General features: G+C 42.4%; 7 protein-coding genes and 1 pseudogene across 11 annotated transcripts; 3 read left to right on the top strand and 5 right to left on the bottom strand.

The window, feature by feature from the left end:
* The first annotated feature begins 20,297 nt into the window (after nt 1-20,297).
* On the top strand, nt 20,298-22,318 carry lyrm2 (LYR motif containing 2). The gene is made up of 3 exons (XM_083790685.1): nt 20,298-20,376; nt 21,078-21,218; nt 21,956-22,318. Exons 1-3 carry the CDS (start codon nt 20,332-20,334, stop codon nt 22,034-22,036), a joined length of 267 nt encoding a protein of 88 aa, XP_083646811.1. The 5' UTR covers nt 20,298-20,331; the 3' UTR covers nt 22,037-22,318.
* Nucleotides 22,319-25,853: 3,535 nt separating this feature from the next.
* On the bottom strand, nt 25,854-87,464 carry ankrd6b (ankyrin repeat domain 6b). Of its 4 annotated transcripts, none has more exons than XM_083790680.1 (16): nt 87,234-87,464; nt 68,767-69,190; nt 48,431-48,529; nt 46,302-46,400; nt 43,174-43,272; nt 42,356-42,454; nt 35,891-35,989; nt 35,238-35,336; nt 34,721-34,798; nt 33,402-33,506; nt 33,011-33,124; nt 31,413-31,586; nt 30,699-30,851; nt 28,679-28,792; nt 27,863-28,160; nt 25,854-27,518 (listed from the first exon to the last, which is right to left on the bottom strand). In XM_083790680.1, the coding sequence occupies exons 2-16, from the start codon at nt 68,890-68,892 to the stop codon at nt 26,938-26,940; spliced, it is 2,337 nt and encodes a 778-aa protein (XP_083646806.1). In that variant the 5' UTR covers nt 68,893-69,190; nt 87,234-87,464; the 3' UTR covers nt 25,854-26,937. The 4 variants fall into 4 exon arrangements, with proteins under 4 accessions (XP_083646806.1, XP_083646807.1, XP_083646808.1 ...); XM_083790681.1 differs by having other exon boundaries at nt 27,863-28,157; XM_083790682.1 differs by having other exon boundaries at nt 48,479-48,529.
* Nucleotides 87,465-94,828: 7,364 nt separating this feature from the next.
* On the bottom strand, nt 94,829-98,775 carry LOC310877032 (tripartite motif-containing protein 16-like). The gene has a single exon (XM_083790684.1). The coding sequence runs from the start codon at nt 98,761-98,763 to the stop codon at nt 97,357-97,359; it is 1,407 nt and encodes a 468-aa protein (XP_083646810.1). The 5' UTR covers nt 98,764-98,775; the 3' UTR covers nt 94,829-97,356.
* A 7,341-nt stretch (nt 98,776-106,116) lies between these two features.
* On the bottom strand, nt 106,117-113,168 carry LOC310876505 (uncharacterized protein). The gene is made up of 3 exons (XM_083790053.1): nt 111,985-113,168; nt 109,256-109,708; nt 106,117-108,257 (listed from the first exon to the last, which is right to left on the bottom strand). Exons 1-3 carry the CDS (start codon nt 113,152-113,154, stop codon nt 106,482-106,484), a joined length of 3,399 nt encoding a protein of 1,132 aa, XP_083646179.1. The 5' UTR covers nt 113,155-113,168; the 3' UTR covers nt 106,117-106,481.
* Nucleotides 113,169-114,793: 1,625 nt separating this feature from the next.
* On the bottom strand, nt 114,794-115,375 carry LOC310876504 (small ribosomal subunit protein uS11m-like; the record flags this gene model as incomplete). Its single annotated transcript, XM_083790052.1, has 1 exon — nt 114,794-115,375. The coding sequence occupies one exon, from the start codon at nt 115,373-115,375 to the stop codon at nt 114,794-114,796; it is 582 nt and encodes a 193-aa protein (XP_083646178.1).
* Nucleotides 115,376-117,289: 1,914 nt separating this feature from the next.
* LOC310877031 (tripartite motif-containing protein 16-like) lies at nt 117,290-118,997 on the bottom strand (annotated as a pseudogene). The gene has a single exon. The product of its transcript is annotated as a tripartite motif-containing protein 16-like (transcript).
* A 1,607-nt stretch (nt 118,998-120,604) lies between these two features.
* ube2j1 (ubiquitin-conjugating enzyme E2, J1) lies at nt 120,605-155,425 on the top strand. The gene is made up of 9 exons (XM_083790408.1): nt 120,605-120,938; nt 136,380-136,453; nt 136,832-136,963; nt 137,395-137,479; nt 140,561-140,666; nt 143,957-144,086; nt 145,166-145,300; nt 151,536-151,733; nt 153,167-155,425. The coding sequence occupies exons 1-9, from the start codon at nt 120,908-120,910 to the stop codon at nt 153,281-153,283; spliced, it is 1,008 nt and encodes a 335-aa protein (XP_083646534.1). The 5' UTR covers nt 120,605-120,907; the 3' UTR covers nt 153,284-155,425.
* Nucleotides 155,426-156,410: 985 nt separating this feature from the next.
* On the top strand, nt 156,411-195,080 carry LOC310877262 (gamma-aminobutyric acid receptor subunit rho-2-like; the record flags this gene model as incomplete). The annotated part of the gene is made up of 9 exons (XM_083791070.1): nt 156,411-156,535; nt 157,279-157,385; nt 178,874-178,941; nt 187,371-187,594; nt 189,176-189,258; nt 189,569-189,709; nt 191,331-191,483; nt 191,718-191,935; nt 194,494-195,080. 9 exons carry the CDS (start codon nt 156,411-156,413, stop codon nt 194,827-194,829), a joined length of 1,455 nt encoding a protein of 484 aa, XP_083647196.1. The 3' UTR covers nt 194,830-195,080.
* Between the last annotated feature and the right edge of the window lie 15,136 nt (nt 195,081-210,216).

Here is a 210,216-nt window from a genome sequence, read left to right as displayed (position 1 = left end):
CCACTTTGGCCTTTTCCCAGACAGAAGGGATGGTTTTCTGTGCTATGCATGTGTTCAGCATCCCCACAAGCCAGGTCTTTGCGTTGGGTCCCAGGTGCTGTAACATTTCTGCCAGTAGGTCATCAATCCCTGCTGCTTTTCCGGGTTTCAACTTTCCCATTGCAGTTTCAAGTTCTTCTAGGTCGAAGGGTTTGGTTTGAGGGCTGGCTGATTGTGGTTGGTCTGATACCACTGTGCGATGGTATTCTCCTGTGGGTCGGTGGCGGTCTTGGTCACAACTGGTGGCCAACAGTTGTAACCAACACCGCCACCGACCCACATAGAATACCATCGCACAGTGGTATCAGACCAACCACAATCAGCCAGCCCTCAAACCAAACCCTTCGACTTAGAAGAACGTGAAACTGCAATGGGAAAGTTGAAACCCGGAAAAGCAGCAGGGATTGATGGCATACTGGCAGAAATGATACAGCACCTGGGACCTATCGCAAGGACCTGGCTTGTGGGGATGCTGAACACATGCATAGCACAGAAAACCATCCCTTCTGTTTGGAAAAAGGCTGGAGTAGTTGCAATCCCTAAACCTGGCAAAGACCCATTATCCCCGAAGAGCTACCGACCCATTTCCCTCCTCTGCATCACCTACAAGCTCTATGAGAGGCACTACAATTTCTGAACAGACTATATTTACATCAATATGTCTGGGTCCCCACCTACTCACTCAGGGTTGACGTGTCACACCTGCAGTGATGGGAGGGGCACCAAAATGTGGTATTTTGATTGTTTAATGGGGGCACTCCCTTAGTATAAAAGTGTATGTTTTGTGTACACATGACCTGATGAAGATCAAATGGATCGAAACGCTGTCAGTATTTCAACAAAGAACGTCTTTCTTATACCTGTGGTGTGCGGGCTCCATCCAATACCTACACCAGTTGTGATGCAACAGAGTTTGCTGTGACCGTTGTGAATTATGGGTGGTGTGGTTTTTGCCAAGACGGTGGATTGTGGCCCATGCCTTCCTGCTGTTATTTGACATGTTGGTGTTCTCTATATCTTTTCGTCCTGGGCATGACGTTAAACTGTTCCGTTCGAGAGGACCAGCGACCCTCGAATGTAAACGGCCACGAAAGGAAATTATGTGTGTGTGAGGTGTTCTCTATAGGTTGGGTTTCAGGTGGTTGTATTGTAGTAGCTTGACATTTCTTGGAGGGCACTTTCAAGGACAGACTCAATCTTCTGGAAGTCTGCTTGTTGGGTCGTAATGCAGAGGTTGTCGGCGTAGATGAAACGCTGGCATTAGGCATTGGGTAGTGGCTGGTCGTTTGTGTAGATATTGAAAAGGAGGGGGGCGAGCACGCTACCTTGTTGGAGGCCGTTCTTTTGGGCTTTCCATTTACTCCTCTGGTCATTTAACTGGACATAGAAGCGCCTGTTGTTGAGGAGGCTTTTCCTGACCATTGTGCGGTGTTGGACAGTGTCGTAGGCAGCAGAGAGATCTCTGAATGCTGCTCCAGTTATTTGTTTCCCCTCAAACCCATCCTCAATGTGTTGGGTGAGGTTGAGCTCTGTCCAGCACAGGAGCGGCTGGGACGGAAACCAGCTTGGTCTTTAGTCAGCTTGGTATCTATGAGTGGCAACAAGGCGTTGGAGTAGCAGCTTCTCATATAGCCTTGTAGGTGATGCAGAGGGAAATGGGTCGGTAGCTCTTTGTGGATAATGGGTCTTTGCCAGGTTTAGGGATTGCAACCACTTTGGCCTTTTCCCAGACAGAAGGGATGGTTTTCTGTGCTATGCATGTGTTCAGCATCCCCACAAGCCAGGTCTTTGCGTTGGGTCCCAGGTGCTGTAACATTTCTGCCAGTAGGTCATCAATCCCTGCTGCTTTTCCGGGTTTCAACTTTCCCATTGCAGTTTCAAGTTCTTCTAGGTCGAAGGGTTTGGTTTGAGGGCTGGCTGATTGTGGTTGGTCTGATACCACTGTGCGATGGTATTCTCCTGTGGGTCGGTGGCGGTCTTGGTCACAACTGGTGGCCAACAGTTGTAACCAACACCGCCACCGACCCACATAGAATACCATCGCACAGTGGTATCAGACCAACCACAATCAGCCAGCCCTCAAACCAAACCCTTCGACTTAGAAGAACGTGAAACTGCAATGGGAAAGTTGAAACCCGGAAAAGCAGCAGGGATTGATGGCATACTGGCAGAAATGATACAGCACCTGGGACCTATCGCAAGGACCTGGCTTGTGGGGATGCTGAACACATGCATAGCACAGAAAACCATCCCTTCTGTTTGGAAAAAGGCTGGAGTAGTTGCAATCCCTAAACCTGGCAAAGACCCATTATCCCCGAAGAGCTACCGACCCATTTCCCTCCTCTGCATCACCTACAAGCTCTATGAGAGGCACTACAATTTCTGAACAGACTATATTTACATCAATATGTCTGGGTCCCCACCTACTCACTCAGGGTTGACGTGTCACACCTGCAGTGATGGGAGGGGCACCAAAATGTGGTATTTTGATTGTTTAATGGGGGCACTCCCTTAGTATAAAAGTGTATGTTTTGTGTACACATGACCTGATGAAGATCAAATGGATCGAAACGCTGTCAGTATTTCAACAAAGAACGTCTTTCTTATACCTGTGGTGTGCGGGCTCCATCCAATACCTACACCAGTTGTGATGCAACAGAGTTTGCTGTGACCGTTGTGAATTATGGGTGGTGTGGTTTTTGCCAAGACGGTGGATTGTGGCCCATGCCTTCCTGCTGTTATTTGACATGTTGGTGTTCTCTATATCTTTTCGTCCTGGGCATGACGTTAAACTGTTCCGTTCGAGAGGGCCAGCGACCCTCGAATGTAAACGGCCACGAAAGGAAATTATGTGTGTGTGAGGTGTTCTCTATAGGTTGGGTTTCAGGTGGTTGTATTGTAGTAGCTTGACATTTCTTGGAGGGCACTTTCAAGGACAGACTCAATCTTCTGGAAGTCTGCTTGTTGGGTCGTAATGCAGAGGTTGTCGGCGTAGATGAAACGCTGGCATTAGGCATTGGGTAGTGGCTGGTCGTTTGTGTAGATATTGAAAAGGAGGGGGGCGAGCACGCTACCTTGTTGGAGGCCGTTCTTTTGGGCTTTCCATTTACTCCTCTGGTCATTTAACTGGACATAGAAGCGCCTGTTGTTGAGGAGGCTTTTCCTGACCATTGTGCGGTGTTGGACAGTGTCGTAGGCAGCAGAGAGATCTCTGAATGCTGCTCCAGTTATTTGTTTCCCCTCAAACCCATCCTCAATGTGTTGGGTGAGGTTGAGCTCTGTCCAGCACAGGAGCGGCTGGGACGGAAACCAGCTTGGTCTTTAGTCAGCTTGGTATCTATGAGTGGCAACAAGGCGTTGGAGTAGCAGCTTCTCATATAGCCTTGTAGGTGATGCAGAGGGAAATGGGTCGGTAGCTCTTTGTGGATAATGGGTCTTTGCCAGGTTTAGGGATTGCAACCACTTTGGCCTTTTCCCAGACAGAAGGGATGGTTTTCTGTGCTATGCATGTGTTCAGCATCCCCACAAGCCAGGTCTTTGCGTTGGGTCCCAGGTGCTGTAACATTTCTGCCAGTAGGTCATCAATCCCTGCTGCTTTTCCGGGTTTCAACTTTCCCATTGCAGTTTCAAGTTCTTCTAGGTTGAAGGGTTTGGTTTGAGGGCTGGCTGATTGTGGTTGGTCTGATACCACTGTGCGATGGTATTCTCCTGTGGGTCGGTGGCGGTCTTGGTCACAACTGGTGGCCAACAGTTGTAACCAACACCGCCACCGACCCACATAGAATACCATCGCACAGTGGTATCAGACCAACCACAATCAGCCAGCCCTCAAACCAAACCCTTCGACTTAGAAGAACGTGAAACTGCAATGGGAAAGTTGAAACCCGGAAAAGCAGCAGGGATTGATGGCATACTGGCAGAAATGATACAGCACCTGGGACCTATCGCAAGGACCTGGCTTGTGGGGATGCTGAACACATGCATAGCACAGAAAACCATCCCTTCTGTTTGGAAAAAGGCTGGAGTAGTTGCAATCCCTAAACCTGGCAAAGACCCATTATCCCCGAAGAGCTACCGACCCATTTCCCTCCTCTGCATCACCTACAAGCTCTATGAGAGGCACTACAATTTCTGAACAGACTATATTTACATCAATATGTCTGGGTCCCCACCTACTCACTCAGGGTTGACGTGTCACACCTGCAGTGATGGGAGGGGCACCAAAATGTGGTATTTTGATTGTTTAATGGGGGCACTCCCTTAGTATAAAAGTGTATGTTTTGTGTACACATGACCTGATGAAGATCAAATGGATCGAAACCCTGTCAGTATTTCAACAAAGAACGTCTTTCTTATACCTGTGGTGTGCGGGCTCCATCCAATACCTACACCAGTTGTGATGCAACAGAGTTTGCTGTGACCGTTGTGAATTATGGGTGGTGTGGTTTTTGCCAAGACGGTGGATTGTGGCCCATGCCTTCCTGCTGTTATTTGACATGTTGGTGTTCTCTATATCTTTTCGTCCTGGGCATGACGTTAAACTGTTCCGTTCGAGAGGACCGGCGACCCTCGAATGTAAACGGCCACGAAAGGAAACTGTGTGTGTGAGGTGTTCTCTATCATTTCATTCCAGACTTCACTGTCTATCTCCTGTGTTTTCCATTCATCTTGAGCGTTACACAGTCGTCTGATGTGCGGGGGGAGGTGCCGGCTAGCGCATAAAGGCACGGACGGGACAGGTGTTGTCTTGACCCATCCCGTGATGATGCGACAGGTGTCATTTAGGGCTGTGTCGACCAATTTGGTGTGACGTGATCGGCTCCAGCTTGAGCAGGCATACTCTGCTGTAGAGAAAGACAGGGCCATGGCAGTTGCACGGATTGTTTGTGGGTCTGCGCCCCACTTGGGAGTTCACTAGTTTTCACAGGATGTTATTGTGGGTGTTGACCGTGGCTTTTGTGTTCTCCAGGTGTTTTTTTGAAGAAGAGTGTCCTGTCCAGTGTAACTCCAAGATACATGGGGTGGGTATGGTTGGAGAGTTTGTGACCATCCCAAGTGACGCTCAGTTCTTTTCTCGCGTCTCGGTTCCTCAGGTGGAAGCTGCATAGTTGGGTTTGTGTGTCTTTCTTTTTCTGTCTTTCTTTCTTAGGACGGAGATCAAGGTAGACGCCATAGGAAGGCTCAACACTAGCCAATGCCCCTAGAGATCCATCCCAAAGCTTCCCTCAGGGAGCACAGCAAGCCAGCTAGCCAGCAAGCCTGCCCAGTCAGCCAACGCAGCCAGTCAGCTCCGCCAGTCAGCCAGTGTAGAAAGTCAGGCTGCCAAGCCAGAGCATATCAGCCCTTGCAGTCAGCCATTGCAGCCATACCAGCCTTGCTCAGTCAGCTCAGCCAGGCCTCTCTTGAGGCCTGGCTCTCTGTCTGCCTGGCCCGGTCTGCCCTGCCCTGCCTTGCAGCAACAGAACCAGCCTTTCTGGAAAGCCAGCCAGCTCAGAATGCGAGCTGAGCAAGCCAGTGCAGCAGCAAGCCCAGACTAGGTTACCGCAGCCTTACTGTGCAGCCACAGCCACTCAGTCTAGACCAGCAGGAGCTGGCCAGGCTCCAACCCTTGCAGCGCAGCCTTAGGCCGGACAGTCCCCCTGCCTGCACTTTGTTGCCTTCCTGGCCTGTCTGCCTGCCTAGGCGCCTCGGTCTTCCTGTCTGTCTGCCTTGGCCTGCCAGTCTGAAACTGGTTTAGACTAACTGCGTGCTTGCCAGCTGCGCTGGCTTGCTGAGCTCGTATTCTGAGCTGGCTGGCTTGCCAGCAAGGCTGGTTCTGTTGCTGCAAGGCAGGGCGGGGCAGACCGGGCCAGGCAGACAGAGAGCCAGGCCTCGAGAGAGGCCTGGCTGAGCTGACTGAGCAAGGCTGGTATGGCTACAATGGTTGACTGCAAGGGCTGATGTGCGCTGGCTTGGCAGCCTGACTTTCTACACTGGCTGACTGGCGGAGCTGGCTGGCTGCGTTGGCTGACTGGGCGGGCTTGCTGGCTAGCTGGCTTGCTGGACTCCCTGAGGGAAGCTTTGGGATGGATCTCTAGGGGCATCGGCTTGTGTTGAGCCTTCCAACGGCGTCTACCTTGATCTTCGTCCTAAGAAAGAAAGACAGAAAAAGAAACACACACACAAACTCAACTATGCAGCTTCCACATGAGGAAGGCAGGCACGCAGGCAGGCACAAGCTGCCTGCGTGCTTGCTTCGCCCTCCAGTTGCTGCTCCAGTTATTTGTTTTCCCTCAAACCCATCCTCAATGTGTTGGGTGAGGTTGAGCTCTGTCCAGCACAGGACGGGACGGAAACCAGCTTGGTCTTTAGTCAGCTTGGTGTCTATGAGTGGTATGAGGCGTTGGAGTAGCAGCCTCTCTTGTAGGTGATGCAGAGGAGGGAAATGGGTCGGTAGCTCTTTGAGGATGATGGGTCTTTGCCAGGTTTGGGGATTGCAACCACTTTGGCTTTTCTCCAGACAGAAGGGATGGTTTTCTGTGCCATGCATGTGTTCAGCATCCCCACGAGCCAGGTCTTTGCGTTAGGTTCCAGGTGCTGTATAATTTCTGCCAGTATGTCATCAATCCCTGCTGCTTTTCCGGGTTTCAACTTTCCCATTGCAGTTTTGAGTTCTTCTAGGTCGAAGGGTTTGGTTTGAGGGCTGGCTGATTGTGGTTGGTCTGATACCACTGTGCGATGGTATTCTCCTGTGGGTCGTGGCGGTGTTGGTTACGACTGTTGGCCACCAGTTGTGATGCAACAGAGTTCGCTGTGACCGTTGTGAATTATGGGTGGCTCCCTGAGGTCCTTGATCGCCATTGGGTCCAACAGTGGTCATTGAAGCGTGCACACACATGCACACATGCACCTACACACACAGGGGCACATGCGTATGCACACCTGGACCTTTAAATGAACAACAACACAAAAACTAAGGCACTGGTGTCGGACTTCTGGTTTACCGGAACGGGGTTCAACTCCCTGCAGTGCCCTGCTCAATGTGTTGTATTTCATTCATTGGTCCATGGTCTCAGGTCATTGAGCGGCGCGCTATAGTGTGCGATTCTTCATCATTGTTGAGGATTTTTTAAAGGTGAAAATCAAGGAAAAGCAAAAGGCTCTAGTCCATGGTCACGGACCGCATACTGGTCAAGGTCATTTATACTGGTGAAGATCATTTACTAGTCTTCTAAAGGTCATTTATACTGGTGAAGATCATTTACTAGTCTTCTAAAGGTCATTTATACTGGTCAAGGTCAATTACTAGTCTCATGAAGGTAATTTATACTGGTCACAGTCATATACTGGTCACGGTCATTTCTACTGGTGAAGGTCATTTATACTGGTCAAGGTCATTTGTACTTGTCAAGGTCATTTATACTGGTCAAGGTCATTTACTAGTCTTATTGAAGGTAATTTATACTGCTCAAGGTCATTGATATTGGTCAAGGTCATTAAGTGGCACGCTATAGTGCGCGATTCTTCATCATTGTTGAGGATTTGAAAAAAGGTTAAATTGCAGAAAAGCGAAAGGCTAAAGTCCATGGTCACGGAGGGCATACTATAGTATGTTGTTTTTCTTTTTTTTGGTGGTGTGCGGGCTCCATCCAATAACTACACCAGTTGTGATGCAATAGAGTTTGCTGTGACCGTTGTGAATTATGGGTGGTGTGGTCTTTGCCAAGACGGTGGATTGTGGCCCATGCCTTCCTGCTGTTATTTGTCATGTTGGTGTTCTCTATATCTTTTCGTCCTGGGCATGACGTTAAACTGTTCCGTTCGAGAGGACCGGCGACCCTCGAATGTAAACAGGTGTTGGGACAGGGTCAGGTGTTGTCTTGATGCATCCTATGATGATGCCACAGGTGTCATTTAGGGCTGTGTCGACCAATTTGGTGTGACGGGATAGGCTTGTAGGTGATGCAGAGGAGGGAAATGGGTCGGTAGCTCTTTGGGGATAATGGGTCTTTGCCAGGTTTAGGGATTGCAACCACTTTGGCCTTTTTCCAGACAGAAGGGATGGTTTTCTGTGCTATGCATGTGTTCAGCATCCCCACAAGCCAGGTCTTTCCGTTAGGTCCCAGGTGCTGTATCATTTCTGCTAGTAGGTCATCAATCCCTGCTGCTTTTCCGGGTTTCAACTTTCCCATTGCAGTTTCACGTTCTTCTAGGTCGAAGGGTTTGGTTTGAAGGCTGGCTGATTGTGGTTGGTCTGATACCACTGTGCGATGGTATTCTCCTGTGGGTTGGTGGCGGTCTTGGTCACAACTGGTGGCCAACAGTTGTAACCAACACCGCCACCGACCCACATAGAATACCATCGCACAGTGGTATCAGACCAACCATAATCAGCCATCACTCAAACCAAACCCTTCGACCTAGAAGAACTTGAAACTGCAATGGGAAAGTTGAAACCCGGAAAAGCAGCAGGGATTGATGACCTACTGGCAGAAATGATACAGCACCTGGGACCTAACTCAAGGCCCTGGCTTGTGGGGATGCTGAACACATGCACAGCACAGAAAACCACCCCTTCTGTCTGGAAAAAGGCCAAAGTGGTTGCAATCCCTAAACCTGGCAAAGACCCATTATCCCCGAAGAGCTACCGACCCATTTCCCTCCTCTGCATCACGTCTTTCTTATACCTGTGGTGTGCGGGCTCCATCCAATACCTACACTAGTTGTGATGCAACAGAATTTGCTGTGACCGTTGTGAATTATGGGTGGTGTGGTCTTTGCCAAGACGGTGGATTGTGGCCCATGCCTTCCTGCTGTTATTTGTCATTTGTCATTATGGTGTTCTCTATATCTTTTCGTCCTGGGCATGACGTTAAACTGTTCCGTTTGAGAGGACCGGCGACCCTCGAATGTAAACAGCCACGAAAGGAAACTGTGTGTGTGAGGTGTTCTCTATCATTTCATTCCAGACTTCACTGTCTATCTCCTGTGTTTTCCATTCATCTTGAGCGTTACACAGTCGTCTGATGTGCGGGGGGAGGTGCCGGCTAGCGCATAAAGGCACGGACGGGACAGGTGTTTTCTTGACCCATCCCGTGATGATGCGACAGGTGTCATTTAGGGCTGTGTCGACCAATTTGGTGTGACGTGATCGGCTCCAGCTTGAGCAGGAATACTCTGCTGTAGAGAAAGACAGGGCCATGGCAGTTGCACGGATTGTTTGTGGGTCTGCGCCCCACTTGGGAGTTCACTAGTTTTCACAGGATGTTATTGTGGGTGTTGACCGTGGCTTTTGTGTTCTCCAGGTGTTTTTTTGAAGAAGAGTGTCCTGTCCAGTGTAACTCCAAGATACATGGGGTGGGTATGGTTGGAGAGTTTGTGACCATCCCAAGTGACGCTCAGTTCTTTTCTCGCGTCTCGGTTCCTCAGGTGGAAGCTGCATAGTTGGGTTTGTGTGTCTTTCTTTTTCTGTCTTTCTTTCTTAGGACGGAGATCAAGGTAGACGCCATAGGAAGGCTCAACACTAGCCAATGCCCCTAGAGATCCATCCCAAAGCTTCCCTCAGGGAGCACAGCAAGCCAGCTAGCCAGCAAGCCTGCCCAGTCAGCCAACGCAGCCAGTCAGCTCCGCCAGTCAGCCAGTGTAGAAAGTCAGGCTGCCAAGCCAGAGCATATCAGCCCTTGCAGTCAGCCATTGCAGCCATACCAGCCTTGCTCAGTCAGCTCAGCCAGGCCTCTCTTGAGGCCTGGCTCTCTGTCTGCCTGGCCCGGTCTGCCCTGCCCTGCCTTGCAGCAACAGAACCAGCCTTTCTGGAAAGCCAGCCAGCTCAGAATGCGAGCTGAGCAAGCCAGTGCAGCAGCAAGCCCAGACTAGGTTACCGCAGCCTTACTGTGCAGCCACAGCCACTCAGTCTAGACCAGCAGGAGCTGGCCAGGCTCCAACCCTTGCAGCGCAGCCTTAGGCCGGACAGTCCCCCTGCCTGCACTTTGTTGCCTTCCTGGCCTGTCTGCCTGCCTAGGCGCCTCGGTCTTCCTGTCTGTCTGCCTTGGCCTGCCAGTCTGAAACTGGTTTAGACTAACTGCGTGCTTGCCAGCTGCGCTGGCTTGCTGAGCTCGTATTCTGAGCTGGCTGGCTTGCCAGCAAGGCTGGTTCTGTTGCTGCAAGGCAGGGCGGGGCAGACCGGGCCAGGCAGACAGAGAGCCAGGCCTCGAGAGAGGCCTGGCTGAGCTGACTGAGCAAGGCTGGTATGGCTACAATGGTTGACTGCAAGGGCTGATGTGCGCTGGCTTGGCAGCCTGACTTTCTACACTGGCTGACTGGCGGAGCTGGCTGGCTGCGTTGGCTGACTGGGCGGGCTTGCTGGCTAGCTGGCTTGCTGGACTCCCTGAGGGAAGCTTTGGGATGGATCTCTAGGGGCATCGGCTTGTGTTGAGCCTTCCAACGGCGTCTACCTTGATCTTCGTCCTAAGAAAGAAAGACAGAAAAAGAAACACACACACAAACTCAACTATGCAGCTTCCACATGAGGAAGGCAGGCACGCAGGCAGGCACAAGCTGCCTGCGTGCTTGCTTCGCCCTCCAGTTGCTGCTCCAGTTATTTGTTTTCCCTCAAACCCATCCTCAATGTGTTGGGTGAGGTTGAGCTCTGTCCAGCACAGGACGGGACGGAAACCAGCTTGGTCTTTAGTCAGCTTGGTGTCTATGAGTGGTATGAGGCGTTGGAGTAGCAGCCTCTCTTGTAGGTGATGCAGAGGAGGGAAATGGGTCGGTAGCTCTTTGAGGATGATGGGTCTTTGCCAGGTTTGGGGATTGCAACCACTTTGGCTTTTCTCCAGACAGAAGGGATGGTTTTCTGTGCCATGCATGTGTTCAGCATCCCCACGAGCCAGGTCTTTGCGTTAGGTTCCAGGTGCTGTATAATTTCTGCCAGTATGTCATCAATCCCTGCTGCTTTTCCGGGTTTCAACTTTCCCATTGCAGTTTTGAGTTCTTCTAGGTCGAAGGGTTTGGTTTGAGGGCTGGCTGATTGTGGTTGGTCTGATACCACTGTGCGATGGTATTCTCCTGTGGGTCGTGGCGGTGTTGGTTACGACTGTTGGCCACCAGTTGTGATGCAACAGAGTTCGCTGTGACCGTTGTGAATTATGGGTGGCTCCCTGAGGTCCTTGATCGCCATTGGGTCCAACAGTGGTCATTGAAGCGTGCACACACATGCACACATGCACCTACACACACAGGGGCACATGCGTATGCACACCTGGACCTTTAAATGAACAACAACACAAAAACTAAGGCACTGGTGTCGGACTTCTGGTTTACCGGAACGGGGTTCAACTCCCTGCAGTGCCCTGCTCAATGTGTTGTATTTCATTCATTGGTCCATGGTCTCAGGTCATTGAGCGGCGCGCTATAGTGTGCGATTCTTCATCATTGTTGAGGATTTTTTAAAGGTGAAAATCAAGGAAAAGCAAAAGGCTCTAGTCCATGGTCACGGACCGCATACTGGTCAAGGTCATTTATACTGGTGAAGATCATTTACTAGTCTTCTAAAGGTCATTTATACTGGTGAAGATCATTTACTAGTCTTCTAAAGGTCATTTATACTGGTCAAGGTCAATTACTAGTCTCATGAAGGTAATTTATACTGGTCACAGTCATATACTGGTCACGGTCATTTCTACTGGTGAAGGTCATTTATACTGGTCAAGGTCATTTGTACTTGTCAAGGTCATTTATACTGGTCAAGGTCATTTACTAGTCTTATTGAAGGTAATTTATACTGCTCAAGGTCATTGATATTGGTCAAGGTCATTAAGTGGCACGCTATAGTGCGCGATTCTTCATCATTGTTGAGGATTTGAAAAAAGGTTAAATTGCAGAAAAGCGAAAGGCTAAAGTCCATGGTCACGGAGGGCATACTATAGTATGTTGTTTTTCTTTTTTTTGGTGGTGTGCGGGCTCCATCCAATAACTACACCAGTTGTGATGCAATAGAGTTTGCTGTGACCGTTGTGAATTATGGGTGGTGTGGTCTTTGCCAAGACGGTGGATTGTGGCCCATGCCTTCCTGCTGTTATTTGTCATGTTGGTGTTCTCTATATCTTTTCGTCCTGGGCATGACGTTAAACTGTTCCGTTCGAGAGGACCGGCGACCCTCGAATGTAAACAGGTGTTGGGACAGGGTCAGGTGTTGTCTTGATGCATCCTATGATGATGCCACAGGTGTCATTTAGGGCTGTGTCGACCAATTTGGTGTGACGGGATAGGCTTGTAGGTGATGCAGAGGAGGGAAATGGGTCGGTAGCTCTTTGGGGATAATGGGTCTTTGCCAGGTTTAGGGATTGCAACCACTTTGGCCTTTTTCCAGACAGAAGGGATGGTTTTCTGTGCTATGCATGTGTTCAGCATCCCCACAAGCCAGGTCTTTCCGTTAGGTCCCAGGTGCTGTATCATTTCTGCTAGTAGGTCATCAATCCCTGCTGCTTTTCCGGGTTTCAACTTTCCCATTGCAGTTTCACGTTCTTCTAGGTCGAAGGGTTTGGTTTGAAGGCTGGCTGATTGTGGTTGGTCTGATACCACTGTGCGATGGTATTCTCCTGTGGGTTGGTGGCGGTCTTGGTCACAACTGGTGGCCAACAGTTGTAACCAACACCGCCACCGACCCACATAGAATACCATCGCACAGTGGTATCAGACCAACCATAATCAGCCATCACTCAAACCAAACCCTTCGACCTAGAAGAACTTGAAACTGCAATGGGAAAGTTGAAACCCGGAAAAGCAGCAGGGATTGATGACCTACTGGCAGAAATGATACAGCACCTGGGACCTAACTCAAGGCCCTGGCTTGTGGGGATGCTGAACACATGCACAGCACAGAAAACCACCCCTTCTGTCTGGAAAAAGGCCAAAGTGGTTGCAATCCCTAAACCTGGCAAAGACCCATTATCCCCGAAGAGCTACCGACCCATTTCCCTCCTCTGCATCACGTCTTTCTTATACCTGTGGTGTGCGGGCTCCATCCAATACCTACACTAGTTGTGATGCAACAGAATTTGCTGTGACCGTTGTGAATTATGGGTGGTGTGGTCTTTGCCAAGACGGTGGATTGTGGCCCATGCCTTCCTGCTGTTATTTGTCATTTGTCATTATGGTGTTCTCTATATCTTTTCGTCCTGGGCATGACGTTAAACTGTTCCGTTTGAGAGGACCGGCGACCCTCGAATGTAAACAGCCACGAAAGGAAACTGTGTGTGTGAGGTGTTCTCTATCATTTCATTCCAGACTTCACTGTCTATCTCCTGTGTTTTCCATTCATCTTGAGCGTTACACAGTCGTCTGATGTGCGGGGGGAGGTGCCGGCTAGCGCATAAAGGCACGGACGGGACAGGTGTTTTCTTGACCCATCCCGTGATGATGCGACAGGTGTCATTTAGGGCTGTGTCGACCAATTTGGTGTGACGTGATCGGCTCCAGCTTGAGCAGGAATACTCTGCTGTAGAGAAAGACAGGGCCATGGCAGTTGCACGGATTGTTTGTGGGTCTGCGCCCCACTTGGGAGTTCACTATTTTTCACAGGATGTTATTGTGGGTGTTGACCGTGGCTTTTGTGTTCTCCAGGTGTTTTTTTGAAGAAGAGTGTCCTGTCCAGTGTAACTCCAAGATACATGGGGTGGGTATGGTTGGAGAGTTTGTGACCATCCCAAGTGACGCTCAGTTCTTTTCTCGCGTCTCGGTTCCTCAGGTGGAAGCTGCATAGTTGGGTTTGTGTGTCTTTCTTTTTCTGTCTTTCTTTCTTAGGACGGAGATCAAGGTAGACGCCATAGGAAGGCTCAACACTAGCCGATGCCCCTAGAGATCCATCCCAAAGCTTCCCTCAGGGAGCACAGCAAGCCAGCTAGCCAGCAAGCCTGCCCAGTCAGCCAACGCAGCCAGTCAGCTCCGCCAGTCAGCCAGTGTAGAAAGTCAGGCTGCCAAGCCAGAGCATATCAGCCCTTGCAGTCAGCCATTGCAGCCATACCAGCCTTGCTCAGTCAGCTCAGCCAGGCCTCTCTTGAGGCCTGGCTCTCTGTCTGCCTGGCCCGGTCTGCCCTGCCCTGCCTTGCAGCAACAGAACCAGCCTTTCTGGAAAGCCAGCCAGCTCAGAATGCGAGCTGAGCAAGCCAGTGCAGCAGCAAGCCCAGACTAGGTTACCGCAGCCTTACTGTGCAGCCACAGCCACTCAGTCTAGACCAGCAGGAGCTGGCCAGGCTCCAACCCTTGCAGCGCAGCCTTAGGCCGGACAGTCCCCCTGCCTGCACTTTGTTGCCTTCCTGGCCTGTCTGCCTGCCTAGGCGCCTCGGTCTTCCTGTCTGTCTGCCTTGGCCTGCCAGTCTGAAACTGGTTTAGACTAACTGCGTGCTTGCCAGCTGCGCTGGCTTGCTGAGCTCGTATTCTGAGCTGGCTGGCTTGCCAGCAAGGCTGGTTCTGTTGCTGCAAGGCAGGGCGGGGCAGACCGGGCCAGGCAGACAGAGAGCCAGGCCTCGAGAGAGGCCTGGCTGAGCTGACTGAGCAAGGCTGGTATGGCTACAATGGTTGACTGCAAGGGCTGATGTGCGCTGGCTTGGCAGCCTGACTTTCTACACTGGCTGACTGGCGGAGCTGGCTGGCTGCGTTGGCTGACTGGGCGGGCTTGCTGGCTAGCTGGCTTGCTGGACTCCCTGAGGGAAGCTTTGGGATGGATCTCTAGGGGCATCGGCTTGTGTTGAGCCTTCCAACGGCGTCTACCTTGATCTTCGTCCTAAGAAAGAAAGACAGAAAAAGAAACACACACACAAACTCAACTATGCAGCTTCCACATGAGGAAGGCAGGCAGGCACGCAGGCAGGCACAAGCTGCCTGCGTGCTTGCTTCGCCCTCCAGTTGCTGCTCCAGTTATTTGTTTTCCCTCAAACCCATCCTCAATGTGTTGGGTGAGGTTGAGCTCTGTCCAGCACAGGACGGGACGGAAACCAGCTTGGTCTTTAGTCAGCTTGGTGTCTATGAGTGGTATGAGGCGTTGGAGTAGCAGCCTCTCTTGTAGGTGATGCAGAGGAGGGAAATGGGTCGGTAGCTCTTTGAGGATGATGGGTCTTTGCCAGGTTTGGGGATTGCAACCACTTTGGCTTTTCTCCAGACAGAAGGGATGGTTTTCTGTGCCATGCATGTGTTCAGCATCCCCACGAGCCAGGTCTTTGCGTTAGGTTCCAGGTGCTGTATAATTTCTGCCAGTATGTCATCAATCCCTGCTGCTTTTCCGGGTTTCAACTTTCCCATTGCAGTTTTGAGTTCTTCTAGGTCGAAGGGTTTGGTTTGAGGGCTGGCTGATTGTGGTTGGTCTGATACCACTGTGCGATGGTATTCTCCTGTGGGTCGTGGCGGTGTTGGTTACGACTGTTGGCCACCAGTTGTGATGCAACAGAGTTCGCTGTGACCGTTGTGAATTATGGGTGGCTCCCTGAGGTCCTTGATCGCCATTGGGTCCAACAGTGGTCATTGAAGCGTGCACACACATGCACACATGCACCTACACACACAGGGGCACATGCGTATGCACACCTGGACCTTTAAATGAACAACAACACAAAAACTAAGGCACTGGTGTCGGACTTCTGGTTTACCGGAACGGGGTTCAACTCCCTGCAGTGCCCTGCTCAATGTGTTGTATTTCATTCATTGGTCCATGGTCTCAGGTCATTGAGCGGCGCGCTATAGTGTGCGATTCTTCATCATTGTTGAGGATTTTTTAAAGGTGAAAATCAAGGAAAAGCAAAAGGCTATAGTCCATGGTCACGGACCGCATACTGGTCAAGGTCATTTATACTGGTGAAGATCATTTACTAGTCTTCTAAAGGTCATTTATACTGGTGAAGATCATTTACTAGTCTTCTAAAGGTCATTTATACTGGTCAAGGTCATTTACTAGTCTCATGAAGGTAATTTATACTGGTCAGTCATATACTGGTCACGGTCATTTATACTGGTCAAGGTCATTTGTACTTGTCAAGGTCATTTATACTGGTCAAGGTCATTTACTAGTCTTATTGAAGGTCATTTATACTGCTCAAGGTTATTGATCAATATCAATGACCTTGATGACCCCAAGGTCATTAAGTGGCATGCTATAGTGCACGATTCTTCATCATTGTTCACGATTTGAAAAAAGGTTAAATCGCGGAAAAGCGAAAGGCTATAGTCCATAGTCTCGGAGGGCATACAAAAATGTGTGGTGCTATACAGGCCGTTCTGGAAAATTTGGGACAGAGGTTCATCGTTGGCATCCAGGGAGTGTGTGTGCAAAATTTGGCATCGACCGGGTTAATGGTGCTGGAGATTAGCTGTTAACAAACTGACGGACACACACACACACACACACACACTCACTCAGAGTGCAAAACATACTCTATCCCCATGGCTTTGGCCTGGTGCCATACCGTTATTAATTATTGCCTACAATGTCAATTGTGAAATTACTTTACCGTTGCAATGCAAAATTTACATTTCAACGAATGGACCTCGTAAAACAAAACAAAAACCAAGGCACTGGTTGTGGTACTTCTGGTTTACCGGAATGGGGTTCAACTCCCTGCAGTGCTCTGCTCAATTTGTTGTATTTACATGGTTCATTTTTATTTTCTGCTCATTGTGTTGCCTTTTCATAGATGATAACCCCCAGGTTCTTTAATGTGTTTGCACTCCCTACAGTTAGGTTACCAAGTCTATTTATTTATTATTTCTGTTCACTAGAACTAGAACCAATTACCAAAGTAGGCTTTCTAATGACACAACTCGCCTTTGTTTTTATGTGTAGCAAAAACGTTCTTTTTATTTACGCCAAAGAGTAGAGGCTGGTCTGCATTCATGCGAGCGGGGAAGTTTAGAGTAACATAGCTCTAAATGAAACGCATTAGAGCTATGGACCAGAGCTAGTAGTCATAGCACTTCATGGTATATGCATAGTTTATATAGTTTCATTATAGATATATTAAACAGAGAGGACTGGAGTCAATTGGGTTATATTATGTTTAACACTAATTTGAAGCTGTCAAAATCTGACAGACTTCTGGCGGCCATGGCCACGCCCACCTTTTGGTAACGCCCACTTTCGGCCAAGCCCACAAAAAGGACCCCCCATGTCATTTGCCAGGCAGGCTCCACTCTCAGACAGATATTTGGCTCCGTCTTATGAGCTAATTTAGAACTTCCTGTCTGAGAGCTAGCTAATTTAAGACATCCGGTTGCCTTCAGAATAAAATAAGGTTATTTAATTCGTTAATTAAATAATTGTCAATGCCCCAAGGCACAGCACTTTTTTGAGCGTTGACCTCAGTAGAAGGTCTGCTGCCGTGAATTATACACCTCTCCCACTTAGCGGAGAGTGGGGTGTGGTACAGGACATCTCCCCGAACGCGTGGGTATACTGCATCTACAAGTAGTACAAGATAAATTGAAACCATTGACACCTACTTCGATGGTTCAGTTGTCATCTATGCCGGGGAATTTAGCAGCTCTCATTCAAGCGTTTTTTCAAAATCCAGGTCACACATTTGATTGCAAAACAATCTGTGGTGTCACTCAACAACTAGTGAATAGCATCTTACTTGGCCTTAGGAATGCACAATGACCCATTAGATTTTATACACAAACTAGTAGTTTGGTTGAGTATGTGTGGTGTCCACACAGTTGTTCAAGCAAAACATACAGACATCTGTACATTCTGTGCCTGGACAGTTGAAAGCAATTAACAGAACAATAACGGAGGACAATTTGGAAGAAGATGATGATGATGTGGTTTTATGCAATGAAAGTCTAAATGACAATATGTGTGAAGCTATACCATTACCAATTCTAACATTTCTACAACAGACATCTGCTATCAAAAAATGTCACACACGGCTTGAAGAAGCAGCAGCGCAGGACTCAACATTTAGACGGAAACTTGAGAAATTCAATCTAGCCAACACATCAGTGTCATTAGTGTCTCAGAAATGTTCTAGGACAGAAGTATGCACCATATTAAATAGATTTGTAGAATACACACTTCGGTCTCCTTTCCTTGGAGATGACCTGCTTTGCCTGAAAAGTCTTAGTCTGTATAGTTGTACTCAATGTGGTGACAAGGCCTTACCATCTACAAAGAACATGTCACAATTCATAGTGCAGCCACTTGACGTGTCACAAAAAGGCATCTTAGACACTATTGCACAAATATTACCTGCTCAATCTGAACAATGTGAAACATGTCAGCAGGAAAAGAGCTTATCAACATATGAAGTAATTAACAGCCCACAGACCTTACTTCTCCTGTTAAGAGCTGGCACAAGAATTCCAAAAACGTTCAATTTATCCTGTCTGTACCACCAAAATGAGTATGCTTTGACCAGTATGTGTGTATTTTTCGACAGGCCACCATATGCGTCATTGTACATCCTTAAAGATCATAAATGGCATATCTGGACAAATGAATCGAATGACACAGCAGGCTATACCTTTGAGCTGATGCAAAGCACATCCGCTCGACAGCACACAAAGACAGTAGTCACAGGTAGTTTCTATCGTGTCATACGAGAAAATAAACAGTCGAGAAATAATCAAGTTTCGTCAGGACAAACAAATGCATAAATGCACAGACAGATGCAATCAACGCACACAAGTGACACCCATTCCAAAGCTAGAGGTAACTCCTTGACCTGACTTAGCTTGCGTAGAGAAAGTGATTTCATGTCAATGCCCCAAGGCACAGCACTTTTTTGAGCGTTGACCCCAGTAGAAGGTCTGCTGCTGTGAATTTTACACCTCTCTCGCTTAGCGGAGAGTGGGGTGTGGTAGAGGACATCTCCCCGAACACGTGGGTATGTCCAGATAGTTGCCTCGCGGAGGCCTCTTTGTCCAGTGTCCATTCTGGGTCCGGAAACGGTACTTTTTGTCAGCATTGACCCCAGTAGAAGGTCTGCTGCTGTGAATTTTACACCTCTCCCGCTTAGCGGAGAGTGTGGTGTGGTAGAGGACATCTCCCAGAACGCGTGGGTATGTCCAGATAGTTGCCTCGCGGAGGCCTCTTTGTCCAGTGTCCATTCTGGGTCCGGAAACGGTACTTTTTTCAGCGTTGACCACAGTAGAAGGTCTGCTGCTGTGAATTTTACACCTCTCCCGCTTAGCGGAGAGTGGGGTGTGGTACAGGACATCTCCCCGAACGCGTGGGTATGTCCAGATAGTTGCCTCGCGGAGCCGTCTTTTGTCCAGTGTCCATTCTGGGTCCGGAAACGGTACTTTTTGTCAGCCTTGACCCCAGTAGAAGGTCTGCTGCTGTGAGTTTTACACCTCTCCCGCTTAGCGGAGAGTGTGGTGTGGTAGAGGACATCTCCCCGAACGTGTGGGTATGTCCAGATAGTTGCCTCGCGGAGGCCTCTTTGTCCAGTGTCCATTCTGGGTCCGGAAACGGTACTTTTTGTCAGCATTGACCCCAGTAGAAGGTCTGCTGCTGTGAATTTTACACCTCTCCCGCTTAGCGGAGAGTGTGGTGTGGTAGAGGACATCTCCCCGAACGTGTGGGTATGTCCAGATAGTTGCCTCGCGGAGGCCTCTTTGTCCAGTGTCCATTCTGGGTCCGGAAACGGTACTTTTTTCAGCGTTGACCACAGTAGAAGGTCTGCTGCTGTGAATTTTACACCTCTCCCGCTTAGCGGAGAGTGGGGTGTGGTACAGGACATCTCCCCGAACGCGTGGGTATGTCCAGATAGTTGCCTCGCGGAGCCGTCTTTTGTCCAGTGTCCATTCTGGGTCCGGAAACGGTACTTTTTGTCAGCCTTGACCCCAGTAGAAGGTCTGCTACTGTGAATTTTACACCTCTCCCGCTTAGCGGAGAGTGGGGTGTGGTATAGGACATCTCCCCGAACGCGTGGGTATGTCCAGATAGTTGCCTTGCGGAGCCGTCTTTTGTCCAGTGTCCACTTTATAAAGTCCATGCACTCCAGTGAATAGCATTTATCCATTTAGATAACTTTATTATTATTATTATAAGGATTTAATTACTTATTCTTACACAGAAACATAATGTGTGTCTTATAGCATCATATAGCATCATTTAAATTCTTAATTTGTAGTTTTAATGTGCAAATTAAACTTTTTTTCAATACTCTAGAGGGTACTCTTATTTTGAAGAGATCGTCCACCGGAAGTCTTACATTAGCTCACTAGATTAGCTCACTAGACGCTGCCAGCAAACCCGAAGTTCCGTCATAACATCCGGTTTTTAACTTGTCTCGTGCCAGAGAGAGCGAGGCTGTCCGAAAGATCATGTCTGTGTCAAGGTTACCACCGGCAGCTTTAACTTTAAAACAGGTGAGAGAAGCAAAGAACCGCACATGAGATCAAAACGCGACCTGCGGGTTTATGTGACGTTCATATTATTATATTATTATTATTAACTGGTGACTGGCTAGACCTGGTCCAGTGCTTACAGCGAGTGTGAGACATCTGTCAACTCAGCCTGGTGTTGAGTAATCTGTCAAGACATTGACATTCACTGACAGATTCACAAGTTCACAACTGATTCTTAAAGCAAACAACGAGTACGATGGTGAATATGTTATTAATCCCTTTATACATGGCGTCGTTATTTGGGGAATGTCATTATATAGCCTATACCTGCGTAGATCTTTTCCCAAAATAGACAATCAACATACAAAGCTAAAAGAAAAATTGCCGAATATTCTTTGCCATTCTTTGTTAGGTTTCATTATTGATTAATTGCTCATTCTATATACTCGTATTATCCTGTGTTTTTAGTGTTTTTTATGTATTATTTCACTGTTTAGCACAGGTGATCACACCATGCAGCCTTGGAATTATAGCCTGAATAGGTTGACTACACCTGCTTTATAGTGTATGAATGATGGCATAGTTGTAGAACACTGGTCCTAATGTCAGGTGCCCAGTCTGGTTCCATTTATACAACCTTATAGAGTTATAATTTATCAACACCCTCATTGTTTAATAGTATTTTGACCCTGTTCTGTTGATGTCCTGGCATAATGCATCAGTTCCTACAGAGGCAGAGGGTCCTGGGCATCTATAGAAGCATGCTGAGGACCATACGGCAGGTTCCAGACGAGGCAGACCGCAAATACCTCAGGGGCTGGGCCAGAGACGAGTTCCAGAGGAATAAAGGGGCCACAAACCAGGTGGGGGAATGGTTCATTTATTTAGTGAGCGCTATTATAACGAGGTGATTAAGCAACATCAGCAAAAATAAAGTCATCAGCCTCTATGAATGATGCATCACCAAAATATTAGCATTGACATATTCGTACCATTTACGGTATTCGCGTCGCTCCTGGTGTGTAATAATGAATGACCTTTAATCATCAGATCATGTTGAGTCTCTGTGTGTTTGTGAAGCCTGAAGGTTTAACTTTAACCACTTTAAACCTGGCATCCCTATTTTGGTCATGTGAAAATAGCCTTAATCTACAAGTCACAAATACAGCAAACTTGTAGATCAGCTATTTTTCATTATTCATCGTACAACAAAGTGTATACTGTAGGTCAAAAAATTACTTATGTTCTATCAATTACGCACCCCATGAAGCTTTGAATACTTAATTTTTTTTCCAGCATTCCTAAGTCTCCTATTGACCGATGACCCGGCCATCAAAATATTTGGCTCAAGAATGCGATTCATAGGGTGTGTAATTTATTTTCTTCTCTTTTTTTGCTGAACTACTCCTTTAATTTGAAGGCCGACAGGTCGCAGGCCGTGAACCGGAAGTCCGTCAGCGATATTTTAAAACCGCATCCGAGAATCACGTGACAACGGTGACATTGACGCCCTTCCCCTATTCGCTCATTCTAGGACATGAAGTACAGTATGTGTAGTCAGTCAGAAGAAGTGCTGACATCTTTCTCCCATCTCCTCCAGGATGCCATCCGTATGATGATCACACAAGCAAACAACCATCTGGAAACGCTACAGAAAACACTGGCGCTGGCCCACAGTTAAAGAGACTCAACTGGGCATTGAAATGATCTGTTCATCTGTTTTTATCCACCGCCGCCCACAGTAACTCTCAAACTTTATTGGGCACATTCACTTTGAAGCAGAACCTCCAGATAGCAGCTGGCAGACCAACTGAAGGGACTACTCGGCTAGAATGAAAGTCCCAGCATTTGGTTTATAGCTAGTTTTCATCTAGCATCCTGCTCTTTAATGTACTGTACAGTATTCTTTGTCTCACGACGGTGTCACTTGCCAACAAAAAGAATAACACATTTTTCTGTTTAACCACATGGACTCTACCATCCTTATTCTTGGGTGTCGGTGAACTTTCAGCAAAATGATCAATGCTCTTTGGCCACTCAGAATAGCCAAATGGCATTGATCACGCCTCCAGGTCTTTAGTTTACTCAAGTTAGGGAATAAGACCTGGTACTTAAGACACGCAAAATACAGCCCTTGGAGTAGACAGAAATACTATTGCTACTGCTGATGCTGACCTGGCCTGGAATCGTCCCTGGGACAACGAGGGGCTCTGGCTCCCCAGGCAGGCTCACTAACCACTCAGCTATGGTCACCCCACCACCGCCCCTAGTATAGAGCCCTGGAGGTCCCTCGTCAAGTATATAGGGTCTAAGTGGTTAAAATGTGTTGTTTGCAAGAAATATAACACAAAGCAGAAGCGTAAATTAGGCTTTAGTGTAGTCACACATCAGACATTATTTCGGTTTCTGAGATATCCAAAGATGGTCCAAAATCACTTATTTCCTGACCACAAGGTAATTGCAAACCTGCTTAGGGCAAAATGTATCAGGAGGTAGAGTGGCCGTCGATTCAATCCCCGCCTCCAACTCCTAGCTTTGTGTCGATGTCCTTGGGCATCGACACTGTGTGTGAATGGGTGAATGTAACGCACATTGTAAAGCGCTTTGGATAAAGGCACTATAGAAACACATTTTTCCCACCACAATGGGACACCAGAAGTTGATTAGTCACTCATATCCAGTATACTGCCTGGACAAGATCCAGTAGGAATATTGATACACAAAGGGGTTCTATACTGCTGTTTTCAGATCAGTTTTCACTGTCAAGTACCTAAGATTTGCTTGCGTTAAAAGCACTGTGCAATAATGCTTGCTTATAACATTAGCAACTGGTGAGCTTTCAACTCCGCCTGGAGTTAGACACTGACAGGCTTACGTGGTGTAAGTGATTTCTTTAGTTTTGTCTTTGTTATTATTTACGTTAAAAAAAGTTAAAGCTGTCCCGTTACAATGCGCTAGACCCCTGGGAGATGGATGCAGAGGTGGAGCCACACCTACCATCAGCTCCCAGTACTTACCACACAACTTGCTGCACCCAAGCCGTGCTGCTCAGACGCTGAGTTGGCTGTGCCCGGGATCGAACCCATGAACCTTTGGTCCAAAGGCGAGAGCTCTAGCACCGCCACCGACTGAGCTACCCAGACACAATGATGGATTATGATGGTAAGCATTGCTGTAGCGTAGAGCAAAGCTTATTCAGTTACAGGGGTTTCTCCTACTCTTTAGTGAACAGAAAATATGTTTTCAGGCCAGGATACCAATTTCATCCAATCAGGAGAGAGAGATCTCCACAAAGATGTATCTGCTTCCATTTCAGTGTTCTAGTTGCAATTTCGTCTGCATTCATTTATTTGTGTTTGTTTCATAACTTTCGTTGTCTATCCTATATGAGTGATGGGATATTGGTTGATTTTCTATAAGCTTTGGGGAGAGCCCGGTTACTGAACAAACACTGTAGCAACGATTGCTATCGGACTGTAGCGCTATTTAACACTTATTTGGTATGCGGTCAGGTTTAGGCCTGGCTCAGGGAAGAGGACGCCCCTGCCATGCATAGTCCACCATGGGCACTGTTTCAGGCGCAAAACAAAGACTTATAATGTACACCACCATTAAACTACAGTGGTGACATTTCCAAATCTAGATATTGTTTGTGTGATGGAAAACTATTTATTTTCTTGTGGATGAATTACAATCTAAGCATTAATGTGTATACTGTAAATACATAGACACTGTTAGAATCTTGTCATCTTGACTTTTTATTACAAAATACATTGTCTGGCATAATTCCACAGAGTGCATTACTCATATCAACAAACTCATTCATGAACAGCTAACATCCCATTTGAATGCAGCAGGCAGACTACATACTGTACAATATACACTAGACAAGTAATACTGCCACACACGTATGCATATTCTTCATGCAAAAAATATATGTATTTTCTGAGTTGGGAGTAGGTTCAATTCTATCATCACGACTGGCCAATACGTTGATACTTGATATTGTGATACGAGACTAGATATATCGCCGCCATATCCTAATATTGTGATATGGCATAAGAGTTTTATTAGTGTTTATTATGAGTTTGTTTTATACTTTCAAAAATAAAATTGTTAAAATAGCCCATCTTGATAGATCAGCTATTTTAGCTATCAGATAAAGGAAATTGATATCATATGAATATTGAGGTATTTGTTCAAAATTATTGTGATATTTCATTTTGCCCATATTGTCGCCCCGCCATACTTTTCATGAATGAAAAGACTTAAGTGCTGTATTGGTGTTGTGACTGGTGGAATGCAGTTTCTATAAAAAAACGGGCATTTCATTTATTTTTTAATCATTACAAATATGTAGAATTAAATTGGAATTATTCTGCACAGTTACCTTGGTATTGTACCTGGATGTAATTGTGCTTATTAACACATGGCCAGGTCTTCACTAAAATGTAATGCGTAATAGTTTATAAATGCATCATAGATGCGATTATAATCCACTTCTAATAGATAAAGAGTGATCCTGCAGTTGATACCTCTGGCCATGGTTTGTGCTGAAACATAATTTTTGAATTAACATTTTACAAGTTCCAGGCGTGTGTGGGATCACTCCTTTTCACATCATGGCCAGCTGTAATTTACAAACTAAACTAAATGACCAAATATTTCCCATGCTGGGATGATGATCATTAGATTTTGGACTGTTCCCACACAGTAAAATCTTCAGTGTTCCATTTGTAACTCGAGAGAAACTAGCACACAGTACAGGAATGTATGTGCTGTGTGCATTCAAACCTGTCTGTGATGTCAGTGGACAGAAATGCAAGTAACTGACATTTGTATAATTAATTTCTACCCTCTAAGAATGCTTAATGTGGACTGGGCTGGGTCTTCAGTGCTTTGTTGCTTTTGGCCACTTTCACTTCCATGGTTAGCCCTTCTAAACCACATGAACCCTAGTGTCCCTATTGTCATAATTTGGAACATAGCAAATTCACAAGCTCTACAAACTAGAGCTGGGACTCGATTAAAAAAAATAATCTAATTAATCAGAGGCTTTGCGATTAATTAATCTAGATTAATCGCATTTTAATCGCATATCAATATTCAACCCGAGAACAGCGAGAAACCTTTTTTTTAAATGTTTTTTGGTATCCCAGTGAATCAATGAATAGTGACTACAGGATACCACTCATTTTCAACATTTTACTGTCATTAATATACCTGTTGTGGAAATAATAATAAAAAGTCCCCCCATTCTGTGTTGCCTAGAACTGGAGGTCTGAAAAAAAAATAGTAACAGTAACAAGTACATCTCAGTGACATCACAAAGCTGTACTTACTTCATATTGTTACTGTTTTTTGTCAGACCTCCAGTTCTAGGCAACACAAAATGGGGTGACTTTTTATTATTTCCAGTTTTCAGTACTATAGAAAAGCGCCCAGTGAGAAACGTTCCGCGGTGAAAAAAAAGGTGCGATTAATTTATCTGTAGTTAATCGCGATTAATTTTTCTGTAGTTAATTAATCTAAATTAATCGCAATTAGTCCCGGCCCTACTACAAACACATTGTGTTGCAAGCTTTAGATAGGCTATTTTCAGAGAAAATATTTGATATAGAGAGAAAGCAGGAGGGGACCAAGTACAGACCTGTGGGGGACCCTGTTCAATGAATTATGTACAGGGCTTAAGTCACAAGGCTGGTTTCCAGCATGCAGAAAGAATAATAATAAAATAAAGCTTATTATGCTGATATTCTATACAGTATACACCATTGCTGACTTTCAGAATCCCCCCAAATGTTGTCATGTGATGTTAAGAGATTCTTCTCAGCACATAAAATGTACACTTAGAGATGTGTGACAATATGTAGAAAAGAGTAGGTTAATTGTGCTTGTGCAACACGTGTCATAATGCCCTTTCATGTTTTATTGTGTAGCCTACCTAACCTACTGCAAATGGTACAATAGATCCATTTGAAACATCTAGCTTTAGTATATCTACTGTTTTGAAATGCACAGTGAGAGCTGCCGATAGGTTACAATGAAATGTAACTGTAAGGATGATTCTGAAGAGTTTTGTTCCCATATCCATAACTATCCAGAGATTAGGAGAATGAAACCCCTGCGGGAGCCCGGCCAACAAAAAATACAGTGGTTAAGACCTTTGCTCAATAAAGTATTTATAATGACATAATCATGGGGTTTTGAAAATGAACTGACCCCCCCCCCTTCCCTATGTTAGCATATATATGTATTTTGGAATAAAACCCTTCATTTATTCAGGAACAAATACTGGTATCGTTTTTGTTTACTTAATTTATTGTGGCACGGATGTGGCTAAATCTGATCAGTTATATGTGATTTGCCCTGTTTAGAACAGGTGTGAGTATGCAATAGCATCTGATCTATTAGTCTTCATGATCACACAACTAGACGCTCTACACATGTTCAAGCTAGTTCTGTCGTGATTCCTCTTCTATTAGACAACCATGTAGTTCCAGTTCTTCCAAGTCCTAGCAGTGGACAATCTTCCAGTATTGTGTGTGTGTGTGTGTGTGTGTGTGTGTGTGTGTGTGTGTGTTAGCAGTCATCCTGTCGGTTAGTCCTCAACATCCGCAGCTCGTCCTCCAGATAGGTGATCCTCTCTATGAGTGCAGCCCTGTCGGCCTGGGCCTTCTGGTCGGCCTGCCAGCGTGCCTCCTGGATCTTCCTCTCGTACCAGCGCTCCATCTGCGTGGACACCGCCTCGAAGAAGTACTGCGTCACCTCCAGGGCGTGCATGTTGTCCTTCTCCTGTTCAAACGAGTGCTCCCCCGCTGGCGGTCGGTCCCCGAACACCTCCAGAGTTTGTGTTTTACTACCCGACGTGGCGCCTTTAGACTTAGTCCTGCCCTGGGAGTGCCTCTTGTGGTGTCTGGTCCGATCCCGGTCTCTGTCCCTGTCCTTGTGCTCCTGTCTCCCGCTGCAGCGGCGTTCCGTAGCAGGGGACAGACTGCTGCCTCTGTTGGCCCTGGTTCTGCGTTCTAAGCTGTCCACGTCCTGCAGTTCCTCATGCCGCCTCTGGGGGACGGCAGAGGTCAGGGAACGCTCCTTGGGTCGAACCACTTGGATGGACACTGTAGCCGGGGAGGTACTTTCTGCCTTCTGGTTCCTCTCGCCGTCTGTTGGAGGCATTTATTTATTTAATGCCCGCATATTATTTCTGATGAAATAAACCTCAAAACGGCAAACCGCTTGAATCATTCTGGATTATTCCATCCATGCTGTTAATATGTTAGTATTGTTGTAGATGTATGCATTCATGAATAATAAGAAACATGCCTCCGGCAACTTAAGTGAACATTTCGCGGATAATGTTCTGCCTGGAAGCAGTCGCTAATTTACATCACAGAGGTCACAACTGAAGCGTAATGTGCTCAGAGTTACATAAGCATGTAGTGTATGTGCTAAAACAAGTCTCTGTTCATTGAGTGTTTGTGTGTGTGCGTTTTTGTGACCTGCATACCTGGGGAGCTGTCTGCATGCACCACAAAGTAGTGTTTGGTCGAGCCTCCCTCTTTTGCACCGGAGTTTTCCTGGGCATCGTCTGGCAGCGCAGAGGCGCTGGTGGTGTCGCCGGGCGCCAGGCACTCACCGCTGCCTCCCTGCCCGACAGGAAGCACCGTGAGCCCGTCTACATCGGCCTCACTCAGGCCATCCGTCATGGAGGACGAGCGCTGCAGTTTGTCCCCGGTGAACCGCGACTCCATGTTCTGAAGCTTGGTCAGGCACCAGCTCTTTAGCTCGTTGACTATTGAGGCCTGCTTGATAAAAGGCAGGAGAAACAAAAAAAACATGGAGAAGTTTAGCGACCTGACAGAAGTCACATGCAGAAGGAAGGCTGCAGACCTTGTTCAGACTGCAGTCAGATCTGATTTGCTTCTCAAATACGATCTGTAGGACTGACTGACACACTGCACTTATTTGCAAGTGATCAGATTGGATTTGTGTATTCAGACGTTGTTGGCCTATCTGCATTAGTTCAACTTGACGAACTGTTTATTGTACCTTAGTAGTATAACAGGGTGCCAGTGGAAGAGCAAAATCACAAAGGAAATTCACAACTCATCCATTTTCTTCTCTGCATGTGTGGGCACAAATCCCATCCTTGTTGATGCCAATCATTGTGTGGAACATGTCATCCTAAATGACCAAGGTTTCTTGGATAGTAGCATTATTTTCTTGGAAGTATCATAATATTGTATATTGTATCCATTAGTTGCTCATTTGAGTAATTCAACTTGAAACGTGGATGTGCTGAATGCTGCTGTAGTGCTTCTACCTGTCTCTTCTCCCCTTCCTGTCGTTCCTGTGTAGCCCGCTGGTCGATGCGATGGAGGCACTCGCCCCGTTCAGCAGAGACCCTCTCCACAGTCATCTTGTCAAGAGCCCGAATCTGAGACATATTAACACGTCATGTAAGGCTTAACACCCGAGTGACAATACAGTTCATTTTCATCTCATGACCAGTTTGATTTTCCCTTTTTAAAGTGGAATGCAATATGTTACAGACCCCGTAACTCCTCAAGTTCCCTCTGGGGTCCCTGGACCCCACTTTGAGAACCACTGGCATAATCAAAACAACACGGCATAAAAAACTATCACATTTCATTGCATTTCCTATTAGTTGAGCAATTAAAGCGATTTGTAAAAACTATTGTAATGAGGCTGTCTGTCTGTAAGAATGTAATCTTGTCCCATTTTGTATTAGTTGAGCAATTACAGCGATTGCCAACCACTGCAATCAGGCCGTCTGTGTGTATGTACTTTATGTCACTCTGTCTGCAGTGATACACTACACACCATCAAGTCCGATCACAATACCATGAAACAACCGGTCCTACAGTATACTTGCATCCAAATATAATATAAGGACAAAGTTCCCTATTAACTATTAATTCATGCTTATAAAATAACAATAAATGTCATGTCACTATCGTGTCAGTACAACACAATTTGTAGAGTGTCTCTGGTGCGAAATATAGTGTAGATGGTGGTCTGCAGCCAAAGCCATATCTATTTGTGGGCCCTTGACATAAAAAGTTGAAGAACCATTGACTTACATAATGCATGCATGGTACACGATATTCTGCATGGTATCTTCCCAGGTAGGAGTGTGTGAGAGAACGTATGTATGTCTAATGTGTTAATAGCTTTTTACAGGACCATCACTTCATATATTATTCATATATGGATGACCTCGGGGGGAATGGAATGGAACCCTAGCTCCTGTCAGTATATTAACCACTAAACCCATTAAGACCTGAGGATGAGTCTACACAAATGTTTTCTAAATCTCAACCGTTTTCTGAAAGAAAAAAAATCTATTTTGCTATAACAGTGGTGTTCAAACATTTTCATGTCAAGGACACCCAAAATTATATGTATTTGGCCGCCGACACCCATCTCAAAATATTTTGTGCCAGTTTGCTTTAAAAAAAAATATATATATATATTCAAATATTTGCACAAATTTTCACGATTTATTTTTATATGCTTTTCCCGGTTTTAAAGGGTTAAGCGAAAATAGCAGCTCAGCAAATTTGGGAAAGATGTTTTATTGAAGATCTTCTACAGAAAGTAAAATCCTATATAATATCATTCCGAAAGTGCTTTACGCTCTGTTTGTCCTCGTCACAGGAGCCAGTAAATTCTCGCCCCGTTAGTTCAATGCTCTGCTGCCCATTGGCGTACGCATGACCACTATCAAAAGTTCAAAACACTTAGAGCAACATCTGCACTCAGCTGGAATGAACACACATCCCCGAGATGAAGCTAATCAACTGAATGAGCCTGCTGTACTATGTGAGGGCTAGCGTTTAGCTGCTGCCCCTAGCCTCGGGGACTGCAGGCTTTTTGTTTCCAAAAGAAAGAAAGAAAAGCCTGGGGCGAACGAGCTAGGAAATATGGCATAGGAGTGGGAGTGAACCGTGTATTTCGCTAACCAATAACAGTGCAGACTGCAGAGGCGCAGTGTTCTCCGCTGTAGTCTACCGGGGTGAGGGGAGAAGGCGGGGGCGGGCGCACAGATTGGTGAACCAATAGGATCCACCAGCTATTTTCGCGGGAAAATATGAATCCGCCCCTCTAGACCAGACAGTTCCCACAAATGTGTGGGTTTTTCCAGAGTGTGGAACGCTAAAGCCATCCTAAAAAAAGTTTAAATCCCATCCTTGTTAATATAATATAATCATCATATGTTCAACTGTGGAACACCAAGCATCCTGAATTCGGTATTATTTTATACTTATGCTAGAATGTTCAAAATGTGTATTAATTTCTGCGTACTCTGTGACATGTACCTGGTGTTTGTTCTTGCGGTCCAGCTGACCCATCTTGTTGTTCATCAGGTCCTGGACGGTGTGGATCTCCGTCTTCATCTCCTCCTTGGTGGCCTCCAGCTGGTTCTCCAGTTTGCTGATGAGAGGTTCACAGCGGCAGCCGTTCAGAGGAGCCTGCATGCCAACACAACAGTCAGCTCAAACCCAAGGTTCGGCTCAATCACATGTGCAGCCACATTGCCTGCATGTTTTGTCTAAGACTCGGACATGTCGGTCGAATCGATGGTGGGAACCAGATGCGAGGGCTGCGTAGCGGCCCGAAATTCTAGTATCCAAAGAAATAGCAAACATCGCACATTCGTAGCATCGCAATGCGTTGTGAGCTTGTAGATCAGCTATTTTCGCAACTTCAGACGTCAAATTATAAAAGCATTAATTTATGAAAAAACATATAATTATGAAATATGGTGATTTAAACTTTAAAGTGCCAGACAGCGATAATATATTATATATAAAACACAGCATAACAGCATCACCTTCCATGTTGGAATGGAAGAGCTACAGCTACAACCGGGAAAACATCTGTTTCATTTTAGATTTTTGCGTTTATGTATAAGATCATGGCTGTGAACACATCTGCTATTTTTGAACATTTCAGATTTCAGATCTTAATGCATTGAATTGCTGCAGGGGAAAGATGGGGGTGATTTGCGGCGCAGTGAGCGTTCTTCTCACCTGCATGATCTTGCCGTCCTTGCCGCGGTACAGGGTGTACAGCTGGAAGGCCTTGTAGTTGTGTGGAGGTCCTGGCGGCTGGGGGGAGGAGGACCCCCGCTGTTTAGCCTTCCTCCTGTGAGCTGCCTCGCCGTGCCTGTTCTCCCTGCGGCGGAGGGGGTCCGACAGGGCAGGCTGCCCATGGAAAGACCACCTCAGTTCATTAATATCCTTTTATTTTACTTTGACCCAGACAAACATTTAGGTCATAAGAGATTACACAGTCACCGACTTTGCCGATGACAAATATTCCTATGAAAAACAAAGTGCATGTTTTTCACCAGAGCAAAATCGATTGATTTTACAATTTAAAAAAAATTACACTTTATCTGGTACACCACTTGAAAGAGTCCAACATTAATATAAATATCTGGGCGTATGGATCGATGATAAATTCACCTTCAAGTTCCATATCGAGAACCTGATCAACATTGCGGGCAAAACTTGGTAATAAATAGTGTTTCCCCTTGTTTTGCAGAAAGTGGATCAAAGAGGCCAACCCCTAGATGCCATCTACCACTCTGCTCTATGGTTCATCACATGTGACCCATATAATACCCACCATTGCACTTTATACACTAAAGTTGGCTGGCCCTCTCTCTCCTTAAGAAGAGACCATCATTTACACGTACATTTATAAATCTCTGTTAAATAAATCACCTTCATACTTTTCATCACTGTTAAAAGCAAATACTTCCATTCATCAAACTCGTTCTCAGGAATACATCCCATTACTGGTCTCCAAGGCCAACACCAACACAGAGTCTTGTGGATTGGTTAATTGAATTTGAGTGAATATTTCCAACTCAAACACCGGTAATAAAAAAGCAGATGTCCATTCACACACTGAGCCACTTTGTGCTCAATCGGTTATCACCCAGACTAAGTCAAGCCCGCCATCATAAAGTCTGTTGCATGTACGATCCGATTCCTACTGAGATGGAATATTGCGTTCATACACACAGCCCCTCCATCTGGAAGAAAAAACTGTGCATGCCTGAACATGGCTATAATGTAAATCTTACAAACTTCAGCTTTAAATGAACACTCGTGATTGTAAGCGTGCAAGCGCCTGGTTATTGCTCGGTGCATGTTGTGTAGGGCTGTGTGATCTACCTACAATTAGGCCTGTCACAATTATTACATAATCGCAATTATTTGAGATACCGTAATCGCAATTATTTTTGCATATTTGTCAATCGTTTCCTTGTTGAGAAATGTCAGATTTTCTTTTTCAGAGACAGCAGAAATAGCAGCTTGTTTTTTTTTTGAAAGAAAAAATAGGAAATTTGTCAATAATTTCTTTGTATAAGTTATTTGTTGTATATTTAAGTTATTTGTCATATCTGTCCTGTGTAACTTGTGATTACAAAGCCTAAAATGCAAACGTTCCAATGTTCAATGCAAAAAACACAATTGAAATCATTAATTTGTGTGACAATTAATCGTCAACCTAAATTTGTAATGGGGACAGTCCTACCTACAATTATCATCTCACTCTTATTGAATAGTTTTAGAAATGTTCACGTGGCTCAGGCGACTGTGACAGCTTGCTGTACCTTGTCTTTGTGCCTCCTGTTCTTGCCTCTCTTGCCGTTGGTGTCGGCGATGTCGTTGTGTTTGCCAGCCAGACGCTCACTGCTCTGGGTGTCCTCAGCGGCAGACACACTGTTCTGAAAGAACCACAACAACCACAGTGCGTCACTTTGTGCCGCGCGGCGAGCTTGTACAGGTGCTTTTTCTGAACATGTTTTTTTTTTATCTCGAAAGTGTGAGAACTACTGATTTAGATGGCATTTCTGGAATCGACCACAGGTGTTAATGGGTTAAACAAATCTCCGGTGCTGTGATGACTCGAGTTTGTCTGTGACAACGGTCACTGTAGTGTAGTGTAGTGTAGTGTAGTGTAGTGTAGTGTAGTGTAGTGTAGTGTAGTGTAGTGTAGTGTACCTTGCTGGGCAGCATCTCATCTCTGGGCACCGACTGGGCTCTGCCCTCTGCCTTTAGCTTGTCTCTCCTCTTCCTTACACTCCTGCCACGTGTGAAGCTCTGGACCTAGACAGACAGACAGACAGACAGACAGACAGACAGACAGACAGACAGACAGACAGACAGACAGACAGACAGACAGACAGACAGACAGACAGACAGACAGACAGACAGACAGACAGACAGACAGACAGACAGACAGACAGACAGACAGACAGACAGACAGACAGACAGACAGAGGAAATACACACACACACACACACACACACACACACACACACACACACACACACACACACACACACAGTATTAAAGGCATAATTTCATCATAATTATTCCTCTCAATACTCAAGTGGCAACAAGGTTCTGAAGTTCCTGCATTTTTTATGCGTTTAATCTAACATCTCTCCCCAAATGATGTTGTTTTACAATGAATTTGGTTGGGACATGAGTCTGATGCTGATGGTGGAGTGAAGTCATGTGGAGGACATGTATTCTGTGTCAACCCAGTGGAAGCTAAACGCCTAAAGCCTCATTAACCATTTCAATGGATGTCCATTGTTCACACTCCAAGCACTATGACTAATTGACTATACTCTGTCATCCACTTGAAATAGAACATTTTGTAAACTATTATATTGTCACTGTATGCAGTGGTGTGCTGTGGATTTTATAACTATAGTAGGGCTGTATTTTAATCATATCACGTGCACGCGCATGCATGCATATAGCCCTTTGCATATAGGTACTCACCCATAAGTAGGCCTACTTAAAATAATCACACATTTCTTTACTGTAATGTCTTTATTTATTTTCTTCTTTTTAAAGATATGAGATTACAACATCACTTACATTAGGCCTATTTTCAAAATAGTGAAAATCACAATCACAAGGATAACTTCCAACAAGGATAACCATGTGAGTTTCAGGTTTTGAGCTCATCAGTAATATTTAGTAAATGAACAGTAGGCTAAATGGAAAGAAAAAAGAAACGTGTTCATTCACTGAACTTTTGTAAATAAACCAACATACAGTATAGGATAGGCATAAAAGCTTTGGGCTTCAGCCTAAGCCTTCTTAGGCTGATCATTCAAGCCTACAATGGCATGCCCAAAATAGGGATGCCACAGTTAAAGTGGTTAACGGATGCTGCTGGGAATATACAACATAATGCAATGACTTAATGCCTTTCGGGAATTCCAAAACATATCGAGATGTGACAGCCAAGACTGAACTAAAGGAGCACAACACCATAAACGTCAATGTCAGACTGGTCTCACCTGAGGGGCTTTAGTCAGCAGCAGAGCCACCTCTGGATTGTTGTGTTCTCTGGCCTGGTCCAACGCTGTCTGGCCAGCCTGCAGACAGAGAAACACTCATGCATTAGTCTGCTTGCAAAGGCACAGTCCGAATCAGAAACAACTGGAATATTGTCATAGACAGACTCGGACATAATATTACTTTCTAACAGGAACAGTTAGAATCGGGAAAGACATAATAGAGAAGAAAGGAACACAGAACAGAAATGCGCACAGTCAAATTTAATATATGGTAATATCCATATAAAATAGCAGCGGGTATTAAGTAAGTATTTAAACAGATTATAGGCAGACAAAGTGTTAAATATAGTTCTGAGAGGTAATTAGTTCGTTATAAAAAGCCCTAAAGAGCATAGTGTCTCTACTGAACTCTGGACAGAGATGTGTTGATGTTGACATTACAGTTATGAAGAGCACAGAACCAAGCCGCAGGGCATTAAGGATGTAGAACAAATGGGGCCCGCAGGCACTCCCTCACATTGTTGGAGATGCTGCCGTCTGCTCCAGCCTCCAACAGCAGCCGCACTGTCTTCTTGTGGTTCAGAGCAGCTGCCACATGTAGAGGTGTGTCCCCAGACTGACCCAGGACAAAACAACAGGGACAGAGAGAGAGATGTGTAGATAATTACTATTAAAACATCTATGCGTCACAATGCTTGTATACAGGTGTATACTGTATGTAAATACAGCAGATGAATGTTGTTGTAAGTGACTCAGAAGTGCAACAGAACCTCTTTTGCATGGAGGATCTAACTCAGAAAAGAGCATTTTGCGCTCTAAGATCCTGAAATACTTTGGCACAGATCTGAATTATGGATGTTCTTTTTATGTTCTTGTTTTTCAAAAACTTTGGAGAAGCCAAATATTTTTTAACCTGCATTGTTCTCCCAATTTAGTCATTAGGCCAATGAAGTCATCCCTACTGATTGGTGCTGCCCCAGCCCTTAGGGGTACAGTATGTGCAGTGACATAGTGCACCTGGCTTCCCTCCTCGAACACGGCCAATTGTGTTCGTAGACACAGGCCCAATCGATGCACCACGGTGGATTCTAGTATGTTTAGGTCTTGAGTCGAGTGGTGTGTTTTAACTTTTTTTGCAATGGAAAATCCTACATTTGGAGCCTTTCTTACCAGGTTCTTCTCAGACACGGAGCAGAAGGCCCCCAGGAGGATGCGGAGCATGGCCACATGGTTGTAGCGGGCCGCTACATGCAGACACGCGTCCCCAGCCTGGAACCAACACAAGAGGTTAGCTCCAACATTACATGTCATGTCCACCTATTCATTAGGTAACCACTTAAACCTTACTTTGTTGACCAGGGTCCCCCAGGGATCTATACTTGGCCACCCCTTTTTTTCTCTACACCAAAAATAGCAGATCTATAAGCTCACGACGCAATGTGAGCTTGTAGATCTGCTATTTGCGCAGACATGCCCAGAATAGGTACAGTACAGTTTAAAAGGATAGACAGAATATCACAAACATCTTACAGATACAGTATTGAACACTAAGACTGCTTCTCTTTTTGTATTTTCTAACCTTTTTTTGTGTATTTGGGGGAATTTGGTCGTGTCCCTGTCACAGCCAACCCCTACTTGTTGTTCCTGGGGAGGGTGTAGTGTAGTCAACCACGTCTCCTCAAATAAAGACACACAGGGACTACAAATGTCACGCCCCCAAATGAGACAGCGGGCCCACTTCAGGTCTGTTAGAATGGTGTACTACAGCTGTCAATGCAATCCTTATGAGAGGCATCATAAAACACCTCATTTCACTGGTTCATTACTGAGGCTGTAGCGATTGTTTTTGTGTTCTAATAAAGTGTCCCATATGTTTGATTTGTCCTTTTCAATGTCACATACCTGCCAACTCAATATACAACCCACAATGTACTATAATATATGTGTGCCAAAGTGCTAGCATTGTAAATCAAGTTAGTTAAAGTGGTCGCACACTATACAGTATATGTCACGGTCTTATCCCTTGTATTTGTGGAATATTATCCAAACAGCATCTTGCAAGACTAATTATTAATACTCATCTGGAGAATTCACTAGGTAGTTGAAAATGTCAGGATAAGGATATGTCACTCCATTTAGCTGGGTTATTTTCCTATTCAGCCAAGTTAAATACACAACAGGTTGACAACAGTAAAACACACTCCGGTAGGTAGAACATATATATAAGCCTGTGACATGTTCAAAATATAGTCATGAATGAATGAACGAAGTCAGTCGGGATCGGGATTTATTATTGAGAATTCCACTCTTCAAAGTCGTAGCCTCATAAAGGCAGTGACGTCCCTTAAAAGCGACAGGTTCTCTGTCTGCCGTCTCCCCTCTGCTCTGCATTCGAGTGGTAAATTAAATGTGAAATACATCCTCTATTGAGAAACCAACAATATGTTGACAAAGACATTTCATACAAAGTAGGCTAACTACAGTGGAGTTTCAATGGACTTCTATGGACTGGCATGCAGTACACCGTTCTTTTTTTTGATCAAAGTTTCAAATTTTTCAAGTCACATTATGAGTAAAAAATCACACCTGTGTGAACCGAGTGGTGCAACTCCCCCCCCTCTCTCTCTCTCTCTCTCTCTGCTCCGTCAGATTCGCTTTATTATGGATATCAATCCGCGTCGCTGAGAACTATGTTTTCATTATTATTTTGGCTCGGCCTTTCCTTCTTTAGCGATCCTTGACCGGGTTGCGCAACAGCGGTCCCGTCCACCTCCCATTATACAGGAAAACTAAAAGCTGAATAACTCCTAATCTACGGAGCTCTCCGTGGTTTGGTCAATTAGCGCGATGTTCGGAGGTCTTTGCTGATTATCCGGTGGTCTAGATGGAAACATTGGTGCTTTCTAGAGTAAGGATGGCTATATTTTAGCTCGCTAGCATTGACGCTATTATTTTGGCTCGGCCTTTCCTTCTTTAGCGACCACAGACCGTGGCAGTCAGAAGTTGGATTTGCGTCCAGCAGGTGGCAGCCAAACGTCATAAGTCACATACTTCTCTCGTGTGAAATGCGCACACCACTCGTGCTCACACAGGTACACAGGTATACAGGTATACAGGTACACGGACATTGCTGGATGTAGGAGTGGTTGCACCACTCAAAAATAGCATACAAACATTGTTGATTTTTTTACCCCTCCCTCCCCCCAGAGTTCCCGCTCTGAAAGAGCCACAACCCCGTTATCTTGTACCATTAACAATGAAATAAAAGGCACATACAAATATACATATAGATTCATCAAATATTGGACACAATGTTCAAACAAATAATAATTGCAGTACACCGTTCTAGCGGACCAGATGTGGGGCCGCTGCGCTGTCTCAATTGGGGGCGTGACATGTGTAGTCCCTGTGTGTCTCTATACACGTGAGAGTCACCAGCTGCTTCTTTTCATCTGACAGTGAGGAGTTTCCCATGCTATCCCCCTCCCAGTTCCGCTCCCTGTTGAACAGGCGCCAACCTGGCATGTCCGTGGTTGGGGCTGGAGGAAACCTGTGTTGTGGTTGTTTAAATGTAAGGGTGTCTATATGTCTGAGATCATTCAGCATGACAACAGAGCTATGGGAACAAAAATAGACTTTGGGTGGGTCCTTTGTTTTTATGGAGCGAGCTGTCTAAGTGGTGCATTCATATGGCCTTAATCCAAAGCGCTTTACCATGTGCATTACACTCACCCACACACCGATGGCAGAGGGAAGTCACCATCCTGCTCATCAGGACAGAGCAGTTAGGGGTTGAGTGTCTTGCTCAAGCCTCAAGGACACGTACACTAATCTCTCAAGACAGATTCAGAGCTCTGCAGCTGAATCTCTCAGCATCTCCCATTACTGTACTTTAGAGTTGTTCTTATTAGGAATGAAACAAAGACCACCACAGGATCGAGGAGGACTTAAAGTCGGACTGCAATGGTTCTTTCGGGCATTTTATCCAAGTCAGACTGACTTGGACGCCTGCATGTTTCTGAACCAATCAGAGCCTTAGATCCCTTCAGGCTATTAGTAGCTCTGCTGCACACAGGTGCAGTGATTGAGCTAGTGTTTGTTTACAAGTGAAAGAGAGACAGCCAGTAAATGCATGTTTGCTACTACGTGGCTTTTTTTCTAACCTATAATGTTTTCAGATAGATATTTTAGCATGCTGATTCAGTTTAAAACGAGTCACTGTCTGGATGTCATCTTGAATGAGATTAAAAACGGAGTAGATCAGCTGTGTTTGGAGGAACGTGCAGCTATGGGAAACGGGTGAATGAAATCAATCAAGATTAATTTATATTCATAAGAGTAGCCAAACGTCATCACGCAGCACGTTTGTCGTTCACATGTAGGAAGTAAAATTGTCTTTTTATGGACTTTTAATGTAAAAATCACACCTGTGTGACGTGAGGGGCGCTTTTATCATCATACATCATCTCATTCTGGCCAATCACAATTTGCGTCCTCACTTTTGTCTTCTATGTTTGTGTTTACACAATGTTTGCGTTTACACAAACATTCAAAACTGGCCAATCATTGTCAATGGCATTCAATGTTTGTGTTGTCTTTACAAAAACCCTCAAAGCTCTACATAGCCGCTCTGGCTACCCTCAAAAATACACAAACATTGACATTTTCCCATTGTTTTGGCATCTATTGTTAGGTATGCCCATATGATGAGCACGGATATGCTCTAAAAGTGTGAAAAACATATTTTTCATTTCACTAGGTCTTTAAGGAGCGTAAACATCGACATCTGGTCTCAGATTGCTTAGACGCCTAGGGGTAGCTGGAGATCGAACCGAGAACATAACGTTTCCAGCTCTACCTCGCAAGAATGATACCATCAATATGACGTGAGGGATTCACAGGTAAGCCATGCCATTATTACAACCCAGCCGGTGCTGCTTCTGTTTGAGGCAGATTGAAGGTAGTTTAAACAAAAGCCTGAATTGTATTTTTTGTCAGATGATGGTGTCACACGGCGAAAATACCTGATTTAGAAGCTCAAGCGACGTGTGGTGTGCTTGACACCAGTGTAGCATATATACTGTACATTTAATATATAGGTGTTTTGAGAATTATTTTCCGTAACGATGAACATTCATCATGTTTGTATGCCTCTGCCAACCAGTTGCAGTTACATCCATAGCTATCCAGACTTATATACCGTACTATATCCAGTGGATGCCACCATTGGTGTGTGTGAATGTGCGAAGTGAGGACGCTGGCCTTGACAGCTTCACCTCCCAATGTATGAATGAATGGACCATCGGACCATTGTAAAGTGATTTGAGTAAGCACATAGTGCAAAGGCGCTATAAAAATGCAATCCATTATTATATGTAGGGAATGGAGGTATTTAATGAACAGTGCACTTAACCTTTGGCCTCCTACCCTAATCATACTTCTTCACCCTTGAGTCCAAGTGGACGTGTGTGCCAAACTCCCTGCAGGCATTGACATACGGCACGAGGTTGGGACAGACATGGCTCTAGCCACGGGCCCACGGCTGTTGGCAGACAGAGGCATCAATAGGGATGCCAGGTGGAATGTGGTTCATTAGCGATGGTTAGGTATTCAAAACACCACACAGCCGTCGCAACAGTGCAATGCCCTGCACTGTGAGCGGCAGACAGTGCACAGTGCACAGTGCACAGACATTTAGAGGGGCAGGTGCTCAAGTGAAAAAAGGGCATCTTGTGCAGCGCATTTTGGGTTGGGAACCCATTTTGGTGCTTTAGCTATTGAAAAATAGCAGATCTACAAGCTCATAGCGCGCCACCGAGTGGCGCGCTACGAGCTTGTAGGTCTGCTATTTTTCTTTAATCGAAGAACCACTGACATAGAAACATATAGCTTTAGATTGTGGGGGCCTAAATAATATAGTAAAAGCGTTTTTTTATCAAGATTTGATCAATGTCACCGCACGGTCCACACACTACAAATTAAGAAAAAAAATAAACCTTTTTTTTTCTTCTTTTCTTTTAAGAGCACATTGCTCTAGCACCCCCTAGTGTCTATCTGTGCACGCCACTGGCGGCAGAGATTCTCAGCCTTTTTAATTCAACTATCCCCAGTCAGTTTGACATGCATTAGGCCGCAGACCCCCATTTTGGATCCCAATCTTCAATGAGAAATCCTTAATTTAACTCTGAGAGTGTGAAAATGTAACCTCCCACAATCCCCCCGGCCCAAGTTGCTTTGCTTTTTGTTTATACTAGAACTTTTAAAAACAATTATAATACACCATACCATAAATAATTGAACCATACGCTTCAATGCAGCCAGATAGATGATGATCAGTCAGTCTTTCTGACTTAAAAAATCGATTTAAAATAGCGTGGCGTTAAAAATTACGACATTCCCCAGTGTTTGGAGTGCATATGCACCACAAGGTGTTTTCTAATGAGGTACCGTGTGTTCAGCGGGCTGTGGAGAGGAAGCTGTCAACCTGGATTATGGATTGCGTTTGTTTTTAAATTGTTTTTTTTTTAAATTTACCTTAGATCAACCTCGTCTCACCAGGATGTCAACACGGCGGAAAAACTTTTCAGCTAGTAACAGACTAGTGTAATGCGGCCTAGAGACCATGGGCCTACTCCCCAGCTAGTATCCGGTTATGGGTGTCATTGTTCCCCCCACAAATGAATGCCAAATCGAGTAGCCTGGTAAATGGTATGCCATTCTTTCCTCCTATATTCAGCTATTAGTGTAGATTTTCATTAAATTCCCATTGTAAATTTACGTCATATCTGTCTAAGCAAATCGGCTTAGTGTCTATTTTCGCCCTACACAAATTCTCATTGACAATGAATGGAGAATTTTACGTCAGTGTCTGAGCAAATAGACATGTTACGTCATGAGGATGTACGATGATAAGAGCGCCCGTCACTTCACACATGTGTGATTGTTCCTGCTTAATGTAAGTCGCTCTGGATTAAGAGCGTCTGCTAAATGCCTAAATTGTAAATTGTAAAAATGTGATTTTTGTATTTATTTGTATGAGCTAACCTGCACTGCATCGCAGGTTTATGAGTTGGCCCTACATTTATGACACCTCTGAAGGAGCGGAATAATTTTGGGTGAGCACAGGTGCTCTTGAGCCCCTGATTGCTGCAGATGCTTGGCAAGGCAGTGTTCATGAATGATGAAGTCTATATTTAAAGATATTGCACTGTGTCTACAATCTGCATCCCCGGCTAAGTGTGACAGGTTGCTCCACACCAGCAATAAGGCTGCTTGCGTAAACAAAACAGATGTGGCGAAAAAAGGCGAACATTCAGCAGAGAGGTTTAGTGTAGAGGGAAATCGTATAGACCCCTGGGGGAGTAACTAGGGTTTAAGTAGTTAAAGTATTTGGTACATAGTCTGGTCATGTTGGTAATGTGATGTAATTTGATCCAGAGAGAGGTTCAGTGCCTTGCTTGAGGACACTTTGACCATATAACTGTTGTAGAAATCAAACATTTTATGCCAGCCAACAGGCCTTCAGGTCTGTTGCCTTCTCCTGACAACAGACCTTGCAGTGGTTCTCAAAGTGGGATCCAGGGGAGCGCGAAATGTACGTTTGAGAACCACTGCTTTACAGTACATGAAACTTACATGATTCTTGCTGTCAGGTCTGGAGCCTCCCAGTAGCAGCACCTTGGCACTCTGAGCATGTCCGTTCTGACATGATAGGTGGAGCGCTGTGTTTCCTGCCTGAGGAAGGGAGAGAGAGAGAGACAAGTAGAAGAGAGACGAGGGGGATAGAGAGAGAGAGAGAGAGTGGGAATAAGGGAGAGTGGGATGAGGGAGGACGGAAAGAAGGAATCAGCAGCAGGAGAGATGAAAGAGAGAGAATGGAGGAGAGAGCAGATCACGGTGAAAGAAAGGAGAGGTGGAGGAAAGGGATAACAAGACATTAGAGTGACAAGAGGCAGGGAAATGGACAGAGTGAGAGATCAGGGAAAGAATGCATTAACATTGTCACCAACTAAATCCATTTGGCAGAACACGTCCCTGCAGGGGATGGATGTTGAATGTCAACATAAACAGTGGAAATGTCAACATAAACAGTGAACCAAAATACAGCCAGAGGGATGTATCTTTCTGCAGGGATACACACCAACACACTAATATAGTGGCTGATAGAGGGAAATGAGGGCTAAAATATTTATATACATGTATGTTTTTAAAGGCTAAATGTTACCTAGTTTCCCTTTAAAGGCTGCATAAGAGTAAGGTTTGGTCATCATATTACTACATTACTAATCGTCTCTCAACATTATATATATTATATAAAAAAGAAAGTCTTCTGAAAGCACCATAATATCGTGACATTATCGATCGTCATTATCAGTGTCCATCCTACTATAGCTCTACCTCCCAAAGATTTGCCATTTGTTTTTGTCAATAAGGCCCAGTAGCTGTGGAGTTACCTTGTTCTTGGCATGGACGTTGGCCCCAGCCTTCACCAGCAGTTTGACGGACTGACTGAAGCCATGCCAGGACACCTCATGCAGGGCAGTGTTTCCATCCTGTCACAGCACAGGCTCAGTTAAAAACACTCCACTGCCAACTTGCAAACTACACAAACTGTTTCAGCTCCAGACCCAACAGACTAATATGCTGTCTCCCCAGGACCCAGAATTACAAAGAAGCCATTACGAATTAGCAGTGAATATAGCATACATGAGGCGCCGTAAGGGGGGGGTCCAGAAGGGTCTGATTGTCCCCACACTATTGGGTGATGACTTGTCTATTTATTTATTAATCCCGACCCGGTGCTGGTTAACACCGTTCCCATTTTGTTGTGCAATCGTCGTTGTATTAGCTGCATGCTTGCCTCTCGCCGCAATGACCATTCTGCACAATCTGCAGTTTCTCTCTCAATGTGTCGGACAAGCTAATCCACGACAATCGTCATTCTTTGTATGTATGCTGGCTGTAGTAGGTGTCAAAACAGCAGGGGCTCGGGCTGCTAGGAATGATGAAGTGCTGCCGTGACTAGCTGACCAGGGATCAGATCAGATTACTGCAGCTCAATATATGAGGGAACAAAGTTAGGCCATTTCCCCGTCAGTTAAAGCTGAGAGAGCACGCACGCACAAAACGCATCAAACCTCCGTGGACTGAAAGGTGTGAGTGTTCATGGATTACTTTATTCTTCGAGGTGAAAACATGCCATTTCATGTAATTCGGTCTAAAACAGAATAACCTTTTTTCAGCTCAAGATCAGATCAACGCGTTATCTTATGACAGGCAATAAAATAGGTTTAAGTGGTTAATAATAATAATCACACCCATGTGAAGTGAGGGGCGCTAATATATTAAAGTCTAACTCATGTTGATTAGGTGATGTAATGGTGATGTAAAACAAATGGTGCCAACACAAACATTAAATGCCATTAACAATAAAGACACAATGTAATGAGGGACGTAAATAAAAAGCAATAAAAAGGCAGAAAAGTGGATCCAGCAAATCATAACAATTTACTCATCGGGAGATCTAAAGGTCAAAGGTCTTTTGACGAATGAGTGTGAGCTTCAGTTCGTGAGGGATACTCACGGCCCAATTTAACAAAGGTGCAGACGATCAGAAATCAGCAGAGAGTGATCGACGTTTGCGCTACTCTATGCCGAATTGAAGTGGACTCGGACCCAGACCTTTCTTTTCTCCCTGGAAATAAAAACGTCTGGGTTTCCGAGGCTAGCTCAGAACTGCCAAAACTGCTAAAATGGCAGAATTCTTGGCCCTTTGTGCTTGACCCCTAATAATAATAAAGAAACCAGTGTACTGTAAGTGTAAGGCACAGTAAGAATGAGAGCAGGCAGCGCTCTAAGTACTGAGCACACTACTCCATCATGTACTACAAAGTATTTCTGCTCAGGGAATGAGGTTAAACAGATTATACACAGATTATACACACAATGTTTTCCGTACAGTTTGTCAAAGAGCTCCGATGCCAGCTGACATTCTGATGGCTTTCCAGTTCTGTCTATTCCTGTCATTTCTTGCAACAGAACAGCCGTGTGCGCGTGTGTAGAGGCAAATGTTATACTTTTACTCATTTGAAAACTTTAGCATTGTGAGCTTGTAGATCTGCTATTTTCAAATTATTTGTATATATTTGAAAATGAAAACTTATGAAATGGGACATTCTTCAGAATGAGTACTTCCTACTTTTGGTACTTGATACCAATACTTTTGTACTTTTACTCAAGTAAATTTAGAATTCTGTATTTCCCAAAGATTACTTTGAAAAAATGTGAGTACCTTTTCCACCACTGGTGACTGTATGCATGGGCGTAGATACATACTGGTGACTGTATGCATGGGCGTAGATACATACTGGTGACTGTATGCATGGGCGTAGATCAGGGGCGTCGAACTCAACTTGGGGCGAGGGCCGCATTGGTCAAAAGGTCCCTTGATGGGGGCCACAACCAGTTGCGGATGCACGCTCGATGTCTCAGTCAGTCACTGCTATATCTACTGTATCTATCTATCTATCTATCTATCTATCTATCTATGCTCAGACCCAGCCAGCCAGTCAGCAAGCCACACACATAGTGCTCAGACCCAGCCAGCCAGCCACACACATAGTGCTCAGACCCAGCCAGCCAGCAAGCCTCCCCCTTCACACACACACACACACACACACACACACACACACACACACACACACACACACACACACACACACACACACACACACACACACACACACACACACACACACACACACACACACACACACACACACAACTTTGTCCCTATAATGTGCACGGGCTACTGGCACCGTTCCACTTCATCATATCACGCAAGAGACGCCACACACCAGTATAGAAGAGAGATAGTCACTTACTCACTTGTTGTAACTTGTAGGGATGCCACAAAGTGACCATCAGCCAAATCGAATAGTCGACAGCTCTGCCGATTAATAATCGATTAATTGAACCCACCCCCCATATTAATCAATATCAGATAAAACTTATTATGCACATGCCATGGTCACATAACCATTATATGTTGAGTGCATTCTTTGATGGTTACAGTTTTATAATCAGTTTTGTTGAGTAAACCTTTGTGGAGATCTTCTCAGTTCTCATTGTATGCTAGTTACTGCCATTCAGGATGGAAAATTAAATCCATTTGGATTTGGGGAGAAGTAGTTTCATAAGGGGCTGGTATGAAGTACTTGATATAAAGAGAACATGTTCAGTTCACTAGTCTACACTCTACTCTACACCTGCCTTAATTTCATCTGATTGTCTGTCTGGCAGGCACTTAACAAGCGACCGTTAACTGTGTCTGTTAGAGAGAGGGGCAGAGAAGAGTGGCTTTGCTCAACTTGATTTATACTTATATTCTCCACTCTGATGAAGGTACATGTTCGATATATCATGCAGCCTTACTTATTAGCCTATATTTTGGCTATTAAAAAAAAAAAAAAAAAAAAAAAAACGTTTTTTATTTTTTATTTTTATTTTTTGCTTGAGGCAGGCGGGCCGCAGAAGACTACGGATCACCAGTTTGACACATGGGATGGGCGTAGATACATACCTTGTCCTGTCTGTCCAGAGCACAGCCTTCCTGGATGAGGGCAGAGATGATGTCACTGTTCCCCACCACCGCGGCCCGGTGGAGAGCCGTCTGCTCCCCCTAAATAAAACAACAACACGCAGTCAGTGCTGATTTTGACAGCACGTTTTGATGTCGTTTTAGTCACTTTACATACGATTTAGGCATTTAGCAGACGCTCTTATTCCAGAGTGATTTACAGTAAGCAGGAACAACACATGGTAATACTATACCTAGAAATAGTCATCATGAGTAATAAGAACTAGGGGTGTAACGATACATTTTAACAGCGATACGATACTTATCACGATACATGGTTGCCGATACGATATACGACGATATTGGTTCATTATGGCGATCCGATACGATTCAATGATTTTAAATCGATACAGTAACTATATAAAATACATTGACATTATTTTAAATTAGGTAATTAAACCCCTCTTTTTAATTTTTCTTCTAAAAATGTATAAATTCCACACACAAAAATGTAGTATTGATACAATCGATTAATTGCATAGCAAACCAATTCGATACCGATTATTTCCATTGCAAAACGATACGATACATAGTCAATGTTGCTGTTTTCATTTCGATATACTTCGATTCTTGAAATTAAAATAGATTTTTCGACGCAGTTACTATATCGTTACACCCCTACTAAGAACCTAACATCCACCTAACAGTAGAACGGTAGACTATAATTATACACTATAGAATGCTATGTCTACATAATATGCTATTTAAATTACATAATTTGAGCCTTTGCATACTCCTGCAAGGTCGCCGAGGCTAGGGCAAGTGCTACGTCAAAGTCTTTTGAATACTTATATATATATATAATACTTATAATAATAATTTGAGCAACTCATCAGCATATGACAAGAAAGCAGCAGTGGAAAAATCAACAACAAACAAGTGTGGCAATGGAATCACATGGACCAGAATGAAATGACTAGGACTGAGGATTTTACAGTGTAAATTGGTGTCCCTTGGCCTGGGCCATGGCTCAGTGGTCCAGGCACCTTGGCTGGTAATCCAGTCTGGCAGTGTGCCGCGGGCTCGACTCCCGATCCCGACAGCCTTTACTGTATGTCATCTATCTCCCCATTTCCAGTCAGCCTACTGTCTGTCCCTCCATAAAAAATATAAAATGAAGGCAAAAGCCACAAAAAAACATAAAAAAAAGAATTGGTGTCCCTCCCAGAGATTAAAAACATCCTATCCAATTGGCATCCGTGGCCTAATATATATCAAACTTTGAAATGAAAACATTAGAAAATCACTGCGTGTAAATAAATTGAAATCCCTGTGCATGCAGATCAAGCGGTGAGTGACACTTAGCAGGCCAGGTTTCCTGGGAGAACGAGCAAAGAGTGATGATTTCCGTGAGAGAGGCGCAGGAGGTTCTCTCATTCCAAGCTAATAAAAGAGGGCTTGCCAACACATTTGAAGTGTGCAGCTGCAGCAGTATTTTTAACCACTTGAGCCCTATAGAGTCCCTATTCTGGGCATGTCAAAAGAGGCAAACATTCGCTGAAAATAGATGACGTACGACCCTTCACGTCGCTTTACAATGTTCTTCACATTCACCCATTCACAAGCCGATGCCGGAGGAAACCATGCAAGGCACCACCAACCTAACCTGACTCCGCCAGATGGGGCAGCAGAGAGTACACTGGGTTCCCCCCCTCCTGCTCCAAGGCATACACACAGTGCTGCCTTGATCCCGCCTCTAGCTGCCGCTGATTGGCCAGGCCGTTTGGTGGCCGGAGCGTCGAGTCTGCCTGAGAGTTCCCAGATGGGAGCAGGAGGGGGGGAACCCAGTGTACTCTCTGCTGCCCCATCTGGCGGAGTCAGGTTACCACCAACCTGCTCATCGGAAGCACTAGAGTGTCTTGCTCATGGACATCAAACCTTAAACCTTTCCGAGACGGCAGCTCTACCTCCTAAGCCACTGCCACCGGTAGGCGTGGGCCCGAGGGCCGCTTTTTCCTAGACCATATACAACACGCCGTTATTTTGTGCCTATAAATCAGTTACTCCCTTATCAATTCACACGCTTGCAGGAAGGGAACGTGGAGGTGAAGGTTTAAGGCAAGGCTACTTACGTCGTCTTGGATGTCCAGGTCACAGCCGGCTTTAAGGAGGATACGCACCACCTCAATGTGACCCTTGTAGGCAGCCAGGTGCAGGGGACTTCTGCCATACTGCACAAATACACAGGCAAGACACGCAATCAGCTGATGCTATCATGTACACACACAGTCACACACACACACACACACACACACACACACACACACACACACACACACACACACACACACACACACACACACACACACACACACACACACACACACACACACACACACACACACACACACACACAAATGCAGGGTAAAACAAAAACATTTCTTAACCAGTTAGCCGCGTGTACCCCTTTGTATGACAAATAGCAATGTTTACTATATTTTAATGAACAAATACTAATAATTTGAAGTTGTATCAAACATAAATATCAAACATACATATCAGACAGTCTACACTTTCCAAAGGGAAATGTATTTAATTCAGTATAACCAGAAGAAACATAGGCCTACCACCAACACAAATGAGGGAGGATATCAAACACACACACACACACACACACACACACACACACACACACACACACACACACACACACACACACACACACACACACACACACCACATTCCGGCAGAAGACCTACCAAGCCTGTATCACAAACAGTATTCCAGTGTGCAAGCGAGTCAGATATTGCCATCTAGTCATGGCTGAAGACACGAGAGTGCTCAACGTGCGTAATCCATTGTAACAATGAGCATGAACTGAAATACTACTGCTTAATCTACCATATGTACACATGCTGCAGCATGTCACACGCATCTGGTGACGTTAGCCATGCAGGGAATAAGCCCTGCATCCAGCACTGGAGGAAGCAGTACTCGGATTGTTTTACTTAAGTAAAAGTACCAATACCACAATAACGATACTCAGCCTGTGTTTGACATTTGAGTCAAGTTAAAGTACAAAAGTATTAACCCTAACCTACCAAAATATATAAATAGTATTATGCAAAATGACTCAAAATGTGTTTTTTCTTTCACTCTACAAGCTTAAAATGTGCTATGATGTGATTAAATAAAGTATAAAATAGGACTTAATTGATTAATCTATGTTTTGTAATGAGTATCTACATCTGCAAAGTCACTAGTAACTAAAGTTTTCAAATGGCTGTAGTGGAGTAAAGAAATATTTGCCTGTGAGATGTAGTGGAGTAGAAGTGTAAGTAAAGTAAAAGTAGTGATTGTACTTAAGTACAGTACTTGAGTAAATGTACTTAGTTACCATCCACCATGCAGGGGATAAGCCCTGTATTCTCTTGGTCTTATAGGCCAATAACGCATGGATTTGTGGGCGGTTTGAAGGAGAAAACAGGGTCAATAAACTATTGAGACTCTTTATCTACCTATTATCTTCCTATACGGTATATATACTGTATATATATCACGATGAACTGCCTTTGTACAGTCACTTTGGTCTCTCTCTGCCTCCTGCCTGTTGTGTTCAGGTTTATTTTCTAGTAACGCTCGATTGTCTTTTCTATTTTATTTTGTAAGTTATGTTTTGTGGGGCCGCCCGCTGGGCTAGTGGTCCAGGCGCCATGCCACATATAGGCTCTTGCCTGACAACGTGTCACATGTTTGAGTCCCGTTCATGACGACCTTTGCTGCATGTCTCTCCCCTTCTCTCTCTCCCTCTTTCCTGTCTGTCTTCACTGTAACTATCAATAAAGGCACAAAAGCAAAAAACGAATCTGGAAAAAAATATATATGTCTTGTCGGTACCAACGTGCAATTGTTTCCAATTAGTTGTTGGTGAGTTGAGTATAGATAGATAGATAGAGTTTTTATTAAAGTGTCCTACATCATAAGATGCCCAGCCCGCACGGGCTTACAAGACACTCACACAATTGTACATATATAATAATACATATGCACAAATAGACAGTTACTCATGGATACATCGTTCTCCAACGTAACTGCCATGCTTTCTCTATAAATTTTCCCAAAACATAAACTTCATTACTGAACAACCAATTTAACATAAAACACTCAGACATCCAAAACAGATCTGGGTAGTAGTATTATAGGGTACTATTATTCCCCAGGGACCCCAGATGTCCGATTTCGGCACTGAAGACACTCCCTAGGGACGAGGGGGCGGGGCCTAACCCTTTTTTCCGATGACGTCATAGTATTGATTTTGCTAATGGCACTTTGCCAGTTTGGCAGTTAGTGTCATCATGATTGTAGTTCTGCTTTTGTGTGAGGATCTCATCATATTGATCGTGTTTGGGTGGACTTTGCCAGTTTGGGTCAGCATATTGATTATGTATACATGCATTTTCATCTTTGGCAGTTGGGGGATCAATATGATTCTAGTTCTGCTTTCGAATTGGTTTCACATCCCCATCTGTTCAAACTGAACTGCGCATGCACTGATTTGTGTAGGCGAACTGTCCTATTGATTTTGCTGGGTGTGTGTGTGTGTGTGTGTGTGTGTGTGTGTATTGCTCTTACTCCCATTTTTGGGGAAATGTATTGAACGAGTTATAAGCAGACAAATTATAGCGATGGTTTTTAACAGCTTAGATTATTTCCAGTTTGGTTATAAAAGTCAGAGAGGAACTGATGATGCAACTATCAGCCTGCTTATCCCCATCTTACTAGGCCACGGTGTTTTTTATTGATTTTACGTTTCCTTTCAACCGCAAGCAATGGTCTCAGTTGTCTTACTGAGGAAGGGGGGACAGTGGGGAGGAAGCACACAGAGCATATCTATTATCTCTTCAGAACTGGTGCGGGGAAGAAAAAAAAAACTCGTTAGGGATCAATGTGACAAAAACAAAATAACTTGTCATTCATGAAGAGGAACCTGTGCAGGCCATTACAAATGGTGGACAAATAGTGGAGGTAGTAGACAGTTTTAAATACTTAGGCAGATATATTGACAGCAAACTCATTTGCAGTGAAAATACTGAACAGATTTTTAAAACTTGTAACCAACGTCTCCACCTACTACGCAAGCTCAACTCCTTTAGAGTGAGCAAGCAAATCGTGGAAACAGTCTATAAAAACCTGATAGAGGGAGTCTTGAGTTTTAACATGGCAATGTGGTTTGGCAATCTAAAGGTCAAAGGAAGAAGCAAGCTGTAGCGAATAGTAAATCTAGCCTCAAAAATAATTGGGAAGAGACACCAGCAATTAGGCTGTATCTACAATGAGATACTTCGTAAAAAAAAAAACTATCAAGATAGCAAACGACCCCCGTCTCATCCACCCTGCAACGACTTCCAGCTACTTCCCTCTGGTAGACGGTACAAACTAGGCATGCCACGGTATGAGATTTTACAGTACGGTACGATGCCGATATTGATAATCTATACCTCGGTATTCCAAGGTATTTATATTTATAAAAATAAAATAAAAAGATTGCGCCCCTGACCTATGTCTAGTGACTACCTCCACATCCTTATAAGCCCTTCTTTGTCCCCCAACATGCAGGCCTACACATATATATATATATATATATATATATATATATATATATATCATAATATATGCCATGATTATGAATTGATTACCCTGGACCGAATGGAAACAAGACAGCAAGGACTTTTATCAGTGATCCCTTTGGATATATGGTTGACTGTATCCTATACTGATTACACTTCTGCCAATAAAGTATTCAGTCAGTGAATCAATAGCTATTCCCCAGTCCCCATTGTATTTCACTGTACTATGGCTCCCCCTAATGGCCGTTTTGTACCCAGTATGGTGGAGCAGAGGTGATGCAATCTGTGCATGATCACAACTGTCAATGTGTGCCTCCGTGTTGACAGTCCACACTTAGTTACTACATATGGAAATATGGAATGTACATTTGGATCTGGGTGTTTTTCAGCAACACTAACTCAAAGGTAGGAAGCAACTTTTCAATCTACTGCATCTGTGGGGTGAAAATATTTGTGTTAAGTGTTGTTGATGTTGTTGTAACCGTTTGTTTTTTTACTGTTTGGTAAAGTTTTGCATGGTTCAGGTTGTCTTAAGGTTTTGTTTTAATGTATGACTTGGATTATTTTGGTACGTGGTGGCGTATTTTGTGACATTTGCATGGTTCAGGGTGTCTTAAGGTTTTGTTTTAATGTATGACATGGGTTATTTTTGGTATGTGATGTGGTGTTTTGTGACATCTGCATGGTTCAGGGTGTCTTAAGGTTTTGTTTTAATGTATGACTTGGGTTATTTTTGGTAAGTGGTGGTGTATTTTGTGACATTTGCATGGTTCAGGTTGTCTTAAGGTTTTATTTTAATGTATGACTTGGGTTATTTTTGGTATGTGGTGTGGTGTTTTGTGAGTTTTGCATGGTTCAGGGTGTCTTAAGGTTTTATTTTAATGTATGACGTGGGTTATTTTTGGTATGTGGTGTGGTGTTTTGTGACAGTTGCATGGTTCATGATGTCTTAATGTTTTGGTTTAATGTATGACATGGGTTATTTTTGGTATGTGGTGTGGTGTTTTGTGAGTTTTGCATGGTTCAGGGTGTCTTAAGGTTTTATTTTAATGTATGACGTGGGTTATTTTTGGTATGTGGTGTGGTGTTTTGTGACAGTTGCATGGTTCATGATGTCTTAATGTTTTGGTTTAATGTATGACATGGGTTATTTTTGGTATGTGATGTGGTGTTTTGTGACATTTGCATGGTTCATGATGTCTTAATGTTTTGGTTTAATGTATGACATGGGTTATTTTTGGTATGTGATGTGGTGTTTTGGGACATTTGCATGGTTCATGATGTCTTAATGTTTTGGTTTAATGTATGACTTGGGTTATTTTTGGTAAGTGATGTGGTGTTTTGTGACATTTGCATGGTTCAGGGTGTCTTAATGTTTTGTTTTAATGCATGACATGGGTTATTTTTGGTACGTGATGTGGTGTTTTGTGACATTTGCATGGTTCATGGTGTCTTAAGGTTTTGTTTTAATGTATGACTTGGGGTATTTTTGGTAAGTGGTGGTGTATTTTGTGACATTTGCACGGTTCATGATGTCTTAATGTTTTGGTTTAATGTATGACTTGGGTTATTTTTGGTATGTGGTGTGGTGTTTTGTGACAGTTGGACGGTTCATGATGTCTTAATGTTTTGGTTTAATGTATGACTTGGGTTATTTTTGGTATGTGGTGTGGTGTTTTGTGACAGTTGCACGGTTCATGATGTCTTAATGTTTTGGTTTAATGTGTGACTTGGGTTATTTTTGGTATGTGATGTGGTGTTTTGTGACATTTGTATGTTACAGGTTGTCTTAATGTTTTATTTTATTGTATGACATGGGTTATTTTTTTTTTTGGTATGTGGTGTGGTGTTTTATGACATTTGCACGGTTCAGGTTGTCTTAAGGTTTTGTTTAATGTATGACTGGGGTTATTTTGGTACGTGATGGTGTATTTTGTGACATTTGCACGGTTCATGATGTCTTAATGTTTTGGTTTAATGTATGACTTGGGTTATTTTTTGGTAGATGGTGGTGTATTTTGTGACATTTGCATGGGTCAGGGTGTCTTAATGTTTTGTTTTAATGCATGACATGGGTTATTTTTGGTACGTGGTGATGTATTTTTGGTATGTGGGTATGTGGTTGGGGAATTTTTACATGGTTCAGGATGTCTTAATGATTTGTTTAAGGTATGAGTTGTATTATTTTGGTAAGTGATTGTATGTTTTGTGGCATTTGCATGGTTCAGGTTGGCTTAATGGTTTATTTTAATGTATGACTTGGATTATTTTTGGTACATGGGGGTGTATTTTATGGCGTTTGCATGGTGCATGGTTCAGGCATGCCCGGGCATGTCTGTGGCCGTTTGAGATGTGAGGTTGGGGTTAATACTGAGTAATGTACGGCTAGTTCATGGTAGTAGGGTACATGTTTAAAGTAATCATGTATATCATATTGGCGTAACTAAATTTGAAATGAGTTGAGTGGACTATGTATTTTTAGATGAACACACTATGTTGTTCACCTATAATTATAGGGATCGATGACTAGAGTAGATTGACGACATTTTACAATAGCTACTATTAGGTATTATTGACATTTAAAGTTAGATAGACTATAGTCTATACTACATGGTGGTATAGGCATCCATGGATTTCCAGGGGAATTCAACCCGAATCTGTAGACGGGGTCTGTACACAAAACACATTGTTTTGTGTTGACAATAACTACGAGGCAATAACAGCCATCATACTAGTAAATATTATGTATACTAGTTAAATTATCTAAACTCTGTGATTTGGCATAGACATTTTTCACGACACATAGGAAGAGTCTAAACTACATGCATAATAATAAAATATGGTTGAATGTTTCAAATACTGGATAGTTAGAATGGGCCATGATATGGTAATGGCTGTTTTTAATACAAGCACCTTAACATCACCATGTCTGATGGTGCAGTGTGTAAATGTAACAGGTTATCTACATGGTGTATACTAAAGCATGTAATACTGATGTACCGATGTTTTTCCAAGAGTTCAGATCATATAGTTTAGAAAATTGTGTAAGTCTATACTATACGAGGTCTTTAGATCATGGTCAGCACCAAATATCATACCAAAAGTCTGTATCTTATGTTTATCAGGTTTTATTTTGATCAGAAAATAGACAATTATGCAGATGAACATACACTGTAGCACAACATGGAGCAAAATGTACAAGACAATGAATCACCAGGACATCAAATATACTCAGTCATCAACTATTTCTAATGTATATATATATATATATATATATATATATATATACAACGATGCAATCATAGTGTATTCTGAATATTGCTCAAACAAGGGTAGGCGCAATAAGCCTCGGCTTCAGCCTTCACCTTTTCGGTACCACTAGTAACACTAGTGGAAATTCATGTATGTACTGTACGTCTGTATGTACTCCTTTTATTGACCGAAATAAAATCTATCTATCTATCTATCAGGTCAATCATAGTGGCAATAGTTATGTCCTTGATTATTATTATTTTTTGGATCATATCAGGGTAAATCCTTCCAGTAATGCAAATAAGATGTACATAGCCTATGGATTCTTGACATTGGCAGTGGTCCTACCTCAATACCGCTAGTTCTCAATACCTTAATAACCTCCGGTATAAAATCATCAGTCCACAACTTGTTCATTAAATCTTTAAAATGATTGTAGAAGTAATATCGGGGCGTAATATTCAAACATGTGTGCTCGGTTTGACTAGAATGGTCTATGCGGCAGCCGTTGCAATCATCCTTCATCTGTTCGGTTATAGCGTTTGCGAGTAGTTGACCAACATGTATTTTCAGAATATCTGTAAGATTTGTGGGGTTTGTCCCAGCAAACTCATCCAAAGTCAGTGGCCAATTCAGGGGGTATGGCGGCGAAAGCAATGGTGTGTCGGAGGCTGGAGGATCATGGGGACCAGTTGAATTTGGGGGTGATAGGTCTACCCTCTCAAAATACTCTGTGTCCCCCGCACCATAGCCCCAAAATGCCCTCTCAAAATGTTCATCGTTCTCCGGATCATAGTCGCAAAAGCCCCGGGCATCATCATATTCATCGCTGTCCGTATCTGCAGTACTGATGTTATGCCACCACGGGGGGTGTATACATGGTCCATTGCGGGTCCATCCACCATGAGAGGTCCCTTCATTCGAGTTTGATTCTCCCAATGAAGAAGTAGAATCCTCCATGGTGCGTGAATGGCGCAATATACCGGCAATAATGAGTTAGCATTTTACCTATAGTGTAGGAGGGGGTGGGCTGGTAGCTACAATTGTTGGTCCATCGGTTTCTAGATCAGAGTGGGGTGTGGGTGCATCGTTTTCTAGGGCGCTGTACGAATTATGATTTACAGGACGGTTATCCATTGAGAATAATGTAGCGCCAGCTGGCTTTGGGGGATCACCGAGCGAGAAGCTACTATGTCTGGAATCACCGAACGAGAACCCCGTAGGTCTGGAATGGCATGTCTGGTAATCCACAAGCCTCAGTTTCTTTTCATTGAAGTAGTCCAATGATCGTGAATCCACACGTTTGACGCCTCTAAGGTAGCCTTCCAGTAGGTCCAAAGATTGATTCTCTATAGTTGTGAAGAAATCCAAGGCTTCACACATCACATGCTTTAGAATCCCTAAATCATCCACACCAACGGCTAGTTGGATTGGAAAGCATTTCTCTTTCTCCATGATACTCTTAGGTCTTTCAACTGGGGTACCGCATTGAGATTTGTATCTTAGTAGCAACCATAAGTTTGACCTAGAACAGTCAACGATGAAGCCCTCAGTGTCACTACGCGAGGGCATTTCAGAGCTCGCCCGTACAAATCGAGATGGCTTGATATAGCCAGGGTTTATCTTTGTATCCAATTGCAAATACTTACAGAACTCAAGAATAGGAGGGACCAATCGCTCAAATTCAGATGCATAGATGCGTATGTAAGGCAGCCGGTCTTCAAAGATACTGTCGCCTGTTTCCAATGTATAGAGTTCAATAAATCGATGATTCTTGAATGGAAAAAAAGACAGACGAATTTTCCGGCCGTCGGATAAGGTCCAAACTTTCCTATTCTCATCTTGGTAGTAGGTAGAGTACATGTCGTCTTTCTTTCTTCACGGGCAGCTAGTGTCTCTGTTGTAGGATTACTCAGTTATGCAGGGTTATTCTCCGTATTTAAGAACATCCCCGGAGAGGTGGAGCCTAAAGAATAACTGCCATACTAATCATGGCCGACCTTTGAGGTCAAACAGGGTTTTGTATACAGTACCGGATACGTTACACCCCCAACATAAGAAGGAAGGATCATCACCAATGCAAAATCGTGATTAGTTACAATAGTCGCAAAGTTTAGTATACTACCGCCGTAAGAACCTAACTAGAATCTAACACCGGTAATAGTGTAAATATATATATATATATATATATATATGAAATAAAAACAACAATGAAGATATGTTGATATTTTTTTTTATTACTGAGAAACATAGCACGTATTTACACACGTATGTTACACATTACATTTATTAGACATGTTCAGTTCATTCCCATTCGCTTTGGGGTTTCAACCAGGTAGAGTTGGGTTTCAACCATCTAGTTTTTAGGTGAAGCAGACGCTGAGATCGTCGACTTGCCTTGGTTGCAGACAGAGGGGAGGGTACGTCCTCATCACCAGAGTCTGCAGGGGATGGTGGTGGATTGGAGTAGTTCTCTGGTTCAGAGTTCGGTGCTCGGGAGGACGGGGTTGTAAGGGAGAGGTGTACAAATTCCGCATTTTCGGACAGTCCAGGAGTTTTCTTGCTCGTAGTCATGTCCAATGGTTCGATGCTAGCAAAATATTCCTCATCCGTATCGATTATTAACCCGTCCGACTCGAAGTCCTGCTCATCAATTCTCGACATATGGTTACTTACCAGCTCCGCGGCCATGATCTCGTCCTCTGCCCTCTCTTTGTATAATTCAAAATCACGGGTATAGACAAATCTACCCCGTGTTGAATTATATTCCTCTAGTCTGAGAGGGGTAATATACGGGCTATATGACTGGTGCTCCACAGGTTCAACGGGGTTACGTGGTTTACCCATAACCTCCATGACTAATACTGAGAGGAGATAGTTAATGACAATTGGTGTTTCCTGAGAAATTATCTCCTATAGCCTTATCCTCTGGTGTGAATAAGCCTTATCCTCTGGTGTGAATAAGCCTAACTCTCTTTGCTCTATACATACATCTAGATCTGAGCCCTCCCTTTTAATTAGTTTGTTCCTTAGCTATACACCCCACCCCTCTCAGTGATTATTCATGGTAGTGTCTACAATACATTTACACTGATACATTTCAACTAGGCTATTAACTTATGTTGTCGTCAGCATTTTCAAACCAGTATCTAAAAAATAATGCATGTTTCTACATGTACATGTATCAATTTTTGTTAATTATTAGCCATACGATTTTGAACAATATTGATCAATATACTTTATAATTTAAGCTTGGAGAGTCCACGGCATAGGCTATATAGAGTAGATGCATAGATGTAGATAATATCCTTATTGCCGGTATATTGCGCCATTCACGCACCATGGAGGATTCTACTTCTTCATTGGGAGAATCAAACTCGAATGAAGGGACCTCTCATGGTGGATGGACCCGCAATGGACCATGTATACACCCCCCGTGGTGGCATAACATCAGTACTGCAGATACGGACAGCGATGAATATGATGATGCCCGGGCCTTTTGCGACTATGATCCGGAGAACGATGAACATTTTGAGAGGGCATTTTGGGGCTATGGTGCGGGGGACACAGAGTATTTTGAGAGGGTAGACCTATCACCCCCAAATTCAACTGGTCCCCATGATCCTCCAGCCTCCGACACACCATTGCTTTCGCCGCCATACCCCCTGAATTGGCCACTGACTTTGGATGAGTTTGCTGGGACAAACCCCACAAATCTTACAGATATTCTGAAAATACATGTTGGTCAACTACTCGCAAACACTATAACCGAACAGATGAAGGATGATTGCAGCGGCTGCCGCATAGACCATTCTAGTCAAACCGAGCACACATGTTTGAATATTACGCCCCGATATTACTTCTACAATCATTTTAAAGATTTAATGAACAAGTTGTGGACTGATGATTTTATACCGGGGGTTATTAAGGTATTGAGAACTAGCGGTATTGAGGTAGGACCAGTGCCAATGTCAAGAATCCATAGGCTATGTACATCTTATTTGCATTACTGGAAGGATTTACCCTGATATGATCCAAAAAATAATAATCAAGGACATAACTATTGCCACTATGATTGACCTGATTGCATCGTTGTATATATATCTATATATATATATATATATATACATACATTATAAATAGTTGATGACTGAGTATATTTGATGTCCTGGTGATTCATTGTCTTGTACATTTTGCTCCATGTTGTGCTACAGTGTATGTTCATCTGCATAATTGTCTATTTTCTGATCAAAATAAAACCTGATAAACATAAGATACAGACTTTTGGTATGATATTTGGTGCTGACCATGATCTAAAGACCTCGTATAGTATAGACTTACACAATTTTCTAAACTATATGATCTGAACTCTTGGAAAAACATCGGTACATCAGTATTACATGCTTTAGTATACACCATGTAGATAACCTGTTACATTTACACACTGCACCATCAGACATGGTGATGTTAAGGTGCTTGTATTAAAAACAGCCATTACCATATCATGGCCCATTCTAACTATCCAGTATTTGAAACATTCAACCATATTTTATTATTATGCATGTAGTTTAGACTCTTCCTATGTGTCGTGAAAAAATGTCTATGCCAAATCACAGAGTTTAGATAATTTAACTAGTATACATAATATTTACTAGTATGATGGCTGTTATTGCCTCGTAGTTATTGTCAACACAAAACATTGTGTTTTGTGTACAGACCCCGTCTACAGATTCGGGTTGAATTCCCTGGAAATCCATGGATGCCTATACCACCATGTAGTATAGACTATAGTCTATCTAACTTTAAATGTCAATAATACCTAATAGTAGCTATTGTAAAATGTCGTCAATCTACTCTAGTCATCGATCCCTATAATTATAGGTGAACAACATAGTGTGTTCATCTAAAAATACATAGTCCAGTCAACTCATTTCAAATTTAGTTACGCCAATATGATATACATGATTACTTTAAACATGTACCCTACTACCATGAACTAGCCGTACATTACTCAGTATTAACCCCAACCTCACATCTCAAACGGCCACAGACATGCCCGGGCATGCCTGAACCATGCACCATGCAAACGCCATAAAATACACCCCCATGTACCAAAAATAATCCAAGTCATACATTAAAATAAACCATTAAGCCAACCTGAACCATGCAAATGCCACAAAACATACAATCACTTACCAAAATAATACAACTCATACCTTAAACAAATCATTAAGACATCCTGAACCATGTAAAAATTCCCCAACCACATACCCACATACCAAAAATACATCACCACGTACCAAAAATAACCCATGTCATGCATTAAAACAAAACATTAAGACACCGTGACCCATGCAAATGTCACAAAATACACCACCATCTACCAAAAAATAACCCAAGTCATACATTAAACCAAAACATTAAGACATCATGAACCGTGCAGATGTCACAAAATACACCATCACATACCAAAAATAACCCACGTTATACATTAAACAAAACCTTAAGACAACCTGAACCGTGCAAATATCACAAAATACACCATCACGTACCAAAAAAAAAAATAACCCCAGTCATACATTAAAACAAAACCTTAAGACAACCTGAACCATGCAAATGTCACAAAACACCACACCACATACCAAAAAAATAACCCATGTCATACAATAAAATAAAACATTAAGACAACCTGAAACATGCAAATGTCACAAAACACCACATCACATACCAAAAATAATCCAAGTCATACATTAAACCAAAACATTAAGCCAACCTGAACCATGCAAATGTCACAAAACATCACACCACATACCAAAAATAACCCCTGTCATACATTAAATCAAAACCTTAAGACAACCTGAACCATGCAAATGTCACAAAACACCACACCCCATACCAAAAATAGCCCATGTCATACATTAAACCAAAACCTTAACCCAACCTGAACCGTGCAAATGTCACAAAACACCACAACTCATGCATTAAAACAAAACCTTAAGACACCCTGAACCATGCATAACTCACAAAACACCACATCACGTACCAAAATAACCCCAGTCATACATTAAACAAAACCTTAAGACACCATGAACCATGCATAACTCACAAAACACCACATCACATACCAAAATAACCCCAGTCATACATTAAACAAAACCTTAAGACACCATGAACCATGCATAACTCACAAAACACCACACCACATACCAAAAATAACCCAAGTCATACATTAAAATAAAACATTAAGACAACCTGAAACATGCAAATGTCACAAAACATCACATCACATACCAAAATAACCCCTGTCATACATTAAATCAAAACCTTAAGACAACCTGAACCATGCAAATGTCACAAAACACCACACCCCATACCAAAAATAGCCCATGTCATACATTAAACCAAAACCTTAACCCAACCTGAACCATGCAAATGTCACAAAATACACCACCACTTACCAAAAATAACCCAAGTCATGCATTAAAACAAAACCTTAAGACACCCTGAACCATGCATAACTCACAAAACACCACATCACATACCAAAATAACCCCAGTCATACATTAAACAAAACCTTAAGACACCATGAACCATGCATAACTCACAAAACACCACATCACATACCAAAATAACCCCAGTCATACATTAAACAAAACCTTAAGACACCATGAACCATGCATAACTCACAAAACACCACATCACATACCAAAAATAACCCAAGTCATACATTAAAATAAAACATTAAGACAACCTGAAACATGCAAATGTCACAAAACACCACACCACATACCAAAAATAACCCAAGTCATACATTAAAACAAAATATTAAGACAACCTGACCCATGCAAATGTCACAAAACACCACACCACATACCAAAAATAACCCATGTCATACAATAAACAAAACCTTAAGACACCGTGAACCATGCAATTGTCACAAAATACATCACCAGATACCAGAAATAATACAAGTCATACATTCAAACAAAATATTAAGGTACCGTGAACCATGGAAAACTCACAAAATACAGCACCACGTACCAAAATAATACAAGTCATACATTAAACAAGACATTAAGACACCCTGGACCATGCAAAATTCACCATACACACCAGCACGCACGCACACGCACACACACACACACACACACACACACACTCACACAGCCCCCAGCAAAAGCATGTCCCTGACAGGGTCCAAATACGAACTATTGATCCCAGGACCACACACCCCAGATAGAATCAATACCGCTATCCCATAGCCTGCTCAGAAGAAGGGGGGGTGCAATATGCCCACACATGGGTATGCCTGGTCCCACACACCCATAGAATCAATATCACCATGCCGACTAAGTCATAATGATAAAGATCACTGGTAGAAAGGATGAGGCAGGCCTGCATGTATACAAACACATACCCCTGCACACACACACACACACACACACACACACACACACACACACACACACACACACACACAGAGGATGCGAAAATTAGTTTCCCATATCTTTTGATTTGGGGGATGACTTGAATTGAGTGAAATGTGCTATTTCGCGACTGTCCCAAGAGATGCAGGACGGGTGGTCAGCCCACCTGACACAATAGTGGTAGTCCCCAGGTTGCTCTTAGTCAGAAGAATGGTGGTCTGTAAGTCAAAATCAGTTGAAAAACCCTGGTATAACTGAATACATTTGTATATAATGAGAAAAGTAAGGGGTATAAGATAGTCCCCTGTAAAGCACCAATAATAAGCAGAATGATGTCGGACAGAGTATCATTAACACAGACCTGTTAAGGACGGTCAGAGAGGAAGTCTCTGACAAGATGGACAATACCACCATGTACCGTTATGTCATTGAGTCTCTGCAGAACGGTGTCTATCTGCATACTGCTGAAAGGAAACGTAAAATCAATAAAAAGCTGGCCTAATAAGATGGGGAGTTAGAGATAGTTCGCCAAGGGGTTAAGCAGGCTGACAGTTGCATCATCAGTTCCTCCCCGACTTTTTATAACCAAACTGGAAATAATCTAAGCTGTAAGTCTTTTAGTTCAGTGACTCCAGAGTTGTTGGTGAGAGCCAGAATACATGACAATATTTGTCAGAGAGAGAGAGAGAGAGAGAGAGAGAGAGAGAGAGTCAACCACCAGAGGTGAAATCAATACGATCAGCTCGTTTAAATCCAAGCATGCAAAATCAATACTCGCACACAGACACACAGCCTGTGCATAACCAACTGTCACAGAGGTCGGTTTAAAATTAGTTTCACTGGCATGTACACAGTACCACTGTAATTGCGAAATAGTTTGAACAGATGGTCATTGATTGCCTCACACAAAAGCAGAATTACAATCATGATGACACTAACTGCCAAACCGGCAAAGTCCACCCAAACAGGATCAATACGATGAGATCATCAGATAACGGAAACTCCAATCAGCAAAATCAATATAATGACGTCATCGGAAAAAAAGGGTTAGGCCCCGCCCCCTCGTCCCTAGGGAGTGCCTTCAGTGCCGAAATCGGACATAGGGGTCCCTGGGGAATAATAGTGCCTCTTACTACTACTCTGGGTTCTTATCCTGAATTTTTTCAAATAAAACGTTTCTTAAATCATGGTATAGTGGACAATAGAAAACAAAATGAAACTCATCCTCTACAACTCCCAGGTCACAAAGAGCACACAGTCGCTGCTCCTCAGGAACGCCAGTATATCTGCCAACCTCAACTGCCAGAGGTAAAGCACCAGATCTTAACTGGGCACAGAGGGACCTCTGTCCTCTTTTTAAATTAAATGCAACATAAGGTTCAGTCATGTAGTCCTCTTTAAATTGAATATAACTTCTTAATTTCGCAGTAATAAGTCTAGTCTACCTGTATAAATACCAGCCCATTTCACGTATTTGCTCTCTGTGTACTGCATTATCCAGTGTTCTTTTCAGTGTTTGTTTTTTATCTTCTTGTTTCTTGTTCTGTGGATTGTTTTCGCTTGACACTTGTTTCGGATACGTGCCTTATGCCTTTTACGGATTACCTGCCTGGATTTCCTCCCTGCCCGTATCATCTCCCTGTAAGCTTTCTTTTCTTCTGTGTATTAAATAAACACACACACATGCACAAATAGCGTATGAGGTGTATAAACGTACAAAGAGAATTCACCAGAGAATTCATCCATAACGTATGCCCTCCAGATTACAATTCTCCTTGACAGGATTAGCATGAAGTGCTCTGAGCACATCCTGACATCCTGAACGTCATATCCAAGTTAATGGACTCTACTTAACTAAATAAAAGGAGACTGGTGAAGCAGGATGTCAGCGTGCATAGCATCCCTTGAAACATGAAACGGCATTCCTGTCCGGATTGAGACAATCGCCGCTAAGCCAGTGTAAATACTCTTTAGTTACGCATCAAGTAGCCTATATATTCCCACAAACATTGAGGGCCATTACACTCGCGGTTCTCAAAGTGTGGTCCGGGGAAACCCAGGGACAGGGGTCCTCGAAATGTTAATAGAATAACTAAACCAAGTGTGTCAGCTTCAAAATCTGTTTAACCAATTTAACCCTATTTATACTTTGGCTATTTGACAATAGACAATCTAAGTCACAATGTGCCGTTATGCACCGTGTGGAAACATTCTCTCACACACAAAACATTCTCTTATGTGAATCCCCGGCACAAAGTATTTTCAGATGGGGGGTCTGCGGCCAAATACATATTAATTTGAGGGTGCTTGACGTGATACTGTTAGAACCACTGCACTGCACCTTGTGTATAATCTCAGTGAAGGCGTTGGTGTTTGTGGGTGCGGCTCTGCCTGGCATTCATGTGGATCCCGGGTTGAGTTACACAGGGCCTGTGTTGGACGACTGCCAGTTGCCAGTGGAAAAAGTACTTGCATGTTTTACTTCAGTAAATGTATCAATACTGCAATATGCAAAAACTCTATTACAAGTAAAAGTCCGGAATTCAAAATGTACCTGAGTAAAAGTACAAAAGTAATGGAATCAAAATGTACTTTAAATACCAAAAGTAAAAGTAGTCATTATGCAGAATGTCCTCTTTCAAGTTTTCAAATGTATAAACATATTTATACTCACAATGCGTTGCATCGTATAGATATTTATACTCACAATGGGTCGCATCGTATAGATCTTTATACTCACAATGCGTCGCATCGTATAGATATTTATACTCACAATGCGTCGCATCGTATAGATCTTTATACTCACAATGCGTCGCATCGTATCCCCAATCCCATTGTTTGCATCCGACGTATCTTTGTGTTGCCTAATCTGCGATGAAGATATTTGACACCTCTCAATGAACACGTCACAAATTGTGGCTTTTAATAGTTGTAATCAATGCATACAACGATGAGTGCACATCCAATTCAATGCCCAGGTGCAGCACAGTGCAGTGTGCAGTGCGCAACATAAAAGAAAGGAAAGTCTGCACACTGGTTAAATATGCTCTGCTGTTGTCCAGAACGCATTCAGCACAATAAAACACAGCAGACATAATTAACCAGTGTGCAGACCTTTGTGGGGCCTTTCTGGGGAGTTTGCATGTTCTCCCCTAGAGTCTAGGGTAGGTAGGTACTGTAGGTACTAGGTACCCTCACAAAAACATGCAGTAATCATGGTCTCTAAACTGCCTCCCCCTGGCCAGCCGGGGCGCCTGATGGAGGGGAAAAGGAACTGGTTGGAATAACGTGTTCCTTCCCCACTGAAACTCCCCACTGTCAGGTGAAAATAGCGGCTTGGACAATCATGCATTTAAGGGAGCATGAGGTCAGTCTGTTGCTCTCCCCAGATTGGGGAGTGTAGAGACACTGGGTGAAAAAATGGGTTACAAAATTGTGGGATAAAAATATTAGACAAAACAAAAACAGTGTGCAGACTTTATTTTACTGTATTGCAGAATGTGAATTGGTTTAATAGTTTCTCCTGCTTTATAATTATTCCCTTTTTTAGCCTGATTTATACAAGGCGGTGTAAGTAATGTTTTTTGTTAAAACAACTATATTCTCATAGTAATCACTAATCAATGCAGCATTTTAGTAAACAGAAAATACATTTTCAGATCAGGATACAATATCATCCAATCAGGAGCGCGGACTCATTCAGAATTCAGGATAACAAATGAAATTTCAAGTGATGAAACAAAACAATAAGCAGTTGAACTGGAACAGGTTCAAACACAAATTGAACCTGATGGGCTCTCTCTCCTGATGAAACTGGTGTGGAAATGTGTTTTCTGTTTACTAAAGAGACAGGGAAACGCCTGCTATTGAACAAACCTTTTAACAAAAAACTATTTGTTTAATTTAACCAAACAAATGTCACATAGAACACCTTTAAAATAGCGAATCTTCTGCTATCGCTATAGCTTCAGCTTCTGCTATCTTCAGCAACTGCATGCTAGTTTCAGCTATCTGCTAAATAGATCTTCTATTTTCAGCTTTTGTCTGTATTTCGCTTTACCTGCCTACAGGACAGCTTCTCAGACACATGCCATGATGATATGATAGTTTCACAGTAGATTTCCCCCAAAACAACCTCTTCATCCCTCTTCCAAAGCAAAGGAATGTTTCAGCCCAGTCTGTGTGAGGGAATTAAGCCTTTACGGTGGCCTGCTGCCAAAACCAAGGCCAGAAGCGAAACCCACCGGAATGGAACGGAGCCAGATGGAATATTATTTTACCTGCTAAAATGTAATAACAGGTGCATTCTAGATGCAACAGTAGTGGCCAGCAATTAAACCGTTGACTCATCCGTCTGTCTGACTATCCTCATGTCTGTTTAGGATTAGATTAAATAATAAATAAAATAAAATAAATATATATATATATATATAATATACAGTATATAGAGCACAATATATATATATATATAAACTGTATAATATAGAACATTCAGTGATAATAGATAACTTTATCTAAACCAGCTTTAAAAGCTCACATTGCAATGCGTTGTAACTTGTAAGCTATATAATCCTTATTTCCATTATCTGACGTAAACAAAGTATAGGATTTAAGTGATTAAACAGTAGTTTTTTGTAAACTACAAAGAACGAGCGAGCATCACACTGGGGTATGTAAAGATAAGGAGTGAGGAGATCATAGGGATCGACCCACATTCTAGCATTGCTGTTTCAGGTTCAGTCTTAGGTTACGTTGCAACTGCACCATATGACTTCACATCGTGCGCATCTGGACATGAATATAAGATAAGATAAGATAAACCATTACCACATTGTTGTCTCTGCCAGGCGATAGCTGGCGAAGAATATGTTGTGCGTGTGTGTGCTGTGTGTGTCTGTATGTCCGTCCTTACGTCTGTTACCAGCTAATCTCCGGCACCGTTGGATAACCTAATAATAAACTGCAATAACCTGCCTGACTTGGCGGATGTAGGCTGGCAGCAGTGTGGCCTGTGCAGCCAGCTGTGTAATAGTGACACAGCTGACTTTTAGCTGTTGGCCAGATGGAATGCACTGACAAAGCCTTTCTCACACAAGTGACACACACACACACACACACACACACACACACACACACAGCCTGGAACAGCGAAAGAATCCCCCTGTGGCCCAGGTGCGGGACTCCAGGGCCACAAACAGTCCCTTTCATCTCACCCTCCATAAACATGTCAACTCTAAATGGTCCATTGCCCAAACATGTGAATGTGATGTAACTATCTCCTCTGCCATTTAAGGCGAGTGTCCTTGTTGGACATGAGAGTTGAAGTGGGTTAGAACTAGGGGTGTGAATAGTTAATCGATTAATCGATCGTTAAGAAATTCTTCAATTAAACTTAACAGTTAACAATTAATGAAAAGGTCTGTGGTTCTATCATTGGGCGGTTTTCTGTGAACGTAATGCTCTCTGTGCACGCATGGCCGAAGAACGCACATGTGTGCCGGTTATAAATACCCCCCCCCCCCCACCTTGGTAGCCACAGAAAGTGGGGGGGGGAATCCCGATCATAGACTGTAACGGTAGCCACGCCCCTCAGAACATGCGCGACTTTATGGTAATTTTTTTAATAAATGGGACCATAATTTTCCAAAAAGAATATTATGACATTAGAAATGAGACTTTAAACTAGTGACTGGAAGCAGAAAGTATTCATGACCATGTTTATTAAGGTAATACAGTCTAGGTGAAGTTGGGCCCAAATACATGGACTTCTATGGGGCTATGCGTTTTTCTGGGTCCAATGACAGCGCCACAACAGGCCATTATATGAACTTTCGGGAAATCCCGATTTCCTCAGTGGCTTCACAAAATATCTGTCTGACTGCCCCCCTGATCTCAAATGGTAAAATAAATATTTGATTAAGGAATATAATATGCCTTGTGGGAAATTAAGATTATCAGATGAAATGAAATGATTATCAATGAATGAATCGATATTTGACATCCTTATAGTACAGGCACTGAATATTAACCACTTTCAACCTGGTGTACCCGTTGTGGGCATGTCATTGATTATAGGCTACTGTAATGATCTACTTCTATATCGGCTATCGGTATTTTTAACTATTTGTCGTACGCCACAACTCAGTGTATTATTCCTCTCACCTTGGTGACGGCTACTTTGGCTCCCTTGTTGATGAGCTGCACCACGTTGTCGGCATGGCCCTTGTGTGAGGCTATGAGGAGGCGCTCGGAGAGTGCGAGGACCGCCGCCGCATCCTGCTGGCTCATGAAGCACTCGCAAGGGTGACGCTTTACGCTGTCTCCAGACACGCTGCGTGACCGCCACCAGATGTTTGGAGGGCGGAAGAGGAGAGGGGAGGGAGGGAGGGGGAGGCTATGAGGGAGCTCCTCCGTCCGTCGACCCTCTTAACTCATGATGAAGACTTTCAGGCAGGAGAGGTGCCCAACGCGGAGACCCTTGAAGATGGAGACGATCAGAGACTACTGCCGCTGATCAGAGTGCTGCAGTTAGAATGTCCAAAAAACGCCGCCCAGGAGTCCTCCTCCCCTTCATCCTCTCGGCGGCCTGGAAGAGAACAGGAAGCACATGGAATGATAACATGTCCGCACGTGTTCCTCCTGGTAGCCTGGCAAACAGGAAAGCATGGGGGGGACGAGCATTGTGATTTGTGAACCCAGTTTCTAATAACAGCCCATTTGGAGAATGGTTACCAACGGCTACGGGACGGAAATGCTGCCTTTGGGGAATGCATGATGATGGTGAAAGGAAAGCCCAAAAAAAGGCCTTTGCCAAAATGGATGTTAAATTACACTACGCAAGTGGTGAAAGATCAGTGACCACAAACTGAGAGATAAAGTGATTGTAACATTACATTTAATATCACACCAGGGCGAAGACCTTGTACTGTACGTCCAAAACATAAATGGAAAAAATATTTTCCAATGGATCCAATGTAGTTTACTAAGTTTAGTCACAAGTTATTGTTAATTATTTTGATTTGGGAAATATTTATAAAACCCACAGACACACTTAACCGCTCTCTACCTAGCGTCCCTATTTTAAGCATTGTCATGTCATAGGCGCACAAGCTGCATCTGCTATTTTGGTTACTTTTTCACGACACTGTCATTCAACAACATTGATTTATGGGGGGGGGATTAATCTGGAGATAAAATATTTCTGCCCAAGTCTGTACTTTTGCCGATAATCCTCAACCATGACGCTGCGCCCCCACATAAACCACTTTATAGCCATTTCGTGACAGGCTCCCTTAAGCATCTGCATCAGAACTATTTTATGAACACTAAATCCGTGCACGGTCTTGTCTGGTACCATCTGTGGTAGAGACAGAACGACATCGCTGTTGGCAATTAAGCGGCAGGTGTGTTTCGATTATTTTAACCACTTTCAATCTGGTGTCGCTATTTTGAGCATGTCATTATAATAGGTGAAGATTTTCAAAACCGTTCAGTGGTTTTCTTCAAAGATTTCCCAAAAAGCTCACAATGTGTCGCATCTTTGAATTTATGATTTTTTATCAACTTTATTCACTTAAAATATCTGTCAAAACATTGGTAATCAGTGGGAATGAAAACGTGATCGGGTCAGCACAAAATCACTGACATCATCATTGGGGCTCTCTTTTTTGGCTACATACAGCCAGCAGAGGCAGCGAGAGAGTGACAGTCTGTCTGCCCAACGATGACAGCGTCCTAAATACCCCGTGAACACAATCCTAACCACACGCTGCACCACACACACTTGTGCGGTTTTGTTGTGTAAATGTTGGGCTCTAACCGCAGGGCAAAAAGGAGAGTGACTCACAGGAAGAAACTGCCACCAGTTGTCTCATCTCTCCTCTCATCATCATTAAAAACCATTAACATGCCAAGCTGACGGACATCTCCTGGCTTCAGTGGAAATCATTAGCGCACTTACTCATGTTCTCGTGTCGTGGGTTGGGATTTGTTTTGTTTTACTCTTAACATGTAGTCCCTAACAAGTGCCTGGTGAAATTGGCCCTAACCCAAAATATAGCGACTGTAACTAGGTGTTACAAGTGTTCTGTGTAAATAAATTATTATGATATCAACTTTCATCATCCATTTCATTGGATCCTCTGGCTCTTGGCTCTGACAGGACCCTCTGTTTAGTTTGTGGTGGCGTGTGAATTTGTAACACCACTTGCAGCTAGCTGTGCTTATGGCTGTTTACAGTATATGACTGTAGTCAAGTTCTAATTAACAACAGTTAACCACTTAAGCCCTTGAACCCTAGCATCCCTAATCTGGGCAAAGTGGGCATGTCATAATAGCCTGCTATAGGGTGAAAATTGGCTTATTTTCTGCTAAAATAGACGATCTATAATCTCACAACATCTACAATCACAATGATGCTTTGTGCTTGTAGGACGGATATTTTCAGCAAAAAGATATGGTGAAGAGGGAAAAAAGGAGGAGGCAAGGAGATCCTTAGTCAACACAAAGGGTTTAAGTGGTTAGGCCCTATTTTATACTTACTATACACATTGTCAGCTTCGGTCATTTTGGAATGCCTAAAATAAGGACACAAGGTCACAAAAGAACTTGAGCCTGTGAGTGTGAAAGGTCACCTCTAGCATAGCATTGATATGAAGGCAGTGCAGTGCACAATGCTATTGACAAAATCAAATATCACTACTTGACCAAAATACCAAGTAGTGGTATTTAATACCAAATACTTGACAGAATGCTGATGATGTCACAATGTTTTCAGGGTGACTAATGTGTTTTTATGCATGGAAAAATGCGTGGCTATGATGACCATGATGACCAAATGTGTAGGGTTTTTTCTTTTCAACCAGCTACAGCTTAGCAGTTCTGTTGTTCGTCTCTCTTGCATTTGAATATTGCCCCCTCGGCACCTATAGCATTCCTATCTGCCATGGAATGGGGTCCCCTCTTTTGTGACCCTTCGTGAGGTTTCTTCCTTTCTTTTCCCGTCAAGACTTTTCCCTTGCCTGCCCTGATCGAGGGCATGGCGGGTGTTGTTCGTTTCCTTTGTTAAATGTCAGCCCTTTGAGACTGTAACAGTGCTTAAGGGCTAGCTATACAAATAGTTTATTTCAGTTGAACAGTCTAGTATTTTATGAACATTTTTTCACTTTACTGTAATGTAGCCCTTAAGACCAGGAAAAGACAACATTTGAGCTATGTCACGACAATAACCAAATTCCCACACATGTTGATGTTGTTTTGATAGTGGTTCTCAAATGTTTTCATTTCAAGGCCTCCCATAACTTTGAGAGTGTACAAATGTACACTCTCAAATGACCCCACATGAGGGCCCCCCTCCGTTTGTTTTGCATTGTGGACTTGTAGATCTGCAATATTTCACCAAATGTTCACCTATTTCCGGCAAATGGATAGAGTTCATGCGGATAAAGGCTGAACAAAAACTGCCTTTGTAAAAACCTGGTTCTTCTCTTGAGGGCAAGAGGAGTGCGTCGGGTATAAAATATCATAAATATTTTCAGTCTGGTACGTCTCCTTTTCATCGTCCACCGGCATAGTCTCTGAGGCACACGGTGACTGTTTTATGATATGTACATAAAACAGAGACGCTGCCAGCAAGTCTCGACATGACTTACTATGTAATTGAAGTAGCTCTAATATGTGTTATTTATGCTGTTGGTACAGCCAATCATTTGGGCATATAGAGTGCTGAGCCTTTTGACTTTTGCAGTGTATACAGCAAGTGAATTACATTTTATGATCCATCCATGTGGTGTTTATTGCCCTATTAAATGCCAAACCGCGTCTTGGTAATCCCTGCCATGCTCCGCTCCTCCACACACACAAGCAAAACAGTAGTGCGCTGTAGGTAGAACAAAGGCAGCCACATTTGCTTCAGAAGCCACGCGGCGCTTTCATACTTGAGTTATGGCATAATCTTTTAGACTCCTCTACCAATGCACACAGATTCACAGAATGGCTTCACAGAGCTCTTTGAAGACCTGACTGAAAAAAGGAAAACATCCTATCTAGCAGCTATAGATCGAGGGTTTGTTGATAAGACTTCAAAACATGTAGACTACATCTACATTACACACCGCGACACTCTCTGTGCATATGTTGCACAGAGAGTAGCCAAGACGTCTCTGCAAATTTGTGATGTCATACAGAGATGTTGTGAATGTGATATTGTGACTATTGCTAATCCAGTCAGTATATTATTCTCTCTCACACACACACATACACAGACCACGCACGCACGCACTCACGCATGCACGCACGCACGCACGCACGCACACACACACACACACACACACACACACACGTGTAGATGCAATTGCAGTTCTCACAGTCTTGCCCTTCCAATACTTGGCCTCAAATAAATTAACCAGATTAATGTTGCCGTACAATGGCATGCAGGCTCCCATTAATGCTGCAGTTCTGCCTAATCCCTGAACTGCTCTTTGGGGCTTAAACATGGTTGGACCCATGTCAAAGGTCACTAACTGTTCACTGTCAATTTCCCCCGTTCTCTTCCAGTTTTTGTGAAGAGTGGCAACTTTAACCACTTCCCTACCCTATCTATTTTGTTGTACGTCAATAGCGAAAATAGCTGATCTACAGTACAAGCTTACAACGGGTCACAATGCATTTGCAAAGTGTGTGCCTATTTTAGCTAAATTTTCATAAATAGCTAAATCTATTTCCAATGTAGCCAAATGTTGATCTATTTCCAATCTTTCATCTACTTTAGATTTTAGATGTTTGTTTAGTTTCACCTATTATGACATAGGTAAGGACGCTGAAGACTGTATGTTGTTAATTAAGATGAGTCAAATTAAAGGTTTTTTTTTTCAAACAAGGTTCATGTTTTAGAGAAAATAAAAGATGAGTTAATGTTTGGTTTTTTTGTTTTTTCATTTGCTGCTTTCTTTCGCTTAACAATTGTAGCTATTTTTGACAGGGGGTGGGGGCATTCGAACACGTGGCTAAATATGTATTTTAAGTTTTACGGCGATTTTATTATTATTATTTACTATAGTCCTACTAGACCCCAGGAAATTACATCTGGCCACAGTAGTTGTTTTCCGTGTGTCTGAATGAACAACTGACTACTAGGGGGCTGCCATACTGTGTGTCATAGGCAATATGTCATTTTGTCACCTCCCCCTTCACATTCAATAGATCCTGTGATCTTTTGGGCCAGATATAATGTCATGGGGTCTAGTAGGATTATATTAAATAATAATAAAGAAATTGCATAAAAAACCCTGATATATATACATATTTAGCCAATTGTTCGACTGCCTCCGCCTCCCTGTCAGAAATAGCTCAAATCATTCAAATGAAATAATGCATGAAAAAACACTCATCATTTACTTTCTCTAATAACAACCTAAAACATGAACCTTGGTTGAAAAATACTAAAGTTGTCCTTTAAGACAAGTAATTCAAATTGGAAAATAAGTATAATTGTACATAAAATTTACTGAAACATGATCTGAAACAATCCTCATGTCAAGTTAAGTGCTGTCGAGTGCTTTCTAGGTGATGCTAATAATATAGAGGTGAGTAGGATTTAGCATGGCTTGTACCGAATGTGGCACACACACACACACACACACACACACACACACACACACACACACACACACACACACACACACACACACACACACGTAACCTGAGACTAGCAGGATTCTGACAGCACTCTTTCCAGAGGATGTGAGCGATGTTAAAAACACTGTCCAGCCCAACTCTGAGGAGGAAGGATCTAATCCCTAGAGACTAATCTACACTGACAGCTATTCTAATGACTGATTGACTGTCCAGTTGTATTCCTGGAAATACAGGAGAAATAGAGGGAGAGAGGAAGACAAGACATGTACTACTGATAGGGCTGGGCAATATGTAGACATTATATCGATATTGTGATATGAGAATTGATATCTGGGACTTTGGATATCATATGGCATTTAAGACCTTTTTTATAATGAAAAAATGTGATCTAAAAAATCACAATGCATAATTGCAATGCAGATAATTTTATATTTATATCCTCAGACTCACAATATTGATATCGAGGTATTTGATCTAAAATATCATGATATTTAAATTTCCACATTGCCCAGCCCTAAGTAGTGCTTAAAATATATCGTTCTCATAATCTCATTATATTATCTATGGCCAATAGCCCATTCATATACTCCCAGTCAAATGTAGGCCAAAGTCAGAACTCAGAAATCACATGTGTACTACCATATATTGTAGTGCCAAGTGCCAAAAGAAGGGTGTAATATTTATGTAATTTAAGTCATTTTTATTGCACTTGGCATGAATTAGAATTAAATCTGTTCCCTGTAAACGTGTGTTAGTATATAATTATGTCTGTAATACACTGTTGTAAATATGTCTTTCAGCGATGTTAACGAGCCACATAGCCCTAACGACTGTACTTGGTGAATACATCGATTCCGAAGTGGTGTGTTGAAGCGCTAGTTCTCGGGGTGGAATGACAAAACAAACTTTATATATAGCAGTATATAGTATGTCATTAGCACAGACTTGTGAATGATAAGTGAAGGCATTTCATCAATGGCGTCAACCTTTCGAAAGCAGACCACACATCTTCAGGGGCATTGACCCACTATACTATTTAAGATTCCAAAATTCCCAGTGTGCTAGAACAGCACTGGCTTATGTGCTCCTCATGCTTTTTACAGAGGTCATTTCATTTGGGATGAATAGGGTGCTAATGCGCTGCGGTAACATCTGAATGGCTCCCTCCCGCCACGCTGAAAAATGAATAAGATTAAGTGAGCGAGCGAGCAGGGGGAATCCTCTCCCCCGCCACATTCCTGGGGACTCTCCAAAATGTGTCTGACTCTGACACAGACCCATACCCTGCACGTCTGCCTGGGTTACTATACTTGTGAGGACATTCCACCAGTTGGTGGAAGGAGAACAATATAGAAATACTCTTTTACAAGTAAAAGGCCTGTGTCCACTTAAAGCAAAATCGTATGGACTCAAATGTTTAAAAAGAAAATCTTTTTTTATTATATGAAGTATAAATTCGGGCTTATTTGGTTAAATTGTATTTTTTGTAATAATAATCTACCTCAACATTTTACTTAAATGCACGGTTACTTTGCACCACTGCATTACACTCATTTCCATTCTTGAATTTCCATCCTTGACCCTTAACCACTGCATTACCTAACCCTAATGCTTTCCCAAACTACAATCAGACACAAATTCGAACCCTTAGCAAAGCCAACTAGCCGAGCTAGTTCGCTGAAAGGTGTGCAAGAAGCTACATGATCATGGCAAATCTTCCACATGTTTCTGCCTCCGAGTCCTCACAAGGGTACGAGTGCAAGTCACACAAATACACACACAAGGACTGGCAGGGCAAGGCTCCTCTCATGCAGCTAGGCAACAGGCTTTTGTGCAAACTTTCAGGAACTTGGGACTTGGTTCAAAAACGAGAAATGCCAAACCCCTTGCTTTTCACACAACTTAAAAGGAGAGGAGGCCCCCAGGGACAAACTCATTAACAACGCTGAAAAACAACTTCTCTCATGCAGACACAGGTTTCATATCTATGCGAGTTTATAACTCAGCAGACACTCTGTGACAGCCCTAGTGAAAGTTTAGTTGGAGATAAATTGTCATAAACATAATTGCGATCCATGATTTAATTGTGCTTTTGGCATTGGACATAACGAAAATATACCAAGACATGACTGACAATAATCAAAATCAATAATGTATTATGGCCAAAACCATGATTTAATAATTGTATACATTTTTCAAACTAGAGAGAATAGCTGATCTACTATGAGATCTAGTCTATCTAGCATCAACAGTTGAATTCATACAGATGCATGGAAACGATTCAGATGATTCTGCAAAGTAATTGCGATTATCTCAAATAATTTCAATGAGGCGATTATGTAATAAGCTTGACACTTAATTGACAGCGCTAGAGTTGGTAGCAGATATGTGTTTCTTTCTTATCGAATGTGTGTATTTGGTTTAGATTATAGATTAAATTAGATGGGAATTTATGTACTTTAGTAGATAGCTGGATTTCGACTCCAGGCCTCCAAAATTGGACACAAAACATATTGTACTGCTTACACAAAAGGGAATCGCTCCGGGCCAAGGGACTTGGCTTCTCTGAGCTACAGTCAGGGCTGCTCTGTGCAGGTCACGGAGACCAATGTAACCTCATGGATTAAAAACCTGTTTCTCCCGCATTTGGAAACCAATGTGCATCTGGGCTACAGGCAGGGTTACTCTGTTCCCACCATACTGTTCAGAATAAATGTGCTCCTGCCAGCAGCTGTTTGGTTTGGCAACGCAACAGGGACACATAGCAACGCCTTGAGGAGACCCAGGTGTCACAAGAGAGTTTCCACATCAACCAACACAAGCATGGGAGGAGGGCCCCTCTTCCTCGCCCACGTCGGTGGTCCTCAAACATTTTCATTTAGTTAAATAAGTAAAAGTGATTTTGATGGTACATGTATATTAACTCATTTTGCTGTGGACCCCCTGGAACCGCCTCAAGGACCCCCGGGGGTTCCTGGACCCCACTTTGAGAACCACGGCCTTTACGTCTCTCTTCACTGTGAGGGAGAGTCTAGTTTTGTTTCTCGAATACAATCGGTAGGACTGACTGCCAAGAAAAGATCATAGTTGTGTAATAAGACATTGTCGACCTTATCTGCGTTGGTTTCCGTGATAACGACATAGACGTGAGTAAAGCTTAACCACACGTCCCTACCTGGGCATCATAAGAGGCAAACTTGGTGTAGAGGAAAAAAATCACACAAGTGTGAACCGAGTGGTGCAACTCCCGTCTATTGGTTCTCTGTATCATTCCAATTTGTATCGTCCAATTTCTTCTCTGTATCGTTCCAATTTCTTCTCTGTATCGTTCCAATTTCTTCTCTGTATCTCTGGTGCCCCCTACTGGTATAAATATGTAACATACTCGTGCTCACTGATACATACATACAGGTACACACACAGGTACACGGACGTTGCTGGATGTAGGAGTGGTTGCACCACTCAAAAAGATAAGATGACCAACAGAACACAGTAAAACATTAGCCATATTGGTTTGTTCCATAAAGGCTTTCCTTGTAAAACACCATCTCCTTTTTTTAATTGCATTTCCAGCTACAATGAGTGTTGAATGCAGACAGCTTGTAGAGGGAGTGGGACTGTTTGATGTCAGTGAACAAACAACATGTTGTCTGTTGGGCAGGGACGTGCAGAACATGGCAGGGACTGAAATTCCCAGAAAGGGCACATTTGTAATGTGCAGTGGTGGACCAAGTACTCAACCCCTGCAGTATTGAGTCAAATTAGAGATAGGCCTACTCCTATAGTCAGATATTAGCCAACTAAAAGTGAAAGTTGCTCTGTCAAATGTGTACTTCAGGTAAAAATCTACTTTACAGTGGGGCTCCACCGGGCGCGTCAAAAAGCAAACCGGGGCAATTTTAAAGCAGTCACCGAACGCAACGCATCGTAGGCAGTGGAGCCACCCTTCATTGATTAAAAAGGGAACATTCCCTGACGGTGACGGAGACGCAACGCTGGCGCGTTCAGTGGCGCCCCGGCGTTAGTATTCAAAAGCACAAATTACACTTTCTGTACATTTTCTTTTAATTATATATATAATAATAGAGAAAATAGCATTGCATTGCAACGTGTTGTGAGCTTGTAGATCAGCTATTTTCACTATGGTATATTTTAAATAAGGTTTAATTGGTTAATTTATATGTACATTTTATACCTTCCTAGAAATGTAGTGGAGCGTAACGCCACATTTGAGAAGCACTGCTCTAATCTAATGTAACCTAATCTGCAAATTTCATCAGCTCTTGGCTTGAATGTGATCAAGTTCGCCCCATAGGCTTTTATCACACTGGGAGAGTCAGGAATCTGACTAACTCTCTAAGTGTGAATGATTATCAGATCAGAAACCAAAGGAATGTGATTTTCAGTCCTCTTCAGATCTTCTATTAGAGAAATTCCTACTTGTTACAGTTTGCAGACACAGTGATGGGGACCATTGGGGGTGCCCCTGTGATAACCCCATTGATATACTGTTAACATAAGCCTGAGTGTGTACAAAATTAAATTCTTTGCTGTTGGGCAGAAACCTTGTGTCTCCACATTTCAACATTGTTTTTGTTTTTGTAAATTAGTGACCTATTTGATCATACGAGTGTCTCACAAAAGTAGATCTACAAGCTCACAACGCGTCACATCAGGGACACATTGTGAGCTTGTAGATCGGCTATTGTCCCAATTTTATAAAATAGTGATTTAAAGTCTAAGATATACCAAGTTTCCAATGCAAATGCAACCATACTCCCTTATAGTTGCAAATGGATAAATTAACACTGATTGTTTTGCTGTGTAGCAGGCGTCCTCCTTTACTTCCAAGCCATTTAAGTCCTCACACTAGTTGAACTAGTTTAATGACACAAAGGATAAGATCATGTTTACTGGAAAATGCTGTGCCCCACATACAGTAACCACACAAATGTATGATAGGATCACAAACGTTACCTCACTCCCCTACTGCACTCTCATCACATTGCATCCCGTCTCGTCACCTTTGTCATTTAGATTGCTAGTGTAGTTTAGAGACAGATGCTAGGCTTGAAGTTTACCTGTTTGCCTTTGTTTGCCTGTTTGCCTAAGTTTCATGCTTTCTCTGGTTACTCTTATTTCGGCCTTAAGTGGCTTTGGGTAAGGGCATTTGCTAAATGCCTAAATAGTAAATAAATAGTAAGGTTACTGGTTTCTGTCCAAAATGCAGGTGTATATGTTATCCATGTAGAAAAAGTTCAAGAACTACCGGTAATGCGTTTTCTTTTATTTTTTTTATATCTATGTAGGCTTAGTTCATATGCAGAAATATTTGCCTACACATTATATAGCTATAAATAGTCTACATTGCAGACAAATGGGCACGTTCAATCTCAGATGAGAAGATGGTTCGGTTCAGCTGAGAATGTATTCTCCGTTTTGTCTAGCTGGGAACAAGCCGAGGCAAAACTAAAGTTACGTGAAAAGTTTGTCAACAAATACACATAAATTAACAATCATGTCCTAGGCCGATGCCTAGGACATGAGTCGATGACACATAATTAATGTCTGCCGTTCCACATTGAGCAAGACAGATGCGTTATTCCCTAGACTATGTTGTTACAATGAAGTAATGATGTCACTGTTGCTTGGTGGCTGTCAAGCTTGTCAGCCTGACTGATAGGTGAGAAGACAACTGCACATCATCTGAGACGCTGTGCAACACTTGATATTCAAGGTATGCCAGGAATTCAGGCAACATCGCCCGCCTTTCAATATAGGCTATAGCCTGGAACATCATTCATGAATCCATCCAGCGTGGTGGGCTCCATTCATGTGTGGGTGTGGGAATTTCAGATTTAGAAAGAAACTGATTTTTCTTTTCATTGAGTGACAAAGTGTCACTCAATGTTTTTTATGTGTAGTAAGCGTTCTTTGTCCTATGCTAGAGACGGAAATGTAGCAGTTTCTGTGTTATGACATTGTCACATTGTGTACCATAAGCCATTTAACTCCTTTTAAATGTAGCATTCAATGTCTTAACACACATGTGACCATTACATCCTACATACAGTTGACCGAAGTCCCCCAGGGGACTATACTTGGTCCCCTTCTTTTTTCCCTCTCTGGCCTAATAAATGTGGCTTCCCTGTGCATTCAGCACTTCCCTGGAGGTCAGTGTGGAGCCATGTGGAAGTCTGATGCTGAAAGGATAGGGGGGATGCTCCAGTAGTACTCTGACATCATCAATTTGATGTCAGTCATCTCCGCCTTTCTTTAAAAAGAATATTGGCCAAATTTGGGGGACATATGGACAAAACACTATTTGTTTGTTCAGAAAACAGAGTATATTCTGCTATAGCCAATTTACAGCATGAAGAAAGGCCTTCACACTTGCATAGAAAAGGAAGTCACCACAGAAGATTGATGCTATCCCGATATAGTAAAATTAGATAAGGCCCATCTGTCCAAAATCTCCACAACATCTCTCACTTCCACTTGAGACAAACAACACAGAGAGAGAGAGAGAGAGAGAGAGAGAGAGAGGGGGGAACTTAACAAACATTGCCAGACTGTTGCTGTCATACAGTCTGGAGCAACGGAAGCTCTATCATGAGTAAAATATAACGCAGAAGTGGATCCTCCTCCCCACTTCCGTTTCGTCTTCACAGTCACGCAAATTCATCCTAATATAAATAGAAATCATCTAAGCATATATAGCTTGATGCTTAGCAATATATATTATTATTATTTTTCGTGAACGGAAATAGCAGCTTCCATACTCGGATTTCGGGAGGTGTAGTTCCAGACACTATATATCATTCGGAGATTGTGGAATTTTGTCTGTCTATGCGAGACTAAACACGACTGCTCAGGGCTATACAGCAGAGCCAGCCTGATGTACCTTTCATTATGTGGGTCATTCTCTCGCTCCGTTTGTGCAGAAGCTCGATCGCACAACACCACAAAGGAAGCGCATCTTGATACAGCATAGCACGGTGCTCTGGGGGGCGCAGGGATTGAACTGTGAGAATGTGCAAGAGGAGATCTATTATTTTAAGTGGTTTTATGACAGCCATTTATTATGACCATTATTATTATTATGGTCCTTTTCCTGCAGGTAAATGGTAAAATGAACACAAGTACTGTACTGTACTTGATCCTTTTATCAGACATACTGTATATGTCCCTGTGCCTGTCCTTGCAAACTGTTAACTCATGTATTACGGCTAGTTGTAGTAAGAAATCATTAATAAAGTAATCAATCAATCAAAAAATACAATTTTGCTGTACTTTTACTTGACTATTTCCATTTTTAAATAGCAATCCCGATTTGAGATGATTTTGTGCCAGTGACTCCAATGAAAGAAGGTTGTTGTTGTTATATAAATTATTGTCTTATACCTCTCATTAGGCAACTTCTATAGCTGTTGTTATTTATTTTGCTGGGGACGCTTTTACTCAAGTAAAGCATCAATCAGAGTTAGTATATCTTTCCACCACGTTGTGACTGTGTGACGTGTGACAGCTATGAGTGGCCAGGATACAGTGCCACCCTACAGCACTGGGTGCCACTCACTCCAGCTCTGCCATCTGTCTTCCCTTGCACCGCCAGAAGTTCCTCTGGGGCCGAAGAGAGCCAGAGCCTGATTAAACCAATACTTTTCTCCCTGACTAATCCCAAAGATCTGTTTCAGCTCTACGGTAGCTGGCTTGCCAATGCAGTGGACATACAGCTGGTGAATAAGAATGAAGGAGAGGGAATGCATGTATTGTTGGGCAAAGATGACTTTTCTACTACTTGATTATCATAGCTGTTTGTCAAAAGCCTTGTCCCTCCATCCCTAGTTCATCTTTTTGAGCGGTGCACAGTTGCACACCGCTCCTTTAAATGGCTATCCCTAGTGTAGGACCTTTGACCTTGAAGGGGTATACCACTCATTCTCAATATTGAACTATGTCATTAATATAACTTGATATAAGTTGTGTGGAAATAATTAAAAACAAAAGGTCCCCCCCGTTCTGTTTAGCCTATAGAACTGGTCTGGACGACGAGAACCTGGGGTCATGTGATCAGTGACACCACGTCGGTGTACTCTTTGGTTTGCAGAGTACTCATACTACAAACCGCAGTATATCAAATTCTCACAGTCAAGCAATGAGATGAGTGTGGTGTTTGGGTACCTCTGGAACACAGTGAGGACATGATGTTATCGTGTGTCAGTGTGTTATGACTGCTGCAGAAGGCAATAACCTTCTCATGAGATTGTGGTGTACGTGCGTGCGTGCGTGTGCGTGCGTGCAGCGTGCCCGCCCACACGCGTGATTGCGAGAGAGAGAGAGAGAGACGTGCGGCAGGTGTGCCTTCCTTAATCCAGGGTTTTTCTCACCTGTCTCTTAACTCTTTCCTCTATTTCTTTTACTTTCCATTGCGTAATGTTCGTCTCATCATGATATCTTATGATTATTGTCTTATTATATTTTCTTCCCAACACAAATACAAGATGTCTTCTTCCCTTGCAGAACAAAATGTTTAACATGAAGGTCATTCAAGGCAAGGGACATAAATAATAATCATGATAAGAGTGTATATTAATAATAATTAGTATTACTTATAATCAACTTATAATTATATTAATAAATTATAAACAATAATTCTCAGAATAGGCCCACAAGGTACAATCACTTCTTAACCACTTAAACCCGATATACTTTGTTGACCCGGGCCCCCATGCAGGGTTCTATACACGGTCAGCTCCATTTTTCCCTCTATACCAAATATCTCTTCACAAAGAAATAGCCAATCTACGAGCTCACAACACGAACACGCCCACAACAACCTGCCGCATTGTCAGCTTGTAGAGCTGTTATTTTCACTGAGTTATTTCCCCCCAGAATAGGGACTCGATACACTTAAGAAATCGGGCATTCCTATTTTTAAAACATTACAAAATTTAAAAAATAGTAGATAGCAGACTATCGCACAAAGGTTAAATGTATTCCTTGTCGTAGGACCGTGCCATTCGCCAGTAATTGCACTTTTTGTGTGACAAGGTTCTATGTGACAAAACTATGAATTAGGTTACGACAAAAGGACCTCGTGAGAGACCCCGGTCAATCTAGTTATCATCTGTTTGGACCTGCTTCATTGTCCAGGACCACTGAGCAGAAAGGACTCCTTGTCTTCCTCGACAAGAGTCCTTTGCTTTTAGAGACGTGGTACAATGGGCTTCACCACCCATGAGCTGTGTTAAACACACATTCACTAAATCACAAGCGTGCACAGAGCCTTTTGAGAGTGCAGCCTAGTACACACCCATCATGGTGGCCTGATGCACTGGTAAAATCCTCATTGTTAATTGAACCACTTTGAACCTGGCGTCCATCCCTATTTTGGGCATGTCATAATAGGCGAAATGTTCAAACATTTTAAAAATGTTTCTCTACTGCTTAGCTATAGGACAGAACGCCCGTTTGGGCATGGGGAGAGATTATGCTTTGAGCTTCAGGCAATACCTCTTGTCAACCAACTTGGACTATACCTGAACACAGGGTGTAAGCTCATATTCCTAATATCTCCCCTGGCCAAGGGGTTTTCCCTTTTGTTTGAGCGGGAGATGATTAGTTTACCCAAACATCCAAGTGGTGGTGGGGGACGTGTGGTTGAGTTCATGCCTTGCCACAGTCTCTGCTGGTGAGTGTGTGTCAGCTGAGGGACAGTCTCTCTCACACACACACACACATGCACGTGCGTGCACGCATGTGCGCATGCACACGCACACATGAGCGTGAACATGCACACACACACACACACGCGCGAGCGCACACACACACATGCACTCGCTGCACAGACCATATCCCCTCTTTCTTTGTTTGCAGTCTCTTTTCACATTACTCATGAAAAGAATGATTAAACACTAACATAGCCCCCCTTCGTAAATCCTTTGCACAGAAATAATAATAATGATGGCAGATGCAGCCTCTACTGGGGGTCTTGGACACCGACAATAAGAGCTCATTGTTTCAAGGTACCAAAAATGGGGTTTTTAGACTAGAGTCCTCTCAAGGCAAAAGAGTGAAAAGGAAAGCTCCTTCTCTGCCTGCCACAAAGCTATTCAGTTGCGCAGGTTTTTTTCTTGAATTGCCCACACCAGGCAGTAATACTATGACAAATAGACCACTATTCTAATGGGTTTGTTTGTCCAATTATATCCGCTCCTAAAGCAGGTTTTTATTCCAAAATGAACGGATATTTTAAGAATAAAATAATGGAAAAGCCTCAAATTTGGACATCAGTTTGCACCTGACTTCTCCAAACACCCACAGCCAAATAGCAGTCGCTCGCAAACATTTTCATGTCACAGACCCCAAAAGATGTGTTTAGCTGCTGACCCCCATTTGAAAAGATTTTGTGCCAGGGATCCCCACAAGAGAACACAGCCTTTTAGATCAGCTATTTTTGAATAGCTTAACAATAGGTCTTAAGTGTTAAAGAATGGTTTGTTCATTTTGCTAAGAAGTTAAGAACCCCCGAACCCCCTCAAGGACCCCTGGTGGGTCCCCGGACCTCACTTTGAGAACCAGTGGCCTCTAGCATTCATTGTCTCACCATCTGACAGTCAAATCTAATTATCAATTTTTCTGCATCGACTCTCTCCACATATACAATTATTTCTGGAGCCTTTCACATGGGGGTTACGCTCCTCTGGACGCCATTAAGGCCCATTATGTTTCCATTACACACCTGGTGCCCCCCTGACCCCAGCATAATAAAAGACCCCTAATCAGCTCCCTGGGGGGCTCGACAGACGGATAGACGAGGCGCAGACAGGGGCGTTCATATACACAATCTGGACTGTGAGGAGAGGACGCGTTGATTAGGATGCTGCTGCATTAGCCCTGAAACATGACTGTCATAGTACGTGCGTCATGTGAACCATGCGGCTACTGCTGCATATGAGCAGTGATTCTCAACTTGTTCAATGTCAAGGGCCTGCAGACAGTCTGATAGGCTATACAGCCTGTGCATTAGGCCACGTACATACATTTTTATACAATGTGCTATCTCTCTAATTTAACCATGAGAGTGTAATGGAACCAAATGGATTTGGATCCATTTGTACACTCTTGAGAGTTATAACAACCCAAAAGGGTCCATTTGGACCTCTGGTTGTACCAAACGTTGAGAAACTGTGGCATAGCCATATAGCGCTATAGACGGCAGAACATGGTTGGTCTAAATATAATAATAACTAGAAATGCACGCCATAAATGGCCTACTTGTAGTTTTTGATTGATTGATTGAAATATTTATTAACAGTTTGTAGAATTTACAGTACATTTTAAGCACAAACTCAATACAAAGACTGTCAACTGTGAGTGGACGACCCAATTAAGCATTACACTTGTTTACAACAGGGTCCACATTGTTCAATTCATCAAAACATTTAAAGACATACAACCATTTAGAGACATACAAATAGACATTTCTATGTAGTTAAAGAACAACAGGAATTCATCATATGGGAAGCAAAAAAGGGAAAATATACAAGCACTGGGAAAATATACAATATACAGTGAGGGAAATGGGGTGGGGGGGTGGGGGGGATTCAGATTTTACAGAGGCCAGTTTCGAATTGCAGCCATCCGTAGGTGCCCTTTGAGAGCGGTTTTGAAGGAGTCAAGGGATTCACATGTCTTAATGACTGTTGGTAGGGCGTTCCACATTTTGGTGGCATAGGAGCGAAAAGAATTTAGTCCCTTGTTTGTGCCGAATCTGGGTTGTACATGGTTTGTTGCACTCCCTCTGGTGTTGTGGGTGTGGACTTCGTTTACATTAAGGAAGTATTTAGACAGGTACATGGGTATCTTGGTGGTGTATCGAATCTTGTGGACCAGACCCATTGCAAGATGCTGTACTCTGTCGACGACCCTAAGCCATCCCAGCCTGTCAAAGTGGGCAGGGGTGAGGTGGGTTCGGGGGGTGAGGCCAAGTAGGAGCCTGACCAGTTTGTTTTGGGAGGTCTGGAGCCTTGTTTTAAGGTACTGCTGACTTCTACAAACTTGAAACCTATGGTATCTTACATCAACATCAACAACAATAAGTGACCACCATTTTCACCACAACACACATACATACGTACCTTTTACCCACCCAACATTGAAACATAGCCTATCTTAATTACGTCACCATCAACAGCCAATTAGGGACCACCGACGACAGGCCTAAATATCATATTACATACCATACATACCATACATACGCAGCCGATCACAGTACTACATGAAACATAAACATAATCATATAATATAATTATAACAGTCATGAAAGTTTTGTTAAGCTTTGGCCCTGGATGCTCAAATCATGGATTTGTACAGGTGGGCTAATCAATAAATAACGTAATTGAGTAGGCCTATATCATGCCTATTGCCTAATAATGCATGGCCTACATAATGCTAAAGAAATAGGGTAGTAGACTTATCTACTCTGACAGACATAAACTAAGTGTTATTTCATTTGTAAACATGTTTTATTTATGGTAGCATATGGCAGAATGGCTTGCGATACATTCGTATAGCCTTCCCTGTCTGCTGTGTTTGTTGTTAAAATCATATTGACTTTGGAATTTAAGCCTAGGAGTTGGAGGATTATCACTTCAGATCGACTTTATTTCTTAATATTTTAACTGTGCGGTATACTGACCTATATTCACTCAGAGATATGCATGTGCACTGAATGCACGCCACTGAACACTCCACACCTTTTTTTCCCCAGGATAGTCTCGTTCTCTTAAAATAGGCTACCGACTACATTACAACTCTTAAGAAACATCAGATCTTATCTCGTATCTGACCGCAGAGTAATAATGAGTCCACACATGCAGTCCTACGCAGCAAGTCACACAAACAAGCATGCCTATGGCTATACCTAACCCTACCCCACATGCGTTATAGTCAGGGGAAACAACAAAACAGTGTAATAAAAAGCAACAAACCTCGTCCTCATTGGGTAGGCTACTACTGTAGTGGTGAAGTTTAGTGTTAAATCCTTTTCCTGGGACGTTTCCCGAGCTTATATCGGACGGGTGCGGGCCGTGCGGCGATAGAGGAAAAGCAGAACCACGGAGAGCAGAGACTTAAACCCGGCGAATCCCAAAGAAAGCTTCTGTTGAAGACGAGGAGAAAGTGAAAACAATCGCGTTCCGCGTTGTAGTAGCTGCGCAGCCGCTTCCTTTAGTCACCCGCACCAGTCAGCGCACCCACCGCCCCCGCCCCCCGCTGCTCTGAGCGGGCATTTGCATTTCAATAGTCCCACTGTCCCAGTGACAGGTCCTGTCAATAAGGTGAAATGAGATTCTGAATTACAGTCCGACTTTCTCCAAATGAAACGAGTTCCATTCCTCGCTGCTGCTGCCTGCTGCTGCTGGGGTCGCTTAGCTAACGCCTCTTCCATTCACTCAACGAAAATGGTTCATCATTGTCTCGGAAATAGTCGGAAGAGTTGTTTAAAATGAGACTATTAAGTGCAACCATATGGTGCAACCTCGCTCTTGGAATAAATCATAGAAAACAAGACACTCGCTGCCGATACACATCAGTTTGGTCGAATCGATGTAAACTATATAAAGTTTATCGTAGTCTTTTGACATGTCAAAGGAAGGCAGAGTCGCGCTGGGGCTGGAGTCTGGACAGCTCTATTTCCAAGGTGTGTGTGTGTGTGTGTGTGTGTGTGTGTGTGTGCGCGTGTGCGCGCGCGCATGAGAGAGAGAGCAAATGACATGCAGTAAAACAGAGAAACTAACTTTCTCATCAAATTACATTTGAATACATTGCTGCTACTTGTCGCAAATTAATGTTTATATGATAAGTGAATGCAAAAACATTGTAATAGCTAGCCTACTGTTGTCGACTTTCAATATTTATAACCTCTCCTATGGATGTAGGCCTATCTCTGACAGAAAATGCACAATGCTTTTTATAGTTTCACAAGCAACGTTTAAACACTAACACAGCTCTGTTTACACCTTTATTTTATTTGTACATACATTGTTGTATCTTGATTGTTTTGTTTCACTTTTACTTTGGCAATGTAAATGTATGTTTTCTCATGCCAATAAAGCTCATTTGAATTTGAGAGAGAGATCCAAGGTGCAAGTTAGCCATGCATTACACATTTGATCAAATTTTGTTTTTGGGTGTACACATACACGTATAATAGGCAATATGAATTGAAAAAATCACACCTGCGTGAAGTGAGCGGTGCAACTGTACCGTGTCACTGTGTGGGGTTTTCCGGGGGGTCCCCGCAACACCCAGACCCCCAGGAACGCGGCCAGGGGGCCGGGCCGGTTCCGGCTAGCCGCCCACGTCCGAAACGGTCGAGAAATGACAGAGTTACCGTGTGGGGGTGCCCGTTGAAAGTGGTTAAACAGTGTGCTTAGATGTGACATCTGAGCATGTCGCCTTTTTTGTCTAATTCTTTTCGGCATCTACCTGCTGCCCTCCAGGTATGCAGACCAGAGTGGGGCCCCGTCGTGGGGTAGAAGGAGGGTGTGTCTCTGAAACAACCTGGATGTCTCATTCGTCTTCTCTTTGTGCTCTCCTTCACCTGCCTGTCACTTCCAGACAATGGCCTCCTGAAGAATGGAATTTAATATTAGTATATAGTAGTAGCTACACCGTGAGAATGTTAATTAATGAGCCCATTGTAAATCTACATTCCAATAGATATCATTACAAATTCTTAAGCTGTGGAAACGTTATCGTCCCATCCGATGAGTCAGAGATAGGCTATATGGGACTCAATTACATTACATTGGTGTCTAACCCAAAGGCTTGTACAGTAGCCTATACTGATCCTGGCACAAAGCTCTGAACTTAATAGAACTGTCACAGCAAAACCTCTCTCACGCATATAGGGCACCAATAGTAGGTGAATGTCGAAAGAGGATAAATCACTGGTAGCTTAGAAACGGATGCGCTATATATGAAAAAGAAATGAAGGAATCAGAATAGTTTCAGATTCATGAGCTTTGATATTTGGAATAGAATTATCTTCGACATGGGCTTGGGGACTAATATAAAAGACAGGAAGCAGGGGATTATGAATAATAAAAGACAGAAAACTAACACAACACATATGTCCTCCTCCATATACAAGAAATAGGTCTAAGTACAAGTTTCTGTATAAAAGACAACCCACTGAATCCCTCACATTCTTTTCTGCCTTGAAATTCAGTGTTCTCCCATTTATGTCTAATTTACAGCCTGTGAAGTTTATGGCCTGTCAGGTCCCTCCTATATACCTTGAAAAAGAAAAGACGTTTCTGACACAGCGGCGCTTTTTAAAAATGAACAACCTGTGATGTTTTTGGGGTTTGTTTTCATTTAAAGCATAATACATCATGTCAACCAAATACCGTATGACTTCATTGAAATGCCTCCATCAGAGTGATAAATCTTTCAGGTGTCCCAACACTATGAAGTGACGTCCTACATCACACTCCCAGCATTCCTTCTGGGGCGGGTGGGTGATGGAGTGAGGCCCCAGGATGTCTCTTGTTACTGGTGAACTGGGCATGCTCAGAACAGGGAAGGGAAGAGACACTAACAAATTGTGTGCTTGTCGATGGTTGAGTGCTTAACCACATGAACCATATCGCTGTACTTCTCAAACTTTTTAATTTCAAGGACCCCCAGTTTGGTATGCTCTAGGGCAGGGCACAGACCACCCTAGCTGAGAATGTATAACCTAACCCGTAAGCAGTGGTGTAAAGTAACTAAGTACATTTACTTAAGTACTGTACAATTTTGAGTTATTTGTACTTTACTTGAGTATTTCCAATTTCCAATATTTTTACTACTCCACTCCACTACATCTCAGAGGCAACATTTTTACTTTTACTCCACTACATTTATTTGAAAACTTTAGTTACTTAGTTACTTTTTTGATTTGGTTTATTATTACAAAGCATACATTAACCACTTCAGCCCTATATACATTTCAGCCATTTGAAAATAGACAATCTACAAGCTGGCGATGCGATGCGATGCCTTGTCAGCTTGTAGATTGTCTATTTTCAAAATAACATTTGAAAACTTGAAATGGGAGATTCTGCACAATGAGTACTTTCTATTTTTGTACGTTTTTATACCAATACTTTAGTACTTTTACTCAAGTACATTTTGAATTCCAGACTTTTACTTGTAACAGAGTATTTCTACCCCTGCCTGTAAGCATCAGTTTAGCAACTGTGGCTCAAGAGGTAGAGCAGGTCGTCCAATGATCCATGCGTCGGCGGTTCGAATCCCGGCTCCTCCTACATATCGTTAGCCTAATAGGATAAATGCATAAGTCATTTTTTATGATTTTCGGATAATAAGGAAAAACACATTTTCTCGCAAGTATGTAAGAGTTTTTAATGCAGATTTTTACAATGGTTTCCTGAGGGGTTAACAAAATGTTTTTTACAAAAAGATAAACATGAGAGTCATTCCATAACAAAAAAAAGTGACTTAGGCCATTTTCAAGAAAATAATCTGTGACTTAGGCATTTTTTAATACATGTCTACTAAACACCTGGGGGTCTATTAGAGTGATGTTAACTCCATACTAAACACCTGGGGGTCTATTAGAGTAATGTTAACTCCATACTAAACACCTGGGGGTCTATTAGAGTGATGTTAACTCCATACTAAACACCTGGGGGTCTATTAGAGTGATGTTAACTCCATACTAAACACCTGGGGGTCTATTAGAGTGATGTTACCATACTAAACACCTGGGGGTCTATTAGAGTAATGTTAACTCCATACTAAACACCTGGGGGTCTATTAGAGTAATGTTAACTCCATACTAAACACCTGGGGGTCTATTAGAGTGATGTTAACTCCATACTAAACACCTGGGGGTCTATTAGAGTGATGTTAACTCCATACTAAACACCTGGGGGTCTATTAGAGTGATGTTAACTCCATACTAAACACCTGGGGGTCTATTAGAGTGATGTTAACTCCATACTAAACACCTGGGGGTCTATTAGAGTAATGTTAACTCCATACTAAACACCTGGGGGTCTGTTAGAGTAATGTTAACTCCATACAGAACACCTGGGGGTCTATTAGAGTGATGTTAACTCCATACTAAACACCTGGGGGTCTATTAGAGTAATGTTAACTCCATACTAAACACCTGGGGGTCTGTTAGAGTAATGTTAACTCCATACAGAACACCTGGGGGTCTATTAGAGTGATGTTAACTCCATACTAAACACCTGGGGGTCTATTAGAGTAATGTTAACTCCATACTAAACACCTGGGGGTCTATTAGAGTAATGTTAACTCCATACTAAACACCTGGGGGTCTGTTAGAGTAATGTTAACTCCATACAGAACACCTGGGGGTCTATTAGAGTGATGTTAACTCCATACTAAACACCTGGGGGTCTGTTAGAGTAATGTTAACTCCATACAGAACACCTGGGGGTATATTAGAGTGATGTTAACTCCATACTAAACACCTGGGGGTCTGTTAGAGTAATGTTAACTCCATACAGAACACCTGGGGGTCTATTAGAGTAATGTTAACTCCATACAGAACACCTGGGGGTCTATTAGAGTGATGTTAACTCCATACTAAACACCTGGGGGTCTATTAGAGTAATGTTAACTCCATACTAAACACCTGGGGGTCTGTTAGAGTAATGTTAACTCCATACAGAACACCTGGGGGTCTATTAGAGTGATGTTAACTCCATACTAAACACCTGGGGGTCTATTAGAGTAATGTTAACTCCATACTAAACACCTTGGGGTCTGTTAGAGTAATGTTAACTCCATACAGAACACCTGGGGGTCTATTAGAGTGATGTTAACTCCATACTAAACACCTGGGGGTCTGTTAGAGTAATGTTAACTCCATACTAAACACCTGGGGGTCTGTTAGAGTAATGTTAACTCCATACAGAACACCTGGGGGTCTATTAGAGTGATGTTAACTCCATACTAAACACCTGGGGGTCTATTAGAGTGATGTTAACTCCATACTAAACACCTGGGGGTCTGTTAGAGTAATGTTAACTCCATACAGAACACCTGGGGGTCTATTAGAGTAATGTTAACTCCATACTAAACACCTGGGGGTCTGTTAGAGTAATGTTAACTCCATACTAAACACCTGGGGGTCTGTTAGAGTAATGTTAACTCCATACAGAACACCTGGGGGTCTATTAGAGTGATGTTAACTCCATACTAAACACCTGGGGGTCTATTAGAGTGATGTTAACTCCATACTAAACACCTGGGGGTCTATTAGAGTGATGTTAACTCCATACTAAACACCTGGGGGTCTATTAGAGTAATGTTAACTCCATACTAAACACCTGGGGGTCTATTAGAGTAATGTTAACTCCATACTAAACACCTGGGGGTCTATTAGAGTGATGTTAACTCCATACTAAACACCTGGGGGTCTGTTAGAGTAATGTTAACTCCATACTAAACACCTGGGGGTCTGTTAGAGTAATGTTAACTACATACTAAACACCTGGGGGTCTATTAGAGTGATGTTAACTCCATACTAAACACCTGGGGTCTATTAGAGTAATGTTAACTCCATACAGAACACCTGGGGGTCTATTAGAGTAATGTTAACTCCATACTAAACACCTGGGGGTCTATTAGAGTAATGTTAACTCCATACTAAACACCTGGGGGTCTGTTAGAGTAATGTTAACTCCATACTAAACACCTGGGGGTCTATTAGAGTAACTGTTGTTTGCTGTGTATGCAATGTAAAAATGCCCAAGTCACACAAAGTGAGTTAGGCGGCAACGTAAAAATGCTCAAATCACACAAGTGACTTAGGCAGATCATCATTTTTGAAGATTGTGAGCTTTGTGATTGGCTGAGGACATAGGCGATGATCCAGAACGATGCAGCAGCCCCAGGAGATCACCTGTATGCAGAAATCTCAATTTCGCCAAAAAATGACTTAGGCATTTATCCTATGAGGCTAACGATATCAAAGTGTCCTTGGGCAAGACACACCAAATTGCTCCCGATGTGCTGGTTGGTACCTTGCATGGCTTCCGCCGCAATCGGTGTATGAATGTGCGTGTGAATGGGTGAATGTAATGCACAATCTATGTAAAGCGCCTTGGATAAAGGCGCTATAAAAATGCACCATTTACCATTTTATCAATGATTTAGCTGGGGACCCCCTGGAACCCCCTCAAGGATCCCTGGGGGTGCCCAGACCCCACTTTGAGAGCCACTGCACAGGCGTCCATATTATGGGTTGCACATTCAGCAAAAATAGCTTATCTTCTACAAGCAATGCGTTGTGAGCTTGCAGATTGGCTGTATTCAGCTATAAGATATTTAGGGCTCCATTTTTCCATTTCCCTAAACTTCTTTGCCTTTTTTTTTTACTATTTTGAAGAACATTTTTTAATAGTTCAACAAGCCAATCTACATTGACACGTTGTGAGCTTGTAGACTGACCATTTTAACTATTCAAAAATGTTTTGCAAAATAGTAAAAATAGAATAGAAGAAGTTTAGGGATAAGGGGTTTAGAGGTGACGAAAATGGAGCCCTTAGTGTCTCTGGATGTACAGGGTTCAAGTGGTTAAGATATCTGCCACATATAGTTTAGCTGGCCAAGGATAAACTCTCTCGCCCGCCACAAGCTCACCATTTCTTGAACCATGTCATACAAAACTGAAAACCTTTGACAAACTAATTAGCCTGTACTTCACTGCCCCCCCTTGGCTCTCTAAACTGGCCATGTAAACACTGAAAACAGGAAGGCATGTGAACTGTGCATTTTTAAAGATAAATCATTGACACAAGTTGGTCAATGAGTGATAAAGTGTGGCATTTATAATGGCAATTGTATTCCTGAATTTCCCAGTATACCTCAGGTGGGCAAAAACACTGGAATATTACTGGAACCTGATGAATGAGTCATCGGGTTTGGCAAGACAATAGCATAAACAGAACACATACAAAGACAACAACAAAAAGTGTGTGTCACGCTACATTATAGGAGGGCTGAAGAAGAGATAAGACAACAACAAAAAGTGTGTGTCACACTACATTATAGGAGGGCTGAAGAAGAGATCCCTCCACAATTTGGTTTACTTCAGTGGTTCTCAAATTGGGGTCCAATGACCCTCAGGGTTAATTGAGTAGGTTCCAAATAGACCCTTAAATTACAGGTCTGTAACTCTGTGAAGTCCTTGAAATCAAAAAGTTTGAGAACCACTGGTTTAGTTCACTTTTACCCCACATCTCCTCAAGTGTAACTTGAGAGGAGCAGCTACTGTAGCTTCTTTGTGATTTGACTTTGTAGATTAAGAGCAAACTCAGTTGTAACCTGATCTCTCTCCTCCCCACAAATGTATCATCCCACATCTTCATGTGTGCCGCCGGAAGTCAAACTACAGTTTTGATATTTAACAGACAGAGTTAGTCCTCCAGATGATCTCAAATGTTAATTTATTATCATTGATGTTCACCATTCAATATCTCATAGGCCTACATAAACCAAGGACTTCCTTTTTTAAGTTTTGAGATATCATTGAAAAACCTTTATCATGACTGGGTTTAATTCAGTAGGCTATAGTCGTAGTTAACTCATTGCAGCCTTGGTGAGTTTAAACAAGCTTTGGCTGACAATCTCTGCAGTCCTGACCTTTGATATTCAATAAAGAAAGCTCCCTTAACAAAAGTGGTGAATCCAAAGCCCGAAGAGCTTTGCTTTAGTCTAGTCTCAAGTACCAGGATAGAAACCCGATTCTGCATTACAGCATAACCTTCTGGCTTAACTCCTGAATCTTGCCAGAGGAACTATGGACTGCAGTCTTTCAGAATTGCCACTGAGTATAAATAACCTCATCCTTCTGGCATGTGATAGATACAAAAGCATCAATAGTGTTGGTCAACATTCTTTCAAGAAAGATTGAAACTTGAGGAGGTCCCCAAAAGCCAGATACAACACCATTCAACACCCAGGGGTCGATGTCACAGACAGTAGCACTAAGCAAAGCTGAGGTAACTGTGCAAATGGGCTTCCAATGCCATGCTCTTCATAAGCTGTAATTAAAGATTTAATAAATAGTACAGTGCAGAGAAATGAGAAAGAGAGGGAATTGCAACACAAAAAACAACAAACTTTGGATTTGAACCCATGACGTTGTAGACGTATACCGATCAACACTGCCTGAACCAACTGTCTCCCTTCAGGCCCCCATATATATACTTCCATTAACATTTGTCTAATTAGCAATTATTACAATTAATGTTGTAATATAACATGTGTTATATGTTGAGAATATATAGTGTTAGACCATCAGGCTGTTGAACAAACCTTGAGCCCTGTCACAGGCATTATAATGGTTGTTTTTTTCTTTCAACTTTATTAGAAAAGATAATTCCATAACTTTATGAATTATTTGAGATATGTTGAGATAATAATGTGGTTTGTTGCCCACTGTTATATGATAATTAATTGGTATGCTTTTCTTCTAAAATGAAGTTCAATAACTTGATTTTTATATGCATAATTAAATAAGAGGCTATATCTGATTCACAATTCAAGAGATATGAGTCAAGAGCATAATTTACAAACTATCAACTGGTAATCCTGCTATAATCAACCTAAAAGAGGTTGGTGATGATCCACAGTGCCACAGTGTGGTGACATGACTGAATAACACTATTTCAGTATTAAACCAACATTTGAGTCATACAAACTTCAATGAATGTTATTTGACAATCATGATGACTCAATTTGACAAAATGATGATTCATAAAGATCAGGACATTTACAACATGGCATAAAGCCCAAAACCCCAATTATTTCAGATTAATTAAATTATTATTTGGATGAGAAATGCATGATATCTTCTCCAATCTCCACTAACAAAAGAGAATGAAAACATTATTTATTGGTTCCCCAATGTCCAATTTGACAATATTCAAGAATTGTCTAATGACTGAACTGAATTCTATAAAGAAGTGCTTTACATACTCTGAGCAAGGATACATTTAAAAAGCCTTTATTGCGCTTATAATGGCTATTACATGTTAAAATTATACAATGCCACTCAATGCCTGTTGTTTCAAGCTTGTCTCAATGGGACTTCTCTTCTTTAAATTTAGATTTTAGTTTTAGTCAGTCTTTTGAATAAAATTCTATTTAGTTTTAGTCTGTTTTTGTCGACTAAATATCATGAGATTTTAGTCGACTAAATCTACAGTTTATTTCAGCCACAAGAAATGTATATTTTGGTGGACCTTGATGGCGTCGTAATGCCAGATTTGATTATAGAACGTGTATTACAGTTATAGTATTCAGTGCCGTCTCCAGGCACAAATCAGCAGGGGGGCATACCTTTTTCAAAAGGGGGCACGTCATTTTTAAAACCCCCCTATGTATAACAAATAGTCGCCTATTAACAAAGTGATGCTTGAAAAAGGCTACAAGTAGGCTACAATTATGTAGCAGCACCAACAACAAACAAAGAAATACAAATATGTTGAGCATTATAATGTCCTTCTGCATGCATATATTACCTTGTTTTTCTATTAACTATTCAATTACTTTGAACATGTATATATTTACAATAATCATGAAGAACTTAGAGTTAACATTTGTAAAACATTAAAATATTGGTACAGTAGGGTAGGGTAGGCCTACTACAGTCAGTCTGTCAGAGATACTATAGAAGGACAGAGTATCTGCAACGTGATCCAGGTACACTCCTACTCTAGATGACAGTACAATCAGTACAGTAGATTTGAGGGCCAATGCCTCTGTGTCTGAAAACACAACCTTCTTCTTTAAAACACTCAAAAATCAAGAAATTACATTGAATCCAAATCCACATTCATCACTGTATTAACATACCGGTAGTCTCCACTCCACATTACTTCCCAGTAACAGCGTCCAGTCAGACCATCAGAACCTGAGTAGAGATGAATCTCTCTGGGTGATGAGGGTATGATTGCTGTCTGTTCATTAGTGTTACTTGTCTGTTCCCTTTTAACCTCGCGTCACCAGATCTTACGTGTATATCAGTTTCAAGAACTAGTGGGAAGTGGGGACAGGGGATTAATCATCATTTTCGTCATCATCATAATAATCATAATCATAATAATCACCATAATCACCACAACCATCATCATTACCATCACCACCATCACCATCCCCATCAGCAGCAGCAGCAGCAGCAGCAGCAGCAGCAGCAGCAGCAGCAGTAGCATTATTATCATCACCACCATCATCATCATCACCATCATCATCATCATCATGAAAAACAACAACATCTTCATAACCCTCTAGCAGAGACGAGCGTTGATGTGCTGTGCCTGTGTTTGGATCCAGTGTGAATGGAAGTGCATTTTGAAAGAAGTCATCTCTGGGCTCTGGGAATGTCTGACATGTCTTTGAGACCTTTGGCCCTTCCTCTTTAAGTATGTCTTCTAGTTTATTTCTCAACTTTGACACAGCCACAGTCACATATACAATGTAGCTCATAGGATGGACAATTCTGCTGACTGGGACTGTAGATTCACTGATCCTTGGCAGGGAGGTGTAACAGTGTAGAAAATGGATGTGATCCTCTGTGTGTGCGAGCTGCTCCAGGTCAACATGTCTCCTCCTCAGTTCAGTAATCTCTTGCTCCACAGACTTCCTTTGCTCTTCAGCCCGACGCACTGCACGTTTCTGCTGGCCCCTGATCAGCTCCCTCACCTCAGAACGTCTTGCCTCAATGGAAGTGATGAGCTCAGTAAAGATGGTGTCACTGTTCTCTACTGCTTTATTGGCAGAGTGATTGATATATTCCACCTCCTGATAAAGCACCTTCATGTCTTTCTCTCTGTCTTGGATTCTCAGCTGGATGTTCTGCTGTCTTTTACTGAGTTCCTTCTGTCTCACGGTCCGTTCTGCTACAGCTGAGATTATATCGTGACCTTTGTGTTCTTCCATGGAACACAGATAACAGATACACTGCTGATCAGTACGACAGAAAATCTTCCTCACCTCATCATGACGAGAGCAGATGATATCCTGAAGCTTGCTGGAGGCTTTGACCAGTTTATGTTTCTTAAAGGCAGGAGACTGGTAGTGAGGCTGGAGGTGAGTGTCACAGTAAGAGGCCAGACACTGAAAACAAGTCTTAACAGCTTTCAGTTTTCTCCCAGTGCAGACATCACAGACCACATCTCCATGTCCAACATAGCAGTGAACTTGAGGAACTTGTAGTCCTGTCTTCTTCAGTGTCTCCATCACTTCAGCCAACATGATGTTTTTCTTCAGAACAGGCCTTGGGTTAAATGTCGCTCTGCACTGTGGACAGCTGTACACTCCCTTCAAATCATCCTGATCCCAGCAGCCTTTAAGACAACGCATACAGTAGTTGTGTCCACAGGGGACAGTTACTGGATCCTTCAGCTGATCCAGACAGATAGAACAGCAGAACTGTTCCTGGTCCAGTTGAACTCCTTGCTGTGCCATTTTACTGCAGACTGTCTGACAAACATAACAGAACTGAGCTAAGTTCATATTTATATCTTCAGAGATCACATAACAAGGGGAGGTTAGGCTATTCCTGGTTGTGAGCGTGTCAAAGGCAGTGTGTTTAAAGAGGTAGTGCAGTTCACTGATTCAATATGTACCGGGCAAAAGCTGTATCAATCTGATTAAAGAATGTACCAAACTTGGGTGGTATATTTTTGTGCATAGTTAACGAGACAATTTGCATATTTGATTAATCTAAACTAAACTAAACTAAACTAAACTACACTACACTACACTACACTACACTACACTACACTACACTACACTACACTACACTACACTGAAATCATAACTAGTTAGATCTGACCCAGAATATCCCCTTATTTCAACTAACATAAGTTCTAGAGAAGAAATATGTTGGCGCTGAAGGCGCTGAAGGCACTGATTATCATTATTATCATTATTATTATTATTATTATTATTATTATTATTATTATTATTATTATTATTATTATTATTATTATTATTATATTATTTTGTGCAATCGAGGTTGGTATCTATATATATGGTATCTATGGTGTATATATTTTTTTTTGAGTAGTGCAGCCACTCTATTGTGTAGCTTTGTGTGTCCGTCCCTATGTATGCGTGTCCCTGTGTCCGAGCAGGGACAGCTGGGGAACAGAGTGGCATTCTGACACACTGCCATTCCGACTACGTTGCTACGGCGTGCGGTTAAGGTTAGTTTAGGGTTAGAGACAGGGTTAGTATTGGGCGAGTCGAAATGGCAGTGCCTCGGAATGGCAGTGCGGATGGCACTGTTGCACTGTGTCTCACACACACATACACACACACACACACACACACACACACACACACACACACACACACACACACACACACACACACACACACACACACACAGTCTCTCACACACACACACACACACACACACACACACACACACACACACACACACACACACACACACACACACACACACACACACACACACACATCAAACACACACAAACATCAAACACACACACAATGTGTTTTTAAAAAGTTGGCCTCCTGGTGGCGCTATAACAGGCCGTTCTGGAAAATTTGGGACAGAGGTTCTTGACATCCATGGAGTGTGTGTGAAAATGTTGGCATCGACCAGGTTAACGGTGCCGGAGATTAGCTGTACACAGACGGATGGACGGACGGACACACAAGACTCACTCACACACACACGCACACGCACACGCGCACACACACACACACACACACACACACACACACACACACACACACACACACACACACACACACACGCACACACGGACGGACGGAGTGCAAAACATACTCTCTCCCCATGCCTTCGGCCTGGTGGAGACAATTATTTACTTGAACGCTCAAGTTAGTACCGGTAGTCTACTTTCCAGGCCATAGAGCCCCATTGTGAACCCGGCATTTTGAGTACTCTAAAATGTTATGCTAGAAATGTTGAGTATGGGTCCCCAGCATTTAGTAACTGCTGGATGCTAACTTGCATTATGTTGAGCAATTTTCATAATTAGCATAGGCTATGTTGTGACCATGCCATTCATCAACATTTCACCATGCTTTAAGTACGTGTCAAACTAGTAGGTTTTCATGATTTTGAATGCATTCCAAGCATTATTTTTGCACAAAAAACATTTGTTGGGATAAAAACGGCCAGTGCACAGCCCAAATGTGCTGGCTATGGCCGTTTTTTATTATTTTAGCATATGCAAGTTAGCATCCGGCAGTTTCTAAATGCTGGGGAGTCGGGGGACATAATCGACATTTCTAAGATAATTAGATTAAAACTTTAGGGTACTCAAAATGCCGGGGTTGCTAACTTGATCGCTCAAGTTAATAATAATAATATTTTTTTCTCTCTCTCTCAATGGCCACTCCGGGGCTCCGTAGATGGGTAAAATAGCCTACAAGGCCTTTTATTCCTGAGGCGAGAAAACATGTTTTCTGTGAAGTTTAAAGTGTTTTACTGATGCAATAAAATGGGCTACTTTATTCACCTGAAAGAACATTCATTCAATCAATCAAAACTTTATTTGTATAGCACATTTCATACAGAAAGTGCAACCTAATGTGTAGCCTCGATGCCCAGGCTTTCATACCCAATGTGCTTCACAGATTACAAATAGAAGAAAAAAGGAAAAAATAAAACATTTGACATTATGAATAAACATAAACAGGGATTGCACACATCTCATGGAATGACCAGATTAAATTGTTACTTGATCAATTATTTATTCAAAATAAGTAGGGAGTCTATTCAACTCCATTCAGTGCCTTGAGATCAATGTAATTTGCACGTATGGGTTGATGATTATACAGTATATGCCACAGTGTGGTGAGATTATTGAATAACATACAGACACAGTATGAAATACACTAACATTTTGTTCTTAAGAAGCAGCTTGTTCATAGAACAAAACATCATGGTAGACTTTTGTTGATTCAAAACACTTAAAGGGACACTTCACCCTTTTTGCAAAAACATATATGTTAATGACGTTAAGAAGCTTTAGAACACTTTCATGGGGGTCTTTATGTGTGTAATATGTGGTTTTAGATATTTTAGATTGTGGCAGTGAGCCCGGTGTCTCTGATGTCATGGACACTGGGCTCACTTCCTTCCTGGACTACATGTTGTCTCAGTAAGACAGATCTCCCCCTATCCACAAGGAGGAGCAGAGCACCAAAGAATTATGGGAATTGTAGTCCAGGAAGGTATAGTGAGACCAGTGTCCATGACATCAGAGCAGGGGGGCAGTCAGCCAGATATTTCGTGAAGCCTCTTTTGAAATCGGGACTTCCTGAAAGTTCATATAATGGCCTGTTGTGGCGCTGGACTGGACCCAAAAAGCCCCATAGCTCCATAGAGGCCCATGTATTTGGGCCCAACTTCACCTAGACTGTATTACCTTAATAAACATGTTCATGAATACTTTCTGCTTCCAGTCACTAGTTTAAAGTCTCATTTCTAATGTCATAATATTCTTTTTGGAAAATGATGGTCCCATTTATAAAATAAATGACCATAAAGTTGCGTATGTTCTGAGGGGCGTGGCTACCGTTACAGTCTATGATCGGGATCCCCCACCCACTCGAGTCAAAATAAAAACCAACGGAGAAGAAGGGGGGAAGTCCCGCCTCGTTGTCTGGGCCAGCCAATGGCCAGCTGGACCAGAACGGATCAAGAAAGATGGTGACTTACAGTGCATTAGAGTGCAAAGAATTTCAGGCTTCATTTTACGTTCATGTTAGACCCGGGGAACGCTTTGTCCATATTTTTTACAGTCTATGCATCAGAGACACTGTGCTCACTGCTACAATCTAAAATAGCTAAAACCACATATTACACACATTAAGACCCCCAGGAAAGTGTTCTAAAGCTTCTAAACATCATTAACATATATCACTCATTCTTGAGATGAGGGACAAAAGTGGAAAAAACATGTCCCACACATAAGAGCCTTATTATTGTTAAAAATAAATTAATTTATTAAAAATAAAAGCACTTGCAAAGTTAAATGTAATACAGTTGTGTATTATTATGCCATTAATTTCATTATAATTGTTTTCATATGCCATCTGAATTAGTTAAAAGCAGGCACTGTACCCAAAAACGCCTGTATTTAGCCTGTCCCCAGCAAGTGGTCATAATTTCAAACTGCTAAAAAAGTGTCTAATACTGTCACAATCACATAAATATACATACTAAATTAAAGTAGATCGTCAACAACATAGCAAACAATATACACAATAATTTTAATTTATATTTTCCATTAGATATCTCATATCAAATGTGTGTCCCACGTCTCCCGTCAACTCCGTCAGGTTTTTTAAAAGTCTTAAATTAATCAGAAAATATTGTCGACAGATTTAGCCTGAAGACTCCTTTTCCAAGTCCCGTTTGTATTTGTTGCAACAGTGGAGCACCTGGTCTGACAAGCATTCAATTGTTTGATATTTTAAACAAACAATGTTGATATCAGGGTGGTCACAGCTTTTACATGTCAACTCCGTCAGGACATTATTATGATCTTTGTTAAGAATTCCAAAATAATGTTTATTATAAAAGTTTAGGGTTAGGTTTAGCTAACAAATGAAGCAAAAACAAAATGGCTACATTGTACTACAGAGGGTTAAGATGAAAACAAATGACATTTTGTCAACTCCGTCAGACGTCAACTCCGTCAGGTTTTGTGTCTGACGGAGTTGACATGTATCTGACGGAGTTGACAAAAGTGTTCCTAAAACAATACAATTATAGTTTTTGAATAATGGGACGTATTCTAATTTGGCACACAGTTAGAGCATGCCTTAAGGAACATTTTTGGCTATAGGGCCATCACAGATTTGTCTCGTGGTGACCATGGCAGCCATTTTCCAAAATTGCCGCCACCTGATGTTATTTTACAATAACTCAAGTTCTACACCACCTAGGATCTTGATTCTGGTGACTAAGACTACATTTTCAAGGATGAGGGATACATTGGTACTATTTAGATTTGTCCTGTGACCATGGCAGCCATTGTTTTTCAAAATGGCCGCCACCTGCTGTTATTTTACAATAACTCAAGTTTTAGACCACATAGGATCTTGATTCTGCCGACTAATAATACATTTTAAAAGATGAGGAATACAGTGGTACTATTTAGATTTGTCCTGTGACCATGGCAGCCATTGTTTTTCAAAGTGACCACCAACCTGCTGTTATTTTACCAATAACTCAAGTTTTAGACCACCAAGGATCTTGATTCTGGCGACTAATCATTACATTTTCAAGGATGAACTTTCTCTGGGAGGGGTCAGGGCTTATTTCAGGTGCTGGTTGAGTTGCTACTGACAGGACATTAAAAGGAGGTGGGCTTTCTGGCCTTTGACTTGTCTCTTTCAGGTACAGACGCACAGTTTGACTTCACTGGCCACTGCAGTGTGGCGTTGTATCTTGGTGGCCTCCTGCCAGTGTTTCTCCATCCTTCTCATGAGCTCTGTGTTCTGGGGCTCTGTTATAGTCAACTTACATTGTCTTGGCTGGAGATTGCTTTCCTGCAGGGTCCAGCCCAGTCTTGTGCAGATGGCTACTGGCCCACCTGGAGGCCCCAACCTCACTTGTTTGGTTGGTGTGATTAGGTGGGGTGGTCTTCCCCAATCAGGATGAAGGGTTTGACCCTTTCAAACGGCAGTCTGGCCAAGTGTCTGTATTTAGTTGTGAGGCTAGATACAGGATACGATTGCTCACCCAGCCCCAGGTGACTTGAGGTGAAGGCTCCTTTGATTTGGTAACATTGCTTTGGTTGACATGCTGGGGACACAGAACGACACTGATGCCTTCAGTGTCTGCACATCCTGCCTGATAGTCCTGAAGGCAGATCTTCTGTCTTCAGTCTTTCGCTCACTGTTCACTGCTCACTGTTCACCTCAAGCAGGTCTTCAAGGTGTTTGCCTTTGCACAGGCTATATGGCTAGGACTCATGCTTCAACCACTCAGAGAACTCCAACAGGGTGTTGGTTGCTCCTGGGCCGCAGAGCATTGTGCAGCAGAATTCAGCTCTCATCCCTGGTGGCAGCTTGTTGAGGAGTCGTGCAACATGTGAGCCGCATCTAAGTTCTGTGTCTCCCTCTGGGCCTAGGGTAGACACTTGCTATTTTCCGTAACACTAATTGGTGGGGCTGTCCAAACTTGTTGTTTAGGTGTCAATCGGGTCTCTGTTTGTGAAGTCGGGTCTAGGTGGTCTAGAAGATGAGTTATTTAGTCAGGGGATATTAATACAATCTGGTAATAAATTCCTTATCAAGAATTTTCTTCACCAATGTGTTTGGAAGGGTGTCTACTAACATATCCCACATTGCTTTATATTCAACCACCCTAGGGGACCTTTTGACAGCTGCTGAAAGTTGGGGTACCATCAACAACCTATATAAGGCAAAATGTTCATTATGCTTTAAGTAGCATGTGACATGTCAAACTAGGGAGTTTTCATGATTCTGAATGCATTCCAAGCATTAGCTATGCACGAAGAACACTCCTTGGGCTGAAAACGGCCATAGCCATCATCACAAAATGAGGTCAGCACATTTGGGCAAGTGGATATATGGCCGAATTTAGCCCAAGGGGTTTGACCCCTAGTTTGGCCATAGACTCCCTAGTTTTGCCATAGCCACTTGGTATGGTACCCAACTTTCAGCAGCTGTCAGAAATGCCTCTAGGGTGGTTCAATAGAAACCAATGTGGGATATGTTAGTAGACACCTTTACAAACACATTGGTGAAAAAATTCTTGGTAAGAAATGTATTCACAGATTTGACATTATTCTGATAATAGGCCTATTCCCTGACTAAATTGGTAAAATAATAGCAGGTCCACAATTTTTTTAAATGGCTGCCATTGTCACGGGATAAATCTAAATAGATAAAACTGTATTCCTCCTCATTGAAAATGTAGGATTAGTCATCAGAATCAAGATCCTAGGTGGTGTAGAACTTGAGTTATTGTAAGATAACAGCAGGTGGCTGCCATTTTGAAAATGGCTGCCATGGTCACAGGGCCAATATAAATAGTACCACTGTATTCCTCATCCTTGAAAATGTGGGATTAGTCACCAGAATCAAGATCCTAGGTGATCTAGAACCTAAATCAGTTAAACTTGTCAACTCCGTCAGATGTTCGTCAACTCCGTCAGATGTTCGTCCCGTGATGTTTTTGTTAATTTCCAAAGAAATAGAAAATGTGATGTTAAATATTTTGTGCATATGTATTGAAACACCAACTGAAATGATACGTAATGATGATTTTTTTTTTTTTTACATGGTTTTCATGTTATAATATTGAAAATAGAGGTTGAAATGACGGATTTGAGAAATTGGATATTTCATAATAGTGTGATATTGGAAAAAAACAATATTAAAATAATTGTATTACTTAACTTGATTACTGAAAGCCATTATAAGAGAACTGAGGACTTTATATTATTGTTGAAATTATCAAATTCAATTAAAAGGTATTTTAGTGTGTCTGACGGAGTTGACATGAATCGGGTATTAAGTGCATAAATGTCCCATTTTAGAAAGAAATGTTATGCGAAAAACCTGTTCCTTCTCAATATTGGTAGTTGAGACCTGTGTCTACAAATACATCCATTTGATTTGAATGTATCTTAAAAAAAAAAAGAATCCAGTTTGAAAAAAGTTTTGTCCCTTATCTCAAGAATGGGTGCTATATTTTAGCAAAAAGGGTGAAGTGTCCCTTTAAGTGAACGTTATTACTTCCACAACATAATGAATCAAAATGACAATTTTATGCTTTATTTAATGCTTTATTTAATGCTCAGTAAGGACAATTATAAGATGGCATGAAGCCCCATATTGTTTTCATACATGCAAATGCATGACATCATGAAAAAGAAAGAACTATAAAGAACTATGTATGTTACAGCATCCAGACAGGATTTAAAAATGACAAAAACACATATTCTCCATCAACAAAACAGAATGAAAACACTATTCAGTAATGTTATAATCATTGAGCTCTAGTATACTAGGAACATTTTCAAAACTAATAATATATTTTGTGTGTGGTTGCTGCTATCACTAATATAGGCCCCTCCCCCTCCCACAATTTAATGTCACGTAACCCCTGTGATCATGTGTAAGTAATTCAGGGATTTATCCTATTACAGATCACACAACTCAGCAGAACCTTCACCAAGTGATCGTAGCCAAATTCCAGGATAGAGGGGCTGGTTGAATGTGGTCTGAACTTTGTGGAGGAGAGTCATGGTGTCAGAGATGCTGTAGAAGGACAGAGTGCCTGCACTGTGATCCAAATACACTCCTACTCTGGATGACACATGACCTAGGACATTAGTTTCAATGCGTCTGTGTCTGAAAACACAACCTCCATTGATACACTCGAAAGACCAAGATTTGTCATTTAATCCAAAAGCACATTCATCACGGGTTCCTGTTCGGCTGATATCTTTATATGAGACAGCTATATTAACATAGTGTCCACTCCACTTTACCTCCCAGTAACGGCGTTCAGTCAGACCATCTCTACTCAGAACCTGAAGCCATTCAATGAATCTCTCTGGGTGACAAGGGTATGATAGCTGTCTGTTCATTACATTCGTTACTTTTCGGTTCCCTTTAGACAGAGACAGGTGTTTTTCTGCTGTGTTTGGATCTAGAATGATTGGACATGAATATTGTAAGAACTCAGCTCTGGTCTGTGGCTCTGTTGGTGTTGAAAGTAAAACATCTACTCTGTTCAGTGTCTTTGAGATGATTGTCTCTTCTTCTTTAAGAATGTGTTCTAGTGTATCTTTAACCTTTGACACAGCCACAGTCACATCTTCAAAGTAACGCAGAGGACGCACATTGCTCCTGACTGAGTGTGTTGATTCACCGATCCTTGGCAGGGAGATGTAACTGTGTAGAAAATGGACGTCATCCTCTGTGTGAGAGAGCTGCTCCAGCTCAGCATGTCTCCTCCTCAATTCAGTAATCTCCTGCTCCACATGCTTCCTCAGTCCTTCAGCCTTAGTCACTTCACATTTCTGCTGGTCTCTGATCTGCTCCCTCACCTCAGATCGTTTTCTCTCAATGGAAGTGATGAGCTCAGTAAAGATGGTGTCACTGTTCTGCACTGCTCTATCAGCAGAGTGATTGATAGACTCCACCTCCTGGTAAAGCACCTTCACGTCGTTCAATCTCTCTGGGATTCTGTGCTGGATGTTCTGCTGACTTGCACTGAGCTCCTTCTGTCTCTCAGTACGTTCTGCTGCAGCTGAGATCATATCGTGACCTTTGTGTTCTTCCATGGAACACAGATAACAGATACACTGCTGATCAGTACAACAGAAAATGTTCCTCACCTCGTCGTGACGAGAGCAGATGATATCCTGAAGCTTGCTGGAGGCTTTGACCAGTTTATGTTTCTTAAAGGCAGGAGACTGATAGTGAGGCTGGAGGTGAGTGTCGCAGTAAGAGGCCAGACACTGAAGACAAGTCTTAACAGCTTTCAGTTTTCTCCCAGTGCAAACATCACAGACCACATCTGTAGGTCCAGCATGGCAGTGATCAGGAGGAACAGCTTGTAGTCCTGTATTCTTCAGTCTCTCCATTAGTTCAACCAGCATGTTGTTTTTCTTCAGAACAGGCCTTGGGCTAAACGTCTCTCTGCACTGTGGACAGCTGTAGACGCCCTTCAGATCCTCCTTATCCCAGCAGCCTTTAATACAGCCTGTACAATAGTTGTGTCCACAGGGAACAGTCACTGGATCCTTCAGCTGATCCAGACAGATAGAACAGCAGAACTGTTCCTGGTCCAATTGCTGCGCCATTTTTTTACTGCAGAGTGCAGAGTATGAGACACAGAACTGAGCAAAGTACAGTTCTGTGGAAATCACATGTTGAACTCCTTGCTGCGCCATTTTACTGCAGACTGTCTGACAAACATAACAGAACTGAGCTAAGTTCATATTTATATCTTCAGAGATCACATAACAAGGGGAGGTTAGGCTATTCCTGGTTGTGAGCGTGTCAAAGGCAGTGTGTTTAAAGAGGTAGTGCAGTTCACTGATTCAATATGTACCGGGCAAAAGCTGTATCAATCTGATTAAAGAATGTACCAAACTTGGGTGGTATATTTTTGTATTGTGCATAGTTAACGAGACAATTTGCATAATATTTGATTAATCTAAACTAAACTAAACTAAACTAAACTAAACTAAACTAAACTACCGGTACACTACACTACACTACACTACACTACACTACACTACACTAAAATCATAACTAGTTAGATCTGGCCCAGAATATCCCCTTATTTCAACTAACATAAGTTCTAGAGAAGAAATATGTTGGCGCTGAAGGCACTGAAGTCTTCTAGCTAAATTATATTATTATTATTATTATTATCATCATTATTATTATTATTATTATTATTATTTTGTGCAACTGAGGTTGGTATATACAGTATATGGTATATATGGTGTATATATTTTCTTTTGAGTAGTGCAGCCACTCCATTGCGTAGCTATGTGTGTCCGTCCCTATGTATGCTTGTCCCTGTGTCTGAGCAGGGACAGCTGGGGAACAGAGTGGCATTCTGACACACTGCCATTCCGACTTCGTGGCTACGGCGTGCGGTTAAGGTTAGTTATAGGGTTAGAGACAGGGTTAGTATTGGGCGAATGGCAGTGCCTCGGAATGGCAGTGCGGATGGCACAGCGTCACACACACACACACACACACACACACACACACACACACACACACACACACACACACACACACACACACACAGTACAGTAGTACAGCATGAGTACAGTGCAGCCTCACTCAGTTAAGACGGGTCTGATTTTCTTCCATGGTTTGGTCTGAGATGGTATGTGACTGGTCAAATCCTTCTGGCTTTCCGTGGGCGACATCCGTTGTGGGGTACTGGGGTGTCGTCTGTGATGGACACCACCTCCAGACCTCCCATGGTCAAACCTTTGATGGCAGCCAACCGTCCAGGTCCAAGGCCTTTCACCACCACACGGACATAGGCAATTCCCTTCCCTGTGGCTTTTGAGGCAGCAGATATGCCAGCAGTCTGAGCAGCGATGGGGGTGGACTTCTTAACGTTCTTGAAGCCCTCTGTCCCACACGACGTCCTCACCATTGACACACCTGCACTGTCTGTGACCTGGATGTGTGTATTGTTGTATGTTGCTTTAATGTGAACAATCGGCAGCTCCTCAAACTTCTGCCCTGACCACCTCAGAGGGCTGACCTCACCAGGCATCGGCGGGTAGTGACTGAACTCTTTGGATGATTGTCCAGAATGTGTGATGGACGGGGCAGCTGGGGCTGTCTCCTCCTGGAACCTGACTGCACTGGAACATAGGGCTCTCTGCAGGACAGAACCTCCAGTAATGTCTACATGTCGGTATACGTTTCTGATCGAACTAATTAATAGACAGTTTAATTTATACATGGATATTCTGTACAGTACCTATTTTAAGCTATACAAAATGTGTGACATTGTGCGCAAATCATTTCTATCCTGTCAGTATGTTCTTTTTCAAAGTAGGAGTATTAACCCCATAGACTAATTTGCTCTGATGTAGGCTACAAGCCCCAGCACGCCAAATGATGTCATGATGACGTATAATAATGTGAGGTCATCATGACATTATTTGGCTTGCCGGTTCACATGGGCAAATAAGTAAAAGATGCAGTCTACCATTCATTGTCAATGGAAGCCGGCGACATTGCTTTGCAAAGACGCAATGATGCATGTAGCTCAACTCACGACGTGTCTTTGCGTCGCTGCGTCTGCCCGTGTGAACACACCAAAAGGGCACCCATTTTGGTGTCAGCATCATGTTATGCTTTAGCTATTGAAAAATAGCAGATCTACAAGCTCATATCGCGCCACCGAGTGGCGCGATACGAGCTTGTAGGTCTGCTATCTTTTGAAAAATCGAAGAACGACTGACATTTTTTAGAATCTGATCTCAGGTCAGAATGGGTTAATCAGACCAGTGTGTGTCCAGTGGAAACCTCGTATGAATCTGATCTCAGGTCAGAATGGCTTAAGGGATCGGCCCTGCGGACCACAACATCATGCTCATGACTAGTAGCCATAACCATTTAAGGAGTTCCCAATGCAGATATGGCCAAATATGGATTGTGTTGTCTAACCTCAATGTGTGTCATCAGTCGGCTCCATAGGGGGCATGCCCATATATGGGCATATAAACTGATTAAATCAGGGATCTCCATATGGGCATAAAAGGGACATGGACTGACAGATACAGTACATTGATAATGATCTCCATGTATGGGCATATTGGTCAGATCTGCGGTGCAACGTAGGTGAAAACTCTAGATGTGAGGACAAACGAACCTTTAGTATAAGTAATATAGTTTACATTCAGTGACGGGTTGGAACAAGATGTGATGGGTAGGGGTATGGAGCCCTGTAGTGGCCATTGAGGGAGAAAATAAATTGAACTAGATAAAGTGCCCCTCGGGGCACAGGTCTCCACCAGGGCAGGTCAGGTTGTGGCCTCCTGGTGCCGCTATAATAGGCCAATGTGAAAAGGGTGCCATTTCTTCTTACGCCTTGGATGGCAATTGGATGATTTGAGGCATTTTGTTCCAAAAATGTGTATTGCAAAAATTCACCTGTTGGTGGCGCTATAACAGGCCAATGTTAAAAGGTTGGGATATACTCCTCAGGCTAGTAGGAAAGTCTGTGAAAGATTTCACGTAAATTCTTATACAAGAATTCTATATTATATTATATTATATAGAATTTCCAATAAAGTTATAAGTTCAATACATTTGTTATTGTACAGGCACAGAGAACGTACGGGTTGATGATTATACAGTATATGCCACAGTGTGGTGAGATTATTGAATAACTTACAGACACAGTATGAAATACACTAACATTTTGTTCTTATGAAGCAGCTTGTTCATAGAACAAAACATCATGGTAGACTTTTGTTGATTAAAAACACTTAAGTGGACGTTATTACTTCCACAACATAATGAATCAAAATGACAATTTTATGCTTTATTTAGGCAAGGCAAGGCAAGGCAAGGCAAGGCAAGGCAATTTTATTTATATAGCACCTTTCATACTCAAGGCAATTCAAAGTGCTTTACAGAATAAAAACAAATACAGAGTGCAACAGTGCACTTTAAAAGGAATACAGATTATAATAGATACAATTACATTACAACAGATACTCCCACCTTTAATAGAAACACAGTTAATTGGGAAATGCAATGTTAAATAAATACGTTTTTAAATTTGATTTAAAAACGGCTATGGTTGGGGATTTTCTAATGTAACCTGGAATGTTATTCCAGGTTTGTGGTGCATAATGGTGGAATGCTGCTTCACCATGTTTTGTTCCAGCTATCGGGTGAACTATCAGTAGGCCAGCCTCAGATGACCTAAGGGTTCTGGAGGGCTCATATGGCTTCAGCATGTCTGAGATGTAGCTGGGCCCAAAGCCACAAACAGATTTATAGACAAGTAATAACATTTTAAAATCAATTCTCTGCTCAGTAAGGATAATTATAAGATGGCATGAAGCCCCATATTCTTTTAATACATGCAAATGCATGACATCATGAAAAAGAAAGAACTATAAAGAACTATGTATCTACTCTGTTCAGTGTCTTTGAGATGATTGTCTCTTCTTCTTTAAGAATGTGTTCTAGTGTATCTTTAACCTTTGACACAGCCACAGTCACATCTTCAAAGTAACGCAGAGGACGCACATTGCTCCTGACTGAGTGTGTTGATTCACCGATCCTTGGCAGGGAGGTGTAACTGTGTAGAAAATGGACGTCATCCTCTGTGTGAGAGAGCTGCTCCAGCTCAGCATGTCTCCTCCTCAATTCAGTAATCTCCTGCTCCACATGCTTCCTCAGTCCTTCAGCCTTAGTCACTTCACATTTCTGCTGGTCTCTGATCTGCTCCCTCACCTCAGATTGTTTTCTCTCAATGGAAGTGATGAGCTCAGTAAAGATTGTGTCACTGTTCTGCACTGCTCTATCAGCAGAGTGATTGATAGACTCCACCTCCTGGTAAAGCACCTTCACGTCTTTCAATCTCTCTGGGATTCTGTGCTGGATGTTCTGCTGACTTGCACTGAGCTCCTTCTGTCTCTCAGTACGTTCTGCTGCAGCTGAGATCATATCGTGACCTTTGTGTTCTTCCATGGAACATAGATAACAGATACACTGCTGATCAGTACAACAGAAAATGTTCCTCACCTCGCCGTGACGAGAGCAGATGATATCCTGAAGCTTGCTGGAGGCTTTGACCAGTTTATGTTTCTTAAAGGCAGGAGACTGATAGTGAGGCTGGAGGTGAGTGTCACAGTAAGAGGCCAGACACTGAAGACAAGTCTTAACAGCTTTCAGTTTTCTCCCAGTGCAAACATCACAGACCACATCTGTAGGTCCAGCATGGCAGTGATCAGGAGGAACAGCTTGTAGTCCTGTATTCTTCAGTCTCTCCATTAGTTCAACCAGCATGTTGTTTTTCTTCAGAACAGGCCTTGGGCTAAACGTCTCTCTGCACTGTGGACAGCTGTAGACGCCCTTCAGATCCTCCTTATCCCAGCAGCCTTTAATACAGCCTGCACAATAGTTGTGTCCACAGGGAACAGTCACTGGATCCTTCAGCTGATCCAGACAGATAGAACAGCAGAACTGTTCCTGGTCCAATTGCTGCGCCATTTTTTTACTGCAGAGTGCAGAGTATGAGACACAGAACTGAGCAAAGTACAGTTCTGTGGAAATCACATGTTGAACTCCTTGCTGCGCCATTTTACTGCAGACTGTCTGACAAACATAACAGAACTGAGCTAAGTTCATATTTATATCTTCAGAGATCACATAACAAGGGGAGGTTAGGCTATTCCTGGTTGTGAGCGTGTCAAAGGCAGTGTGTTTAAAGAGGTAGTGCAGTTCACTGATTCAATATGTACCGAGCAAAAGCTGTATCAATCTGATTAAAGAATGTACCAAACTTGGGTGGTATATTTTTGTATTGTGCATAGTTAACGAGACAATTTGCATAATATTTGATTAATCTAAACTAAACTAAACTAAACTACCGGTACACTACACTACACTACACTACACTACACTACACTAAAATCATAACTAGTTAGATCTGGCCCAGAATATCCCCTTATTTCAACTAGCATAAGTTCTAGAGAAGAAATATGTTGGCGCTGAAGGCACTGAAGTCTCCTAGCAAAATTATATTATAATAATTATTATTATCATCATTATTATTATTATTATTATTTTGTGCAACTGAGGTTGGTATATACAGTATATGGTATATATGGTGTATATATTTTCTTTTGAGTAGTGCAGCCACTCCATTGCGTAGCTATGTGTGTCCGTCCCTATGTATGCTTGTCCCTGTGTCCGAGCAGGGACAGCTGGGGAACAGAGTGGCATTCTGACACACTGCCATTCCGACTTCGTGGCCACGGCGTGCGGTTAAGGTTAGTTATAGGGTTAGAGACAGGGTTAGTATTGGGCGAATGGCAGTGCCTCGGAATGGCAGTGCGGATGGCACAGCGTCACACACACACACACACACACACACACACACACACACACACACACACTCTAAGGCTGTCCCCAAACATTCAGGGTTCGAACCTTCACTCGTTAGGGTTGGCACTCGAATCTTAATTAATGTGCTTGAACCATTCAGGTTTTCTTTTTTTTTCTTTTTTTTTTACTCGAAAATATTATTTCTCGGCGAGAATGCGATATGCATAATAAGAGTACTATGTTCATGTTGTGTTTACATGTTACATGTTTAGATGTTATTATTAATAATCAGGGGGGCACACAACCGATGCGCCAGTGCGCATACGTCGTCAAAATGTTTTCTGCGTGTAGATCAAAGGAATGCAAGGCGCATTTGCACACCAACAGCTGAGACAGTTCTGACAGGCATTCAAAAGGAACTCAAATGTGATGTTAATGTCCTGTAAGTAGACTTAGAAATACAACTAGTGTTGACTCATCATTACATGTGGCTCTTATTTTGAAGAGGATGTTATGCACAGGAAGTCCGTTTCAGTTGAAAACAAGCTACTATGACACTTTCCCAAAGTTACGTGCTCCCAGTGCCGAGGCTCGGAGCTCGAAGGTTATTTTTCGAATTAATTAGAAACGAATGGTTCGAAGGTTCGCTCGAAAATTCCTGCCGAAGGTTCAAGTCCTAAAAACAGGGCTAGGGTACAGCCTTAACACACACACACACACACACACACACACACACACACACACACACACACACACACACACACACACACACACACACACACACACACACACACACACACACACAGTAGTACAGCATGAGTACAGTGCAGCCTCACTCAGTTAACGGGTCTGATTTTCTTCCATGGTTTGGTCTGAGATGGTATGTGACTGGTCAAATCCTTCTGGCTTTCCGTGGGCGACATCCGTTGTGGGGTACTGGGGTGTCGTCTGTGATGGACACCACCTCCAGACCTCCCATGGTCAAACCTTTGATGGCAGCCAACCGTCCAGGTCCAAGGCCTTTCACCACCACACGGACATAGGCAATTCCCTTCCCTGTGGCTTTTGAGGCAGCAGATATGCCAGCAGTCTGAGCAGCGATGGGGGTGGACTTCTTAACGTTCTTGAAGCCCTCTGTCCCACACGACGTCCTCACCATTGACACACCTGCACTGTCTGTGACCTGGATGTGTGTATTGTTGTATGTTGCTTTAATGTGAACAATCGGCAGCTCCTCAAACTTCTGCCCTGACCACCTCAGAGGGCTGACCTCACCAGGCATCGGCGGGTAGTGACTGAACTCTTTGGATGATTGTCCAGAATCTGTGATGGACGGGGCAGCTGGGGCTGTCTCCTCCTGGAACCTGACTGCACTGGAACATAGGGCTCTCTGCAGGACAGAACCTCCAGTAATGTCTACATGTCGGTATACGTTTCTGATCGAACTAATTAATAGACAGTTTAATTTATACATGGATATTCTGTACAGTACCTATTTTAAGCTATACAAAATGTGTGACATTGTGCGCAAATCATTTCTATCCTGTCAGTATGTTCTTTTTCAAAGTAGGATTATTTACCCCATAGACTAATTTGCTCTGATGTAGGCTACAAGCCCCAGCACGCCAAATTATGTCATGATGACGTATAATAATGTGAGGTCATCATGACATTATTTGGCTTGCCGGTTCACATGGGCAAATAAGTAAAAGATGCAGTCTACCATTCATTGTCAATGGAAGCCGGCGACATTGCTTTGCAAAGACGCAATGATGCATGTAGCTCAACTCACGACGTGTCTTTGCGTCGCTGCGTCTGCCCGTGTGAACACACCAAAAGGGCACCCATTTTGGTGTCAGCATCATGTTATGCTTTAGCTATTGAAAAATAGCAGATCTACAAGCTCATATCGCGCCACCGAGTGGCGCGATACGAGCTTGTAGGTCTGCTATTTTTTGAAAAATCGAAGAACGACTGACATTTTTTAGAATCTGATCTCAGGTCAGAATGGGTTAATCAGACCAGTGTGTGTCCAGTGGAAACCTCGTATGAATCTGATCTCAGGTCAGAATGGGTTAAGGGATCGGCCCTGCGGACCACAACATCATGCTCATGACTAGTAGCCATAACCATTTAAGGAGTTCCCAATGCAGATATGGCCAAATATGGATTGTGTTGTCTAACCTCAATGTGTGTCATCAGTCGGCTCCATAGGGGGCATGCCCATATATGGGCATATAAACTGATTAAATCAGGGATCTCCATATGGGCATAAAAGGGACATGGACTGACAGATACAGTACATTGATAATGATCTCCATGTATGGGCATATTGGTCAGATCTGCGGTGCAACGTAGGTGAAAACTCTAGATGTGAGGACCAACGGACCTTTAGTATAAGTAATAATAGTTTACATTCAGTGACGGGCTGGAACAAGATGTGATGCGTAGGGGTATGGAGCCCTGTAGTGGCCATTGAGGGAGAAAATAAATTGAACTAGATAAAGTGCCCCTCGGGGCACAGGTCTCCACCAGGGCAGGTCAGGTTGTGGCCTCCTGGTGCCGCTATAATAGGCCAATGTGAAAAGGGTGCCATTTCTTCTTACGCCTTGGATGGCAATTGGATGATTTGAGGCATTTTGTTCCAAAAATGTGTATTGCAAAAATCCACCTGTTGGTGGCGATATAACAGGCCAATGTTAAAAGGTTGGGATATACTCCTCAGGCTAGTAGGAAAGTCTGTGAAAGATTTCACGTAAATTCTTATACAAGAATTCTATATTATATTATATTATATAGAATTTCCAATAAAGTTAAGTTCAATACATTTGTTATTGTACAGGCACAGAACGTACGGGTTGATGATTATACAGTATATGCCACAGTGTGGTGAGATTATTGAATAACATACAGACACAGTATGAAATACACTAACATTTTGTTCTCATGAAGCAGCTTGTTCATAGAACAAAACATCATGGTAGACTTTTGTTGATTAAAAACACTTAAGTGGACGTTATTACTTCCACAACATAATGAATCAAAATGACAATTTTATTCTTTATTTAATGCTTTATTTAATGCTCAGTAAGGATAATTATAAGATGGCATGAAGCCCCATATTTTTTAATGCATGACATCATGAAAAAGAAAGAACTATAAAGAACTATGTATGTTACAGCATCCAGACAGGATTTAAAAATGACAAAAACACATATTCTCCATCAACAAAACAGAATGAAAACACTATTCAGTAATGTTTTAATCATTGAGCTCTAGTATACTAGGAACATTTTCAAAACTAATAATATTTCTTTTTTGCAAAGTGTGGTTGCTGCTATCACTAATATAGGCCCCTCCCACAATTTAATGTCATGTAACCCCTGTGATCATGTGTAAGTAATTTAGGGATTTATCCTATTACAGATCACACAACTCAGCAGAACCTTCAGTAAGTGATCGTAGCCAAATTCCAGGATAGAGGGGCTGGTTGAATGTGGTCTGAACTTTGTGGAGGAGAGTCATGGTGTCAGAGATGCTGTAGAAGGACAGAGTGCCTGCACTGTGATCCAAATACACTCCTACTTTGGATGACACAGGACCTAGGAAATTAGTTTCAATGCCTCTGTGTCTGAAAACACAACCTCCTTTGGTACACTCGAAAGACCAAGATTTGTCATTTAATCCAAAAGCACATTCATCACGGGTTCCTGTTCGGCTGATATCTTTATATGAGACAGCTATATTAACATAGTGTCCACTCCACTTTACCTCCCAGTAACGGCGTTCAGTCAGACCATCTCTACTCAGAACCTGAAGCCATTCAATGAATCTCTCTGGGTGACAAGGGTATGATTATATGATAGCAGTCTGTTCATTAATGTTACTTTTCGGTTCCCTTTAGACAGAGACAGGTGTTTTTCTGCTGTGTTTGGATCTAGAGTGATTGGACATGAATATTGTAAGAACTCAGCTCTGGTCTTTGGCTCTGTTGGTGTTGAAAGTAAAACATCTACTCTGTTCAGTGTCTTTGAGATGATTGTCTCTTCTTCTTTAAGAATGTGTTCTAGTGTATCTTTCACCTTTGACACAGCCACAGTCACATCTTCAAAGTAACGCAGAGGACGCACATTGCTCCTGACTGAGTGTGTTGATTCACCGATCCTTGGCAGGGAGGTGTAACTGTGTAGAAAATGGACGTCATCCTCTGTGTGAGAGAGCTGCTCCAGCTCAGCATGTCTCCTCCTCAATTCAGTAATCTCCTGCTCCACATGCTTCCTCAGTCCTTCAGCCTTAGTCACTTCACATTTCTGCTGGTCTCTGATCTGCCCCCTCACCTCAGATCGTTTTCTCTCAATGGAAGTGATGAGCTCAGTAAAGATGGTGTCACTGTTCTGCACTGCTCTATCAGCAGAGTGATTGATAGACTCCACCTCCTGGTAAAGCACCTTCACGTCGTTCAATCTCTCTGGGATTCTGTGCTGGATGTTCTGCTGACTTGCACTGAGCTCCTTCTGTCTCTCAGTACGTGCTGCTGCAGCTGAGATCATATTGTGACCTTTGTGTTCTTCCATGGAACACAGATAACAGATACACTGCTGATCAGTACAACAGAAAATGTTCCTCACCTCGCCGTGACGAGAGCAGATGATATCCTGAAGCTTGCTGGAGGCTTTGACCAGTTTATGTTTGTTAAAGGCAGGAGACTGATAGTGAGGCTGGAGGTGAGTGTCGCAGTAAGAGGCCAGACACTGAAGACAAGTCTTAACAGCTTTCAGTTTTCTCCCAGTGCAAACATCACAGACCACATCTGTAGGTCCAGCATGGCAGTGATCAGGAGGAACAGCTTGTAGTCCTGTATTCTTCAGTCTCTCCATTAGTTCAACCAGCATGTTGTTTTTCTTCAGAACAGGCCTTGGGCTAAACGTCTCTCTGCACTGTGGACAGCTGTAGACGCCCTTCAGATCCTCCTTATCCCAGCAGCCTTTAATACAGCCTGCACAATAGTTGTGTCCACAGGGAACAGTCACTGGATCCTTCAGCTGATCCAGACAGATAGAACAGCAGAAATGTTCCTGGTCCAATTGCTCCGCCATTTTTTCACTGCAGAGTGCAGAGTATGAGACACAGAACTGAGCAAAGTACAGTTTCACTTCTTTAGAAATCACCTGATATGGGAGGTTCTTCCTGGTTGTGGTTGTGTAAATGTATTTAAAGTGGTAGTGTGAGTAGTTCACTATGATTCATTGGTAGACAGATTTACCCTGTTATATGTGTGAATATATTTGTTGAATCAAAGGAACCCATTTAAAACAACAATAATAATATTTAAACGGACAATGGCATTTGGGGACTATATATATATCAATCAATTTATTTTTATTTTTTATCAATCAATCAATCAATCAATGCCGCCCTAGTGCACAAATACAAAGCTCAGACGACTTGAGCTATCTACGTATAAGGATATGTAGGATCTAGTATGTACCCCCCCTCCACACACACACACACAAACACACACACACACACACACACACACACACACACACACACACACACACACACACACACACACACACACCCACACGTCTCCTGCAACCCTGTAGGAGTGTGATACTGTTCAGTACACAGTGCACTTAATCTAGTTAATCTATAGTTGGGCCAACAGACACGCTCCGAGGCATAAAGAAAAGGATGCTTCAATACCCATTACACTGCCAATGCCCCCCATCATTTTAAGTGTCAAATGATTAATGACAACCCAACTCAAACAAATCACTTTAACTGCAGGAGTATAATAATGACATGGCATTGGCACTTCATTCTGTGGCGCCACAAAACTCCTCCTATCAATAGTTGCCTATATGCTATTCTGTTTTCAGCATGTGCATCTTCTTGACATCATTAATTGCCACTGTGCAGGGTATTTGACGTGCTGTATTGTGACAACGTTTAATGCACAATCTGTTGATGTGTGCTGAGGGCCCAGGCATCGAGGGGGCCAATGTACCAACGATGGTGTCATATTCTGAAAATAGAAGATGAACAAGCCGGGGAGGGGAAACAAAGGACGGTGGCAATTAGCGCCGGGGGACCCGGGTCAACAATGTATATAGTTTAGTAGTCTGAACTAATTAGGATTTTGCTTTTACACTGTGTTCAGCAGGGAGCACACATGCTGTGGAGATAGCAGAGGATGCCACCACCATGCAGCTTGATCTGCTATTTTCTTTGGTACCATTAGATAATGTGATGATGACAATCATGACATGCTGTTTTCCATAGATGTGGGCTAGCCCCTCCTGTACAATTCAACAACATTTGCTATAACATATAATAATTTAATTTACATGAAGAAAGGCAAAAGCAAAGGTAGATACATACAGAGTGGCCTACCTGTGGCACACACACACACACACACACACACACACACACACACACACACACACACACACACACACACACACACACACACACACACACACACACACACACACACACACACACACACACACACACACACACACACACACACACACACACACACACACACACACACACACACACACACACACACACATCTACCTGTAGATGGCAGCAACACGCTTGAGATGTGTTTAACATGCCCTGGCCTGGAACCATAGAATGCCTGGAACTCACGTGAAGAAGCTCAACTCTGTGGACTTCCTGTTTACGTTTAACACATGACGTCACCACAGACATTTAACAGTAAACAGAGCGCTAGCAAGCTGACTGAACTTGTGAAACAAGTTCCCTGGTTATTAATTTATTTCAGCCCTATCAGAATCAACATATAGACCGCCCGTGTAGATTGTCAGCCCACGCGCTAACAGAACATACTCTAAGTGTGCGACACGTCATCTGGGCTGTTCAAATCTAGCTAGCAGGTGGCTAACTAGGCTAGCAGCAGTGTTATTGATAGCTTGTTGATAAAACGCAACAGTATTTTAATATAAACACTAAGGAGACGCCAAACCGCCTCTATATGGAGAATAAATACAACCTCAAGAGTCCTGGTAAGTCATAATAACCGGCTGTTCTATTTCTTCAATTTTGATAATGTGACTAAAACCATTTCCGCGTTGTCCGAGTAAACCATAACTACACTTATTGAATTAACTGGTTCATACATACGTTGAAGGGATGTATGTGCATGTGGATATATGTGCAGACTCTAAATTGTACAGTATATTCATAGCTCTGGTCCATAGCCTTCTACTGCTTAGTAGAAGGCTATGGACCAGAGCTAAGTATATTCAGTAGTTTTCTTTGTGTTTTTAAGGGAATACACAAGCAGTGTTCTGCCAGTCTGGTACTACTTGATTGATTGAAATATTTATTAACAGTTTGCAGAATTACAGTACATTTCAAGCACTACTCAATACAAATACTGTTAACTGTGAGTGGACGACCCAATAAAGCATTACACTTGTTTACAAGAGGGTCCACCTTGTTCAATTCATCAAAACATCCAAATAAAATAATAATAATAATAATAATAAAATATCCAAAGAACAGAACAGGAATTCATCATAAAGGAAGTAAAACATGGAAAAGAAACAGTGAGGGGGAAAGTGGTGGTGGGAGGGGATTCAGATTTTAAGGGGCTGCAGTTTCGATTTGCAGCCAGCCATTGGTGTCCTTTGAGAGTGGTTTTGAAGGAGTCAAGGGATTCGCATGTCTTAATGACTGTTGGTAGGGCGTTCCACATTTTGGTGGCATAGGAGGGAAAAAAATGTAGTCCCTTGTTTGTGCTGAATCTGGGTTGCACATCGTTTGTTGCACTCCCTCTGGTGTTGTGGGTGTGGACTTCGTTAACATTAAGGAAGTATTTAGACAGGTATATGGGTATCTTGGTGGTGGTATCGAATCTTGTGCACCAGACCCATTGCAAGATGCTGTACTCTGTCATTGACCCTGAGCCATTCCAGCCTGTCAAAGTGGGCAGGCGTGAGGGGGGTGAGGCCAAGTAGGAGCCTGACCAGTTTGTTTTGGGAAGTCTGGAGCCTTGTTTTAAGAGCCTTTGAGGTGCTGTGGTACGAAGAGGTGCATGCATAGTCAAAGAAACCTTGTACGAGGGGTCCTGTTAGGGTCTTCAGGGTGTTTTTGTTGACCAGTGAGGAGATCTTGTAAAGGAATCTTGTTCTTTGGTTGACTTTTTTGATTACGTTGGTGGCCATTTTATCACCGGAAAGATTAGCCTCCAGGATAGAACCTAGGTAGGTAATTTCATCTTTTCGTGTGATGAAATTGTCACCCACTCTAACCAAGAAGCCATCTGCCTTGCTGAGATTACTATTTGATCCAAAGAGAATACATTCAGTTTTTCCCAGGTGTAAAGATAGTTTGTTATCAGCGAGCCAGGTGCAGATTCTACCGAGTTCAGAGCTGAGGGCCTTTTCAACCTGCAGTTTGTTCCTGTCCGAGACCAGCAGTGCTGAGTTATCTGCGAACAGGAACAAGTTGCAGTCACAAGCTGATGTCATGTCGTTTACATATATTAGGAACTAGTATCCAATGTGATACATTTCAAACCTTCTCAGTCTCAGTTCAATAGATGCTGTTCAGCTGTTGCTGACTTAGGTGCTATTTACACGAGGATGGTGTTCATATAAAACGTCAAAATAAAGTATCGTTTGCTGCTGTCATTTAGATGAGAACCGTGTTCTCAGGAGGTGAAAACGCAACGAAGTGAAACCACCTCCCAGAGTGGAAATCATTCAGAACACCGTTTCCTATGGTCTCCATATAAACAGGCAAAACGGTGAATCCGCAAAACTTATGACATCATGGCTCATGTTGGCTCACAGCGCATATGTTTATTACATTGATGCAGAGCCATATCATTATGATATAATGGAGTTCCTGAACAAGCCTCCCTCCTCGCCTACAAAGTGCTGCTCATCAGCGATGTTGAATGTAAAACCATGATGTAAACTAGAAAAAGTGCCCTTCTGGGCACAGGTCTCCACCAGGTTATCCACAGATCCGTGCAGTTAGAGGTAAAAACACTTTTGGGCCAGTTATAGCGCCACCTTGAGGCTGAGTTGAAATTGTTCATGTGGCATTTTGTCCTGGGCCTAGTGGGAATGTGGGTGCACAATTTCACGGAAATCACGCGATGTGTTCATGATTTGCAGCATTTTGTTTGAAACTGAGCACTCCTGTGAACTTTGGAAGCCAATCTTAACCAATCAGGATGGAGTCTGAGAAATCTGAAAGACCGGTTTGGTTGAATGGCTCTAGAGAGACTGTGTACCAATTTGCGTGATGTTTGGACAAAATCTGTAGGTGTACTGTGCAAAAACTTGTTTTGCACAAAGCGGCCTCCTGGTGGCGCTATAACAGGCCGTTCTGGAAAGATTGGGGCAGAGGTTCATCGTTGGCATCCAGGGAGTGTGTGTACCAATTTGCGTGATGTTTGGACAAAATCTGTAGGTGTACTGTGCAAAAACTTGTTTTGCACAAAGCGGCCTCCTGGTGGCGCTATAACAGGCCGTTCTGGAAAATTTGGGGCAGAGATTCATCGTTGGCATCCAGGGAGTGTGTGTGCAAAATTTGCCATCGACCGGGTTAACGGTGGCCGAGATTAGCTGTTCACGGACACACGGACGGACACACAAACGGACGGACGGAGTGCAAAACATACTCTCCCCACATGCCTTCGGCCTGGTGGAGACAATAAAAAGCCTTGTGATAGACGGCAGCCGCGGCAGCAGCGTTTATGTAGCCTAATGTATTTTAAAATATATACCATCCCGTGGCACGCCCAGAGCCGTGTTGCGCAGGCTTGCGTGAAGGTTTCTTCTTCTTGTACGTGGGTGACCTGTCTATTTGGCAGCCCGTTATCGCCACCTAGCGACAGTATAGCATAATAGCACATCATATCATAACGTGTGCGTTCTCGTGTAAAGGGTAAGAAAAAATGAGAACGCAACGGGACTTTGACGTGTTATATGGAGATGGTCGCCGTCTAAAAGAGGCCTTAGTAGGGCTAGGCTATTTGCCATTTGTGTATTGTCTGCAAGATAGAGATTCATTTTTGAGTATTCATAGTTTTTTAAATCTTAATATGACCACATAAGTAATCTGTTAGAGTTGTATTAATTGTTATTCATTATTAATTAGGCCACTTGCCAAAATGTCTTTCTTATGTTGCCACTTGGCATAGCAACCTGTGGGAGTCTGGGGAATAAACATTTGGGGCGTGAGATAGATAGGCTGGCTGACTGTCAAGGTCAGGACTCGGATGGAACTGAAACTGCAAAAGCCAAAACAAGATAAGAGAGACCATTTGAAGCAGTGGAAAACTTAATGTTTGCTTTCCACTTAACAGCTTACACATACTCACACATGTGTGTATATGCAAGCAGGTGCAAAACTACTCCATCTGCCAGACTGGCACTCAAAATCAGTTTAGACTCACTCACTTGGAACGGGTATCTTCAGTTTTCAATTGAGAATTCTACTAGTGTCAAAGTGGTCAAACCAGTACTAATATGTATGTTCCTGCACAGCTCTGTTGAACTAAGACGTGTGCTCAGTGCTGCTGTGTCAGAAGTTCAGAACAAGCGTTACCTACCTGTCTTGTCTTTACTTTACTGGAGTATTTCCAAGTTTCAATACTTTTACTTCTACTCCACTACATCTCAGAGGCAAATATTATGCTTTTACTCCACTACAATAGAGAGCGTGACATTATCATCATACCTGGAAGTTATGCAGGAACACCTACTGAATGGCAAAAAACTACTTTCTGGCCTTTCAGCCCATACAGAAAAGTCCTATTTGATTGCATTAAACGACGTTAAACAATGTTAAACTCACTTTTCCACTCAATTTGCCACTCGATTTGCCATTCACTTTATGCATGCGCATCCCTCTATTTTAATTTGGAACTTTAGTTACAAGTTACTTACTTGTAGATTTTGATTATTATTAGAAAACAAACATTAAATTCTCTTTATTGTTAATGGCATTTAATGTTTGTGTTAAGGACAAGATGACGTAAACTTTCCCTTCATTGTCAATGGCGCTTACAAAACAAACATGCATTTCTAAACTTCAATAGCTCCATTTGGAAATAATTGATCACTGATCTAGTAATGATGATTAGGTGATTTTAGTTGTAATGTGCTCTGATCACAATGACTGTGAACACGGAATGTGTGCAAGAACAGTTACAAAGTTATTAATAAAGGTAGGGTAAGTGATTTTCTTTGGTTAAAATAAGTGTTAAAAGGCTCTATTGTGATAGTACTCATTGCTATAGTGGAGTTTGTTCAGTAACATGAGTGTCCATGGCTCTCAGCTTTGTATTAAAAAGAAAAAAATCAGGACATACATTTTATCCAATCAGGATAGAGAACTCAGTCAGACTCAGGATACAGATTAAACAAGTGGAATTGTAAGTGAGATGACACAAATAAATGAGCAGACAAAATTGGAACTGGAACACTATAAAAATTAAGCTGATAAATGGCTACTTTCCCCTGATTGGCTGAAATGTTGTCACGTACCTGAAAATGTATTTTCTGTTTATTTAAGAGACGAAGATACAGGGAGACCCTTGTTACATGGATACAATTTACAATTTACAATTTAGGCATTTGGCAGACGCTCTTAATCCAGAGCGATTTACATTAAGCAAGAACAAAAAGCATGGCAATACATCACATAAAAGCATTTATCATGAAACATGGTAAGCTAAGAAAGTAACAGTGGAATATCTATATAATGAAACTATACATACACTATACATATAAACTATACATATTTACTACTATGCTATACATATGTACTATGGCGTGCTATGACTATATACAATGCAATTATAGTGCTGTCTACATAACATGCTATAAGTCTGTGTCAAATGCTATCTAAGGGGGTAGGGTAAGTGCTATGGGCCATGGATTGTGCATTACATTCACCCATTCACGCACACATTCATACACAGATGGCGGCGGAAACCATGCAAGGCACCAACCAGCACATCAAGCAATATGGGGTTCAGTGTCTTGCTCATGGACACTTCAACACTAACTCTGGGGGAGCCCGGGTTTGACTGGCAACCTTACGGTTACCATCCGGCCACTATAGCCCTGAGCCACCGCCGTCCCCACAATGATTACTATCAGAATAATTTAGTGATTTAACATTAACACTTTTTTTGTTTTAAAACCAAAAATATCATTAGCCCTACCTTTAATGTTGTTCATCAGATGATCATACTGTTTTTTCTTCCAGATTAGTCATACAAAAATCTAAATGCCATTTGGCATACACTGTATGTTTACTCTCGTACTCAGAGGTACTAACCAGGCAGTCAGCCTCTGTTATCCCTCTTCTGTACTCAGGATACTTATACTTCAGTTAACTTTTTTCCATATATACTGTATATCTATTAGTGGGATTAGTCTAGAGTGGGATTAGCTCTCTTTTTACCCTATTATTTCCAGCTGCATGGGCTGAAAGCAGCAGCAGCAGAGGTTAACCACATTAGCCTTGGTGTTCCTATTTTGGGCATTTGTCATAGGCTAAAACTTTAAAATGCTTTCAAACATTTTCAATGTTATTTTAAATTGTAAATAGCCAATCTACAAGTTCACAGATTTGCTATTTTCACTATTTATTGTACAATGAAGTATATACTGTATAGGGCTTAAGTGGTTTAAAAGCACTCAGACTAACCCCATACTACAATTGTTGGGTTATGCAAAATAATGTTTTGGGTAAAGCATTATAATCTCATTGCCATATGTTACAGGGCCTTGGAGATAGGTATGTTTGTGATTGTTTGCTATTACTTGGAAGAACGGATAAGTAAGAGCCAAAAACGGGCTCGGGATGTGAAACTCAGTCACTCTACAGGAGGGACAGGCATGGAGCGTCTTGTCACAATACATTTGCAATTCCAAATTGTAAAAGTGTCTGCTGAATGCCTAAACTGTATCCAACCATGCACAGTGATGGCAACGTTGTAGGGACATCATGCTGAGAAATGGAAAGCCTGATGCAAATAAGAAATCTGAGCGCAAAGCCGAGTTAATTTAAACATAGACTATTTGTTTACACAGAGCTTTTAACAAAACTTCTTTTTGGTCTGTGAGCTACAAAGAAATAAAACAACATCGAATCACATAAGAAAATACCATACATCATGCTATAGGAAGTGAATGTATTGTTTTGTGATTTTCTAGATGAAGTAGATAGGTGTTTCTGATTGTTTAGGGCCTAAACAATCAGAAACACCTATCTACTTCATCTAGGCCTATGTACTAGTCTGATTGCATCAAAGTGCTCTTTTCCTGCCTATTAACTAGGATGATTGTCCCGTGGCTGATGTAGTTAGTAGATTCCCTGGGAGATGTTTTACCGTATATGGATCAACAGGTAGGGTATGGTATCGACAGTGCCAGAGGTAGCCTAGAGAGCTTAGTTAATTTCCCTCCTGCTCCATTTGGCACTGTAATAGTGACACACTGGATCTGTGACACTCTGAAGTTGACATCCACTAAACGCTCTGGCCACTGGGAGGTGCTGTAGGCAGTTTTGTACTAGTACAGCTAGGAGGAGGCATTTGCTCTGGGAAGTATTCAACATGGCAACCACGTCACAAACAATCACATTTTACAGCCAAGCTAAGCAACAGTGTTTCTGAAGACATTTGAGTCTTAAAGGCAAATAAACGGTAAATGGTGCATTTATATCCAAAGCGCTTTACATAGACCACACACCATGCAAGGCACCAACTTTCACCTCAGGAGCAATTAGGGGTTCAGTGTCTTGCTCAAGGACACTTCGTCACTAACTCTGGGGGAGCCCCAGGATCGAACTGGGAACCTTGCGGACCCCATCCGGCCGTTCTACCGGCCACGGCACTCTACCCCTGATCCAGTGCCGCAATGCAGTAACATGATCATTTTGATTCATATTTGGTCAGTACTAGTTTGATAGTGTGATCTGAGTTACAGTACACTAGTATCCGGCCAGTTTCTCTATTAGTATACGACTATACGGCCTTGCTGTATTCATCGTGCACTGCGCCGCCAGATCACCTGCTCTACAGTGGAAAATGTCAACTTGATATCCGTCAACTGATCCAGACTGGTGCGTGTCTGCACTATAAGGTGCTTCTAAAAGTATCCAGACTGGTGCGTGTCTGCACTATAAGGTGCTTCTAAAAACATCCACCGAATATTCGCATTCACATCCATGCTCTTCTTGCCACTGGAATCAGAACTTGAGAGAAATCAGTCTGTCACCTGCCAAATAGAAGTGGTGGACTGATGGATTGCCCACAACCTTTGCCATCTCCCTTCCCCTGTTGATAGCTGCAGCCCCGGCCCAAGGTATCCGGGCCCATGACCTGAAGGGTTTAATAGTCTGGTCTGGCAGGCGTGAGTCTGAGCCACCGCTGGTGCTGTTCAAAGCCAGAGCTCCCCCTTCCCTTCCCTTCCAAATCCCTCTAGTGTCTGGAATGAATGAGGGGGAAAGTAGACATCCCCAAAGGATTTTCCTCAGCCTGGTATGTCTGTCTAACTCTGATATTCTTTCAACACTCACTTGAAACTGAAGGTTATGAATTGTGTCAAATTGCGGCTAGCTGGGATGCAGGGAGTTTGGAAACTAAATAAATAAGACCTTTTCATGCTATGAGTGTTTTCTCCCCTGCTGTGTCTCTGTTCTTCTTTATCTCTCCTCCTTTGTTGGTCCCCCCATCTCACTGAGTCTTAACATCACCTCCATTCTCACTCACGCCACGCACGCACGCACGCACGCACGCACGCACACACTTTGATACCAAATACAGGAGAAATCCAAGAGAATGTACATGGTCGAAATGCAGGAGACTCCTGCAGGATCCAGGGGTGTTCTCTCTCTATCTCTCTCTGTGTCTTGCTGAAGATTTATTTTGATTATGTAACAGTCTTTATGCAAAATATAAGACTTTTTGCAGTCAAACTGACTTTACAGCCTCAGTGTTCAGAAGAAAGACAGATTTTTTTTTAACCACATTAACCTTATTTTGGGAATGTAAATGTAATTATAGGCAAGAAGTTCACAATGCTCAACTTTTGCTGCATCACAATGCTTTGTGAGCTTTTAGATCGATTATGTTTGCTATTCATCGTACAATAATGTATGTACAGTATATATGGCTATATGAGTCAGAGGTATATTGCAGTGGTTCCCAAACCTTTTCATATCAAGGACCCCCAAATTGACACAAATTAGTCTATGGAGTACGGACCCCCATTTAATGGCATTTCTATCTCTGAGACCCCCCCCCCCCCCCCCCAATTTTATATTGTGAAATCAATGTTAATTTTACTCTGAGAGTGTACAAACCAAATGGACCCTAACAGGTTCCATTTGTAAACACTCAGAGTTACAGACCCATAAGGGTCCATTTGGTTCTAAACTATCATTTAGCTGGGGACCCCCTGGAACTCCATCCCCCCCTGGGGGTCCCCGGACCACCACTTGTATAGTGGATAGATATTCTTGTGGTAGGATGATGATGACAGAAGCCAAAGCCTATTTTCTACTTCACGCTCAACAGAGTTTGTCTGTTCACAGTTCCAAATGGTTAGCTAGCTAGTAAATGCCTCATTTACTTCCACAGTAATTTGCTTGTCATCGCTGTAGGGCTGACTTAGCCTGGTTAATAAACCAGACCGAATCAGCCGTTGGCAAAAAAGAATTTGCCTGCCGGCGGATTACGGTCTGGAGAGGCTCAATTGTACGCCCATTTCCTACACCAGAGAAATGGGGCGGCCAATCGGGACACGGTATGCAATATGGGCGGGCTTTGGTACAGTGACTTTCAATGCTTGAGACCTTTGACTGACAATAGCTCTGACCAATTGCGTCAAAGAGAAAATGTTTGAACCCACCCCAATTGCGTCAAAGAGAAAATGTTTCAACCCGCCCCCCTGGAAATGAAATCCAAGCTGAGCCTCCCCAGACTAATATCCCGCGGTCCGTGCGATATTAGTCTGGTTTATTAACCAGGCTAGGGCTGACTCACTCTTATCTCCACATTTTAACTTTTTATGATTTCTCATAAATGAATGCCCCAATTGACCATGCTACTACAGCGTCGCACTATATCCAAACCTATCCAAACATAGCAGATCTACAAGCTTTTAGATCTGCTATGTGTTGCTATTTTTCTAAATTTGAATCCTAACAAGTGAACAGTTTAGGACATATGAGGCTTCCTGTGCTGTAGCTTGGGGGAGGTATAAAGCCCTGGCCTCTGTGGGCTAGTGTGAAGGCAGGCCTGCTGCGAAGTCATTGGCCCAGTTTGGAGGGAGACGGGGAGGGCTAACCCACAGAGGCTGTCAGGATGGCTTACGCCACACATCAGCCCGGCTGTCACCTCCAGCAGCACCAGGCCACAAGCCCATGCATTGGCTCTGATGCCATAGCTGTGTGTGGTCAAGTCAAGTGTTTACAAGACGTACATTATTACAAACACGTTCACAACACATCATGTTACATTTGAGACCGAGTCATGTACTGTATGTTTGAGTCTGGAATTTCGAGTAATACATTTCGATTTTCGAATAATTTTTACTTTTTAGTTGTTGATGAAGTTTTAGAACTAATCGTGTGTGTGTGTGTGTGTGTGTGTGTGTGTGTGTGTGTGTGTGTGTGTGTGTGTGTGTGTGTGTGTGTGTGTGTGTGTGTGTGTGTGTGTGTGTGTGTGTGTGTGTGAATAAAACAGTTTGTGCTCACTTTCAATGACCCTACATTTTCAAAACGGTGTTACTGTAAACATGTACTCTGGCACTTTTTGGATTGGAAGTACGGCTCATCATTTGAGGCGGGAGCCGAATTTACTTAATAACTAACTAAAACAACCGGTAATGAATATTTTCACGTACTAATAATTATGCTGCACTGCAATTAACTGGGCCAACTGGTATTCTGTGAAGATGAATTATTCTGAATTTCTGATAGATTTTACCACAAACCCCATCTGCTCTCCTCAGAGAAGATGGCCTGGCAGGTTTATATTCATCCAAATTGGCTGCATTTAAGAAGAAGGCAAAAACAAAGTTTGAATAGGGATTTGCCTTCAGACGCCTTGGCTCTGTAACGGTTTTGTCATCATAGGATTCACTGTTGCCTTTCTTTTTTTTTTACCATTTCCCCTTTTGATCTGGGAAAGTCAACTGAGCACATACTCTCATTTGACCACCAATTTGCGACTAATTATTCTACTTCTCCACTCGTTTCCGTTCTCCTACATGAAGTGAGTCCTCCCCTAGTTTGTCTCAAGGCTTTTGTACCTCAACACCATGGCAGCACAACCATGTTTAAAAAATAAAATAAATCGAAATATCGTATTTTGATTATTTACACACTACTACTACCACCGAGTGTACATTTCCACATTATCGATACCATTTAGGAATGGAAACCATTCACACAGGACCTTCAAGCTACATCTGTGTGCTATGACTAATGCACATCCGTTGCTATTTTGCTTTAATATTGTTGCTATTCTTAAATATTTCTTTGCAATTGTTGTTATTGCCAGGGTTGGATTTCCCCTATATTCACAATCATGACCAGCCCCCACAGTATGATTTTTAGTAGGTGGCTGCGAATAGGCCAAAAGAGGCAAATAATCACAAAAATATCACCCGTGTGTGTGCACGGCATTTCCTTCTGGGAAATGTAGACTTCTGATGTGTGATATTTATTTGTGATAATATCACAGTTTAACATTTTAAGTAAAAAAAAACAAAAGTATGCCCTGGTGTACCTGTGTTGGACAAATTACCTACATTTCTACATTTCTTAAAAAAAGAAAAAAAAATATATATATATATATATATATTAGAGCTGGGACTCGATTAAAAAAAAATCTAATTAATCAGAGGCTTTGCGATTAATTAATCTAGATTAATCGCATTTTAATCGCATATCAATATTCAACCCGAGAACAGCGAGAAACCTTTTTTTCTAATGTTTTTTGGTATCCCAGTGAATCAATGAATAGTGACTACAGGATACCACTCATTTTCAACATTTTACTGTCATTAATATACCTGTTGTGGAAATAATAATAACAGTAACAAGTACATCTCAGTGACATCACAAAGCTGTACTTCATATTGTTACTGTTTTTTGTCAGACCTCCAGTTCTAGGCAACACAAAATGGGGTGACTTTTTATTATTTCCAGTTTTCAGTACTATAGAAAAGCGCCCAGTGAGAAACGTTCCGCGATGAAAAAAAAGGTGCGATTAATTTATCTGTAGTTAATCGCGATACATTTTTCTGTAGTTAATTCATCTAAATTAATCGCAATTAGTCCCGGCCCTAATATATATATATATATATATTTAAAAAAAATACAAATAGTGAGAATAGCAGATCTACAAGCTCATGATGTGTCGCAATGCAGCCCAATCTTTGTTTCAAATTCCATCTCTGTGCTGATTGGTGCCCTGTGGCTGCACAGAGGGAGAGCCTAATTGTAATTGACCTTGCACTCCAACAGGCTCAAGCCCTTTGGCCTTAATGCGGAAAGCACTTTGTTAACACAAGCCAGCCTGTGTGACCTCATATTGGAGGTCAGGATGATGGTTTGAGTCAGTGTTGATAGGAATCAGCTGTAGGCCAAGTCTTGCTGCCCGTGGCATTTCTACAAGATCACAATGTGTCTGACCTGATCTGCTACACTGTAAAACCCTGGAACATGTGACACGTTTAAAACCAAACGACCAGTGTGTAATAAGGAAATGACATGTTTGTTCATGAACATAAAATACACTAGAACATGAGAACACCTCAAACTGTTTATTGTTCCAATTCTAAACACAAATATGACTGACTTTTGATTGTATACCTAAACACATAAATAAACGTGTTTAGGGTTTAAATGGTGTTACCGTTCTGTTTATAATCTTAACACTGTGACACGTTTAAATAGTGTTACAAATAAGTGTTCAGAACCTAAATCCTTGGATTTAGTGTGTATATGCTTGCTGTGAGAGAACGAGGGTGTCTACAGTATGTTTCAATGTGCTCGTCACTTGGGAAGTTGGGAGAATGCTGAGGTTGAGCGCAATACCTATCGTCAGCTCAAAGTACTTATCTTACCATACAACTTACTGAACTTAGTTACCTGAGCTGCAATCTGGGAACCCATTAGCAAAAAAATATTAAATAACAGCACCCTCTGCTTTGTTTCCTTGAATTTGTCTCTGGGGCACCGCCCAATAGAATGTGGATAACAGGTTGTCGGCCTCCCTCAGCCCTCTTCTGGTGGGGCTCTTCCTTCCACTAATATGCACACGTTCTGAATGTACAGTACACACGTTCTGTATTTAACAGTACACACGTTCTGAATGCCCCTGCCGACAGATTCAGTAGTGTAGCTACTTGAGAGATTACCCGAGCTGTGCTACTCTGTAGCTAGAAGCCAATTCTAGAAATCAACTGCTTTGTCTTTGGCCTGTCCTACATCAAGGACTATCCCTCTGTTGCTTGCCTTGTGTCCTTTCTTGCCACAGCAGTCAGCAGATGGCAGCCCAGGCCGAATCATAACAAATGATGACAAAAAAAACACAATTTTCATCATCATCATCATCACCCCATCGTCATGTTCCTGAAGTCACTGATATAACGCCTCCAGTCCACCCATCAGCATTCCATCCCACACTCGCCATCATCGTCATCATCATCATTCATCATAATACCATGTGTTGTTCTTGCTTATTGTAAATCGCTCTGGATTAAGAGCGTCTGCTAAATGCCTAAATTGTAAATCATCCTCATCAGCATCATCCTTCCTCGTTCAGTGACCCACCCACAGACTGACAAAGTTATTTTGTATTTAGAGTAACCGTGCTTTACTCTGCTCTCACCATACCAAGTTAACGTCATAATAATCGCCACCTGCTGTCACTGTGTAACCCTCCCATCCCCGTCCCACACACAGAAGAGAGGATATTTAAGTATTCAGATTAATGCAAAGGGCTTTGAACATGTTGCCGTCCGGCACAGGGTCATGGGGGGTTAAAGGTAGCAGATGTTTCTTCTGGCGCCTAATCCCATGGCCATGGGCCTTTTGCATCTACACGCCGGCTCCCCCACCCTCAAAAAAATAAATAAAAGCCTGCCTCCATGGAGTAGTAATTGACCTTAACGTAACCCAAAACGTGTTTACTGCCTCTCGTCACATCTCTCGCCTTGAGCCTGAGAGTTGTGACTGAGGTAGTTTTATACTTGGTTGGCGTGACACGAGTCACGCCACGCAACCAAGTATTAATCAGGCATTTACAACCTCTACTGTGGATTCTTCTGAGTCTGCGTCTCCTCCCCTGCCCCCATAAGCACCATGGCCTAATCCTGTCTCAATTAAACCAGTGGTTCTGAAACATTGTCATGTCAGGGGGACCTCATGTTAATTAATATGTATGTACCATATTTGGCGGACCCCAATAATATTTTTTGGTTTAAAAATGTTTTTGTTGTTAAAAGGCTTAGGCACTAGGCCTATATTGTGATAGTACTCATTTGCAGTTTGTTCAGTAACGGGGGTCTTCCGCTCTCTCTGTATCTGAATTCTCTATCCTGATAGGTATATTATCTCATGTAACTGCATTTTCTGCTTACTAAAGAGCAGGAGAGATGGGGAGACTCCTGTTACTGAACAAACATTCTATATCAATGAGTAGTACTATCAAAATATGGAGCTATTTAACGCTTAATTTAACAAAAAGACATCACTTAACTGTACGTATATATACACCATACAGATAAAATGGACCATAAAACCAAATGGACACGTGTCGTATGGGTCTATTTTGTTATATTCTTTGTACACTTTTAGAGTTGCCAATGGATAAATTAACATTGAGGATTTTACTGTGTATGTAATAGCCTCTCTTTTGACCAGTAAGGAATTCCATTAGGCTTTTGTAATGCTGTGGCTTGAGTTATATAACACTAGTCATTACCTGTTGGAAGATATTTATATAACACCAAATTATGTACAGAGTGTGGGTAATGTGATTTAATAGATCATATTATTGATACTCTACTCAGGCTGGGGGAGGGAGTTATACCCGTTGGCAAACCTGGAAGCCTGGAACCTGGTGTGTGACGTCTTGTCGGCGCGACACACACACACACACACACACACACACACACACACACACACACACACACACACACACACACACACACACACACACACACACACACACACACACACACACACTATACTGTATAAACATTGATCACAAGTAATACATAAATATCACACTTGTGTGAAATGAGGGGTGCTCTTATCATCGTACATCATCACATTCTGTGCTCAGCCAATCAAATCATCACAAATGTGGTACACACAGTCAGACACATATGCGATTTATTTGACGTGGCCAAAAAAAAGCTGGTCGTGTTTGTAGATGGATCCATAAGCGAGCAGCAGTCTTGCACAGTGCTACGGAAGTGACAGACATCTGTAGAATTAATAGTTATGTGTGCAAACATGAGCAAATGTGTATTTTTGAAGCACTGCTTGGATTTTTCTTGTCATCAGGCAAACTGTATCGAAAATATCGAATTTTCGGATTGTGCTGTAACTCACTGTGTATGTGGTCCATTCTGGGCTATGTACCGAACCATCAACTTGAAATCCACTGGAGTAGATGGTTCGGTACATACTCAACCAGTGGTCCGGGTCCACCAGTGGTCCTTGAGGAGGTTCCAGGTGGTCCTCTTTGTACATTCCCAAATAATAATGTGCATATGTACCAACTTCTGTGTCACATTTATTACAGTTAGGAGAGCTGAGACCAAGCTTGCTTCTCAGTAGAGGTGTATAATGGAGTCTGTGTAAATTTTTTAATTGTCTTTCTCTATCATTATTGCAACTCAAAATAGTAAGTGTATTTATAATTGTTGTCCAAGTATTCTCTTCTATCTGACATTCCAAGTCAATCTGCCACTGCCTTCGAATATGATCAGTGGAGTGGTTTGAACTTACATCAAAGCATGCATACAGATAGGAAATAAATCTGGCACAGGTTGTGTAAGATTATCTTCTAGGAAAGATCTTTAACTCTTGAAAGTGTAAAAAAAAAACCAAATGGACCCGTACCCGTCCTTTTTGGTTTCATTTTAAGCTCTCAAGAGTTAAGTTATTGTTAAACATCTGCATTTCTTAATTTGCAAGAAGTCTAGTGGGTTACTATTAATTCTGTATTTGAAGATGTGTTGTAGTCTTCAGGCTTTTACTGTGGCAACTCAAATCTGGGTGGCAGTGTGAGTTTGTGGAATTTAAGATCTTGTAGATCTGCTGTTTTTCGCAGTTTTGTGAAAAATCTAAAAGCAAATCGACAGACGAGGCCTGTGATCTCTCGGCTTATGCCTGGCATTATATGACTGTGTGTGTGTGTGTGTCTCTCTCTCTCCTGGTGCTAGCGGTGAAGAGGCTAATGAAGGAGGCAGCTGAACTGAGGGACCCAACAGAACATTACCATGCCCAGCCACTGGAGGTTGGTACAGCATCATTCCTATCCACACACACGCACACGCACACGCACACACACACAAGTTGACACAACCCAGATCAATGCCTATAGTTCAACACGCCACATGTACTATAGCAAGCAGTGGCATTTTAATATTCCTCCAATTTATAATAATAATAATCCGGCAATTTAGGGCCATTAAGAACATTAACATTTTCACTGATTATCTAGCAGTGAAAATGACAGAACGCATACATCATCCAGCCTTATCTCCCTCGGAGCGACACGTGTGAAATCACCGGCTTCACTTTCTCCTTTGTGACATGCATGCATGCATGTCGCCTGCCAGTGGGTCAACGTGACCTCTCTCTCTCTCTCTCTCTCTCTATCTACCACCTACAGGACAACCTCTTTGAATGGCACTTCTCAGTCCGCGGGCCCCCCGACTCCGACTTCGATGGTGGGGTTTATCACGGGAGGATTGTCCTGCCCCCGGAGTACCCTATGAAACCTCCCAGCATCCTTCTCCTCACAGTAAGATGTAGCCCACACACACACACACACACAGACACACACACCTTTATATACACAACACGTACATGCCTATATCGCGGAGCTCTTGCCATCTCACGACCCTCCTCGCAGCCTGAGGTCTGCAGGCAAGGGGCTCGTACTGCGAACTATGTCACAAAGCGTGATCGGGCCTTCGCCTTCCGAGCACCTAAGCTCTGGAATGACCTTTCATTTTATTCATGAAAGGTCTAAGTCGACATACGATCAAAAGATAATGCGACAAGAGAGAAATGGAGTGACACATGCATTTTCGCTGACCATTTGGTTGCACTACTCGTAGAATATTTGTACTGCCCCCCCACACACACACACGGCCGCTCGTTATGTTACCAACCAAACCTACTCTGGCATACCCACTCACTCCCATCCCCATGCCATTTATTTTCTTTTAGCCAAACGGAAGATTTGAAGTTGGTAAGAAGATTTGTCTCAGCATCTCTGGCCACCATCCGGAGACATGGCAGCCCTCCTGGAGCAGTAAGTATTTCCTAAGAAATGTTACTAAACAAAGACTTATTATTTTTTGCCAGGTGCTTGAAAAGCGCCTGGACTACATTTGCTACTACCTTTAGTAGTAGCAAAGTAGTGGACACTTTTTCATGATTGTTGTTTTTGCCAGGTATTTTTTTATTTACCGTAGTCTCAGTCTTAGTCCAGTTTCAATCACCATTGTTAGTTTTTTTCATATTTAGTTGAATTCATACTTCGAGAAATGGAACATGTTTTGATTGAATTTGCCTATTTATTTGGAACCATAACGATTAAAAAATAAATAAATAAATTCAACCCACTCAATTCAACAAACTGATCCCAGTACAGTATAACAAGACAACACCTATAGAACCAATGTCCACTAGTTTAACCAACCGATCCCAGTATAGTACAACATGACAACCCCTATACTACCACTTTCTCTTGCCTCGTTGCAAGAAAGATGTATTGGTGCTGCTCTGCGGCGACATGGGCATAAGGGCTACGCTTGCCCTTTGTCTAAGACAAATTTCTTCCTCGGGAGACAAATAATAAAGAACCTTGAACCTATATAGGGGTGGGTACCGAACCTCGGGACCAAGCAGGACTGAACAACAACATATTAACCCATTCTGACCTGAGATCAGATTCATACGAGGTTTCCGCCGGACACACACTGGTCTGATGAACCCATTCTGACCTGAGATCAGATTCTAAAAATGTCAGTCGTTCTTCGATTTTTTTCAAAAATAGCAGACCTACAAGCTCAAATAGCAGACCTACAAGCACAAATTTTTCAATAGCTAAAGCATAACATGATGCTGACACCAAAATGGGTGCCCGTTCAGAATGGGTTAAAATAATTAAATTCCCTATCAGTTCCTACAGACATATACATGTGTATGTACCACTATCGCCATATGTCACAATAACCGACCCAAGTTTTGAAATCAAGATACAACATTTGTATTAAAAATTATGTTTTATTTAATATTGAAAAAAGCTATTCCATGTAGGCCTATAAACTACAAATCCATAAATATTTTATTAACTTGAATGAAACTAAACTATAAAAAGGACTTCATACTAGTGAGATAAAGCCCAGACAGGCAATACAACTAATTATCAACCTCAATAAAGACATTTTCATTATTCTCAGAGCTAATTTCCATCCCTGTAGCTACATTGTCTCAACTGCACTTATGTACTGTATGTCAACAAGACAATAAAAGCCATATTGAGTTGTCAGTCAAATACAAATACAAATACACGTTTTCACTCATCCTGCATTGTAGAATCATAAAGGAAAAGCAAGAAGCTGGCAAAAAGTAAAATTTCCATTAACCACTTTCAACCTGGCGTCCTTGTTTCGGGCATGTCATGGGGGCAAATGCTGTCTAAATTAAAGTTTCACTTCTATCAAGCAAGGAGCTTCCACTTTTTGATAAATGAGATACCAGGATCATAAAACAAACCCTGCAGTACAAGAAAATGCTAAGAAATAATGGAACTATCTATGAGAGAAAATAATCGCGTCAGTGATATGCTTTGTGTTGGTTTTCGTGTTGGTCCAGTCCTCATTTCTCTCCTTGATTCCATTACGGGAGGAGAAACGACAAAATCTAACAGTAGAAAGCAGCCCCCGGGGATTATAGAATGTGGCATGGCCGCCGTTATTAGACACTATTTGATTAATGATCACAGATGATGCAATAAAAATAACCTCTAAAAATCACACCATTCCATTTAAAGGGAATACTATTAAATGTCCATCCAGATGATCAATTTAGTCTGTATTGGCTAGACCAATACACAGAACAGCCTGCTGACCCCAAACATATTGTGCAGCGTGCTCCACTCCGTCAGCTGAGTGAATCTGTGAGCTGGAGAAGTGGGTGTGTGTGTGGGTGTGTGGGTGGGTGGGGGTGTTGTCCTCACAGCAGACCCTCTCGTGCAAATCCGGGCTTACGCACAGAAAACGGAGCATTACTCCCTCTTGCGTAACACCACTGGCAAACCTGACAGGATGCACTGGCTTTCTCATTTGGCTGTTTGTGCCGATGCAGACTAGAAATCGCTTGAGGTGTCTCTGTCTCATCTTAGCCTGGGGCTCCTGGCTCAGAAAGAGCGCCCCCCCCCCCTTCCTGAGGCTGTCTGAGCCCTGAATGAGAACATAGACAAAAATGTAGGAAAAAATAAAGCAAACAAAAACTGCTCAAAATTGTACAAATGAACATATGCAAGTGAAATTGATATATGTATTTACTATTTTATTTTTTAAATCTTATCTTACTCCATTATTATTATTACTAGACCGGTGCCCAGCTGTAGAGCACCGAAGTTGGAGATCCATGCCCCACCCGGCTATGCAATACCCGTTGTGCCCGTGTCAGAGTACCCGTTCCACCCATCTGTCAATTCTTTGCATATTTATGGAGATTTCTGTATCTGTCTCTCTGTGTCCCTTTATTTTTATATATGGAGTTCTGTGTCAGGCATGCCCAAATATGGAGTGTTGTGATGTCAGAACAGGCCAGCTCCATATGTGAAGCATGGGCAGGTTCCCTGTCCATATATGAAGATCAAGACACTGACCTCATCAAACCCTGGATAGCAATACATGGAGAAGACTGGATCATCAGTAGAATCTGCATATATGGAGCCAGCCAGCAACTCTAACATCTGACCTCAAACCCTTAGATCACCATATATGGAGCTGACCTGTTCTTACATTACATATGTTGATCTGACCTCGTCAAACCCTGTACACTCATATGGCCAGTACAGAATTAATTCCATATGTTGATCTGACTCCATGCCAAAGCGCCAGCACTCGCCCAGCAGTCTGCCGTCACCCAGGTGGCGTGCAAAGGGCGAGGTCGCTTCTCGCCCTGAGGGTGTCTTACTGGTTATTATTATTATAATAATAATAATTATTATTATTATTAGTAGTATGTATGTATTTGCATTTGCACAGTCTTTGTGAACATTTCGCTGCTTGTACCTGTATGAGTGATAGTCTACTACTTGATTCCTTGACATGGCCCTTCCCCACATTTAGTTTACCCCTCTTCTTGTCTCTTTCAGTTCGAACAGCCTTGATAGCTATAATTGGCTTCATGCCAACCAAAGGAGAAGGTGCCATAGGATCCCTCGATTACACCCCCGAAGAGAGGAGAGCCCTTGCCAAAAAGTAAGATCCAGGCAATGAAATGGCATTTAACTGTATTCTCATGTTTGTGGAGGGTGGCTTGTGTGTACATTGAGACACAGGGAATTGTTATGAAGGGAATAAGTGTGGGAGAAATCTGTATTAATTATGAATGTATTACTTTTATTCCAGTGTATAAACCTGTCAACGTGGTGTTACATACCTGGCCTAGGGGTGCCAGATACACAACAAAAATACAGGGGAGACACAGTACTCAAATGAAATTTGATAAGTAATCAAAATAAGGAATTAAATCAAACAAAATCAAATCAAGAGCAAACAGATGCGGTGTGGAAATCAGTAGTGTAGTGCGTGTATGCATGAGTGAGATGTATGTGTGTGCGTGTTGTGTATTAACCCAAATGATGGAAAAGGTGCATGGTGGGAGAGGAGCAAAGGAGAACTGAAAACAGCAGAACTGAAAAAGGGAATGCGGAGACAGGCTTTTATACAGGGTGTCGGCACCGGGCCCAGGTGCCGCCGCTTGACTGATTGTCATGACATCACAGCTCTGCTCCCCAATCCACTGCAAGATAAGGAGAACAGAAATTAGGACAGCAAAGCAAATGAACTACAGAAACCATAAACTAAACAAAGTGAATAATAAATATAATATATATATATAAAGCTACACCAGACCACCTAATATAATAGGTAGTATATACCATACTATATACAGGGATCCGTCACCCCCCCCCCCCATAAAGACGGGGTCCCAAGGGGATCACCGGACCACTATTTACATAAACATCCTATCTACCATACTGAACCTCTACTTCAAAGGTCTCCAAAGGCCACCAACACCCTGTCACAGGCTTCCACTCCAGCAATTGAATTCAATGAAGCATTTTTAGGGGCGAAAGACAGAGCCAAGAGGAGGACCACTGAAGATGAGTAGGACTAGGACCTCAGTCATGAGGAGCCTGTGACAGCGCGTCAGCCACCACGTTCTCCGTCCCTTTAATATGACGAATGTCCAAGGTATAGGACTGCAGGAACAGTGCCCATCGAATCAACCTCTGGTTTGGACACTGCAGAAAGTTTAGAAAAGTCAAAGGGTTATGGTCTGTATAAATGACAACAGGGGTACTACCACCTACATAAACGTCAAAATGTTGCAAAGCTAAAATCAAAGCCAATCCCTCTTTTTCAATGACTGAGTAGTTTAGCTGGTAAGAGTTGAATTTCTTGGAATAAAAGCTAACAGGCTTATCTATTATCTAGATTGTCGTCCTGCATGAGTACGGCCCCCGCACCCACATGACTGGCATCAGTGTAGATCTTAATCGGTGACCATTACATTAATCTGGAATTACATACTATTTTGCAATTTTTGCTCTCTTCCATTAACAATCCCCGCCGAAAAACGTAACCGACGTTAATTGATTAATCTCGGCAAGTGCCAATTTACATAAATTACGTTAATTCAGTTGTATAAATGTTTTGATCCGATCTAGGCGAAAGGCTACTTGCATTAGCTTCGGATGGCTATCTATTGTAAGGCATAACACTGGACTCTCACACATCCGGTGGTTCTGGTCGGGGTGTTTTGGATCTTCAAAATAAGGGTTGAACGGGCCCATATCCTGGCATAAAGTAATCATTCTTTAATTAATCCTGACGGCCAGACGGTAAATTCATGATTCCCCCCGCCCCCCTTTAAGATTTTGACGTAATAAAATATTTACTCGTGAGTCGTGACCCATAAAAATGGGCCCCGACCCAGTGTTTGGGAACCACTGATGTAATGCATTCAACCCCTGACTCACAGTAGACGTGCCCTCCACCGTGTCCAATTATGTGGGGAAATTGAGAAGGCCCTCTGCGTTCTCAATTTGACAAATTAATTATCGCCAAAACGCACATTCCCTGGCTGGGTCATGTTCCAGCAAGTATTTTGCTCTTAATTTCACCCTTCTGAGAAGCGAGGGAGAGTAACACTATGTTGCTGTCCTATTAGCAGAAGAGGGCAGTGGCACTGAACTATGTGCACGCTCGTGGGGGGGTAGTAGGGGGGGGTCTTTCTCTCTTTAGCAGCTGAAGTCCTTGTCATGTCTGTCTATCAGTCCCTCCTGGCACACACACATCACTGACCACTTTCTTCTAATTAAAGCTGTTCATTAAATAGTACCAGAAGGGTTTTTTTTTCTCCCTCCCTTGTGCCCTCTCACTGTCTCTCTCGTTGACTGTTCCTCTAAACTCCCTCGACTTAGTGCTGCTATCCGTCATGGATTGGCAAACCACCATGACATGCATGGATGTGCAGCTGTGCACTATGTGTAAACACACCACTTCAAACCCAGAAAGCATTACAAAGCTGTAGTGTTGATAGCATATGCATATAAATGGGGGGGTCATTTGTCTGGAAATTTATTTTGTGTTTAAAATATTGTGAAAATCGTATTGTGAACCTTATATCGTGATACGTATCATATCGCGAGTTGAGTCGAGTTGATCGGATTCGTTACATGCCTGGTATAAATGGAACCATATGGACCCATACGGGTGCATTTGGTTCCATTTGTACACTCTGGGTGGAGGTTCACTGAATGTAGGAGTTTCATTAGCACATGGAGATGAGCTAGACAGAATGTGTCCCCACCTGCCTGCTTGTTTATCTCCTGTGACGCTGAGTACGATAGCACCTCACTTTGATTTCCGTTTCTACTTTCTCTGTTGCCCCTGGGGATTGTGAGAGCTGTCATTCAGTCTCCCTCCCCACCGCCCCCCACTCACTTTCGCTGCCACCACCACACAAGTTTTTTGATGGCATATTGTGTTGTATTTTATATTCAGCCTTGATACGTGTGACTGTGGAGACATTTTGTAGTCTGCAGTGTTTTAACCTAGTTCATTGGTTCTCAAACTTTAGTTTTTCTTTTGGACCCCCATAACTCTGAGTGTACAAGTGGGAGCAAATGGTTCTATTTTGTCAGGCTGTCCAAAATGTGGTCACGGGTGATGTCATCAGCTCGACCTTTTCAGAGCTAAGCCCAGGGCTTAAAGTTCTCAGTCCTGGGGACTGATTTCAGTCCTGAGAATCTCATAGGGGTCATTTAATGAGATCAGTGCAGATTTGCAAAAAAAATAAAACATTTTCAGTCTTGGGATTGTTTTTGGCTTTAAGCCCTGTAAGCCGTTTATAAGGAAGTGAATGTGGAAGTGAATAGTTTTGTTTTGGGTTGGTTTTCCAAGAAAAGTATAAAGTAGGACTTAAGTGGTAAGTACTGTTTACTAGCTACCTTGTAATGACCAACTATTCTGACCACCAGGTCCCAGGACTTCTGCTGCGAGGCATGTGGCTGCTCCATGCGCACAGCGCTCCATGCTCCCTCCCCCAACAGCGACCCCAGCCTTGAGGACCACAAGGACACAGAGCTAGCGCGGCAGATCAACTTCAAGGTTCACACTCCGTTCAAACATCCTCCAACACACAATACTACTTTTATACAGTAATAATAAATACACAAATGACTTGGGAAAAGCCTGTTGAGTATGTGCTGAACAATAGAGAAACACACACTGATATCTCTGAATCCGAAACCAGCTCTTGTTGAAGCGGATGTAAGTGATAGGTTTTTGTAAAATAGTCCAATAGTTTGCCACGGTGGTGCAGTCTGTTGCCTCACAACTAGAAGGTCCTGGGTTAGATTCCCGCCGGGGACGTCCCTGTCCCCTAGGGTAGGTACCCTCACAAAAAAATGCAGTAATCCTTGTCTCTATACTGGCTAGCCAGGGCACCTGATGGAGGGGAAAGGAACTTGTTGGAATAACGTGTTCCTTCCATGCACTACGTCCAACCGGGGAAACTCCCCCCTGTCAGGTGAAAATAAGCACCTTGGGCACCTCATGCATAGAAGGAAGCATGAGGTCAGTCCGTTGCTCTACCCTGGATGGCAACCAGGATTACATTAGATAATTGACACTGGGTGAAAGAATGGGTTGCAAAAGAATGTTGAGTGATTCCACGTGTTATTTATATATATATATATATATATATATATATATATAATGTGTGTGAGATATGGAGGTGCTGCATTTAACACTTATTTTAACAAAGGAAATAAGGAATATCACCCACTGATTCACATCTGAACAATCCCCAGAAGGAGTCACTTACTTTAAAGCTAAACATTTGTTCACTGACTTGGAGTGTGAAATATTTTTTTAATAAACTTAATTTGCACTCCACTTTGTGTTCTTATCGACCGTTGGAAAGCTGGGAAGGAATAGTCTCGGATCACACAGGTCTGAAGAAATGTGATCGTAGTCCCGCAGGGGGGCATGTGTGATTTTAGAGGTGAGCCTTGTGACCAGCCACGTCCTATCCCTACGCCATCCAGTTACTGTCTGAGAATTGCTTTAATTGGATGTAAGACACATATCTGTGGGAGTACCTTGGGCGTATGAGGGAATTGCTGTAGATAATGATATACGTTGACATGGGGCAAGCAGCCATGTTGTTCTGTGTGCTAATGCAGGCGGAGACCAGCTCGTCCAGACAGGCCAGCGAGACCAGTGGAGCGGACGGCAGTGAGGAGTCCTCCACACACACGCAGGAAGACACGTCCACCTCAGAGACCCTGGAGGACTCTGAGGCACTCCAGGAAGAACAGGTAACTGGGAGCTTTCCCGGTTTTAATGGGTTAAGGCAGGGGTATTCAATTAGATTAGGCCGGGGGCCACAACTGTAGAATTATTGTGTGTGGGGGGCCGCACAGTGTGCGCGCGAAGCGCGGAAATTTGTGGGTTCTCAAAATGCTTTTTGTGCTCAAACACGAAGATTTATGTATATTTCCGCACAGTAATGAGCAGGATAATATGTCTATACAGGTATATGCCACCTTAGAATAGATGTAGGCCTAGACCTATTTGACAGTGCATAAACAGCATTGCTTTGACATTAACGACTGGACGGACACACACACACACACACACACACACACAAACAGACACACACTCACTCTGCTGTGGGCAGTTCAGAAACCCGTCCACGACCACCAGTGACATCATCGTTAGGCAGATTGTTTTTTAAACAAGATTTATTTACGTGAGAATAGTTTATCAGACTATAAAGATCAGATTACATAGAGCAGTGATTCCCAAAGTGGGGTTCGGGGTCCGGGGACCCCCAGGGTCCTGGAGGCAGTTCCAGGGGGTCCCCAGGGAAATGATGGTTTGGAACCAAATGGACCCTTATGGGTCTGTAACTGTAACTGTGTACAAATGGAACCAAATGGACCCTAACAGGGTTTATTATTGTGAGAATGATGGCTTCCATTTTCGCATTGCAACTTTTCAGGACTAGAAAGCCTGCAGTTTCTATTAGCTTGGATTCTCCATTGATGTCACTGTTGGGTGGGTTTCTGAACTGCCCACAGCCCTCCTATGTGACACAGACCGAGTAGAAAAAAACGTGTCATTTTATCATGATTATTAGTGAGGACCTATTATATGAAGATAGGTTGAAAAGTGGTCCTTTAATGATTACCGTCATTATGGTAATCAAACAATTAATATCGCACACACCATACCTGTAACTTTTATTATCCCTCTTATTATTCTCAAAAAAACTTTTTTTTTTTTCAAAATTCTTCCAGGGGCCACAAGGGGGCGCTCCGCGGGCCGCATGTGGCCCGCGGGCCGCCAATTGAATATCCCTGGGTTAAGGAGTTGCAGGTCTGTAACTCTGAGCCAAATTCTCGAGTCTTATTATGCTTAAACTGCTCAAACACACACAGAACGCAAATACAGGCCGCGATAAAGCAACAGTCTTTTTATTTCAAATTTGGAAACGTCCCAAATGGATGTATCAGCCGGCACCGACTATCTCGCAGCGCGAGTCGCGCCTCTCATGAGCAGACCTGGAGCAGTCCTGCCATTGATCCAGGTGACAACTTCTGCATCACATGCTCCCTGTCTGAAAAGACAGCTTTTAAGAAACTATGGTTGTACTTTTCGCAATTACTGGGCATGCAAATAACGGCTGAGCAGCTCCATGCCACCAGGGAGTGTTTGTTTTCATCTTTACATTTTGAGCTGGTATTTGCTTCCTTGCTCTAAATCAAAGTTACTCCCCCTTTTTTCTTGACAAAATAAAGCCTGGAATCTTGAAAGCACACCAACACACACACACCATATAATCCACCCACTCCTACTTAATGAGCTATCTCCGTTACCAACGTGGGTAGGGAGAATGATGCTTTAGGGACATTTTTACATGCTCTGAGTCTGCGTATGTGTGGGGGTGTCACTTTATCATAGAAGATAACGGGCTCATTGATTTGGCGCATAGTTGGAAGGGCTTCACTTGATCATGAAATGCAGTGTGTCAAACAGGAAGTAGTGCCCCTAAGAGCACGGGTCTCTTAGGGGCACTACTTCCTGTTTGACACACAGTATTTATGAAGAATTAGCTACAAGCTACAATATGGGCTACAGTATCACAAGGTGCTGCAAGCTTTGCTATTTTCACTATTTAAAAGTTCATAGCCGTCTGCCGACACAGACAGACTAGATGGCTACTATGGCTATTATGGTTCTAAAATTAGCCTGTGGTTTGACGTCTAGTCCACTGCTATCGAACGGTCGGTCGGCCTTCGACGTTTCCCTTCTCTCATGCTTAATTCTAGACTACGTCCGTCTCTAACCATGGTAACGCCACAGCTGCCTCTGATTGCCCCCCTCCTACCTCCCTACTCCTAGTAAGAAGTATTATGCACCTGTGGGGCGGAGCACATTCTCAGCCTCAAATACAAATTCCAAACCAACTCATGCAGCCAACTCGCTAGCATAATGGTCTAAGACTACGGGTTTACAACAAGTTTACTACAAGTATTTGGGTTCATATATATCTTCTTCCCAAAAGGACTTTCAAACTAGGAAGGGTATGGCCTGGTCAGCCTGCAATGACATGCATAAGATCTGGTCATCCCAGCTTAGTAAGATATTAAAAGTATATAGTAAGTATATTTAGGGCGACCGTTGAGCCGATTCTACTCTATGGTTCCGAGACATGGACACTTCTAAGGTCTAAGGACATACGACCGAAGAAGAAGAAAAATGATGATGAAGACTACGGGTCCCGCTGCCCGGGTTTCCAACAACCGCAGAGTAGATGCCAGCATTTTCACAGGGTCGTTTTCATTGACTTAAGCCTTATAAACTTTGTATTGCAAAAATTGCTGACCTACAAGCTCGTAGATCGCCTATTTTACCTTTTTTGTTTTGTTTTTAGATTTGAGCATCACCTATATGACATGCCCAAAATAAGCATTCCAGGTTGAAAGTGGTTAGATAATATGGCCAAGGGGTTGATGTTAGCTAAGAGGATAGATTTCTGTGCCAGCTGCAACCCAGCAGGGGCAGCTTAGGCATTTTTTAGAAGCGTTTCGAAACCAATGTTTTGGTCCCCTCTCACCCTCAATCACAGTTTAAAAAATATTACATAAATGTTCTGTTCGCTTATCATGCATCATGTGTTTAACCTATGACAAGTAAGACGCGCAAACGCGGGAAGCGAACGCAGCTTGTGTGTGTGTGTGTGTGTGTGTGTGTGTGTGTGTGTGTGTGTGTGTGTGTGTGTGTGTGTGCTACAGCTGCTCCCTCTGGTGGCGGGCAGGTGGTGTCACAGCGGGACAGACACACACACAGACATACAGAACCTGATCTGCAGGGTCTCATAGTTAGTGCTCATTGCATTCGCAACCATGCTATCACGATCTAATGACTACGGCGTCTCTCTGGTCTGTATGTCGTGCATAGTTACAGAGATGAACAATTCAGCTTCTTGCATGCTGTTTGTACAACATAACAGTCCAATAATTTTGTGGACTGGGACATCTGACTTTAGGCTTTGCTTCACCAAGTGAACCACATGGACTCGCAGTAAGCAGTCTTTCGAGACATATTAAATGGCTCTGATTTCACCGCCATCGGCGCATCTTGGAAATGTGCCAGACAGTACAATATTACCGTTAATATTAAATTATGTGTACATTTTCAGTAGGCGATTTTAGCCGATCACGATTTTTTTGTTTCGTTTTTAACAACTAAAGAGGACTTGTTAATTTAATGTATTCATTTGTTAACATAATGTGGCTTGAGTCGGTTGAAATATTGTCAAGTTGTTGCCTCAGTGTCCTCGGGTCCTGTTGCCACCCGTACTGGAGCTGTCCAATTATAAAGGTGCTGAAATACTGCATGTGTCTCCAGGCCCGGATTAAGACACGGCCCGACGCCTCACGGGGCTGCAGCCCAGGGGCCTCAGACTCCTGGAGGCCCTCCCAGTGGGCCGCGAGCTAATTTACAATTGGTTTTATTGTTTCTGGACTGCAAAATGCCACTGTCTTATCCCCGTGTGTGCATGTGGGAAGGAAGGAGTCAAACGGAGTGTGTGGCACCTGCTGGGGCCAGATGATTAACCAAATATATCTGGAAAAAGAAAGGTTTGGCGCGATGTGTTCACTATAATTGTCGATAAACTTGTGGCAGACCAATGTTTTAGATTTCTTAACGACAATATCCAATGCGTCCAAGGAAATGAAATTCACTCTACAGCAATCAAGCGAAATAAACTAATCAAGACACTGGGCCACTGGCAAGATTACTTTGCTGAGGGAACGGTCCCATTTCAAAGAATTCATTAAAAGTCAAAGGAAACACGCGCACATTTTTGTTGACATTGCCTTACAAATCAAATGTTCCACCGAGCAATGCTTCAGGGTCTGCATTGTCTATGCTTTCCAGTCTAGCTGACTGAATTGTATTTGATGGAACATTGGCTGTTTTGCCATCGCGTTCTGCATTTGTCTGGATATAGATGAACTTATTAATGATTTCTTTCTTGCTGCATTTAGCCACTACCAGGCTGTTTTTGTTTTGTTTGACCTTTTCAAGACACGGAAGGGGGGGGGGGGGATATTCCATTTAGTACTAGCGAAAACAATAATCAATTGAATAGTGTAAGATGGTAATATAAGTTAGTGTTATCTCACCTGGCCACAATTGACCAAATCAATCCAATTTATTTATATAACATTTCATAAAACACAAGGTTTCCAAAGTGCTGCACAAAGTAAAATACATGAAAATAATCAGGAAAAGTAAAAAGATGCTGGGTAACACATTCATACGGTGCCCCACTGCTTGAAAAGGACGTAAAGCCAAATAGACCATGCATCGTGTGAGGCTGTGAGCATGGTGGCCCAGCCCCACAGCCCCACTCCCTGTTCTTCCAGAGCAAGTGTATAGGAAGGGCGATATTTGCATAGCAAACTCAAAGGTTTGAGAATCACTGCTTTATATAATTTCTTCCTCTTCTCCTCTGTTTTTTTGCTTCTTGTAGTCTTCTTCCCATGAGCTCAACAGACTTCCCTGTAGTCATTCTGTAATTGGCCAAAGTGTTATTTCTTGTTTAAATAAATAAAATGACAGCGATATGAATGTTAAACAAAATCTGCAGGGATGATTTCATCAGCTTTAGCTTTCTGTATATGAGCGATGCACTCAGAACTTTTGAGTGGTGCAACCACTCCTACATCCAGCAACGTCCGTGTACCTGTGTGTTTGTACCTGTATGTGTACCTGTATGTATGTATGTATGTATGTATGTATAAGTGAGCACGAGTATGTTACATATTTATACCAGTAGGGGGCACCAGAGATACAGAGAAGAAATTGGACATCCGTGTACCTGTGTGTGTGTGTGTGTACCTGCATGTATGTATAAGTGAGCACGAGTATGTTACATATTTATACCAGTAGGGGGCACCAGAGATACAGAGAAGAAATTGGAACGATACAGAGAAGAAATTGGACGATACAAATTGGAATGATACAGAGAACCAATAGACGGGAGTTGCACCACTCGGTTCACACTGGTGTGATTTTTTTATTTAGTTGTGGCAAGTTTTGTTGAAACGAGGATGTTGAAAGTGAGAAAGTCAAAAGTTCTTCATAAAATGCTGTGGCAAAGGTGTCGAACATGAAAGAAACGGTGTGGCATTGAACGACCACAAAAGCGAAAACGCACCGCCTGTGGTGTTCGGATAACAGCTGCCTCTTTAGATAAACCGCTGACAGAAATGTCTGTATGCTCAAGTTGTGTGTGTGTGTGTGTGTGTGTGTGTGCGCGACATGCACACGCTGAATGTGCATGAGAGAACCAACACAAGGCGGTCTCTGACTCAATACACCTTCATGCTTTGCATGGAAATCCTGTATTCATATTGATTCCAGTGTTACTGTTATGAATCCCCCTATAGGGTTCCCTTCAGTGGTTCTCAACGTGGGGTCCAGGGAACCCCAGTAATCCGTGAGCCAGGACTCAAAATGTGGGGTCATCGGTACCATCTGGGGGGAATCATTCTCATAGTGATTTTGGGGAAGGCAAACACCCCTACTACCAGGAAGTATGTGGCATGAAACACCCCTACTACCAGGAAGTATGTGGCATTGCAATAGCTTTCTGTGTGAAAGAAATCCCACTCGTGTGAAGCTCTTATCATCATACAGTACATCACATTCCATGCTCAAACGGACAGACAGACAGACAGACTAGTGGCGCTCAACAATAACTGTACTACTACAGTGCAAACACACGGCAAGTAACATTAATACAAGTACAGTACAACTGCAAACACAGCAAGTAAAATTAATAAAAGTGCAAACACAGCAAGTGCAAGTATTTGGATTTGGCCTCCTTCAGTTTGTTTGATTTTCTTAGAATTAAAATTGTTTGTTTTCGTACCCTTTTCGGTGCCTGTTTTGAATACTACATTTGTGTTGATTCCAGTGTCTCCATTGTGAATCCCTCACACACACTCACACTTCCACTCTCTCTCCCTCCAGCGGTCGGAAGAGGATTCGTCATCATCACCAGCTGCCAGTGAGGAGGTCCCGTGTCCCCCTGCGACCTCCAGGAGCAGTGGTCAGTCTCTGAGCCCGCGGCAGCGCCGTGCTCAGCAGCAGCAGCAGCAGGACCAGAGAGCGGCCAGGCCCCCTGCGTTCTCTGCGTTCCCCGCCGGCCCTCATGTCCCTCACCCGCAGGTATGGACCATGAGAACATTTCACCTCACTATTATGGCCAACATAATTGCGATAATCAAAATATGCTTAACCCATTTTGACCTGAGATCAGATTCTAAAAATGTCTTCTACATCCTGACAGTTTTCTGAAAAAGCTATGTCAGTCGTTCTTCGATTTTTCAAAAATAGCAGACCTACAAGCTTGTAGATCTGCTATTTTTCAATAGCTAAAGCATAACATAATGCTAACACCAAAAGGGGTTCCCGCCCAAAATGGGTTAAAAACTTGAAATTACACTTTTGATAACCAGCTACCATATTCTGGGGGGGGGGGGGGGATTAGTTCAATTATAGCAGATCGACAAGATCACAACACATGTGGGTCTGCTATTTTTGGCAAAGAGAGGTCCATGAGTGTACAGAGACAATTAAAATTAATACATTTAAATCTCCACAATATAATTATTGCGAGTGCTTTGTTTTGTTTTGTTTCCCTGACAAACGGTAATAGCGTTAGCACAGAAACAACTCTTCTCATATGGTCTGATAGAGCAAAAAAACAAATTTTGACGCACTGGAAAAGGAGGCTCCTGCATTTAAGCATTGGCTAAATGAAATTACTAGTATACGCTTCATCTTGAGAGAATAAGGTATTTCCTGAGGAACAGGGAGAGACAAGGTTTGGCTGCCCCTTGTCCATAGAGCACCGAAGTCTGACGTCACTTTCAGTAGAGGGCGTCAGTCCCCAGGTTCATGTATTTTTTTTTGTTGCATTGAAATCGCCATAGGAGGATTTTTAGATTGCTTCATATAAGAACTGTGTTTGAAAAATAAACATGTCATCCCGGCCGCTTCACTCATATGGATATGAAGAATCAACTGACTGAGAGAAAACGCTAATGTTACTGCTACTGAATTAGTTACATTTTCGCTAGAAGCAGATTGTATCATATATGAGTGACTGACTGTTGCAAACGATACAGAGACACCTCCCTGACAATAACGCAGAGACAGCTTGTTTATTTTTGGACCACAACGCTTATAGTAGACGACATTAAGATCAGCCCATGTTATTCACCATAGAGACATTACTTCCGCGAACCAGGGGAATGGAATGGATGAGCGAGTTACGTCAGGACTTCGGTGCTCTATTACTTGAGTAGAAACAATTAATAGACAGGATACCACTGATATGGTTGACTGTACGCCATTTTCTTTTCAGATGTTTTCCATTTTTCAAATTATTATTACTATTTTATTCTATAGTATGCGGTGTCACTGAGCAGTATGGGTGGGAGGGTTGAGGGGTTTCTTTCATTTTCTGTTTTCTATAAAATATTTTTTTAATTATATCACAATGTTTAATCTACAACAATTTATAATCTGTTCTCAATAAAAACCTATTTGACAAAATAAACGGTAATAGCGTTTGTGGTCCCATGTCTCACCCGCAGGAAGCCAGCCACACTGCCTCAGCGGTCCTCATCGCGGTCCTCACCCTGGTGCTGGCCGCGCTCATCTTCCGCCGGATCTACCTGGCCCACGAGTACAAGTTTGACTATGACCTGTGACGCTTTGATCGCCGGCCCTGCGTACCCGCGAAGCCAGTAGCTTGTCTGTAAGCATATATAGCTTTCCAGTTAACCGCTTCTCCTCTTGCTATAGTTCCCTAGTCCCCCAGCCCGACCCCCGACCGGACCATGGACAGCCTTGGGGTTTTCGACACCGAAACCAGACTGAAGCCTGGCTTTAAAAAAAAAAAGCGGTATTAAACCAGGTAATGTTCGGTGTTGCAGATATTCTCTTTCACCACTCGAACCATGTGCACCTGTTTTCACTGGGTAGGGGGGAGACTTTCATTCCCGAGGAGGAGGTGCCGGTTGACTCTACGTGAACCCCTCCAAGGAGGCCCAGGAGGTGGTGTGTTTTTAACCACTCAAGCCCTATTTTATATATGAAAATGTAAAACAGCCCATCTACAAGCTCACGATGTTTGTGTGTGTGTGAAGTCGTGAGCTTGTATATCAGATCGTTTTTATTTTAATTTTCAAAAAGGTTTGACATTTTCCACCTACAATATCATGCCCAACATAGGGGCGCCGGGTCGAAGTAAAATCATTGTGCATTTGCTCTAGAGTGTCCTGCATTTGTTCAATTAATGAGTCATGTCTATTCAACAAACATTTACTATACCTCTCTGTCCTTTTAGTTTTTCAGACGGTCATCTTTACTTGGGTTTGCTGCTTGCTCTCCTTATTAAATATTAATTAAAACTGTACTATAACGTCAACAATGAAGTTTAATGAATATGGGGGGTAGGTGTTTGGTGGTGCGGAAAATAGTTTTATTCCACAAAATATATTGTAGGCCAGTGGTTCTCAAAGTGGGGTACAGGCACCCTCAGTGTTCCTTGAGGGGGTGGTTCCAAATGGACCCTTGCAGGTCTATAACTCTGACAGGGTATTTGTACATTCTCAGAATTATGGCAGTCCTTGTGGAGGGGGGGGGGGGGGTGATACTTGAGAATCACTGCTGTAGACTATGTGTGCAAGATATGTATCGTCCATCTACCTTATTGATTCTGTGTTTGGGGCCGCAATAGGTTCACTACATTGTGGCATACAGTGTAGAGATTTCCCATAAGTCCCTATTGAAGGGAATGAGATCTTGCCCGAGTGACTCTGTGCTGCGTAAATCTGCTTACCGAAGTACAAAAAGAAAAAAAGATGAGAAAATGCTTTGAAGTGTTCATCACCACAGCAGCGCTTAATGGTGTGACCGCGTAAGGGCCCATTTGCACTGGTAGAAATTAATGAGGCTTTTGCGGCGTGAATGGACAGATCCAATGTGACACCAAGGACATTCGCTACGAATGCATGGGTGACATTGGCAATCTTAAAGACTGATGGGGTCCCATGACAGAAAAGTCCCGACGGCAGACATTTGCCACGGATATGATGCACGCTGTCATGAAAGTGACCTAAAACCAAGACACTGATCCCCAATTTAACAAATTATTTTGTAGTCCATCTTGATCAATATATTGACTCAAATGCCTAAAATGTAAATATAATAATAATAATGGCTAATTTGATTTACAGATGGAAATCCCCCCACACACCAATAATTCCCTTTTCATATAGTTTGAGTTTATAATTGCCCCATCTTTATTTTACCAGTGCAATCCAACCCAGGGACTATAGCCTATAACTGCTCCCTATTTTATTTTGTATTTCCCATTAGGACTTATCATTCTCATTGATGTCAATGCAAGAATAGATGGGAAGCAATGTTTCACGTCGTAGCCGGCATGGGTCTCGTGACTCCAATTTACAACATGGCTGCCTTCACACAGCCCAGACCAGTGCATGGTTCTCAAAGAGGGGTCCAGGGACACTCGGGGTTCCTCGAGGCGGATTCCAAATGAATCCTTCCGGGCCTGTAACTCTTGAGAGCGTACAAATGGAACATTTTGTACGCTCTCAAGAGAACTCTCAGAGTTATTTTGGATCCTCTTGAAATGTAAATGTTTCAGGATCACGGGCCCAGAGGTAGCCATAACACCTATTATGTTTGTCATTGTACTTGAGCCATGTGTTATATCTTGTCCAGGTATTTTATTCAGGGCATGGGTGGAAAAAATAACAGACACACATTAACGTGGCATTTATGAAGGTCTTTATAATATCTTGCTGCCTTCACACACACGCACACACACAACGTAAATCACTTTAATAAAATATTATAATTATATTGTCTGTTATTTGTTGATGTTGTCTCAAAGTTTCTTGGAATCTTTACACATTTGGTCCCTTTGAAGAGAGCATGCAGATGCAATGAAATCTATGAAATTGTATTATAATGCCAGATCCCAAGATGTTTAGGCTCCTCATATAGAGCAGAGAAATGCCGGTCCAATAAATAAATGCCTATAATGCTGAAATGGCAGATCTACAAGTTCACATGGGTTGTGTTGAGCGCTTGAATGAGCTATAGAATTTAAGGAATTCACTAAAGAGGCAACATTTCATATTGCTGCAGCACCACACACCCTTTGAAAGTTCGTTTAAGTTTTCATCATTTATTTTGCCAACTCGCGCTGAGCTCAATTTCTAGAAAACATGATGATTTCTGACTTGCTAATGCTAATACCCATAATCCACCGAGATAGGCTATACTTAGTTCCATGTGGGAGACCTGAAATGGTTTTGATGGGACTCCTGCCTGACCTAAAGCTTAATGATAATGGTTTCTTTCAGCGGCTCTGCCGGCTCATGCAGAGCACACCAAAACGAGTACTAGGCGTACTGGCCAACAGCTGCCTGATAACGCACGGAGTTCACGAATTTACGAAACGAGGGTTTTAACCAGCTAGGGCCGGGGAACACTTTTGGAAGGTGGCGTGTGGCAGAGAGTAGCCTAGCCTATAGGCTACTACAAATCCTGGTATTACGTCAGGATAAGTGAGGAGGGTGCCCTGGCTTGTCTGCTGCTGGTCCTGATGCTGCTGCATGCGTGCGGTGCAGCGCAGCGGTCCACAGCGCATGAAGCCATTTAGTCGGATCATCTCTGCGATGCGTAATGTCACACCTCCGCCTCTGACAACGAGATGGTTCAGTGCGAAAGTCGTTTCGGGCGCGGTGTGAAAGGGCTCTAGCTGTATACTCATTCGAGGACTGTTAAAGTTCGCGTCTGATAATGCCATCTTATACCAGGCTTTTGTTTTTCCTTTTTTGCTTGATTGTCGTCGGGGAGTGCAGCCGAAAGAGTAGAAGTCGGAGAAGACGGTGGTCTGTAGCTGTGGATTCCCACAAGACCGGCAAGTAAGTGTTTTGTTTTGTCTCTATTGAATAAGGTCACCTTCATTATAGGCTAGCCAACAGCCGTTTGGTCCTTTTGTTGCAGCGCAACAAGGACTAATGTCTTGTAAGACTAATGTTAGATTTATATGCTAGTAGGCTAACGTTAAAGTGAGTTGTGCCGTGCGTGCGTAATGTGCATACTTATCCAAAGCGCAGACATGTTGGCTACTCCAGGCAGCTGATGGAGTAGCCCATACTGATCTTTGACTGCTTGTGGAATATATCCCACAGCAGCAGCAAAGATGTAGGAGATTAAAATGGCATTTACATGTATTTCCCCGCGGGAGCTTCACTCGAATATGGAGGCAATGTGATAGTTTTGACATATTTTTGAATGGGTTTATAAGATGTCTATTTCTGTCACTGAAGAAAGACAGCCCTGGGTTAAAGTGGGGTATTGTATGCATCCAATCCAAATGAAATGATATGCTATACCTAATCTGAAATATGTGCAGTTTCTCTGAATTGAAACAATATCCCATATTGGCAATATTATTGTTTTATAAAGCTTTATACTAGTGTTCTAGTCATTGTGTGTTTACCAAACAATCCACTTCGTAGCCATTGTGCATCTATTCATCATAAAAGTATAGGCTACCCTAAATCATTTTGCTTTTGTAATTTACACAATGTACGTATATAGATGGCTTTATTCTCAAGAAAGCCAATGCATAAATGTCCCTGTGTCTCCATGCTCTGGTCAGCCCCCTCTCCAAGAAGACGCAGGATGGGACTAAAGTTCGCAGGGCGAAGCAGGACCACCTGCTCCGTGTGGATGACCATGACTTCACCATGAGGCCAGCTTTTGCAGGTATACAGCCTACTACTCCACCGGTTGCAAAGCGTTTTAGCTCAAGACCCAAAAGAAAAATTTGACGTTTGCCTATATTCAATGGCTCACCAGGGGTTCAACTGAAACTGTAGCTGCAGTTAACTGTGAGTGTACGTTTTCTACACTGTACAATTCTCAATTTTAACTCCTGGGCCGTATAACGGACCATTTCTGGATGTTGAGAACAAAATGGCCTACCCTATTTGGGAGAACATTTGGTGAAAATAGCCGATCATAACATGTCTCAATGCAACCTGTTGTGAGCTTGTAGATCTGCTATTTTTTGTGGACTTAACCGCTTTCAACTTGGTGCGTCTGTAGTGGTCATGTCATTCATTATAAGCAAAGATTTAAAAATGCTTTACAATACGTTTGAAAATCGCTAAAACAGACTATCTAGGCGGCATATAGTATAGAACCCCGGTTGTACTCCAGTCAACGAAGAAACTGTATTTTCAATGGGAAACCTAGTCGTATGGCAAAGTATGAAATAGGGGTTAAGTGGTATTAATCTCCACCAGGTCATGCACAAAACATATTGTATTATGATAATAATGTGGTAATCTGAGTGAAAATATTGCTTATCTTAGGTGGCCAGTGGATGGTGGGTGGACATCACAGACGTAACATGCCCATATTTGGAGACTATACTTTAAAACTAGATTTGAAGGCTGCTTAGCGGCCCGAAAATCTCGTTATGAATAATCTTTTCAGCTCTGCACCTCATAGTGCCCTCATAGAGTACTTGGTAACTACAAACTAATACATCAGGGTTGGGTAACCTTTTAGGGCACATGACCACTAAAGGCTCATACATAGTCTGGATCTTTGGTGGTGGGGTGACCACCGAACGTCACGAGCCGCGGTGAAGAGCAAACCACCGCCACCGCTCCAGCCCTTCTCTCTGTTTTTACTCACCACCGCTCAACGTTATTTCAGCTACGGTGGTCAGCTCACCACCAGAGCGGTGGTCACCTCACCACCGAAAATCCAGACTATAAATAGGCCTTTAGTCTTTTTTCCATTGCTTTTATATGTGTTATTTGGGCATGTCATTATAGGCAGCATTTGTCAAAAAGAAAAAAATCTAAATGTTTCATAAATAGCAAAAATAGCTGATGTACAAGGTAACAAGTCATAATGAGACACATGAGCTTGTAGATCACTTATTCGTGCTAGTTCTACAACAATATATATAGGGTTTAATTACACAATACACGAGAGAGGGTGGCTTTAACATCATTAATGCACGCCTGCGATACGGCGGGAACTGCAGGAGTTCCGAAATGCAGTGCAGAAGTGCATTAATGATGTTAAAGCACCCCCTCGACTCCTCGAGTGTAATATTGCAATTATACAGGGTAACAAGAGTAACAGTTACCCTTAAAACTAAGATAATCGCAAAAAATCTACAAAAATGTAATGACAGATGTAGCCACTACGACCACAAATGTCCCAAGAAACTAGCAACCCAGTCTGCTGCGCTCCGGGAGAACAGAGCAGGTGATTTATTTGTTTTGATTAAGTGTTCCATCATGCTAGTTTGAAGCACGGCTAGAAGGCTGTTCAGCCTGAGTCCACAAACCAACAGGGCCTTCTACCAAGGGACGATCGAGACCCTGCTGACAAGCAGCTTCACCAGCTTGTATGGGAGCTGCACAGACAGTAGTCTTTCGAGACAGACTCTTAAATTCAATGGAAAAGAGGACATGTTTTTCCTTAATTCTTTGCGGACCATAAGGCTCTTAGAAGGGTGATTAGTTTGAGGAAAATGTCCACCACAAGTCGGCATGTTGATGAGCCCTGGGTGGTTTTCTGTACCCAACTGCTGTGTTAGGTAAAATCCGGTGTGTTCATTTAATTCAGGGACCTGTTCAAGGATATATTTTGTTACATTTTTACAGTCTCTGAGTTATGAGGATTTTAATGCGCACAAATGATTTTAGTTTTAGTGTGATAGAACAAGAGAGGTATGGGCCAGCATGGAAGCAATTGGTTTTGATGTGTAATTTTTAATCATGCATGGACAGTAAAGTTGCAGTGACTGAGGTTGCAGACTTCTTAATTGGTTTTGTGACAGTGTCTCGCTAACATCTGCTGTAGTAAAGACACGCCACTTTCTAGTAGTAGAAATTCAGCATGACGGCTGCCCTGTCTTCTGTTCTGTTTTATAGGCCTATCCCTGCTCTACCCCTGGCATGGCACCCGCTGCCTATGATTTAGAAATGCAGAGCTACCAACCTGCACACATTTTGTGTACCAACCACGCAATTCTAGGCGTATAGACACCTAGAATTGCGTGGTTGGTACACAAAATGTGTGCAGGTTGGTAGCTCTGGAAATGGATTGAAATTGATGATTTTGATCTTATTAGCTGAAGTGAAGGATATGTTGTTCTATATTTTGCCTGAATGCGAACTCAATGTTCGCACCACGAGAGGAGGGGCTGTAATACATTGATGCCTCACTGTGAATGTTCTTCTTGCTACAGGCGTCAAGGGACTAATTCAATTCAATTTGATTAAAGTGTCAAATCACAACAAGTTGTCTCAAGACACTTTCCATGTAGAGCAGAGAACCAACAGAGATCCCACCCTGAGCAAGCAAGAACTTGGACTAACAGTCTAGGTACAGGTTGTACGGCAGTATTGTGTTGCTAAAAATAGCACGTCTATACAGTATAATGATTGGCTTTTTTGCGTCTGACGACACCGGCGTGCAACCACATATAAATCAGGCATAGAAAGGAACAGATGAGAGACACGGATCCCTCTAGGATTGACTTTGTTGGGTCTGGTTTATCAGCTTTGTTCTCTTCTGCATCATGCACTTTGTCTTGTGAGCCTCTTACCACCCCCTCCATGCTGCTTTATAGACAATTTAATTGTGTGTGTGTGTGTGTGTGTGTGTGTGTGTGTGTGTGTGTGTGTGTGTGTGTGTGTGTGTGTGTGTGTGTGTGTGTGTGTGTGTGTGTGTGTGTGTGTGTGTGTGTGTGTGTGTGTGTGTGTGTGTGTGTGTGTGTGTGTGTGTGTGTGTGTGTGTGTGTGTGTGTGTGTGTGTGTGTGTGTGTGTGAGATCTGAACAATATACAGTCCTTTAAACTAAACGGCGAATAAAGAATAGCAGGTGGTCATGTCCTAATAGCTCTATGTACGGTATGGACCTGCACTAATTCATGTCTGTGGGGGTGTGAGATAATTTATGTAATATCGAGATCTGAAGATTCTGCCAGGTGAAAATCAGGTTATGAATTTATGAGCCAGTTTGAACCAAACTGAATTGAACTCCTGTCCATTGAATAGACTTGTACTCTGGATCAGTCTTCCAATAGGCAGAAAAAGGTTCACCCAGTCATGCCCGCCCAGTGGTTTTTCTTCCCTTTTCTAGTTAATTTTACAGTGAAGAATGCAGTTGGAAATAACAAGATGTTTTTACTTTGTATTATCGTCATCTCTGTCCATCACTAAGCAGTTCTTCCTTCTGGTAGTTGACATTGACATTTTTTGTGGCAATGTTCCCGTGGGTAAATGTTTACTTTTTTTGTTTGTTTGTTTGTTACACTGACGGATCTGTGGATGATTTGTTATCCTGTTCTAGTGTTCTTATTTTATGAGTGCTCAGCTTTTATTAAGGGGGTTTAACCAATCGATTTAGCACTTTTTGACAAAATATAGTTAAAAACATCTGTGGTCTAGGACTCCTAAATGGCCGTGAATCCTTATCCTGAAAAACACACGTTTGTTTAGTATTTGTTGCTGCTGTATTGGCATCAATATACTTACAGAAGCAAAGTAATGGTGCTCAAAGTTGTCTGACTGTTTTGAAAAACAGATTGACAAGCTTGTGGATTGGCTATTCATTTTGAACATCCAAAGTCTAAAATGGCGCTTAATTGGTTAATGCATGTTTTGTATTATTAATCTAAATTTGCAAAGAAACTTGTAACTTACACCGGTGCTCCACCGGGCGCGTCAGCGTCTCCGTCACCGTCAGGGAATGTTCCCTTTTTAATCAATGAAGGGTGGCTCCACTGCCCGTGTTGCGTTGCGTGACTGCATTAAAATTGCCCCGGTTCGTTTTTTTATGCACGCGACGGAGACGCAACTCGTCCGGTGGAGCCCTGCCGTAAGGCTGTCAAGTAATTATAGTGGTGTAAAGAGACACAATATTTGACATTGAGATGTAGTGGATGTAGTGGATTATAAATGGTAACACTTAAGGAAAGTAAAAGTATCTCGTACAGTACTTGAGTAAATGTACTTCCACCACTGCAACCAGAGCACATTTACCATGGCCAACAAGCAGTAAACTAACAGTGGCTTGGCACATTACAAATTAGCTTTAGGATAGGCTAAATAACTAAGTATGTTATTTGGGCTGCTTTTTGTTTAATGCTTTGTTTTAGTTCATTTGTTTTGTTTGAGGTGCCACTGCTTCCAGAAGGTTGACAGAAGCCTGCTTCCAGAAGCAGGCTTCTGTCAGGCCTTCCTTGTTTACCTCATGTTCACGAAAACTATCCGGAGATGTGAAATGCATGCATTTCTTGTCACATTGCAGAGACAGCCTGTCAGCCTATTCCCCTCATATTTCACAAAGATGTTCCACCAAAGATGATAGCAACATATTATGTTTGTCTCAATGTCTTGCCTTGACGGTGGTGTCTGAAGTATGCTTGTGACTGTCTTAATCTGTCCAGTGTTGACTAGAATAGCACATATTACAGTCACTAGGGGAACAGTCCAGCATCATTAGCTGAAATGGGCTTTTTTTTCTCCATCCTATTCTCCAAACACATCTTTAGATGCTGCATGCTTTAGTCCTTTACAACAGTAGTTTTCAAAATGGGGACTAGGGGTCCTTCGATGAGTTCCGGGTGGGCAAAATGAGTAAAAGTATAGTTTGTTATACTCAGTGTTGGGCAGTAGCTAGCTACAAGTAGCGAAGCTACATAGCTTAACTACATTTATCAGTAGCTTGATGGTAGCTTCACTCCTTTTGAACCAAGTAGCGTTTTTTGTAGTGTAGCTATTTTTAGACCCAAGTAGTGACGTAGCTTTCAACAAAAGCTATACGTTACAAATTGACTGTTAAATAAAGTTTTGTGGGGGAAAAAATCCCTGGAAAAAAATCCATGATTGGTTGGTTTAGATAAGAATAGTCTGACACAGTTATGTTGTTAAGCAGCAAGAGGATCCCACGCAGCAGCTGTCCTTTTATCTCTAGCACAACACAATGAATTACTCACCTAATGCTGCCTGCAGGTTCCATGTTTAATTCCAGCGTGTGTAACCTACATTATTGTTATAAGTGAAAGTTTTCATATTGTAAATTTGATCGCTAACGTGGTTTAGCGACTATAGTACTTTGACAGCTCATTCATCGTAGCTTGTTTACAAGTCAAACGGACTTCTTGTGCAGAAACTGCCCCATCAAAATAAGAGCCACTTGTATTGATTAGTCAACACTAGTTTTTATTTCTAAGTCTACTACAGGACATTAACATCTCATTTAAGTGCCTGTCAGCATTCTCTCAATCTGAGTATCCCATCCTCAAATATTCGGTAAAACAGTGCCTATCGAGGCAACAGTCTGTCTTGAGAGACTAGCATTCTCTAGTCTAAATTATGTCTCTCAGCTGGTGTGCAAATGGCTAGGCTGTGGCAATAATAATAATTTAAAAGAAAATAACAAAAAATAACTAAAATCGTAAAATTTATGGAACCATGAACTTTAGTTCAAAATGTTGAATTATGAACTGAAAAAATTAACTGTGAACTGAACTATAGTTAATAAAAAAAAGAACTTTCCCAACACTGAACACATGAATCAGCCGGCTCCTGACACCGCAAGGTACATTAATACAAGTAAATGTGAAAAAGTTGACACCAAAAGCCAGACAGAGGGCTTGTTTCCTGTTTGTTTTTTAATAAACAATCAAACTCAGCATTTTTGCCTGCCTATTAGGCTATTTGTTCGGTGGAAACTTGATCATTAAGTTGATAAAAAATATTTTTTTTTAAAAGTAGTGTCCATGTAGCTAGCTACTTTTGCCATGTAGCTTATAGTGTAGCTTGCTACAATTATCTGGGGATAGCTTCGTTGTAGTTGAGCTATATTTAATAGAGAGTAACTGGTAGTGTAGCTTACTACATTTTCCAAGTAGCTTGCCCATCACTGGTTATACTTCGGATATTCAGTTATAGCCAATCATGACAGATCTGCTATGTTTTCCACATTTTTAAAACGATGTACTATAAAACTAAATAGTTTCAGATGGGGTTCTGTGGCCAAATACATTGACCAAATTAATGTGGGTGTCCTTGAACAACATGTTTGAGAAGAACTGCTTTAACAATACAGACAGCACTGAGGAGTAAGTCGGCTTCATTGCAAATACCATCCTAATCTGGGATATTTGGTATTGTACTGTAATTCCCACAAGGGCTTTCCCAAAGGGATTTACGAGCTGAGCTGTGCTCCAAGTTGTTTGTGCATGAAGTGAGTGAGTGGTGCCACGATAACTTTGGAGACAAATGTATTTTCCCATAAGGATTTTTTTATTATTATTATCTTGAGGGCAAAACAGTGGTGGTAATGGTGGGGAGGGAAATGAGAGCCTGTAGCCTGAAAGAAAAACAGGCTTTCTTCCAAACAGAAGATAACAGTAGAGTAAGAGTACAAAGAAAGATTTGTGGTACCATGTGGTACTCAAGCATTTTCATGCCAAGGACCCCATTTGAATAGATTTGGTGCTGCAGCCAGGGACCCCCATACTTTGATGAAGTATAAAATGCACTCCTCACTGTCTTCACTTGCAAGCAGGTTGCTCTTTATTAAATTGGCGTTTTGGTCATTAGACCTTCATCAGAACAAACATGGTTAGTGTCACTGAACTTTGAGGTGTGCATCTGCCTTATTTAAAAAGTTTGAACTCTGAGAGTGTAGAAATGGAACCGAATGGACACTTGCGGCTCCATTTGTACACTCAGAGTTCCCCTGGTGGACTCCCAGCAAAAGCCCCCCCACACATACACACGGACCCGTCGGGACCCCCAGTGAACACACAGACACAACACACACACACACACACACACACACACACACACACACACACACACACACACACACACACACACACAGGTAGTGACCTGCACTGTGACAACAGACTTTCAAAAAAAGCTAATAAACAGCTTGAATTTGCGAAAGTGTCTGCACGTGGTAATGATCATATCGTATGCCCCTGTGTGTGAGTTCAGATCAATTGTTCAACCTATTGAGGTGAAGGTCGCAGCACAATTGTACGAAATGAGTGATACAGTTATGTACTAATGATAAGTTATGTACTAAGAGAATATTATTTGTAATGAAGGTACGAATATGTATAATATGAAGTAGGACCGGAGTGTAGCTGCTGTACAATTCATGGTATACTTCCGCCCCAATGTGTCCCTAATAAGAGCATATTAATTGTAATGAAGCCTAAAGGTATGATTAAATTTAATCTGAAGTTGGACCGAAATATAGCTGCTGTACACTTCTGCGCAAATTTGTCCCCAATTACAGCATATTATTTGGAATTAGACCTAACGTAACTTGAAGTAAAATTAACTAGGCTTAATAAAGAACACATTAGTTCTAATGGAAATTTAATGAAATAAAGCATAATAAAGAACATGTTATATGCTTTGTTAGTTTTTATGCAATTTCTTAGACCATAATGTGGGATAATTGTCTAATAACAAACACATTATTTCTAATTACGCCTTATTAGGTCTAATTAGGATTTAGGTGTACCGTAAATTATTTTGAAAACGTTTTCAGACACAGACGTATGTTTCCTTATAGGATGCAGCATTTAAAGAACTATGTTGTTATGGAGGAGCAGCAGAGACAAAGGTAAACACATTTGAGACTCTTCTAGATTAGAAGAACAGTGAGATCTAGGAGCAGGGAGCAGCTTACCATAAGTCTGTGTTTTAGTTGTGTGTCACGCAGTGTGAGCTTGTAGATCTGCTGTCTTCCTTGAGATATGTCATACAAGATGTATAAACCCATGGCCACACACCACACTGGATATATTGTTGCTGTAATTCATGCAAATTGTTAAAAAGTGTGCACAATGTAACCTTCATGGCCTGTTCAACCCTAGTTTTGAACCCAGGTCTCTGGTGCAGATGAAATATTTTTCCACTCACAACTTGTAGATCGCATATAGAGATTTGGTGTAGATAGAATCAATGTACAGTTGTCCGTTTCATCAAGACGAATGCAGGGTTTAAAGGTAGGCTACAAACAAGACCGCAAGGACTTTTTTTCAGTGATCCCTTTGGACGTGTGTTGACTGTACCCTGTACTGATTACATTTCTGTTTGACTGTACCCTTTACTGATTACATTTCTGCCAATAAAGTATTCAATCAATACAATGACATGCCCCGAAAAATATCATTATGATTCTGTACATCACGTGGTCTCACTGAAAACACTCAGGCTAGGCTAGTCGTTTGCGGCACATTTGGGTTTGTACTGGCTAAATATGGCATTCAAAATATATTTGTTTATTGAATATTTTAGTTGCAATGCAATTGAGGTTGACGTGTTCTTTTAGGGTACAAGCCCATATATCACACTTGAGTCCCACTCCCTCTGTCTCCTCATCATGATGCATGATGATGTATGTATATGATGATAAAGAGATGATAATTCCGCTAAATATGATTTGATGAATCACGAGTGTGATTTTTGTCTTCAATGTTGTGTTTACACAAACACGGAGAGCTGGGCATATGAGGTGCTAGCGCCCCTCAAACAATTTATGGGTTTTGAACACTATCATGCCTGGCTGTCCAGCCTGTCCTGCATTTGGGTTCTCACCTCAACTACACGTGACGGGTGTGACTTCTTACGTGACTGAAACTCTTGTCACAATGTTTACAGTCAAAAGGTTTTTCTTCCGTGTGGATACGCTGGTGACGCTTCAGGTTACTTAATTGACTCAAACTCTTGTCACAATGTTTACAGTGGTAGGGTTTTTCTCCAGTGTGGATACGCCGGTATATTTTCGAAGTACCTAGATGACTGAAACTATTGTCACATTGTTTACAGTCAAACGGTTTCTCTCCCGTGTGGATACGCTGGTGTTTCTTCAAGTCACCTAACTTCTTGAAATTCTTGTTACACTGTTTACAGTGAAGGTCTTTCTCCAGTGTGGACACGCATGTGTAACGTCAGGTGACCTAATTGATTGAAATTCTTGTCACAATGTTTACAGTGGTAAGGTTTTTCTCCCGTGTGGATACGCTGGTGTAGTTTCAAAATATCTAGACGACTAAAACTCTTGTCACATTGTTTACAGTGGTAAGGTCTTTCTCCCGTGTGGATACGCTCGTGTGTCTTCAACTTATGTAAATGACTGAAACTCTTGTCACAATGTTTACAGACATTACGGACAAGAAATGGAACCAAATGGACACTTATGGGTCCGTCTTTCCAGTTTCTGGATCCACTACCTGTGTACTTACGACTGTGTTTGTGTTCAATTGGGGAATTGTTTTGTTCACAGCACAGATTACTTTAGTGGCTTACATTCGCTATACTGTCCAAGCACGCGCAGGAAAAAGCCCTGAATTATGTCAATTGTCTTTTGTCATAATCTATCTATACTGTAAATGCACCACGTCTCTATATGTCTGTCTGTGTGTGCACGTCTGTAATGCACGTAACCCAATAACCGTCCGCACCACCGACTTCAAATTCGACATGCGCGTTACACACCCCCGTTACACACCCCCACAGGGAGTGCAGTGCCCGGTGTGTGTGTATATATATATATATATATATATATATATATATATATATATATATACAGTATAGGAATAAAGGGACACTGCCTGACAAAGATAGCCGGTTGTCCAGAACCAGCACAAAAGCCTCTGCCCGGGCTTTATCATCATACATCATCTCATTCCAGCCAATCAGAATTTGCGTCCTCACCTTCCTCTTCAATGTTTGTGTTTACACAAACACTCAAAATGCCATTGACAATGAATGTACACTTTTATTTGTTTTCACTCACACTAAAAGCTGGACATAGGCCCCTCAAATCAGACCTGTCTGACATTTGGACATCACGTCGGCACTTTCAGACTGAGATTGAATCATGATCCATTGTTATTTTTCTCTATGGATTCTGACCTCGGCCCATGCAGCACCTTAGATTGTAGGGAGTGGAATGGATGTGTGCGCTTTGTTGTTACTTGCGCAAGCAGAGCGCGCAAGTAATAGTTTCGCCCAGTCCGTATGCACCGTCCCAGCCAACCCGCCACTTTTGATGCGTATGCAAATAAAACAGCAAATTGTGCCTGAATTGCTGGGACCAGATTACATACATGACCATATGTCTTACGTCATCATTGAGAGCTAGTCATACATATACTATATATATGTAATTTGTAAAATAAAATAGCAAATTGTGCCTGATTTGCTGGGACCAGAGTACATGGTGTGTATATGTATAACTAGCTCTCAATGATGACGTAAGAAATATGTGGATTAAAGGACCCAATGCCAGAGTGTAATTGGTCTTCGATTGTGACGTAATGACGATATGTTTTAGTGTAGGGAGGATTAAAGGTAATGTTCCTGTGTATACATGTATGTAATCTGGTCCCAGCAAATCAGGCACAATTTGCTGTTTTATTTGCATACGCATCAAAAGTGACTGGTTGGCTGGGACGGTTTTTGGCGCAAAGTAACCACAGTACACCGCTAATCAACTTACAAATTACATATATATGTATGACTAGCTCTCAATGATGATGTAAGAAATATGGTCATGTATGTAATCTGGTCCCAGCAAATCAGGCACACCTTGCTGTTTTATTTGCATACGCATCAAAAGTGGCGGGTTGGCTGGGACGGTTTTTGGCGCAAAGTAACCACAGTATACCGCTAATCAACTTACAAATTACATATATATAGTATGTGTATGACTAGCTCTCAATGATGACGTAAGAAATATGGTCATGTATGTAATCTGGTCCCAGCAAATCAGGCACAACTTGCTGTTTTATTTGCATACGCATCAAAAGTGGCGGGTTGGCTGGGACGGTTTTTGGCGCAAAGTAACCACATTATACCGCTAATCAACTTACAAATTACATGTATATGTATAACTAGCTCTCAATGATGACGTAAACATAAAATATACCGCTAATCAACTTACAAATTACATATACATACATATACATATTATATGTATAACTAGCTCTCAATGATGACGTAATAAAGATGTGGATTAAAGGACCCAATGCCAGAGTGTAATTGGTTTTCTATGGTGACGTAATGACGATATGTTTTAGTGTTGGGAGAATTAAAGGTAATGCTCTTATGTATACATGTATGTAATCTGGCACCACTGCCATATCAGGCACAAGTAGTCATTACGTAACATGCATAAAGTAGGTAGGTAGCAAATAGTTAAACCTAATCAACATTTCAAACGTTCCTTCACAGAGAAACTGAGATTTGACAGTTTGTAGCGGTCGAAAGTACTTGCGCACTCTGCTTGCGCACTAGTAGGCCATTTATGGCCTACTAGTGTGCAACAAGCAAGTATGCACTCGACAGAGTGCAGTTCTAGTTCTTTTCTGTTTTTATGTGACATTATGTTCACACAAAGTCATGTGAGGACAATGGACATACATAGTCATGACTCAGAGATTCTGCACGATGAAAAAGCAACTGCTGAATAAATCCCCTATGCAGCATACTGCATAGGCTATTATCTGTCAGGTGGAAACCTTGTTTGTCCAAAACGTTTGTGAAAAGCAACGTTGTAAAAAATAAAACGGAAGGAAAAAAGAATGTGTATTCTAATGAATCCAATGTAGTAATTTAGTCACAACTTCTCACAAGCTCGTGTTACTACTACTACTACTTTTCACTGGTTCAATACAATAATTGTAACAGTTTGTCTGTACAATGTATTGAATACAACTCTGACAACTCTCACGTTCTCTTAAAGGACCACTTTTCAACCTATCATATAATTAGTCCTCACTAATGATCATGATGAAATAGCTAGGGTTGTCCCGATCGGATGGGGTGATCGGAAATCAGCTCCGATCACATGATTTTCAAAAGATCGGAATCGGGGCGAAAAGATCAGATTTTTTATTGTTTAATGTAAATCTCAAAGAAAGATGTATAAACAGTGAGATTTTGTAAAAAAAGAAGAAGAAAAAACTGTTGCGTTTATGCTAGTGGTTTTCCTTCTGGTCCCATGGGGTAAGAGATCATCAAACAAAGACTAATGGCGTGAAAGACACCTAGCTATGATGAGAACAAAGGAAATGCAACCCCCGGCATGATGGCATAGGTGTCTGTAGTACTCTCTGAGAGTTCTAACTTGACTTCAGTCTAACTGTCAAGTTCATGTCCTGTTCAACTCCAAAGAGAGACAACTCAAGATTTCCAACTCAAATAAACTTTTTATTTTCCCAACTTTGTTTGTTTTGAACCGTTGGCTCCATTTTGTTGATTGGTTGGTTCATTAATCATGTACTGTAGGTTGTAAACCTTTGAAGACAGAAAAACTAAAGGTTAACAACAATGCCAAACTAATGATTTATGATGATTTGAAACAACTTTATCACTCAATGTTTTCCTTTCAACAATTCTTGTTTTTAAGCAATACAGTATTTTAAACAAGCAAATGTCTTTAAACAATTAAATGTATTTTATGCAATTCATTCAATGTCTAATTTAAATGTCTTTTAAACTCCAAGTCAATATTTTTTGACAAATTATTAAAGTCATTTTAAATGAAACACTTCAAATTAACCATTTAAACCCTTTCAATGGAATAGGTACAATTCTAATAAAAGTATAGTCACATTGTTCCTTTCAATAATTTAAAGGCAAACAGACTAGACTAGAGTGACATTGATTAGGATATTTGCTATTGTGATATGGCATAAGTGTTATATAAAATATAAACATCGGATCGGGAAAGATCGGTATCGGTATGTCTCAAAATCAAATGATCGGAATGATCAGAGTGCAAAATTGTGATCGGGACATCCCTAAAAATAGCACAATTTGCACTCACTATGTGTCTCATACAGGCTGTGGGCAGTTCAGAAACCTGTCCACCAGTGACATAATCGATGGGGAATCCAAGCTACTAGAAACTGAAAACTTTTGAAAAGTTGCAATGTGAAAATGGAAGCCTTTTTGTCTCCACCAGCCGAAGGCATGGGGAGAGTATGTTTTGCACTCCGTCCGTCCGTCCGTGTGTCCGTGTGTCCGTGTGTCCGTCCGTCCGTCCGTCCGTCCGTCCGTGACCAGCTAATCTCAGCCACCGTTAACCCGGTCGATGCCAAATTTTGCGCACACACTCCCTGGATGCCAACCATGAACCTCTGCCCCAAACTTTCCAGAACGGCCTGTTATAGCGCCACCAGGAGGCCGCTTTGTGCAAAACAAGTTTTTTCACAGTACACCTACAGATTTTGTCCAAACATCACGCAAATTAGTACACAGTCTCTCTAGAGCCATTCAACGAAACGGGTCTTTCAGATTTCTCAGACTCCATCCTGATTGGTTAAGATTGGCTTCCAAAGTTCACAGGAGTGCTCAGTTTCAAACAAAATGCTGCAAATCATGAACACATCGCGTGATTTCCCTGAAATTGTGCACGCACATTCCCACTAGGCCGAGGACGAAATGCCACATGAACAATTTCAACTCAGCCTCAAGGTGGCGCTATAACTGGCCCAAAAGTGTTTTTACCTCTAACTGCACGGATCTGTGGATAACCTGGTGGAGACCTGTGCCCAGAAGGGCACTTTTTCTAGTTTTCATATATTTTAAACATCTGACAACGATGATGTTCACTGGTGGACGGATTTCTGAACTGCCCACAGCCCTCCTGACACTGACCAAGTAGAAATAAATGGTGGTATTTTATCATGAACATTAGTGAGGAGAAGACCAATTATATGAAGATAGGTTGAAAAGAGATGAAGTTGTCCAAAACAGCTAAATTAGCAGATCCACAAGCTCATGACGTGTCTGTCGCATAGCGAGGTGTTGTGAGCTTGTAAATAGGATATTTTTGCTATTTTTGTGACATCTATGTGACAAAAAACAAAAGTTGACAAATTGAGATATGAGGTTTCTGCCCGACAGCCTACAGTATACAAATGGAATAGTGTGTCAAATGGATGGATGCATATGGATTATCTGGATTTGTTTTCTCTCGTATGCCATGTTTACTGGTAATTCCATTTGAAAGATTAACAGATTGTGTCAATTGATGACACATTGCTTTCTCACAAAGGCTCAGGGTAGATGGTATAGATAATGGTAGTAATAACACACTTTTATTTGTATATAGCACCTTTCCAGACAAGGTTTGCAAGGTGCTTTACAGGGTGAAAACAGAACTCACCAAAAGCTAAAATGTAAATGAAACAGTAAATTAAGATGCATGGTACACAGTAATGAACATAATGAAACAAATGGGCTTCCATAAAACATGAAAGCAAATGCAATGTAGCCTAACACACAGTTCTACTACACATACAAATACAGCGAATGGTGAGAGGCTAAACTATAGTACGATTCCATGGGCCGACAGTGATATTTAGTATTTCCAAGTTTGTGAATATAGCCAATCAGAATAGTTCATTTCTTCAGGGGGCGCTCTTGGCCATCCCCCTTCTTTGAAGTGTCGCGTTGGTCCTTTCTTCCGGACTCTGCTCCCTGGATGTGATGTGTTCAATTAAATGTGCCAGTCATTATGAGATCATCTTTACAGTATGTGTGTGTATTTTATTAAATAAGCCAGTCAGTATGTACTCTTACTTAGATCAACTAGTGTGTGTGTGTGTGTGTGTGTGTGTGTGTGTGTGTGTGTGTGTGTGTGTGTGTGTGTGTGTGTGTGTGTGTGTGTGTGTGTGTGTGTGTGTGTGTGTGTGTGGTGTGTGAACCCTGTACCCTGAGTACCACCCTTATGTGTGTGTACGTAACCATCCTGCCATCTCATTGTTTGCACAGTCGAGTCGAGCTGACCTGCTTTGGGGACCTGAGAGAGAGAGTGTGTGTGTGCATGCACAAGCGTGCACGCGTGTGGAGAAAGATGCCTCTGTGTACTTTATACTCTCTAATAAATATTTACTAATTCCATGATTTTAGCTTTAGTGAGGCCTGTTACTATTTAGTCGCACATTATATGATTACATATCCTTTCCCCCCTTATGATTACCTGTTTTATTCCTTTTAAGATTACATGTTTATTCCATACACATAATTATACCTTGGTACTACTAATTAGAGGTATTCATACCCTAAATATTTTAATAATCCTCCAATAGCCTATACTTCAAGTCTGGAAGTCCTGTTGGTCCTGGGCATGTGTTTGCTTGTAGATCTGCTTTTGTCCCTGAGTGTTTGGCTATTTGTTGACATGCCTTGATGGTATCTGATAGATACCTATCACTAGGGTGACCAGTTCCCCCTTTGCATGGGACAGTCTCTCATTTCCAAGACACTTCAGGCATCCCACAAATTAAGACCCTGTCCCAAAAGTGTGACTGGCAGGCGCAAATGCCCTAATAGTTAGTCCCCTAATAGTTGGCTTTCTGTTGTAAAGCTCTCATTGTCTCTTTTCCTGCAAGATGTGTTTTTAAGCCTGTTGAAATAACATGAGAAATACTCCCTATACTATAGTACCAAGTTGACCATAACCATATGACCAATTTTAAAACAAAATGTGAGACGCAATAATATAGACAATATTAGGCCTATGGTCGAATATGACATCAAGGCATTTAATTGTACCGTAGTTAAAGATGGTAACCACTAACCACCCCCACTTTTTTTCGACAGTGAGAAAAGCATGGACAGAGTGGCGCTGCATGGCTGATGACGTATCAGCAACAACGTGGCTACGTAATAGAATTGGTTATGAAATGTGAGTCAAACAGGAGACTTTCCTGACTGAGCAGCGAATGACGTAACAAATCACAGACTGCAGTGAAACGGGTATACAGCTACTAAATACAAGCAGCCAGTGCCCAGTGCAGAGATGACAGGATAGGTGTTGGAGTCGTTGGACTCTTGTTTTCTGGCACCTGTTACAATCCTTTAAAGTCTAAAGTCTAAAGGTCCATTAAAATAAACTGTTGGTTTATTCTAAGTTTAGACTTAAGGTCATTACACACTGGCGAATTAGCGACGCGATGCGAATAAGCGATTTGAAAATGCGAAATATTGCATGTTGCAGTTCGCCTGCGAATCTCTGCAAAATACGACACCAGAGCGAACAAATAAAAGCGAAAACGGTCGCATTTTCGCACATTCGCACATTCGCCACTGATGTGGAAGCTTGCATGGACTTCAATTGGTTTTTTTTAAATGCGAATTATTCGCACGAATATATCGCATCGCTAATTCGCCAGTGTGTAATGACCTTCAGAGACCAACAGTTTATTTTAATGGACCCCCATATTGATGTGTATTTGCCCGCAGACCCCAATTTCAAAAGATGTTGTGCCAAGGACACAAGAAGTTTTGTAAGATTATTCCAAATGTTTGGTTAAAATTATTTTTACCACTTTTATGACCACTTTTATTTTATAGCCTATTATGATATTAACCAACTTTGCTGGGGATCCCCTGGAACGCCCTCAAGGACCCCTGGGGGCCATCCCTCGCAAACGAAATACTGCTTTAGGCTGCATTTTGGATTAATAGGAGGAGTAGAGAGAAGCTTTTTGCTGCAACAGAGAAAAGGGAGTTGCCATAATCTACCCGTGATTAAATAAAACCACGGTGAACTGTTTCAAATGGCTTAATTTTGTGCATGGGCATGTTTATATGTCTATATCGTTACTGTTGGACAGAAACCTTGTATTCCATATTTCAAACTTCTGTAAAAAAACATAAGTGTCACACAAAAGTTGTAAAAATGCAGTATTTTAATATATTAAAAAAATAAGACTAATAAAAAGGAACGGTTTTGGACATAATGGTTTCCACCCGACAGTGACGATATATGCATCTCTGTCTACAGCTGTTATTGGTTTGGCAAGGAAACAATTAAACATGGAATCTCTAATTTGATGGTACCCTCAGAGTGTTGCTCGTGAGTGGGACTTGAACCGTTTGGATTTTCCTGCATGAGCTTTAAGAGTTAGAATGCACTTACTTGGAATACATTTCCATCTTATTTTGAATATAACCTAGCAAAATCTTAGACAACTATGGAAGTTTGGGCAAGTGCATGGACACAGTTCTCCTGGCTAATTCCTGGCTGCTGATATTGACGCAGGACTAAAACTCTCCATCCCTTGTACTGTAATTGTGTATTATCTCCTTAGAGAGTGTTTCGATCCATGGCTGTCCATGTACATGTGACATGTGTGTATGATATGCGTTTTCTTGTCTGCATCCCATTTTTGGACATGTTCGTCAAACCTTTGTGTAGCGTTCTGGATATGCTTCCTGCTTTTTGTGAACAACACAACTTGATATCCTCACACTCCTGGTCTCCAGCCTCCTGTTAGCCAAGTAACACCTTCAAATCTCACGCTGATCTTGCCACAAGTGTGGCTGTACCAGGGCCAGGCGTTTCCCTGCCCAGAAGACTGGCTGCCCCCTAGTGTACCGTCCCAGTATACTCTGGCACTGGGCTGTGTTGTCAGCTGGCATGTGATGGGTGACATAACTGTGGGCTTGAGTACTGTAAGTGAAGGGAAGGTGGGGGCACACAGCGAACAGCTGCCACAGGACATGAGTTAATATTCCCTGTTCCAGCCAGGTAACAGCTTTGCCACTAGTTATGTAAGCCTGGCAGCCACTGACACCAACCAGCTTTTTTTGGTGCATTCTTAGTAACCAAGGGCAGAGAGAGAGAAAGGAGAAGCATGCGAGACATACTGTAGATGGTAGTCGATTCGAACCCGGGTCCTCGACTCCTCGTGGTCACAGGGTCAGGGAGCATACGGCCTGTGCATTAACTGGCTTAGACACCAAACCCTGCGGTTTCACAGATTAACCACTTAAGCCCTATACTCTGTTTTATATTCGCCTATATCTCAGCCTGTCTCACGGGTTAGGCTAGGATAGACAGTGAGTTTGCAGATACTAGATAGGCTATCTAGAATCTACAAATTCACAATCCGTGGGTGTCATTACTTGCGTAAGCAGAGCGTGCAAGTACCAGTTTCGCCCGGGACTCGTATGCACCGTCTCAGCCGTCCCGCCAATTTTGATGTGTATGCACCGTCCCAGCAAATTGTGCCTGATACGGCAGTGGTGCCAGATTACATACATGTATACATAGGAGCATTACCTTTAATCCTTCCACACTAAAACACTAAAACATATCGTCATTACGTCACCATCGAAAACCAATTTCACTCTGGCATTGGGTCCTTTAATCCACATCTTTATTACGTCATCATTGGCTACGTTTACATGAAGGGTGATCATTCCGAATAAATACTTCCGAATAAAATACATCCGATGTAATGTTTTTTGCCGCGAGTTTACATGGGAAATGGTCATTCCGAACGAATGTTTACATGGACGTTGCCGTCGGTGTGATATAAGCCATGACACATGTTATTTCACGTGAAACTACACCATCTGTTGGACACATAAAATATAGGCAGTTCATTCAGAACACCAGTAGACCATATACTTTGAAATCCCATCATTTCATCTCTCGCTTGCTGTAAGCACTGGACCAGAGAGAGAGAGAGAGAGAGAGAGAGAGAGAGAGAGAGAGAGAGAGAACGCACACACACACACACACACACACACACACACAGTCACACACACAGTCACACACACACACACACACACACACACACACACACACACACACAGTCACACACAAAGCAGTAAAACATCGCATTTATCAACTTTTCGCTGCGCGCCTCACAAGGCTATTGGATTTATTTGTGCTTCGTCTTTGCACAATGCACGTATAGGCATACATTGTGTAAGTAAGAGCTGATCTACAGGCTGACAATGTGCCCCACATAATAGCGTATTCTTGGGACTGCGTGTGTGTGTGTGTGTGTGTGTGTGTGTGTGTGTGTGTGTGTGTGTGTGTGTGTGTGTGTGTGTGTGTGTGTGTGTGTGTGTGTGTGTGTGTGTGTGTGTGTGTGTGTGTGTGTGTGTGTGTGTGTGTGTGTGTGTGTGTGTGTGTGTGTGTGCGTGCGCGGGCTGACGGCATTGTGTCCTCTCCACTGTCTTTCTGTGAGTCCCCGATGCACTATATAATTTGAAAATGATCAGTGATCATGATCAACTCGGGACGGTTGGATCTTTGAACACTCACAGGGGGATCATCAATCATCACTGCATGCTGCAGCCTGCTCCACGTTTTTTGGGTGGGATTTCGGAGCTGCAAAATGCAAGAAATAACGCACTCTATGTGCAAACTCCTCGGTGCGCCTTGGATATGAGCGCCTTGGAGTTGGAGCGCAATGGAAATGAGCATGCTCAGAAAGACCAGAATGAACTTACATCCGAAGCAGCGTATACATGAGTCCAATTTTCTTTCAATCGCAATGAACATCGGAGTAATCCGGCCAGTGACATCGGAATGGTTTTTAGATCGCATCGAGCGTTTTCATTCGGATGTAAGTTTTTGTAGGTGTTTACATAACAACGTTTAATAGGATTGAACTTCTATTCGGAATGAAAAGGGGATTTAACTGCTCATGTAAACGTAGCCATTGAGAGCTAGTTATACAGATGTATGTAATCTGGCACCACTGCCGTATCAGGCACAATTTGCTGGGACGGTGCATACGCATCAAAATTGGCGGGACGGCTGGGACGGTGCGTACTGCGCAAAGTAACCACAGTATACCGCTAATCAACTTACAAATTACATAATAGTATGTGTATAACTAGCTCTCAATGATGACGTAAAAAAGATGTGGATTAAAGGACCCAATGCCAGAGTGTAATTGGTTTTCGATGGTGACGTAATGACAATATGTTTTAGTGTTGGGAGGATTAAAGGTAATGCTCCTATGTATACATGTATGTAATCTGGCACCACTGCCGTATCAGGCACAAGTAGTCATTACTGAGATTTGACAGTTTGTAGCGATCGAAAGTACTTGCACGCTCTGCTTGCGCACTAGTAGGCCATTTATGGCCTACTAGTGTGCAACAAGCAAGTATGCACTCGACAGAGTGCAGTTCTAGTTTATACCTATTTCCGCCGAATGTTTGACTACTTAATTTTGCAGAATGTTCGCTTGTTATGACATGCCCAGAATAGGGACACTAATGTCCGGCCACATGGTTAATTAAGTCTTTACAGTAGCAGGCGATGCATTTACTTACACTCCCATGAGAACGAATAATTTCCATCTTTAGCCTCACCATTTTATATTTTAGCTGGAAATGTTCCCCTCACTTGACAAAGTTGCACAACACCCGCAGCTAGCTTTGTACTGGTGTCAATGAGGAACATCAACAGGGCGCTAACACTGGAAAACTTCGAAAATTCCTGAAGAATGAATGTTGAAACTTTCTCTGCCTGCAGTGTGACAGGTGTCTAGTGAAGAGCAGCTACTCTAGCCTGCCGTGTCATCAAATTGTCACAGACCAGAATAAACCTGACAAGATTAATATACAGTATATTCACAGATTTGATACAATAGTAGCTCTGTCAGTTTGAACTTCTTAACTATCTGTTGATAAATCACCTTCCACCCACCCACCCAGGGACACTAAAGGCCTATTCATAGTCTGGATTTTCGGTGGTGAGGTGACCGCCGCTCCGGTGGTGAGCTGACCAACGTGTGGCACGTGGGGCCATTTTCAGACCTTGTTTATTTTAACGATTGATTGTGCTCTGGCGTGGATAAATACCTGTAGTGGCTATACAGTATAGATTACATACTATATGAGTTCCTATTTATTGGTATAATAACATTTTTCAAGGTTTTAAAGAAAACGTATTTTCATAAAGTCTTAAAATCTTAAGTCTTAAAATCTTAATGTTTTCTTTTGCTAATTATTTTCGGGGCCCACTTGAGGTATCCTCAAGGCCCACAGGTGGAGAATGACTGAGACTTGAATGAGTGTTGCCATGTTATTATAAGCGACTTTGGGCATGCATTTTTGGGAGGGATTGTTTCTAAAGTGTACTTGTTTATTTGGGCTTATTTGCTTAAATGTTGTAATTATAATTTACTGGAAAACCAGTGGTTCTCAAATATTTTCAATGTCATCGACTCCCAGATTGATATGTATTTGTCCACGGACCCCCCTCCCTTATACAAATATTGTACAAGATTAGTTTGACAATAGCAAGATCACGGCAAGCCAATGTATTTGTAGGTTGAAAGTGGGATGCAGTCTTTGGGCATGTCTTCATAGACCTGGTTGCTTGGCAACACTGACTTTGTTTTGTGAACCCTCATGCAGGCCCGGCTGTTCCTGTCGGTGTGGACGTGCAGGTGGAGAGTTTGGACAGCATATCGGAGGTAGACATGGTAAGTGGCATTTAACTTTCCATCGACAATACACAGCAATGCAGGAGACTCAACCGTTTTCATTTCAAGGACCCTATACCGTTATGCATGTGCTCACTGGAGGAAGTGGAGAGAATGTGGTCCATGTGAAACCCATGGGAACTGGCAGAGTGGAGATAATTGACTAAATACACGTTTTCTGCCAGCGACCTTCAAATGGATGTGCAACTAGAGAACAATATAGCTGACCCAAGTTGCACCCATTCGTTATTGGGTGAGTATGTGTAGCGCTACAACTTTTAAAGCACTTGTGATGACTCAACGACGCAGGAGGGCATGGGAGTGATCTATGGCTGTGCATATGGAATTCATGAAATGTATGTAACTAGAAGCTTGTGCGCCTGCAGTGTGGAGAGGTAACGCCGCGTGTCTATGTCGCAGTGCGATCTGAGTGAGACACACACACACAAAACGTACATTTTCAACGAAGGCAGACAGCGATTTATCTTTGGCCACTGACCGTATACTCTGCATACGTCACGGTCTATGACTAATCTCGCATTCACACCAGAAAGCTTTAATGCGATTAAAACGAATCCTGCTGCACTTGTCGGAAAGTGGCTTCGTTTGGCAGGTGTGAAGGCTCAATCGAATCCTAATGCGCATCAAAGAACTGCATTCTGCTCCGCCAAAAAACGGGGGTTTCGCTTCAAAACGCAGAATAGTGCGGATCACCGCAGTTGTGAATGCAATCGCATTAAACATAGGGAGTGAATCTAGCATTGTGGGATGAAGAAGTTGGTATTTGGCACACGAGACGGAAAGAGAAAGCATTATTACGCAGCAACGCGTAAAGATGTCCCGTGGACACACGTGCTCTAATGAAGAGATAGTTATTGCAATATGGCCAGACCATCATAGGCTTATGCTGAAGGTTACACACCCGAACAATGCAGTGTACAGGATATATAGGAAGAGAATGGAGGCGATTAGGTTCCATCGCACATTTGCACAATGTTGCAGGTTGCATAAAGTGTTTGTGCAGTTTACGTCCTAAAGTCCTAACTATTATATTACTCAAAGTATATATATTTTTATGGTGTTAAATATGCAAACGTTATGCGCCCATTCGCATCGAGTCTATACCGAATTAGAGTGTGAATGCGACTTTAGTCAACCAAACCGCGCACAAAGCTGTGCACACACAAAGTGTGCTCTTCTCACAGGCTCACAGCCATCGCAGGGCTGGCACTGATAATGTAATAGTAGAACAAAATAGAACATAATTTACATACATAATTATGGAACGTAAGTACGTAACATTGTTCTGACTAAGATGGACATATTCACTGGCTTCATTCAGCATTTATTTCAATTATTAGGCAGTTATGGTAGGCACTTTGCTCAGCTCTATTTTTCTTCTGCTCCTTCAGAATTGGAATATTTTACCTGTTTAGATCCATTTCATAACTGTGTAAGCATGCCCTGTGCTGTCTTCTTACTTTGAGATGGACAGCTCTTGTTATCAGTGTTGCTGTCAAATGTTTTAAACTCACTGTTAGCGCCACGGCTAAGACACACAGCGGGAGGTTTACGGGTAAGGAAATGAGTTAGGCTACATATAGCAGCCTTTCCTTTCCGATGAAAGGCTTAGAATGAATTAAAAACATTGTGTTTCCATATTTCCCATGACGCTAAGCATGCCCTGTCTTCTTACTTTGACTGTCAGGCACCAGACTTAAATAGGACCCAAAAGCAGGCAGTCCCAAAACAATCTTTGACAGGTTTTATTATCAAGCTAGGGAAGGGAAATAGCAATGGGGGCAAAGGGGGGGCAAAGGGACCCGGCAGGGACGTCGTCGGAAAGGGTCAGGGTTCCAGAGAGGCCGTACGTGGAGTATCGGTTCCGATAGGGGTTTAGCAAGCCGTATTCAGAGGGTTCGGTCCAGGTCCGTACACAGAGCTTACTTAGAGATGAACCAGGTGCAGGTGTGCTCCCACTGGCATGGGCGAGACATTGACAGCTCTTATCAGTGTTTTAAACTCACCGTTTTAAACGTACTTTGAATTGACTATCTAATGTCTATGGTCATTTGCTTTTACTGTACCTATAATTGGCCACTTGGTATTTGGCTGCTTTCAACCTTGCTTCACTAATTTGGGCATGCCATTATACAGTAGGTGAAAACATTTGGAAAATGCCTAACTTTTTCCAGCATTCTTCAACAATTTTCAGACAAGCTCACAACGTGTTGTATTGGAATGTGTTGTGAGATTGTAGCTATTTTCACTATTCTTCGTACAACAAATACACTGTAGGGCTGAAGTGGTTAGGACACCTCAGGGTGCTGATGTTTTTCAGGGTTTGCATTGTACTGTATATTGTATGGTTTACTGTTGTGAATTCCATTTTTGTTTAGCAGTGCACACCACTCCAATGACTGGCCCTGTGTGTTCCCATGTACATGATTGGAGTATGTGTGTTGACTATGTATGTTTGAATTTCATAGTATGAACAGCTGCAATACTGCTGGGCGACCTAAAGCGACACTGTTGAGCAGCATTAAAACACACACACACGCACGCACGCACACACGCACGCACGCACTCACACGCACACTAACAACGAAGCATTACAGAACCATTCTTCATTAACAGCATGGGAGTGGACACCTCATTGGTCAGCTCATGAGTAGTAAACTGATTAAGGCACCATCTGTATCCCATCATCGTCAATGGAGCTGCCAGCCGAGCTGGGATCATTTACACTAGAGCTTTACCCAGATCGTATTCTGTCAATGACACGCAACAACATGCTTCTCTTAGTCCTCCTCAGGATAATGGAGGACATAAACAAACAAAGATAAATATGCCATTTTTAGCAACAGCCCCTTCATTTGTTGTTTCCAGCTGGATAACCAGACAGAGCTTCCAAAACTTCTACAGCTCGAGACCCAGAAGATAAATTTGGTGTCGGGGCGGAACCAGACCTTGAACTAGATAAAGTGCCAATCGGCACAGGTCTCCACCAGGATTCTTCCTCAGCCTAGTGGGAATATGCGTGCACAGTTTCATCGCAATCGGACGCTGCGTTGAGGAGTTGTGGCCATTTGCTACTCCTGAAAACTGTAGGAGCCAATCGTGGCCAATCAGGATGGAATATGAGAAATCAAACAAAGCTGTCTTGATCACATGACTATGGAGATTATGTGTAGCGATTTGCGTGAAATGTGGATAAAATCTGAAGGAGTAATAATAGAAAATGTGTTTTACATATGTGGGCCTCCTGGTGGCGCTATAAAGAGCAGATGTGAAAGATTCCAGACAAAGGTTTTTCCTTGGCCTCTAGGGAGTTGGCATACAAAGTTATCCACAGATCCGTGCAGTTAGAGGTAAAAACACTTTTGGGCCAGTTATAGCGCCACCTTGAGGCTGAGTTGAAATTGTTCATGTGGCATTTCGTCCTCGGCCTAGTGGGAATGTGGGTGCACAATTTCACGGAAATCACGCGATGTGTTCATGATTTGCAGCATTTTGTTTGAAACTGAGCACTCCTGTGAACTTTGGAAGCCAATCTTAGCCAATCAGGATGGAGTCTGAGAAATCTGAAAGACCGGTTTCGTTGAATGGCTCTAGAGAGACTGTGTACCAATTTGCGTGATGTTTGGACAAAATCTGTAGGTGTACTGTGCAAAAACTTGTTTTGCACAAAGCGGCATCCTGGTGGCGCTATAACAGGCCGTTCTGGAAAGTTTGGGGCAGAGGTTCATCGTTGGCATCCAGGGAGTGTGTGTGCAAAATTTGGCATCGACCGGGTTAACGGTGGCCGAGATTAGCTCCTCACGGACGGACACACGGACGGACGGACGGACACACGGACGGACGGAGTGCAAAACATACTCTCCCCCTAGGCCTTCGGCCTGGTGGAGACAATGAACCACTAACGCCCTGTTTCATAAATGGTGAAAACAGCTTATCTACATGCTAATTATAAGCTTGTAGATCAGCAGGGGTCTTGGACCGGTTCAGGTCCCCAGCTCTTATTGCTAATTCTCAGAGTTGTATGGTTGTGGGTGTCCAACTGTCTATGGCCTAATGCATAGTACACTCTGTGGTCTTTGAAATAAAAAAATCACACCCGTGTGAAGTAAGTGGTGCAACTCCGTGTGGGGGTCCCCGGTGGGTACCCGGAACTTCCAGAAATGGTCGAGAAATGACAGAGTTATACTGATTACACCTGAAATCATCATATATACAGTTAATATGTATGTGTGTGTTAGGCTGCACAACAGTGACAACCAACCAAATGCAATTTCCGTGCTCAGACACAGCAGCCCACCCAGCCAGCCAGCCAGCCAGCCAGCCAGCTAGGCACACAGAGCTATACTTAAGGAAGTGGTTGCACCACTTAAAAATCATATGGACAGTATACTTGAGACAGTCAGTCAGTCAGCTACAGACAGTGCCAGTCTGCCGGATTTATAGGAATTGAGGCCCTTGGGCTAGAGTAATTTATAGGGCCCTTGTGGCCATGCAGCAGGCTTGTTTTGGCCGAAAACATCTGTGGGGGGAGCGGCAATATCATCCTAATAAAACTAAATGTACAATAACTATTACAATTTCATCATTGAAACCCCCCCCCCCCCCAGCCCAGTGGTAAATACTGCCCTGGTTGTTACAGTTTGAAGGCACTAAAGTAAAATTAAAAATAGAAATGTACGGACTTGACAACCACAAGCCTACAAACCAGTTGTTCCTCGGAGCCATTAATTCAGAGACATAAACATGATGTCTTACATAACACCAAGTCTCTGCAGTGGGTGCCAGAGTAGAATGCCTCACTCCCAGCAGGCTTTCTTCCACCCCATGTCTCCCTTTATGTAATGATGTGAGGAGAATGGCATGGATGGAGGATGGGGGGGGATTGAAGTAATTTGGTCACGGACCCCCATATGAAAATATCTTATGCCAGGGACAGCCTGGCATAAGACAGCCTGACTGTTGAAATGATTCAAAATTATTCCACATTATGTTTCTCCCGCCCCCCCCCCCCCCCCCTCCCCCAAGAAAAGTATAAATGAAAAAAAAGCCTAGATCTACAAGCTCACAACGCGGCGTGACGTGCAGTTGTGAGCTTGGCAGCATATGTTCCACGCTCAGTTAACATATGTTCCATGCTTAGAGTATGTCGACACCATGATCATACTAAACAATCCATACAAGTGGTCGGGTAAACCTCTTATGTCCAAAAGCGTTCTTTTTTTATTACTATTTAAAACAATAATCGCATTGCGACGTGTTTGTGAGCTTGTAGATTTTCAGTACTTTCGTGCGACACTTGTTCAATGAAGTAATTTACAGAAATATATTAAAAGGGGAAATATGGAGATACAACAGTGATGTTGATAATCCAGAAAGCACATGCAGGGTCAGAGCAGGGTAATCCCAGTGCAGTAAGCCAGTAGGTTTGCAGGCAGAAACAGTGGTGGAAAAAGTACTCTTGTTTTTGCTTAACCCTATAGGCCTAGAACACTAAACCCAGGTGATTTTCAACCGGACAATTATGTTTGTGATTTTCATAATGTTGCTGATGTCTGAGGTTTGTGGGTCTTTGGGACAGTTTTTACGTTGCTTGATTTAGTGTTTAGATTTTGATATTCATTTGATCAGATATACCCCCTTTCCTATATAAACCCATTGTAACTTTGAACTCCATTTTAATCATATTGAATTAATTGAAAACACCTTGGTTCTGCTGACTGATATTATCCTTCTCGTGCATGAGGGGGGCGTGTTTAAAAAAACAATTATAATAAAATGAAATGAAAAGGATAATTAAAAAGAAAAGAAAGGAAAAAACACGCCCTCACATATTGGGACAAAAAGTACAATAACATTCAGACTCCCAGGAACGCGCCCAGGGGGCCAGCCCGGTTCCAGCGAGCCGCCCCGCGTCCGAAATGGTTGAGAAATGACAGAGTTACCGTGTGGGGGTCCCCAGGGGGTCCCTCTACTCTACTGTACTGTACTGTACTGTACTGTACTGTCACTGTACTGTAACACCCCAAATCATCAAATACAGTTAATATGTATATGTGTGTGTTAGGCTGTGCAACAGTGACACTGTTATTTAACGTTATTTTCGTGCTCGGACGGACACAGCCAGCCAGGGACCCAGCCAGGGACCCAGGGACACACATAGCTGTCTATAGGAGTGGTTGCATCACTCAATAAGTGTTAAATAGGTATGGTGTTTGTTCATTAACAAGGAAAATGCGTGTTCAGGTCGGGATACCAATTTTATCCAACAACGGAACTCAACTTGTGGAAGTGATGATTGATTGACATTGTTAATGATCATGAAATAAAAACACATGTCACATCTAACATACATCTGACCCACCCTAATCAAAAGGATATGGCAAAAAAGCTTATACAGCTTGTTTCAGAATCAAAAGTCAAAAGTGGGTGAAATTAGTTTTTGTGCATAGTTTTGTTTTGTCCCATCGTGTTATTTTACCAAGAAACAAAGAAAGGGAAGAAGAGAGGGGGTTTAGGAGATCAAGGCAAGAAAGTAGCTAATTTGCAAACAGCACCATGGCGGTCCTAGTAAGTGGAACTAATGACACACAGAAATTGGAACTGGAACACTAAAACTGAAGCTGACGAATGGGTATACCTCTCCTGATTGGATGAAATTGGCAATCCGTCTGACAATGTATTTTCTATTCATTAAAGAGCTAGAGAGACGGAGAGATTTATGGAACACACACTATCTAGTATCTAGCATTGATTATCAGAATTCAGAATATAGAGCTTTAACTTTTTCATGCTTTTTTGTGTGCATTAAACTAAACTTGTTTTAATAAACGAAACATCGTTTTAGCCATATGTTATAATACACTAGTTCATCTCCATTGATCTCCCTATAGGCCGGAGTTGCAACACTCACTTCACACCCGTGTGAAGTGAGTGGTCCAACTCCGTGTAGGTGTCCCGGAAGTTCCAGATGCACAGGAACGTGGCCAGGGTGCCGGCCCAGTTCCGGTGAGCCCCCCGCGTCCGAAACGGTCGGGAAATTACAGAGTACTGTACTGTACTGTACTGTACTGTACTGTACTGTACTGTACTGTACTGTACTGTACTGTACTGTACTGTACTGTACTGTACTGTACTGTACTGTTTTGTACTGTAGCACCCAAAATAATCATATATACAGTTGTGTGTGTTAGGCTGCGCAACTGTGGCACTTGGTTGTGAAAACAAACCAAACGCTATTTTCGTGCTCGGACAGACCCAGCCTGGGACCCAGGGACCCTGCCAGGGACCCAGCCAGGGACAGACACACATAGCTCCTTAATGAAGTGGTTGCACCACTTAAAATAGAGTATTACATAAATTGTGGATCATGGTAAATTCAGGGGTTGAAAGTTGGAGTACCATTAAAATCACACCCGTGTGAAGTGCAGGTGCAACTCCGTGTGGGGGCCAGGGGGCCGGGCCGGTTCCGGCGTGCTGCCCCCGCGTCCAAAACGGTTGATAAATGACATAGTTACCATGTTGGGGTCCCTCTACTGTACCCTCTACTCTGTACTGGCACACCCGAAATCATCATACAGTTAATATGTGCATGTGTTAGGTTGCGCACAGGTGGTGAACAACAACCATGCTGTTTTCGTGCTCAGACACAGCCAGCCACCCATCCAGCCAGCCACACACATGGCTCCGTAAGGGAGGGGTTGCACCACTGAAAAACCTATAAAGCCAAAACAATATCAAATTTTAATTATGCTTTAAGTAGCATGTAATGTGTCCGGGGTTATTCATGATTGAATCCATTCCAAGCATTAGTTTTGCATGAAAAACGCTCCTTGGGCTAAATTTGGCCATAGCCACTTCCCCTTATGTGCCCAAATGTGCTGACCTCATCACATTTGGGCAAGAGGCTATGGCCATTTTTTTTAAATACTATATATTTTAATATATAATATATTTTTAACATGTTATTTGGATGAACAAGGATCATAAAAACCTTGAACGATTACTAATGCAATTTATTTTGGGTCAAATCTTAGATCGACTGGCCTACTCTTCCATTGAGAAATGCACACTGTACACACTACACACCCTGTTGTCAGGTGGGACACCTACTGGTTGACAAGTAGTACTGCATGAAGATCATGTACAACATAATCATAAACCCTGCCAAGAGAGAATTGCAATGCTTTGCCTGTTGGATGAGCAGAAAACTACATTTGTCACTGTCAGTTGGGAGGCAGTTCCATAACTAAGCCCTGCTGTAGGAATGCCAAAGTTTTCAAACTTGTGAAAATAGCAGTTTCACAATGTGCGACTCAAAAAATACCTCAGAATTGTACTTATTTACAGTACTTTACAGCACTGCTTTCATCTGATCATTTGTGTATTTTCCGTGCGTCCTGTGGCTGTAGGACTTCACCATGACGCTGTACCTGAGACACTACTGGAAGGACGAGCGGCTGGCCTTCCCCAGCACCACCAATAAGAGCATGACGTTCGACGGCCGCTTGGTCAAGAAGATCTGGGTGCCCGACGTCTTCTTCGTCCACTCCAAGAGGTCCTTCATCCACGACACCACCACGGACAACATCATGCTGCGCGTCTTCCCTGACGGACACGTGCTCTACAGCCTGAGGTGAGGTGGATGTTGTACTGTTGTGATATGGCACAAGTATTCTATAAACATTGAAAAATTGGTATTGGAAGATACTCAAAATCAAATGATCGGAATCGGATCGGGAGCAAAAACAAACGTGATCGGGACATCCCTACTGATAATCACCTGGAATGTAGGAGTTGAGGCATTATTACATTTTTGTCCCTGTTTTGGGCATGTCATTACAGGTGACAATTTCCCCTAAATAAAAAATAAAAAATACAAAGTGTGTATATCAGTGTTTCTCAAACTTTTTTAATTTCAAGGACTCCTACTGTATAACTCTAAGAGTGTGCACACACTCGGCGTTACAGACCTGTAAAGGTCCATTTGGAACCCCCTCAAGGTATCCTTGCGGACCCCACTTTGAGAACCACTGGCAGAAATGGCAGATCTGCAAGCTCACAACGCTTGGCATCGCGACATGTGGTGAGCGTGTACATTTTCAGCGTTCACTGTATGCCACAATATACCTACAGTATAGGGCTTAAGTGGTTGTACAGATTCAGATTGATATTGTGGCACACATTCATATTCTATCACATTCAGTGATAACTTTATTTCACAAGTCCACAGACTGCAAAAGAGTGGGTGCCATTCTTTCTCGTACAAGCTCCCAACATTTTACTGTTACGAGAACAGGGTGAAGATCAGAGATGACAGAGACATAAAGAAATAAGGAAAACAAAGTCAGATAACAATAAGGCACAATGCCATATCTATATAGATCAGATACACAGAACCACCACAAAATACTCCGCCCAGGCTCTGGACAGGGCCCAAATTAGCCAATTGATCACACCTAATCACCCCTATATCTCCATATATGGAGCTGGCCTGTTCTTATATCACAATGATATTCTGACATTTGCATAGACTTCATATTTGGGCATAAATGGGACACAGGTATAATAACTGCAGGGTGGGTCATGCATTTCCAACTGTGTGTGTGTGTGTGTGTGTGTGTGTGTGTGTGTGTGTGTGTGTGTGTGTGTGTGTGTGTGTGTGTGTGTGTGTGTGTGTGTGTGTGTGTGTGAGATCCACTTGACTCGAGAATCTTTCGCCCCACCGACTTAAAATTGGACACACGTGCTCCACACCACCACGGGGAGTGCAGTGTCGAGTCCGTCGGATAGCCGGTTGTCCAGAGCCAGCACAAAAGCCATAATAACTGAGTGGGGCATGCATTTCCAACTTGCATCGTTCCAAGTAGGCCAGTGACCAACGGGCACCGCTCTAGTATCAGTAATGGAGAAATATACAATGTATCATAATTATACATAAAGCTGTTAAAATAGTAATGAAATGAGCCAGAAGAGTTCCTATGCAGGTAGTGATAAAAACAGCAGCATATACTGTACTACAGTATATGTATATTATATTATAGAGCAGAGCCATGCTGAATCGCTCTTCTCTCAAGTGACAGACTACCAGACTTTTACCCAAATCTTAGAACAGGTCAAATTCTGTTTTCCAATAGTTTTAGTTGATAACACAAGAAAGTTGAGTTTTTATGATGTGTATGTTGTGTTGTTTTTTTTGTTTGTTTTTTTCAACCAGGGTCACAGTGACCTCTGCCTGCAATATGGATTTCAGCCGTTTTCCTCTGGACTCACAGACATGCACTCTGGAACTGGAGAGCTGTAAGTTCTTAAACACAAGACGCCGGCTTTTAGGGAAACTAAAAGACTATGCCCTATATATCTTGGGCACGCCTTACCCTTTATCCCTATACTATAGCCGATAAAAATTGACACGTTGTGAACTTGTAGATCAGCGATTTGAACTATTTTAAAATGTTTTTCAAAATAGTAAAAAATTACAAATAAGTTTAGGGATAAGGGCTAAGGGATGGTGCAAGATATAGCCCTATTTCTCATCTCCAAACTCTTGAATACCATATGCTACTAAGCCCCACTAATATATTAATTATAATACGGTCCTGCTACACAGATGCGTACACAGACGAGGACCTGATGCTGTACTGGAAGAGTGGTGACGAGTCCCTGAGCACTGATGACAAGATCTCCCTTTCTCAGTTCCTCATCCAGAAGTTCCACACCACCTCCAGACTGGCGTTCTACAGCAGCACAGGTACGCCAGGACACGCCACACATCATAATGACGCATTTAACTCAGTGGTTCCGAAACAGTGGCGCAAATCTCTTTTTAATAAATGGTTTTTTTTTTGTGGCTTTCGCCTTTATTTTATATTTCTTTATGGAGGGACAGACAGTAGGCTGACGGGAAATGTGGAGAGAAATGGGGGGGGGGGGGGGGAAGACATGCAGTAAAGGCCGTCGGGATCGGCAGTCGAACCCGCGGCACACTGCCAGACTGGATTACCAGCCAAGGTGCCTGGACCATTGAGCTATATGGCCCAGGCCACAGCGAACATTGCACCCAAAAAAACTGAACTTTTAACATTTTCTGTGGTCTGCGGTTTTCTGGCTCAAACAAGAGCTCTGATTTTCCTGCTGACTAAATCCCATATCAATGTGATTTGCCAACAGATGTCACTGTTTTCAGGGTTTTGCCTGTTTTCATTGTGGCTCAAAAGGCTTCAGAACATAGTGAAAACCCCAGACCGCAGAATATCCACTGAATGTTCGAAGTTCAGGGTTTATGTCATGAAACTGGAACAACATATTTTCAGATGGGGGGTCCGTGGCCAAATACAGATAAACTCATGATTTAGAAGACATTTTCTAGAATCTGGTCTCGGGTCAATTAATTAACACCAGAGGTACTCCACCACACTACATCATTTCAGACTACCAACATCATCGGTCAAAGATGTCTGTGTTTGGGAGCTGGAGTAGTCGCCACAATAAAGTATTTGACATAGAGACCAACTTCTGCCTGAACACGCCTTCTGCACAGCTTCTTCCAGAACGACATGAACGACATGCTCTGAAGCTGGGAGGTCAGGGTTCGATGCATACCAAAGACTGTAAAATGGGCCCCAATGCCTCCCTGCCTGGCATTCAGCATCAATGGGTTGGATTGGGGGGTCAAATCAACCAATTAAATTATTCCCGAGTGTGGCACGGCTGCGGCTCACCGCTCCAAGATATGGGTCAAATACGGAGAACAAATTTCACTGCAGTAAGGTGTGTGACAAATTGTACGACTTTGATGCAGCCTTTGCCTTCAATAGAGAGCTGTACATATTTGCGGCTGCCAACTCAACAACCTTCAATGATCTGTGGAAATTCAATCCACAGACCTTCTCCTGGAATAAGGCTATCATGTACAATGTACATCTTAGACTTAGGTCCTAAAACATATGTACATACGGTCAGAAACAGTCGGATCTCCCGCACACATAACATCTGATGGGAACTGGCAGCCTCGACTACCAACAGAAACAGAGAAAAAACAGCTGCCCGGCACAGATTCATAAACAACATATCACATTCCATAATTCTCGTCTGTGTTTTTTACAGTTTAACAACTAATAAGAACGCCTCTTGTTCTGTTATTTGGAGATGTTTTATAAGCAAGAACATAAATTATTTTTATTGGATTCAGAAAAAAAGATTGAGAAATGCTGCTCACTCATCAGAACCGTCAGCAGTCATCAGCCGGGTGGAGCTGAAAACTTCACCCAGTGGGATTCACCAGGTCCCCCTTTACCCCAATAATGTGATCATGAATATAAAAAGAATCAACGTCTAAAAGAACAGCCTTCATCCCCTCTCCTCTTCCTCAGGCTGGTACAATCGCCTGTACATCAACTTCACGCTGCGTCGACACATCTTCTTCTTCCTGCTCCAGACCTATTTTCCTGCTACTCTGATGGTCATGCTGTCCTGGGTGTCCTTCTGGATCGACCGCAGGGCTGTGCCAGCCAGAGTCTCACTAGGTATACGCACGCACGCACGCACGCACGCACGCACGCACGCACGCACGCACGCACGCACGGACAGACAGACAGACAGACAGACAACTGTAATTGCCCTTTTCTATTGTGTCAAGCTCACAACAAATCACATTGCGATAAGTGAGCGTGTAGATGGCCATTTCCTCGCTGCGGTGCGACACTGTTAAACTTGATATAATATCAGTTTTGTCCTATGTCATTTAATTTGTTGTTCAGGCATCACCACAGTGCTCACCATGTCCACCATCATCACTGGAGTCAACGCCTCCATGCCCAGGGTGTCCTACATCAAAGCCGTGGACATTTACCTCTGGGTCAGTTTTGTTTTCGTCTTCCTGTCCGTGCTGGAGTACGCCGCTGTCAACTATCTGACCACCGTTAGGGACGGAAAAGAACGGAAGCTCAGAGAGAAAGTGAAAGCTCTGCCACGTCAGGTATGGTGGAATGATTCTTTTTCATGAGATTAATCTAATTTATGATTCAAAGTAGGCTTACGTTAATTGCGACCGTATGACGCAGATTAATATGAAAACCTGTCAGTCCGTCCGTCTGTCGATCCGTCACGCCTCCATATATGGTTGTCAGTCCATCACGCCTCATGACACGTCACGCCACCATAAGGTCGTCAGTCAGTCATGCCTCGTGACACGCTCCATATATGGCCGTCTCCATTATATGACGATCACGACACTGACCTCATCAAACCCTGGATAGCCATACATGGAGAAGACTGGATTATCACCTAGATCTGCATCTACATCTAACCTCAAACTCTTAGATCTCCATATATGGAGCTGACCTATGTTGATTCCACCCCACCCGTCCTTCCTCTTCGATGTCTCCCTTTTTGACTGATACCTGTCCATTCAAACTCTAGACGGGCCCGCCCCAAAGTTATTAGTGTAGCCGTACCCGGCAGCTGGTGAAAACTAGAGTTATCAACAGGCCCGAAAGTTAAGGCCCGGCCCTACCTGGACCCTCATCAAACCATGTACACTCAAGACACTGCCCCCGCTGCCACCCTTAGATCTCCATATATGGAGCTGACCTGTTCTGACATTCCATATGTTGATCTGACCTCATAAAACCCTGTACACTCAAGACACGCTCCATATATGGCCAATACAGAATTCATTCCATATGTTGATCTGACACGGTACACCCCATGCCAAAGCGCCAGCGCTCGCCGAGCAGTCTGCCATCACCCTGGTGCCCTTTAGGTCGAAGTCAGGTCGTGTTACTGGTAATACTCACCAGTTTGCAAAAACAGTACTTTCTGGGGACTAGGTTGGTGGAGGGTGTGTAGAGCCCATGCAGGATCACATTAGATGATTGACACAGGGGTGAAAAATGGGTTACAAAATCGTGGGATAAAAAATATATTAAAAAGAAAAAAACAGTACTTTCCCTTTTCTTTCTTTTGACACAGGTTGAAAGTGGTTAACTGATTTGGATGTTTTGCTATTCATCAAAGAATATATTTCACATTGTTTCTATTAACACTTTCAGAATATTGCCTTGATGAGCCTGAAGCTTAATTTACTGGTGTCACAGCTGCAACTAGAAGAGTTGTGTGCTCCACTTATAGTCTTCTTCACCACTATTGTTGTGGGATCACTGGGCTTTCATCCTCACAAAAGGTTGAAAGGGTAGTAGCCTATATTAAGCCTTTTTAATTTCCTAGCTAAATCACAGAAAAACAGCTAGAACACACAGTAAAAAAAAACCAAAACAGTGACACATTGCTGAAGAATCAAGCAGCATCAGCAGACAGTGAAACAAAACATAAAAACTCAAGCCAAGGTAGTATAAGTGGGTCTTAATGCGAGATTTAAAAGTCTCGATGGTAGGGGCCAGTTTGACGTGGGAGGGGAGCGCATTCCATAATGTGCGGGCTACGATAGAAAGGGCTTCACCTATCTGGTCTTTAAGCGGGTCTTCTTTGTGACCTTAAGATTCAACTGGCCCGCAGACCGCAGTGACCTTGGGGGAGTATAAACATCAATAAGTTCTGAGAGTGCTGAGGTGCCAAACCATTCAGTGATTTAAAAACAAACAAACAATCTTTAAATCAATTCTGAATCGAACAGGCAGCCAGTGAAGTGTATATGGTCACGCCTGCGAGTTCCTGTTATAGGAGACGTGCCGCAGCATTTTGGACTAACTGAAGCCGAGCAATGGAGGCTTGGTTTAAGCCAATATAAAGTGCATTACAGTAGTCCAAACGTGTGGAGATAAAGGTATGGATAACACGCTCAGATTCACTAAAAGAGAGCACAGACTTGATTTGAGCAAGCAGCCTCCGATGATACAACTACAAGCATGGCAGTTGTTTTTGTGGTGTGTATGAATAGATGACGTTTTATTCATTTTTGTACTTTATCTACAGTGAGTGAACCATTTACTGTGCCATTTGCCCAATTTCATAACTTCTAATATCCTTACCCCAACCATTAAAAGATGATAGAAATAAAAAAAAGCTTTGGCCACCAGAGGGCTCATGGACCACAGGCTAATGAGTGCTACTTCAGTATTTTCAACTTTTATACCAGGCTTCAGGACAAAAGGAAGCTATGGGTAGAAATAGCATTCACAGTATAGGTTACAACTTTTAACATTTGTGGTTCCCCAAGCGTAAAAGTGCTTTTGAAGGTTTGCTCTAGAGTCGAGGCCCACAACATTAGGATTCGAATATGGGGTTAATTGTATGTTGTGTTTATGATATATGCCATTTTGTCAGTATGGGATGTCAAACCTGTTCGTGCTCATTGTCACACGACACCCACGATCATTTGTATTCAATTTGGTTGCATTTCTATAAGAAACAGTGGCATTTTTACTAGCGTTTGTGGCACCGCTAAGTGAAATCGCTTTTGGTGAAATGTGTGATTCAAATCTGGGGCATATATACTCGACTTCTTTACATGACCAATGACCATAATCTGTTTACTCTGTGACTCATACACCCCCTACCCCCCCCCCTTCCCCCCAGGCCGCGTCACAGGCACTCCCCTGTACCTGTGGCATGTCCCACGCCAGAACCATGATGCTGGACGGGACGTACAGTGAGGTGGACACCAACAGCCTGGCCGGGTACACGCAGTCTCCCGGACACGTGAGCGAGGAGGACCCGCCAGAGAAGCAGCCGGAGCACATGGTGGTGCACCTGGCCCTGGACACCGAGTCCAATAAGGCCACCAAAAAGAAAGGCCTTCTCGGATTCCGGTTCCGGATAGAGAACACTCACACCATAGACACGTACTCTCGCGTTATTTTCCCCGGTTCTTACATTTTCTTTAACCTGATCTATTGGTCAGTCTACTGCTGAGTGTCCCCATCTTAATCGAAACTATAGCCGATCTACAAGCTCACAATGTGTCGCGATGTGACACGCTGCAAGCTTGTAGATCTAGCCGATCTAGCTATGTTGAACATTTTTGGCCTGTAATGACATGCCCAAAACAAGGATGCCAAGTCAAAAGTGGTTAACACAGTCTGTGATGGAACAAGACGCTGATTTTTTTTTCTCCATCTTGCATACTGAAGACTGCGCACTAATTTCTACAACAGGCTCATGTGGGTGACCCTCCATGTCAGGCGCAAACAGACAATTTCATGAGCAAGGAATATCTCAAGTCTCAGTGCTGGACTGGACTGCCTTGTTCAGCTTCCCTCTGTTGTATCATTGTATGAGCATTGAGCACAACATGACTCACGTTCCTAACCACTTGACTTCCTTGATGTAATGTATAGCCTATGGAGGCTTTTATCATCACGCTGACAAACTGTACCGTCGTTCTGGAACAGAAACAGTGACTCTGGAGAAAGTGGCAAATTACTGAAAATTCTGAAATGCATCATTACTTACAAATTACAAAAATGACTATTTATGTATTTACTGGCTTCTCCATTCACTAGAGGTATTTAATTTAGTATTTATGCTATGATAATAGAAATGTATGCCATTATATGACAGCTGGGATATGACAGCATATACATGTTGTGAATTGCTGTAATGCACTGGGTCGGGACCCATTTTTGGGTCATGGACCAATTTTTATGGGTCACGACTTGAGTAAAAACCTTATTTTATTTTACTACATTTGAAAAAGCATATTTCAAACGATTAAAATATTATATATATATATATATATATATATATATATATATATATATATATATATATAAAATAATTTTGTGAAAGAAATCCAAGAATTAAAAAAAAAAAGTGAGCACGGCGCAAAGCGGCGTGTTGTGTGCTTGTAGATCTGCTATTTTCACCAGTTTGGGTCCCGGGCAAGTGTGGGAACCACTGCTGTAATGCACCTACTTTTATTTGTATGCTTTTATGTGAACATTTCCTTGAGGGGGTTTGTAAAACCGTCGAAAGCTTTATCAGTGATGTAACAAATGTACAAACTTGCGCCTTAAACAAACTGTCTTCGTTTTTTTCGACATACAGACATGCATATGCACGCGCACACACACACACACACACACACACACACACACACACGTGCACATGTGTTTGTGGCACTTTGATTGGATACAGTTTCAAGCATAATTTCATCCAGTTAGTTGCCATACATAATGGTAAGAGAGAAGAAAAACTGCATGAAGCCAGATGTATGGCTCCTGATGCTTATATAGTGTTAATAGCTTATAGTGTTAATAATTGACCAGTACAAGTAGAAATGAAAACAATTGTAACAAGGTTTTTTTTTTTTTACAAATAAATACATTTATAAAATGTCAAAGAAAATATAGCAGCTTTAGAATTGCAGCTTTTTAAAAGAAAAGGTGCAAAAAGCATCTGTGTCACTTTAGTATTTAACCACATTAACCATTATTTTATACTTTAGCTATTCAAACTAGCTATTGAAAAATAGCACATCTACAAGCTCATAGCACGGCACCGAGTGCTACACTATGAGCTTGTAGATTTGCTATTTTAGAAAAATCATGAAAATGTTTGCAGATCTTTGAATATATAATTCTTTCACAGCGAAGTCAGTCCTCAAAATACACACACACACACACACACGCACACACACACACGCACACTAAACTAAACAACAGACCACCTTCCTCTCCACCTTAAAATAACTACACATTATTGTAAATACTGGTAGGATTGTCACAGCGAAACAATAGAAGCAAAAATAAAAAGAATCCAAGTGACATGTCTCATGTTGTAGGCATTTGTGTCAGAGAGGCTCCCATTTGTAACATTGCCATCTTCACAGGCATGATCGGTGACTTGAGCTCCCTCAAAGCCAAACTGTTTCGAGTTTTGGTCTTATTCAGTTCCACCACAGAGAATTAACACTCTAAGCATCAGCATTTGAATGTGGAAGTACCAACACCAACTTGGCAATACGAGAGAGTTTTCCGTTTGTTACACTCTTCAGGTCCGTTGTATGGGAGAAGTTCAGTAAGCCTAAAAAGAACACAATGTGGTGAAGTAATACCGGTAGCTGAAACATTTCAGATGTGGTCATCAAAATTTAAATCTAAGCTGCTCTACTTGTAAAGCATATTGAGTTAACTTCTGTTATGTACTTTACACCCCAACTAACCTAGACAAAGTAGGCTACAAAGCGTCCACACCACATTCTATGCTCTGCTGGACATCCAGAAACAGCATGTTTTATCATGGGCTCTTTCTGCATGGTATACTCCATGGGTTCCCAAAGTGGGGTCCGGGGACCCCTAGGGGTACTTGAGGGAGTTCCAAGGGGGACCTTGCTCAATTAGAGATAGTTACGAACCAAATGGACCCTTATGGGTCTGTAACTCGGAGAGTGTACACATTTTGTACACATTTGTACACTCTTAGAGTTAAATTAACAGTGGTTTTTCAATATAAATTGGTGGACCAGAGACAGAAATGCCATTAAATCGGGGGTCTGTAGCATAAAAGTGTGAAACTGGGGGTCCATGAAATTAATGTTTCGGAATCACTGCCAGAGCCGTAAAAATACCCCTTATCAAGTTATCAGTGACCCCTTATCGGGATCACTGGCATATGTTTTCAAATGGGGGTCCGTGGCTTAATAAATGTTGTTTTGGGGGTACTTGACATGAAAAAGTTTGGGAATCACGGGTATACTCCAGCCCTCACCAGAAACGCCACTGCTGCCTGATTACCACAACCGCTGGGCAGCCGTCACCTGTTCCCAAGGAGAGTCCCATGCACCATGGCCTGTAATGGAGAACAAACATTTAGGGAGAACACAGCATACAACACATTACATACATTAAAACTCAGTTCAAGTGGCTTCACGCCACATACAGTAATAGAATCGTTCACATGACCTGAAAAAGAGGGTGGTCTTTTGGTAGTGAATGTGGAAGATACTGTCAAAATAATGTCCAGGCAAAGCAGCAGTTAGTTAGCCTGGTTTCCAGCCCGATTCGCTGCAGATCTGAAACATGAATGTCAATGTTGTTACTCAAAGGCAAAGGAAGACTACTGTTGCAGATAGCACATAGCTCAGTGAATTAGCTCATTGGCTACATGATCTGGCGGTTGTAGGTTCAAACCCCACCCAAGTCTTTACTTTCAAGACCGATTTCTAGAAGAACAACTTCAAAACAAAAAAAAAGCAGCATCAATTGACTGGTACCAATGGCACAGTGGGTTAGTCAAATGAGACGCCACAGGATACATTGACGGTTCAAAAACGTGTTGGGTTTGTAAATAAACCATGCATGTGTGAACATTAGTAGTGTGATTATTTGATGTGCCAAAATATGCCATTGACCCCCATTATAAATTTGAAAGCACTATATTTCTATAAAATCTAATTTCTATCAAAGATTCCTTTTCAGGCAAACATGTCCATAGAAATGCTATCTAAGGGGTTGGGGTAAGTCCTATGGGCCATGATGGAGTCTGAAAAGGTGGGTTTTCAGACTACGGCGGAAGATTGGGAGTGATGCTGCAGTTCTGACTGCAATGGGAAGTGCATTCCACAGTTTTGGAGCCAGAAGGGAGAAGAGTTTGGGACGTGTGGAGCGTTGTCCCGGCGTTTTTAGTGAGGGTACTTCCAGCTTCCCTGCGTTGGCTGATCTGAGTGAGTGGGAGGGTTTGTAGGGTTCGATCATACTTGCAAGATATGGGGGAGCCATACCTTTGGTTGCTTTGAATGCCAGCATCAGAGCTTTGTATATATTGATGTATATAATATATAATTTGTATATAAGATGAACCTAAGTAGGCTAAAATGGGGTTGGTAGGTTTAAGTATGTAGGACTAGTAGCATGCCAAAGTTTGTGCTATTGCCATAGAGAATGCATTGGGCGTTTAAGTTAAATAACTCAGAAACTACAAAACATTTTAAAGTAAAACGTTACAGCATGTGTCTCCACATTAAGCTGAATAATAAAAAGTGTGAATGGAGTTTCTAGGTGAAAGTGACTTTTGACCTGCCTATAGAGCTGACATTGAGCCCCATGTTAAATGTCTCAAATTTGAAAGCACTATATTTCTAAAACTACGAAACATTTCAAAGATTCCTTTTCAGGCAAACATGTCCACCGTAAGATGAACCTAAGTAGGCTAGAATGGGGTTGTTAGGTGTAAGTATGTAGGACTAGTAGCATGCCAAAGTTTGTGCTATTGCCATAGAGAATGCATTGGGGATCATTCCTCTCATCCTCCGCAACACCCTTTTTTCATACACCGCTATACACCGCGAGGATATGGGCTATATAGCCCATTTTGTACATTTTTGTACATTTTGTAAATTTTTGTACATTTTGTACATTTTTTTTGTACATTTGTTAATTTGTACATTTTTGTACATTTTGTACATTTTGTACATTCTCATATCGTTGCTTCTGGAGGTCGACTGGAACTAAATATTTTTGAGATGCGGGTTGGCGGCCAGTTACATTTGTAAAAAAAAATTTACATTTTTGTACATTTTATTTGTACATTTGTTCCTTTTCTTTGTACATTTTTGTACATTTTTGTACATTTGTAAAAAAAAAAGTACATTTTTGTACATTTTATTTGTACATTTGTAAATTTTGTACATTTTGACTAAATATTTTTGAGATGCGGGTTGGCGGCCAGTTACATTTGTACATTTTTTTGTACATTTTGTACATTCTCATATCGTTGCTTCTGGAGGTCGACTGGAACTAAATATTTTTGAGATGCGGGTTGGCGGCCAGTTACATTTGTACATTTCTTTTGTACATTTTTGTGCTCGAAACAGACTAAAGCATCAGAAATAAATAAGAACGGTAGCCTAAATGAAAGGCACAGCCCCCTCACGTATTTGAAGGGCACCATCAGTCGTCAGAAAATAAGTTTGGTATTTTCGGTGAGTCTATCATGGTTAAAATGGAGTTTGAAGTTACAATGGTTTGTATATGAAAATACTGAATAAAGTCACATAAGTCACAGTGTTCACATAAGCCTGAGTAGATGATAAAATTATTATTTTTAAGTGAAATATTGCTTTAATATTATTAATTCTGCAATGTATAAAATCTGGATAAAGATTAATGTTTTCATGTACTGTATGTGTCTTGCAGGTTAACCATGTGACCGTGGTGTCATGCGGTGACCTTGGATGGGGTCATCAGGAGATGGCTGGTATTGGTAATAGAGTCTACTCGGCTGAGCTGAAATGTATAACGGTGTCAACGAACGCTCCCTGAGATTACGAGGTGTACGGTGTTCGGGACGTATTGTGCCATACAACCTACGCGGCTCTATTCATACCGGCTATCTTCAACCGAGCGACGGAAGGCCCCCCACGGTACGTACCTGGATTACATGTGGCTGTAGTAGAAACTAGGGCTGTGTCACCATTACAACATGTTAAGTTGACCATTCATTGTCATGCATATGGTCATCCGGTAGGCCGACAACTAAATGTTTCCGTTTTCTTTTCCCCCTGTCATTTCAGAATGTGAAGCTGACGAGGACGTCTGTATTGAAGGTACAAACACTATGCTGCTGTTGCCACTGCTGGGTGCTGTTAGCAGTGGAGGTTAGTAAAGAACCTTTTGCAAGCTGCTTGTGTAAGTGGGCTACATGCTACATGCTACCCTACCGTCATTCGCACCGTGTATCGTTTCACGTAATTTGTGTGTATAATGCCAGTCCACATCACATGCCACTATGGGCTATGATGTTTGTGGACTCATGTTATCGTTTAACATAATTTACGGGTAAATCTTTGTCACGTCACATCACATATGTATGTTCTGTTCTAGTGTGTATGTCCTGTTTGTTTTCTGTGTGGAGTTATTTGAGTTTCTAGTGTCTCCTTTCTCTTTGCTTTTAATAAAGTTATTTGTTTTGGTTGTCTCAGAAAAAAACTCTCCTTGCCCATCTATTGCCCTAGTTCTTCACTAGTGGACTTTGTGTGTACAAATGTGATGTGTCGGTATGTGATTTATGTCTGGTATCATTATGGTAGCATGTAGCCCCTTAACACTGTTTACAGCCTTCTATGCTGTAGATCTGTCCACACTAACGGGAAGAAAATTATGGCAGATTTTCTTCCTTGGTTAGTGTGTGTGTTTTGTTTAGTGCTGATATTTAAGGTAAGTGGCGTAGTTTATTATCTTTGGCTATCGGGCAGAAACCTTGTATCTCCATAGTTCAACCTTTTGTAAATTAATGTCCTTACTTGGTCATGCTACAGTGTCACACACTAAAGTAGCAAATAGCTGATCTACAAGCTCATGATGCAAAGGTCATTGTGTTTATTTAATATAACTTATATTTAATATATCCAACTGGTGAAGTATAAACAAGAGCTTGTGACTAAATAGCATTGGAACACAGATTATTATATTAATAATATCCTCAGATCACAGGTTCTTTTGGTCCAGAAAAATAACTGTTTTGGATGTGCAAGGTTTCTACCCGACCTTTCCTCTTCTATTCTATTCTTTGCTTTAATACAATTATTTGTTCTTTTGGTCTCAGAGTTTTTTATCGCATTTTGCTTTATTTTATAAGTAATTTCTTTCTTGCCTATCTATCACTAGTTCTTCACTAGTGTATGTGGTCGTGTCTCGCGTACAGTTTCTAATCATTTGATTGGAGCTGTATCGTTTCATGTCATTTGCCGGTAAAGCGTAATTTCACATCAGATATGAACACAGGCCTGGTATGTGATTATTTCACAGCAATTGCGGATAGCTCGTTGCACGCCATACGGATTTTGTTAATTGCTGTTGTGTTCTAATGTCATAGTGTTGTATGGTGTGTACTCATGTTCATAGTGTTTCTGTATTGCTGACAAATACTAGGGTGCAAAGAATGCTGCTGCCATTGCATTATTTGCACTTCGTATAGTTTGTCAGTCCACACATGGCATAAATTGTTACATTTAGGCAATTCTATTAAACACTTGACGTCAAATGTAGGAAACGTGGGACAACTGGCTAGAAAACCTTGAGCCACGAAAACCGAAGGCCAACTGCTTGGGCGGAGACCAAGAAAATCTATATATTTATTTTTGGTTCATAAAGAGCTCTAAATGCTTAAAGTGAGACATGCAGCAGCAAACATCTGGGCCATAAGACTATTGTTGGTGCTATATTATCATATTTGTGTAAATCTTCATCACGTAAGCCCACATCACATATGAACACAGGCCCCAGTATGTGATGTGTGTTTATGTCTCGTATCATTTCACATTTGTGAGTAAAGCTTCATCACGTCATCCCCACATCACATGAACTTAGGGTTGGGTTAGGGTTAGGTATGTGATGTGGATTGATGTGATGTGTGTCTTTTATAATGTGCGAGTGAAGCTTCATCGCGTCAGTTAACATCACATTATGTGGTGTGTTGATGTGATTTATTTATGCTGTCATTTGCAGCTAAAACTTAATTCATGCCTGTCAGTAGGCCAGGCATTGACGATGGACCTATAACCCAAACGTTTTCTGCTGCACTTTTCACTTTTAGCATTTTGCAGAACTTTATGAGCACGAAAAAATACAAGTTTCTCTTAGTTTATGTCTGAGGAGTTTTCCTTAAGGTATTGAGTCTTCTTCCGTATTTCAATTGTATAAAGACATAATCATGGCATTTATAGTCATGATTCAAATTATGTGATTTTGGACCTGTAAATTATAAAACAAAAACTAAGGCACTGGTGTGGTACTACTGGTTTACCAGAATGGGGTTCAACTCCCTGCGGTGCCCTCTATTTGTTTTTACATGGTTCATTTTCAGCTCATTGTGTTTCCTTTTTCTTTATAAGGTTCTTTACTGTGTTTGTACTCTCTACAGTTGGGTTACAAGTCTATTTAGGGACCAAGCCCGAAGGGACTCTTGGTCCCTTATTTTTCTCTTCCACCAAAAATGGCAGTTCTGGCGAAACCGTGCTGTCGGGTTGTTTTTTTTCTTTTCTTTTTGTTGCCTCCGATCCTATTCCAATCATTTGAAAATGACCTGATTTCCTGATCACCCCATCTGATCGGGACAACCTCTAGAGGTCAATGCCAAACGGTGAGGACGCGAATCCCACAACCATTGGCCAATGGGTGGCGCTATAACGCTCAACTGAAAATGCAAACTTTAAACGGGCATAGCTCATGAACCATTTGACCGTGAGCAATACAACTGATACACATGTGTCTCTTGCCTCACTTTCGTGTTCTGACTTCTGACCTTTAGTCCACCTGCCATTTTGACTTGTATCTCTCTCCTCCCGGGATCTATGCTCAAACATTTCTAAAAAATAAAGTAATGGAAAATAATTACTGGAAATTATGGGCACTAGATTTGCCCCTAAACCAAGTTTAGCAGCATATACAGTAGGAATATACAGGTGTGATGGTACAATTGGGGAGAGTATCACAGGAGTTTCCTGTAATATACACATGTATTCCATGCTCTTTGCGCAGTGGATATTTACTGGATGTATAGCTGAGCAATTTGAGTAAATACTCAGTGGATTATAGAATGAGGTGATAAACTACGACAAGACGTTTCATAATACTGCATGCAAAGCACTTAAACACAATTAAACTTCACATAATAAAAGCTTTCTCTATAATACAAGCCTATATGACATGTACACAATATACAACAGCGTTTGGTTGTGTACTTGGTTTAAATTAGGACTTTTTGGATGGTTTAAATTAGGACATTTGATTCACAGTATCGTCTGGTCACTACCCTGATTAAGTCTTATTGGGTATCAGGCAGTGTTTTTGGCAGCTAGTTTTAGTCAGTCTTGAATAGTTTTCATTTGGTTTTAGTCACCTGGAATGTCTAGTGTTAGTCTAGTTTTAGTCGACTAAACCTACAGGTGATTTAGTTGACAATTTTATTTTGGCTGGCCTTGATGCCGTCCCAATGGCTGATTTTACACTTGCGGAAAATAGCCGATCTACAAGCTCGCAACGTGCCGTGCTGTGAGCTTGTAGATCGGCTATTTCCATCATGCAACAAAGTGTAAAATGACTTGTACTGGATCTCTTGTCCACTAGTCCCTTCCTAACATTCTAGTTTTTATTTGACAAGTGTCAGTATTATTGGTCTTAGTCATCATAGCTTAGTTTCCATTTGGTTTTCCTCAGTGAAACAAGGTGGTCGTCAAACACTCGTATCTAAAACGGATCACAAGACTTTGTGCCAATTACAAAGTTACAATCCAGGTTGGTGTGAGGTAGGGCTGGCTTATTGCCACCCTAATTAACAGTGGATTGTGCCTTCTACCTTCGCTATTCAAGTTTAATTCATTTTAATGCCAATAGAAATATCTGTGACGTACTGTACACACTATCTAATTATAACACTGCAATCCTATAGTATTATACCCAGCCCTGATGGTGGTGCTAACTTCACCATTATGCCGATTTTGACCAAATAAAGCGAATCTGGCTATCACTTTAGTTTCAACGGATCACAACCTCTGCTAGCTTCTTTCACTGTTGTCATATCTCTGGGATGCTAAACTATCCATCGTTTATTTTAATAACTGTCAAATTAAGCTCCAATCCAACCCCAAAGATCGCATTTTACGCAGCGATGCACATAAAGACGGCGTGCGTGCGTGCGAGAGACAGGCCAGTCCAGTGGCTCGTGGAGAGCCCCCTTGTGGCCCCTGGAATTAAACAAAATAATAATGTAATGAAATAAAAACTTTTTTATTTTTATTATGGGAATAATACGAATGAGATAAAATAGACAAAACAACCAACCGTCTTTGTCCTGTGGCTTAAACCTCAAATTATCAGGTGCGATGTCTGGCTTCTTCCGTCACAGATCTGAGTTCACGCTCTGTAACTCTGAAACGATCAGTCTACCGCTTGTTTCTTGGTCGAGAGCTTCACTCAGTGCCGCACTATGAGCTTGTAGATCTGCAATTTTTCAACAGCTGAAGTATCTTATAGAAGTTACACATAATGGTGTATGCGATATGATGGCGTATTTACTGTTGAAAGAAATGTAATGAATGTGATTGCTGTTGGACCTGTAAATTACAACAAAACAAACTGAGGCACTGGTTGTGGTACTTCCTGGTTTACCAGAATGGGGTTCAACTCCCTGCAGTGCCCTGCTCAATTTGTTGTATTTACATGGTTTATTTTGATATTCTGCTCATTGTGATGCCTTTTCATAGATGAACGACTTTCGTGTTCATGGTTCATGATCAAATGATGAAAAACGGCTTGCTATAGTATGCCGTACGCTATGGGCTATAGCCCATGGTCAAAAATGATGAAAAACTAGGATAAAAAAAAAAGAAAATGCTCAGACGATGGGTTATAGCCCATCGTTTTATTTATTTAATTTTTTTTTACAAATCCTTAAAAACGGCGTGCTATAGTATGCCGTACGATATGGGCAGCCCATGGTAAAATATTATGAAAAAGAAGGATAAAAACGAGGCTATAGCCCATTGTTTGTTTTCATTTTTTCATTTTTTTTCAAATCCTCAAATGATGAAAAACGGCGTGCTATAGTATGCCGTACGTTATGGGCTATAGCCCATCCCACTGAGCATTTTTTGGTCTAATAGACGTCTAATATTCGTCTAAAGGGCCGTCTAGAAATGGGATAAAAAACGTCTAATAATGAAAGTTTTTTAGACGTTTATTCTTAGATTAGACGTTGGGCTCAAGCCCATCGTTTTTTTATTTTTTTTCAAATCCTCAAAATTATGAAAAACGGCATGCTACAGTATGCCGTACGATATGGGCTATAGCCCATGGTCAAAAATGATGAAAAACGAGGATAAAAAAAAGAAAAATGCTCCGACGATGAGTTATAGCCCATCGTTTTTTTCATTTTTAAAAAAATCTCAAAAATGATGAAAGACGGCGTGCTATAGTATGCCGTACGATTTCGGCTATAGCCCATGGTCAAAAAAGATGAAAAACAGAAAAAAGAAAGAAAATGAAAAAAACGATGTTTTCTTTTTCATTTTTTCCAAATCCTCAAAAATGATGAAAAACGGCGTGCTATAGTATGCCGTACGGTATGGGCTATAGCCCATGTTCAAAAATGATGAAAAACAAGGTTAATTAGTTTTTTCAAAATTTCAAAAAACTATGGGCTATAACCCATGTTTTTTTAGTTTTAGTTTTTTTCAAAACCTAAAAAATGATGAAAAACGGCGTGCTATAGTATGCCGTATGGTATGGGCTATATAGCCCATGTTCAAAAATGATGAAAAACGAGGTTAATTTTTTTTTTCAAAATTTCAAAAAACTATGGGCTATAACCCATGTTTTTTTTTGTTTTTGTTTTTTCAAAACCTCAAAAATGATGAAAAACGGCGTGCTATAGTATGCCGTACGGTATGGGCTATAGCCCATGTTCAAAAATGATGAAAAACAAGGTTAATCTTTTTTTTCAAAATTTCAAAAAACGATGGGCTATAACCCATGTTTTTTTTTTTTCATTTTTTTCAAAACCTCAAAAATGATGAAAAACGGCGTGCTATAGTATGCCGTACGGTATGGGCTATAGCCCATGGTCCAAAATGATGAAAGACGAGGATAAAAAAAAAATCTAAATTTAGAAAAAACAATGGGCTATAACCCATCGTTCTTTTCATTTTTTCATTTTTTTCAAATCCTCAAAAATGATGAAAAACGGCGTGCTATAGTATGCCGTACGATATGGGCTATAGCCCATGGTCCAAAATGATGAAAAACGAGGATAAAAAACAAAACAAAAAAATAAAAAAAACAATGGGCTATAACCCATCGTTTTTTTCATTTATTAATTTTTTTCAAATCCTCAAAAATGATGAAAAACGGCGTGCTATAGTATGCCGTACGATATGGGCTATAGCCCATGGTCCAAAATGATGAAAAACGAGGATAAAAAAAAAATCAAAATTAAAAAAAAAACAATGAGCTATAACCCATCGTTTTTTTTTCATTTTTTCATTTTTTTTAAAATCCTCAAAAATGATGAAAAACGGCGTGCTATAGTATGCCGTACGATATGGGCTATAGCCCATGGTCCAAAATGATGAAAAACGAGGATTAAAAAAAAAAAAAAAAAAAAAAAAAAACAATTGGCTATAACCTATCGTTTTTTTCATTTATTAATTTTTTTCAAATCCTCAAAAATGATGAAAAACGGCGTGCTATAGTATGCCGTACGATATGGGCTATAGCCCATGGTCCAAAATGATGAAAAATGAGGATAAAAAGAAAAAGAAAAAAGAAAAAAAACGATGGGTTATAGCCCATTGTTTTTTGAAATTTTGATTTTTTTTTATCCTCGTTTTTCATTATTTTGGACCATGGGCTATAGCCCATATCGTACGGCATACTATAGCACGCCGTTTTTCATCATTTTTGAGGATTTGAAAAAAATGAAAAAATGAAAAAAACGATGGGTTATAGCCCATGTTTTTTGAAATTTTGAAAAAAATAAAAATCCTCGTTTTTCATCATTTTGGACCATGGGCTATAGCCCATATCGTAACGCATACTATAGCACGCCGTTTTTCATCATTTTTGAGGATTTGAAAAAAATGAAAAAATCGATGGGTTATAGCCCATGTTTTTTGAAATTTTGAAAAAAATAAAAATCCTCGTTTTTCATCATTTTGGACCATGGGCTATAGCCCATATCGTAAGGCATACTATAGCACGCCATTTTTCATCATTTTTGAGGATTTGAAAAAAATGAAAAAATGAAAAAAACGATGGGTTATATCCCATGTTTTTTGAAATTTTGAAAAAAAAAAGAATCCTTGTTTTTCATCATTTTGGACGATGGGCTATAGCCCATATGGTACGGCATACTATAGCATGCCGTTTTTTATCATTTTTGATGATTTGACAAAAAATGAAAAAATGAAAAAAAACGATGGGTTATAGCCCATGTTTTTTGAAATTTTGATTTTTTTTTTTATCCTCGTTTTTCATTATATTGGACCATGGGCTATAGCCCATATCGTACGGCATACTATAGCACGCCGTTTTTCATCATTTTTGAGGATTTGAAAAATATTAAAAAATTAAAAAAAACGATGGGTTATAGCCCATGTTTTTTGAAATTTTGAAGAGAAAAAAAAATCCTTGTTTTTCATCATTTTGGACCATGGGCTATAGCCCATATGGTACGGCATACTATAGCATGCCGTTTTTCATCATTTTTGATGATTTGACAAAAAATGAAAAAATGAAAAAAACGATGGGTTATAGCCCATGTTTTTTGAAATTTTGATTTTTTTTGTATCCTCGTTTTTCATTATTTTGGACCATGGGTTATAGCCCATCATAGGCATCCGTCCGTCAGTGATGACGATGGATTGCGCCTGGGTGGTCATGATTTCTTGCAGCGACGGCTGTGGCTGGACAGCCCCGCTCCGGAGTGACAGTCTTTAGCGCAGTTGGTACAGACAAAACGAGAGGGGACTGGCACAGGAGTGGGGGCTGCTTCACGCAGTTTCCTCTTCTGTCTCTTCGCCTGCAGCAAAGAGATGTGTCTCTCCTCGGCACGGCGAGTTCCTGCAGCGACAGTCCGCCTCCATACGCCACGGTCCTTTGCAGCTTCCTCCCAGCTGTTGTGGTCAATGCCTGCCTGCTTCATGTCACGTTTGCAAACGTCCCTGAAGCGCAGGCGTGGGCGACCAAGAGGTCTGGAGCCTGTTGACAGCTCTCCATACAGGACGGCCCTGGGGAGCCGGCTGGGGTCCATCCTGTGGACATGGCCAAGCCACCTGAGGCGGCGCTGGCTCAGCATGGTGAACATGCTGGTGGAGTGAGCACGTTCCAGGACTTCTGTGTTGGGAATTTTGTCCTGCCAAGAGATTCCCAGGATGCGACGTAGACAACGCAGGTGGAAGCTGTTGAGTCGTTTCTCATGTCTGGTGTATGTGGTCCAGGCCTCACTGCCATACATCAGGGTGCTGACGACGCAGGCTTGGTAGACCTGGAGTTTTGTGCGCGTAGCTAGGTGGTTGTTTGACCACACTCTTTGTGACAGCCTGGCCATCACTGTGGCGGCTCTTGCAAGACGGGTGCCCAGTTCTGTGTCAAGGGAAAGATCGCTGGAGATTGCAGATCCGAGGTATGTGAAGGTGTTAACACATTCCAGAGTCTGACCCTCGATGTCAATGGAGAGTGGAGTTCCAACATCCTGTCCCATGACATTGGTCTTCTTTATACTGATGGTAAGACAGAACTCCTTACAAGCAGATGAAAGCCTGTCCATCAGCCCCTGGAGTCCAGACTCGGTGTGGGATGCTAGTGCTGCATCATCAGCAAAAAGCATTTCCCTCAGGAGGACACTGGTCACCTTGGTCTTAGAGCGCAGACGCGCAAGGTTGAAGAGTTTGCCATCAGCTCTGGTGTGTAGGTAGACACCTTCAGGACATGAGCCAAAAGCAGCTGACAGTACTAGGGAGAAGAAGATTCCGAAGAGGGTTGGTGCAAGAACGCAACCCTGTTTCACGCCACTGCGGATTGGAAAGGACTTTGATGTTTCACCTTCCCAACAGACTGAACCTTGCGTGTTGTCATGAAATGATTTTATGACGGCAAGGAGTTTTGGGGGGCATCCGATCTTTTCAAGCAGCTTGAAGAGACCATCTCTGCTGACAAGGTCGAAGGCCTTTGTGAGGTCGACGAAAGCGAGATACAGGGGTCTCCTCTGTTCCCGACATTTCTCCTGTAGCTGTCGAAGGGTGAAGATCATATCCACTGTGGACCTTTCTGCCCGAAAGCCACATTGTGACTCAGGGTAGACGCGCTCTGCAAGGAGGTGGAGTCTAGTGAGGGCAACACGGGCAAAGATCTTCCCCACGATGTTGAGCAGAGAGATGCCACGGTAATTATTGCAGTCACTGCGGTCTCCCTTGTTTTTGTACAGTGTGACGATCTTGGAGTCACGCAGGTCTTGGGGGACAGCACCATCATTCCAACAGAGGCAGAGGAGGTCGTGAAGATGAGGAAGCAAGGAAGGTTTCCCAAGTTTCATGATGTCAGGTGTTATCCCATCTGCACCTGGGGCCTTGCCGCAAGCAAGTCTGTCGATGGCTTTGCTGAGCTCCTCCTGCGTGGGTTCCTTGTCAAGATCCTCCATGACGGGCAGATTTGGAACTCTATTCAGAGCCTCCTCTGACACTGTGTTCTCTGTAGCGTATAGCTCCATGTAATGTTCAGCCCATCTTTCCATCTGCTTATCGCGATCTGTGATGACTTCACCAGACTTAGATTTGAGTGGCGCCGTTTTCTTGATGGACGGGCCGGT

This window comes from Protomyctophum parallelum (assembly GCF_964188405.1).
Source record: "Protomyctophum parallelum genome assembly, chromosome: 19".
Classification (NCBI taxonomy): Eukaryota; Metazoa; Chordata; class Actinopteri; order Myctophiformes; family Myctophidae; genus Protomyctophum; species Protomyctophum parallelum.
The sequence above is the reverse complement of the archived record's forward strand: the minus strand, read 5'-3'. Positions and strand labels throughout refer to the sequence as shown.

Excerpts from the sequence above, each read along its gene's own strand:
- lyrm2 (XM_083790685.1), top strand. The coding sequence starts at position 20,332 with ATGTCTGTGTCAAGGTTACCACCGGCAGCTTTAACTTTAAAACAG. Across the intron at positions 20,377-21,077 it reads CAGCTTTAACTTTAAAACAG|TTCCTACAGAGGCAGAGGGT; the intron begins GTGAGAGAAGCA and ends ATAATGCATCAG. Across the intron at positions 21,219-21,955 it reads ATAAAGGGGCCACAAACCAG|GATGCCATCCGTATGATGAT; the intron begins GTGGGGGAATGG and ends CATCTCCTCCAG.
- ankrd6b (XM_083790680.1), bottom strand. The coding sequence starts at position 68,892 with ATGAGCCAGCAGGATGCGGCGGCGGTCCTCGCACTCTCCGAGCGCCTC. Across the intron at positions 35,337-35,890 it reads CCGTGTCTGAGAAGAACCTG|TCTGGGGACACACCTCTACA; the intron begins GTAAGAAAGGCT and ends GTCCTGGGTCAG. Across the intron at positions 28,793-30,698 it reads ACCGCAAGAACAAACACCAG|ATTCGGGCTCTTGACAAGAT; the intron begins GTACATGTCACA and ends AATATGTCTCAG.
- LOC310877032 (XM_083790684.1), bottom strand. The coding sequence starts at position 98,763 with ATGGCACAGCAAGGAGTTCAACTGGACCAGGAACAGTTCTGCTGTTCT.
- LOC310876505 (XM_083790053.1), bottom strand. The coding sequence starts at position 113,154 with ATGGCGCAGCAAGGAGTTCAACATGTGATTTCCACAGAACTGTACTTT. Across the intron at positions 109,709-111,984 it reads TCTCAAAGACACTGAACAGA|AGAGCCCTATGTTCCAGTGC; the intron begins GTAGATACATAG and ends TCTGTCCTGCAG. Across the intron at positions 108,258-109,255 it reads CCATCACAGACGACACCCCA|ACAGTCTGCAGTAAAATGGC; the intron begins GTACCCCACAAC and ends TATGTTTGTCAG.
- ube2j1 (XM_083790408.1), top strand. The coding sequence starts at position 120,908 with ATGGAGAATAAATACAACCTCAAGAGTCCTG. Across the intron at positions 120,939-136,379 it reads ATACAACCTCAAGAGTCCTG|CGGTGAAGAGGCTAATGAAG; the intron begins GTAAGTCATAAT and ends TCCTGGTGCTAG. Across the intron at positions 136,964-137,394 it reads CCAGCATCCTTCTCCTCACA|CCAAACGGAAGATTTGAAGT; the intron begins GTAAGATGTAGC and ends ATTTTCTTTTAG.